Here is a 288,358-nt window from a genome sequence, read left to right on the forward strand (position 1 = left end):
TATATTGATCTAAAAAATTATAGAATCAAGATTAGTAAAAAGGAGGTGATTTTGCCGCGCGGATGGCGGGGGAGGTTTCTTACTTTTAGAGGATGTTGTCCTGGAGGTTTGCTAATATGCAGTCCCACGCGTCAGTGCTTTACCAAGCCGACCCGCTTCCCACATGAGGCAGAACAACGGCAAAAGCAAGACGTGGTTAACTTGAAGAAGATGAGGGAGAAGCGGATTCAGCAACGAGTGAAATGATGGTTGCTTCGTCCCTCCAACTTCTTTTTTTAGCATTATTACTTCGTCCCTCCAACTTAACTGCGGGAAAGATGTAGCTTTCTGATTTGACGCCTCATTGCTCATTACTACGCCGGCGCCATGACTGGGTGCTTCACCCCGGCTGCTCTGCACTGTATTCCAGTATGGCACGTGGACCCGATAGCTTGATGCCCCACATGTCGGTGCAAGGGACTAGAAGATTTATGAAAGCGAGCGCTTCACTCTTACGATGGAGGAGTACACGACACGACGTCCCAGTGAACTGTCACTTGTACTGTATATAGTACTATAGTTTTGCTGTTTCATACGATCCATCAATACAAACCCGATTAAACAGGAAAGGGCGGGATTTTTCCCGCGCGGTATATGATACTGGCCATACATTTCAAAGGCAATTTTAATGTATGCAAACTGAATAATTAAGTAACAATATGATATCTAGTAAAACTAAAAACACATATGATTTATTGTGTTAGAGTGTAGTAGTAGTGCTGTATTGCATAGTTGTTAGACGTAACATGCGAGAACATGTAGAGATGTAGTTTTGGAGGGCCTACAGAGAGAAAAGTGTAATACGTTCACCGAACTTCAGAATAAGCTAATTACGGTCACTATATACGTTTTGCGGTGATTATACGGTCACTTGCTCACGGTTCAGCATCGGATTGCACTCTGTTGACCGGCCAAATAGTCTGCGTGGCACCATGTTGACTAGTTAAATTGACCACGTTCCTTGTGGGTCCCACCTGTCAGTTCGCATAGGGAAAAGGTCAGATAAACACAAATTTACGCAGGCGCGACAAGACTCCACCCCGTGCGCGGGAATCAGCTGGTTGTGTATGTGTCTGTCAGGGCCTGATGTGTGCGCATGCACATGTAGGTTGAGCACTTGAGCGTGAGAGTGTGTGTTGGTCGTGTGGTGTACTGGTGTGTGCATGCATGCGTGCGTGTGTGCGTGTGAGTGTTGCATGCGTGCGTGGATGCATGTGTACGTGTGAGTGTTGCGTGCGTGCGTGGGTACATGTGTTCGTGTGAGTGTTGCGTGCATGTAGTTCATGTGCATGCATGCGTGTGTGTATAATCACCACACCAGCTCCTGTGTGTTAAAACAGACGGCTCAGCATACCAATACAAGGCCACCTTGTCCGCTGTGCCCGCGGTCATGACTTCGAACCACCGTCCAATATTTTTTTGTCATTTGTTTTCATTCTTACTAGCAAGATGCCTGTGTGTTGCACGTAACATCAAGATGCATTTGTATGACTAGTTTATCTTGTGAGAGAAAAGGATGAATGAGGGAAGGCCTTATTTGCAAATGTGGAGAGGTGTGTGGGTACATCTCAGGCAAAATTGTCATAGTTTCTTTCCTATCCGTCAGATATAAATCGGATGGCCTATATTGCAGGATGGCAGGCACACCATCATCACCAACTCTGTTTTTTATAAGAGTGTATTTTATCCCTACTCTTATAAAAAGCATAGTCGGTGATGACCGTGTGCCTGCCATCCTGCAATATAGGCTGTCCGATCTATATCTGACAGATAGGAAGGAAACTATGGCAATTTTGCAAAAAGATACCCACACCCCTCTCCACACTTGCAAATAAGGCCTTCCCTTGTTCATCCTTTTCTCCCACAAGATAAACTACTCATACAAATGCATCTTGATGTTCCATGCAACGCATGGGCATCTTGCTAGTATTTTATAAGAGTGTAGATGTAGACTAGATACAAGCCGACAGGTGGGCCCGATGGTTGTGAGATAATGTGATGCAACACTAGAGGTGCCACGTGGAGCGTTTAACTGGTCAACTAGTCATGTCTTGAGAAAATACAGAGTTGTACGGTGAGCCCGTGACTGTATAATAACCACAAAACATAAATGGTGACCGTAATGAGTGGATTCTGAAGTCCAATGTACGTATCATGCTTTCACTTCAAATACAATGATCGTCACTGTATATATCACGAGAGAAAGATGAAACATGCGTTAATCTGCTGGGGGCTTACTTTTAGAGGACCTGGAGATAGTTTGTGTGCGTACCTGAAAGGGGCGTAGAGGGGGGGTATGCGATGGAGAGAGAGATGCTCTTCGTTTCTCTTTATGATGACTACCTTTATATATTGTATAAAAATATACAAATTCACAGTGCGGAATAAATATCATTGTGGGCACCATGCAATGCAAGCGTTCATACTCCTCCATATAACTTTGTAATGTTGTATATATGTAGAAATTCTAAAATATTTTTTTGGCCACACTTTATTCAAAAGGAATGTTGTATGCGAAATAAACGTGAAGAGAGGGCTTTTTATACCAATGGGGTACGTGATGTAACATGTGTGAATGTGTAGTTGATGCATTTGGCAGGGCCTAGAGAGGTATGTGTGTGTATTACGTATTCGAGAGAGGCATGGATAGAGGGGCCGACAGGGGGACGTGGGAGAGATAGCACGAGAAATGAGAGTGGTCTAGAGAGAGAGAGACGAATATGACGTCATGGCGAGAGATTCCCTTGAGTGTGTATATGCAAGGGGGGAGTGGATAGAGGCACCAGGAGAATATATTTTTTGTGTGTGGTGTCTATGTTGGTATGTGTGGGTGTGAGAAGATAACGAGACATGGGGGCAAAGGGTGTGTCACCGCGTGAGGTCCAGTGGGTCGAGGTGAGGCCCTTCGTTCGGTTCCGTCCCGCGCCACATCGGTCGGCCCGTGACGCATTTAGGGAGACCCATGGATGACTAGTCGTACAAGAAAAAGGTAGCATAATTGTGAAGGACTCTATGTCCACTGACAAAGCCGGCTAGGATTTGTAACCCTGGGTTCTCGGACTAAGGTAACCCCTTTATCTTTGATATTACTATTCATCCAACCTAACTTTAAGGGGCATCCTACAGAATGCTCTGCTAGAATCATACTCGTCGATTAGGAATAGAGGTGTGAGACAATGCGTGAGAGACATGCCTAAAGATAATGTGCGTATAGGAGACACGTAGGCAGGTCTATGTATATAGAAAGGGTCGATGGGGATTGTGCGTGTGTATGGTTGCGAGAGGAAGAGTGCTTGTGATAAAGGTTAGTGAAAACAATTGTAAATGGTTACGAGAGGGAGGGAGGGTTATATCGAGAGCATGTGTGCGAGAAAGACACCTCGGGAGAGAGTGTGTGAGCATGTGTGAGAGACCACCGATGGAGAGTGAAACTACACGTACAAGACTGCTGTACACATTGATTAAAGATATAAATTGTATCCAAATATTAGGATGGGATCATGATATTTGCAATTCGCGTAAGGAACGGTCATTGATCCATCAGACATCTAGATTCTATCGAATTTGAGCATGTCTATGTTATTATTCGACACAATTGATCCACATAGTTAGTATTTTGAACTCCAGATAATGCATCGCTTTAGCAATCGAATATAAATGTGAGTATAGTTCATGTTGTGTGTGTAAAGCACATTATACATACGAAAGTTACACAATGAACATTATAAATAGCTACCTATGAACTAGCATACATTTGAATTCAACTTAAGGTGGTTTAAAAAAATCGAATTCAACATGAAGTCCATTCAATTATTTGAATTTTATATCATGGCGTTTGTAAATCATACCTAAATTATGGGGGCACCAATCTTTTCTCTGATTTTGTACATAATAGCATATGTAGTCGTGTACAAAATAGATTCTAATTTAGCTCCTCCATTCCAAAATAATCGTAGTTATCGGATTTTCAAGTGTCAAAATTTCAAAAAGAAGCGGATAATTTAATGAGGTTTTCAAACATACAAGGTCAGATTTAACGTTGTCTATTTAGGTCAATCCTCAAAGTTCAAGAGTACTCTAAACGTGAATGCTTGTGTTTCAAAATTTCGAACGAAGCGCCAAAAGAGCCTCTACTCGCCTGAAACCGTGTGAGACCAATGTTTGGTAGTACAAGGATATTAGTTTTCTAATAACTCCACCCCGTGAAACCTACCGGCCCGACATCCAAAGGTCTAAACTGGGGTAGGTTTGTAGCTTCATCTAGACGCCACGCAACCGCCTCCGAAAAATATTCATACACAATGGCCGCCTAAGCACACATGCGCGCGGCCGAAATCGCTCCCGCCCACTATTTGGGACACCTGGGATTACCATCCTACCCTCGATCCGCAGTAGGTCCGAAATTTAAGAGGGGGGCAAAGTTTGTACTTTCACCAAATTTTAAACAAGCTTGTCCCATCTTCTGTTCAAAAAAGCCAAAAACAAGCGCGTCACAGACCGAAACATGGTTCTCCCCCCCCCCCCCGCCCACCCGTCCGATTCCCCATTCGTACTCCGTGGGCGCAAAAACTACCTCTCCACCAGCCATGAAACCCCGGCGTCCTCCGTCCGCCACCCCATTCCACCCATCAACCGCCGCCCTCCTCCATCACGCCGGAGCCGATGTCCTGACGTCGTCGTCCACTGCAACCTCAACCGCAATGCCCTCCACGGCTAGTAGTTGAAGCCGAGGCCGAGCCGTCCGTACCCGAGCCAGTTCAACCACGCCGTCCTGCGCCTCACCGCTACCGCTCCAACTTCGCCACCCTCCACCGCACCGGAGCTGTTCCTGCTACGCTGTCCTTCGCCGCCTCAGATCTGCTTCCCCTCCGCCGACATACGGCCACGGCAACACAGTCAACAATTTGGCCATCGGTTTGTCCAAGAATCCACAGTTCTCCAGAACATCGGTTCCCTCGGGAGAAAAAGAAGATCGCCGCGACATATGGAAGAGACCACACTGGCAACCTATAAGGGTACTCCTCTTCCCTTATTCGTGCAAATCTTACGTGTCTGCTTGCACGGTATTCATCCCACAGAAGACACTAGTTGACCGCTTCTTCTTGATACTAGATGTTCCTAGAAATTCGCGATGCACAAGGTTTCTCCTCATATACTATTTCACCTTAGCTAGAGGTCCGTCGCGCCCTGAATTTCAATTCCTGGTCAGTTGATTCCCAATTAACGGAAGCATTCCCCGGCATAACAGGCGCTAGTCTGCCTGTTACGCCGGGGAAGCATTGCCTCGGTGTTTAATTATCTTAGGGGCATGTGGGGCCTAGAGCTACTGGCGCCCGATCTAGAGGTCGGCCGGGATTAAAGGGATGGCCTGGGGGCGCTGCCAAACACGGCGGTGGTGTGAGGTCGAGGGGAGGCGGGGCGGCGGAGGCAGGGGTCTGGGCCGGTGGTCGCTGGCGGTTCGAGAAAGATCATCAACAGTGACTGGCAGGAGGTAGACAAAGGCCATCTGCCCGTTCCTTATAGATTGGACGGTTCATTAAAAAAATCGACTGACCTATTTATTTTCAGTCGACTATTATCTTGACATGACCACATGTGGTGATGTGCTGGAGGAGTACCTGCATTTCCTGTGCTCATATATTAGAAAATCATACGGAGTAGAATCTAATTTTGTTTGCCATGCAATGTTGTAGAGCTATCATATGTCTCCTGTCATTTATTTTTCAGCCACCTGCTATCTGCTACTTTTACAGTGCACTATTGTGTTTTTATGCAAGGGTATTTCAGACCCTGCCTTGACAGAAGCAGAAAAGATAAGAGAGAAGTCGCTCCAGCGTGGTACGCGGCTAAGCCAGAGACGTTTCAAGACTATAAAGGGTGTAGTGTCAGCAGATGGAGACGCGGAATGTAGCTCTGGAGTTGATGATCTCGCTCGCCATGAACCACCATCCCAGGTGCTTGCTTTAACTTCACGGTGTCATATGTGGTTGCATGTTCATATGGTGTCTAGCTTGTATTCGAAAGGCCGAAGTCGGTCTTCATTAAGATAAGGAAAGATATTTTTTACATGAACCACCATCACGTGAGCACCAGAAGACAAATAGCTAGTCAGGGCACTGGCCGAGCCAGTGACAAGCCCAGCAAAGAGAGGCATCACCTGGAAGCCAACTAAAAAGCCGCGATGGTGGCGAAGCAGCCCGCCTCCCACCAGCCAGATGATCATGCTTACCACTCCAGCCAGATGTCTAGCTTGTATTGCTTCCAATTTGGTTGAATTGCATCTGCTTAGCTTACACATTATACCTTTGAATATGACATGCCTTTCTGTTTTTGGTACATACTAGTACATCTGTGTATTAACCATGTTCTTACATCAAACTAATGTTCTTGTGTATCCCTCATCAATCACTTATGATGAGGCAGTCAGGCAAGCGGAATACTCCTCATTTAAAGAATGCAGCGTCAGCCTCCCGACATGATTCTCAAGAAACAGCAAGGCTAGATGAAGATAGTGAATGTAGCTCTGTAGTTGATTACCGCATTCCCCCTACACTAGCATCACAGGTGCTTGCTCTAACTTGGCAGCATGATATGTGGTTGCATGTTGCATATGGTGTCTAGATTGTAATTCTTCTAATCTGGTTAAACTGCATGTGCTATTCTGCTTAGCTTATACACTATACCTATTAATGTGACATGCCTTCCTGTATTTAGTACATAGTACATCTGTCTATTAAGCATGTCCTCACATAAAACTATTGTTTCTTTGTATCCCGCATAAATCAATATGACGATACACCTTCAGTATACGTAGTGCGATATTAGTTGCATCTTTGATATGATTTATAGCATGCGCTGCTTCTAATTTGTTGAAATGCCATTATGATGGGACACTTTTAACTTGGCAGAGTCATATTGGTTGCATCGTTCACGTGGTGTCTAGCTTGCATTGCTTCTTATTTGGTGAAATGGTTTCTGCTTAGTTTACACAAACAGTTGTGAATATGCCATGCCGTCCTGTTTTTCGTATTATTCCATCCTGGAATCATGTGTTTGCCTTACATCAAAGTAGTGATTATCTGTATCATGCACGAATGAGTTCTGAAGAGTGAATTTTATTGCTTTTTCTTGTCGGTTTTACTTGACAATTCAAAATCAATAAAACGGAAGGAAGTTAGCAAGGCAGCGGATGAAGGTGCTCCTTCCAAATAGAGGGCCTCTACATATTCTACTCCTCCATCCCCCCAAGATGATTTCCAAGACAACACATGCATAGACACTCAACATAGCTGTGTTGGTGACGAGCACGTCTCCCCTAGTGCACCATCACAGGTGCTCCCTCTAACTTGGCACTGTTATATGTGGTTGCATGTTATGTATGATGTCTAGCTTGTATTGCTTCTAATTTTGTTGAATTGCATATGCTTACTTTACACATTATACTTGTGACTAAGACACGTGTTCCTATTTCTAGAAGATACAATATCTGTCTATCACACCATGTTCTTACATCAAAGTACATTTGTTCTGAAGAGCTAAATTGCTATTCGTTTTTCTTGTCGGCTTGACTTAACATGGCACAGTGAAAGAGGAAGCAAGACAGAACGACAGGGAAAGGGAAGCGGAACAATCCTGTAGATTCTGCTGGTACTGATGGTGCAATAGAAGGTCAAAGTCCAGCGGAAAATTGTACCGACATGGTATCCCATGCTACACGAGCTGCAGAACAAGCCAAACAAAAACAAAAAGATGCCACCAAACAAGCAGAGACAACCCTAGTTGTTGCAACACCTTCCACAGTACCACCAGCTACACGATTTACTCGTTCATCAACTCAGCTAGCAGCACGTTGCCAAGCTCCCTTGCCACCCGACACTACTTCCGAAGCACTCTTGACACAAGATGAGTTGGCAAGATCAGATGAACTTTGTGAGCTTCAAGAGCAAGAAGGTAGTTGTTGGAGTCAAGTTACAGTTGCATGCTTCTTTATATGTAGTCTCACAGTTTGATGTACACTAACACTTCCTATGTTTGTTGTTGGACTAGCACCTAGGCGCAAGAGGAAACAAACATCAGGGATAATGCTCGATAGGTTAACTAAATCTAGAGGAGGAAGAATGGAGATCCATTTTGAGGCAGGTTTAAAAAGGCCACGTGATGCTACAGAGTCAGCCAAGTTAGTATCAGAGGCAGCGGTTGCTGTTAGGTGTCATGTACGTATCCTCCCAACATGGATTCAGTACAGGAATGACAAAGACGAAACCAAGTTCAACACCTTCCTCGACCATTTATCTGTAAGTATGGTTATGTATGGAAACTAGTAATATCGTCTTGCTCTATCCAATACTTTCTAGGTTGCTGATAATGAGACTCCCATAATTTTCAACAGATGAGGTTAAAGTTGGATAGCCAAGATGATGCAACCAGACAAGCTTGCACCCATGTTTTCAAGTCTGCTCTGCGACAGTATCTGTATAACTTGAGGAAAACTCACTTTGAAGGCAAGGCTAATAGTGAACTTTCCCAAACATCTCCAGTGGAAAATATATCGGATGAAGACTGGAGGGGCCTTGTTAAACACTGGTCTGATCCGAAGTATCCGGTACATTATATATATGTGATCAGATCACATGTTGAAGTCCTATTTACGCATGTGGCATACAAATCTATCTTCTTGTAGGTGAACTGTTAGAAAAACAAGGCCAACCGTACGAAAGTGAAATTCCAACAGACGACAGGATCTCGTAGCTATATTGCACACTGCGAGGCTCTTGTAATTAGCTGCTGTTTCACTCTTTTCGCTGTACCATATTATCAGATCTATATTGACTTGTTCGAAATGCAGAGGAAAGCCCGCAAGGTCCAAAAAGTACCTGAACCAATTGCTGTGGAAATCTTCAAGGACTGTCACACCAGCAAGAAGAAGGGCATGACTACACCAGTCAAAGCCGCTGTTGTAAGTCCTTAATCCTCATGCCTTTTAACTACTACTTACTCTGACTTGTGCCTTGAACTGCATGGTTTGTAGCCAATGTCTATTACTCTATTTAATTTTACACACAATTGTCTTATAGTATCATTGCACCTTACAAGGTTTAAAAGAGAGGAGTGATGTTCCTTTGATCTTGACGTGTAATCTAGTTCCGTGCTGGACTTGCCCACACAATGTTACAATTGCATGTTTGTTTGTTCTCAGTTGTTTTGTGATATGAATGATGTCATACTATGCTTACCGTATTATAAACTTTGTCTCTTTATCCTTAGCCCTCAATACAATGTGAAAAAATAGACAATACATTAGCGATGGTACATGGTCATATGTTTGTAACCTGGTTTTATTATGTACTTTGCATTAAAATACAACTATTATTTTACATGGGTTCACCAGAATAAGTTCTGTATATAGACCAAAGCTATTTTGTTTGGTTTTGCTGCCTCCTTAATATCTTCTGTTTTGGTACTACTAATGTAAAACCACAACTTTTCAGCGAGCTATGGAAAAAATGGTGGAACTGCCACCTTCTGAAGGTGGCGAGGCAACTATAACCGCAATGTCAGCTCTTGCTGCAGTGGGTCAGTACCTGTCCACTAACAGTGCCAAAAGCACGTTCCTGCGTAATACTGGGTTGGTTGTTAAGGCAATCTCGTCCAAACTGCCTCATGATCAAGATATGCAAGCTCAAAACAATGTTGTATCTACTCTCCAGACACAAGTCCATTCCCTAACAGAGACCCTTTGTGAAACAAGGAGAGACATTGTTCGATGTTGTCAAGATATGCATTGTTTCGAAACCAGACTATCAGACATTTTCTATGTTGTTCAGGAGCCTAGGAGAACTGAAGGCCAAGGTTATGGTGCTCCATCGGACAATACAGCATGAAAACGTAACAGTCAGGTCAAATGAACTGAGCTTCTGAACTTCTGGTGTTGCATTTATCTGCTAGACTGTTAACTTTTATGCCAACCTTCCTTTTGTTTTATAGTTGTAATTTGTTTTGGTGCGATACAAAATTTGTTCTTAACGTGTAGCCACCGGCTGAAGAAAACAGCAAGCCATTTTTGTATAGTGTAGGGTGTTCCCTATATTTGCACTGTTGACGAACTTTGATGCCCACCGGCTGTAGTTTACATGGGCCTCCTACGGGCCGTAGAAACAATGGGCCTTCTAAGGGCCGTAGAAACAATGGGCCTTCTACGTGGCGTAGAAACAATTTGCCTTATACGGGCCATAGACACAATGGGCCTTCTATGGGCCATATCATCAATGGGCCTTCTACGGGCTTATGATCGGTTGGCCAAACGTGGGCCAATAACAGACCACATTATGGCCATAAATGGGCTAGAGTTGAAATCGTCCGTTCATGGGCCGACCATAACGGGCCGTCGTTAATCGGCCGTATTTTGATGACGCTATCAAAATGGCCCAACGTATTAACGGGCAACAAACGGGCCGACTGTAAGCATGGGCTGAATTTAGCCCACAAGCAGAAAATGACAGTAACGGGCCGTAAGTAAACGAATGTGGAAATGAGCCCAAGAATAAATGGGCCCCGAGAAGGCCGAAAGATAACATGGGCTGGAAATGGCCCAACTGAATAATGGGCCGTTAATGGGTATAAGTGATACACTCACTACTAGGAAAAGGGCTATAGATGGAATGGCCACTAATGGCGCACCAGACATGTGGTGCGCCATTGCTATATAGCAATGGCGCACCATGTGCTGGTGCGCCATTAGTGTGAAAGACACTAATGGCGCACCAGACAAACGGTGCGCCATTAGTAACAAATTTTATTTTATTTTATTTTGCCAGACATACTAATGGCGCACCAGGACATAGTGCGCCATTACTAGTTGTAACTAGTAATGGCGCACCAGCAACATAGTGCGCCACTAAATTTTTTTTTATTTTTTTACTTTTTTGCAAAACTACTAATGGCGTACCTGGTGCAGTGCGCCATTACTAGTTTAAGCTAGTAATGGCGCACTGCTCCCCGTGCGCCATTAGTGTATATTTCCTGGACACTTGATCTCGATCCCCCTCCATCTCGATCGCTATCCCACCTTGCCAGATCCGGCCCCCCTTGCCGCCGAGCACCCCCCACACCCTCTACCCCGCTCCACCGGGCGCCGCCGCCGACCCCCCGCACCCTCCCCCGCTCCATCGCCGCCGACGACCCACCGCACCCTTCCCTGCTCCACCGCCGCCGCCGACGACCCACCGCACCCTCCCCCGCTCCACCGCCGCCGACGACCCACCGCACCCTAGCTCCCCTGCTCCACCGCCGCCGATGACCCACCGCACCCTCCCCGGCCCGCTCCACCGCCGCCGACGACCCCCTGCACCCTCTCCGGCCTGCTCCACCGTCACAAATGAATGCTATAGCTAATTCCTCCCTCTCCCTCGCCAGTTCCCCTTCGTCCCTCTCCCCCGCGCCAGTTCCTCTCCGTCCGCTCCCAATCCGCGCCCCCGCCGCCTCCCTCTCCCCATCCTCCCCTCCGACCCCACCCCACTCTCGCCGGAGCAGCGCCGCAGGGCCGACACCAACCTCGCCCTCGCCCGCGCGCGCCGCAACCTCCGCCTCGCATTCAACAGCTACACACATTCTACACCGAGGACAAGGACATGAAGAGCGATGGTTATCAGAACTCCGGGGTAACGATGGAATCCTACACCGGTAACGACAAGGACAGAGCACCCCCCGCAACCCCCGACGACCCACCGCACCCTCCCCCGCTCCACCGCCGCCGAGCACCCCCCGCACCCTGTTTTTATAAAAATTGTTACTGTTTTTATAAAAAAATATTACTGTTATGATTTAAACAAGTTTCAACATATTTAAACACAAATAAATATCAAACAGCATTTTAAATGCATTTTTTATAAAAATTATTACTGTTTTTATAAAAAAATATTACTGTTATGATTTAAACAAGTTTGAACATATTTAAACACAAATAAATATCAAACAGCATTTTAAATGCATAAAAAAAATTGGGGAGCCTGGGAATCGAACCCAGGACCTCCTAGTGTGTGTGCTGCGTGCTGACTAGTCGGGCTAGTGGGCATGTTCTGATGGAGATAGGGTTAGGTGGGATATAACCTGACCAGTCGGGCTAGTAAGTAAAACAAAATTCTAATGGCGCACCAGGGGGAGGTGCGCCATTAGAATCGACGTACTTATGGCGCACCAGGGGGAGGTGCGCCATTAGAATTTTATACTTGTTCCCCTCGCACTGTCGCCTCCCTCCCTCCCTCGCTCGCCAGATCCCCCACTCCTCGACCCCAACCGTACGCCGCCGCCCCCTTGCTCCGCCCCCTCCGTCCGCCGCGCCTGCACGTCGTCCGCCGCTGTGGTCTTGCGCTGCCTCGACGCCGCCGCCCCGACCCCCGCCGGACTCCACCCCCGCCCCAGCACGTACGTCCCCTCCCTCCCTTCCCCCATCCCCCTAGCTTCTCCTCCTCCTCCTCTCACCACCCGTGCCTTCTTCTGCTCGAAAGGTCAAGAAGGCGGCCAAGGACGCCGACGACATCACGGGCCCCTTCCTCCGGATCGCCGCCCGCAGCCTCCTCGACGCCGGCGTCCACCGGAGCACCACGACCGCGTCTGCGACCTCGTCTCTGCTCCGCCGCCGTCTACGACCTCGTCTGCGACCGCGTCCATCAAGGTGAGTTCTTCCATGGATCACTTCCAGGCCGTCGGTGCCATCCTGTTAATCAAGAGTGCTACTCCATCTAACTGTCATGAGGGATTATGGTGAATTTGCAATGCAATGCCAGTACTACACCTGACGATTTGCAATGCCAGTGTGAATTTGCAGTGCAAAAAAATTGCCAGGTCTGCACAATTGTTGTTCTAGTTACTTTCGAAACAAGGAGAGCTTTGATGTTGACTAGCATGCTGATAAATTATGAGAAATTAAAGTTTCTCAGATATGCCAGCAAGAAAATTCCTGTTGTTAAATTCACTGAAAATTCAGTTAATTTGGCTTTACTGAAAACCTTACTGAAACTAAATTCAGTTAGCTGGGTCATCTTCCACTTGAGAGGCTGGAATGATATCAGTGGCAATTATTTCCTATGATATGATGTAGCAGTAGTAGTAGTATATTGTGCTTAGGGCATGAATCATATGCAGCAGTAGTAGTAGTATTTTGTGATGAGGTTGGAGATTATGACCCCCAAACTAAATCTCCTAGGACCACAAATCATACCATCTCATCCATATAAGAAGCTTGAACAGCACCTTAACAATGAGGCACTACTAATTGGGCTGCTGTTTCCTCCCCAAAAGAAGGCATCTGTGTGTTGCTTCTCAACCCTGGTGCCTTGCAGGTGAGATCACCTGCTTTACAGCTTTCTCTTGCTGCATAGGAAAGGTATTTTGCAGTGCTCAAGCAAAGTGAGGATAGTTTTTGCACAACAGCTGAATGTAACTGAATTTTTGAACACATGAATTGTAGATAGTTTCAGTTAACTAAGATTGGCAAAATATCTTGTTTCAAATATAGCCTATGCATGTCTTGTTTTCTGGTTATGGATATTGTATAGTACTGCATATCTTGTTTTTTTGTAATATAATGCTTACCAAAGGTTTCAATATTTTGCTGTTACCATTGTTCTTTGAGCATAATTCTTTTTCATTTCCTACTATCCTTATTCTAATTCTCTTAAATTTTGAAGCTGGAAATAAACTGCCAAAACTGAAAGAAATTGGAGTGTTGAAGATATGCTAGTGCTGAATTTTAGTAGTAGACTAAAATAAATTTTAGAATGACTGAATGTATGCAGCCTGCAGTAGTGTAGCTGTACCAAAATCACATATGCCCTAATGTATGCAGTCATGTTTTTATGCCATTCTGACTTGTCCACTGGGACTTCTCTCCTGTGATGTCTGTTTTGTTTCTGCAAAAACCCATTCAGTAGTGTGGGACTGTGGATCATTAGCAAGGAAACCCTGCTTTAGTTCAGACTTCAGAGATATTTGCCTTTGCTTCAATAGGTAGTTTGCTCATAGTCTAAGTTGAGCTGATTTTGTTGGGTGACCTTTAGATCTGGAATGGAAGCTCACATAAGTTGAGCTGCTTTTTGTCCATATGAAAGCAGAGGACCATATGGTCTGTGGCCTTTTCATCCATATGAAAGTAGAGGCACATTGTGGTGCTAGTTTGCTGGGTTTTGTCTCCGACCATCGTGTCGTGATGATTTTGCAGGTACCCCGAGAGGCCCTTGAGTTTGCCGGAATGTCGATTAACTTCCGTTCCGGCAAATTCGGGTACTCCATTTGTCCTATTTTCAGCAAAGGTCATGCTGAAGTTTTCCGTGAATTTTAGCATGACTTTGCTAAAAATAGGACATATGGGGCACTTGCGACTAATGCATGGGCCGGGGTATCTTAGTACTTAATTAAGTAGGATCAACTGCCCCTTTATTCTTGCTGCATTAAACCATGCATAGGTGGCAATAGAGCCAAGTGATTAGGCCCAACTTAGAATTCTCCTTCCCTTTTCTTTATAGGGTGTATTATTAGAAGATACCCATATATATCAGTCAACCTAGGGTCCCTCGGCATCGATAAACCCTAAATGATGAAAACTTAACTTAGCATTTAGGATGCCTCAGTGTCGACAAACCCTAAAGGATAAAACCTTGGCTTTTAGGGTGCCTCGGTGTCGATAAAAACCTAAATGATGAAAGCTTAGGCTTTTAGGGTGCCTCGGCGTCGACAAACCCCAACATATTCTATTTGGATGGCCTTGCTAACCCTTGACCATAAATACTTGAGATGGATGTTGCAGGCTTAAAGAAAGAAATGTTTTTAGGCCAACTCCACTGGGCCTGGCTGAAAATGCACAAGTGTGCATGACTAACAATATTCTATTGTAAAGCTAAACAGGAAAGAGGAACCACTCATCCTAACCATTAGCTCTCAAAATTACCACTTCACTTCTTACTACTGAAAATCATAGACCATCTCCATTCACCAATTGCTCAAACCAGTTCGAAGGGCGTGTTTTCACCACACTGTGGATTATCTTATTGGACCCAACAGAGATGATGTAGTTTTGAATTATGAACATAGGAAATGTCGTCATCGGACGACGAAAGTCTCTCGGGGGAGTGCGACTGGTGCCACGACAGTCGAGGTCTGTGCGACAGGCCTCACCTGGACGATGATCGGCGCTTCAGCATTAAGCTCGAGGAGACCTTCGAAGTTGAAACGGTACGCAACGACGACAAGTGTTTTTTTTCATAATTAAGCATGACTTCAACTATTCCAACGTGTAATTTCATCTTTTACAATTCGAGTATAGTTTATCCCATGCCATGCAAGACGCTATGTCTTGGAGAGGATGGATTTTGAAGATCATGAAAATTTTGAAACGAAGAAAATTCACCTAAGGACACATCATGATGTGGATTTTGAAGTAAATCTGTATAATGCTGAGAGCGTAACCCATTTTGGTTGCAAAAATTGGGAAGCATTTTGCAAGATGTATGGTTTTGATGAGGGTATGCTTGTCACCATGGATCTTGGTGATCCTGGCATCCACCAAGACAATATGGACATTTGGGTCCTTGTTGATACGCCTCCAGTTCTACCGCTATGTGAGTTTCTCAAACATAGTTAATTATTAACTAATCTATATTGTTTATTTCAAAATAGTTGACAACTTATTTCCATTGACAGCTTATTTTGATTGTTCAAAAAATGTGCGGAAAATGGTAGACAAAACCCACTACACCGATGGCTCCGAGTTAACTTATAAGGAGAAAACTCATCTGGTCGGATTTTGTACTGATATTGAGAATTACAATATCTACAATCAAACTCCTCATCATTATGGTCCTCAATACGTGCCACTAGTGCACGTGTTGAACTACGGTAACTACTATGGAGATACCCTAGTAAGATTTCTTACTATTACGACATCCGTGCATATTTTGCATAGTTCTAAAACTAGTACATTATCATTGCTAACTATGAAGTTATTACTATGTTTTTCAACAGATAATCCCAGAGGATTGTGTGCCTCATTTGATGTATCAGAATGGTAGGCTTGATGTTTTGAATATACAACCAGGTCATCCTACGAATCTCAACTGTCCATACCCGATTTCTAAAAGAAGTGGAGACATGCAAATCAAAGAATGGAAAAAATGTATGGACAGTCGCAAGGAGCTTCTTGGAAGAAAAAGGAAGCGAGGCGCAAGAATTGGAGACAGGATGATCTCCATTCTCCATAATGGAGAGTCAGGGTCTATATTGTTTTATGCTATTTTACCTTAAAGAGGGTATTTCGGTCCTACCTAATACTGATGATCATGTGCTAAGAACAATTAAGTAGGGTTGGTTCGATGACTATGAGGATGATGATCGTATGACTTGTTATTAATAACGAGTAGAAGTTGTATGATGATGATTAGTAGGACTTGTTAGGATTAGTATTAATTTCGACAAACTCGCTACTCGCGGTCTCTAGACTTGTAATGTTCTATCTTTGTTCGGTCTTTTGATTTCGGAGACTAATATGATGAATTGTATTCGGAGACTAATCTTCTATTGAATTCGATGAATCTGCTGTTGTTGTGTGGTGCTGTTTATATTCTGTCCAATAATATATTTTGTAATCTGTGCAAATATCAGAAAAGAAAAAAAATCCCTAATATACATACTAATGGCGCATCACCCAGACGTGCGCCATTAGTATGCCAAAGGATACTAATGGCGCATCGCCCACCAGTGCGCCATTAGTATGGCAAATCACATGCCCACTGGGAGGCTTACTAATGGCGCACCGGGGCCTGTACTAATGGCGCACTGCCTGGTGCGCCATTAGAGTACCAGATACTAATGGCGCACCAGCGGTGCGCCACTAGTAAAAATTACTAGTGGCGTGATGCTAGTGGCGCACCAGTGGTGCGCCATTAGTAGGCAAAACTGGTGCGCCACTAGTAAGCCTTTTTCTAGTAGTGACTGTTCATTACGGGCCAGTTTCACCACGGGCCGTTAATGGGTATAAAGTGATACACTGTTCATTACGGGCCAGTTTTACCACGGGCCGTTAATGGGCCGAGAGTAATAAGGGCCTCATATGGGCCGAAAGTGGTCATGGGCCATACATGGGCCGGAAGTTAAAATGGGCTGGAATTATATTGGATGGCCCAGATGATGCTACTGGGCCTAATTCGGTTAGGCCGTAAACGAGCCTGGGTTAGCGGGCTGTAAATGGGCTATATGCGAACAGGCCGTTAACAGGCTTGCCGTGGGCCGGCCCGCCACCTTTTGACCAAGTCAAACGGGCTGACCTTTTCACAGGAATGGGCCTCTGTTGGGCCATGCCACTTGTCGACGTATCAGAGGCGCTTTGTGTCCAATGAGTGGATGACATTTGTCCCAACGTTGAGCTGACACGTGTTTCCTCCAGCCAATGATGATTTTACAGTTGGAAAGTCCCCATTGGCCGGGGCTGTTAACGGGTTATCAGATCCGAAACTGGACCTGATAGCTTAACGGCGTTCCGTTACGGTGGATGCCACGTGTCAGTCACCCTTGACGAAAGCACTTCCATGACGCGCGATTTATCGTCATGGAAGTGGACACTTCCGTGATGATAATTTTGGTAATGTCATGGAACACTTCTATGACAGCACAGGTATGACTATCTTGATTCTGTCATAAAATTCTCATGGATGTACATGCATGACAAAAAATGCGACCTACTGTGACAAACACGTATCATCACGGAAGTTTTTTTGTTGTTGTGCCTACTCGAGGACGAGCAGGAATTAAGCTTGGGGATGCTTCATACGTCTGCAACGTATCTATAATTTTTTATTGTTCCATGCTATATTATATTCTGTTTTGGATGTTTAATGGGCTTTATTATACACTTTTATATTATTTTTGGGACTAACCTATTAACCGAAGGCCCAGCCCAAATTGTTGTTTTTTTGCCTATTTCAGTGTTTCGCAGAAAAAGAATATCAAACGGAGTCCAAACGGAATGAAGCCTTCGGGAACGTGATTTTCGAAACAAACATGATCTAGAGGACATGGAGTCCACATCAAGCAATCAACGAGGAGAGCACGAGGCAGGGGGCGCGCCTACTCCACCCTCCCCAGGCGCGCCCTCCACCCTCGTGGGGCCCACGTTGCTCCACCGACGTACTTCTTCCGCCTATATATACCTACGTACCCCCGAAACCATCAGGAGCATGCATGAAAACCTAATTCCACCGCCGCAACCTTCTGTACCCGTGAGATCCCATCTTGGGGCATTTTCCGGCGTCCTGCCGGAGGGGGCATTGATCACGGAGGGCTTCTACATCAACACCATAGCCTCTCCGATGATGTGTGAGTAGTTTACCTCAGACCTTCGGCTCCATAGTTATTATCTAGATGGCTTCTTCTCTCTCTTTGGATCTCAATACAAAGTTCTCCACGATTCTCGTGGAGATCTATTCGATGTGATCTTCTTTTGCGGTGTGTTTGTCGGGACCGATGAATTGTGGGTTTATGATCAAGTTAATCTATGAACAATATTTGAATCTTCTCTGAATTCTTTTATGTATGATTGGTTATCTTTGCAAGTCTCTTCGAATTATCAGTTGGGTTTGGTCTACTAGATTGATCTTTCTTGCAATGGGAGAAGTGCTTAGCTTCGGGTTCAATCTTTCGATGTCCTTTCCCAGTGACTGCAGGGGCAGCAAGGCATGTATTGTATTGTTGCCATCGAGGATAACAAGATGTGTTTTATATCATATTGCATGAGTCTATCCCTCTACATCATGACATCTTGCTTAAAGCGTTACTTCGTTCTTATGAACTTAATACTCTAGATGCATGCTGGATAGCGGTCGATGTGTGGAGTAATAGTAGTAGATGCAGGCAGGAGTCGGTCTACTTGTCACGGACGTGATGCCTATATACATGATCATACCTAGATATTCTCATAACTATGCTCAATTCTATCAATTGCTCAACAGTAATTTGTTCACCCACCGTAATACTTATGCTATCTTGAGAGAAGCCACTAGTGAAACCTATGGCCCCCGGGTCTATTTTCCATCATATTAATCTCCTGTCAACAAGGTATTTCCGGCTCTGTTTATTTTGCTTTCTTTACTTTTAGTCTTTATCATAAAAATACCAAAAATATTATCTTATCATATCTATCAGATCTCACTCTCGTAAGTGACCGTGAAGGGATTGACAACCCCTTTATCACGTTGGTTGCGAGGTCCTTATTTGTTTGTGTAGGTGCGAGGGACTTGAGCGTGGTCTCCTACTGGATTGATACCTTGGTTCTCAAAAACTGAGGGAAATACTTACGCTACTTTACTGCATCACCCTTTCCTCTTCAAGGCAAAAACCAACGCAGTGCTCAAAGAGGTAGCACCGCTTGCTGCACGCCCGACTGATATGACCAACACTAAAGTTGTTTCTATCGACGACCACCACGATGTACAAGATGTTGGTCTGGGTCAAGTTATGACAGCTCCGCTAGATAATATGATGCATCCTAGTAAGGAGGCCATTTTTTATGAAATAGACACAATGTGTTTTTCAGGGTAGACACCCGTATCATGTTTTGGAGGGATCTTTAGAAAACCTCGGTGTTGAGATTTCTCTTCATGGAAATTGTTTTGCGTGTGAGTACCTTCGTCGAGATTGGTTTTCTCGTGCTGGGCCACAAGGTTGAAACACTCTATTTCATGTACATCGCGTGCTCGGGCGAGAGGTTGCTACTGCTACTAAAGGTGGAGTGTCGTGAAAGATCGGGCCGCAACAACCGATCGGATCTCACCACGAGGTTCGGTCTACATCAAGTGGTATTCAGAGCAAGGTTGTTCACGACACTATGGAGAAGATGACGAGCGCATCGTCATTCAGTAAGTTAAGCTATGTATTTTAGTTGGAGGAGGAAGGCCGCTGGGCCAGGCTATTTCACACCCGTGTGGTGGTGAGAGAGAGATCATGTGCCGTGACGATCGATAACATGAATTTGATCAACACCGCAAGCATCAAGATGGTGGAGAAGCTGAATCTACCAATGACACCACGTCCACAACCATATTGTTTCCATTGGCGTCATCAAGAGCTCACTGTCAGGCAACAAACCAAGGTACCGTTTTTGTTGGAATTTTTTTTCCGAGGTTTTGTGCGACGTGATTCCGACACCGATGATTTCATGTCACTTGTTTTTGGGCGAGCCATGGTACAGAGAGCATGATGTAGCGTATGATAGCAAGACGCATAGATATACCATCAAGAGGGGTAAGAAGTGCAGCCTCATGCCAATGGGTGAGGATCGTTTTATTTCTTGGAGGAAAGAACATCTTGAGTGGATAAAAGAGCAGGGAGAAGAAGAAAAGAAGAAGGGCGAAGTTGCTGAAATTTATGTGGTTGTTATTCAATCGAGTGAAGAAAATGTTGCTCAAGAGGTTAACTCAAATCCGAGGACGGTTTTGATGCAAGGCGGAGAGGATGATATGACCGACGCTAAATTTGTTTCTATCGACGACCACCACGATGTACAAGACGCTGGTCTGGGTCAAGTTATGATAGCTCCACTTGATAATATGATGCATCCTAGTAAGGAGGTTATTTTTTATGAAATAGACACAATGTGTTTTCCAGGGTAGACACCCGTATCAAGTTTTGGAGGGATCTTTAGAAAACCTCTGTGTTGCGATTTCTCTTCGTGGAAATTGTTTGGAGCGTGAGTACCTTTGTCGAGATTGGTTTTCTCGTGCTGAGCCGCAAGGTTCAAACCCTCTATTTCGTTTACATCGCGTGCGCTGGTGAGAGGTTGCTACTGCTACTAAAGGTGGAGTGTCGTGAAAGATCGGGCCGCAACAACCGATCGGATCTCACCACGAGGTTCGGTCTACATCACCGGCTAAACACGCCTCCTTTCCGCATTCAAACGCCTCCATGAAACCCACGTGGAAGCCGAGAAAGCCACTCCGGCCACACGTCTGTTCATGACCGGGTCGGCATTAAACGCAATGCCAGCCGAGCTCCTCCCGTCCGCCATCTATTTAATTTCCTATTTAAACGAGGCCAGACGGCCTAGAAACGCACACCTCCGCCGCTCCCCTATCTCCTCCTTCACCATTTGTTCCACTCTTACAATGGCTTACGAGGAGTAGTTATCCGACATCCAAGCCGGCTGGGTGGCCCGCTGGAACGAGTTATGCAGCTCGCTGATCCACCTCCCTCCCCTCGCTTGACGGAGCCAGTTGCCGCCCCAAGTCGGCGCATGGTTCAGCAACTCGCTGCTCCAGGCCAGCTCAACTAGGAGTGGCGAGAAGCTCCATGTCAGCACGACGAGGAGCATGGGAGTTGTCGGTGTCATCCACGCCGTCACCAAGCTTGTACCGCGCCTCATGTGTCTGTGGCCGAGACTCCTGTGCCTGCGGCCACGCCCTGCAAGCAGAGACAGAAGCTGGGTGCGCGGAGAGGAACAAGTCGGTGGCTAGCGCCTCTGCGTCTGCCGCCATCATCCAGGAGAAGTAGAACACGGGAGGCCGCCGCTGCTTGGGCCCATGAAGGCCACTGTCGAGGCGACACCGCGGTACACAGCAGGTGTCTTGTCGGGTCCTTCTATTGCGAGGACCTTTGTCGACCCCACATGGGCTCCACGAAGCGGAGAAGCCCCCTTCGACTCCATGTGTAGCGTCCAAGATCCGATCCTATCCCAATCACATGGTGAATTCATGATTGGGGCACTACCTCATTTCGAGTGCATAGCAATGTGGATATCATTACAACATACCATGTAGTGAATAGATAAGAATACAAGATAAAGGCTTACACTCGCCACAAGCTACAACAAGAATACATCAATACATAGCAATCATCATACAGAAGAGCAGGATCCGACTACTGACGAAATCAAATGAAAAAGAAGAACGATATCAACCTTGCTAATCCTAGGTTCCCGACCCGGAACCTATCCCTTGATTGAAGAAGAAGTAGAAGAAGAACTCCAATCAAGCAAGCATCGCTTTACCTATACCTGCACCTGTTGTTGTAGTAATTTGTGAGCCACGAGGACTCAGCAATCCCATTACCATGGGTATATGGACTAGCAAAGTTTAATTGGTATGGAATGGATAAGTGGTGAGATTGCAGCAAGCACTAAGCATTGTATGGTGGCTAACTTACGAGTAAGAGAATAAGAAGAGAAACTATGCATAACGTTCGCAAACTATTAATGATCAAGCATTGATCCTGTACTACTTATGAGCAAACATAACCCCACCGTGTTCTCTTCCCGAACTTCATTGAAAAGAGACGGGATGGTTACACACGCGGTTGGTGTATTTTATTTCAGATCTGGTGTTAAGTTCTCTACAACCGGATATTATAAATTTCCCACCTGCCACATAACCGCGGGCACGGCTCTCGAAAAGATTAAACCCTGCAAGGGTGTCCCAACTTAGTCCATCACAAACTCTCACGATTCACGGAGGAAAGTCCTCCATTCCAAAACAACCCGATCAAGCTCGGAATCCCGGTTCACCAGACATTTCGACAATGGTCAAACAAAACTAGCAAAACCTCCCGACGTGCCGACACCCTGATAGTAGCCACACGTATCTCGTCTCAGGCCATGATCGGATGAGCGCAGCGTACAGCAACTAAGACCCGAGTTTCCTCGGGGGAAGCCGCACATGACTCTGTTTTGGGCCAACACTCATGAGGGGCACTGGCCCGGGTTGTTGATTAATTATCCTCGGGGTCCGGAAAGTCCCTATGCAAGTTTTAGTTGTTATTAGAAAAATGGTAAAACCAAGGTTGGGCCTTGATGGAAGAGTTTTATTCAAAGCGACCTGTCAAGGGGTGCCCATAAACCCCGACCGTGTTAGGAACGCAAAATCAAGGAACATAACCCCGGTATGGGGAAAACTAAGGCGGCAAGAGTGGAACAAAACACCAGGCAAACGCCCAAGCCTGCCACCATTTACCAAGTATATAGATGCATTAATTAAATACTACCTCCGTTCCTAAATATAGGTTGTATAGTTTTTGGCACAAAAATTAAAGAATGCACGCGAGGGAAAATTTCACAAGTTTTGGGCGAGATTACACCTGACTAATTGACATTAGAAAATAGAGGAGCTTTCCTAATATAGGGAAATGTAATCAAATCCCTAAAAATTGTCAAAACGAGTGGTGCAACACAATACACGTTATATTTTGGTTTTTTTCTCAAAAGTCTATACAACTTATATCAAGGAACGGAGGGAGTAAGAGATATTGTGATATCCCATGATATCCATGTCCCAACATGGAACAACCTACAACTGCACCTGCAACTAGCAACGCTATAAGTGGGGCTGAGCAAAGTGGTAACATAGGCAAACAATGGTTTGCTGGGATGGTGGAAAAGGTTAGAGGCTATTTCATGTCATTTTGGGAGGTTGTCAACAAGTGGTAGGTAGTGCAAAACAGCGATAGCATCGAGAAGACTAGCAAAGCAAAGATAGTAGTGGTATCTAAGGTGATGGTCATCTTGCCTGAAATCCTGCTAGGAAGAAGACCGAATCCATGAAGTAGACGAACCAACATAGTCGAAAGGATCCTCACAATCACAATGTTACTGGAACTATCAAGAAGAAGCAACACTAGAAAGAAGCAAACAACATGGTAAACAACCATCACATAACATGGCATGATGCACAATCAAGTATGATGCATGTCTAGTTTAATGATTCATGGCATGTCAAAGTGCAACAAGCAATACTACAAATTAAGTGGAGCTCAATATGCAACGAGTTACATATTGACAAGACACCACATGCAATCATTTAGTTCACTCTCATTTATGTACAAGACAAGATTAAATGTTGGTTAACATGGCAAGAGGTGAAGCATATGTAAACTACCTAGTTAGGCTAGTTTAAATGAGGCCGGAACAACAAACAAGAATTCTGGAAAATCCTCATATACATAATTTTAGAGTTGTTAAATATACAAAGTAAGTGCACCATGTTAAAATATACATTTTTTCACACCATTTACATATAAAGTTTATTTAATTCGGAGCTACGATTATTTAGGTATGAAATAAATCATTTTAACATGCTATTTATGCAAATTAATTCAAACAACACATTTAAACATTTTAACATGGATGAAAGTTGGATGTTATTAAACTACACAAGCATTTTACATATGTAAAACATTTTAACCCGATGCATGGTTTGTGAGATATTAAATGCATGAACATGAGCGTGTAATCCGTAAAACAGGTTTTCTCTAGATAATGCTAAAATTGCAGGAACTAAAAAAACTAGGCGGGCCGAATCTGAACAGGAAGCCTTTGAGAGGAAAAAGCCCTGGGGGGTTGCTAACCACAGACCTTAGGCCAGAAGCGGAGCGGATTGGGCGCGACTGTGGGAGGCGGCAATGGCTGGGCTTGACGAGGTCGTGGCCCACACGAGCGACATGCAGGGGGTGGTCAATGGAAGGTGTCAAGGCAGAGGCATCGCCCTCCTCTGCCTGAACTGATGATGCTCAATGCAGTGAAGGAGACCGTTGGCTGGAGGGGGGTTGACGCGGCGGGACTTGAAGGGGAGCGGCGGCAGGCTGCAGGGATGGTCGGCGAGGAGCAGCTTCCGGTGGAGCCGCGAGGGACTTGGTAGGGCGAAGGAGCTTGAGGACTTGGCGGGGCGATGGAGCAGGCAGGACTTGAAGGAGCAGGTGGGGCGGCGTGGGACTTGCGGGATGGCCGGAGACGGCTGTTCTGGCCGAGGGCGAAGCGGGTCGAGTGACGACGGCCGGATCCAGAGGTGGCGGGTGCGGATCCAGGCGGGGGTGACTCCATCGGCAGCGGGGCTTGGTCGGCATCGGCGTCGAGGCAGGAGCTCTGGTGCGAAGGCGGCCAAATCTGGACGCAGCGGCTCGAGATCGGTGGAAGGTCCGGCCGTGCTCCATGGTGCTACTGCTCCTGCGCGGAGAACAAGAGAGAGAGGGAGTCGGGTGAGAGAGAGAGAGAGAAACGAGGGAGAGAAGAGAAGGAGAAGGCCGGAAGGAAGGCATGGGCGCGCAGGGGAGTGGAGCTCCGGTGACACAGCATCTCCAGCAGGCTAGCTCGAGCAGGAGAGGATTTTTGGATTGGGGGCGCGGGCGCCTGGTTCGCCTGGTGCTGAAAACGAGGGATGGAGAGGGTGGATGTGGGTTGGATCCCGAGGAAGAGGAGTGGCGGCGGCGGCTGAGGGGATGGATGGGACAAGACCCTAGGATCTTGGGTTGCCCACTATTTATACGAGAGGGACACAATGACAGGGTTTTTAGGCAATCCGATCGTCATCGGACGGCTCCAGATTTAATGGGTGGTCAAAACAAAGAACTGAAGATATTTTAGGGATGTCCGGAGATGATCCGTACCCATCGATCATGACTGTCCGGGTCAGGTTTGAGAAAGTTTCGGACTAGGTTGCGAGGGGTCTATGTACTATGCAGTGAGGCTGGACATATAGAATAGAGGGGAAAACAAAGACAATGAGGAGAGGCGACAACTACGAATGGATGCAAGCTTTTGAAAAATGACAGCAATTGAGTGTCGATGCAATGCGGATGATGCATTGATGAATGCAATGAGCAAATAAATCACCATGGTGACAACGAAATAATAGGAAGGCATTTGGAGCGTCGGTCTCTGGGTATCACAACACTCCCCCACTAACAGAAGATCTCGCCCCGAGATCTAGGGATTACAATGGAAAGAAGAGATATAACGAAATTGCTTCTTTGACAAATGAGTGAAACCAAATTACCTTGGAGGTTGCAAAGACATGAAAAGAACACAAAGGGCAAGGAGAATTGAAACCACTCTGTTTGAAAATGAGATATACAACTCCATTCATTCTAAAGCTCTCATGAACTCCAGGAAAGTGATCTTCATTGTTGTCAATGAACTTCCAATCGACCCATCTCATGTCACAAACAATGGGTTTCTTGTCCAGGAGGACAGTCTCATAAAAATCCTGCTGTTCCTTAGTATGAAACATGTAGTCTACAGCAGTCCTTCTTCTTGTGGCATAGGGATCTGACTGTCTCCACAATTTGAGACCTACATCTTTCCTTATCTTCATGTTTTCAGCAACTGGATGAGTGTCATCATGGTCAGGAATCTTGGGCTTGAGCTTTCTAAGCACTTGGGCCTCTTCATCTTCTTCAACTTCAGGCACTGGGGACTTATTCTTTTCAGCAGCAGGGATGTTTCTAGTGCTTCTCTTTGGTGCAGTCTTCTTTGGAGCTTGTGCAGATGACTTGGGAGCAGTCTTGGGCTTGGATGTTGCAGCCCCTGACTTGTTTGCATCTCGCATTAACTTCTGAGCTTTGGGAGCTGGTGCATCATCCTCTTCATCATCACCCTCTTCCTCATCCTCAGCTGGGTCTCTCATCATTAAGGATCTGCCAATGACCCTGACAATGGCTTTTCTGACCCTTTTCTTCCTCTTCTTGCCTCCAGCAGCTTCTTCTCTTGGTTCAAGAGAGAATTCAATTGTTTCCTGAGTATATGGTCTAACTTTTGACATGGGCTTCCTCTGAGCAGGAGCCTTCTTCTTCATGCCTGGCTTGATGCCAGCAGCAACTGCAGCAGCTTGCTCTTTCTTGGTCAGCTTCTTCTTTGAAGTGACCTCTTCATCAACTACAAAATCTTCATCCTCTGGTTCCGAGGTTCTCTTCTTCCTTGTCCTTGTTGCAGCTTTTGGCAAGTTGCTTGGGGTGCTTCTGCTACCCTCTTCATAGCTGCTTGAGGGACTAGTGCCCTTATTGAGATTTTGGTGCCCCTCAGACTTGTTCTGGCTGTCACTCTGGTCTGACATTTCTGACACTAAAAGCTGACCTTGTGAATAGATAGGTTGAGATGGACTGGATGAGTATCACAAAGCACATCCATTTTGCAAAACAAATGAGTCAAAAACTTAGTTTTAGTTTTCTACAGAAAGCATTTCAGAGCTACCGATATTACAAACTCGGTGAGACCGAAGCAGCTTGAGAGTCTAAACAGGTGAAATCGGTGACACCGAGACACTGTTCGGTGACTCCGAGATGCTAGGGTTTCACAGAGAACGTAAACTCGGTCACCACTGATTCGTACACTTCGGTCAGATCGAGTAGTACATGTGCAATGGCCTGAGCCAAATCGGTGAGACCGAAATCCTAATATCGGTCAGTCCAAGATGAGTTCGGTGGAAACCTAAACCTAAATTTTTGCATCAAATCTAATCTAACAGAGTTTTGAAGTGGATAGAGTCGTTTCAATGGTGGCAAGAATATAGGCATTGATCTTTGTGCTAAGAATCGAAGTTGGGAAAGCACAAAGGGTCGAGTTCATACCCTAGCTTGGTGATGAACCGGCTACGGCGACAGCGACAACGAAGATTCACGTTGACGGTGAAGGACACCAGCGGTAGGAGGTCGCGGGTGAGGAGGCGGCGATCTGGAGACCACGAGACGGTAAAGCTGGACAGGCAAGGGCGAAGGGGTTTGGAGAAATTTCCAAATTTTCAACCCGGGTATATATATCCAGACACTGTCGGTGTGACCGAGTGGAACGACTCGGTGGCACCGAGATGCAGAATCGCAACCGGTTGCTGCAACTCGGTGAGACCGAAGGGTTCTAATTGGTTGCACCGAGATCAAAAACCTAGATCAACTTAATGAACTCGGTATGACCGAATGGAATGGGTCGGTCAGACCGAAATACACTAAGAAGTTTTGGAAGTTTAAGCCCTTGACGGATCGGTGACTATGAGTGCTCCTCACCCGGAGGGTCCGAATTCGACTTGTTCAAACTTTGTGAAATGGCATGAATAGAGTTTGAGACGAGAAAAGCAGAGATAGCTGGAGGGATTTCTTAGGCATTCTTGTCCATCCATTTGGCCAAAATAAAAGGACCAAATAAGCAAAGCAACAAATGGATGTCCTTGAATGAGAAAAATATGCACTCAACATGCTCACACAATAAGATAGCAAATAAAATATGTGGCAAAGCATGCACAAACACTCTAGCATCTATCAAGCAATTGGCGATGACTAGGTCATCTATATATGAGTATATTGACTGAGGAGTCAAATGAGAACATTTGATCCTAGATCATACTTATCATTTAAGCACAAGTGGGGTTACCACTTTTACATAAAGCATTGTTGTGTTCACACCATTAGAGTTGCTTTAGCTCAATTCTTTAGAGAAAAGCTCCCCCTAGATGTGATATCCCCCCTAAGTGGGATGAACTAACCTTGGGTTTTGTTGACTTCATGTAGCTGTTGAAGATGTAGATGCTCAATGTTGATGTCGATCATTTGTTGCAATCCATTGGAGTGAGTTGCACTTTCAATACCTACACGGGTTAGTACCACAAGGAACATACAAGGATATCCATAGACATAGAGTGAAATTCACACATGATGTTGTCCATGAAAGCAATAGGTTACCTTGTCCCTTGTCTTACCAACCAGAGGGTTTTGTGACTCCTTGAACTTGTGCAAGATGTGAAAGTTGATTGCACTTGTCCATGACAAATGAGTACGAGTGAAGTATGTTGGCGGAGTCACCCTCAAGAACTCTCTAGTTCTTCTTCTTCGGGATCCACATCATCTTGATGGGAATCCTTGGAGTTGCAGTCGTACTTGATGAAGTAGAACTTGATGTAGTCTTGGGAACCCACTTGACCAAGGCCTTAGGAGCTCCCTCAAATGCATAAATCTCCTCTTGAAGCTTGTCCTTGCCTTTTACCTTGTGGTCTTGTGGTGGAAGATCATCTTGAACTTGTGTTCCTTTGAAAGAAGTGGGATCATACTTCACTTGTTAAGGAACAACTTGCGTCTTGGGGTATTGATCTTCTTCCCACTCAACTCCATTGCCATTTAACTTGCGTTCAAAACCAACACCTTGATTCTTCTGGTGCCTTCCTTGCTTGCGTACAATTTCCTCAAATTGCTTACTCCCGGCAAGGCTCTTGTAAACACCATTCTCTATAATTCCCTTCAATAAGCTATTTTCTTGCTCAAGTGTTACCAGGCTAAGAGAATCATTGGTGGAATCAAGAGAACTACTAGAAGCAACAATATTGGATTTAACATGATTATTGTTACTACTAGAAGAGGAATCTTTCTTACTCTTGTTGCTAGATTTAACTTGTGGCATGTAAGTAGACAAGAGTAAATGCTTGGCAATGTAAGAAGAACTTTTCTTACGAAGATCATCATTGATTGCTTTTAAGAACCCGTGCTCTTGCTCTAGATTGAGCTTTTCAAAGGGTAGCTTCTAATGAGTCTTTAAAAGCTCTCGATGATCTTCTAAGGTAGTTTCATGAGCTAACTTAAGAGTGTTTAGTTCTTTAGTTAGACTCTCAATCTCCTTCTTATCACCGTCATTCATTTTATCTTGATTAGCATGATTAATAGCAAGTTCATCATAGTTTTCATCACTAGAGTTGTCAACAAGTAAGTCATCATCACCTAGCAAATCATCTTCATCACTATTGAAATCAACATACTCGTGGTGTGATACCTTTGGACCTTTACCAATGAAGCATCTTGCAATCCCTTCATTTTGTGGATTAAATATGTTGTAGGAGTTGGATGACACAAGTGCTAGACCGGCAACACCTTCGTCTTGGGTATATTCAGAGTCGGAGTGATAGCTTCTCTCGAGTGGTTGTCGGAGTCGAAACCGGATACCCATTCACCAACATGAGCTTGACGTCTTCGTCTTGTGTAGCTCTTTGATGACTTGTCCTTCCTTTCCGAATCCTTGCTTCTGCGAGAGGATCTTCGTTCATAACGATCATCTCTACTCCTTCTTTCTCTTGGTGGTGATTCTTCTCTTTTGCTTCTCATTTTAGGTGAGTCTTCTCTTCTTTTGTAGGGAGCTGTACACTCACTTGAGTAGTGTCCGGGTCTTCCACAATTGTAACAATTGCGATCATGACTAGAAGATCTTTTGTCATTGTAGGACCCTGACTTGGAACTTCTTTCTTTGCTTCTACCCTTGTAGAAGTTGTTGAAGTTCTTCACCATTAGGCTCAATTCCTCATTGAAGACTTGTTTCTCACTTGATGTTGTAGGAGCATAACATGAAGCTTTGTAAGCACCACTAGACTTGTTGTGAAGCTCTTCTTTATCCTTAAGTGACATCTCATGAGCAACAGTTCTACCAATGACTTCCGTTGGCTTGAGATCTTTGTAATTGGGAATCATTTGGATCAATGTGCACACGATATCATATTTTCCATCCAAGGCTCTTAGGATCTTCTTGATGATGAATCTGTCGGTCATCTCTTCACTTCCTAAGCCGGCAATCTCATTTGTGATGAGAGCAAGCCTAGAGTAAATTTCAGCGACACCTTCACCATCCTTCATTTTGAACTTGTCAAGTTGACTTTGAAGCACAGCCAATTCGGATTCCTTGACGGAGTCGGTACCTTCATGCATATCAATCAAAGTATCCCAAATTTCCTTTGCATTGTCAAGACGGCTGATTTTTATAATTCTTCAAGGAATAATCAGCTGAAGAGGATCTCACAAGCTTGAGCATTGTATTGCAACATCTTCAATTCTTCAGTTGTAGCTTCACAATTCGGTTCCCTTCCATTGAAGAATTCACCTTGCAAGCCAATACACGCAATAGCCCAAACGGCGGGGTTATGTCCAAGAATATGCATTTTCATCTTATGCTTCCAACTAGCAAAATTAGTACCATCAAAGTAAGGACCTCTACGGTGGTAATTTCCCTCACTAGACGCCATACTCTCCTAGGTTGTGACACCAAGGCTATGATCACAAAAGCTATGGAAATCAAGGCAAATGGAGATAAAGCTCTAATACCACTTGTAGGATCGAAAGTAGGTCCACGGAGGGCTCCACCCACGAAGGGTACACGAAGAAGCAAACTTTGTCTATCCCACCATGCCCATCGCCCACGAAGGACTTGCCTCACTTGGGTAGATCTTTACGAAGTAGGCAATCTCCTTGCCCTTACAAACTCCTTGGTTCAACTCCACAATCTTGTCGGAGGCTCCCAAGTGACACCTAACCAATCTAGGAGACACCACTCTCCAAAAGGTAATAGATGGTGCCTTAATGATGAACTCCTTGCTCTTGTGCTTCAAATGATAGTCTCCCCAACACTCAATTCTCTCTCACAGATTTGGCTGTGGTGGAAAGATGATTTGAGTGGAAAGCAACTTGGGGAAGGCTAAAGATCAAGATTCTTGTGGTTGAATTGGAATTTCTTGGTCTCAACACATGCAACACATGAGTAGGTGGTTCTCTCTCAGAAAATGAATGTTGGAAGTGTAGGCACGTTCTGATGGCTCTCTCACTTGTGGAGAGGAGGGTGGAGGGGTATATATAGCCTCAATGCAGAATCTAACCGTTACACACAAAAGAGCCAACTCGGTCAGACCGTATGTATGAACTCGGTGAGACCGATTCAGTCCAAAATGTGAACGTTAGGATTTTCGGTGGGACCAACATGCTCAAATCGGTGGGACTGATGTGCTAGGGTTAGGGTAAAACCTAAACTCGGTTTGACCAATCACCTCAACTCCGTCAGACCGATTTCAGTAATAGGTTAACAGAGAGTTGGTCATGCAAACTCGGTGGAACTGATCGCTCCTTTTGGTAAGACCGAAACATTACGAAAGGGAAACAAAGAGTTTGCATTGCAAACTCGGTGGGACTGATCGCTCATTTTGGTAAGACCGAAACGTTACGAAAGGGAGACAGAGAGTTTGCAATACCATCTCGGTGAGACCGAGATCCCTATCGATGAGACGAAACTGATTAGGGTTTCTGGCTATGGCTATGTCAAGAGAACTCGGTGGCGCCGGATGGATCAAATCGGTGGGGCCGAGTTTGACTTTAGGTTTAGGAAGTGGTTGAGGGTATTGGGGCATATCACTAAGCATTTTGAGCAAGTAGACCATTGAGCTACACCTCATCCCCTTTTAATAGTATTGGCTTTCCTATGGACTCAATGTGATCTTGGATCAGTAAAATAGAAATGAAAAGTCTTGAGCTTTTGCCAATATTTGTCCTTAGAATTTTGGGGGGTCCACATCTCTTAGTCCATGCCATGCCAATCACTGAACTTTCTAAAATGATCATCTTGAAAGGATATTAGTTCAATGAGCTATATGTTGTTATGAATTACCAAAACCACTCAGGAATTAGTTGCACTTTCAGACATCCACCCTGCTAATCCCAGGCTCCCGACCCGGAACCTATCCCTTGATCGAAGAAGAAGCAGAAGAACAACTCCAAACAAGCAAGCATCGCTCTCACGTGAAAGCATCCCTTTACCTGTACCTCCACCTATTGTTGTAGTAATCTGTGAGCCACAAGGACTTAGCAATCCCATTACCATGGGTATCAAGACTAGCAAAGCTTAATGGGTATGGAATGGATAAGTGGTGAGGTTGCAGCAAGCACTAAGCATTGTATGGTGGCTAACTTACGAGTACAAGAATAAGAAGAGAAACTACGCATAACGGTCGCAAACTATTAATGATCAAGAAGTGATCCTATACTACTTATGAGCAAACATAACTCCACCATGTTCTCTTCCCGAACTTTGTCGAAAAGAGATGGTCACGGTTACACACGTGGTTGGTGTATTTTATTTCGGATCTGGTGTCAAGTTCTCTACAACCGGATATTATAAATTTCCCATCTGCCACATAACCGCGGGCACGACTCTCAAAAAGATTAAACCTTGCAGGGGTGTCCCAACTTAGTCCATCACAAACTCTCACGATTCGCGGAGGAAAGTCCTCCATTCCAAAACAACCCGATCAAGCTCGGAATCCCGGTTCACTAGACATTTCGACAATGTTAAAATAAAACCAGCAAGACCTGCAACTGCACCTGCAACTAGCAACGCTATAAGAGGGGCTGAGCAAAGCGGTAACATAGCCAAACAACAGTTTGCTGGGATGGTGGAAAAGGTTAGAGGCTATTTCATGGCGCTTTGCGGGGTTGTCAACAAGTGGTAGGTAGCGCGACATAGCGATAGCATCGAAACAACTAGCAAAGCAAACATAGTAGTGGTATCCAAAGTGATGGTCATCTTGCCTGAAATCCTGCTAGGAAGAAGACCAAATCCATGAAGTAGATGAACCAACGTAGTGGAATGGATCCTCACAATCGCAACATTATCGGAACTATCAGTATGATGCATGTCTGGTTTAATGAGTCATGGCATGTCAAAGTGCAACAAGCAATACTACAAATTAAGTGGAGCTCAATATGCAACGAGTTGTATACTGACGAGGCACCACATTCAATCATTTAGTTCACACCCGTTTATGTACAAAACAAGATTAAATGTTGGTTAATATGGCAAGAGGTGAAGCATATGTAAACTACCTACACTACTGCAGGTTGCTGCTAACGCGACACTACGATCAGAGACCCTTTGACAAAACTGTGTTCGATGCATTAATCGCAAACGATGGTGTAAAAAAACCGTCGAAGAAGGTGCAGAACGTTTGCGATGACAGATGCATCAAACACAGTTCAGATTTTAGTTGCGTGTGCGATGCAGGGCATACGGTTCAGTTCAATGAACTGTTTGCGATGTGATAGAACAAAAGAAACAGGCAGCTAGGTGAAGGCGTGTGCGATATACAGCTTACGGTTCACTCGGATGAACTGTTTGTGATTAGGCAACACAACAGAAATGGTCAGCCAGATCAATGTGTGTGCGATATACGACATACGGTTCACTCGGATGAACTGCTTTCGATTAGGCAACGCAACAGAAACGGTTCAACCAAATCAAGGTGTGTGCAATGGAGGCATATAGTTAATTCCGATAAACTGTTTGTGTTGAGCCAAGAGAACAGAAATGTTTCACATAAACAGGATGTGTGTAATACGCAGCTAACATCCAATTACATAGGTGGTTAGTACACACATGACATTTCCACACAACAAAGTAAACTATTACATGCATAATTAACTAGGATAAACGATCATCTGATCATCATCTACTTCTTGTGCTAGATCGATGTTCCTTTAATTCTAAGTTTCCATTAATTGATGGCACTTTATGAACACGCCACCGTTTCCCGCCATTTCCTCAGCGGTTTCCCACCACCCAGCGATATTACGCATAAACCTAGGCGGCGCGCGATGCACGGAGGCAACAAGCGTAGCCTGTAGCACATCCACCTTTTCCAAGCATGCCAACCCACCAAAGCGCCACCTCTGCCATCAACCTCGTCCACGAGGAAAATGAGCAGGCGCCACGGCCTGTCGAGGCTGAGGCGCTCCCCGGCAACGTGATGGACAACATCGTGATGCGCGTCATCGCCAGGGTTGAGCAGACCCTTGGCGCATGGTGCTTCAGCGCCGCGGATCAAGATAGGCATGTCAACACCGAGAGCCTGTAGCATGCCGTACAACATAATCGATGACGCGCCGCAGAGCAAGCTTGGCGCATCCGCGCCGATAGATTGCGGCTCTCTACACGGCGAGACCGTTGGAGCACTGCAAAGCGAGAGGCGCCGCACGCTGCACAGCAAGAGCGGATCCATCGGCGCTTGTCTGCTGTCGATAGGGCGTCGCAGCTGGGTACACGTCCCGTCAGTACCCCCATTCCTCACCAGGAGTGGGCAAAGGCCCTCTGCGCCGTAATTGTTGTTGGGGAACGCAGTATTTCAAAAAATTTACCTACGATCACGCAAGATCTATCTAGGATATGCATAGCAACGAGACGGGAGAGTGTGTCCACATACCCTCGTAGACCGAAAGCGGAAGCATTTAGTAACACGGTTGATGTAGTCGAACGTCTTCACGATCCAACCGATCCAGGTACCGAACGTACGACACCTCCGTGTTCAGCACACGTTCAGCACGATGACGTCCCTCGAGTTCTTTATCCAGTTGAGGACGAGGGAGAGTTTCGTCAGCATGACGGCGTGGCAACAGTGATGATGGAGTTACCGGCGCAGGGCTTCGCCTAAGCACTATGACGATATGACCGAGGTGTGTAACTGTGGAGGGGGCACCGCACACGGCTAAGACAAATCTTGTGTGTTGTGTCTTTGGGATGCCCCCTGCCCCCGTATATAAAGGAGGGGAGGAGGAGGCCGGCCAACAAGTGGCGCGCCAGGGAGAGGGGAGTCCTACTAGGACTCCAGTCCTAGTAGGATTCGGCCCCACCCTTTTTTCCTTCTACCAGATTTTTTTTGAGACAATCCTTCTACCAGATGGGGAAAAGGGGAAGGAGAGGGAGTAGGAGAAGGAAAGGGGGGTGGCGCCCCTTCCCAAGACCAATTCGGCCTCCTCCCTTGTGGGGGGTGCACCAGCCCCTTGTGGGCTGGTTAGCCTCCCTCCTATGGCCCATAAGGTCCATATCTTTGCCCGGGGGATTCCGGTAACCTCCCGGTACTCCGAAAAATGCCCGAATCACTCAGAACCATTCTGAAGTCCAAATGCAACCTTCCAATATATGAATCTTTACCTCTTGACCATTTCGAGACTCCTCGTCATGTCCATGATCTCATCCAGGACTCCGAACAAACTTCAGTCATCAAATCACATAACTCATAATACAAATCGTCATCGAACGTTAAGCGTGTGGACCCTACGGGTTCGAGAACTATGTAGAGATGACCGAGACACATCTCCGGTCAATAACCAATAGCGGAACCTGGATGCTCATATATATTGGCTCCTACATATTCTACGAAGATCTTTATCGGTCAAACCGCATAACAACATACGTTATTCCCTTTGTCATCGGTATGTTACTTGCCTGAGATTCGATCGTCGGTATCACGATACCTAGTTCAATCTCCTTATCTGCAAGTCTCTTTACTCGTTCCGTAATGCATCATCCCGTAACTAACTCATTAGTCACATTGCTTGCAAGGCTTATAGTGATGTGCATTACCGAGAGGGCCCAGAAATACCTCTCCAATGCTCGGAGTGACAAATCCTAATCTTGATCTGTGCCAACCCAAAAAACACCTTCGGAGACACCTATAGAACATCTTTATAATCACCCAGTTACGTCGTGACGTTTGATAGCACACAAGGTGTTCCTCCGGTATTCGGGAGTTGCATAATCTCATAGTCAGAGGAACATGTATAAGTCATGATGAAAGCAATAGCAATAAAACTAAACGATCATTATGCTAACCATCTTTATGATGTGATCACGTTCATCAAATGACAACACATGTTTATGGTCAGGAAACATAACCATCTTTGATTAACGAGCTAGTCAAGTAGAGGCATACTAGGGACACTCTGTTTTGTCTATGTATTTACACATGTACTAAGTTTCCAGTTAATACAATTCTAGCATGAATAATAAACATTTATCATGACATAAGGAAATATAAATAACAACTTTATTATTGCCTCTAGGGCATATTTCCTTCAGTCTCCCACTTGCACTAGAGTCAATAATCGAGTTCACATCGCCATGGGATTTAACACCAATAGTTCACATCACCATGTGATTAGTTCACATCGCCATGTGCCTAATACTCAAAGGGTTCTACTAGAGTCAATAATCTAGTTCACATAGCTATGTGATTAACACCCAAAGAGTACTAAGGTGTGATCATGTTTCTTTGTGAGAGAAGCTTAGTCAATGGGTCTGTCACATTCAGAGTCGTATGTATTTTGCAAATTTTCTATGTCTACAATGCTCTGCATGGAGCTACTCTAGCTAATTGCTCCCACTTTCAACATGTATCCAGATTTGAGACTCAGAGTCATCCGGATCGGTGTAAAAGCTTGCATCAACGTAACTCTTTATGACGAACTCTTTATCACCTCCATAACTGAGAAATATCTCCTTAGTCTTCTAAGGATAATTTTGATCGTTGTCAAGTGATCCACTCCTGGATCAATATTGTACCCCCTTGCCAAATTCATGGCAAGGTACACAATAGGTTTGGTACACAACATAGCATACTTTATAGAACCTATGGTTGAGGCATAGGGAATGACTTTCATTCTCTTTCTATTTTCTGTCGTGGTCGTGTTTTGAGTCTTACTCAACTTTACACCTTGCAATAGAGGCAAGAACTCCTTCTTTGACTGTTCCATTTTGAACTACTTCAAAAATCTTGTCAAGGTATGTACTTATTGAAAAATATTATCAAGCGTCTTGACCTATCTCTATAGATTTTGATGCCCAATATGTAAGCAGCTTCACCGAGGTCTTTCTTTGAAACACTCCTTTCAAACACTCCTTTATGCTTTCCAGAAAATTCCACATCATTTCTGATCAACAATATTTCATTCACATATACTTATCAGAAAGGTTGTAGTGCTCCCACTCACTTTCTTGTAAATACAGGCTGCACCGCAAATCTTTATAAAACTATATGCTTTGATAAACTCATCAAAGCATATATTCCAGCTCCGAGATGCTTGCACCAGTCCATAGATGGATCGCTGGAGCTTGCACACTTTGTTAGCACCTTTAGACCGAAAAAACCTTCTGGTTCCATCATATACAACTCTTCTTTAATAAATCCATTAAGGAATGCAGTTCTGACATCCATTTGCCAGATTTCATAAAATGCGGCAATTGCTAACATGATTCGGACAGACTTAAGCATCGATACGAGTGAGAAAATCTCCTCCTCCCTTGTGGGGGGTGCACCAGCCCCTTGTGGGCATGTTAGCCTCCCTCCTCTGGCCCATAAGGCCCATATCTTTCCCCGGGGGGTTCCTGTAACCTCCCGGTACTTCGGAAAAATGCCCGAATCACTCGGAACCATTCCGATGTCCGAATGCAACCTTCCAATATATGAATCTTTACCTCTCGACCATTTCGAGACTCCTCGTCATTTCCGTGATCTCATCCGGGACTTCGAACGAACTTCGGTCATCAAATCACATAACTCATAATACAAATCGTCATCGAACGTTAAGCGTGCAGACCCTACGGGTACGAGAACTATGTAGACATGACCGAGACACATCTCCGGTCAATGACCAATAGCGGAACCTGGATGCTCATATTGGCTCCTACATATTCTATGAAGATCTTTATCGGTCAAACCGCATAACAACATATGTTATTCCCTTTGTCATAGATATGTCACTTGCCCGAGATTCGATCATTGGTATCATCATACCTAGTTCAATCTCGTTACCGGCAAGTTTCTTTACTCGTTCTGTAATGCATCATCCCATAATTAACTCATTAGTCACATTGCTTGCAAGGCTTATAGTGATGTGCATTACTGAGAGGGCCTAGAGATACCTCTCCGATACTCGGAGTGATAGATCCTAATCTTGATCTATGCCAACCCAACAAACGCCTTTGGAGACACCTGTAGAGCATCTTTATAATCACCCAGTTACGTTGTGACGTTTGATAGCACACAAGGTGTTCCTCTGGTATTCGGGAGTTGCATAATCTCATAGTCAGAGGAACATGTATAAGTCAGGATGAAAGCAATAGCAATAAAACTAAATGATCATTATGCTAAGCAAACGGATGGGTCCTGTCCATCACATCATTCTCTAATGATGTGATCCGGTTCATCAAATGACAACACATGTCTATGGTCAGGAAACATAACTATCTTTGATTAACGACCTAGTCAAGTAGAGGCATACTAGGGACTCTCTGTTTTGACTATGTATTCACACATGTACTAAGTTTTCGGTTAATACAATTCTAGCATGAATAATAAACATTTATCATGATATAAGGAAATATAAATAACAACTTTATTGTTGCCTCTAGGGCATATTTCCTTCACTTGCACCAGAGGCCGGCCGCGCAGTGCTTGCACCGGACGCCCGCCGCGCCGTTCGCATGGGTCACGCTGTTCGCCTTGTCCGCGGCCCGCTTGATGCCAACGCGCTGGTCGGTAGGCTCGACTGCCTCCTTGGTCCTGGTGTCCACCTGGGCGCAGTAGAGGAACATGGCTGTCGCATCCTCGAGCTGGTGATCTCCGATGAAATAGCCAACCTGGAGCTCGACATCGCGCTCCAGATGTACCGCGAGCATGTCGACCGCTTGGACGAACGCCTGCAGGAGTTCAGGAAGAGCCAAAGAGCTACCGTAGACAAGGGCTGCTGGTCATGGTCTCATGGACTCGTTTTATTTTGTTGAGTCGTTTCGACGTGGATAGCTATTTATTCACAAAAATCATAGTATTGCTCTGTTTATTGCTCTGTTTCAATATGTGTACTCTGTTTTCCATTCGTATATGTTCTGTTTCAATGTGTGTGTGTGTATACGCTTTCCATTCTGTATATGTGAATGATAACAACTAGATTCAAAATAGTATACAAAAATAGATAGAAAATGGAATTCATAATATATATATATATATATTAGTTGTTCATTAGTTCATCATAGAATATATATAATATCATCACATACACATGATGATACTTAACTACTAGGTACAATGCATAAAATTGAAAACGAACAATACTAAAACTAATAATCCCTCCTAGGGCCAGTATTCCGGCAGCCCTTCGCTAGCAGCTCCCTAGTGCGCGACGTCTTCCCAGTGCGGAGGCAGTACTCCACCTCCTCCGCCTCGCAGTGCTTGATGTACCGATCTGCCTCTTGCTGGCAGACGAGCGGGAACGATCTTTTCATTTCGTTGGAAGCCCACCAGAGCTCCTCATTGGTGGCACGTTGGAGCTTATCGGGCCACCTCCATGCAGTGATGAGGCGCCCAACGCCTCTGACCTTCCTCGCGAAGTAGCCGTCTTCGTACACCTCCTTCACACGATGATGCGCCCGCCCCCAAAGCTTCGCCGCCTCCTTTTTCTAGGTGGCATCACGGGATTCACAGGCCACCTGGTACCTGGCTTCCTCCTTCGGCATCTCCTTCTTGAATGCCACTTGCGTGGCTTTCTCAGCCAGCGGCAGCGACTTCCACAGACAAAGATTGTACTGGCGCTAAAACAAATCCAAAGTTGGGGGAGAGGTTAGACGCAACCTTGTCCGGCGGCGCGTAGGGGTCCTCGTCGCTGCTATTCGAGTGAGCATCCTCGGGGGGTGGCGACTCCTCGTTGGCGCGTGGGCAGACCGGCGGCGCCATGGCAGAGATTTGAGAGAGAGAGAGAGGGCGAGCGAGGGGAGGATGTAGATGAGAATGCAGGTGGGACGATGTGAGCAAGGTAGTATATATTGGCGGCCGGAATCTAGATTGACAAGAATAGTACATACGCCGGTCGCCGGAATTTACGAGTACTGTACTTTGAATTACACACGATTCCCGCAGCAAAATCCGTGTGTGAACTTAATAGCTGACGGTTTCCAATACAGAACCGTGTCTGATTAATGACCCCTGCCACTCACCTACCAAACCTCGAGGCACAAAATAGAGTGCCAATTGTGTGCGGGCCGGTTGTCTTGCCAGATCTTTACATTTCTTTTTTGAGCACCAGATATTTACATCGTCTGATGATTTTTAACTCGCACACAAGTACACAAAAATATGATTTTTCAAACCGTTATGGTTAGCCGTTGCATGTAGATGTAGTTCAAATTTGAATTACGGTCATTAAATGCCTAGAAAATCACTTAAAAGTCTTTAAAGGTCAAATGACCCCTAGAAGTTTCCAAATTTTCAGATGGCAGTTGTAGTAGTGCACGTTAAATGTAGAAAAAATTTGAAGGTCGTAAGAGGAAGCTATCTCCCGTTCGTCATCAAACATGCATTGTTCCCTCTCGGAACCACGAGCCTTCTAGTGAGTTGCTCCGGTTTGTGAGGGGTGAGTGTCCAAACTTTCGTCAAACATGCCAATTTTACCACATAATCTTGGTGGCATGACTTTACATCAAGTAAGGTTTCATGTTTTTTCGATCATTTTTTAATTTTTTAGAATTAAAATGCCATGGCACTCCACACATGTGTCCATGCTGTGAGACCAATATGTTTGAAAATTCCTTGTAATTTACTGCACATGGAATTAACTTGCACACAAGTACACAAATATGATTTTTCAAACCGTTATGGTTAGCCATTGCATGTTGATATAGTTCAAATTTGAATTATGGTCATTAAATGGCTAGAAAATCACTTAAATGTCTTTAAAAGGTCAAATGACCCCTGAAATTTCCCAAATTTACACATGACAGTTGTATTAGTGCATGTTAAACGTAAAAACAATTTGAAGGCCGTAAGAGGAAGTTATATCCCACTCATCATGAAACATGCATTGTTCCCTCTCGCAACCACGAGCCTTCTAGTGAGTTGCTCCGGTATGTGAGGGGTGTGTGTCCAAACTTTTGTCAAACATGCCAATTTTTTTACCACATCATCTTGTTGGCATGACACTACTAGGGAAAACCTTATACACAACATCTTACCAGTAGCGCTGGACAAAATCATGCGCTACTGCTACTTAGTAGCAGCGCCTGTAAATAAACCGCGCTACTGCTATAACTTTAGCAGTAGCGTGTACCAGCAAAAACCGCTGCTGCTATGTTTGAACTGGGCACACCTGGCTAGCCCAACTTAGTAGTAGCGCGTATCCTCGCCCAGCGCTACTGCTATTCTCCTTAGCTGTAGCGCTTTTCTCGCACCCGCGCTACTACTAACCTTACCTTATCCTCCCCACGCGGCCGACCCTCTCTCACTCACTCTCCCTCTCACTCACTTTCGCCCGCGCCGATACCCGTCGTCCTCCGCCATCGTCCGTCCTCCACTGAGGTACTCCTTCCTTCCCTCCCTCCTCCTCCCACCGCGCCCTCCTCCCTCCGCCTCCGGCCGCCCCCTCCTCCCTCCTCCTCCGGCCGCCCCCTCCTCCCTCCTCCCTCCTCCGCCGGCAGCCCTCCTCCCACCGCCCCTCCCTCCTCCTCCTCCTCCGGCCGGCCCCTCCCCCCTCCTCCGGCCGCCCCCTCCTCCCTCCTCCCTCCTCCGCCGGCAGCCCTCCTCCCACCGTCCCTCCCTCCTCCTCCTCCGACCGGCCCCTCCCCCTCCTCCTCCGGACGCCCCCTCCTCCTCCTCCGGCCGGCCCCTCCCCTCCTCCTCCGGACGCCCCCTCCCCCTCCTCTCTCCTCCCTCCCTTGTCTCTGTTCTTCCAAATTGTAGGTAATATAAATGTAGATTTTAGAATGTAGACATTGTAGAATGTAGGTTTTTTAATAGAATATTTTTTTGACTATTTTAGGTGTTTTGAATAAAATAGGAGTAAGAAAATTTAGGGTAGAACTAGGGTAGTAGAATTTTTAGCAAGTGTTTAATAGAAATAGTTTATTTAGTAAGTGATTAATATAACTAGTTTATTTATATTAAGTGCTTAATATAACTAGTTTATTTAGTAAGTGTTTAATAGAACTAGTTTTTTTCTATTTATAGTAAGTTTATATTTAGTAAGAACTAGTTGAATTAATAGAACTAGTTGAACATGTCGTATTTGTTGTTATTTTTTTAGTTTAAACAATTATTCGGGATGTATTAGTGATAACTTATAGGGTTTTTGCTTTTGCAGGAATCAAGGAGCCCCTCCATCATCCCCGCCGTCGTCCCCGTCACCGACCCCCTCCGACCTCGAGGTGAAACCAGCCAAATCTCCATGTCAATATGAGTCCTATAAGATATATATGATGTGGATAAAAACATGTATCATGTGTTGCTCAAATAGGATATGTGGTTGCCCAAGTGGCCGATCATGTTCAGGTTACACCTCCGAGTGGCCTATGTTTTGCCGGAGTGTTGATTAATTTCCGTTCCAGCAAATTTCAGGGGCTCGATATGTCCTTTTTTAGCAAAGGTCATGCCGGATTTTTCCGTGAATGCTGGCATGACTTGTGCTAGAATATGTAGGAAATATCGAGTGGCCTGGATTTTCTCAAAAAATAATGATCTGATTTAGGTTTTTTCGTACATATATTTAATTGTACATGTTTAATCTTTGAATTATGAACGTAGGAAATGTCGTACTCGGACGACGAAAGTCTCCCGGGGGAGTGCAACTGGTGCCACGATGATCGAGGCCTGTGTGACAGGTGCCCACACCTGGACGAAGATCGGCGCTTCAGCATTAAGCTCGAGGAGACCTTCGAGGTTGAAACGGTACGCAACGACGACAAGTGTTTTATTCATAATTAAGCACCACTTCAACTATTTCAACGTCTAATTTTCATCTTTTACAATTTGGCTAGCTTATCCCATGCCATGCAAGACGCTATGTCTTGGAGAGGATGGGTTTTGAAGACCATGAAAATTTTGAAACAAAGAAAATACACCTAAGGACCCATCATGATATGGATTTTGAAGTCAATCTGTACATTTCTCAGAGCGTAACCCATTTTGGTTGCCAAAATTGGGAAGCACTTTGCAAAATGTATGGTTTTTATGAGGGTATGATTGTGACCATGGATCTTGGTGATCCTGACATCGAGCAAAACAATATGGACATTTGGGTCCTTGTTGATACGCTTCCGATTCTACCGCTATGTGAGTTTCTCAAACATAGTTATTAACTAATTTATATTGTTTATTTCAAAATAGTTGATAGCTTATTTCCATTGACAGCTTATTTTCATTCTTCAAAGAATGTGCGGAAGATGGTAGACAAAACCCACTACACCGATGGCTCCGAATTAACTTATAAGGAGAAAAATCATCTGATCGCATTTTGTACTCAACTTGAGAATTACAATACCTATTATCGAACTCCTCCAAATTATGGTGAATACGTGCCACTAGTGCACGTGTTGAACCACGATAACTTCGATGGAGATACCCTGGTAAGATTTTTTACTATTACGACATCCGTGCATCTTTTGCATACATCTAAAACTAGTACATCATTGCTAACTACGAAGTTATTACTATGCTTTTCAATAGAAAATCCCGATGGATTGTGTGCCTCATCTGATGTATTAGAATGGTCGCCTTGAAGTTCTGAACATACAGCCAGGTCATCCTACGGATCTCACCTATGCATATCGGATTTCTGAAACCGGTGAACACATGCTAATCAAAGAGTGGAAAAAATGTTTGGACATTCGTAAGGAGGTTCTTGGAAGCAACATTTAGCGAAAGGCAAGAGTTGGAGACAGGGGCTATCTTGTTTTTTGCTATTTTACCTTAGAGAATATAGTAGGTCCTAAGAGAATGTAGTAGGTCCTATGAGGTACAATATGTTTATTATGTGGTACAATGTGTTAGAGTTGATGGTGAGGAGTAGTCGTGATTATGACTAGTGACCAACTTGCTATGTGATGTCTCATTGATGAAAACGATGATCATGAGGAGGTGTTATATGACAATGATGTATTATGATGATAAGTTGTTAATGATATGATGATGATGATATTTATTATATCATTGCGTGAAAGAATCGCGGATTAGTTTCAAGTGGATGTCCATCCACTTGAAACTAGTCCATGGTTCTTTCACCCAGTGCTGTAATAACTCATTATGATGTAAAAACAATCTCTAAATTGCTGTTGTATGAAAATTTGTATAGAGGTGTATGAATACAACATGAAATAAAAGAGAAATAAAATACGGAATAATAGTAGTAGCGCGGGCTGGGAGAAGCGCTACTAGTAATACCAGTAGCGCTGTGTGGAGAAAGCGCTACTACTAAGTCGGTGTAGCAGTAGCGTGGGTTAACCAACGCTACTGCTAACCTTTAGCTATAGCGCCATACCAGTAGCGCTCCTCCCCGCGCTACTAATAGGCCTAAAACTCGCGCTGCTGCTAGGCTTTTCCCTAGTAGTGTGACATTACATCGAGCAAGGTTTCATGTTTTTCTGACCATTTTTTTATTTTTTGGATTTTAAATGCAATGGCACTCCATGCATGTGTCCATGCCATGAGACCAATATGTTTGAAAATTCCTTCAAATTTAATGCACATGGAATTAACTCGCACACAAGTACACAGATATGATTTTTCAAACTGTTATAGTTAGCTGTTGCATGTACATGTAGTTCAAATTTGAATTACGGTCATTAAATGGCTGGAAAATCACTTAAATGTCTTTAAAAGGTCAAATGACCCCAGAAATTTTCTAAATTTTCACATGACGGCTGTATTAGTGCACATTAAATGCAGAAAAAAGTTGAAGGCCATAAGGGGAAGCTATCTCCCGTTCGTCATCAAACATGCATTGTTCCCTCTCGGAAGCACGAGCCTCCTAGTGAGTTGCTTCAGTTTGTGGGGGTGTGTGTCCAAACTTTCGCTAAACATGCCAATTTTTTTACCACATCATCTTGCTGGCATGACATTACATCAAGCAAGGTTTCATGTGTTTCTGATCTTTTTTTTAATTTTTTGGAATTTAAATGCCATGGAACTCCATGCTTAATTGTGTCATAGCCGTTAGACCAATATGTTTGAAAATTCCTTCCAATTTACTACACATGGAATTAAATCGCACACAAGTACACAAAATATGACTTTTCAAACCGTTATGGTTAGTTGTTGCATGTACATGTAGTCAAATTTAATTACGGTCATTAATTGGCTAGAAAATCACTTAAATATCTTAAAAGGTCAAATGACCCCTGAAATTTTCCAAAATTTGAGATGACAGTTGTATTAGTACTACACATTTTCTTGTACATTTAAAAGACCATCTGTTGCCACTTTACTCCAAATTCGTCTTCCACAAGATCACACACAAATTTTTTGTAGGAACCGTTTGCGATGAAAATTTCTGGGTCTATTTAAGTCTTCCTCCTTAAGCTTCGCCGGCTCGTCTGCTAGAGTGCTGGAAACCCCTGAATCCACGAAGCTCGATCCCCATTGCCGCACCCGCTTCCTGCAAAGATGACGCCATGGAAACGCTTCATGAAGGACTATACGATGGTCGCGTCCTCCCCGAGCGCTGCCGCCTGCGCCGAGAGTGCTAACGCATCCGCATTGAGCGCGGCCACATCCGCCGAGAGGGTGTCTGCGACAGCCAACAGGGCAGCTACAGCAGCCGAGACAGCTGCAGCAGCTGCTGCAATGACGGCAACAAATGCCGAGAGCGCTCGAGCTGCCGTCCGTGCCATCGATGTCGCCCTGGCCCGGGTCGAGGCCATCCACGCCAAGATCAAGGGCGCACACGCCAAGATATTCTAGATCACGTCGGAATCCAGCATGCAACCCATGTATGAAAAGGCGGCGGCGGCCATGGAGCACCTGCTACCTTATGAGATCGCCTAGCGGTAACCCGAGATGCAGGAGGCGGCGGGGATCGAGGAGCGCCGGGAGAAGGAGTTGCGCGTGGCCTAGGTCGAGGTAGAGAAAAGTCTGTCCGTCGAGGAATCAGCGGTGGAGTACCAACGCGAGCTCTGGCGTAGCCACTACTGCGAGTACTACAACCTTGAGGATGATGCTGAGGACGAGGACGAGGACGCGGTCGACTTCAGCAGGGGGGACGCGGAGTCCACCAACAGCGGCATTTCGCCAGGACAAGTCATGGACGTCTCATCTCGCACCGGCGATGCAAAGGCCGACGCGGCGGCAGATTTGTTAAAATTATGCGTACTTAGGCTTTGTTTTTAATGCTGGTCTTTTTTAGAGCAATGTTTAGGTCAATTGGCTCTGTTTAATTACTAAAATTGCTCGATTCAGTAAGTGTGGTCTGTCTGCTGTACGCACTTTTGTGTGCCCAAATTAGCAAGCGATGTTAAATTATGCAATGACGTACCCAGGGAAATTTCCACCAAAATTTGAATTATCAAACTCATCCCATGCGCGTAAAGCAGAATAATCGTTTGCGATGCACAGAATCGTTCAAAGTGAACGGTGTCCGGCGGCACCGCGCACAAAGTTTCCCTCCACATTTCCAAATTTTCGTCCTACCGTCGAAATATCTACCCCCGCCCCCCTTCCCCACCCCCTTTTCTCCCTGACCACAAGTCACATTTCCCCTGTTTCCTCCTTCCTTCCTTCCTTCCTAAGATATAGCCGCTTCCTCACTTGCTTCCTCGCTCTCGCCGTCTCGCATCCTACCGCCGGGGTCGCCATGGTCTTCTTCAATGACCTCTCCATCGGTTCCTCCGACGACAATGACTCCTTCACCACCGGGGTATGCCTCTCTTCTCTCTCTCCGGCTATGACTTGGAATGAAGGGTTTTAACCCAGCGGTCGATTTGAGTCATTTCTTCCTCTTTTAGCTCCCTAGGACCATCAGTTGCAACGAATGGAGCGGGGTGGCGGAAGATATGTCTGCTCGTTGTCACCATCAATATCCAAGCGTGAAGCTAGTTGTGTTTGAATCTATGGACAGTGGGAGGATGTTTCTGGCATGTGCAGAGAAGGTTAGACCCTCTTTTGTTCTTACAAATCATTTGTTAGGTGTGATTCAAATACTGTCATGGTCCCAACCCATTCATCCAAACGCATCCTAAGACAATGTCACAGTTTGTACCTAGTATCTACAAATGTTGCCATCTCATCAGCGGTGCCATTAGAAAATTATTTGGCACCGCTTCAGCAGTTTGTGTAGCCAACTATGGTCCACACATCTGAGCAGCCGAGAATACTAAATCTTTATGGCACGAGGGAACTGGGCATCAGAGAAACTAGGTGCTCCGAAGTCTGGGTCCCTAATTTTTTTCCGCTGCATCGGCTTGACAGTGCAGGGCATCGGTGCGAGATGTAGCAACAGTTGTCTTTACACTGGTTTTGGCATACATAGTGGACGGCCTTAGTGCTATTAGTTCTATGTTACTAAATTTGTCCATGTACACACCTGTTAGTATCAATTTGTTGTCATCCAAACACTGTCGCTATGCTGTTGCGGTTATATTTACCTTCCTCATAAAATGTTCAATTTATTATTTATAGTACATGAGTAAGAACTTGTAGCGTTGTTGTAGTTAATTATAGCTTCTAATGTTTTAGAATTTGGTTGTTGTCTCAGTAGCAATTAATTCATTTGCACATTGATCTTTTTGAGAAGATATGTCATAATTAACCCGTTTCTTCAGTTTTCCAAAATAAGTATTGGTGATTTTCTATGTTGCTATAAACCCATTTCCCCTACAATTTTTACTGATCTAGTTTTAAATAGTATAGGATGAACGGAAGTGTTCTTACTTGGAGTGGGTTGATCAAGAGTGGCCACAGTCTTCGAAGATGTGCCTAGCAAAGCTCTAGAGCATGTATGAGGAAGAGAAGAGAGGTTGGCTTAGAGAAAGTGTTGTCAACGCTGAAGAATATTTGAAGATGCGGGATAAAAAGAGGAAGGTGGAGAATGAGCTCAGATTTTTTTAAATCATACTTTGCTAACATGGTGTTGGCAAAGGAGGAGGCACTTTCCCAGTTGGACAGTGCAAAGCAGATTCTTACTGACATGGAAGCAGAGGTGGATAAGACGTGACTGGATGATCTTGATTAGGGAAATGTATATATTGTTCTAATATTTTTCTTATGAAGTTGAACTAGCTATATGTTGTATTGTGTTGTTTTCAGGTAGCTATCGTACTGTGATGTTAAAATATATTTATGTGCCTGATATGGAATTGGCAAACAGCTATTCGATATGAAATGTGAATTTGCATAATACTAGAATTATTAATTGTAAACCTGCTAAATGGATCATAGAACTTTGCAAACGGTTCTAGGAGTAAAAGCGCTCGTGATGGATAGCCCAATGCCACACAACTTTCTTCATCAAATCGTGTGTGATGTAGTTGATAAAAGCAAACGGTTAACCAAGGCGGAGCGTGTGATAGTTACACCTTTCACACACGAGCCTATACATAAAACTATGTGGGATGTACATATGAACGGAAACGTTTTCCCTGGATTGACTGTGTGGGCTGTACATAAGAACAGAAACGTATTCCTTGGATTTACTGTGTGTGATATACATACGAACGAAATTTTTTCTAGGATTCACCGTGTGGGATGTACATACGAACGAAAATCAATTGGGATTCGATGCCTCACCCGATCGCACACGAGCTCATTTTGCCCCAGACTGTGTGGCAGGAGGTCCTATCCCGACGGTTTCTGGGTCGTGTGGGAAGAACCCCCCGTATCGCCCACACTCACTTGGCGACGGTTCCAAATGCCGTCGCGGAACGGCATTAAAAACCATTTGTATTGCACCGACACGTACCAGTGCTAGTTAGGCAAGTTTAAATGAGGCCGGAACAACAAACAACAATTCCGGTAAATCCTCATATGCATATTCGAATTTGCTACCGGTCTACCCTATACATAATATTAGAGTTTTTAAACATGCAAAGTAAGTGCACCATATTAATCTATGCATTTTCCACCCCATTTACATATAAAGTTTATTTAATTCGGACCTACGGTTATTTAGGTATGAAATAAATCATTTTAACATGCTATTTATGCAAATTAATTCAAACAACACATCTAAACATTTGTAACATGGATGAAAGTTGGATGTTATTAAACTACACAAAATTCTGAGCATTTTACATATTTAAACATTTAAATCCGATGCACGGTTTGTGAGATATTAAATGCATGAACATGAGGGTGTAATCTGTAAAACAGGCTTTCTCTGGATAATGCTAAAATTGCAGGAACTAAAAAAAACTAGTCGGGCCGAATCTGAACAGGGAGCCCATGAGAGGAAAAAGGCCTGGGGGGCTGCTCACCAGGGCCTTGGGCCAGAAGCGGAGCGGACTGGGCGCGGCTGTGGGAGGCGACAGCGGCTGGGCTTGGCGAGGCTGTGGCCCACGCGAGTGACATGCAGGGGGCGGTCAACGGGAGGTGTCGAGGCAGAGGCAACGTTCTCCTCTGCCTGAACCGATGCTGCTCGATGTAGCGAAGGAGAACGGCGGCTGGAGCGGGGCTTGACGCGGCGGGACTTGAAGGGGAGCGGCGGCGGGCTGCAGGGAAGGCCGGTGAGGACCAGCTTCCGGTGGAGCTGCGAGGGACTTGGCGGGGCGACTGAGCTTGAGGACTTCGCAGGGCGATGGAGTTGGCAGGACTTGAAGGAGCAGGCGGGGGCGGCGTTGGACTTGCGGGATGGCCGAAGACGACGGTTCCGGCCTGTAGAATTGGTTGTGTGCATCCATAATTCTCATTGATCATGCACTAGGCACATATATAGGTACAAGGGCTGCGAGATCTCAACCGTATCCGCTATACAGGGAAAGGATCGGGAGATATCGCTAAGCTAGGAAGTAAATACAAGAGATCCTAGCCACCAGATATACATGCAATGACAACCGTACTCAACACCCCCCCCCCCCGCAGTCAAAGTGTCGCCGGAGACGCAAAGACTGGACCGAAAGCCCTCGAAAGTCGAGGTAGGAAGTCCCTTCGTCATGACATCGGCGAACTACTGATCGGTGGGTACATGCAAGCCTCGAACATGACCAAGTGCAACGTGCTCCCGGACAAAGTGAATGTCGAGCTCAGTATGCTTCGTCCGGCGATGATGAACAGGGTTGGCGGAGAGGTAGACCGTGGGACGTTGTCACAATAGACATTCGTGGCCTTGGGAACCTCACATAGCAACTTCTGAAGCAGCTGTCGTAGCCAGGAGCACTCCGCGACGGCGTTGGCCACTGCCCTGTACTCGGCCTCGGCGCTCGATCGTGAAACCGTGGGTTGTCGTTTAGACGACCACGAGATCAGAGAGGGGCTGAGGTAGATGCAGTAGCCGGAGGTGGAGCGCCGAGTGTCGGGACACCCAGCCCAGTCGGCATCGGAGTAGGCGACGAGGCTGGTGTCGGGTGATGCCGTCAGGGTGAGACCCATAGCCGTGGTGCCACGTATATACCGAAGAATATGTTTCACCAGAGCCCAATGGGTGTCACGAGGAGCATTCATGTGGAGGCACACCTGCTGGACAGCATACTGAATATCCGGACGCGTTAGGGTGAGGTACTGGAGAGCACCGACGATGGAGCGGTAGAAGGGAGCGTCGGAAGACGGAGAACCCTCGACGGCGGACACCTTAGCCTTCGTGTCGAGAGGCGTGGAAGCAGGCTTGCAGTTAAGCATGCCGCCTCGCACCAGGAGCTCGGAGGCATACTTCTGCTGATGCAGAAAGAAGCCAGTGGCACGGCGGACGACCTCGATGCCGAGGAAGTAGTGGAGAGCCCCCAAGTCCTTGAGGGCGAACTCGGTGCCGACGCGAGCTGTGATATCCTGAAGTACCGCTGGCGAGGACGCAGTCAGGATGATGTCATCGACGTACATGAGAAGGTACGCGGTGGCGGCGCCCTGGTGATAAACAAACAGGGAGCCATCAGACCATGTGGAACGGAACCCCTGCTGCTGAAGAAAGGTCGCGATCCGCTGGTACCAGGCCCGGTGCGCCTGCTTCAACCTGTAAAGAGAACAGGACAGCAAGCACACATGGTTTGGATAGTCGGTGTCGATGAAACCAGTGGGCTGCTGAGAAAACACCTACTCGTCGAGATGGCCATGCAAGAAAGCATTGGACACGTCGAGCTGGTGAACTGGCCAGGCGCGAGAAACAGCATCCTGGAGGACAGCGTGAATCGTGCCCGGTTTGACAACCGGGGCGAAGGTGTCGGTGAAGTCCACGCCGGCGCGCTGGCGGAAACCGCACACCACCCAACGCGTCTTGTAGCGCTCGAGGGAACCATCGGGGCGAGTCTTGTGGCGGAAAACCCACTTGCCATTGATAACATTGGCACGGGGAGGCTGCGGGACAAGCTGCCACGTACGGTTGCGCTGCAGGGCGCCAAACTCCTCACGCATCGCAGCAAGCCAGTTCGGATCACAAAGGGTAGCGCGAGCGGAGGTGGGGATGGGTGACGGCGTCGAAGTCGAGGCGGCGCACACATACTCGTCGGAGGAGTAGCACGTTGTCGGCCGGAGCACACCGGCCCGGGTGTGAGTCATCACGTCGAGAGGCGGAGCATCGACGGTAGTGGGGCCCGTGGCGGTAGTCGGGCCAGCGGCGGCGGTAGGGCCCACGGCAGTGGCCGAGACGGCGGCAGCGGGCGTGCCAGCGGCGATGGCCGAGCCAGGAGCCGGTGAGGGGGCAGCCGAGGCCGACGGGGGCGGCGAGGCGGCCGACGAGGCGGCCACCGAGGGCGCCAGCGAAGCGGCCGGCGAGGCGGCTGGCGAAGACGCTGGCGAGGCGGCCGGGGAGGGAGCCGGCGGTGACGGCGAGCGCGTCGTGGGGGCGCGAGGCGTATCTCGACCCACGGCGCGGGAACCGCCAAAGCCCGGAGGCGGCCCAAGACCCGAGCGGGGCCGTCCACCTGACGGGGTCGCCGAAGGGCTGCCGGTGGCCGGCGGCGACGGGGCAACGAGAGGTACCTGCTGCTGAAAGGGAAACACCTTCTCATCAAAGTAAATGAGTCGGGAGGTGAATACACGATGTGAGACAGGGTCGTAACAGCGGTAGCCTTTAGTGTTAGGTGGGTAGCCGAGGAAGATGCAAGCAATGGAGCGAGGTGCAAGCTTATGAGGCGCAGTGGCGGCGATGCTAGGATAGCAGAGACAGCCAAAGATGCGAAGGCCATCATAAGATGGGGGCGCACCAAAGAGGAGATGGTGAGGGGCATAGTTCCAGCGTGGGCGACACGGGCGGATGTTGATGAGGAGGGTGGCGGTGGCGAGAGCGTCCGACCAAAACCGGGGAGGCACGTTAGAGTGAAAGAGCAATGTGCGGATGCAGTCATTAAGAGTGCGAAGGATACGCTCGGCACGACCATTTTGTTGGGACGTGTAGGGACAAGTGAGGCGGAAAATAGTGCCGTCGGAGGCTCGAAGGTTACGAACAACAACGTTGTCAAACTCTTTTCCATTGTCAGTTTGTAATGCAAGGATGGGACGACCAAACTGTGTGGTGACATAGGAATAAAAGGCGGTGAGTGTGGCAAGGGCGTCAGACTTGCGACGAAGAGGAAATGTCCACACATAATGAGAGAAATCATCTAAGATCACCAAATAGTATAGGTAGCCCATGTTGCTTGCAACCGGGGATGTCCAAACATCACTATGCAATAACTGAAACGGAAAAGTGGAAATAGTGGTAGATGCGCTAAATGGAAGATGAACGTGTTTGCCAAGACGACAAGCCTCACAAGTATGGCCGTCGATCTTATTGCATGAGAATGAAAAACTCTTAAGAATTTGACGTAAAGTGGTGGGGTTCGGGTGTCCCAAACGAGCATGCCAAAGGTCGACACCTGCGGCGAGGGCGACTGGGGTGGTGGAGGCGGTGGCGGAGGAGGGCACCGGATAGAGCTCATCGGGACTATCGCAACGATGAAGGACCATCCGAGTACGGGCGTCCTTCACAGAAAAACCGACATCATCAAATTCAACGCTAAAGGGATTCTCACGAGCAAGACGACGAACAGATACAAGGTTCGTAACTAAATCAGGAGAAACAAGAATATTAGACCTAGTGATAGGCGTAGATGTGGAAGGAAACGAAGTACGACCAACATGTGTGATAGGTAAAGAGGAACCGTTACCAACGGTGATGCGAGTAGGAGTATGAACTGGAGTGAAGGAGGTTAGAGTGCCGGGATGAGATGCCATGTGGGCGGTGGTGCCCGAGTCCATGTACCAAGCGCTACCGGTACCAAGCGCCGCCGGTGATGGTGCCGAGTGCAGTGCAGTCAAAGAAGTAGGGTCCCATGGCGGTGAGACCGGCAGCGAGGCGAAGCGGCCATAGGGCTGAATCGTGGCGGGCGGAGCATGGCCGCCGGTCATCGGCGTGGCGAGTAGAGCCGGGGAGCCGGTACCGGCCGGCTGCGGCGGCACGGCGAAGGAGGCCGGATGGCCCGCCGGAAAAACTTGCGGCGTGGTGATGAGAGCCGGGGCGTCCGTGTACATGTAGCCGAAGAGAGACGACCCGGGAGAAGACATCGCAGCGACGGCTAGGGCAGGAAAAGGAAGCCGCGGATAATAAGCACACAAGCACGTACTAGCTAGCAAGTAGACAGGCACACAGCTGGATGGATTCCAATCGGGCTAGCTAGCGAGGATTAGGGGCGCTGACGAGTGAAGGATGCAGCAGCGGTGCGGGAGGTAGAGACGTAGAGTAGAGGCGACGGCGACGCCGGCTAACAAGCACACGTGCATGTACAAGCTAGCAAGCACACTAGCACACAGCTGGATGGATGAACGTGCCTATAGGCCTCGCCGTATACTACACGGACATGAGCCTAGGCTGCTACTGAAGGAAGGAGAAGGGCAACAGCATAAAAGAAAAAAGATGGGCATATAGAAGAAGTACAGCGGCTGCAGGAGATGCACCGGCCATGAGATGCGGCGGCAGCAGGAGGTGCGGTGGTTGCGCGAGGAGGATGGCACGACGGCGGCAAGGACCTGCGGCGGCGGCACAAGGAGGATAGAGCACGGGGGCCGCGGCAAGGACCTGCGGCGGCGACGGCGCTCAGAGGATAGGACGTGGCGGCGACGGCAAGGACCTCCGGCAGCGGCGGCTAGTGCAGCGGAAAGCAGCGGCAACCGGCGGCGGCGGCAGCCGGAGAGAACCGGCGGCGGCGGCAGCGGGCGGCGGCGGCGCGATGGAGGCGCGGCGGCGGCGGCGGTTAGGCTATTGTTAGGATCGACTTGCGATAGATACCATGTAGAGTTGGTTGTGTTCATCGATAATTCTCATTGATCATGCACTAGGCACATATATAGGTACAAGGGCTGCGAGATCTCAACCGTATCCGCTATACAGGGAAAGGATCGGGAGATATCGCTAAGCTAGGAAGTAAATACAAGAGATCCTAGCCGCCAGAAATACATGCAATGACAACCGTACTCAACACAGCCGAGGGCGAAGCAGGTCGGGCGGCGGCGGCAGGATCGAGAGGTTGCGGGCGCGGATCCAGGTGGTGGCGACTCCATGCGGTGGCGGAGCTTGGTCGGCACCGGTGTCGAGGAAGGAGCTTCGGTGTGGAGGCGGCCGGATCAAGACGCAGCGGCTCAAGGTCGGTGGAATGTCCGGCCATGCTCCATGGTGCTGCTGCTCCTGCGCAGAGAACAAGAGAGAGAGGGAGTCGGGTGAGAGAGAGAGCAACGAAGGAGAGAAGAGAAGGAGAAGGCTGGAAGGAAGGCAGGGGCACGCAGGGGAGCGGAGCTCCGACGACGCAGCTTCACCAGCAGGCTGGCTCGAGCAGGAGAGGATTTTTGGATCGGGTGCGCGGGCGTCTGGTTGGCCTGGTGCTAAAAACGAGGGAGGGAGAGGGTGGATGCGGATTGGATCCCGACGAAGAGGAGTGGCGGCGGCGGCTGAGGAGATGGATGGGACATGCCCCAAGATCTAGGGTTGCCCACTATTTATAGGAGAGGGACACAATTACGGGTTATTAGGGCGTCCGGCCATCATTGGACGCCTCCGGATTTAATGGGTGGTCAAAACAGAGAACCAAAGATATTTTAGGGATGTTTGGAGATGATCCGGACCCATCGGTCACGACTGCCCGGGTCGGTTTCGAGAAAGTTTTGGACTAGGTTGCAAGGGGTCTATGCACTGTGCAGCGAGGCTGGACATGTAGACGAGAGGGGAAAACAACGACGACGAGGAGAGACGACAACTACGAACGGATGCAAGCTTTTGAAAAATGACAGCAACTGAGTGCCGATGCAATGCGGATGATGTAATGATGAATGCAACAAGCAAATAAATCACACAGCAACAACGAAATAACTGTAAGGCATTTGCAGTGTCGGTCTCAGGGTGTCACACCATGTTAGGCATCAGCCAAGGATTTCACTCAGTTGAGCTGTGGGGAAGCGAGTCGTCCTTTGCACTGAAGCATATACCTCCGAGGCTCCCGGTTGTCTGGTGATTGTGCTGCCACACATGAGGAAGACAAAGGGATCCGCAAGCGGCCATTTAGGCTAGGTATCATACCTGTGTAGTTTAGGAGTACCACCGCTTAGTTGATTTATAATTGTAATGAAATCCATCATGTTTATATGAAATCCGTCATTGTTTATATGAAATATGGTTGTGTTTGCACGAATTTCATCCGGTTGGTTGAGTTCTTGTTAGAATGTGTGCGGCTACATATGGTTGGATGGCGTGATTTCCGTGTCGCCGATCGGTCTGCGCTGGCTCGGGCGGCGAGCTGGGACAAATAAAAACCAACTCACGCGAGCTCGTCTGCAAGCGCGTGCTGGAGGAGGAGCACCCGAGCTCTACCTCGTTCATCGGTGGCAAAGGCATGGGTGGACAAAAGGGTTGCCAATATTTTGGCTACCCCGGCAAGATCCAAACAGCCCCTTCCAGCCCCGCCCCTCTCAGCATATTCAAGTCCCTCGTCCGCTGTGAAATTTTGCCATGTGTTGTTTTCATGGATATTTTGCTGTGTGAAAACAAATTTAAATATGAACGAATAATCGGTGTCTGCGGTCTTCTGCCGGGACACGGTTGGATGGCCTCATAGTAGTAGTGTAGAGTAGTAGGAGTAGTAAGTGGTAGGAGTAGTACTACAACATTTTCCTTGGAGTCTGTTCTATAGCAAGCAACCCTAGGCTATGTTACTACTCCCTCATTTCCGGTTTATAAGGCTCAATTTCAAAATATCTCCAACCAAGGTAGACAGTGAGTGGTGAAATAAATTTCGTAGTTTGCACAAGTACTTAATTAGCACACTCATTTTTCTCAAAAAGTTATGTTTACTGATGCATTAATTATAATGCATCCATGCATGACCACTGAATTTCCATGAACTTCTACATGCATTGGTGAGTTTTCTCTTAATACTACTTGCATCAGGTGATTTAATGCACCTTGAAATCCAAACATGTGATGGTAAGTAGTAGAATTGAGACTTCTAAAACAAAAAAACAATTTTTTTTAGACGAGCCCGATAAACCGGCACTCGTACGCGACGGTGCTATACACACGGTTTTTAACCCTTTCCGCGATGGCATTTGGAACCGTCGCCAAGTGAGTGTGGGCGATAGGGGGGTCCTTCCCACACGACCCAAAAACCGTCCGGGATAGGCCCTCCTGGCACACAGGCTGGGGAAAAATTAGCTCGTGTGTGATTGGGCGAGGCATCGAAACCCAATCTTTTCCGTTCGTATGTACATCCCACACGGTGAATCCCAGAAAAACATTTTCGTTCGTATGTATATCACACACAGTCAATCCAAGGAATACGTTTTCGTTCTTATGTACATCCCACATAGTCAATCCAGGGAAAACATTTCCGTTGGTATGTACATCCCACATAGTTTTATGTATAGGCTCGTGTGTGAAAGGTGTAACTATCACACACACTCTACCTTGGTTAATCATTTGCTTTTATCAACTACATCACACACGATTTGATGAAGAAAACTGTGTGGCATTGGGCTATCCATCACAAGCGCTTTTACTGCTAGAACCGTTTGCAAAGTTCCATGACCCATTTAGCAGGTTTATTAGTTTACAATTAATAATTCCAATATTCCGCAAATTCACATTTCATATCAAACAGCTGTTTGCCAATTTCATATCAGGCACATAAATATATTTTAACATCACAGTACGATAGCTACCTGAAAACAGCACAGTATAGCATATAGCTAGTTCAACTTCATAAGAACAATATATACATGTCCCTAATCAAGATCATCCAGTCACGTCTTATCCACCTCTGCTTTCAGTTTAGTAAGAACCTGTTTTGCACTGGCCAACTGGGAAAGTGCCTCCTCCTTCGCCAACACCATCTTAGCAAAGTCTGATTTAAAAAATCTGAGCTCATTCTCCACCTTCCTCTTTTTATCCCGCATCTTCAAATATTCTTCAGCATTGACAACACTTTCTCTAAGCCTACCTCTGTTCTCTTCATCATAAATGCTCTAGAGCTTTACTAGGCACATCTTCAAAGACTATGCCCACTCTTGATCAACCCACTCCAAGTAAGAACACTTCCTTTCATCCTATATTATTTAAAACTAGATCAGTAACAATTGTAGGGGAAATGGGTTTATAGCAACATAGAAAATCACCAATACTTATTTTGAAAAACTAAAGAAACAGGTTAATTATGACATATCTTCTCAAAAAGATCAATGTGCAAACGAATTAATTGCTACTGAGACAACAACTAAATTCTGATACATCAAAAGCTATAATTAACTACAACAACGCTACAAGTTCTTACTCATGTACTATAAATAACAAATTGAACATTTTATGTGGAAGGTAAATACAAATGCAGCAACCTAGCGACAGTGATAGCAAATTGATACTAACAGGTGTGTACATGCACAAATTTAGTAACATAGAACTAATAGCACCAAGGCCGTCCACTATGTATGCCAAAACTGGTGTAAAGACAACTATTGCTACATCTCGCACCGGTGCCCTCCACTGGTGAGCCGATGTAGCGGAAAAAAATCAAGGACCCGGACTCCGGGGCACCTAGTTGCTCCGATGCATAGTTCCTTCGTGCCATAAAGATTTAGTATTTTACTGCTTGGCTGCTCGGATGTGTGGACCAAAGTTGACTGCACAAACTGCTGAAGCGGTGCCAAATAATTTTCTAATGGCACCGCTGATGAGATGGCAACATTTTTAGATACTAGGTACAAACTGTGACATTGTCTTAGGATGCGTTTGGTTGAAGGTGCGGTATGAATGGGTTGGGACCGTGACTGTGTCTGAATCACATCTAACAAATGATTTGCAAGAACAAAAGAGGGTCTAACCTTCTCTGCACATGCCAGAAACTTCCTCCCACTGTCCATAGATTCAAACACAACTTGCTTCACGCATGGATATTGATGGTGACAACGAGCAGATAGATCTTTAGCCACCCCGCTCCATTCGTTGCAACTTATGGTCCCAGGGAGCTACAAGAGGAAGAAATGACTCAAATCGACCACCGGGTTAAAATCTTTCATTCCAAGTCATAGCCCGAGAGAGAGAAGAGAGGCATACCCGGGTAGTGAAGGACTCATCGTCGGAGGAGGAACCGCTGGAGAGGTCATTGAAGAAGACCATGGCGACCCCGGCGGTAGGATGCGAGATGGCGAGAGCGAGGAAGCAAGTGAGGAAGCGGCTATAGCTTTGGAAGGAAGGAGGAAAAAGGGGAAATGTGACTTGTGGTCGGGGAGAAAAGGGGGTGGGGAAGGGGGGAGGGGTAGGCCGAAAATTTGGAAATGTGGAGGGAAACGTTGTGCGCGGTGCCGCCGGACACCATTCACTTTGAACGATTGTGTGCATCGTAAACGATTCTTCTGCTTTACGTGCATGGGATGAGTTTGTTAATTCAAATTATGGTGGAAATTTTCCCGGGTACGTCATTGCATAATTTAACATCGCTTGCTAATTTGGGCACACAAAAGAGCATACATGACACAGACCACACTTACTGAATCGAGCAATTTTAGTAATTAAACAGAGCAGTTGACCTAAACATTGCTCTACAAAAAGACCAGCATTAAAAACAAAGCCTAAGTACGTGTAATTTTAACAAATCCACCGCCACGCCGGCCTATGCATCAGCAGTGTGAGATGAGACGTCGATGACTTGTCCTGGCGAAATGCCACCATTGGTGGACTCCGCGTCCCCCCTGCTGAAGTCGACCGCGTCCTCGTCCTCGTCCTCGGCGCCGCCCACAAGGTTGTACTACTCGTAGTAGTGGCTGCACCAGAGCTCGGGTTGGTACTCCACTGCCGATTCCTCGACGGACAGACTCTTCTCTACCTCGACCTCGGCCACACGCAACTCCTCCTCCCGGCGCTCCTCTATCTCCGCCGCCTCCTGCATCTCCAGCTCCTGCTCGGCGATCTCATGAGGAAGCAGGTGCTCCATGGCCATCGCCACCTTTTCGGACATGGGTTGCATGCCGGATTCCGAGGTGGCCTGGAATATCTTGGCGTGTGCGTCCTCAATCTTGCCGTGGATGGCCTCGACCCGGGCCAGGGCGACACCGGAGGCACGGACGGCAGCTCAAGCGCTATCGGCGTTTGCAGCCGTCATTCCAGCAGCAACTACGGCCGTCTCGGCTGTTGCAGCTGCCCTGTTGGCTGCCACAGATGCGGTCGCGCTCAATGCGAATGCGGCGGCTCTCTCGGCGTAGGCGGCCACACTATCGGCGCAGGCGGCGGCGCTCGGGGAGGACGCGACCATCGTACGAGCCTTCACGAAGTGTTTCCACGGCATCACCTTTGCAAGAAGGGGATGCCGGAATGGGGATGGGATCATGGATTCGGGGGTTGCCGGCACTGGAGTAGACGTGCCAGCGAAGCTTAAGGGGGAAGGCTTAAATAGACCCAGAAATTTTTATCGCAAATGCTTCCTACAAAAAAACTATGTGTGATGTTGTGGATATTTTTTATTAGCTGTGTAAGACGAATTTGGAGTAAAGTGGCAATGAAAGGTGTTCTAAATGTACGAGAAATTTTTAAGAACTAATACAACTGTCATGACTAATTTTGGAAAAATTCAGGGGTCATTTGACCTTTTAATACATTTAAGTGATTTTCTAGCCATTCAATGACCGCAATTCAAATTTGAACTACATGTACATGCAACAGCTAACCATAATGGTTTGAAAAGTCATATTTTGTGTACTTGTGTGCGATTCAATTCCATGTAAAGTAAATTTGGAAGGAATTTTCGAACATATTGGTCTAACGGCTATGACACAATTAAGTATGGAGTGCCATGGCATTTAAATTCCAAAAAATTAAAAAAAAACATCAAAACACACGAAACCTTGCTTGATATAATGTCATGCCACCAAGATGATGTGGTAAAATATTTGGCATGGTTGACGAAAGTTTGGACACACACCCCTTATAAACCGAAGCAACTCACTAGATGGCTCGTGGTTCCGAGAGGGAACAATGCATGTTTGATGATGAACGGGAGATAGCTTCCCCTTACGGCTTTCAATTTTTGTCTACATTTAACATGCACTAATACAACTGTCATGTGAAAATTTGGAAAATTTCAAGGGTCATTTGAACTTTTAAAGACATTTAAGTGATTTTCTAGCCATTTAATGACCATAATTCAAATTAGAACTACATGTACATGCAATAGCTAACCAAAATGGTTTGAAAAAAGCATATTTGTGTACCTTTATGCGAGTTAATTCCATTTACAGTAAATTAGAAGGAATTCTCAAACATATTGGTGTCACGGCATGGACACATGCATGGAGTGCCATGGCATTTTATTTCCAAAAAATTTAAAAATGATCAAAAAAACATGAAACCTTGCTTGATATAATGTCATGCCACCAACATGATGTGGTAAAAAAATCGGCCTGTTTGACGAAAGTTTGGACACACACCCCTCACAAACCGGAGCAACTAACTAGAAGGCTCGTGGTTCGGAGAGGGAACAATTCATGTTTGATGACGAACGGGAGATAGCTTCCTCTTACGGCCTTCAAATTTTTTCTATGTTTAACGTGCACTAATACAACTGTCATGTGAAAATTTGGAAAATTTCTGGGGTCATTTGACCTTTGAAAGACATTTAAGTGATTTTCTAGCCATTTAATGACCGTAATTCAAATTTGAACTACATCTACATGCAACGGCTAACCATATAGGTTTGAAAAATCATATTTGTGTGCTTGTGTGCAAGTTAATTCCATGTGCAGTAAATTAGAAGGAATTTTCAAACATATTGGTCTCACGGCATGGACACATGCATGGAGTGCCATGGCATTTTAATTCCAAAAAAATAAAAAATGATCAGAAAAACATGAAACCTTGCTTGATGTAATGTCATGCCACCAAGATGATGTGGTTAAAAATTGGTTTGTTTGACGAAAGTTTGGACACGCACCCCTCACAAACCGGAGCAACTCACTAGAAGGCTCGTGGTTCCGAGACGGGACAATGCATGTTTGATGACGAACGGGAGATAGCTTCCTCTTACGGCTTTCAAATTTTTTCTATGTTTAAGGTGCACTAATACAACTGACATGTGGGAAATTTCAGGGGTCATTTGACCTTTTAAAGACATTTAAGTGATTTTCTAGCCATTTAATGACCGTAATTCAAAGTTGAACTACATGTACATGCAACGGGTACCCATAACAGTTTGAAAAATCATATTTGTGTACTTGTGTGCGAGTTAATTCCATGTGCAGTGAATTAGAAGGAATTTTCTAACATGTTGGTCTCACGGCGTGGACACATACATGGAGTGCCATGGCATTTTAGTTCCAAAAAATTAATAAATGATCAGAAAAACATGAAACCTTGCTCTATGTAATGTCATGCCACCAAGATGATGTGGTAAAAAAATTGGCCTGTTTGACGAAAGTTTGGACACACACCCCTCACAAACCGGAGCAACTCAATAGAAGGCTCATGGTACCGAGAGGTAACAATGAATGTTTGATGACGACCGGGACATGGCTTCCTCATATGGCCTTCAAATTTTTTCTACGGGTAACATGCACTACTACAACTATCATGTGAAATTTTGGAAAATTCTAGGGGTCATTTGACCTTTTAAAGACATTTAAGTGATTTTCTAGCCATTTAATGACTGTAATTAAAATTGTACATGTACATGCAGTGGCTAACCATAACGGTTTGAAAAATCATATTTTTGTGTACTTATCTGTGAGTTAAAAAATCATTAGACGATGTAAATATCCGGTGTTCAAAAAAGAAAATGTAAAGGTCTGGCAAGACAACCGGCCCCCACATGATTGGCACTCTATTTTGCGGCTCGAGGTTTGGTAGGTGAGTGGCGGGGGTTATTAATCAGACACGGTTCTGTATTGGAAACCGTCAACTATTAAGTTCACACACGGATTTTGCTGCGGGAATCATGTGTAATTCAAACTACTTTACTCGTAAATTCCGGCGACCGGCATGTGTACTATTCCCGTCGATCTAGATTCCGGCCGCCAATAAATACTACCTTGCTCACGTCGTCCCGCCTGCATTCTCATCTACATCCTCCCCTCGCTCGCCCTCTCTCTCTCTCTCTCTCTCTCTAATCTCTGCCATGGCGTCGCCGGTCTACCCATGCGCCGATGAGGAGCCGCCGCCCCCCCCCCCCCCCCCCCCCCCCCCGAGGGCGCTCACTTGAAGAGCAGCGACGAGGACCCCTACACGACGCCAGACGAGGTTGCGCCAGACCCCCCAACTTTGGATTTGTTTTGGGACCAGTACAATCTTTGTCTGTGGAAGTCGCTGCCACTGGCTGAGAAAGCTAGGAAAGTGGCGTTCAAGAAGGAGATGGCGGAGGAGGAAGCGAGCCTGTGAAGCCCGTGATGCCGCCTGGAAAAAGGAGGCGGTGGAGCTTTGGGCGGGCGCGTCGTTGTGCGGAGGAGGTGTATGAAGATGGGTACTTCATGAGGAAGGTCAAAGGCGCTAGGCGCCTCATCGCTGCGTGGAGGTGGGCAGATAAGCTCCAGCGTGCCACCGACGAGGAGCTCCAGTGGGCGCCCAATGAAGTGGCAAGATCATTCGCGCTCATCCGCCAGGAGGAGGCAGATCGGTACGCCAAGCGCTGCGAGGCAGAGGAGGCGGAGTACCGCCTCCACGCCGGGAAGACGCCGTGCACCAGGGAGCTGCTGGCGAGGCGCTTCCAGAATACTGGCGCCAGGAGGGATTATTAGTTTTAGTATTGTTTGTTTTCAATTTTATGCATTGCACCTAGTAGTTAAGTATCATCATATATATGTGATGATATTATATATATTCCGTGATGAACTAATGAACAATTAATATATATATATATATATTATGAATTCCATTTTCTATCTGTTTTTGTATACTAATTTGAATCTAGTTGTTATCATCCAGATATACGGAATGGAAAGCGTATATACACACATTGAAACAAAACATATAAGAACGGAAAACAGAGTACACACATTGAAACGGGGCAATACTATGATTGTTGTGAATACATAGCTATCACGTCGAAACGACTCAACAAAATAAAACGCGTCCATGAGACCATGACCAGTAACCCTTGCCTACGGTAGCTCTTGGCTCTGCCTGAACTCATGCAGGCGTTCGTCCAAGCGGTCGACACGCTCCCGGTACATCTGGAGCGCAATCTCGAGCTCCAACTTGGCTATTTCATCGGAGATCACCAGCTCGAGGATGCGACGGCCATGTTCTTCTACCGCGCCCAGGTGGAAACCTGGGCCAAGGAGGCGGCCGAGCCTACCGACCAGCGCGTTGGCATCAAGCGGGCCGCGGACAAGGCGAATGGTGTGACCCATGCGAACGGTGCGGCGGGCGTCCGGTCCAAGTACGGTGCGGCCGACCTCTGGTGCAAGTACGGGGCAGAGGGCCTCTGCCCACTCCTAGCGAGGAATGGGGTTACTGACAGGACGTGTACCCAGCTGCGACGCCCTGTCGACAGCAGGCAAGCGCCGATGGATCCGCTCTTGCTGTGCGGCGCGCCGCGCCTCTCGCTCTGCAGCGCTCCAACGGTCTCGCCGTGCGGCGAGCCGCAGCCTATCAGCGCGGACGCACCGAGCTTGCTCGGCGGCGCGCCATCGATCATGTTGTGCGGAGAGCTGCAGCCCCTCGGCGCTAACATGCCTATCTTGATCCGCGGTGCTAAAGCGCCATGAGCCAATGGTCTGCTCAACCCTGGCGATGATGTGCATCACGGCGTCGTCCATCGCGTTGCCGGGGAGCGCCTCGGCCTCGACGGGCGGTGGCGCCTGCTCGTTTTCCTCGTCGACGAGGTTGATGGTAGAGGCGGCGCTTTGGTGGGTTGACATGTTTGGAAAAGGTGGATGTGCTACAGGCTGCACTTGTTGCCTCCGTGCGTCGCGCGCCACCTAGGTTATGCGCAATATCGCTGGGTGGCGGGAAACCGGTGAGGAAATGGCGGGAAACGGTTGCGTGTTCATAAATGCCATCAATTAATGGAAACTTAGCATAGAAGGAACATCGAGCTAGCACAAGAAGTAGATGATGATTAGAGATCGTTTATCCTAGTTAATTATGTATGTAATAGTTTACTTTCGTGTGTGGAAATGTCATGTGTGTACTAGCCACCTATGTAATTGGAGGTTTGCCGTATTACACACATTTATGTGAAACATTTATGTTCTCTTGGCTCAACACAAACAGTTTATCGGAATGAACTATATGCCCTCCATTGCACACACCTTGATCTGGTTGAACCGTTTCTATTGCGTTGCCTAATCAAAAACAGTTCATCTGAGTGAACCGTATGCCGTATATAGCACACACATTGATCTGGCTGACCGTTTCTTTTGTGTTGCCTAATCACAAACAGTTCATCCGAGTGAACCGTATGCTGTATATCGCACACACCTTCATCTGGCTTCCCGTTTCTTTCTTCCTCGTCATCGCAAATAGTTCATTGAACTGAACCGTATTCCCTGCATCGCACACGGAACTAAAATCTGAACCATGTTTGATACATCCGTCATCGCAAACGTTTTGCACCTTTTTTGACGGGTTTTTTACACCACCGTTTGCGATTATTGCATCAAACAATGTTTCGTCAAAGGGTCTCTGATCGAAGTGTCACGTTAGCAGCATCCTGCAGTAGTGCAGAAAGGAGGGAGTAGTAAGTAGTACTACGTCCATAGTGGGTACGTACTCCGTAAAAACAGATTTTCCCAAAACTAAGTCACTCAACCTTATTTGCTTGTTTCCCTTCCTTCCTCGTTGTTCTTCCCCATGCAGCTAGAAATAACAAGGTCGTGTGAATAGCAATTGATTACACGTGTTGATGGCTGCATGTGTCAAGGCCAATGCATGCACTTTTTGGTCGGTGCTCATTGGGAAATCCGAGCAGAAAAATGAGGGTACTACTACAGCATGCCACACCGACCGTGTGGGGGTACCTCCATCCTAATTTTATCATTCCACATCGTATTTTGTGCCAATTTTGACCATATATTTAACTAACAAGATTTTAATGCATGTCATAAAAAATTATATCATTGAAAACTATGTTCAAATACGAATCCAACGATATGACTTATGTTGACATGCACTAACATTTTGTAAATTAAATCTTTGGTCGAACTATAGCACAAATTCCAAAGGGGGCCAATAAACCGGGAGTCAACACAGTGCACGCTAGTAGTCGTAGTGATCTATAAGGGCCCACTTAAAAAACAAACAAAGAAAAAAGGGCCCAATAAACATTCAAGCATTTCGTCACATCTTTCTCTTGCTCTATTGTCCGTCGAACAGACTATGCCAAATTCCCTGCCTATCGCACGGGAAAAGACCCGCCCTCGCCTTTTTAGTCCGGGTTTGTAACGATGGATCGCATGAAGCAGAAAAAAACCAAGCCGTGTCTTGTACTCCTTCGTCTTACTAAGAGTAGTAGTAATGAGCAATGAGACGTCAAATCACAAAGCCTTAGCTTTCCCGCAGACGGATGAAGCAACCATTATTTCACACTTCGCTGAGTCCGCTTCTCCATCATCTCCTTCAAGAAAACCACATATTGCTTCTGACATTGTTCTACGTCAAGAGGGATGTGCCTGGCCATAATACATCATGACACGTGGGACCGCATGACAGGCCATGCTCCCCCGCCCACCGCTCGGTAAAATCACCTCATTTTTACTAATCTGGATACTATCTTTTTAGATCAATATAGTCGGGATTCACCAAGGAGCAAAAACAAGTGGTAGGCTGCTCCTGTCGCATTGGCATAACAACTCAACAGGGTCAGTCCGCACACGAAATGGCGACACACTTACAAGACCCCTTTCACTGACATGTGGGTCATCCACCATCTTGTTCCACATGCGATGCACCAAATTACAGTTCGGAGCAGCGGTTGGACTTGGAGGCACCCCGGTCATAGCATCCCAGTAGTAGTAAATGAGCAATGAGTAGTCAAATCACAAAGCCCCACCTTTCCCGCATTGAGCTGGATGGCTGAAGCAACCATCATTTCACTCTAGGGCGCAAGAGCATAAAGAAAAAAATGATGCGTGTGGGAGCTACCTAGGGCGCCCTAAGGTAGGAGCCTCCACTACAAATTCGCTTCTCCCTCGTCCTCTTGAAGAAAACCGACGATGTGTGCGGCGGGTAGGGTTTCTAGGAGTACTATGACGTGCGGGGCCCACACTATAGTAAACGGGAGAGGGATTGATGTCACAGCCTGATTTTTGGCCCTTTCTTTTTCTTTTATTTTTCTGAGATTTTTGATTGAGTTTTCTTTTTTCGTGGCTTTGTGGTCTGGAAACTGAAGAAGATGCCCTCTTCTTTATTTCCAGAGTGGCTTGTCATCCTAAAACCCTTCCCTAGACCTTGCCATTTTCATCCTAGCCCAACCCCAATATTCTTTTTGCTAGGGAATATTCCTTTTTCAATTGAAGGAATAACCCTATCTGCCCTAGGTTGTGAAGCAACCTACATTTCTGTCACTCCTAAAATTCCCAAATAATTCTCATAAATTGTTTGGGTCATATCTTTCTCAAATATAACAAAATATTTCATTGGCCATGTTTCCCATCATGCTCAATTAATTACTTTCCTATTCTGTCCTAAATGGCAGATTGTGAAGCAAGTGCCATTTATCTTTGCCCAATTGACTCGAAACTTCTTGGACATCTTTTCATGTCCATTTCATTGCCTCATGACAAAGTTCAATATTGATAAAGATGGGACTGGAGATGAGTCAACTTTAGTTAGAAGGCGTCCCAATGATTCAAAGTTTTTAGATCTTGATGCAAAAATTGATAAAAGTGGGATTGGAGAGGACAAAACAATAGCTAGCAATGAACCCAATATTTTGGATTTCAAGGACTTTAATTATGATAATTGTCCTTTGATAGATTGTATTTCCTTGTTGCAATCCATGTTTAATTCTCCTCATGCTTATAATCAAAACAACGCTTTTACTAAACATATCGTTGATGCCATGATGCAATCTTTTGAAGAAAAACTTAATTTGGAAGTTTCTATTCCTTGAAAGCTTTATGATGAGTGGGAACCTACTATTAATATTAAGATTAAAGATTATTAATGCTATGCTTCGTGTGATTTGGGTGCTAGTGTTTCCACGATTCTGAAAACTTTATGTGATGTGTTAGGTTTCCATGAATTTGATGGTTGTTCCTTAAATTTGCATCTTGCGGATTCCACTATTAAGAAACCTATGGGAAGAATTAATGATGTTCTTACTGTTGCAAATAGTAATTATGTGCCCGTAGATTTCATTGTTCTTGATATAGATTAAAATCCTACATGTCCTATTATTCTTGGTAGACCTTTCCTTAGAACGATTGGTGCAATTATTGATATGAAAGAAGGAAACATTATATTTCAATTTCCGTTATGGAAAGGCATGGAACACTTCCCTAGAAAGAAAATTAAATTGCCTTATGAATCTATTATGAGAGCCACTTATGGATTGCATGCCAAAGAAAAGAACACTTAGATCTATTCGTGTTTTATGCCTAGCTAGGGGCGTTAAACAATAGCTCTTGTTGGGAGGCAACCCAATTTTATTTTTGTTCTTGCTTTTTAGGTCCTGGTTTGCTTTGAATAAATCATCTAGCCTCTGGTTAGGTGTGGTTTTGTGTTTTAATTAGTGTTTGTGCCAAGTAAGACCAATGGGATAGCATACTATGATAGTTAATTTGATCTTGCTGAAAAATAGAAACTTTTGTGCTCACGAAAAAATCTTATTTTTAGCTGGAGAGTGGTTTTTAGTTGATTATTTTTGCAGAAGATTAATAGATAAATTATCTAGGATTTCCTATTTTCTCGGGATTTTTAGAGTTACAGAAGTATGCGAACTATCCAGATTGCTACAGACTGTTATGTTTTTGACATATTCTGTTTTTCGCGTGTTGTTTGCTTATTTTGATGAATCTATGGCTAGTAATGGGGGGTATGAACCATGGAAAAGTTGGAATACAGTAGATATTACACCAATATGAATAAATAATGAGTTCACAATAGTACCAAAAGTGGTGATTTATTTTCTTATACTAATGGAGCTTATGAGATTTTCTGTTGGAGTTTTGTGTTGTGAAGTTTTCAAGTTTTGGGTAAGGATTTGATGGACTACGGAATAAGGAGTGGCAAGATCCTAAGCTGGGGGATGCCCAAGGCACCCCAAGGTAATATTCAAGGATGTCAAAAAGCCTAAGCTTGGGGATGCCCCGGGAAGACATCCCCTCTTTCGTCTTCGTCTATCGGTAACTTTACATGAGGCTATATTTTTATTCACCACATGATATGTGTCTTGCTTGAAGCATCTTGTATGACTTGAGTCTTTGCTTTTTAGTTTGGCACAATCATCCTTGCTATACACACCTTTTGAGAGAGACACACATGAATCGTGATTTATTAGAATGCTCTATGTGCTTCACTTATATCTTTTGAGCTAGGCAAAATTTAGTGATTCACTTATATATTTTTAGAGCACGGCGATGGTTTTATTTTATAGAAATTGATGAACTCTCGTACTGCACTTATATTATTTTGAGAGTCTTTATAACAGCATGGCAATTTGCTTTGGTTATAAAATTAGTCCTAATATGATAGGCATCCAAGAGGGGTATAATAAAAACTTTCATATATAGTGCATTGAATACTATGAGAAGTTTGATTCCTTATTATTGTTTTGAGATATGAAGATGGTGATATTAGAGTCATGCTAGTGAGTAGTTGTGAATTTGAGAAATACTTGTGTTAAAGTTTGTGAGTCCCGTAGCATGCATGTATGGTGAACCGTTATGTAACGAAGTTGGAGCATGAGATGTTTTTTGATTGTCTTCCTTATGAGTGGCGGTCGGGGACGAGCGATGGTCTTTTCATACCAATCTATCCCCTTAGGAGCATGCGCGTAGTACTTTGTTTCGATGACTAATAGATTTTTGCAATAAGTATGTGAGTTCTTTATGACTAATGTTGAGTCCATGGATTATACGGACTCTCACCTCTCCGCCATTCCTAGCATGTCTTGTACCGCGCAACTTTTGCCGGTACCATAAACCCACCACATATCCTTCCTCAAAACAGCCACCATACCTACCTATTATGGCATTTCCATAGCCGAACCGAGATATATTGCCATGCAACTTTCCACCATTCCATTATTATGACGCGCATCATCACTGTTATATTGCTTTGCACGATCATGTAGTTGACATCATATTTATGGCAAAGCCACCGTTTGTCATATTTTTTAAACATGTCACTCTTGATTCATTGCACATCCCGGTACACCGCCGGAGGCGTTCACATAGAGTCATATTTTTGTTCTAGTATCGAGTTGTAATTTTTGAGTTGTAAGTAAATAGAAGTGTGATGATTTTCATTATTAGAGCATTGTCCCATGTGAGGAAATAAAAAAGGGAGAGAAAGGACAAATAAAAAAGAGAAGGCCCAAAAAAAGAGAAAAAAGGAGAGAGAAAGAGAGAAGGGACAATATTACTATATTTTTTTCTACACTTGTGCTTCAAAGTAGCACCTGGTTTTCATGATAGAGAGTCTCCTATGATGTCACTTTCATATACTAGTGGGAATTTTTCATTACAGAACTTGGCTTGTATATTCCAACGATGGGCTTCCTCAAATGCCCCAGGTCTTCATGAGCAAGTAAGTTGGATGCACACCCACTTAGTTTTCTTTTTGAGCTTTCATAAACTTATAGCTCTAGTGCATCTGTTGCATGGCAATCCCTACTCACTCACATTGATAACTTGTAATGGGCATCTCCATAGCCCGTTGATACGCCTAGTTGATGTGAGACTATCTCCTCTTTTTTGTCTTCTCCACAACCACCGTCTATTCCACCTATAGTACTATGTCCATGGCTCACGCTCATGTATTGTGTGAAAGTTGAAAAGGTTTGAGAACGTCAGAAGTATGAAACAGTTGCTTGGCTTCTCATCGGTGTTGTGCATGATTTAAATATTTTGTGTGATGAAGAGGGAGCATAGCCAGACTATATGATTTTGTAGGGATAAGCTTTTTTGGCCATGTTATTTTGAGAAGACATAACTATTTTGTTAGTATGCTTGAAGTATTATTGTTTTTATGTCAATATTAAACTTTTGTTTTGAATCTTACAGATCTGAACATTCATGCCACAATAAAGAGAATTACATGGATAAATATGTTAGGTAGCATTCCACATCAAAAATTCTATTTTTATCATTTACCTACTCGAGGACGAGTAGGAATTAAGCTTGGGGATGCTTGATACGTCTCCAACGTATTTATAATTTTTGGTTGTTCCATGCTATTATATTATCTGTTTGGATTTTTTATGCATTAATATGCCATTTTATATGATTTTGGGACTAACCTATTAACCTAGAGCCCAGTGCCAGTTTCTATTTTTTTCCTTGTTTTAGAGTTTCGCAGAAAAGGAATACCAAACAGAGTCCAAACGGAATAAGACTTTCGTGATGATCTTTCTTGGACCAGAAGACACCCAGGAGACTTGGAGTCCAAGTCAGAGAAGCCTCGAGGCGGCCACAAGGTTGGAGGGCGCACCTAGGGGGGTGGGGCGTGCCCCCCGACCTTGTGGGCCCCTTGAAGATCCCCTGGCTTAGATTTTCCTCCTATATATACTTTTATACCCAAAAACATCCAGGGGAGCAATGAAACCACTTTTCCACCGCCGCATCCTTCTGGACCCGTGAGATCCCATCTTGGGGACTTTCTGGTGTCCTACCTGTAACGCCCACGATGCGGCTATATCTCCCACGTGTCGAGGCACGACTTAGAGGCATAACCGCATTGTGGTTTTGTTGCAAGAAGGGTCATCTTCACACAATCCCATGTAATGAACAAGAATGGGATAGCGAGAGTTGGCTTAAAATCGCCACTTCACACAATACATAAATATAATTCATACATCATCCAAAATCCACACATAGACCGACTACGGTCAAATCCAAATGAAAATAAGATAACCCCAAATGCTAGATCCCCAATCGTCCCAACTGGGCTCCACTACTGATCATCAGGAAAAGAAACATAGTAACGACCACGTTCCTCGTCGAACTCCCACTTGAGCTCGGTTGCGTCATCTGCACTGGCATCGTCGGCACCTGCAACTGTTTTGGTAGAATCTGTGAGTCACAAGGACTCAGCAATCTCACACCCGCGAGGTCAAGACTATTTAAGCTTAAAGGAAAGGATGGTGTAATGAGGTGGAGCTACAGCAGGCACTAAGCATATATGGTGGCTAACATACGCAAGTGAGAGCGAGAAGAGAAGCAACGCAACGATCGCGAAGCTAGAGATGATCAAGAAGTGATCCTGAAACTACTTACGTTCATGCATAACTCAAACCGTGTTCACTTCCCGGACTCCGCCGAGAAGAGACCATCACGGCTACACACACGGTTGATGTATTTTAATTAAGTCAAGTGACAAGTTCTCTACAACCGGACATTAAGAAATTCCCATCTGCCTCATAACCGCGGGCATGGCTTTCTAAAGATAATACCCTGCAGGGGTGTCCCAACTTAGCCCATCATAAGCTCTCACGGTCAACGAAGGATAAACCTTCTCCCAGGAAGACTCGATCAGTCTCGGAATCCCGGTTTACAAGACATTTCGACAATGGTAAAACAAGACCAGCAAAGCCGCCCGAATGTGCCGACAAATCCCGATAGGAGCTGCACATATCTCGTTCTCAGGGCACACTGGATGGGCAAGACGTCGGGTTGGCATAGAACCTGGTTGCCCAGGGGGCGCCGGACATCGCCCAGTTTGGGCCAGCACTCGAAGGAGCACTGGTCCGGGGGTTTAAATAAAGATGACCCTCGGGCTCGCGAAAACCTAAGGGAAAAAAGGCTTAGGTGGCAAATGGTAAAAGTAAGGTTGGGCCTTGCTGAAGGAGTTTTATTCAAGGCGAACTGTCAAGGGGGTCCCATAAATCACCCAACCGCGTAAGGAACGCAAACTCAAGGAACATAATACCGGTATGACGGAAACTAGGGCGGCAAGAGTGGAACAAAACACCAGGCATAAGGCCGAGCCTTCCACCCTTTACCAAATATATAGATGCATTAATTTAATAAGAGATATTGTGATATTCCAAAATATCCATGTTCCAACATGGAACCAACTTCAACTTCACCTGCAACTAGCAACGCTATACGAAGGGCTGAGCAAAAGCGGTAACTTAGCCAAACAACGGGTTGCTAGGAAAGGATGGTTAGAGGCTTGACATGGCAATATGGGAAGCATGATATAGCAAGTGGTAGGTAGCACAGCAAAGCAATAGAACGAACAACTAGCAAAGCAAAGATAGAAGTGATTTCGAGGGTATGGTCATCTTGCCTGCAAGGTTCTCAGAGTTGCCGAAAGCTTGATCCTCGTAAGCGTACTCAACAGGTTCCTCGATCGCGAACTCGTCTCCCGGCTCTACCCACAACAAGAACACAAGCAACGGAACCACAATCAATCACGGGAAATGCACAAGCAACATGATGCAATACATGTATGATATGCAAGATGTGGTATGCGGTGCATATGCGTGCTCCGGAAGAAAAATAATGAACAAGGCTGTAACTTGGCAAACCAAGCATGCCACTGGAAAGATGAGATGATTTCGGTCGAAATCGATATAAAGATCACCGGAAACGGATGCACGGTTTGCAAATGGCAAGCAAAACAAGAATGACACGATTCTGCGATTAACAGCAGGATAGCACTTAGAATACAACAAGTAACTATGCTACAGCACTCCAACATAGCAACAAAGCATATGACAGTAATCTACAGGAGATGTTTGACAAAATATGAACACTGAGCTATGACTAGATCATAACATAACAGGTACAAACAAGCATGGCAAAAGTGCAAAAGATATCAGGTTCACAGACTTGGTGAAATTACTGGACATGGCTGAACCAGCATCAGGTAACAATGTTCAGAGCAAGAAAAACACATGCTACAGAAATTTAACATAGCAAAACAAGGCATGAAATGAATCTACTAAATGCATGTGACAAACGTCCCTTAGTGAGCATAAGCCAAAAAGGACCAAAAGATATGATGTCAACCATGTAAACATAGCAAGTTTCATTAACAGGTTTCAGACTTTGCAGAAAACCGAGCATGGCAGAAACAGTATTATGAAGGCATCTTTTTGAGCTTGATGCACTCACCACAAAGAAATCCATGACAAAAAACGCATACCTACAGTAAGATGGCATGTTTATGAAGCTATCCATGGTAAGAGCAAGTACATAGCATGTATGAAACAACTACAACAACCTTGGTAAATTGAATATCATGTTAACATTCTGCCAGGAACATTTTATAGCAAAAGTAGAGCAAGATTAAGACATGCTATCGTACTCCATAATTGCAAACAGAGGCATGTATGGATAGAGCACAACTATATCTACGAAACATCCTTACTGAACATCACCAAAAGGAGCATGGATCTCTCTGTAGCCACATGGTACATGGTAACAAAATAACAGCAGACAAAGACTTGGTGAAAATCTTAAGTCCCTTAATCAGAAACATCACGAAGCCTAGTTTGCATGCTTGTGCTAGTCACCACATAGATCACAAAAATACATGGCATACACCTCTGTAAAGATGGCATGGCATAGATCAAAACACCTGTAGAGCTCATGCCCATAAGATGCACACATCAATAGCAACAATAATAACAAATCCTCAAGTTCTGATAAGTAACAGCAGTTAACATCATATATCACTCTTGCACCAGAGATTTGAGCATCATGATTGACTCACATGAATATGGCACAATGGAAGAAAATGAAGAGCAACACAAGGCGAACATTTCGATATATTACACGCGCGAAACGGAGCAGTATGGAGAGAGTTATCATGCGATGAAGTATGCAACAGAATGTGAAATCTATAGGACTTGGCAGAAATCGGGGGAGGAGGTAAGTCAACCCTAGTTTACTGGATCGGGATCTGCCTCGGGCTCGAGCTCGAGCTCACCAGAGTTCGTCGCGGGGAGGGCGGCAAAGCGCCGGAGAGGGAGGAGCTCGGGGAAGAGGGAGGAGGCACCGGTGGTAGGGGAGTGGACGGCGGCGAGGACGGCGCCGGGCGTCGGCGGGCGCGGACCCGCGGCGGCGCTGGTGCGGCGAGGCGGCGGGCGGCCGGAACAGCGGCGGCGGCGGGGATCCCGCGCGGGCGGCGGAGCTGGGCCGGGAGGCGCGCGGGGCGCGGTCGGGCGGCGTACGGGCTCGGGCGGGCCCTCCTCGGGCTCGCCGGGCCGCGGGCGGTGGGTGGCGGCAGTGCTGACGTGGCGGGCGGTGAGTGGTTGTGCGCGGCGGCGGGTGCGTCCGGCGGCGGCGGACGCGTCCGGTGGCGGCGTGGTGATTTGCTAGGGTTTGATCTGCGAAGATTTCGGAGGGGGGTGTTTTTATAGGTAGAGGGAGCTAGGAGACTCCAAATGGAGTGCGGTTTTCGCCCACACGATCGTGATCGAATGACCTAGAGCATGGAAGTGACTTAGATGGGTTTTGGGCTGTTTGGAGGGGGGTTTTGCTGCAACACACAAAAGGACTTTGCGGTTATCCGGTTAACCGTTGGAGCGTCAAACGACCTCCAAATGGAACGAAACTTGACAGGTGGTCTACCGGTGGTATGCCAAGGCCACTTGGCAAGACTCGGCCCATTCCGAGAATGTTGAACACCCGCTCACGAAAAGAAACAAGAGGGGTGCGCCGGTGCATGTGGGAGTGTCGGATTGCAAAACAGACAACGGGGAAAATGCTCGGACGCATGAGACGAACACATATGCAAATGCAATGCACATGATGACATGAAATGAGATGCATGACGTGAACAAAATGCAAAACGAAAGACAAAACCCAACCACGGAGGAATATCATAACACATAGCCGAAAATGGCAAGAGTTGGAGTTACAAATATGGAAAGTTACATCCGGGGTGTTACAACACTCCACCACTACGAGAGGATCTCGTCCCGAGATCTAGGACTGAAAGAACTCCGGATATTCGGAATGGAGGTGGTCCTCGCGTTCCCAGGTGGCTTCTCGGTCGGAATGGTGCGACCACTTCACTTTAAGGAATTTGATTGACTTGTTGCGAGTCTTGCGCTCAGTTTCTTCAAAAATAGCAACGGGGTGCTCATGATAAGACAGATCTTCTTGGAGGTCAATCTCTTTGAATTTGATGGTGCGGTCAGGCGTCTTGAAGCACTTGCGAAGCTATGACACGTGGAACACATCGTGCAAGTTCGCGAAGTTGGAGGGAAGCTCAAGTTGATAGGCGAGGTCGCCTCTTTTGACAATGATCTTGAAAGGACCCACGTATCTAGGGGCAAGCTTCCCTTTGATACCGAAGCGACGAGTGCCTTTCATTGGAGAGACGCGGAGGTAGACATGGTCTCCGATCTTGAAAGCCAAATCACGGTGCTTACTATCATAGTAACTCTTCTGGCGCGATTGCGCGGCTTTGAGATTTTCACGGATGACTTTACACATTTCTTCAGCCTCTGTGATTAAGTCATTGCAAAGAAGTTGGCGTTCACTAGTCACTGACCAATTGAGAGGAGTACGACACTTTCTGCCATAGAGAATCTCGAATGGGGCCTTGCCCGAACTCGCTTGGAAGCTGTTGTTGTAGGAGAACTCGACATATGGAAGACAATCTTCCCATTTCATGCCAAAGGAAATGACACAAGCCCTGATCATATCTTCAAGGATTTGATTTACTCGCTCAACTTGGCCACTAGTTTGAGGGTGGAAAGCTGTGCTGAAGCGAATGTTGGTGCCCATGGCCTTTTGGAAGGAGTCCCAGAACTTAGAAGTGAAGATGCTTCCACGATATGAAGATATCAATTGTGGAATGCTGTGCAAGGAGACAATTCTGGAGGTGTATAGCTCTGCCAACTGAGCTGCTGTGATGGATTCTTTGATTGGAAGGAAATGAGCCACTTTAGTAAGCTTGTCAATGACAACGAAGATAGCATCATTTCCACGCTTGGACTTTGGAAATCCAGTCACGAAGTCCATTTTGATATGATCAAACTTCCATTCTGGGATAGCAAGAGATTGGAGGAGACTAGCTGGTCGTTGGTGTTCTGCTTTCACCCTTCGACAGACATCACATTCATTCACGAATTGAGCAATTTCTTGCTTCATTCGAGTCCACCAATACGACTGCTTGATGTCATGGTACATCTTCGTACTTCCAGGATGACGATGCCAGTGCAAATGACGCAACCGAGCTCAAGTGGGAGTTCGACGAGGAACGTGGTCGTTACTATGTTTCTTTTCCTGATGATCACTAGTGGAGCCCAATTGGGACGATCGGGGATCTAGCATTTGGGGTTATCTTATTTTCATTTGGATTTGACCGTAGTCGGTCTATGTGTGGATTTTGGATGATGTATGAATTATATTTATGTATTGTGTGAAGTGGCGATTGTAAGCCAACTCTCGTTATCCCATTCTTGTTCATTACATGGGATTGTGTGAAGATGACCCTTCTTGCGACAAAACCACAATGCGGTTATGCCTCTAAGTCGTGCCTCGACACGTGGGAGATATAGCCGCATCGTGGGCGTTACAAGTTGGTATCAGAGCCAGGTTGCCCAGGGGGCGCCGGACATCGCCTAGTTTGGGCCAGCACTCGAAGGAGCACTAGTCCGGGGGTTTAAATAAAGATGACCCTCGGGCTCGCGAAAACCCAAGGGAAAAAATGCTTAGGTGGCAAATGGTAAAACCAAGATTGGGCCTTGCTGGAGGAGTTTTATTCAAGGCGAACTATCAAGGGGGTCCCATAAATCACCCAACCGCGTAAGGAACGCAAACTCAAGGAACATAATACCGGTATGACGGAAACTAGGGCGGCAAGAGTGGAACAAAACACCAGGCATAAGGCCGAGCCTTCCACCCTTTACCAAGTATATAGATGCATTAATTTAATAAGAGATATTGTGATATTCCAAAATATCCCTGTTCCAACATGGAACCAACTTCAACTTCACCTGCAACTAGCAACGGTATACGAAGGGCTGAGCAAAAGCGGTAACTTAGCCAAACAACGGTTTGCTAGGAAAGGATGGTTAGAGGCTTGACATGGCAATATGGGAGGCATGATATAGCAAGTGGTAGGTAGCGCAACAAAGCAATAGAAAGAACAACTAGCAAAGCAAAGATAGAAGTGATTTCGAGGGTATGGTCATCTTGCCTGCAAGGTTCTCAGAGTTGTCGAAAGCTTGATCCTCGTAAGCGTACTCAACAGGTTCCTCAATCACGAACTCGTCTTCCGGCTCTACCCACAACAAGAACACAAGCAACGGAACCACAATCAATCACGGGAAATGCACAAGCAACATGATGCAATACATGTATGATATGCGAGATGTGGTATGCGGTGCATATGCGTGCTCCGGAATAAAAAGAATGAACAAGGCTGTAACTTGGTAAACCAAGCATGCCACTGGAAATATGAGATGATTTCGGTCGAAATCGATATAAAGATCACCGGAAACGGATGCACGGTTTGCAAATGGCAAGCAAAACAAGAATGACACGATTCTGCGATTAACACCATGATAGCACCTAGAATACAACAAGTAACTATGCTACAGCACTCCAACATAGCAACAAAGCATATGACAGTAATCTACAGGAGATGATTGAAAAAAGATGAACACTGAGCTACGACTAGATCACACCATAACAGGTTCAAACAAGCATGGCAAAAGTGCAAAAGATATCAGGTTCACAGACTCGGTGAAATTACTGGACATGGCTGAACCAGCATCAGGTAACAATGTTCAGAGCAAGAAAAACACATGCTACAGAAATTTAACATAGAAAAACAAGGCATGACATGAATCTAGTAAATGCATATGACAAAAGTCCCTTACTGACCATAAGCCAAAAAGGACCAGAAGATATGATGGCAACCATGTAAACATAGCAAGTTACGTTAACAGGTTTCAGACTCGGCAGAAAACAGAGCATGGCAGAAACAGTATTATGAAGGCAACTTTGTGAGCTTGATGCACTCACCATAAAGCCACGCATGACAAAACAAGCATACCTACAGAAAGATGGCATTTTTATGAAGCTATCCATGGCAAGAGCAAGTACATAGCATGTATGAAACAACTACAACAACCTTGGCAAAATTGAATATCATGTTAACATTCTGCCAGAAATATTTTATAGCAAAAGTAGAGCAAGATCAAGACATGCTATCGTACTGCATAATTGCAAACAGAGGCATGTGTGGATAGAGCACAACTTTATCTACAAAACATCTTTACTGAACATCACCAAAAGGAGCATGGATCTCTCTGTAGCCACATGGATACATGGTAACAAAATAACAGCAGACAAAGACGGTGAAAATCCCAAGTCCCTGAAACCAGAAACATCACGAAGCCTAGTTTGCATGCTTGTGCTAGTCACCACATATATCACAAAAATACATGGCATACACCTCGGTAAATATGGCATGGCATAGGTCAAAACACCTGTAGAGCTCATGCCCATAAGATGCACACATCAATAGCAACAAAAATAACAAATCCTCATGTTCTGATAAGTAACAGCAGTTAACATCATATAGCACTCTTGCAACGGAGATTTTGGCATCAAGATGGACTCAAATGAACATGTCACAATGAAACAAAATGAAGAGCAACACGAGGCGAACGTTTCGATATATTACACGTGCGAAACGGATGAAGTATGCAACAGAATGTGAAATCTATAGGACACTATAGAAATCGGGGGAGGAGGAAAGTCAACCCTAGTTTACTGGATCGGGATCTGGCTCGGGCTCGAGCTCGAGCTCGCCGGAGTTCGTCGCGGGGAGGGCGGCGAAGCGCCGGAGAGGGAGGAGCTAGGGGAAGAGGGAGGAGGCACCGGTGGCAGGGGAGTGGACGGCGGCGAGGACGGCGCCGGGCGTCGGCGGGCGCGGACCCGCGGCGGCGCTGGTCCGGCGAGGCGGCGGGCGGCCGGAACAGCGGCGGCGGCGGGGATACCGCGCGGGCGGCGGAGCTGGGCCGGGAGGCGCGCGGGGCGCGGTCGGGCGGCGTACGGGCTCGGGCGGGCCCTCCTCGGGCTCGCCGAGCCGCGGGCGGTGGGTGGCGGCGGTGCTGACATGGCGGGCGGTGAGTGGCTGGGCGCAGCGGCGGGTGCGTCCGGCGGCGGCGGACGCGTCCGGTGGCGGCGGGGTGATTTGCTAGGGTTTGATCTGCGAAGATTTCGGAGGGGGGTGTTTTTATAGGTAGAGGGAGCTAGGAGACTCCAAATGGAGTGCGGTTTTCGCCCACACGATCGTGATTGAACGACCTGGAGCATGGAAGTGACTGAGATGGGTTCTGGGCTGTTTGGAGGGGGGTTTTGCTGCAACACACAAAAGGACTTTGCGGTTACCCGGTTAACCGTTGGAGCGTCAAACGACCTCCAAATGGAACGAAACTTGACAGGTGGTCTACCGGTGGTATGCCAAGGCCACTTGGCACGACTCGGTCCATTCCGAGAATGTTGAACACCCGCTCATGAAAAGAAACAAGAGGGGTGCGCCGGTGCATGTGGGAGTGTCGGATTGCAAAACGGACAACGGGGAAAATGCTCGGACGCATGAGACGAACACGTATGCAAATGCAATGCACATGATGACATGATATGAGATGCATGACGTGAACAAAATGCAAAACGAAAGACAAAACCCAACCACGTACGAATATCATAACACATAGCCGAAAATGGCAAGAGTTGGAGTTACAAATATGGAAAGTTGCATCCGGGGTGTTACACTACCGGAGGGGGATTCGATCACGGAGGGATTCTACATCAACACCATTGCCTCTCCGATGAAGCGTGAGTAATTTACCACAGACCTACGGGTCCATAGCTAGAAGCTAGATGGCTTCTCTCTCTCTCTGATTCTCAATACAAAGTTCTCCTCGATGTTCTTGGAGATCTATTCGATGTAATACTCTTTTGCGGTGTGTTTGCCGAGATACGATGATTTGTGGATTTATGATCAGCTTATCTATGAATATTATTTGAATCTTATCTGAATTCTTATATGCATGATTTGATATCTTTACAAGTCTCTTCGAATTATTGATTTGGTTTGGCCAACTACATTGGTTTTTCTTGTAATGGGAGAAGTGCTTAGCGTTGTGTTCATCTTGCGGTGTCCTTTCCCAGTGACAGTAGGGGCAACAAGGCATGTATCGTATTATTGCCATCGAGGATAAAAAGATGGGGTTTTCATCATATTGCTTGAGTTAATTCCTCTACATCATGTCATCTTGCTTAATGCGTTACTCCGTTCTTTATGAACTTAATACTCTAGAAGCATGCTGGATAGCGGTCGATGTGTAGAGTAATAGTAGTAGATACAGAATCATTTCGGTCTACTTGACACGGACGTGATGCCTATATTCATGATCATTGCCTTAGATATCGTCATAACTTTGCGCTTTTCTATCAATTGCTCGGCAGTAATTTGTTCACCCACCGTAATAATTTATATCTTGAGAGAAGCCTCTAGTGAAACCTATGGCCCCTGGGTCTATTTTCCATCATATAAGTTTCCGATCTGCAATTTCAGTTTCCTATTTCTTTTACTTTGCAACCTTTTACTTTCCATTCCATATACCAAAAATACCAAAAATATTACTTTACCGTTTATCATCTCCATCAGATCTCACTTTGCAAATAATCGTGAAGGGATTGACAACCCCTTATCGCGTTGGGTGCAAGTTGGTGTTTGTTTGTGCAGGTATTCGGTAAGTTGAGCGTTGTCTCCTACTGGATTGATACCTTGGTTCTCAAAAAGCTGAGGGAAATACTTACTCTACTTTGTTGCATCACCCTTTCCTCTTCAAGGGAAAAACCAACGCAAGCTCAAGAGGTAGCACCTACTTCCGTGTGATCAAAGGATGTCACACTAGAAGGTACACACCAGTAGAGGTCGTCAAGAGGTGTGGGGCGGTGCATCTCCAATCTATGCCTTTTCCTCGACCTGGTTTCGGTGAGTTCCATACGTAAGCCAAGGTGCTTCCAGACTCCTGGTATATTCGCCGAAGCCTTCTCTCGACTGAAGTGCGTTGTTTTTATGTGGGAAAACTGAGACTGAGATGCTCATGGCAAGGCCACCATCGATTGATTGCATGTTTAACAGTTTAACAACACATGAAGAAGAATTGCTACACCGGACCCTGGGCAGATTGATATTCTGGTTGGGCAGCTATTTTTCCACGCTGCTAATACAAGTTGAATTTTCAAACGATGCATTGCTTCACCCATGCTCTCATAGTTTAATCTATCCGGCATATACAAAGCTCTTCTCTAGGAGGATGACTCCCGACCTTGCATCATAACCTCTACATCAGGATGATGCATGCATGCATTTTATTAATTATTCATCGAAACTATACAAAGTAATACATCAGTAAGTCTAAAGTCATCTTCTTGGCAATATCTCTCGCTACTCCTACCCATTTGATAAATGGGTACAGATTGTCAGGGCCGCATACACCGACCTCACACTAAAGCCAACATCCGAAGCCGGAGGCCCCAACCAAGCCAAATTGACGGGTTTGGCTCACACACCGGCCCGTCGCACTCTCAGCATGCACCGAATGCGCACGCTGCGGAGGTCGTCGCCGTCGTCTTCCACCGATCCATCTTTAGACCTGGTGCTAACGCATATATCTTGTCAGGCCTGCCATCGACGCCACCACGGCACCAGATGATGCCACCTCCCTACGCGCATCCATTATCACACATTCGTCGCTGAGACCCTGTTGTGCCACACCGCTGAGAATCCATATCATCGATCCATCACCTGAAAGCCGCTCCATCGTAGGAACCGTCCCACCCCATGGCATCCTGCCGCTCCTCCATGCTAAGGGGCCTACACCACCCCATGCCGCGAGATGGAGGGATACCCCTGCCACCGCTGTTGGCCTCCAGGCTTAACCCGGCGGCGTGCTCCATTTCTGGCTAGGGCTGGGTTGCCTCCCGAGTCACCAAGGGGGGGTGACACAGGGGCTATTTGGATTGATGATGAATGATATCGACTCTTCTTGGTGATCGTATTCCTAGTTGTAGGTATATATGGTATGTAAGGAAGTAGGAAGAGCCAATATCTCCATCTGTTCTATACCTGGGGTATCCATAGAAGCATCAAGCCCTAACACACTACGCGTTAGGTCTAGGAGATCGAGATCACCAACATGGTTACATGGAGGACCCATGAGATGGCTGAAGGGAGACAGAGAGATATGTAAGCCTCATTGCAACACATAACCTTTGTACTAGATATATGTATGCACCGGTGCAACACACAAGCATTCTCTATAGATGTAAAGAGTACGGCATGTTTAGTTATATTTTGATTTTTTTCTTAAACAAAAGAGACTCCACTGGGTCTAGATCAAGCAGTCTTGCGAAAATATGAGCCAAACTAGGAGGTCTTTAGCCATTAGAGGCGTTTGATTTTCTTTTCTCCCGTTGGAACACATGGGCATGTTTGCTAGTTGGCTCTAAACGAAAAATTCCTATTAAAATCATATCATTAGAGTTCCTATGATATTCCTTCACACCAAAGGATGGTTGAAATTGCTGCAGGAGATACGATAGTCTTTCTTCGTACACTCCTCCCCCATATCTATAGGTACCACTCGATGATCAATGAAATGATATATACTGGGTATTCTATATGTGCATTTTGTTCTACGAAAACTCGGTAAAAGTTTGCGAGGTTTGATTTTTCAATAAAGCTATATGCACTACATATTGGAAGGGAGGGAGGGGTATACGGCAGTTGCTAACACTCACGTGGAAGATTTGTATGTCGGAGTAGTGGTTGTTCTGTCAAATGCCATGGCAAAACTGATATTGTCGGATACCGATCTGACGGTTCTTTCAGTGTTAATTGGGAAACGTCTTGTGGCGAATGTTTTTCAAATATGATTTACGGACACATGCATTGCATTGATACATGCCCCCCTCTATCTCACGCACACACTTACCCTCACGAGTCACGACTCTCCTGAGTCCTCTCGAACCCACCTTCTATCGTTAGGTAGACGTCACACACATATGTGCTCTTCACACCCTACCCTTAGAACTTAAAAAAAAGTCGCACACCTTTTTTTTAACTCACACGTCACACACTTATACTACCACTCTTGTGGCGAACTGTTCTTTGGGCGTAGTATATTGTACTCTCACGAAGAGAAGCGGTGCATGCATGCAAGCACTAGTTCTCTCATACCCACGCACGGGTACACGTAGGAGCGCATTTTTTTGGAAGCTAGGAGTGCATTTGTTTACAAAGAGGCATCCCAATTAAAATTTTGACTCATCTAGTTTTCAACTTTATGGAGGGTCGGGGACAACACGTGAATGATACAGTACATAGGGCATCCTGGAGGAGGTGATTTGATAGTGCCACCTCGAAGTGGTGGCACGTTATTGATCGAGTTTTATTTTTACCTGAATTTTAAATGAAAATAGTGGTTCGTGTTTATTCAGTTTAATAACGATTGCTACCACAAAATCACTCCACTATATATATAAGAAGGAGCATCGGCGCTTGCTTTACTAGTGTTCCTCTCTTTCACTCTCTCATGCTCTCCAGGTCTAAACAAGACATAGGTGGCCACACTCTCTCTGCTCACCGCTGGTCATAGATCCAGACGGACCACCTAGGCCGGGGCAGGGGTGTAGGTGCATCGTTCAGGCGGTCCTCGATGGCGACGGAGGAGATCAATAGCTGCCTGCGCATCCCGATTAGCGGCCGTGTCGTTCTCTCTGATACAGCGCCAGCTCGGGAGGGCCTCCGACCCCTTCTTCCTCCCTGTGGTATTGTGGCCAAGATGCGGCCTCCCGATGCCGTCTTTGCCACATCCCGACGACCCTCAGGTATATCTTCCTTCGAAACCGGCCTTGCTCTACTGCCCGAGCTCCCCACGTGGCTGCATGTGGATCTTTTCCTACTTCTGTCGGCTGTTCCAAAAACACCTAGACTTTTACTATTATTAGAGTTAAAGCTATTTCACACAGTCGAATCTAAGACTTGGTTCAAACAGGGAAGAAAGTGGAAAACTTGTAGCATGAATCTAGGACTTGGTTCTAAATGGAAACGGGGGAAAGTAGTAGGTACTGGCTACCCAACCGGTCTCTTGGATTAAAAGGGGAAGAAAGCGGGGTGGATGGCGAAGGGTGGGGGAAGTGGACCTGTCTCTTGACCGAAAAAGGATAGAAAGTGAGGAGTGTTGGGGGGACAACGCAAATGAGAACGACCAGGTCTAGATTTCCTATGCTAACATAGGAAAATCTCGCCGAGGAGATAAAAAATGGGACAAATGCAGACATGCTGCCAGAATATTTGCCGCTCTCGGCAACCACATCTGCCTCACCACTTTATGCCCCTACTGTCCATACGCCCTTATCATTACCGTTAATGTAAAATCACATGGAGCATGAAGCAATGCCACCTAATGTCACTATTAAGTAATTCTGCTGTCAGTCTAGTGTTGTCGATAAATTGAAGCAATGACACCACCATTTTATGAAGTGTTTCCATCTTGCTTTATTTCCCATGAATTGTGTTTTTGTGGTTACACTTAAATATCACACCGCTAACATTGCTTCATCCTAGTGGAACTGCACAAATTTATTGCACATTTACTGACCATGTGCTACTCTCATGACAGTAATTGTGGCACCCCGGCTCAGAGCAACCGGTTTACCTTGCATTGCTAGCCAGAGATCTAGTCTTCTGGCAATACACAACAACATGGTACAGAACAACCGCTTTATTGATGCTAGAGGATTACATAAGTCTGATATTACATCGAGATACGAGGCCAAGCGGCACACACGGTGCTGCTGAACAGTATGTACATTATTTAATGAACATGACGAGGGCCTCGATCACTTGAACTACACGGTAGCGGAAGAACGACAAAGTGGAACTCCATAGCACTGGGACACCGACGTGGACATGGCCTAGACGCGAGATGCGCTCCGATGCGAACCGACTTGCCTGAAAGCTGGCATGACACGCTAGGTCAGTACATTGAATGTACTTGCAAGCCCACAACAAACATAAGCATGATGACAGACAATATCATGACAATTAAGCAAATTAATGCAATGCAAGAACTACTACAGATGCAAAGAAAACCAATACGTACACCGAGTCTCATGGACTCGCTTCCAGACGGTTACCTCGTAACCAAGCGGTGACCATACCGGGGTCACAACTGAAAACTCGAGAGTTCATGAAACACACAGCATCGCAACAATCATTTAGTTTACAAGATTAATTATAAAAGTTGATCCATGGTGTGACTTACTTCTGAGCTATGCCCATAACCAAGGACGCGGCTATCGATAGATTAAATACACTCCGCAGAGGTAGCGCACTTTACCCACACTACGGAACCCTGGCCTCGCATTCCCATTCGGGTGGACCAAAGCATTCGGACGAAACCCTCCCTTTGTCATGGCACTCTCCCGGCCACTCCGACCAACTCCCTCTCAAGGCTAGGTCTTGGGTGGCCCTGTGTCTACCAAAGACACCAACGTCCATCGTCATGGCAAAGTCACAAATGGGGACAAGGTACCATAAAAAAAACGAGCACACAAGGTTATGTCTGCTTACCGGGCCAGGGTATGCACGCCCATAACCTTCCCTCGCGGGAGGCACCGGTGAGAGGCACAACAAAGGACCGAATCAAGACCTTCCCACAAGGTAAATGTGGTCGCACTGAATAAAAACCCGATTCAGTGGCACCATGATGTGATCAAAATCATATTCAAGTTGAACTTAATCAAGTTTAACTTTGACCAAAATTTTTTATAAAATAACAATGATACTACGCCATAACCATGCAACTAATCGACATGCAACGCAAACAACTCATAGACATGGATCAATCTCATCAACATAATTATCTTGCACTACTCAAGATCAAAACTTCTCTGGTTATAACTCATTTTCATTATCAAGCAATATTTTTATTAGTTCATCATTTAAATGAAAATATCACTTCATAAAAGAGCTATCATTATTTACCATAGCAATATAACTAGTGCAAAATCTTATTCTACTTGACCAAACAAGTTCATGCATTTAACCACTAACTAAAACAAGCATATCAAGCATGGTAAACTAACTAGCAATCAACAACATTTATATATCAAATTTTAAATGCAAATAAAAACTCATATTCAAGAAGAAAATCATAGATATTGAAATAACACCATCCAAATGATGATGTGGCTTGCCTTTGTGTAGAGGAGGATCACACCCCTCCTGGTTTGCTTCAAGACAAGCTTCTCCTTCTGAAAAGACTTTAAAACCACAAAAACAATTATCAAAAACCATTCTGAAATTTACCAAAAATTCTAAACAGCAAGGAAAAATCCAGCTTTTTGTGTGCTGCTAGAGCTTTCTGAAACAAAGACAATGCAAAAAGAATCAAATCATTTGGACTTATGGTTTAGAAATGGTGGCTGGTCAAAGTTTAGGTCAATTTCTGAATAAATTTGAATTAAACAGAAATTCCTGGCGGGGTGACGTCGAAGGCGTAAAGCGAGAGTGCGCCTCCACTCGTACCGCTTCGGGCGCGAGTGGTGAGGCTGACGGGTGGGCCCCGTATGTCAGGAGAGAGAGGGGAAAAGCGAGATCAGGGAGGGGCGGCGCTTCGCCGGAGCTCATGCCGGCGACGAGAGGGTTTGGGGCTAGGGTAGAGGGATAGGATTGAAACTGGGCTCGTGGCGCACCTGCCCGTACCCGTGACATGGCTTGGGGTGACGGAGCTGTTCGCGGTCGAGCTCGTAAGCCTCGGTGGCGGACGGGGTTCGCCGGAGTGGTTGAAGACGATGACTAAGGGCGGCTCCGAGGGCTCAGCAGCGTCCAGGAAGCACCAACAGACCCCCAATGCCCCGCCCGAGCAACAGCTTGACCTCGAGAGGCACCGGAGAGCGGTGGCCTTGCTGCGGAGGTCGCCAGAGTTCTCTGGTTGGGGCGACGGCCAGAGGCCTGCCCGACCGAGCTGTGGCCCGTCTACGTGTTCGTGGATATGGTGAGGAGTGGTGCATGGCTAGAAATCAAGAAGGGGGGCGCTATAAATAGCCGGGGCGAGGGGGGAACGTGTCGCTGCCGGAGCTCTCTGGATGCGCGGCGAACGGCGACGAAAAGCTCCAGTGCGAGGGGGCAAGCGCGCAGCGTCAACGCAGGAGCTACCCACACTCGCGGACGAGCACAGGAGGCAGTGGAAGAAGCGGACAAGGGCATGCACGCACTATGGCTTTTGGCCGCGACGTGCCCGTGCTTGCTGCGGCGTCTCCGGCTTCGGCGAGCGCCAGGGAGAGGTCAAGGGTGATGGGTCGGGGCTGTAGGCGCGGCGCGGCAGGCGTTGGCGAGCGCTGGATCGAGCACGCGCTGAAAGAGAGGAATGCACCATCCAGAGCGCGTCGAGACGCTGCCAGGCACCGTGTCTTGACGCGGTCACCACGCTGGCATGGTCAAGACGATGCCCAAACGCTGCCAAACCTTGTCTACGCTCTAGTCCACGCAGTGTTTAGTCTAGGAAAATTGATAGCTCATAGCCAGGCCGACCAGACTTAACTCAACTAAGCTGGCAAGTTTCTGATCAGAAACTTGGTCGCCAAGTTAAGCAATCTTCTAGAAGGCCATTAGGGTTGATCTCCTGGGGTTTAGGTTTTCTTAGGAGGGTAATCAAGCTCAAGAAAGATCAGGGCCAAAAGATCAAGGAAAAATGTACTTGTTGTACAAACTGGAATTTTGGGCCAGAAGAGAAATGATTTTCTATAGCAAAAATATTACAAAAAGTCAAGCAATATTTTTGCTTGGGAAGGTGTGCCAAGGTCCAAAGAATATTCAGGATTTATCTCAGATTTTTGGGAGCAATAAAAATGAGGGTTGCCTTGGAGCACAAGTTTCTGAATAGAGTTTCAGAGAGGAAAATGAATATTTTTCTTTTATGAAAAATATTCATTTGATTATTTTGGGGATTTATCAGAGAAATAAAGTTGAATGAGGAGCAGATAGGTCACTTGGGTGAAAGCCAAGGGTATGCCCAGGTGACAAGTCCATTTGAATTGATTCCAAAACCCAAATCAATGCAAGGCAAAAACCAATTCCGGAAACAGAGAGAAGGCACGTCCGGGAAAAGAGAGAAGGCAAAATCCAGGCTGTCATAGTAATACTAATGCTATTATTTTGCATGTTAATCAAGTGGCAGTGTTGATGTGATGTGATGCTACTTCTTACTTAATGGCACTTTTTCAGATTGTCAATGTAGTGCCAATTATAACACAATAGATGCCACTGTTAATCATATGCCAGTGCAAGTAACTGTCACTGATTAAATAACTAGATTTCATATTTGCGCAAACAGGGATGTCTGTCTCCATACCGTTTCTATTTGTGCAATCAAAAGTACACACCTCAGTTTTAGTAGAACTGCACAAAATGAGATGGCTATTCCTAGTTGTCGTCGTCTAACCACCCGTCTTCTTAGTTTTAGTAAGTAGGTAGAATGACTAAAACAATCTAAAAGAAGCTAATTCGTATGTTTACTTCCTGGTTGTAGTGCAGGAATGAGCGAAAACAACTGCATCCTAGTCGGGAATGCACTTTCTCCCAGATCAAGGATGGACAGAGGACTAGCTGGCACGGCTGCGCGGAGGTTTTCAAGGCAGGTGCGCGGACAAGAGGCATTGTGGTGTGCTTATTTCTGCATATAGTCATGCTTAAATTTAGTGGAACTGTACAAGAAGTTCAGATGGTCAGTAAACTACATGGTTCAGTTCGACATTACAACTCAGAACACAATTACAATTGGTTATTCTGGAATGAGAGAAGCTAACCCTGGATGGTGGCAACAAGAAAAACTAGAGTGAACTCCAGGAAATTACAGCCTGCCTAGGGAGGCCCTTTGCTCAGAGAAGCCTTGCTTAATTTTTCCTGATGTGTAAACGTTCTCACAAATTTGTGTTTTGCTGTGAACTAGTAAATTTTCGTTATGTTCTATAAATCATTGAGATGTATAAAATTGCTGAACTTATGCTTTTCAAGTATTTTATGAAGCCGAGTTTAATGTGAATGTTCCACATGAATGTTGGACTAGGGTCTGAACGTTTGGAATTTACATCGTGCCCTCAATTAACTGCATGAACCACTGTAACAAGATACGTAGTTGCTTATATGTCAGACAACAGAGTTAGCTGGTCGATAGCCGACTTTTCTAGTGTTGAAGCGAGTTGAGCCAATGCGCCATGTTTTGCACAACCGCATACAAGTGGGGTAGCACCAACAGTGTTTACAAGTACTTAACCATCCTTACGTACCTTATGTATACGTCAGCGCACACTTCTCGAACACGTACTCTATTTCATCAAACACACACTGCTGGTATGATGAACTATGACAACTTATGTCTTACCATGCCATATTACATGAAAAAATTAGCAAAAACTAGTGAGGATGCATCTGTTTCGGCAACAATTACGATGGTTCTCAGATGATTCACGGGCACCCAAAAGTAGTAGTAGTTCCCATAGACGGATTCAAACAGAGTACTTCCAAACTACTTTGAAGATAACCTTGTGTCCTTGCCACTCTTAAACTTTTTTGTCAAGGCATGTCACGTCATCTTCCTGCGTAAGCTTGACAAGAACAGTATGCCTCATGAACGAAGGAGTAGCTTTGAACTTTTTGTGCATCAGTACACCTTGGACAACACGCTTGACAACAGTGTCGCTGGAATACATCTCGTCTTTGGTATAAGTGCAACTGGCTTCCATGATCGAACAGCCTAAGAACTTTGTTTTGCGAGTGCGTATATTCAGGTCATCTGCCTCGTAGCGAGTGACATATACAACCACACAATCCTTGTCTGCATCAGGACCCTAACTGTAATAGAGATGAATTCTAAATTACTTTACAATATAAAAAACACAAGTTATTTAAACCACTATGTAGAGTCAAAGTATGCATGACAGGGAAGGTAGCATGCCATCGGAGCTAGTAAGATCTTGCATTATTTATCACCACATACTTAGATGAAACACTACAATCAAGATCGGCAAAGAAGAAAATCACCTTGGGCAGCGCTGGGGGGGGACACATCCTCGAAGGGGGGAAACGACTCCTACACGGCCACAGGGCTGTAACCACAAATGTGGTGTCGACCATCTCATTAGTGGTCGTGAGAGTATCTGGGGGCGGCTCGGTGGTGGCCTCCATCTTCTTGTTGTTCTCTGTCTCATGGGGATCAGCCTCCCACATCTGCTCCCACATCGGCAGATCTTTGCCTGGTTCTCCTTGATCCATCATGAAACAAAAAAATAGATGACAAGTGAAAGTAAAACACAATCGCAATGACAATGAAACAAAAAATAGAGTGAGGGCTAGTTACTGCTTTGCAAAAGTTTTTTTGCAAAGAAAATATACCAACATCATAGATCCGCTTACCTTCCATCCATTGGGAGAGAAGAACAGTGGCAGATGCGAGTGTTGGCTTTCTTGAAGACGATGAGGTAGAAGGGGGTTCAGCGAAGAGTGAAATGATGGTTGCTTCGTCCTTCAAACTTAGACTATGGGGAGGTGGGGTTTTGTGATATGACGGCTCATTACTGCCACGGTACGAGCGGGGTGACTCTCCGCCTGCATATTGCCTTCTAATTTGGTGGATGACATTTGGGCCCGTGTGCTGCATGACACGCATGTTGGTGAACCAAAGTAAAACGGCGTTCAGTAGCGGGAGACATTTCGATGACCTAGGAGGAGCCAGAAGTGGTAGTGTATCCTGTACTAGTAGTAATTATTTTTCTGGGTAGCTGTAGAGTGTCTCCACTGTACTAATAGTAATTGTTTCTCTGGGCCCAACACAAAAGAGCCCATCCACCGTAAATAATAAAATCAATTCAAAAGCCCATATATTTAATTAATGAGAACCGCTACCCAGCACACCGCCCCCAAAAAAATCTGGGTGCTCTTCTTCCTCTTCACTCCCACCCACCTCACGTCAGCTCGCTCCACTCGTACCCCCAAATTCCTCACCTCACTCCTACAAAAAACCCCAGCTCCCATTCTTCCTCACTACTACAGAAAACCCCAGCTCCCCTTCTTCTTCACTCGCACTACAACTAGGCTTGTCATTCGTTACTCTGCTCAAATCCATGAGCTCGACGCGACGCCCTCAAGGAAAATGGAGTCGGCTGACCCCAGCGCTAAGAAGGTGAGGCTCCCGCCAGCAGCGACGCGTGTTGTAGATCCCGCACCCGGCAGTGCGGGGAGAAGCGGTTACCCCCCGGATCAGAGGAACCCATAGAATCTCGGGTGGACCACATCAGCGATCTCCCAGACGCGATCCTTGGGGAGATCATCTTGCTTCTCCCCACCAAAGATTGCTGCCGCACCCAAGTTCTCTCAACTCGGTGGTGCCCTCTATGGCGCACCGCGCCCCTTAATCTCGATTGTCATCGGCTATCTCTCCTTAATTATTTTGAACTCCCCGGAGCCATCATCTCCTCCCAGCAGGGCTCCGTTCAAGGCCTCTGCATCCCGGCATGCTACTTGTGCATGCCCTGCATGGTGGACGCCTGGCTGAAATCCCCTGAATTCACCGAACTACAGCTCCTTGAGTTCTACTATTCCCCTAGAAATCATATACCACATATCGAACGCCATGTACATGTGCCCTCAGCACCGATGTCCATCTCACGGTTTTCCTCCTCTCTCCACACCGCCACCTTTGCATTGTGCTACCTATGAGACAATCTGGTACTAAACCTTCGACTCCCATTTCTCAAAAAAATCACTTGTGCGGGTTTGTATGTCGGAGGCCTCATTGCACAGCATCAACCACTCCAGTTGCCCTGCCCTGGAGTGCTTGGTGCTTGTTTTGACAGTTAGAATCAATTGTCTCCAAATAAGACACCTAACCTTGTAAGAATTGGAATTTCCTTTGACGGAAGGCAGCTCATCATCGAAGATGCCCCTTCACTCCAAAGGTTGATCATTGATTCTCGTTATTCACAGTCATAAATAACTGTCATCTCCGCGCCTAAACTGGAGACCTTGGGTGTAATACATGGTCTCTGTGCTCATTTCAAGATGGTGTTTGGATCATAGTTCTTCCGGTACTGTATATTATCATCCACAATTGTAATCATAAGCCGCATTTTAATTTTCTGCACATAAGTTCTATATCATCTTGGAGTACACTTTTTGTACTAATATTATGTTCTATGCTCAATGAAGAGTTTGTCCATGGATAGCCTATCAATGGTGCTGGATTATGTCAAGATCTTATATATCCATATGAATAGTTTTCATCTGAACAAGATTATTGGCTTGCTGCAATGCTTTCCATGTCTGGAGAAGTTGTATATAAAGGTGATAATTTCACGCACATTGGAAGCCCTGATAACCCACAAGTATAGGGGATCACAACAGTATTCGAGGGTAAAGTATTTAACCCAAATTTATAGATTCGACACAAGGGGAGTCAAAGAATATTTGAAGGTATTAGCAGTTGAGTTGTCAATTCAACCACACCTGGATATTAATTATCTGCAGCGAAGTGATCAGTAGCAAAGTAGTTTGATAGTTTTGATAATAGTGACAGCACCAACGGTAACAGTGACAGCACCAACGGTAACAGTGATAGCAGTAATTCGTAGCAAGTGTAACAGTGATGATAGCAATAGTAACGCAGCAAGATCAATAAGGATAAATTCGTAGGCATTGGATCGGTGACTTGTTGGATGATATTCATCATGTGACAGAACCTAGGGCGATACGGCACTAGCTCCAGTTCATCGATATAATGTAGGCATGTATTCCGTAAATAGTCATACATGCTTTATTAAAAGAACTTGCATGACATCTTTTGTCCTACCCTCCCGTGGCAGCGGGGTCCATATTGGAAACTAAGGGATATTAAGGCCTCCTTTTAATAGAGAACCGGAACAAAGCATTAACACATAGTGAATACATGAACTCCTCAAACTACGGTCATCACCGAGAGTGGGCCCACTTGTTGTCACTCCGGGGTTGTCGGATCATAACCGTAGTAGGTGACTATAACTTGCAAGATCAGAACTAAAACATGGATATAATGATGAATTCAAAAATGGTTCAGATCTGAGTTCATGGCACCCGGGCCCAAAGTGACAAGCATTAAGCATAGCAAAGTCATAGCAACATCAATGTAAGAACATAGTGGATACTAGGGATCAAGCCCTAACAAAACTAACTCAATTACATGATGAATCTCATCCAACTCCTCACCAACCAGCAAGCCTACGAAGGAATTACTCACTCTCGATGGGGACCATCATGGAATTGGTGATGGAGATGGGTTGGTGATGACAAAGAACGAAGACCCCCCTCTCCGGAGCCCCAAACGGGATCCAGATCTGCCCTCCCGAGGAAGAACAGGGCTTGGCGGCGGCTCCATCTCTTGGATCGCTATAATTCTTTCTCCTAGATTTTTTTCTAGCAATATGTGATTTTATAGTATCAGGGGGGTCGTCAGCGGGGCCATCAGGTGGGTACAACCCACCTGGGCGTGCCAGGAGAGGGGGGCGCGCCCTGGTGGGTTGTGCCCACCCAGGTGCCCCTCTACGGCAGGTCTTGGCTCCAGAAATTCTTATTATTGATATAAAAAATCCTCGCAAAGTTTCGTTCCATTCCGAGAACTTTTATTTCTGCACAAAAACAAGAATGGTAGTTCTGCTGAAAACAACATCACTCCGGGGTTAGTTTCATTCAAATCATGCAAATTAGAGTCCAAAACAAGAGGAAAAGCGCGAGAAAAAGTTGATACGTTGGAGACATATCAACTCCCCCAAGCTTAAACCTTTGCTTGTCCTCAAGCAATTCAGTTGATAAACTGAAAGTGAGAAACAAAAACTTCTACAAACTCTTTTGCTCTTGTTTGCATATATAAGCTTAAAAAGCACCCAGGTTTTCAGCCAACATTATAACTAACCATGTCGACAATATCTCTTAAAGATTATAATGACTCATATCAATGACATAATCAGCTAGCGAGCAATAATAAGATATCTCAAATAGCAACACGTTGTCAAAACAACCATGGTATAATATGACAATAGTGGTATCTTGCTAGCCCTTTCTGAGACCGCAAAACATAAATGCAGAGCACCTCCACAGTTCAAGCAGCGCCTAAACATTGTAATTAATGGTAGAAAAGATCCAGTCATGATGCACCCAATATTAGCTACACACAATGCATAAATCATGACAGCTGTGCTCTACTCAGTTTCTGGCGCTTGTTTTTAGAAGGTGGTGACACAACATAAAAGTAAATAGGTAGTCCCTTCGCAGAGGGAAGCAGTGATTTGCAGAGGTGCCAGAGCTCAATTTTTAATACAGAGATAAATGATATTTTGAGACATGCACCTTTCTCATTCACTTCACGACCATCAGTTATCAACATCTTCCATGCTAAGCACGGTAGTGGCGGTTCCCAAGCGATAAAAGTAAAGGTTTTGACTCTGTTGGGAGTTTTTGTTTGATCATTTAAGAGATGAACTCTTTTTCATGTTTGCAGTTTGGGACTGGGTATCCCTATTACCGCCCATTTTCTCGTGCGATGGCGAGTGAATAAACCTCGACCTAAGAATAACCCGCTTAGCACGAATATATTGACCACCTCCTGTCGTTCCATGAACGATCCAGACACACAAAAAGGATAAAATTTTAGAAGTTTTTAGAGGTGGCACATGAAAATTTACTTAGGATGGCAGGGTAATACCGTATATAGGTAGGTATGGTGGACTCATCTGGAATAACTTTGGGTTCAAGGTTTTTAATGTACAAGCAGAATTCCCACTTAGTACAGGCGAAGGCTAGCAATTTAGATTGAGAAGCGGCCAGCTAGAGCAACAACGATCATAACCATGCATTATGCATAAGTAACATTGGACACTAGCATGAGTAGGATATGAACACCATGAACATAAATATCATAGTGGCTATGTTGGTTTTGATTCAACTAGGAGGATACCATATCATCATACTACATCACAATCATTTTAACGCTATGTTGATATCCAAGTTAAATCATTATCAACTCCCAGCTACTTATGAATGGCATGAGAAACTATAATCTCTATTGTCATTGCAAACATGTTTAATCATAATGCGCTGAAGCCTGGATACTAGGTTAAACATATTTACATAAACAGAACAAGTCGACTTCATACCAGTTTCTCTTTGCCACGGCTAGTCCATCGAATATTGTCATTATTGTCTTTCACTTGCACGACCGAAAGATATGAAAATAATAATAGTCCCTACAAAAAACGACACATCCGTGACATTTTGGGCCGAACGAATTTTTTTCTGTCATGCTTATGACACTTCTATGATGATAATTGTGAAAAAACCCGATATCATCACAGATGTGGTGGGCTCCTACTTCTATGACAAAAAATCATGACAGAAAATGGGCGTTTCGTCCTGGGCGGGCCAGAGACGCAGCTGCGTGACATTCTTTAGGCCACCCATGAAGGAGAAAATCATGGTAGAAGCGAGGGCGAGGAAAATATCGGGGGAGTTCCCGGTTACGGTGGGTGGTCCGGGGCCAAGCGATGCGCGTTTCGCTCTAATTGAACCCGAGCAAGGCGTTGGGCTCTAACTGAACCCGAGCGATTGCACTGCAGGCTACGCATTACTGAACCCGAGCGATCGATCGAACCCTTGCTGTTAACTGAACCCAAGTGATTCCTTCGCTACTGCTGCTATCTGAAGCCGATCGATGCTGCCTCTGGATGAACAGTGAGCGTTGTTGGGGGGGGGGGTTGGATGAACAGTTCCCAATGGGGGGTTGGATAAACAGGACCCTGTGGTAGTAGAGGCCAGTGGTAGTAGAGGCCGTTGCCGCAGGATGAACAGGACCCCGATCGATCGAGCTGGTTGGGGGGTGGATGAATGGGACCCCGTGGAGGGCTCGATGAACAGGACCCCGTGGAGGGCTGGTTGAACAGTAGCCGGTGGAGGGCTAGATGAACAGTAGCCCGTGGAGGGGTGGTTGAACAGGACCCCGTGGAGAGGGCTGGTTGAACAGTAGCCAGTGGAGGAGCGTGCGGTGGAGGCTGGATGAACAGGAGCCCGTGGATGAACAGTCGCAGGTGGAGGCTAGAGGAGGTCGACGGTGGATGAACAATAGCCCGTGGAGGCAGTCCACGGTGGAGATGAACAGTATCCGTGGAGTCCCTTTTTGCGGTACGCCAAACCCCTCCCGATGAACAGGACCCCAGTTTCGACTGTAGCGCTCAAACACAAGCCTGTTTCCTCTGTTTTGCGGTACGCCACACCCCTCTCGATCAACAGGACCTTGTTTCCACCGTGGGAGTTCCAAGAGAAGTTCGTTTCCTCCATTTTGCGGTACGCCAGACCCCTCCCGATGAAAAGGATCCCGTTTCGATCGTGGCCGGTCGAACACAAGGACGTTTCCTCTGTTCTGCGGTATGCCAGGCCTCGTTTCCATCAGATGTTCTGTCCAAGCCGGTTGGCTCCCGATGAACACGACGACGCATTCCGTTCCGATCCAGCCGGTTGCCTCCCCATGATCATGACGACGGTGCAGGCTCTCCGTTCCGACCCAGCCATGTACACGAGCCCTGGCCATACGTATGCGCGAGTAGGCGTTCGAGTATGTGGCCGTATTTACTTTGTTGCACCCCGGCTATACGTACGTATACATGCTACGTGCGCACCTCTACTACGACACGTGTGCGCCTCTACCACGACACGTGCGCGCCTCTACATCAACCAGTATGTACATACATGTTCGTGACCAGAATGACAATGCTACGTATGCTTCCACTAGGTGGGTCCCGACTGTCAGGCACTTCCTTCCGTGCGAAGATGTAGCTAGTGGGTCCCTGCAATCAGGGGGCGAATCAAATTTTTTTCCCATAATATGGACGCACTTCCTTGCTTGCGAAGATATAGCTAGTGGGTCCCAGCAGTCAGGGGGAAACATTTTTTCGCTAAATACGGTGGCCCGTCTGGTGGGTCCCTGCTGTCAGGTGGAGGAATCATTATTTTCCGTGTAATAAGGAGGCACGTCCTTGCTGCGGCCGTGGACCCAGCTGTCAGCCTCTCCATGTACATTACTCTTCTGATGGAAGTCGTTCCCTGACCATGTTGACCACGCCGCGCCGAGAGCACCAAGGCAGTGGACGACGGCGAGGCCTAGGAAGAGGACGACACAGAGCCGGGGAAGACGCGGCAGTGGAAGCCCACGCGGACAGGAGTACGAGGGTTCACAGGTTCGGCTACGGTGTGAGCCTGCCATCGCTGCAGGGCCTGGCCAGCGGTGGGAGTAGTAGGGGCGATGAGGCCTCAATGGCAGCACAGCCGGCCACTTGAGGCAGGAGGAGGCGGTCTCGCCGGCGCTGGTTTGGGCGGCTGGTTCAAGAAGAGAAGCGATTGAAGAAACAGCAGGACCATTCGATTCAAATCCAACGGTCAATGCTGCTAGAATTGTTTGTTGACTAAGTTGACAAAGCCCTGCGTCCGCGTCAACTTAGTAGGCCCACAGGTCAGCCTCCGAACCGGTGCACCCCAGATGTCAGTGGGAGGAATCATTTTTTTTGCTTAATAAGGAAGCAGTTGATTCCGTGCGGCCAGGCCAACGGAAGGAGTAGGGTGGGCCGGTGAAGCCTGCACGGCATGACAGCAGGCCACAAGAGGAGGGCGTAGGCAGTCCCGCCAACTATGGTTTAGGCGGCTGGAGCAGGAAGATTAGATATTGAAGAAGCACGTCGGCCGTTGCATGGACATCCAACAATAACTGCTGCTAGAATTGTGTGTTGACTGACAAAGCCTTGCGTAAACAAGTCAACCTCGAAATTTGTGGCGTCTACAGCCCATTTGCTATTATTTTTATAATTTTTACTCATTTTCTAATTCATATGGAATTTATTGCAGCCCATTTTCCATTTTTAGAGTTGCTGCCCATTTTCTGGTCAGTACCAGTGTTAAAAAAATTGAACTAAAAATGTGTGAAATTTTGAAAATTCGCAATTTTTTGCTGGGGACCAAAATATTCTTAATCCAAAAATTATTAGCCATACTAAAACAAATTTAAAAATAAATTAGTAATATGTCATGTTAAAATCCAATGAAATATAAAATATGAGAGAAAAACGAGAACAAAAAAAGAAATTAATTTTCCCATTTACTTTTAACAGATACTGACCAAACTCTTTGGCCAGGCCGGAATGCATCCATCCTTGTCTTGAAAGATTCGCAGCCCAGTAAGTCGGAGAAACAAATAGGCCTAGCTTGGGTATTCTTCAAAAAGAAATAGTGGCCTACCTATTTTCCCAAAGAAAAAACTATTGGGCTGGTCATGTTGTTAGACGGGCCACAGAGACCGCACAACCCAGTTTGTAGCCTGCTGCTCCGAAAAAATCCTCAAAAAAATTTTGTATAGTTCTGTCGTTAATTGACTATACGTTGAAAATGATGTGGGTCCCAGATATCAGCAGGGTGGATTAGAGTTAAACAAACAAGGGGTGCATCTGACTAGTAAAAGAGGCGCTTTGCTTGTGTTCGGTAGTGGACCTGGTGGATCCGTACTTTCATAATCACATCTACAATCCTCTCCTGATTCACTTTGTTGACAGGGCCGGACGGCGGCGGCGCCGTGAGCGCACCAAGGCGGAGGATAAAGTGTTGTCGCCAATGTGCTGGGCTGGGTTGGACATTCTTATTAAAAACTGAAAATGGACCGGAACTACTTACGACATTGACTATGATTTGCATAGGTCCACTGGTTGCAGGAAGAAAATGGTGGGAGAAAGAAGACTGGTTGCTACCTTTCCCTAAGAATTATACCAACTAAATGTAACGACACTATCATAGGAAATAATATCCTACTGTTAAATCGTGAATTTAAAGAACTGGTCCATGAGCATTTAGCTTTATTTATTTATTTACTTATTTATGTTTAGGGGACCATGAGCATGTACCTGGGCCGGATTCATGTGAGAGCCTCCCTTCCAGTTAATTTTGGGCTCCTCTATTGGCCCTTCATCAGTGGGCTGCATGTTATCAAGAAGTGGAAAATGTGTTCCGTACGAAAAATAGTATGCGCTAAGTACGGTACGGGGCACTAAAGGATCGGACCATGCAACAACTTCCAAAACATTGTGTTTGTCGTTCTAAGAACACATTTATTCAACCAACAGACGATATATACTACTGATTGTACATTGAAAATAGCAGCAGCAGCAACCAGGGCTGCGGGTGCAACAGAAGCAGTAAGCAGGCCAGAAGAGTAAAGACGCAGCTCTCTCTTCCAAACCAAACATCATCCATCATTATAAAAGGTCTACCAAAAAAGAACAAGTGTATGCATCAAACTAAATAAAGATCCTACTACACCAAGTGTACGCATCTAACTAACTGGCTTAGTTAGACGTTACTATTTATTAAGCTGTGGAGATTGGCTGATGGCTTGAACCAGATGGGTGCCTGACGGGGGAAACTCCAGCCAGCAGGTCAAAGTCTGATACTTGTGACCATGTCTCCTACTTTGGGCTGCAAAGCGTGGCGGCACATATCAGGGTATGGTGCATACAGAGACGCATGGTACACTATGTACACATAGTTTTGCATGATGACCGAAACCGCGCTGCCATCATGATCCTTGCCGTCGGTTATCTCCTGGTTAATTGGATAATTCAGTCCGCGAAACAGAGAGCGTTTACCAAGGCTACTTACCAGCCTCCAGTCAAAAATTCCTGAAGGCCCAGAGAAGCTGGGATCCTGCTAAAAGACCTTGTAGTGACTGTGATTGTATTCCGCGAAACAACACGTCCGGTACGTGCGAATGATCATCAATCGTTCGCCATCGTATGATCGAGCCAGGAATCACCTGCAACTGCCATGCCGCTTTTCTTTGAAAGGTTCTGGGATTAGGAACGGTAGGGACACCAGGCGGCCTACAACATCATATCAAGTTGGAGTCAAATAAAAAGGGCTCTTAATCTAGTCAATCTTAAGAACAGCATGTTATGAGCATGAATATTTTTTCAGTATATGTTGATAGTAATATAAGCAAGCCATCATGATTTCATAGGAAAGTAACATACTGCTGTAACAGCCGTTTGTAGTGATGACTGGAGTAGGCCAGCAATACGTCCAGCCATAGAAGTAGTCAATAGCGTAAATGAAGCCCTTGTGTTTAATGGCATCAGAGAACCATGGAGGATGTATGATCCTGCGATGGGCGTGCAGATTTGTCCACTTACCGAAGTGACCTGTCAGATAGGCGAGACCGCGGTTGAAGAACGCAATTAGCCTGAAGTCTTTATAATTCGCAGACCTTGTGGGCACTTGGCAGATTACAACCTTGAGGAAATCAAACATGGTATCATGTTGGCTATTGTAAGATTCCGAGTATTCTGGGCCGCGGTGCCAAAGCAGTGTAGTGTTAATCGAAGGAAGGGGGGTCGATCACCGGGTGTACACCTCCATGAGCATCCAACTGCCGCCACCGTCGACGAGCACCATCCAAGATGTGTTCATGCCGACCCAGTACATACCATTAATGTAGTTGAGGGTGACGGGGATCGGATCGCAGTCAAGAGGGTTGATGCTCGCCACCCTATGATCGTTATGCTGCGTGACATGCCATTTCAGACGATCAGGTGGCATCAGCAAGCAAGGAGCTGGCTTAAAAAGCTCCGGCCTGAGGGCTTTGAGTAAACGGTAAAGCCCCGACTAGCATGCGGCGAGCGGCATGGTACTGAGATTGTCCACACGCGAAACAATGAGCTTGGTTACCTCTGTGGGGAGCGAATTCCACGCTGCTCGGTTCTGCCATTGTTAGTGCTTGGGTTTCGGAAGAGGGGGGCGCCTTAGCGGGGATGGAAGATTGGACGATTATGTGCGGACAAGGATGGAGAAGCGAATATGTGCTGCGGGAAGTGGACAGGTGATGATGACTACAGCACGCCGCTTGACTTACGAGACACATACCAGTAGCGTAGGGTCATATTGATGCCAGACAACTTGCTTGAGTGATCACAGTACTGGTACTCCATACAATACCTACTACTATGCCCTAACTTGCTTGACTAGAGTAGTAGTGGAGTAGGACTCTGCTCTACTACTAGCACCAGAGGATTCGTATATTCTAATCTAAAATAGTTACAAACTTCAATGCCCGAGCATGGAACGACTATGAACCGCCATCGGTGCTAACTCCAATCCCCAGCAAACGTTTGCTGGCAGACATGGCAGTTGCAAACGCCCGCGACGCAGTTACAATACGTGTGTAATGGTGGCAGTTTTGTCAAATACAATGGCTTAAAAACAGGCCACCGTCGGATGGAAATCTGATGGTTACGTGGGAGTTGCCATGATTGTGCTCGTGGCGAACAATCGCCAGATATCATTACTAAAAAAGGTTAAAACACCCAGGGCTATAACTTGCACCGGCTGACCACTAACAATGATACTAACATAGTTGTAAAATGTTCAAAGACCGTGTCTACGTGGTGTTTGGAATTATATGCAAAAAAAACTAGCAAGATGCACGTGCATTGCATGGAACATCAAGATGCATTTTTTTATAAAACACCTATTGTGATTGACCCATGCAGGAGTAATCCCATGTATAAAAATTAATGATATCTTGAGAATTTTATCGGAAACAGGGTATCTCGACCATTTCATCGAAAACATGATATCTCGAGAAAGATGATAGATAAGGTGAGGAGGAGTGGGGAGTGGTGGTGACTAGTGGTCCGACTAGGCAGTGGCATGGGGATGGACGACGCCGGCAGCGGCCATCATGCCAGATTGTTCCAGAGACTTCCTTTTTTAATTGCTCGGCAACTAGGTTGTGGGAGATAAGGATGAATGAGGCAAGGCCTTATTTTTAAATGTGGAGAGAGGTGAGGGTATCTTTTGTAAAATTGTCATAGTTTGCTTTCTATCCGTCAGATATAGATCGGACGGTCTATACTATAAGATGGCAGGCACACCATCATCACCAACTCGGTTTTTTCTATTCTCCTACTCCTATATTACTTATACTTATACTCCTATAAAAGACTCAGTTGGTGATGATGGTGTGTCTGCCATTTGCCATTTCTGACCATTAGATCTGCATCTAACTGTTGTGATGTAAGTTGTGGCCTTTTGCAACAATTCCCACTTCTCTGCTCCAGTTTACACAAAACCCCTTAGTATCTTGAAACCAACCACATTCCTCCCTTACCTCATCAACACATCCCAAAGAATATATTTGGAGTGAAACATAAGTTATTTTTAGTGATATGTATATCAAAACTAAACTGTTTTCTTTCAAATTTGTGAATATGTATTATTCTACTTTGGATCCGTTGCAACGGACGGGCTCATTGCTCTAAAGGTTTATCTCTTGCATCGTCCGCAATGAACACCTGGTGTGCTGGTCCGGGCCGGATGCTTGCAGCGCGATGGCCTGAGTTCTAATTTTGTCCTAAACTTTAGCTTTTTACATATATTTTTAATATATACTTCTTTCACTACTGTAGTGGGAGTGGAACCCACAGAGTACTTAGAATACAAGATTAAGGATGGATTCGTTTCTTTCTAACTATTTGTACGAATCTGTAGCCAGCCTGCAAGTAATGTACCCTGTACTGACAGTGGAACCCACAGAGTACTTAGAATACAAGATTAAGGATGCAATTAACTTTTCATAGAGGGAGAATCATACACGCAATTAACTCAAATGGATTGGACGTGACTCTATTATTCACCAACGGCAACCAGCAAATTTCCTCCCGCGGGCCGGAGTAGGTTTCTCGGTTTGCATGCGGGTTTAACGGAGGGGTTTGATGGAGGCGAGGAGGCGTGTTCAGCCGGGCGTGCAACGGGCGGCACGATACTATTTGATTTGACAGCTACTATTATATTTTAAAGAGAAAGAAGAGTAGTAGAGATAGAGATAACAGTAGAGATAGAGACTATGGAGGAGCACCATCTACTGCTTCGTGTGCTACTCCTGCGCTCCATTCGGCGGCAACAACGTCCCTTACAGCCACTCCCTCCCGTGCTCCATTTGGCGGGCGCTGTTGAAATTTGGGGCGCGCACTCTCGCGACTGCTGGCAGCGACGACTTCACCTACGACGATTTCTTCCCCGACCTCGGCAACCTCTTCCTCAACGATATGGGCGACAACCTCAATGCCAACGGCCTTGCTCCCGTTGCACCGTATGTGTTCCTGTCCTTCCTGTTCGAAATCGTGGTAGAATTCATGTTTCTAGTCTGTGTCCTAGATTCGATATGTTCATCTAGTATGCTAGTCCACATGATTAGTTTAATCTCTGTTATAGCCGTCATGATTTATTTTATGCTTATTCAGACTAAATCTCGTAGTAACTTGCTCATATATTCAACTGTCGCACCATCCCCAACATCCACTCACGTTTCATGGATGGCCTGGTTGATGCCTCCAAGGAGCCCTTCGTCTACCACTATGAGTGCCCGACGCCGTTTTCGGGCTCGCTAGTGGACCTCGTGCATCACCTCACGTAGGCGTCCGTCTATCACTACTGGCCCGCGGCGAAGAACATCAAGTACGAGACGTGCTACCCGTTCACCGTGCCAGAGTTGCTGGAGGATGACGGCCTCCTGCTAGTCTTGGAGGAGGACGACAGCTCCTTCCTCTTGACCGTGGGCACCGGCGAGGCTCGCGCAGGCCGCCGCCCTGTCTCCGTAGTGTGCGTCAGGGGCGACGCCGTTGACGCTGACACTGACACGAGGCTGATGTACGGTTGCATGCTCACTGTTACTACCCCTCAGAGGTACGTAGGCGGCGACACTGGCTACATCAAGCTGACTAGGACTGTGCCGACCTGGGACCTTCCCGCTAATGTGGACATGGAAGACACATGGTATGATTTGGCCCCCAACATGGTGCACGGGGACTCCAAGGAGGTTCACCTAGACATATGCATTACCAAGTTAAATGTTGATCATTTGTCTTCGCTCAATGTAATCAGTTGTCAAAGCATGTGGAGACTTCCATGCATGATCTTGCTCTATTGGATTATCGCGCATGAATAAAAGTGTATCCATTTATGGTTTAGTCTAGAATATTCCATGTATGAAATTTTTACTACAGTACTGGTGAAAGACTTACGATGAACCATTTCTTACATCTCCTCTGCTACCTTCCAAGTCATCCTGATTTAATCCTTCCATCTAGGTGTATAAGGGCATGGTTAATACTTAATAGTATAGCCAACTGTTGACTATAAGAAAGTGCCATGTCATCTATAACCAACATGTATAACAATCGATACTCAAAAACTAATGCTTAAAGATCATTTCTTGCAACGCACAATAAGTGTTAGTTCTTCACAAGTTTTGGATGCAGTTTGAATAGTTGAACGCTTTTGTTTGCAAAAGATACTTTTTTATCTATTTCACCTAGATTTTTGTGATCTCTAGAGATGAAATAATATTCGAAGAAACCTATCGATACCCGTTACACATGAGATGACCCCACATCCTTTGTCAAAATAAACAACTCCCCGATCAATGCATTTCACTGTTCCGTGCAACGCATGGGCACCTTACTATAGATTAGTACGACCAAAAGTTGAACTAACATTATATATAGTACGATAAATGCTGATGCATGTCACCTAAAATTATATTATTGAAAACTATGTTCAAATATGAATCCAACGATATAGTTTTTGTTGACACGCACTAACATTTTGTCAGTTAAATTTTCAGCCAAATTCAATGCGGGACTAATAAACCACGACCGATGTAGTACTAGTGTAGAGGGCGGCACTGCATGCGAGTCTCACCCCGCTCGTGGCGTGGCAGTAAAGCCGTCATATCACAAAACCCAACCACTCCCAGTAATAAGTGGCTTGGTCAAATAAATGGACAAGCAACCATCACACCCCTCCGTCTTTTTTGCATTTAATCTCTCTGCATTTACTTTCTCCGGTTCATCTCGCACACTCGATCCCTAGCTACTACTCCTAGGGCCAGTTCTTTTGGCGGCTTAAAAAATAAGCCGTCTCTTCCCTAGCTTTTGCCATAAGACTAGTCATAGTGGAGAGTAACATTAAGGCGCCTCAGTCATTTATTTGGGCTTCTAAACTACTACTACTACCTCCATCCTGGTTTATTCGTCACCATTGTAATTTGTGCTAAATTTTGACCAAAGATTTAACTGATAAAATGTTAGTGCATGTGACATATGCACGTACTTACAAAATGCGTACGGATACACAAGGTTTCCAAACTTTTCCTTTTACATACTTAATTATGGATGCTAATAATTCCCGAACGTTCGGGATTTATCATTTGCGTCCCAAAACTAATGAGATCGCCTTACGAAACTAAATTATTTTCCTAATAAAAGCCACGACGCTCGCAGGAGCGCTTGCGGCGTGCCACGAGTTCCCTGGTGCGGCTGTTTCCCAGCGCGCCGACACAACGCCTCTTCCTTAGCATCGCAACTCGCGACGTGCTGATTGGCGGCTTGCCGGCGGGCGAGCGCGATCTCACCGGTGTGGTGATCCGGCATAAACAGGTACTCCTCCTCGCTGGAAGCGTGCACCCGCTCCACGTACCGCCAAGCGTAGATGAGGCGCTTGGGCCCGACTGCACTCAGGGCTTTAGCATGGGCATCCTCCGCCACCCTCACGGCCCTCGCACGAGCCTTCTGCCAAAGAGCCAATTGCCTGACTCTCTCGGACGCGACATAGGCCTGCCAGGCAGCTTTCCTCGCGACGTGCTTCTCTTCCTCGGCCTTCTTCTCCACCTCTATTTTGGCGCGCTCTGGCGGAGGCAAAGCCTCCCACAAGGCAACATCCATTTCTTTCCAAAGCTCCTCAAGGCTTGGGGGCTCGGCGGGCGGCGCGGCGTTCTCCTCGTAGCGGGGAGCCGACGTGTCCTTTTCGACTAGTGGCGGTCGACGTGAGAGGGAGGAGATAGTGATGAACGTGAGCGTTCTTCCAAATGACGTGGGAGACGCAGTATTTATAGCGAGCAATTGCACACCTACGTAATATATGGACTGAGCTTCACTGACTTAACTGCAGGTCCAGTTGCGTCACTGACATGTGGGCCAGATGCCTGTTGGGCCCACATATCAGTGACCCAATGCACCTATAGTTAAGTAACTGAAGCAGCTACGTGGGCATATTTGTTGGAGTAAATTACGTGTGAGGGAAGGGGTGGAAATATTGCTGGTCACAACGGATTGGACGAGCGCGGGGGAGGAGAGTCATGCATGCAGATTTTTCCACACGGGGTGGAGTCATGGGACTGCTGGAGGGAGAAGGAGAGTCAAGCAGTCGTTCAGATTTCAAGGTGCACTAAATTATTGCATGCGATGATTAAGGCTGGCCATAGAGGTGGTAATGTGGTACTCCCTCCTTTCCGGTTTATAGGGCTTAATTTGAAAATCTCTTCAACCAAGGTAGATGATGAATGGTGGAATTAATTTCGCAGTTTGCAAAAGTACTTAATTAGTACTCTCGTTTTTTTCAAAAATTTGTGTAAACCGATGCATTAATTACACCACATGCAGGCATGACCACTCCTATCAAAATCTCAGTTGGTGGTGATGGTATGTATGCCTCTGGACAATGTGAGCCGTTCGATCTACTTGGAATCAACAGCTGAGATGTGTGTGCATAGAGACATGGCCTTGCCACCGGAGGTACTGTATAGCAGATATTTACCCACCTCTGCCACTGTATAAAATACGAAACTACTCATTCTAGCCTCATTTCCTTTCTGGTTCATCTCCTTGCATTCTTGCCGGCGGCGGCGAAGGTTCCTGAAGATGGAGTCCAGACTCTAGAAATCACTAGAAAAACTATTCCACCGCCTCTATCTTGGTAAGAGTAGGTGAAATTTTTGAATCGAGCCCTTTAAACTAGAAGGGAGGTAGTGTACTCTAATAGCTAACCTTGTTGTGATGACTAGATAGGACATGGCATGCACCTGGACGGAGGAACTAGTCTGCATTGTACATTTAAGTTTTGTCTGAAGTCAATGTACCTCTACTTTGACCAAACTTATAGAAAAATGTACATCAACATTCACAATGTCAAATCAATATTTTTATACTCATTATAAAACGTAGTTTTTATACTCATTATAATCAGTATTATATATATTGATATTTTTAGTATAAATTTGGTCAAAAACTTTGCAAACGGTTGACAGAAGTAAAAAGGACCAGAAGGAGTATCATGCATCCGGAGTAGGCAAAAAAATTGCTCATTTATAGCCGGTCGAAGTCTCAAAGGGCGCGTGGGAGGCGAAGGTCATGGGAGGCGCGACGGTTGAGGGAATTAAGTGAAGTTACATCCATAAGCCAGCATGGCGTGTGAACAGGCAGAAGCTATACCGTCAGGCCTACGATATGGGTCTAGTGGATGATACGTCTCCAACGTATCTATAATTTTTTATTGTTCCATGCTATTATATTATCTTTTTTGGATGTTTATGGGCTTTATTAAACACTTTTATATTATTTTTGGGACTAACTTATTAACCCAGAGCCCAGTGCCAGTTTCTGTTTTTTCCCTTGTTTCAGTGTTTCGCAGAAAAGGAATATCAAACGGAGTCCAAACGGAATGAAACCTTCAGAAAAGTTATTTTTGGAATGGAAGCAATCCAGGGGAATTGGAGTGCACGTCAGGGAATCAACGAGGAGGGCACGAGGCAGGGGGCGCGCCCACCCCCCCCCCCCCCCCCGGCACGCCCTCCACCCTCGTGGGGCCCTCCTGGCTCCCCTGACGTATTTCTTCCTCCTATATATACCAATATACCCTAAAACCTTCGGGGAACAGAAGAGATCGGGAGTTCCGCCACCGCATGCCTCTGTAGCCACCAAAAACCAATCGGGACCCTGTTTCGGCACCCTGCCAGAGGGGGGATACCTCACCGGTGGTCATCTTCATCATGCCGGCGCTCTCCATGACGAGGAGGGAGTAATTCACCCTCGGGGCTGAGGGTATGTACCAGTAGCTATGTGTTTGATCTCTCTCTCTCTCTCCCTCTCGTGTTCTTGATGTGATACGATCTTGATGTATCGCGAGCTTTGCTATTATAGTTGGATCTTATGATGTTTCTCCCCCTCTACTCTCTTGTAATGGATTGAGTTTTCCCTTTGAAGTTATCTTATCGGATTCAGTCTTTAAGGATTTGAGAACACTTGATGTATGTCTTGCGTGGGATAACCATGGTGACAATGGGTTATTCTATTGATTCACTTGATGTATGTTTTGGTGATCAACTTGCGGGTTCCGTGACCTTGGGAATCTATGCATAGGGGTTGGCACACGTTTTCGTCTTGACTCTCCGGTAGAAACATTGGGGCACTCTTTGAAGTTCTTTGTGTTGGTTGAATAGATGAATCTGAGATTGTGTGACGCATATCGTATAATCATACCCACGGATACTTGAGGTGACATTGGAGTATCTAGGTGACATTAGGGTTTTGGTTGATTTGTGTCTTAAGGTGTTATTCTAGTACGAACTCTATGATAGATCGAACGGAAAGAATAGCTTCGTGTTATTTTACTACGGACTCTTGAATAGATCGATCGGAAAGAATAACTTTGAGGTGGTTTCGTACCCTACCATAATCTCTTCGTTTGTTCTCCGCTATTAGTAACTTTGGAGTGACTCTTTGTTGCATGTTGAGGGATAGCTATATGATCCAATTATGTTATTATTGTTGAGAGAACTTGCACAAGTGAAAGTATGAACCCTAGGCCTTGTTTCCTAGCATTGCAATACCGTTTGTGCTCACTTTTATCATCAGTTACCTTGCTGTTTTTATATTTTCAGATTACAAAAACCTATATCTACCATCCATATTGCACTTGTATCACCATCTCTTCGCCGAACTAGTGCACCTATACAATTTACCATTGTATTGGGTGTGTTGGGGACACAAGAGACTCTTTGTTATTTGGTTGCAGGGTTGTTTGAGAGAGACCATCTTCAACCTACGCCTCCCACGGATTTATAAACCTTAGGTCATCCACTTGAGCAAAATTTCAACTGTCCTACAAACCTCTGCACTTGGAGGCCCAACAACGTCTACAAGAAGAAGGTTGCGTAGTAGACATCAAGCTCTTTTCTGGCGCCGTTGCCGGGGAGGCCAGGTAAGCGGCACTCACACCCTGTCAACTAAGCTCTTTTCTGGCGCCGTTGCCGGGGAGGTGAGTGCTTGAAGGTATATCTTTAGATCTTGCAATCGAATCTTTTAGTTTCTTGTTTTATCAGTAGTTTAGTTTATAAAAGAAAACTACAAAAAAAGTAATTGAGTTTGTCTCATACGCTTCATCTTTTTAATATCTTTCGTGAGAATGATGGAAAGGAAAATTGTGCTCAAGTGCTAGGAGAAGAAATCTATAAAATGTTTGGCACTAGATCTTTGAATGATGAGCATGATTGCAATGTTTTTAGTATGAATTCTTTGAATATCCAAGATGCTAATGATATGCAAAGCCACAAGCTTGGGGAAGCTATGTTTGATGAAGATGATATTTTTTGTCCCCCAAGCTTTGATGAGCAAATTTACTATGATGAAATCATGCCTCCTATCTATGATGATTATTGTGATGACATGTATGCTATAAAGAATAATGATAACCATGAAACTTTTCATCTTGATCTTAATTTTCAATCACATGATAGTTGTTTTGTTGAGTTTTCTCCCACTACTATTCTGAATGAGAAGAATTTTGCTTATGTGGAGAGTAATAAAATTTATATGCTTGTAGATCATGAAAAGAATGCTTTAGGTGCTGGTTATATTCTTGAATTCATTCATGATGCTACTGAAAGTTATTATGAGGGAGGAATGTATGCTTGTAGGAATTGCAATAATATCAAGTTTCCTCTCTGTGTGCCTAAAATCTTGAAGTTATGCTTGTTTTACCTTTCTATGCAAGTTGATTCTTGTTCCCATAAGTTGTTTGCTCACAAAATCCCTATGCATAGGAAGTGGGTTAGACTTAAATGTGCTAGTCATATTCTTCATTATGCTCTCTATATGTTTCAATTCTTATCTCTTATGTGAGCATCATTGAAATCATCATGCCTAGCTAGGGGCCTTAAACGTTAGCGCTTGTTGGGAGGCAACCCAATTTAATTTAGTCTTTTGCTTTTTGGTTCTGTTTAGGAATAAATAAATCACCTATCCTCTGGTTATATGTGGTTTTATGTTTTAATTAGTGTTTGTGCCAAGTAAGACCTATAGGATCTTCTTGGATGATAGTTATTTGATCTTGCTGAAAATTCCAGAAACATTCTGTTCACGAAAACAATTTTTTAAAATCATCAGAACGTGATAAAATACTGATTCCAATTGCAGCCGATCAATAAACAAATTATCTAGGTCGTCCTATTTTGGTAGAATTTTGGAGTTCCAGAAGTAACGTTTGATACAGATTACTACAGACTGTTCTGTTTTTGATAGATTCTGTTTTCTATGTGATGTTTGCTTATTTTGATGAATCTACAAGTAGTATCGGAGGGTATGAACCATAGATAAGTTGGAATATAGTAGATATTACACCAATATAAATTTAGAATGAGTTCATTACAGTACCAAAAGTGGTGATTTATTTTCTTATACTAACGGAGCTTACGAGTTTTCTGTTGAGTTTTGTGTTGTGAAGTTTTCAAGTTTTGGGTAAAGATTCGATGGACTATGGAATAAGGAGTGGCAAGAGCCTAAGCTTGGGGATGCCCAAGGCACACCAAGGTAATATTCAAGGACAACCAAGAGCCTAAGCTTGGGGATGCCCCGGATGGCATCCCCTCTTTCGTCTTCGTTCATCGGTAACTTTACTTGGAGCTATATTTTTATTCACCACATGATATGTGTTTTGCTTGGAGCGTCATTTTATTTTCTTTGTTTTGCTTGCTGTTTGAATAAAATATCAAGATCTGAAATTATTAAATGGGAGAGTCTTCACATAGTTACATATTTATTCAACTACTCATTGATCTTCACTTATATATCTTTCGGAGTAGTTTGTCATTTGCTCTAGTGCTTCACTTATATCCTTTTAGAGCACAGCGGTGGTTTTATTTTGAAGAAATAGATGAACTCCCATGCTTCACTTATATTATTTTGAGAGTCTTTAGAACAGCATGGTAATTTTCCTTGGTTATGAAACTAGTCCTAATATGATGGGCATCCAAGATGGGTATTATAAAAACTTTCATATAAGTGCATTGAATACTAAGAGACGTTTGATACTTGATGATTGTTTGGAGATATGGAGATAGTGATATTAAAGTTGTGCTAGTGGAGTAGTTGTGAATTTGAGAGATACTTGTGTTAAAGTTTGTGATTCCCGTAGCATGCACGTATCGTGAACCGTTATGTGATGAAGTCGGAGCATGATTTATTTATTGATTGTCCTCCTTATGAGTGGCGGTCGGGGACGAGCGATGGTCATTTCCTACCAATCTATCCCCCTAGGAGCATGCGTGTAGTACTTTGTTTCGATAACTAATAGATTTTTGCAATAAGAATATGAGTTCTTTATGACTAATGTTGAGTCCATGGATTATACGAACTCTCACCCTTCCACCATTGCTAGCCTCTCTAATACCGCGCACCTTTCGCCGGTATCATACACCCACCATATACCTTCCTCAAAACAGCCACCATACCTACGTATCATGGCATTTCCATAGCCATTCCGAGATATATTGCCATGCAACTTACCACCGCTCTGTTTATTATGACACGCTTCATCATTGTCATATTGCTTTGCATGATCATGTAGTTGACATCGTATTTGTGGCAAAGCCACCTTTCATAATTCTTTCATACATGTCACTCATGAGTCATTGCACATTCCGGTACACCGCCGGAGGCATTCATATAGAGTCATATCTTGTTCTAAGTATTGAGTTGTAATTCTTGAGTTGTAGGAAAATAAAAGTGTGATGATCATCATTATTAGAGCATTGTCCCAGTGAGGAAAGGATGATGGAGACTATGATTCCCCCACAAGTCGGGATGAGACTCCGGACAAAAAAAAGAGGCCATAAAAAAAGAGAAAAGGCCCAAACAAAAAAATAAAATAAAATAAAAATGAGAGAAAAAGAGAGAAGGGACAATGCTACTATCCTTTTACCACACTTGTGCCTCAAAGTAGCACCATGATCTTCACGATAGAGAGTCTCCTATGTTGTCACTTTCATATACTAGTGGGAATTTTTCATTATAGAACTTGGCTTGTATATTCCAATGATGGGCTTCCTCAAAATGCCCTAGGTCTTCGTGAGCAAGCAAGTTGGATGCACACCCACTTAGTTTCTTTTGTTGAGCTTTCATATACTTATAGCTCTAGTGCATCCGTTGCATGGCAATCCCTACTCCCTCACATTGATATCTATTGATGGGCATCTCCATAGCCTGTTCATATGCCTAGTTGATGTGAGACTATATTCTCCTTTTTGTCTTCTCCACAACCACCATTCTATTCCACCTATAGTGCTATGTCCATGGCTCACGCTCATGTATTGTGTGAAGATTGAAAAAGTTTGAGAACATCAAAAGTATGAAATAATTGCTTGGCTTGTCATCGGGGTTGTGCATGATTTAAATATTTTGTGTGATGAAGATAGAGCGTAGCCAGACTATATGATTTTGTAGGGATAACTTTCTTTGGCCATGTTATTTTGAGAAGACATGATTGCTTTGTTAGTATGCTTGAAGTATTATTATTTTCATGTCAATATTAAACTTTTGTCTTGAATCTTATGGATCTGAATATTCATGCCACAATAAAGAAAATTACATTAAGAAATATGTTAGGTAGCATTCCACATCAAAAATTCTGTTTTTATCATTTACCTACTCGAGGACGAGCATGAATTAAGCTTGGGGATGCTGATACGTTTCCAACGTATCTATAATTTTTTATTGTTCCATGCTATTATATTATCTGTTTTGGATGTTTATGGGCTTTATTAAACACTTTTATATTATTTTTGGGACTAACTTATTAACCCAGAGCCCAGTGCCAGTTTCTGTTTTTTTCCTTGTTTCAGTGTTTCGCAGAAAAGGAATATCAAACGGAGTCCAAACGGAATGAAACCTTCGGGAAAGTTATTTTTTGGAACAGAAGCAATCCAGGGGAATTGGAATGCACGTCAGGGAATCAACGAGGAGGGCACGAGGCAGGGGGCACACCCACCCCCCTGGGCGCGCCCTCCACCCTCGTGGCTCCCCTGACGTATTTCTTCCTCCTATATATACCAATATACCCTAAAACCTTCGAGGAACCGAAGAGATCGGGAGTTCCGCCGCCGCAAGCCTCTGTAGCCACCAAAAACCAATCAGGACCCTGTTCCGGCACCCTGCCGGAGGGGGGATCCCTCACCGGTGGCCATCTTCATCACCCCGGCGCTCTCCATGACAAGGAGGGAGTATTTCACCCTCGGGGCTGAGGGTATGTACCAGTAGCTATGTGTTTGATCTCTCTCTCTCTCGTGTTCTTGAGGTGATACGATCTTGATGTATCGCGAGCTTTGCTATTATAGTTGGATCTTATGATGTTTCTCCCCCTCTACTCTCTTGTAATGGATTGAGTTTTCCCTTTGAAGTTATCTTATCCGATTGAGTCTTTAAGGATTTGAGAACACTTGATGTATGTCTTGCGTGGGATAACCGTGGTGACAATGGGTTATTCTATTGATTCACTTGATGTATGTTTTGGTGATCAACTTGAGGGTTCCGTGACCTTGGGAATCTATGCATAGGGGTTGGCACACGTTTTCTTCTTGACTCTGGTAGAAACTTTGGGGCACTCTTTGAAGTTCTTTGTGTTGGTTGAATAGATGAATCTGAGATTGTGTGATGCATATCGTATAATCATACCCACGGATACTTGAGGTGACATTGGAGTATCTAGGTGACATTAGGGTTTTGGTTGATTTGTGTCTTAAGGTGTTTTTCTAGTACGAACTCTATGATAGATCGAACGGAAAGAATAGCTTCGTGTTATATTACTACGGACTCTTGAATAGATCGATCAGAAAGAATAACTTTGAGGTGGTTTCGTACCCTACCATAATCTCTTCGTTCGTTCTCTGCTATTAGTAACTTTGGAGTGACTCTTTGTTGCATGTTGAGGGATAGCTATATGATCCAATTATGTTATTATTGTTGAGAGAACTTGCACTAGTGAAAGTATGAACCCTAGGCCTTGTTTCCTAGCATTGCAATACCGTTTGTGCTCACTTTTATCATTAGTTACCTTGCTGTTTTATATTTTCAGATTACAAAAACCTATATCTACCATCCATATTGCACTTGTATCACCATCTCTTCGCCGAACTAGTGCACCTATACAATTTACCATTGTATTGGGTGTGTTGGGGACACAAGAGACTCTTTGTTATTTGGTTGCAGGGTTGTTTGAGAGAGACCATCTTCAACCTACACCTCCCACGGATTGATAAACCTTAGGTCATCCACTTGAGGGAAATTTGCAACTGTCCTACAAACCTCTGCACTTGGAGGCCCAACAACATCTACAAGAAGAAGGTTGCATAGTAGACATCAGTGGACATGACATCTAGTGGGTCCCGCATAGTATTCGAGAACTCTTCGGGGGCTTGCAGCCGTTTATCCACCGGGCAAGCCAACAACCCCACGCCGTTCGCACGCCCTACTTGTCCCCGTCTTCTACCTTACAATAGTTCGCTCCCAGTCGTCCCGTCCTTTCGCATTACACCAGTTCAACTTCTCCTAACCCTCCTCCAAAATCCATGGCCTCCCAAATCTCCATCGTCGCTGCTGAGTACTAGGTTAGAGCCATCACCGGTGATGAGTTCATCGTGATCTACACCCGTGGATCCGCGACGATGAAAGCATGCCTTGCTCGCTTCATGCGCATGTTCAACAGTTCAAAGGATGAGTGGGTCGCTGGGCTAGATGTTGAGTAGACCACAGTCTTGGAAAGCGAGAAGATTCTAAAGGAGGCAGAGAAGAAGAAGCCCGCCGTGATCTAGGTTTGCGTACATAACGTGTGCTTGGTCTACCACATATGCCATTCCGACGTTGAGTGCCAGGATTTTAAGAACTTCCTCAAGGATGAAAGAGTGAAGTTCGTTATTGTAGACTTTAGGAACGACAGGGATGTCCTAGGTCGGATAGGCCTCGTTGTAGGCAAGCCCTTCGATTCCCAGAAGGCAAGCCTGGTGTCCTCCTCTCAGCCTTCAATGCTGACCCTGGCAGCAGCCATGATTAATCCTACGTACGCTAAACTGAAGAAACCTCACCACGAGTTTCATCATGCATGGGAGTCGAATACAATAGATGAAGATCACATCCTGTATGCACTAATGGATGCCTACCTTTGTTTAAATATCTACAACGGTTGGATGAAGAAGCAGAGCCCAGTGTCCGGTTCAAGCAAAGAAGCGGCGGCAAAGAGGAAGAGGAAGAGGGACGAGGACGAAGTCGAGGACATGGACTCGGACACCGAGTAAGGTGCAAGTGCCCTCACTCATGCTGGTTCTACTACAGTGTCAAGCGGACTAGTTGCTTAGTTTTATTTCAGGGGTGTGTTGTGCTGAGTCCCCAGTAGAACTATGTTTATGTTTTCTCGTTATTTGAACTTTATGTTCTTTGTCGTTATTTGAATTCCTTAGTACGTACAGTAGTACTAGTACTATGTCTTACTAATGTTCTTCTTGCAGTTGGTACTACTGCTCGTATCTTCGTGTTCCTACTGTAATTAATACGTTCGTACTAGTAGTATAATTTGGGTCAGTCGATTTGTGAAAGAAGTTCGACGGAGCGAAGGAAGAAGACGGCAGAGAAGCTACCCCGGTATCTATATTAGGGTGGTAGGGTGCCCATGATCTATCTTATGAGTGTTGGGTGTGGAATCCAGTTTGCCGGAAAAACTGGATCGTGCCCAGGGTTACACAGATGGCGGGGGTGGGGGGAGCATGGCCGTGGAAGGCGGTTCAGGGGAGGGCGGGGCGGCGGCGGCAGGCGGTTAGGCATGTGGCGGGCTGAGAAGATGAACAATGCATCAATTTCGGAGGTTGAAGAAGCCCTTCTAGCCATCCATGTTGCATCCAACGGCTCACAAGAGTCGCCTGACCCAAATTGCTCCTTCAGATTGCAGGATCCACGTGGCATTCAAGGACTCGAAGGTAGATTCCGCGTCCACAACCGGTTTGCGGGCTCGGCGCGGGCGCGACCGGCTTCCGCTGCAACAGCCACCATGCGCGCCTCCTCCGCGCGGGCGGAGATGACAATGACACGCTAGTTCCTCCTCGCCGGCATGCTGGAGCACGCGCTCGTCCTCCTCTTTGTATGCTGCGTGCATAGATGCGGCTTCACCAGCTGCTCGCGTGCTTGGCAGTGTGGTGGCATCGCGAGGAGGGACTGCAGACGACATGAGCGGGCGAGCCTTCGGCTTCATGGTACAGGGATGGCGGCGACACGGCGGTGATGGGCGAGAAATGGTTGGCCGGAGCAGGCGGGTGCCGACATGCGCAATGGGGGCGGCAGCATATTGATGAGTGCGCGTATGGGATCTTAGTTTAGTTTTATATAGGGTTGGTCAAACTTAAAAGAAAACCGTACTAGTACATGTAAACAATAGACTGAGGCAGCGCTTATATTAGTTACCGTAGCCACGATACGGGATCCTGTGCAAGCGCGTGAACCGCGGTTGCGCGGTCGATCGAACGGTGCGTCACCGTGTCGCGCTCGAAGGACACCCACCGAACCTTTTTGTGTGTGTGAAAACAATCCCCGAATATTACTCAACTTTTTTTCCTGGAAAAGTTCTTGACGCTACAATATTTCCATATATTTGAATTTAGCTCCAGTTTGTGTTTATTTGGATTTGGACATTTTAGGTGCGCCCTAGTTTTTTTTAATACTGATTTGGTGTGTGTGACTAAGAGAGAACGTGTGTATGTGTCCATATGTGTGTTGTGGCGGAAGGGCAATGTGGAGACGGTGTGCATGTGATAGAGACATAGAGAGGTGTGAATGTGCAAATGATCATGCATGAGTGAGACATAGACAGATGCCGGTACGTTGTGTATACATGAGAGAACGGTCTTCTATTTGTACTTTTGTGTGTGTGTGAGAGAGAGAGGAGCATCCGTAACACAACAACCATCTCTCTCGATTCGTCCGTCCCTCGCACGATCTCATGTAACACATGCATCAATGCACACATTTTGACACCCTCACCCGGCCCCTGCCCACCTCAAGGCCCGCACATCGCTCTCTATCTCGCACGCACAATCTCTTCGTGAAAACCCTATTTAGCATGTAGCTTTCCATCACATACACACACATTTCTCTGCATAGGTTTGATTTCTCTCAATACCTGACACACACACACACACACACACACACACCGCACACACACTCCCCCTCCCCCGAGCACACAATTCATCCCAGGCTATATGGCGACCACTCTCGCTTGTGCTTCTCTGCACCCCGGCATGCACAACACCTCAACCTTCAAAGATGGCATCGAGGGGATCGAAGATGGCGACCACACTGCACTAGAGAATGCGGGGCCATTTGGAAGCAGGATGATGTGATAACGACTGACTGACTCCTCCCCCCCCCACTCTCTCCCGCACAAAATTACCAATCCATCTCTCTCCCGCACAAAATTATCAATCCCTCAACCCACGAGATCCGTTCCCTCTCATCCATGTTTTTCCAGCTCTCTCATCAAACCTGTTGTCTCTTCTCCTTCCACGTCTACAGAATCCGGATGCAGACACATCTTATGTATATTACATGTCTCCATCCATCTCACAGACCTAACTTCTTCCTCTCTCTTTCTCTCTCTATCTCTCTCTCGTTAGGTTTGTCTCCTACTCTCTTGTGCACATACACACAATCTTTACCGCCCTATCTGCTCCATCTTCGCAAGCTCTCTCTACACGTTTCATTCACACATTGGGATGTGTTCAAAATGTTGCTATTATAATGGATGATGTAGAGTTATGGTTGGTTTTGTTGCATCCTACAAAGTAATATCTATGAAATGCATTTAGATTCTCATTTGATTGGGATTATGTGAGTTTGAGCATATTGTGAGGTACTATAGGCCTCGTATACATCTTGGAATTCAACAATGATTGTAACTATTGAATTGTATAGACCATTACATTCAAAGTCAGTAGCCTAATATATTTATTTCACAATTACAAAAAATGATTAATTCACTACAAACTAAGAAAACAAATGTGTACTCCCTCCGTTTTTATTTAAGTCCGTGTATTAGCATTAGTCAAAGTCAAGTTTTGTAAACTCTCAAAAGTTTATAACAAAAATATTAACATATACAATAACAAATGAATACCATTAGATTCATTATTGAATGTACTTTCACATCATACATATTTGTTATGGTAAATGTTTATATTTTTCTATAAACTTGGTCAAACTTTAGGAAGTTTGACTTCAGTCAAACCTTAGGAAGTTTGACTTCGGTCAAACCTAATATGCGGAGTTAATAAAATCGGAGGGAGTACTAGTAGTTACTAATACTACTCGCTAGTTGCTTAGCCCAATCACCCAACACGCCACACAGGGAGTTCAGTGTCACAAAATTTTGAGGTCGGCGGGAAAATCTCCCGCCACTCTGATTCGAGCAGTGCGAAGTTACCATCATAACCTTCAGAACAGGTCTACAAGTTACGCTTGGTAGGGGCCTGTTTTCATAACTTCAGGTTCACCCTACATAGCCAACCCCACCCTGGCACCCAGAGTAGTACACCTGAATACTCCCCATTTTCTATCCCCACACCAAAATAGACTTCTCCACGGCACCGCAGACTTCGTGCTCCTCCCCTTCTCCATCGGCGCACTCATCCACCGCAGCGCATCTGCCTCATCGATGACCTCGTACGCCGCACTGGAGGCGGTCCACCGTCATCGTCGTACACGGAGCTTCTTCCCCGGCACCGTCTTCCACGGTCTCGGATCTGCTTCCCGGAAGCCAACGCCAAGCGCAGAAGCACCACAGTCGTTCACAATGAACTGATTCCCGTCGCAGACCATGATGCACAGAGGCCGCCACGACCATTGTTCTCCTCCTCGATTGGTAATGTGTGCATTGAATCACTTAGCAGTACATGTGCAGTTCCAATTTTGTTCATACCTACCCTTCAAATTTCCTGGTTGCTATTGTTCCCATAAAAGTAATTAGTTATAGCCTCCATTGTCCAACAGAATATCAGCTTGTAATTGTGTGTCGCTCCTGTATCACGCTGTGCTTGGGTAGGTTCTTCATCTACAACCAGTAGAGTGGCAAATGATGGAAAGTTTTTTAGAACTAGCAAGATGCCCATGCGTTGCACGGAACATCAAGAGGCATTTGTATGAGTAGTTTAACTTGTAGGAGAAAAGGATGAACGAGGGAAGGCCTTATTTGCAAATCTGGAGAGGGGTGTGGGTATCTTTCTGCAAAATTGCCATAGTTTCCTTCCTATCCGTCGGATATAAATCGGACGGCCTACATTGCAGGATAGCAGGCACACCATCATCACCAACTCTGTTTATTAAAAGAAAAGTAGAAAAAATAGAGTAGAGAGTAGAGAAGTAGAGATAAATATTAAATATAAAATAAATAGAACAGTAGAGAAGAGAGTAGAGATAAATATTAAATATAAAATAAATATAATAGTAGAGAAGAGAGTAGAGATAGCAGGGACGTCGGGAAAGGATCGCGCGCGGGAAAAAGCAGCTGGGCGCGCGCTAGTTTTGGCGCGCGGCGTCCGGCGCGCTTTATAAAATCCAACTCCCTCCCACCGCTCTGTGCCTTGCCACCGCTCTCTCCCCGCTCTGCGCCTCGCCACCGCTCTCTCCCCGCTCTTTCTCGCCTCGCTGCCGCCGCGCCACCATGCCGCCGCGTCGCCGGAAAACTTGGGGATACCGTGAAGGAAATATGCCCTAGAGGCAATAATAAAGTTATTATTTATTTCCTTATATCATGATAAATGTTTATTATTCATGCTAGAATTGTATTAACCGGAAACATAATACATGTGTGAATACATAGACAAACAGAGTGTCACTAGTATGCCTCTACTTGACTAGCTCGTTAATCAAAGATGGTTATGTTTCCTAGCCATAGACATAAGTTGTCATTTGATTAACGAGATCACCTCATTAGGAGAATGACGTGATTGACTTGACCCATTCCGTTAGCTTAGCACCCGATCGTTTAGTATGTTGCTATTGCTTTCTTCATGACTTACATGTTCCTGACTATGAGATTATGCAACTCCCATTTACCGGAGGAACACTTTGTGTGCTACCAAACGTCACAACGTAAATGGGTGATTATAAAGGTGCTCTACAGGTGTCTCCAAAGGTACATGTTGGGTTGGCGTATTTCGAGATTAGGATTTGTCACTCCGATTGTCGGAGTGGTATCTCTGGGCCCACTCGGTAATGCACATCACTATAAGCCTTGCAAGCATTGTGACTAATAAGTTAGTTGCGGGATGATGTGTTACGGAACGAGTAAAGAGACTTGCCAGTAACGAGATTGAACTAGGTATCGAGATACCGACGATCGAATCTCGGGCAAGTAATATACTGATGACAAAGGGAACAACATATGTTGTTATGCGGTCTGACCGATAAAGATCTTCGTAGAATATGTGGGAGCCAATATGGGCATCCAGGTCCCGCTATTGGTTATTGACCGGAGACGTGTCTCGGTCATGTCTACATAGTTCTCGAACCCGTAGGGTCCGCACGCTTAAAGTTACGATGACAGTTTTATTATGGTTATGTATGTTGATGTACCGAAGGAGTTCGGAGTCCCGGATGAGATCGGGGACATGACGAGGAGTCTCGAAATGGTCGAGACGTAAAGATCGATATATTGGACGACTATATTCGGACTTCGGAAAGGTTCCGAGTGATTCGGGTATTTTTCGGAGTACCGGAGAGTTACGGGAATACGTATTGGGCCTTATTGGGCCATACGGGAAAGAAGAAAAAGGGCCTCAAGGGTGGCCGCACCCCTCCCCTTGGTCTGGTCCGAATTGGACTAGGGAAGGGGGGCGCCCCCTTCCTTCCTTCTCTTTTTCCCTTCCTCTTTTCCTATTCCATATGGGAGGTGGAATCCTACTAGGACTAAGGGAGTCCTAGTAGGACTCCACACTTGGTGCGCCCCCTCCTAGGGCCGGCCTCCTCCTCCCTTGCTCCTTTATATACGGGGGCAGGGGGGCACCCCAGAGACACAACAATTGATCCTTGAGATCTTTTAGCCGTGTGCGGTGCCCCCCTCCACCAAATTACACCTCGATAATACCGTTGCGGAGCTTAGGCGAAGCCCTGCGTCGGTGGAACATCATCATCGTCACCACGCCGTCGTGCTGACGAAACTCTCCCTCAACACTCGGCTGGATCGGAGTTCGAGGGACGTCATCGAGCTGAACGTGTGTAGAACTCGGAGGTGCCGTGCGTTCGGTACTTGATCGGTCGGATCGTGAAGACGTACGACTACATCAACCGCGTTGTGATAATGCTTCCGCTGTCGGTCTACGAGGGTACGTGGACAACACTCTCCCCTCTCGTTGCTATGCATCACCATGATCTTGCGTGTGCGTAGGAATTTTTTTGAAATTACTACGTTCCCCAACAGTGGCATCTGAGCCTGGTTTTATGCGTTGATGCTATGCACGAGTAGAACACAAGTGAGTTGTGGGCGATATAAGTCATACTGCTTACCAGCATGTCATACTTTGGTTCAGCGGTATTGTGAGATGAAGCGGCCCGGACCGACATTACGCGTACGCTTACGCGAGACTGGTTTCACCGTTCGGAGCACTCGTTGCTTAAAGGTGACTGGCGGGTGTCTGTCTCTCTCACTTTAGTTGAACCGAGTGTGGCTACGCCCGGTCCTTGCGAAGGTTAAAACAGCACCAACTTGACAAACTATCGTTGTGGTTTTGATGCGTAGGTAAGAACGGTTCTTGCTAAGCCCGTAGCAGCCACGTAAAACTTGCAACAACAAAGTAGAGGACGTCTAACTTGTTTTTGCAGGGCATGTTGTGATGTGATATGGTCAAGACATGATGTGATATAATGTGTTGTATGAGATGATCATGTTTTGTAACCGAGTTATCGGCAACTGGCAGGAGCCATATGGTTGTCGCTTTATTGTATGAGATGCAATCGCCATGTAATAGTTTTACTTTATCACTAAGCGGTAGCGATAGTCGTAAAAGCAATAAGTTGGCGAGACGACAACGATGCTACGATGGAGATCAAGGTGTCGCGCCGGTGACGATGGTGATCATGACGGTGCTTCGGAGATGGAGATCACAAGCACGGTGCTTCGGAGATGGAGATCACAAGCACAAGATGATGATGGCCATATCATATCACTTATATTGATTGCATGTGATGTTAATCCTTTATGCATCTTATCTTGCTTTGATTGACGGTAGCATTATAAGATGATCTCTCACTAAAATTTCAAGATAAAAGTGTTCTCCCTGAGTATGCACCGTTGCAAAAGTTCTTCGTGCTGAGACACCACGTGTTAATCGGGTGTGATAGGCTCTACGTTCAAATACAACGGGTGCAAAACAGTTGCACACGCGGAATACTCAGGTTAAACTTGACGAGCCTAGCATATACAGATATGGCCTCGGAACACAGAGACCGAAAGGTCGAGCGTGAATTATATAGTAGATATGATCAACATAGTGATGTTCACCATTGAAACTACTCCATCTCACGTGTTAATCGGACATGGTTTAGTTGCTTTGGATCACTAATCACTTAGGTGATTAGAGAGATGTCTATATAAGTGGGAGTTCTTAAGTAATATGATTAATTGAACTTAAATTTATCATGAACTTAGTCCTGATAGTATTTTGCAAATTATGTTGTAGATCAATAGCTCGCGTTGTTGCTTCCCTGTGTTTATTTTTTGTTCCTAGAGAAAAATTATGTTGAAAGATGTTAGTAGCAAAGATGCGGATTGGATCCGTGATCTGAGGATTATCCTCATTGCTGCACAGAAAAATTATGTCCTTGATGCACCGCTAGGTGACAGACCTATTGCAGGAGCAGATGCAGACGTTATGAACGTTTGGCTAGCTCAATATGATGACTACTTGATAGTTTAGTGCACCATGCTTAACGGCTTAGAATCGGGACTTCAAAGACGTTTTTGAACGTCATGGACCATATGAGATGTTCCAGGAGTTGAAGTTAATATTTCAAGCAAATACCCGAGTTGAGAGATATGAAATCTCCAACAAGTTCTATAGCAAAAAGATGGAGGAGAATCGCTCAACTAGTGAGCATGTGCTCAGATTGTCTGGGTACTACAATCGCTTGAATCAAGTGGGAGTTTATCTTCCAGATAAAATAGTGATTGACAGAATTCTCTAGTCACCATCACCAAGTTAGTAGAACTTTGTGATGAACTATGGTGTGCAAGGGATGACGAAAGTAATTCCCGAGCTCTTCGTGATGCTGAAATCGACGAAGGTAGAAATCAAGAAAAACATCAAGTGTTAATGGTTGACGAGACCACTTCAAGTGTTGATGGTTGATGAGACCGCTAGTTTCAAGAAAAGGGCAAAGGGAAAAAGGGGAACTTCAAAAAGAACGGCAAGCAAGTTGCTGCTCAAGTGAAGAAGCCTAAGTCTGGTCCTAAGCCTGAGACTAAGTGCTTCTACTGCAAAGGGACTGGTCACTGGAAGCAGAACTACTCCAACTATTTGGTGGATAAGAAGGATGGCAAAGTGAACAAAGGTATATTTGATATACAGATTATTGATGTGTACTTACTAGTGTTTATAGCAATCCCTCGGTAATTGATACTGGTTCAGTTGCTAAGAGTAGTAACTCGAAACGGGAGTTGCAGAATAAATAGAGACTAGTAAAAGTGAACAAAGGTATATTTGATATACAGATTATTGATGTGTACTTTACTAGTGTTTATAGCAACCCCTCGGTAATTGATACTGGTTCAGTTGCTAAAGAGTAGTAACTCGAAAACGGGAGTTGCAGAATAAACAGAGACTAGTAAAAGGCGAGGTGACGATGTGTGTTGGAAGTAGTTCCAAGATTGATATGATCATCATCGCACACTCCCTGTACTTTCCGGATTAGTGTTGAAACTAAATAATTGTTATTTGGTGTTTGCGTTGAGCATGAATATGATCTGATCATGTTTATTGCAATACGGTTATTCATTTAAGTTAGAGAACAATTGTTGTTCTGTTTACATGAATAAAACCTTTATGGTCATACACACCAACGAAAATGGTTTGTTGGATCTCGATCGTAGTGATACACATATTCATAATATTGAAGCCAAAAGATGCAATGTTAATAATGATAGTGCAACTTATTTGTGGTACTGCCGTTTAGGTCATATTGGTGTAAAGCGCATGAAGAAACTCCATGCTGATGGGATTTTGGAATCACTTGATTATGAATCACTTGATGCTTGCGAACCGTGCCTCATGGGCAAGATGACTAAAACGCCGTTCTCCGGAACTATGGAGAGAGCAACAGATTTGTTGGAAATCATACATACAGATGTATGTGGTCCGATGAATATTGAGGCTCGTAGCAGGTATCATTATTTTCTGACCTTCACAGATGATTTGAGCAGATATGGGTATATCTACTTGATGAAACACAAAGTCTGAAACATTTGAAAAGTTCAAAGAATTTCAGAGTGAAGTGGAGAATCATCGTAACAAGAAAATAAAAGTTTCTACGATATGATCGCAGAGGTAAAATATTTGAGTTACGAGTTTGGCCTTCAGTTAAAACAATGTGAAATAGTTTCACTACTCACGCCACCTGGAACACCACAGTGTAATGGTGTTTCCGAACGTCATAACCGTACTTTATTGGATATAGTGCAATCTATGATGTCTCTTACCAATTTACCACTATCGTTTTGGGTTATGCATTAGAGACAGCTACATTCACGTTAAATAGGGCACCATCAAAATCCATTGAGACGACGCCTTATGAACTGTGGTTTGGCAAGAAACCAAAGTTGTCGTTTCTTAAAATTTTGGGGTTGCGATGCTTATGTGAAAAAAATTTATACTGATAAGCTCAAACCCAAATCGGAGAAATGTGTCTTCATAGGATACCCAAAGGAGACAGTTGGGTACACCTTCTATCACAGATCCGAAGGCAAGACATTCGTTGCTAAGTATGGATCCTTTCTAGAGAAGGAGTTTCTCTCGAAAGATGTGAGTGGGAGGAAAGTAGAACTTGATGAGGTAACTGTACCTGCTCCCTTATTGGATCACAAAAATCTGTTCCTGTGACTTCTACACCAATTAGTGAGGAAGTTAATGATGATGATCATGTAACTTCAGATCAAGTTACTACCAAACCTCGTAGGTAAACCAGAGTAAGATCCGCACCAGAGTGGTACGGTAATCCTGTTCTGGAGGTTATGTTACTAGACCATGACGAACCTACGAACTATGAAGAAGCGATGGTGAGCCCAGATTCCGCAAAATGGCTTGAGGCCATGAAATCTGAGATGAGATCCATGTATGAGAACAAAGTGTGGACTTTGGTTGACTTGCCCGATGATCGGCAAGCAATTGAGAATAAATGGATTGTCAAGAGGAAGATGGACGCTGATAGTAGTATCACTATCTACAAAGCTTGAATTGTCGCAAAAAGGTTTTTGACAAGTTCAAGATGTTGACTACGATGAGAGTTTCTCACTCGTATCTATGCTTAAGTCTGTCCGAATCATGTTAGCAATTGCCGCATTTTATGAAATCTGGCAAAGGGATAAACAAAACTGCATTCCTTGATGGATTTATTAAAGAAGAGTTGTATATGATACAACCAGAAGGTTTTGTCAATCCTAAAGGTGCTAACAAAATATGCAAGCTCTAGCGATCCATCAATGGACTGGTGCAAGCATCTCGGAGTTGGAATATACGCTTTGATAAGTTGATCAAAGCATATAGTTGTATACAGACTTGCGGTGAAGCCTGTATTTACAAGAAAGTGAGTGGGAGCACTACAACATTTCTGATAAGTATATGTGAATGACATATTGTTGATCGGAAATAATGTAGAATTATTCTGCAAAGCATAAAGGAGTGTTTGAAAGGAGTTTTTCAAAGATAGACCTCGGTGAAGCTGCTTACATATTGAGCATCAAGATCTATAGAGATAGATGAAGACGCTTGATAAGTTTTTCAATGAGTACATAACTTAACAAGATTTTGAAGTAGTTAAAAATAGAATAGTCAAAGAAAAGAGTTCTTGCCTGTGTTACAAGGTGTGAAATTGAGTAAAGACTCAAAGCCCGACCACGGCAAAAGATAGAAAGAGAATGAAAGTCATTCCCTATGCCTTGGCCATAGGTTCTATAAAGTATGCCATGCTGTGTACCAGATCTATTGTATACCCTACACTGATTTTGGCAAGGGAGTACAATAGTGATCTAGGAGTAGATCACTGGACAGCGGTCAAAATTATCCTTACTGGAATAAGGATATGTTTCTCGATTATGGAAGTGACAAAAGGCTCGTCGTAAAAGGTTACGTCGATGCAAGTTTTGACACTAATCTAGATGACTCTAAGTCTCGGTCTAGATACATATTGAAAGTGGGAGCAATTAGCTAGAGTAGCTCCATGCAGAGCATTGTAGACATAGAAATTTGCAAAATACTTACGGATCAGAATATGACAGACCCGTTGACTAAAATTATCTCACAAGCAAAACATGATCACACCTTAGTACTCTTTGGGTGTTAATCACATAGCGATGTGAACTAGATTACTGACTCTAGTAAACCTTTTGGGTGATGGTCACATGACGATGTGAACCATGGGTGTTAATCACATGGTGATGTGAACTATTCATGTTAAATCACATGGCGATGTGAACTAGATTATTGACTCTAGTGCAAGTGGGAGACTGAAGGAAATATGCCCTAGAGGCAATAATAAAGTTATTATTTATTTCCTTATATCATGATAAATGTTTATTATTCATGCTAGAATTGTATTAACCGGAAACATAATACATGTGTGAATACATAGACAAACAGAGTGTCACTAGTATGCCTCTACTTGACTAGCTCGTTAATTAAAGATGGTTATGTTTCCTAGCCATAGACATAAGTTCTCATTTGATTAACGAGATCACCTCATTAGAAGAATGACGTGATTGACTTGACCCATTCCGTTAGCTTAGCACCCGATCGTTTAGTATGTTGCTATTGCTTTCTTCATGACTTATACATGTTCCTCTGACTATGAGATTATGCAACTCCCGTTTACCGGAGGAACACTTTGTGTGCTACCAAACGTCACAACGTAAATGGGTGATTATAAAGGTGCTCTACAGGTGTCTCCAAAGGTACTTGTTGGGTTGGCGTATTTCAAGATTAGGATTTGTCACTCCGATTGTCGGAGAGGTATCTCTGGGCCCACTCGGTAATGCACATCACTATAAGCCTTGCAAGCATTGTGACTAATAAGTTAGTTGCGGGATGATGTGTTACGGAACGAGTAAAGAGACTTGCCGGTAACGAGATTGAACTAGGTATCAAGATACCGACGATAATCTCGAGCAAGTAACATACTGATGACAAAGGGAACAACGTATGTTGTTATGCGGTCTGACCGATAAAGATCTTCGTAGAATATGTGGGAGCCAATATGGGCATCCAGGTCCCGCTATTGGTTATTGACCGGAGACGTGTCTCGGTCATGTCTACATAGTTCTCGAACCCGTAGGGTCCGCACGCTTAAAGTTACGATGACAGTTTTATTATGAGTTTATGTATGTTGATGTACCGAGGGAGTTCGGAGTCCCGGATGAGATCGGGGACATGACGAGGAGTCTCGAAATGGTCGAGACGTAAAGATCGATATATTGGACGACTATATTCGGACTTCGGAAAGGTTCCGAGTGATTCGGATATTTTTCGGAGTACCGGAGAGTTACGGGAATACGTATTGGGCCTGATTGGGCCATACGGGAAAGAAGAAAAAGGGCCTCAAGGGTGGCCGCACCCCTCCCCTTGGTCTGGTCCGAATTGGACTAGGGAAGGGGGGCACCCCCTTCCTTCCTTCTCTTTTTCCCTTCCTCTTTTCCTATTCCATATGGGAGGTGGAATCCTACTAGGACTAAGGAGTCCTAGTAGGACTCCACACTTGGTGCGCCCCCTCCTTGGGCCGGCCTCCTCCTCCCATGCTCCTTTATATACGGGGGCAGGGGGGCACCCCAGAGACACAACAATTGATCCTTGAGATCTTTACGCCGTGTGCGGTGCCCCCCTCCACCAAATTACACCTCGATAATATCATTGCGGAGCTTAGGCGAAGCCCTACGTCGGTAGAACATCATCATCGTCACCACGCCGTCGTGCTGACGAAACTCTCCCTCAACACTCGGCTGGATCGGAGTTCGAGGGACGTCATCGAGCTGAACGTGTGTAGAACTCGGAGGTGCCGTGCGTTCGGTACTTGATCGGTCGGATCATGAAGACGTACGACTACATCAACCGCGTTGTGATAACGCTTCCGCTGTCGGTCTACGAGGGTACGTGGACAACACTCTCCCCTCTCGTTGCTATGCATCACCATGATCTTGCGTGTGCGTAGGAATTTTTTTGAAATTACTACGTTCCCCAACATACCGCGGCGTCCGCGCGTGCCCCTTCGGTGGCTTCTCCGCCGAGATCCAGTTCCGCGGGATGCGCCTCGGCCTCGGCAATTTTGATACCGCCAACGAGGCCGCGTGCGCATACGACTCAGCGGCGTGGCGCCTCCGATGGCCTCATAGAACATTGAACTTCCCCAACGTGCCGACGCGGGAACGGGCGCAGGAGCTCGCGCCTCTGCCGCGGCTTATCACCAACCAGGATCATTGCGACAACCGGAGGCGGGAGCACCGTCTCGTCATCACCGAGATGGAGGAGGAAGCCATGGCGCTGTGGCGCCAACTCTTCCCGTAGGACATCATCAACGAGCGCGAGTTCTATGCGCAAAGGTGGGCGGAGAGGGAGAAGAGGAGGGCAGAGCGAGCCGCCTATCGCGAGGACAAGCATACGCAAAAAGCGGAGGCTCAGTTCAACATGAGGCTAGGAGCAGCGTCGCCCTGGGAATCCGATGATGATCAGTATCTTCACGCCTACATTGGTACGTCGGAGGAGGACATCACCGAAGAGGAGTCGGGCGACAAGGAGTTGTTGCACTATCTATTTTTTATGTATCTATGATATATCTATGCTGAGAACTATCTATGTCTCTACTCTCTAGTCTCTACTCTCTATCTCTACTTCTTAATCTTAGCACTGTAAACGCTTTTTTAAAGCGCCGCGCGTTGCGCTTCTGTTGGAGATGCTCTAACATGGAAGACGAGTGCTTTAATGTTGCCCACAAGATGCGTGAGTATTACTAGTATATTTTTCTTGCAATGTTGAGATTTTAAAACCATGAGTGCGAACATGCAGAGGAGCAATGAAGACCAAACACGGGATATTGGAGACATCTTCAAGGAGCGTGGCAAGTTAAAGACGAGCTGCACCGAACCTGTAAAACGAGCTTTGGTAAGTAACACCCTTTCAATTACTTTTGTTTAGCCTCGTGTTCTTCGATGTGTATATGTTGTAGTTTATGTTTCTCTTAGCCTCGTGTTCTTCATGTGTAATAAGAAGAGTCATAATCATCCTAGTGTTTTCGTTTTTAGCTTGATGTAGGAAGTGGGTGTTCTCATCTTGTAGTCTATTTTTATATTTTTTTCCTTTTGAATTCACTTCTCTGAGTCCTGTTTATCTGGCTTCTACTAAATGGATCTGGGTTGCTCTGAGTATTGATCTAAGAAAGAAGTAACTTCATGTCAGTATGCAGTTCCTGCGAGGAGGGAAGTGTGGTCAACCTCGAGATCATGTTTCCAAAATGAGGCTGGATTACACACAAGGTGCTAGTTCCCTAATGATGCTGGATTAGACACAAGGTGCAAATTCCCAGATGATGCTGGATTACACACAAGCCAGGTGGAGTCGTCAACTGTTCGTGTCCTCGTGGCTCTAGTAAAGGCTGAAAGAAAGCATGCAGCAGCCCTTGAGAATGTAGCTGAGTTCCTGAAGAAGTGAAAAGAGAAATCAGATGCTCTCTTCACCCAAGCCAAAGAAGAGATGGAAGAAGCCAGAAAGAAGCTAGCAGAGGCAGAGAAGGCTAGGCGTCTCCTACTATCTAAAACTGTTGTCAATACAAATTTTCCTTCATAATAGCTAGGTTCAAATGTTTATCCAGTCAGCATGCCTATTGTGATGTCCGTGCATCTACTGATGTGGCACAAAATAATTTTTTTAGGGTCATGTAATAACAGCAATTACTTTCCAAACAATAACAGACGAAGCATTGGACATGGTATAGTTCACGCGCAAGCCCAACATTCCAAGTTCAACTTCCACATCAAACTCATGTTCACAGATATCTGCACATTCATAGATAATGTCCACAACCATGATTCACTTCAAAGCCAAAAATATGCGAGGAGAGTTATAAATAAAGAAAAACCTCTAGTTCCTGCTACCAGTGCGAGCACAACAAGTCAAGACCATGCATAATTAATTATATTTTGATCATTTTTTGTGTTCTAAAATACCGTCCGGCTCACGGAAGGACATGTTGCCGGCACACGCGCGGATTCAATGGAGGCAGGCGGGGCAGTCTGAAGCCGGTTGCATGCGGCGAGGAGGCGTGTTCAGCCGGGCCTGCAGCGAGTGGGGCCCTCTTGCCCGGCGCGCCGGTTCAATGCCTGCGCTATGAGAGGTCGCGTCCGTGTCAGAGCAATCACTCCCTCTAGTCCTTGTTTGTTTGGTATAACAAAATCTCATTTTCCATTCACATTTTACAAGTAAAATTCGTCGACAAACTTTGACCCAAAATACGATGGGGACTAGTAAACCAGGATGGAGGTAGTAGTTTTTTTATCAAGGAAGGGTTTCCCCCTTCCGATTTTCATTACTGAAAACCAACATCTAAACCATAGTATTTTCCCTAGAACTACTAGGTTCAACATCTCGCAACATAAACCCATACAACCATTCGCCAAGGAGGTAGTAGTTATGAATTCCATTTTCGCTCCATACCAATCGTTCTAAAAACTATTTAAGTACTTATAACGCGCCCTTGAAAATCGGGACTCTGACCCCGCTAAAAAATGATATTTTAAAAGTGGCTACTCAATCTGTGGCAACTGGCGAGCCACCGCCTCCAGGTCGTTCACCTGTGGTCCTGACCATCAACTGCTACAGATCAAATTATCACGCGAGCTGACTATTCCTACAAAGGTGTGCTCCACCACGTACTCGGTACCCGCACATGCAGCAATCGTGCACCTAGGGTTTTAGGGTTTATTTGTTAACGGTGCCTTTACGTAACTCTCATGTGTGCGAGACTGCGAGAGACCGACTGCGTGCGTGCGGCTCTTCTCTTCGTATATGTACTCCACCGTTTGTCTGGTGTCCAAAAAATAATACATTAGTAATAACTACTAGCAATGTGCCAATGCGTTGCCACACGATCAAAGTAGATTAATACATATTCACCGATTTGATAAAAAAGAGTCTAGTTTTGAAATACGTGTATCACTAAAAATATCTTATGTTTCACTCAAAATACATTCCTTTGGCGGTTTTGATGAGATAAGGGAGGAATGTTGTTGGTTTCAAGATTCGAGAAGTGGTATATCTCTAATTTCTATTCTTACTGGCAAGATGCCCATGCGTTGCACGGAACATCAAGATCTTGTGGGAGAAAAGGATGAACGAGGGAAGGCCTTATCTGCAAATGTGGAGAGGAGTGCGGGTAAATTGCCGTGGTTTCCTTCCTATCCGTTAGATATAGATCGGACGGCCTATATTGCAGGATGGCAGGCACACCATCATCACCGACTATGCTTTTATAAGAGTAGAGATAAAAAACAGAGTTGGTGATGATGGTGTGCCTGCCATCCTGCAATATAGGCCGTCCGATTTATATCCAACGGATAGGAAGGAAACTATGGCAATTTTTCAAAAAGATACCCACACCCCTCTCCACATTTGCAAATAAGGCCTTCCCATGTTCATCCTTTTCTCCCACAAGATAAACTACTCATACAAATGCATCTTGATGTTCCGTGCAACGCATGGGCATTTTGCTAGTTGTTGCAAAAATCCCATGTGTTTGTGTGTGTGTGAGAGAGAGAGGGAGGGAGGAGGAGGACGGAGTGCATGTGTGACAAAGACACAAAGATTGTGTGTGCAAGAGGTGTCAACTTAAAATGAGGCGATATTGTGTGTGTGCATGATCGAGAGGGCGTGTCTCAAGAAGGGACGAAAAATCTACATAGATACAAGGAGCGCGAGAGAGACATGTACGCGGTAGTGGGAGCACGAGTGTGTGGGTGTATAAACCTATCTGGAGGGTAGTCGATCAATGATGTGAGAGAAATACGAGTCGAGGGTGCGTAAGCGAGAGTTTTGTGTGTGTGTGTGAGAGAGAGAGACGATAGTCAGGAAGGGGAGTGGAAGCAGGAGCTATGTGTGTGTGAGAGAGAGAGAGCGGGGCGGAGTTTGTCTGATCGGTAAACAAATGAATAATGTCAATTTTATAACTGGGATGGAGACGGAAGGGAGACCGCAACAAATGTTGTGTCAGCAGGAGAGAGTAATTTTAGTGGTATGAGTCATATCTAGAGATATGATTATACTTTTGGCAACTTTTTATACTATTTTTTGGGACTAACATATTGATCCAGTTCCCAGTGCCAGTTCTTGTTTGTTGCATGTTTTTTGTTTCACAGAAAATCCATATCAAACGGAGTCCAAACGGGATAAAAACTGACAAAGATTTTATTTGGAATATATGTGAATTTTGGGAAGTGGAATCAATGCGAGACGATGCCCGAGGAGGCCACGAGACAGGGGGCGCGCCCCTGACCCTCGTGGACACCCCATTAGGCGGTTGCCGCCCTTCTTTTGCCGCAAGAAAGCTAATATCCGGATAAAATCGTGTTCAAATTTCAATCCAATCAGAGTTACGGATCTCCGGGAATATAAGAAACGGTGAAAGGCCGGATGTGGGAAGGCAGAAACAGAGAGAGACAGAGAGAGAGAGACAGATCCAATCTCGGAGGGGCTCTCGCCCCTCCCATGCCATGGAGACCAAGGACCAGAGGGGAAACCCTAGGGAGAAGGTCAAGGAAGAAGAAGAAGGGGGGCTCTCTCCCCCTCTCTCCCGGTGGCGCCGGAACGCCGTCGGGGCTATCATCGTCACCGCAATCTACACCAACAACTTCACCGCCGTCATCACCAATTCTTCCCCCCTCTATGCAGCGGTGTAACCCCTCTTTTACCCACTGTAATATCTACTTAAACATGATGCTCAACGCTATATATTATTTCCCAATGATGTATGGCTAGCCTATGATGTTTGAGTACATCCGTTTTGTCCTATGGATTAATTGATGATCGTGATTGGTTTGAGTTGCATGTTTTATTATTGGTGCTGTCCTATGGTGCTCTACGTGTCGCGCAATCATGAGGGATCCCCTCTGTAGGGTTTGCAATATGTTCATGGTTTGCTTATTGTCTGTGTTGCGTGAGTGACTGAAACACAAACACGGATAAGTGGGTCATGGTGTATGGGAATAGAGAGGATCTGATACTTTAATGCTATGGTTGGGTTTTACCTTAATGCTCTTTAGTAGTTGCGGATGCTTGCTAGAGTTCCAATCATAAGCGCATATGATCCAAGAAGAGAAAGTATGTTAGCTTATGCCTCTCCCTCAAATAAAATTGCAATAATGATTACCGGTCTAGTTATCGATTGCCTAGGGACAAATAACTTTCTCGTGACAAAAGCTCTTTACTAAAACTAATTATTTGTGTCTTTATCTAAACAGCCCCTACTTTTTATTTACGCGCTCTTTATTATCTTGCAAACCTATCCAAAAACACCTACAAATTACTTCTAGTTTCATACTTGTTCTAGGTAAAGCGAATGTTAAGCGTGCGTAGAGTTGTATCGGTGGTCGATAGAACTTGAGGGAATATTTTTTCTACCTTTAGCTCCTCGTTGGGTTCGACACTCTTACTTATCGAAAAGGCTACAATTGATCCCCTATATTTGTGGGTTATCAAGACCTTTTCCTGGCGCCGTTGTCGGGGAGCAATAGCGTGGGGTGAATATTCTTGTGTGTGCTTGTTTGCCTTATCACTAAGTAATTTTTATTTGCTGTTCTAAGTTGTTCTCTATCTTTAATTATGGATATGGAACACAAAATACCAAAAAAATTAGCTTTAATTGCTACTCATGGAGATGGGGAACCTCCTAAAACCCTCGATGCTCATTATGTGAAAGATATTATGTACTACTTTGATTATCCTGAGAAAACCCCATTTAACTTTGTAATGGGAGACACGTTGGACCAACGTGAATACTTTAGGGATTATCGCTTGACTCAGAACGGGAAACTATTATGGGATCAAATTTATATGTTGTATTGGTATGCTAGGCAACTATGCTTGAGATATGATTATACTTGTTGCTCTAGGATGAAGGCTCCACACCTTCCCTTTTCATGCAAATTTAATGATGATAAAACCTTGGCTTCTTATGCTAATGGTATATATGATTACTATTATGTGGAACAAATAAAAGAATTCGTTGCTTTTATGGGTGCTTATGAAATTGAATCTTTGTTTAAAGAGTTTGAATATTTTGATGATTCAGTTTATAGACCTGAAAATTTTGCTATCCTTAAATATTGCTATGAGAATTATGAATTCAATTCCGATATTGATGATTTTATTGAGAGAGTCTCCGCTGTCCAAGAAGAGACTAATATTTTGCAGGAGTCTTTGGAAGAAGAAATTAATGACATTGTGAGCTCATTGGATGAAAAAGATGAGGAGGAGAGCGAAGAACAAAAGGAGGAAGAGCGGATTGATCACCCGTGCCCACCTTCTAATGAGAGTAACTCTTCAACTCATATATTGTTTAATTTCCCTTCGTGCTTACCAAAGGGTGATTGCTATGATGACTGTTATGATCCCGTTGATTCTTTTGAAATATCCGTTTTTGATGATGCTTGCTATGCTTGTGGCCAAGATGACAATATGAATTATGCTTATGGAGATGAACTTGCTATAATTCCTTATGTTAAACATGAAATTGTTGCTATTGCACCCACTCATGATAGTCCTATTATCTTTTTGAATTCTCCCGACTACACTATATCAGAGAAGTTTTCCCTTATTAAGGATTATATTGATCGGTTGTGTTTTACTATTACACATGATGATTTTGATAGATATAATATGCATGTGGTTTCTGCTCCTACTTGCAATTATTATGAGAGAGGAACTATATCTCCACCTGTCTATGTTTCCCACACGATAAAATTGCAAGAAACTGCTTATGCTATGTATTGGCCTTTACTTGATGTGCATGAATTGTTCTTGTATGACATGCCAATGCATAGGAAGAGAGTTAGACTTCGTCATTACATAATATATGTTGCTTTGTGCTCACTACTAAATGCCAAATCATTGCTAATTCAAATTGGCTTTGATATACCTTGGGATCCAAGTGGATCCATTACATGAGCACTATATGCCTAGCTTAATGGCTTTAAAGAAAGCGCTGCCAGGGAGACAACCCGGAAGTTTTAGAGAGTCATTTATTTCTGTTGTGTGCTTTTATAAAGTTTAAAAATAAAAATAATATGCCAAGGTTTGCCTTTAGGATGTTTTAGATTACCTGTTGGTTTGTGCGGTGCAGAACAGAAACCTTGGCTGTAGTGCGCGATTTTACATTTTTTACTATAATGTCAAACAGTTCTGAAACTTTTTACACTGTCTTTCTATACAAAGTTTTATTTTTCCTTATTTTGGCAGAATTTTTGGAGTACCAGAAGTATGGTGAATGTTCAGATTACTACAGACTGTCATGTTTAAGACAGATTCTGTTTTTGATGCATAGTTTGCTTGTTTTGATGAAACTATCGATTTCTATCAGTGGATTAAGCCATGGAAAAGTTATATTACAGTAGCTACAGTGCAAAAACAAAATATGAATTGGTTTACAACAGTACTTAGAGTAGTGATTTGCTTTATTATACTAACGGATCTTACCGAGTTTTCTATTGAGTTTTGTGTGGATGAAGTTTTTGAAGATCAAGGAGGTCTCGATGTGAGGAGAAGGAGGAGAGGCAAGAGTTCAAGCTTGGGAATGCCCAAGGCACCCCAAGTAAATATTCAAGGAGACTCAAGCGTCTAAGCTTGGGAATGCCCCGGAAGGCATCCCATCTTTCTTCAAGAAGTATCGATATGTTTTCGGATTCGTTTCATTCATGCGATCGTGCAAATCTTGGAGCGTCTTTTGCATTTAGTTTTCACTTTTATTTTATGCACCATGCTGGTATGAGATAGTCCTTGGTTGATTTATAGAATGCTCATTGCACTTCACTTATATCTTTTGAGTATGGTTTTATAGAATGCTTCATGTGCTTCGCTTATATCATTTGAAGTTTGGACTGCCTGTTTCTCTTCGCATAGATAACTGCCATTTGTAGAATGCTCTTTTGCTTGACTTATATTTGTTAGAGCGTGGGCATATCTTTTGTGGAAAGAATTAAACTCTCTTGCTTCACTTATATCTATTTAGAGAGTTGACAGGAATTGGTCATTCACATGGTTAGTCATAAAATCCTACATAAAACTTGTAGATCACTGAATATGATATGTTTGATTCCTTGCAATATTTTTGCAATATAAAGATGGTGATATTAGAGTCATGCTAGTGGGTAGTTCTGGATTGTAGAAATACTTGTGTTGAAGTTTGTGATTCCCGTAGCATGCACGTATGGTGAACCGTTATGTAATGAAGTTGGAGCATGAGGTATTTATTGATTGTCTTCCTTATGAGTGGCGGTCGGGGATGAGCGATGGTCTTTTCTAATATATCCCCCTAGGAGCATGCGTGTAGTACTTTGTTTCAATGCCTAATAGATTTTTTCAATAAGTATGTGAGTTCTTTATGACTAATGTTGAGTCCATGGATTATACGCACTCTCACCCTTCCATCATTGCTAGCCTCTTCGGTACCGTGCATTGCCCTCTCTCACCTCGAGAGTTGGTGCAAACTTCGCCGGTGCATCCAAACCCTGTGATATGATAAGCTCTGTCACACATAAGCCTCCTTATATCTTCCTCACAACAGCCACCATACCTACCTATCATGGCATCTCCATAGCCATTCCGAGATATATTGCCATGCAACTTCCATCATCATCATATACATGACTTGAGCATTTATTTTCATATTGCTTTGCATGATATGAAGATAGCTAGCATGATGTTTTCATGGCTTGTCCATTTTTTGATGTCATTGCTATGCTAGATCATTGCACATCCCGGTACACCGCTGGAGGCATTCATATAGAGTCATATCTTTGTTCTAGTATCGAGTTGTAATATTGAGTTGTAAGTAAATAAAAGTGTGATGATCATCATTATTAGAGCATTGCCCCATGAAAAAAAAGAGAGGCCAAAGAAGCCTAAATAAAAAAGGGGTCCAAAGAAGCCCGCCAAAAAAATAGAGAAGAAGGGGGGCAATCTTACTATCCTTTTACCACAATTGTGGTTCAAAGTAGCACCATGTTCTTCATATAGAGAGTCTCTTGAGTTATCACATTTATATACTAGTGGGAATTTTCATTATAGAACTTGGGTTGTATATCCCAACGATAGGCTTCCTCAAATGCCCTAGGTCTTCATGAGCAAGCAAGTTGGATGCACAACCACTTAGTTTTCAGTTTGAGCTTTCATACACTTATAGCTCTTAGTGCATCCGTTGCATGGCAATCCCTACTCCTCGCATTGACATCAATTGATGGGCATCTCCATAGCCCATTGATTAGCCGCGTCGATGTGAGACTTTCTTCCTTTTTGTCTTCTCCACACAACCTCCATCATCATATTCTATTCCACCTATAGTGCTATATCCATGGCTGACGCTCATGTATTGCATGAAAGTTGAAAAGGTTTGAGAACGTCAAAAGTATGAAACAATTGCTTGGCTTGTCATCGGGGTTGTGCATGATTTGAATATTTTGTGTGGTGAAGATGGAGCATAGCCAGACCATATGATTTTGTAGGGATAACTTTCTTTGGCCATGTTATTTGAAAAGACATGATTACTTTACTAGTATGGTTGAAGTATTATTGTCTTAATGTCAAATGATAGACTATTGCTTTTAATCACTCGTGTCTTAATATTCATGCCATGATTAGATTGCATGATCAAGATTATGCTAGGTAGCATTCCACATCAAAAATTATCTTTTTTTATAATTTACCTACTCGAGGACGAGCAAGAATTAAGATGGGGGATGCTGATACGTCTCCGTCGTATCTATAATTTTTGATTGGTGCATGCCAATATTATACAACTTTCATATACTTTTGGCAACTTTTTATACTATTTTTTGGGACTAACATATTGATCCAGTTGTAACATCCCAAAATTCTAAATTTTGGAATGTTATAATAAACACATAGATTGGATTGATTGTTTGATTGATTGACTGAAAGTGAGTGGATTTCGAAATCTTTTGAAAGTTAAATGAGAGGGAATAAAAGGACTTTCCCAAACTTTCATTTTACTTTTATGATCTCCATGAATTCAAATTCTTTTCATCACAAAACCCTGGAGAGAAGATGACATGACTTCTTCCATTTATTTAAATGAAAAGGGGTGTTGAAAATATTTGAATTTCATTTGAGAATATTTCCAATTTTGAAACTTTATGCAACTCAATGATTTTCACGAGCGAAGATAAAATGACTTCTTCAAAACATATGAAATAGGAGTTGGGAGTTTCAAAGGATTAAATTCAAAGTCCCATTGAAATTATTTTTCCAATATTGGACTTATTTAAGTTTTATTCAAATTATTTTTCTCCAAAATAGAAATATACAGTAAATAGGGTAACATGATTCCCTACATCAGAAAATTGGAGAAAAATAAATTTGAAATCATTTTGGTATTTTTAAAATGATTTTTATTCGATTTTATTAAGGCAGTAGCACTGTTTGATTTATTTAAATTTGTGTGGATTTTATTTGACCTTACAAAAATGCCCAGGCTGTAGGAAATAATTTTCTGAAAATTTTAATATATTATATGCCTTTATAATATTTTATTTTATTTTCATTTTCTTTTCTTTTCCCTCTGTTTAAAAAAAAACTTCGCCGACTGGGCCGGCCCAGCACCCAGCCAGGCCGCGGCCCCGCTCGCCCGTCGTCCCCGTGCGGGACTCCTCCCCGAGTCCGAGCCGCCGCCGCCGCTCGCCGTGGCCGCCCCGGCCTCCTCCTACCCCTCCTCCACGCCACCTCCTCGCCCCCCCTCTTAAAAGGCGCCGCCCCGGCCCCCTCTCTCCTCTCTCTCCTCGCCACCGCCGCATCTCACCGCAACAGCCGCGCCCGCCGCCGCCGCTCCCGCCGCCGCCGCTGCTCCGCCCGCACCGCTGCCCTGCGTCGCCCGCGCCGCTGCCCCGCACCACCGCCCGCGCTTCCTCTCGCCGGAGCCGCCGTCCGCAGCCGCGCCCGACGTCGTCGCCGTCCGTCTCGCCCCCGGAGTAGCCGCCGCCTCGGTCTTTTCTCTTGAACCGGAGATAAACCAACCGATCCGAACGGTTTATTTTAAGGTTCGGTTTTTGTTTAGAAACCCGTTTTTTTTATTTAGTTATTTAACGAACTTTTTTGTTTAGTTAGTTTTAGTGAACGTTTTCGTTCTGTAGATCTGTGTAGCGAACGTTCGCTATTTAGTCTTTTTCTTTTATTTTAGTTTTTTTGCCAGGGACTTATCTGTGCTGATTTTTATTTACAGTCTAGTCCCTATTCTTCAAACGTCTACAACTTTTTACTCGTTTGTCCAAATCCAGCGAAACCAACGCCCACTTCTTCGTTATGATCTCCTATATCCAGTAAAACAACTTAAACATGTTTTTGAAAGTTTTAAAATTTGAATTCAAACAGATTTGTATTCAAAATTCTTTTGTTCATAACTTAAGTTCCGTAACTCCGTTTGAGTTGATTCTTTTTGCAAATCGAAGCTCTTGACCTAAACGTTCTGATAAGGCCAAATTCACATAATTTTGGTGCTGTTAGAAATTGTTTTATGTTGCAAGAGTTAAATTGCTTGGTTTTGATGTTTTCTGAACTATCTTCTTCGTTCTTCTCAATCTTTTGAGTGATTGCTTATGTGTGGTTACTATTGCTTACTTACGATAGATTGACCGGAGTGTGACGAGTAGATCTATCCAGAGTATTGAGTGCGAATCATCTTCATCAACATTGCAGGCAAGTTCACACTTTGATCATATCCCTTTCATACCCAGTTTTTTTTATGCATTAGATTCAAACCTCAAACAATTGCATGATTAGGATCTGATCAACATGTGGGTATTGGGAAGTAGTTGATGAGGTAGTACCTATTGCCCTATTTACAATAAAACCCTTGGGAGTTACTTCTACGTTGCTATTATATTGCCATGCTATGCTCGTAGACGTGGATTGGGTTTGAGAGATATTCATGACAGATGTGAGATTGTTAATAATGGTTTACTTAAGGTGGCAACTAAAACTCACATCTGGGTGGATTGAGGCACCTGGAGAACCCAGTGTTGTCTGTTTGTATAAGGACCGCCACCCAGGCTCAAAGGGATCATAAGATTATTCATGCTAGAAACTTCCGTGTGCAGCCACAAGCTATTATGGGCTCTAGCATAGTTGAGTAAGTTATGGGAAACCATTCCATGATGGGCTAGTAGATGTAGGGGATTGTAGGTGTACCGGCCTATCTATCGGTTAAGGGGACCTCTTCGGAAAGACTGTGTCTCGGTCATCCGTTTCTCAAACATCATGCAGTGCGAGAATCAAGCGGAGGCGATCGAGTCTTGTGGGGAAAAGTGTGCAAACCTCTGCAGAGTGTACAAACTAATCATGATTAGCCGTGTCCCCGGTTATGGACATCTTGAGTATCTAGTTCTTGGATTATCCCGTTGATCTCATCATGTTACTTAATTTAAATTTGAATTGGGTTTAATCACGTTCTTAATTGGGATTGAGATGCTGTCAACCATCTCAATGTTTCACAACCACCATGATAGTTAAATAAAATTTATTCCTTTGAAGTAGGGAAAAATTGGCTTTTCGCAAAAACATTATAACCATAGAGCTTTTCCACCAGCCATATATGCATGTAGTGATAGCCTTTGTTCATCATTTCTCTATGGTGTGAATTTGCCAGCATATTCCATGTGCTGACCCGTTTTCGGGCTGCAACATTTCATGTTGCAGGATTCTTACGACGAGTAAGTGATACGTTAGGGTTACGATTTCTACACTCAACTTTGCCGTTGGTGTTGATGGGAATCCACAACCTTGTTACTTCCGCTATTTTGGATTGAGGTAATAGTATTTACGTTACTTTATACATGTGATTTACCTCTGTTATAAATCCTCGAGTACTGTGTGTGTCAGCATACCGATCCAGGGATGACACTTAAGCACAGAGACTTGATCCATTCGGGTCGGGTCGCTACACCAGTTCCCAGTGCCAGTTACTGTTTGTTGCATGTTTTTTGTTTCGCAGAAAATCCATATCAAACGGAGTCCGAACGGGATAAAAACTGACGGAGATTTTTTTGGAATATATGTGAATTTTGGGAAGTGGAACCAATGCGAGACGATGCCCGAGGAGGCCACGAGGCAGGGGGGCGCGCCCCTGACCCTCGTGGACACCCCATAAGGTGGTTGCTGCCCTTCTTTCGCCACAAGAAAGCTAATATCCGGATAAAAATCGTGTTCAAATTTCAATCCAGTCAGAGTTACGGATCTCCGGGAATATAAGAAATGGTGAAAGGCTAGATCTGGGAAGGCAGAAACATAGAGAGACAGATCCAATCTCAGAGGGGCTCTCGCCCCTCCCATGCCATGGAGACCAAGGACCAGAGGGTAAACCCTTCTCCCATCTACGGAGAAGGTCAAGGAAGAAGAAGAATTGGGGCTCTCTCCCCCTCTCTCTCAGTGGCGCCGGAACGCCACCGGGGCTATCATCGTCACCGCAATCTACACCAACAACTTCACCGCCGTCATCACCAACTCTTCCCCCTCTATGCAGCGGTGTAACTCCTCTTTTACCCGCTGTAATCTCTACTTAAACATGGTGCTCAACGCTATATATTATTTCCCAATGATGTATGGCTATCCTATGATGTTTGAGTAGATCCGTTTTGTCCTATGGGTTAATTGATGATCGTGATTGGTTTGAGTTGCATGTTTTATTATTGGTTTTGTCCTATGGTGCTCCACGTGTCGTGCAAGCATGAGGGATCCCCTCTGTAACGTTTGCAATATGTTCATGGTTTGCTTATTGTCTGCGTTGCGTGAGTGACTGAAACACAAACACGGATAAGTAGGTCATGGTGTATGGGAATAAAGAGGACCTAATACTTTAATGCTACGGTTGGGTTTTACCTTAATGATCTTTAGTAGTTGCGGATGCTTGCTAGAGTTCCAATCATAAGTGCATATGATCCAAGAAGAGAAAGTATGTTAGCTTATGCCTCTCCCTCAAATAAAATTGCAATAATGATTACCGGTCTAGTTATCGATTGCCTAGGGACAAATAACTTTCTCGTGACAAAAGCTCTTTACTAAAACTAATTTAGTTGTGTCTTTACCTAAACAGCCCCTAATTTTTATTTACGCGCTTTTTATTATCTTGCAAACCTATCCAAAAACACCTACAAAGTACTTCTAGTTTCATACTTGTTCTAGGTAAAGCGAACATTAAGCGTGCGTAGAGTTGTATCGGTGGTCGATAGAACTTGAGGGAATATTTGTTCTACCTTTAGCTCCACGTTGGGTTCGACACTCTTACTTATCGAAAGAGGCTACAATTGATCCCCTATACTTGTGGGTTATCAATACCCCGACGCCGTCGTCCATTACAAGAGATCGACCTCTCTCATCCACGGCTTCGGACCGGGATCCTTGCATCCCATCCTCTCGCTTCATCCCCGCCGTCGTCCACCTTGCCGGCGCCGCTCCTATGACCGTCTCGTCCATCGCGACCCACCGCCACCGTCTACCCTCCTAGATCTGCTTCCACACCACCGACAGCCATCGCTACCGCAGCACCGTCAAATTATCAGCAAATGCATACACGGCGCCGCACCAGAGGCGGTACTCTTTCGTATCTGCTCAACTTATTTATCGCAGCAAGAAAAAAGATTGCCAGTGCTTTACTCTGATTTCTTGTCCATCACTTACTTGTTAGTTGAAAGCAAACATTGGTTGCGAAGTTGCCTTTGTCCGGTTTGCACCTTCAGATCCGCCATGGCAGCTCAACACTATACTCGCAACGCTTATTGTTTTCCCCTTTTATATTCCACACTAGTTAAATGACAGTAGACTAAATTTCAAAATTGGGTCAGTCGATTTTTGAGATCTCGCCGGAGATCGCCGGTGCGAAGAAAGGGGCTCAGGTGGGGACGGTGGTTGTGGGGGCGGTGGTGGGGCCTCGCCGAACGAAGAAAACTCAACGCGGGTGGGGGCGGGGGTGGGGGTGGCGGAGGAACACAGGCGGTGGGGGCGGTTGAGGGGAGGGCGGGGGGGTCGGGGCCGGTGGTTCGGCCGGCGGCCCGTGCAGTGTTCTGTATGGGAAGAATCATAGCCGAGGAAGAAGAAGGGTTAGGAGACGTAGGATCTTCATCCAACCACCTGAAATGGTCGACTGGCCCAAATGACAAATGTCATGCGACTTGCATGCATACATGCCTTTATATTCACTACCATCATTGTACCTGCCTAGCACTGCTCCTGAATCCATCAAGCTAAACAACGTGCCACTCATAATGCCAAACTTGTTGCTCAAATACGAATCTGATATGATGCTGATATTACTAAAACAGATAACATTTAATTGGTAGGCTAATGTTCCTACTTTACTTTCGAAAAGCACGTGCACCACATATAGAGAGACAGCAGGGAGTTGCATTCTTAATGCGCTCTGGTTCATCATGTGTGGGCATTGCGCAACGAACATTTTATTATCCAAAATCTGCTTGCTCTTCTTTAGCATGTTCCTCTTCCGTTTTTCTTTAATAAGTACTCTCTCCATTCCTAAATACAAGTATTTGTATAGATTCCACCATGGACTACATATGGAGCAAAATGAGTGAATCTACACTCTAAAATGTATCTGTATATATCTATATGTGATCCATAGTGGAAATCTCTACAAAGACTTATATTTTGGAACGGAGGGAGTATGATAGTAGTACTGTATGTTCCTTGTAGTGAAGATGAGCAGGGACATTTGCGGTGTAGAGGTATATACGATCGGTTGTGATGGACACTTTGAACTCTTCGTGCCTCTTCGATTCGTAGGATTTTGTAAACATAGGAATAGGATTTTTAGTGGCCTGCCCACTTGAATCCTATAAGATTAGCAAGGAAATGCGGGGAGCTGTGTCACCTTTGAAAGTTACACTGATATTAACAGTAACGCACCTTCAGTTGAAGAGAGCTGGTATCCGAAGCCTTTCTAGCCGTACCGGCAATACTAGCACATATATTCCAGCAAGTTCCACTTTGCTGATTTTCCTCCTGATGCTTACGGTTTTCCCGTTATATCTACACTATGATCTATGTAGCTGCTATGTGTCGCACGAGCGGCAGTCCACTCTTGAAGCTAAACAACACACCAATCATAAGTCCAAAGCTTACTTCTTCAAATACGAATTGTGATATGATACTGATATTAGTTAACAGACACACATTTTATTGGTCAGGTAATGCTACCACATATAGAGAGACAGCATGGAATTGCATTTCTTTGGGCGCTGTGATTCATCATGAGTGGGCAACCAACATTATATGCAATGAAGCGGAACCTATAGAATATGCTTCCTCTTCTGTTCTTTAACATGTTCCTCTTTTGTTATTCTGTATTTAGTACGTACAGTATGTTTCTTGTCCGAAAGGGGACCAGGGATATCTGTAGTCAACAGCGGATAGAGCTGGCCTGTACGTGATCGATAGGCTTTCAATTAGTAGTGGCAATACAACACCGTATTTTCCAGCCAGTTCCACTTTCCCGATTTATATATCGTGGTTATGGTGTACCCCTTTTATGTACACTACGATCTGCCTAGTTGTTGTGTGCTCTTGTTATCATGGTTTGGCAATAAACTCTTTATACAGTATATTATGAACTATCATCTGCCAACTATCCTTACTTCTGGAACCTATTTTTTTGTGTACTTGTGCCCGATTATATTGATGCACGCACCATATTACAGCACACATGAGCTCTCTCATCAAAATCCAGTGATAGCACACAAGGGTTTATAGGGGCGCCCCTATATTAGAATATCCTCTGCATTACAAAGATAATCTCACTACTATTTATGTTTTCATGGTTCTTAGATATTATATGTAATTACAGTGAATATTAGAATCCGCGCATCAGAAGAATATTGTGGAACACTGCAACGCCTTACAAAATTGGCACCAAGGCATTGTGTGCCATTCTGGATGCAATGAGACTCATACGCTCCCCACCTATAGATTCTTGTTCAGAATATGATCCTAATGACTATTCTAACCACGAGGAGTCAAAGGCAGATGGCCTGTCCTGTTCACCCATCAAGGTGCCTATTGTAATTTGGCAAGGTTTTATTGATTGCGCGTATCTTGCATATGTTGTCTTGCATTTCTTCTACTTTGTTGCACCGATCTGCTTAGTTTACTCATCATATATGTCAAGATGCCATGCCCATCCATTATCAATACATATTCCATCTGTCATCATACCATGTTTTTCCACTCAAATGTTGTTCTTGTGCATCAGACATCAAAAAGGAAGAGGGTGATTGCCGAACCTAAAGGAGCACCAGCAAAGTCCTTGAAAAACGTGGTGGTGCCGGAGAAATCAGACAGCACCCCACTTATATTGGTTGTACAACCAGTGACACAAAACATAGGACCGACTCTAGTACCCATACTTCACTGGCCACACCACTAGCCCCACCACACAGGACATGCACTCCGGCAAAAGGTATGCCGATTTCAGTTGCCATAGCACTAGACGTACCACAGAAAAATCCCACTCCAGCAAAAAGTACAGCAAGTCCACCGGCCGAAGACCTATCCCAACTGCAGAGACGGCCAATTCCTGCAGATTGGAACCCCATTCTAGTTATTCCCAGTTTTAAAGACAATGTTTTCCATGTTGTTCGGGACTACGTGCATATATTCCCATCATGGGAAGATTATAGTGAAGACAAACACCATTTTCACATCTTCCTGTCCCCCTTACGTGCAAGTGCTATTATTCATGGTGATTATTTTCCTGTTTTCTGCTGATTGAACACATCAATGATTTACATTACATTGTTGTAAGTAGGCAAGGGTCAATCTGGATAGTCATGACGAGCAAAGCTTGCTTGCGCTTTTCAAGGAAGCATTGCAGCAGTATCGGTGTTACCTGAGGAAATCACACTTTGATGGCAAGTCTATAAACGAATTTCTGGTGAAGTCTCATGTGCTAAATTTAGAAGACATTGAATGGAAAAACCTTGTTATGCGTTGGTCTCGTTCCTAGGATGAGGTACTGTCTATGATATCACATGACAATTTGAACTTCTACTTTTTAGCATGTGCCTTACGGATCTTTTTTTGCAGGAAATCAGCTCGAAGAAGAATTCCAGTTTGAAAAGAACGACAGGATATCACAAATATGATGCCCGCTGCTTTGCTCTTGTTAGTAGTTGTTGTCCTATATCACTGTACTTGCATTCATACTTGGTTCATTATGTGACAGCAGTATGCATGATAGCTTGCTTATCAATTGTTCACTCCAAATTATCTGATCTGTATGAATGGTTACATTAGTGTAGAATATATCCAATGCCAATGAAATTTTTTAGCTCTGCATTGTTCTTGTATGTACCTGCTGTCCTTTATCAGTGTACTTATATTGACAGGTAGTTGTTCATGTACCATCACTCTGCAGCTTATCTTCCTTTGCCCTCCATTTTCTACGCATCAGATCTATATTTACTCTTACCATAAGGTTGGATAACACCGATGGTCCTGAAGAAGTTTAGCTCTGCATTGCTCTTGGCTGTACCTTTTGCCTGTATCGTTGTACTTACATTTATAGCTACTTGGTTATGTAGCACCACTCTTCATCTTATCTTAAATATTTTCCATTTTTTTCTTATATTATCACATCTATATTTACTCTTAACAAAATGTAGAATAAAGGCAATCCTTATGAAGAAGATTATGTGGTAAACTTCTTGAATTGACCCACATCAGCATGGACAAGGGGAGCCTGTCTTCACCAATAATGTAAGTTTGTCCTTCTCAAGCCTTCAAACTTTGTTGTGTATATTTGGTTAGGCATGACTGCAACAGCTGTTTATTTTTGGTGTTTGCATCAAATTGCATGTTTAAAGTTTATTATGTAGTTCATAAACAAAAGTTTGTCCTTCTCAATTTAAGTTTTCAGTTGTACAACCAAGTTCCTTCTTCATACCATGTAAATTGAACTATACAGAGCAAGTGATCTTCTTTTGCACTGCATGTATGCTTCTATTCTTGATCCATAATCCAGTAGTGTGGTGAACCTACCCACTACAGCACAATGTCATATTCTGCAATGTCTTAACTATGAACAATGTCATATCATTCTACTATTATTTAAACCGTCTCTTTATCTGCCAATATGAAATGGGATAAATTGACAACACACTAACCATTGATACTTATGAGTTCTTGATCTGTAATCTAGTGGTGTCGTGAAGCTGCCAACTCCTTCACAATGTCATTTCCTGCCATGTCTTAACCTAAACAATACCATATTGTGTTAATGCTATTTTAAACTATGTAACTTTATTCGTCAGTAAGAAATCTGATGAATTGTTAGCACTGATACTTATATGTGCAAAACCTGTCATCTGTCTGCTTGTTTATCTTTCAGAGTGAGAAGGATATAAGTATCAAACAGGCGCAGTCTCATCAGCTTGCTCAGCTGCTTGCGCTGCAGCTCCCGAGCAGGGCGATCCTTTCTAGAACTCTATTGAAGTGCTGTCGGTTTTGTATATTATTTTGTTGGCGTGTTTATTTGCACTGGTGGCGATCTTTGATGCCCAGTGTATGTAATCTGTTGTCTGCTTGTGCTTTATTATCATAGTGGCGAACTTTGATGCCCAGTGGATGTAATATGCTGTAATTTCTTTATTGTATAGTCTAGGTTTTTTCTTATTCACGATGCTGCAGTTATTTTACTGTATATATATCATGTCTTGGCAATAAACTGGCCAAACCGTAAAATTACGGTACATAATCGGGCCGTCATGCAAATCACTACATAGTCGGTCCGTTAACAGGCCTAAAGGTAAACTAGCCCACTAGTAGATTTGGGCCTCTAATAGTCCGAGTAAACCGCCGGCCCTATTTTCGCAAGAAAACTCAATGAGCTTTTAGGAGGCTGAAAAGTAGGCTGGGCCTGAAACTTGCCGAACAGCTCACGAGCCGGCAGCAGGCCAAAATAGACCCTGGCCCATGATTGTGCCAATCACATCACGGGCCGTTAACAGGCCAAAATTGTCCCGGTCCCTGTTTGGCTCAATCAGATTATCGCCTGTGAGCAGGCCGGATGCAAACCGGGCCGTAGTTAGGCCCAACTATATGACGGGCTTTTAACAGGCCGAAATAAATATAGGGCCAAAATGTTAAACAGGCCTTTAACAGGCCGAAACTATTATTAGGATGAATTACTAAATGGGCCTTTAGCAAGTGGGCCCAAAAGCATAGCGTCCAGTTAACGGGCCGAGTCTGATATGGGCCATAATTTAGCCCAAAGCCTCTTAAAGGGCCGGATCTCTTCTGGGCCGTAATTTGGCCTAGAACTTGGTAGGCTTTTAACGGGCCAGATCTCATATGGGCCTTTATTGGGCCCGGAACGTGGCAGGCTGTTAATGGACCGGATCAAATATGCGCTGGCATTTGGCCCAAAACATGGCAGCCTGTTAATGGGCCGGCCCATTAGTGTCCTCAAAATCTTGTGGGCCTTTAGCTGGGTCGGCCCATTATGGTAGATGAAATCTCGTGGGCCTTTAGCTGGGCCGGCCCATTATGGTCGGTGAAATCTTGTGGGCCTTTAGCTGGGCCGACCCATTACGGTACGCAAAATCCTGTGGGCCTTTAGTTGGGCCGGCCCATTTAACCTTTATGGGCCACTTTTGGGCCGGTCCATGTGTCAACATATCATAGGAGCATCTCGCCCATTGGATGAGTGACACCTATGCCAATGCGGAGCTGACACGTGGTTCCGTCGGCCAATGAGACTTTTACACGTGGAAAATTGTCATTGGTCGTAGCTGTTAGCGGGTTATCGGATCCAAAACCGGACCCGATAGCTTAACGATGACCCGTTACAGTGGATGCCACGTGCGGTCACCCTTGACGAAAGCACTTCCATGACGCGGCATTTAACGTCATGGAAGTGAACACTTCCATGATGATAATTTTGGTAATGTCATGGAATACTTCTACGACAGCACAGGTATGACTATCTTGATTCTGTCATAAAATCGTCATGGATGTACATGCATGACAGAAAACGTGACCTACTGTGACAAACAAGTATCATGACGGAAGTGTCATTTTTTTGTAGTGAGTGCAAGAGTGCCGTGGACTAAGATGGAATCTGCAAACATTTTATTCAACAGGAGAAGACAAGGTAAAATGGGCTCTTTATTAGTTCAACAGTTATTCATATGAGAGCCACTCAACATTTTCATCGTGGTCTTCTCCTTGGTAAGACTCGAATAAAAATAAAAGAAGTTCAGAGAAACACACTGGAATATTTTTGGAGTTTTTGGTTTTCTTGCACAAGCAAATAAAAAGCAAAAATGAGAAAAAACTATTTACACGGGAAAGCTCCCAACAAGCAAAAGAAGAACAAGGAATTTTTTTTGGGTTTTTCTAAAGTTTTTCAAACACACAAGAAGAAAGCAAGAAAATAAATCCAAACATGGATGATACAATGAAAAAGAGTGAGCACCGGCAAATAGAATGATATGAACATGAATGTAATGTCGGTGAGAAACACGTACTCCCCCATGCTTAGGCTTTTGGCCTAACTTGGTAGTCGATCAGTAGCATGGAGGGTAGTAAGGATCCTGAGGAGCAGGCATCCACTCATCCCACTATTGGGGATCCTCCTGTGCTGCCTCTGCAGCAGCGTGAGCGTTCCAGTAGGCGATGATGTCTGCAGGCATAATCCTATATCCGCCCGTGGCAGCAGAATCAAACAAAGCAGGTGCAGGCAATGGAATAACATCACGAGTTCTAACGCTATAGACTAGGTTATAAGGAATGGCAATATCATGACGATCATGTGCAAGAAAGTGATGGTGTTCCATGGCTACACGGTCTAGGTAAACCTTGGTCAGAGGGTAATCATGAGGGCGTATCTCAACCTCGAAGTCAGCCGCCAAACGAGTGGCAAAAATCCCACCATTTATTTTACCCTGGGTTTTATTAAGATATAGGCGACGAGCCACGATAGCTCCCAAGCTATACGTGTTGTCGCCCTCAAGTGCACGGCGTAAAACAGCAAGGTCTGGTGAACTAAGTGCACCCACCTTCTCCCTAGCAAGCGAGCATTTGGTAATAAAATAAAGCAAAATAATGTATAGCGGGAAAGTGTAAGCTAGCAGCCGTGGTGGCTGACACTCCTCTCTCATCTCCCACTGTCAGAGTATGATAAAAATCCTCAAACCCAGCAGGCCTAGGCTCAGCCAAGCTCCCATCAGATGGGATCATGCATATGTCACAAAACTCAGTAAGTGGTATCTGATGGTTTTCAGCATATAAATCAAAGCTCACTTCAGGAGGATTATTTCTAGGCAAGAAAGTAAAGCTTTGAACAAAGATGTTCGTAAGGATTTGGTGCTGGTCACACTCATCTGCGATGAAGTCGGTGAGGCCGGCAGTAGAAATAAATTCCATGAACTCCTCATGAATTCCAGCCTCTTGCAGGAACGGGGTGTGCGGCCATTCGCACAGCCATACCTCCGCCAATCTCCGAGGGTGGAGATCACTATCAGAAGACTCCGCAATAACACCATTGGAGTTCTTCTTAGAGCCAAACTTCCTGAAGATATTCATGTTCACGTACAATTTTCCTATGAAAAAAAAATCTGAATTTTTAGTTCATAAAATTTTCTCAACAAAACTTCACAAAATTGATAGCAACTACTCATAGGGATACATAGAGGCCATAGCAAGCATTCAAACTACTTAGAACACTAAGAATTCAACATGCAAGCACATCTATAGCAGCACCAAGAGTAGCTAATTATTCAAAGTATAAACCATTAAAACAAAAACTAATTGGACAAATGGTGGAGTCACATACCAAGCAACAATCCCCCGACGGAAATGGAGCTTCAAGCAAAGAGATCGAAATCTGTGGGTTTGAGCTCAAAAACACGGGAGAGAGAGCAATAGGGATTTTTTTCTGGAGGTAAGTGATGATGTGGGCTAAAGACATAAGTGAGGGGGCCCATGTGGGGACCACAACCCACCAGGGCACGCCTGGGGGTACTGGCGCGCCCAGGTGGGTTGTGCCCACCTGGTGCACCTCCCTCTGGTATTATTTGCACCAAAAATTCTTAAATATTCAGAAAAAATCATATAAAATTTTTAGGGCATTCTGAGAACTTTTATTTTTGGGTCATTTAAATTGCACGAAAATTTCAGAAAACAGACAAAACATGGCATTTTATTTTAGTTAACTAATAAAAATAGAAAATAAATGGTAGGGACAGAAGGTAGTGCTTACTAAATTCATCAACTTCATACCGCTCAAAAATGATCTATTAAAGGTTGATCAGGTCTTATTAACAACCACTTTCGATTAGCATGAAACCGAAGAACTTTCGTAAATCACTAAGTTACCTCAATGGGGATATGCATTTCGCCAACAATAAGCATTTCATATTTCTTTTTAACAGTATGCAGAGGTATTTGAAAACTTCCAATTGTGATTGTCAGAGATTTTTCAATAACATTAATACCATTCACTTGGAATTGTTTCTTCGGAAAGTGCACCATATGCTCATCACCATTGATATGAAAAGTGACCTTGCTTTTATTGCAATCAATAACAGCCCCTGCAGTATTCAAGAAGGGTCTACCAAGGATAATTGACGTGTTGTCGTCCTCGGGCATCTCAAGTATAACAAAGTCAGTCAAAATAGTAACATTATCAACAACAACGGGCACATCCTCACAGATACTGATAGGTATGGCAGTTGATTTGTCAGCCATTTGCAAAGATATTTCAGTAGGTGTGAGTTTATTCAAGTCAAGTCTTTTATATAAAGAGAAAGGCATAACACTAAAACCAGCTCCTAAATCACACAAAGCAGTTTTCACATAATTCTTTTTGATAGAGCAAGGTATAGTTGGTATTCCCGGATCTCCAAGTTTTTTAGGTACACCATCTTTGAAAGTATAATTAGCAAGCATAGTGGAGATTTCAGCTTCTGGTATTTTTGTCTTATTAGTGATGATGTCTTTCATGTATTTTCCATAAGGAGGCATTTTCAAGATATCAGTCAAGCGAGTACGCAAAAAGACTGGCCTCAGCATTTCAGCAAAGCGTTCAAATTCTTCTTCATCTTTCTTTTTAGTTGACTTGGGTGGAAAAGGCATAGCTTTTTGAACCCACGGTTCTCTTTCTTTACCGTGTTTTCTAGAAACAAAGTCTCTTTTATCATACCTTTTATTCTTAGGTTGTGGGTTATCAAGATCGAAAGGTGGTTCTATCTCAACATCAATATCTGGTTCTTTACTATTAATTGGTTGAGTGTCTTCATGAACCTCATCATTATCTTTTTCATTATCACTAGGTGAGTGTTCATTACCAGATTGAGTTTCAGCATCAGAGATAGAAGTTTCATTATCATTATCAGGAGGTTTCTCTATTTCAGGTTCACTAGAAGTATGCAAAGTCCTATCATTTCTCTTCTTCTTTTTCTTTTTAGAAGGACTAGGTGCACTAGTGTTATTTCTTTGTGAATCTTGTTCAATTCTTTTAGGGTGTCCCTCAGGGTAAAGTGGTTCCTGAGTCATTTTACCTCCTCTAGTTGCAACTTTTACAGCAAAGTCATGTATATTATGATTCATTTCATCAAGCAATTCTCTTTGTGATTTAGAAACTTGTTCTAACTGAGTTTAAACCATAGAAGCATGTTTTCCAACACCTCTAACATCATTTGAGATTCTAAATAACAAGTCACTCAAGTTAGCAATCATATCAGAGTTGTATTTCAATTGTTTCATAACATTTGCATTGAAGTGATCTTGTTTTCTAATATAGTTTTCAAACTCATAAAGGCATTGGCTAGGATGCATATTGTGAGGATTATCATTATCATTGAACTTCATTAGAGAATTTACCTCTACCACCTTAGGCAGTGGTGGTGTATTAAGCCCATGTATTTCTTCAATAGGAGGTAAATTTTTAACATCCTCAGCTTTAATACCTTTTTCCTTCATTGATTTCTTTGCCTCTTGCATATCTTCAGGACTGAGATATAATATACCACTCTTCGTCGGAGTGGGTTTAGCTGGTGGTTCAGGAATAGTCCAATCATCATAATTTTTCAATATATTTTTCAATAATTCTTCAGCTTGTCCAACGGTTCGTTCCCTGAAAACACTACCAGCACAACTATCTAGGAAGTCCCTAGAAGCATCGGTTAGTCCATAATAGAAGATATCAAGTATTTCATTTTTCTTAAGAGGATGATCAGGCAAAGCATCAAGTAACTGGCAAAGGCTCCCCCAAGCTTGTGGGAGACTCTCTTCTTTAGTTTGCACAAAGTTAAATATTTCCTGTAAGGCAGCTTGTTTCTTATGAGCAGGAAAATATTTTTCTGAGAAGTAATAAATCATATCGTAGGGACTATGCACACAACCAGGAGCAAGAGTATTGTACGAAGCTTTAGCATCACCCTTTAATGAGAAAGGAAATAATTTGAGAATAAAGCAATAGCGAGATTTCTCATCATGAGTAAAAAGGGTGGCTATATCATTCAACTTAGTAAGATGTGCCACAACAGTTTCAGTTTCATAACCATGGAAAGGATCAGATTAGCCCAAAGAAATTAACTCTGGGTCGACAGAGAAATCATAATCCTTATCATCAATAAAGATAGGTGAAGTACCAAACTTAGGATCACATTTCATTCTAGCATATAGAGATTTTTCTTTATACTTTTGTAGTAATTTCTCTAGATCATCTCTATCATTGCAAGAAAAATATCTCTAGGTGTTTCTTCACTCATAACATAACCTTCCGGTACCTTAGGAAATTCATATCTAGGAAGGCTAGTTCTAGCAGGTGTTTCAGGAGATTCAGTTTCAAGCTCATCATTAGATTCAACAACATCATGTTGTATTACTCTAGCAATTTGTTTATCAAAAATTCACCAAGTGGCACATCATCATTATCAAGCAAGGTACTAGCATCATGATAAGCAGCATTCATAGTAGAAGTAGCATCATCAATAATTTGTGACATATCAGGATTGGTATATGTGGTGTTGTTGCAAGTTTACTCATAATAGAAGGTGAATCTAAAGCAGAACTGGATGGCAGTTTCTTACCTCCCCTCATACTTGAGGGAAATATCTTAGTCTTTGGATCCTTCAGATTCTTCATAGTGATAATATGATAATAATCCCAAGTGACTCAACAAATATCACTCTGCTCCCCGGCAACAGCGCCAGAAAAAGGTCTTGTTAACCCACAAGTATAGGGGATCGCAATAGTTTTTGAGGGTAAAGTACTTAACCCAAATTTATAGATTCGACACAAGGGGAGCCAAAGAATATTTGAAGGGATTAATAGCTGAGTTGTCAATTCAACCACACATGGAGATTAATTATCTGCAGCAAAGTGATCAGTAGCAAAGTAGTTTGATAGTTTTGATAATAGTGACAGCTGCAACAGTAACAGTAACAGTGATAGCAGTAATTTGTATCAAGTGTAATAGTGATGACAGCAATAGTAACGCAGATAGATTAATAAGGATAAATTCGTAGGCATTGGATCGGTGACGTGTTGGATGATATTCATCATGTGACAGTTATAACCTATGGCGATACGGCAGTAGCTCCAGTTCATCGATATAATGTAGGCATGTATTCTGTAAATAGTCATACGTGCTTTATTAAAAGAACTTGCATGACATCTTTTGACCTAACCTCCCGTGGCAGCGGGGTCCATATTGGAAACTAAGGGATATTAAGGCCTCCTTTTAATAGGGAACCAGAACAAAGCATTAACACATAGTGAATACATGAACTCCTCAAACTACGGTCATCACCGAGAGTGGGCACGGTTGTTGTCACTCTGGGGTTGTCGGATCATAACCGTAGTAGGTGACTATAACTTGCAAGATCGGATCTAAAACATGGATATAATGATGAATTCATAAACGTTTCAGATCTAAGTTCATGGCACCCGGGCCCAAAGTGACAAGCATTAAGCATAACAAAGTCATAGCAACATCAATATAAGAACATAGTGGATACTAGGGATCAAGCCCTAACAAAAGTAAATAGATTACATGATGAATCTCATCCAACTCCTCACCGACCAGCGAGCCTCTGAAGGAATTACTCACTCCCGGTGGGGAGCATCATGGAATTGGCGATGGAGATGGGTTGGTGATCACGAAGAACGAAGATCCCCCTCTCAGGAGCCCCAAACAGACTCTAGTTCGCATGACATTTAATTGAAGGCAGTAACACTGGAACGATATGTAGCCAACCATACAAACACTAGATTTGCCACATTCTTCCTGCTGAATGCGAGGTTACTATTGTCCATCAGGCTTAAGTTTATCAACGGCATGGTTTTGGCGGATGGGTATGTTGAAGAGCAAAAAAAGGAGTTTCAGGTGGACAAAAGGGCTTCTGAATGTGTCGGGCTTCTATTTACAACATCTTGTGGTCCTAATCCAGTAAATTTTACAACCCAGAATGTTCATTCTATGGACATGACCGATCCATTTGAATGTGACTACCAAAAACAATGCTGGAGTTAGATGTTGTTGCCCTTTTCAATCTGGGTTTTGTCTAAACCTGATGAACAATTAACCCTCATGTTTTTGTACAGTTTGTAAGCTGGAATTAGATGTTGTTGCCCTTTTCAACTCGGCTGTGACTGTAATATTTTCTTTGAAACAAGGCAAATGGCTTGCTATTTGTTTAATTAAGAGAGAAATATTGTAACAAATGCCAACCAAGGGAAATAACATCACTCTCGCCGGCTGCTTGAGCTCACTGTGCATTACAGAACCCAAGTGATTAGCCCCCACCAGCACCCACAAACTTATTTTGAACTAGCACACCAAATGGGCTGTAAAATTTCATAAGAAAGGCTGCATGGCCATGACAGCTTTGGATTCTGACATTTGGGACCCACGAGAAAAAGCATATCCAAGGTGGTGTCAACTTACTAGTCAACAAACGATTCTTCCTACCACCCGTTGGATTGACATCCAACACCTGTTGTGTTTCATCTATCTCTTGTCTTCTTCCTCCAGCCGCCCAGATCAAACCACCCCATCGGTCCCACCCACTCCCACCTCCCACGGCATGCTGGGCCTCTGCCGCCCTACCGTACCCTCAACCATTGGCTAGTCCATCCCTCTATTCCCCCTCACGTCATGTAATTCTCCGGCGACATTAGCCCTGACCTGCACCCGCACCCGAATGAGTCAACCCTCGTACTCCCCTCCGCCTGTGACTAGACTGCCGCATATTCCACGACTCCTGTTCATTCCCGTCTGAGGCCTCGCCGTCCTCCTCCGCCTTGGTTTGCTCGCCGCGTGTGGTATGCCATCGTCTGGCGTTGTCAACATGGCCATCAACCGAGAGGAATAAGGAGATGAGTGTACGTTGAGAGGATGGCAGTAGGGACCCAACAGGGTCATGGTAGTATGCAAGCAAGTGCCTCGTTATTACAAGCCAAAAAAAGGTTCCTCCTAATTGTTAGACATCTGGGTCGCATGCCATTGTCAACGTAGTCAATAAACAAGAGAATTACACAACGAGCAGCTGACACCGGGGACCCAGCATGTCACGCAGTTATTATTTACTTTTTTTAGGAACAAGTAGTTGTTATTTACTAGTTTTAGAGACGGATCATGATAACAATGGGGCTGTGCGGGGGCTGTGGCCCATCCAGCCCATGCTTTTATTTTATGTTTACCACATGATGAGCCCAGTTGCGTTTTTTCTTTCTGAAAATGGCTAGCCCAGTTCTACTTTTTTGAAGAAATACCCAACGGAGGCCTTGCTTTCTCAGCCCTGCTGGGTTGCAAATCTTTCAAGATGAGAGCGATGTATTCGCTTGCCCATAAAATGAAGTAGTAAGAAATGGATGTAAATTTTAGAAACACAGCAAACCGGCAATTAGTTTCAAATATCGTTTTTTTAGATTTCGAGATCTCGAATTTAATTGTTTTTTGCGGGGAAATTATGTTGGATTTTAAATTAATATAATTTTATTATTTTTTAATTAGTTTGAACGTGATTCAAAATTTCGGGATTAAAAGCAGTTCAGACCACACCGAAATATGAAAATTTCATTGAATTTTTTAACCGTGGCCAGAATATGGGCTGTGATGGTAACAAAAAGAATATGGGCTTCGAAAAAATCCTTAAGAATTTGCCTATGGGCTATAAATTTGTTAGCAATAATGGCAGATGGGTTGTATGCTGTGTTCCACATATTTGAGGCTGACTTGTGGGCCTATTAGGTTGACGCGGACGCTTTCCTAAAAAAATGGTTGACGCGCATGCAAGGCCGTGTCAAATTAGTCTTATAATAAAACACTACCGAGTTCTGAATGGGAACTGCTACTTCTTGAACTTGCGCTGATTTTTCCCTTGAAGAGGAAAGGGTGATGCAGCAAAGTAGAGTAAGTATTTCCCTCAGCTTTTGAGAACCAAGGTATCAATCCAGTAGGATACAACGCTCAAGTCACCGATTACCTGCACAAACAAACACCAAGTTGCACCAACACGACAAAGGGGTTGTCAATCCCTTCACGGTTATTTGCAAAGTGAGATCTGATAGAGATGGGGCTTGCGACTGGAGTGAAGTCGTAACAAGGTAGCCGTACTGGAAGGTGCGGCTAGATCACCTTATTTTCAGGGAGAGCTAATGCTTATGCTTATTGGGTATTTTGGTTTGACACTTCTTCACGCCCAAAAAGAAGGCAACTACGTCTGAGCTAAACTTGGATATGGAAGACTTCTTTCGTTTAGGGTGAAGTAAGACCAAGCTCATGAGCTTATTATCCTAGGTCATAATAAATTAGTTGATAGTGATAGGATCCCTTTTGCGGCGTCCCCATGTCCCCCCCTGTGGTGTGGGTAAGTAATATTTTCAGTATTTTTGGTTTATGGAATGGGAAATAAAAGATTGCAAAGGAAGTAAATAGGAAACTAAAACTGTAGATCAGAAACTTATATGATGGAAAATAGACCAGGGGGCCATAGGTTTCACTAGAGGCTTCTCTCAAGATAGAAAATATTGCGGTGGGTGAAAAAATTACTGCCGAGCAATTGATAGAAAAGCGCAAAGTTATGACGATATCTAAGGCAATAATCATGAATATAGGCATTACGTCAGTATCAAGTAGACCGACTCCTGCCTGCATCTACTACTATTACTCCACACATCGACCGACTCCGGCCTGCATCTAGAGTATTAAGTTCATATAACAGAGTAACACATTAAGTAAGATGACATGATCTAGCGGGATATACTCTGGCAATATGATGAAAACCCCATCTTGTTATCCTCGATGGCAACAATACAATACATGTCGGTTCCCCTTCTATCACTAGGATCGAGCACCGCAAGATTGAACCCAAAGCTAAGCACTTCTCCCATTGCAAGAAAAACCAATCTACTTGGCCAAACCAAATCGACAGTTCGAAGAGACCTGCAAAGATATCAAATCATGCATATAAGAATTCATAGAAGGTCCAAACAATATTCATAGATAAGCTGATCATAAATCCACAATTCATCGGATCTGGGCAAACACACCGCAAAATAGTATTACATCAAATAGATCTCCAAGAACATTGAGGAGAACATGGTATTGAGAATCAATGAGAGGCAAAAATCCATCTAGCTCCTAGCTATGGACCCGTAGGTCTGTGGTAAACTACTCATGCTTCATCGGAGAGGCAATGGTGTTGATGTAGAAGCCCTCCGTGATCGAATCCACCTTCGGCAGGATGTCGGAAAAGGCCCCTAGATGGGATCTCACGGGTATAGAAGGTTGCGGTGGTGGAAAAGTGTTTTCGTGGCTCTCCTGGAATGTTTTGGGATATATGAGAATATATAGGTGGAAGAAATAGGTCGGTGGAGTCACGAGGGGCCCACAACAGTGGGGGCGCGCACTACCCCCCTCGGCACGCCCTCCGACCTTGTGGCCACCTCGTGGCTTCCCTGACGTGCTCTGCTTCTTCCCTATTGCTCATGAAGTGCAACAAAGAAGACATGCTCGAGAGCTTGATGTTGCTGCTTGTGGGCGTGTCACTACTCCTCAAGAAGTGCAGCAAGGAGGACATGCTCGAGGGCATGGTGTTTCTTCTCGTGGGCGTGACAGTGCTGCACCTAAAGTGCAACATGGATGTCATGCTCGAGGGAGAAGTTGTGGCACCCATCGGCACAACAACGACCCACCGCAAAGCATGACCGTGGTTGATGGAGCGGCTCCGGTGATTCATAGCCCATATTCACCTAAGAAGCTCAGTCCTAATGTTGGCATCTCAACCACCACCACTGTCCCAACATCCAGGAAACATGTGCCACAAATTCCATGTGAGGAAGAGAGTCCACAATCCAAAATCCCACAACTTGAGAGTGATAAGAAAAGCAAGATGAGTGACTCCACCAAAAGTGAGGAAGAGTGTCCACTTTCAAAAATCCCACCACTTGAGAGTGAAAAGAAAAATGAGTTGAGTGACTCCACCAAAAGTGAGGAAGAGTGTCCACTTTCCATAATTCCATCTATTGAGAGTAAGAAAAGTGAGGTGAGTGAGTCCACAAAATGTGAGGATCAGATTGTTCATCATGAGATTGGAGAAATGAAAGATCTCCACCTAGATATACCACACATTGAGGGAGAGAAGATTAATGTTGAGTCCATAAAATGTGAGATTGAGATCATTCCACACCTCATTAGAGACATAAGTGATCCACAACCCAACATACCATACACAAAGAGTGAGAGGATAAGTGAGTTATGTGAGTCCACTAAATGTGAGGTTGAGATTTTTCAACAAGAGAATAGCGAGATGAGTGATCCACCACCATGGGAAATTAGTAGTCGACCAAATGAAAATAGAGAGGAACATTCAATAATTAACCTTTCACAAAATTCTCGTTCTTTGCAATATGTGCAGGTGCAAAAGGCATACCTATCAGCTCTCTTGCAACGATGGGAGATTGAGATCCAAGAACAAATATGGAGGACATGGAGTACCACTACACAAGGTGCATGTGTGAACATTGTTTTTCAGAAAGGCATGAAGTACTCAATCAGGTAAAACAAAAAGGATCTTCCATTTTGATGCACCTCGAGGTATGCACGTACGAACTCTTGAAGCAGTGGCGCGATGAAATCAGAGAAAAATTCTTGGGTACATCCTTTAGCACACCATCCATCCATCAATATAATTTGTTCAAACATGATGAAAAAACGAAGGATTTGGGAAACTTGAGATCCACGTAAAAATGTTCAACTTTTTCTTTCCCTAGTTATTTTCTAGTGTCATCGTGCTATAATTTTGTAGACCGAGTGATGTCGAGGACGACTTTTCTCCAAGAGAGGGAGGATGATATGGACATGCTCATGGTTGGTTATAAATTTGTCCTCCATGAAAATATTTGCTGGAAGGAACTCCTAAGTCGAACAAAACATCATGTTGTCATCGTCCATAAGATAGCAAAGTTGAAAACTAAAATTCTTCACATCATGAAACCTTTGTATTATGATTTGGTATTGCCATACTCTCTTTTGTGTGATGACCAGGTAGAGTCGAGGACGACTCCTTTTCAAGAGAGGGGGAATGATGAGGACATGTTGATTATTGAAACAACACAAATCATCCCTGAACAAACTCTGAGTTGTGACAAACAAGTACATGATCATATGCAACACAATTCAAAGGTGAAAGCTACAAATGAGGATTGCATCATTTCTTTGCATGGATATTATCTACTTCCCTTCTACTTTTCTTTTGCAGATCAAAGAGAGTCGAGGACGACTCTTTATCAAGGGAGGGAGGATGATGAGCACATGGGTACATCAAACATGACATTTCAGAAATGTGCAAAATTTAGTTGGAAAGAACTATTAAGCCGAATCAAGCAAACACAGGCCCAGGTGAACGCTAACTTAAGTTCATACTATAATATTGAATACATGGCTGCACTTTCATCCCCATTGTTGTTGGTTGAACTTAGGTATCACATGGAAGAAATCCAACAAACTATGAGCTCTTAAAGCAATCGGTCTGAAGGAACGAGTTTGAAGAAAACAAGTTTCAAGTGAAGCTGATGCTGTCAGTTTTTACCTCTGATGTTTCGTGGTGGCACACCCATATGATGGAGAGAAGGGGCCATAGGGGTACATCAACAGAAGGTAAATCAAATTATCTTTCCAATGCAAAAAACCTCACATCATTTGGAGTTGTGAGTCAAAAGTTCTAGTCATTCTCGTGGAAGGTGTCCAGACTGTCAAGACTTCGCGAATTTCCGAGGAGCTCTGCAACAACTCCTAAAGTTGACTGCTTATTCACCCAAGAAAGCCATGCAAACCTACTTACTTTTGAAACCATTTTCACACATAGCTAAAGGGGGTTGTCCCTGCTATAAATCCCCATCTCCCCCATCCTCTAGAAAACCTTTTGTCAAATTATTCGGCTACAAGCTTGTGCAGCAAGACTGCTAGAGAGATCCGAGAGATCTTGCTACCTTTGCTCTTGTGAGTTCATTTGGATTCGCGAGAAGGAGCCTCTAGTTGCCCCTAGTTCCTGCTCTACGGTTTCGGCCATTTTGTGTGGATTAGTCCCGGTTTGTGGTTCTGCGATTGTTCGGACAGCGGGATGGAGTTCTTGTGGCTTCGGTCAGCCATCCCCAACGTACGGGTTGCATCTAACCTTGGCAGGTATAAAGCTAGTTATCCCAGCTGCTTGCAGCTAGTTATCCCTCCCTATTCGATCCTACGACGTGAAGATCGGGCCACCCTCGGGAGTGAACTCGTTCATTGGGTTCCCACCTATCAAGAGGCTACCAAGGATAGACAACTAGGTTGTCGGATCCCACACATCCCAAGCATTTCAATCATACACACAATATGCCCGATATGTGTAAATACAACATGGCATCACAACATGACTCTACGACTCTAGTATTTATTCAATAGGCTCCGAGGAGCGAGATATTACAAACATGGGTCTCATGACCCAACATTCAGAGCATACAAGTCAAAGCACACGCGGAAGCTTAACATGTCTGAGTACAGACATCTACAAATGGAAAAGGCTGAGAAGCCTGACTATCGACCAGATCCTGTCGAGGGCACAAGATCGTAGCTGAGGTATCAAGCTAAACGTCGAAGTCCACACAAAACTACTAGCGAGACTGAAGTCTCTCTGCAAAAACATAAATTAAGAAAACGTGAGTACAAATGTACCCAGCAAGACTTACATCAGAGCTAACTACATATGCATCATTATCAACAAAGGGATGGTGGGGTTTAACTGCAGCAAGCCAGCTTTGACTCAGTGGCTATCCTGAACTACGACTGCAAGTAACTCTTTTGAGGTAGCGCACACGAGTCCACATATTCACCATATCAATACATCATTATGGATCTGCTCCCGTCTCCCTACGAGAACGCCATCCATAGCACTCACGCTTATCTTGCGCATTTTAGAGTATCCACTTTCACTTGTCTATGAACTGTTATAGGCAACCCAGAAGTCCTTTACTATGGACGCGGCTATTCGATAGACCATTTATAACCCTGCAGGGGTGTACTTCTTCACACGTGTTTGCACCACTTAGCATCTGCACACGACATGTGCTCGGCAGACTTCAAGCGAAAGCCGACGTGGGTGTAGACCATGACCTAACTAACCACACAAGTCTCTAGTCCAGGTTTATCGCCTATTTGGGTTCCATCCGCGAGGAGATCCGGCCGGGGTTTCGCTCACAGCCCCAAACGATGTGTGCAGGGTTCCCGAGACACCAAACGGGCGCCCGGTACACCGGGCCACGGTGTATCTACCGCATCATAGCCCACCCCCAGGGTTAGCGCTACGCACGGCCTCCAACACATATCCTACAAGCACCAGAAACTAGTTGCAACTCCTGGACAGAGGACAGGGCAGTTAATAAGTCGAGCGGGGTCATATTTCTGGGCCCAACGTGTGGTAGTAGCTGTTCATGGATCACAAACACAGAACTCAGTTCCTGAGGACGGTTTCAATGAGACAACCCACCATGTACTCCTACATGGCCTCTCACCGCTACCTTTACCAAATCGTGTTCACACACTTAGCTCACACATAGGAGGACATGTTCATCACCATTCCAATTCATCCCCGATGAATCAGACCTGACTCAACTCTAAGCAGTAGCAGGCATGACAAACAAGCATGAATGAGTAGGCACATCAGGGCTCAAACAACTCCTACTCATGCTGGTGGGTTTCATCTATTTACTGTGGCAATGCCAGGTCATGCAGAGGAAAGGGGTTCAACCGCAGCATGTAACAGTTGAATCGTTGTTGTCCTAATGTAGTAAAAGAGCGTAGGAGCGAGAGAGTGGGATTGTATCGGCATGAACAAGGAGGTTTTGCTTGCCTGATGGAGTGGTATTAGGATACTGCCCTTCAGCTGGATACTCGTGAATATCCTTGGAGGTAGAACCTACCACGAAGATCACACTGGTAACTCAATCATCACATGGCAATATGCAACAATATGATGCATGCTATGACATGGCAATATGGGTGTGTTTGGCTAATGCATTCTAAAACAGGTTGGTTTGAGTCCATTTGAATCAAAGATTCATGAAAGCCCATGATATGAAGTCATATTAATGCATTAGCTTGTTTCACTTAAACATAAATTTTAAAGTGTTCTGACATGCATGATACCAGTATAGATGGAAAGATTGGATTTTTCTGATCAATTTTCATATATAAATCTTTGCATTTGGAGTTACGGATTAATTTCTATGAATTTTTGAAGTTTGTAGTAATTTCTGGAATTTCCTGTATAAGAATAAACCAGTAAATGAGTTATTGCGTCATCATTGTGTCAGGGTGACGTCAACCGTCATGGAATTGTCACGGCAGATGTCCTAGTGTGAGGACTTAGTCGTGAGGCCAACGCATCTATGTAGTAGCTTGAGAGGGGTTGATCGGGACGAGAGACGCGACACACAAGACAAGGATTTAGACAGCTTCGGGCCCCGGAAACATCATCCGGTAACAACCCTACATGTTGTTTGTGGCTATGTCTCATTATGCTCATGAGGGAGACGCCGTAAATCCGGCTCCCCTCTAGTTGTGTCTAGCCCTAGAGATTGTTTCTTCTTACTTGTCCCTCTTTGGGGAGCCCTGCCCCTCCTGATATAAGTTGAAGGGGCGGGTTACATGTGGAGTCCTTTTAGGATTAGGACTAGTCTACCTTCTAATACAAACCGGATACAAGTCCGGGTCTTAACTCCTTGTAAGGTAAATATTCTTCACACCTTTCCTCTTAAACCGGCCCACCATTAACATAAACCAGCCTTCTAGGCCTTGGGCCTTGTCATCCGTCTGTCGCCCGCCGGGTTACCAGTGCGTCATAATGTTAAGCAGGTTTCTTGTAAACCGTCTGGTCAGGGCGGGTCACCACTGAATCGCCAAGCCCGGCCAGATCATATTTCCGGCCGGTTCCTACCGCGGGGTATATCCCCGACATTAGCCCCCAGTTTAGCTTGGATTTATCCATGTTAAACTGATCCTGCAAAATAACTCAATAACAAATTTGACAGGTTGTGCTCCGGGTTAGATATTCTTGTAAGCCGGCACTTGATCATCCTTAAGTCCTTGTCATTTCCTCCTTCTAAAAAATCCGGGTCAGTAAACCAGCTTCATACTCAAATTGCTGACGTTGGTTTCTCATAGAGAAATATTGTGAAGAATAATCCACTTGAGTCGGCTTCCAAAGCTAGCGCTGGTTGAAGAAATATTGGTCTTGAACTACTCATCTGATATTCAGCCGGTTTGAAGATGTAGAACTTGCCGGTTTAATATTACCAAAATTGCCGGTTTGTAAATACTGATGGCACCGAGTCATAATTGTTGCCGTCGCCGGGTCATAATTATTGATGACACCGGGTTATGATTGTTGCAGACAACGGGTCATAATGATTGGTGACGCCGGGTCAATCTGGTTTGCTCAAAACTGAGAATTTGAAAATATTTCTCCTTATATGCATATTACCTGTAGCCCCCAAGTCTTAAGAGGAGAACATAGTGATAGCTTAAGACTTGCTTCAATATAAATGTTGCAACTTTGAAGAAATCCAATTTGTTCATCTCAGTCACTAGTCAGAAACTGAATATTCCACATACGTAGCCCCCAAGTGCCGGGTTGTCATGCTTGCAGCAACCTGGGACTTGTAATTGCCTTATGCTCATAAAAGTTTCAACCAGCGTAGCCCCCAAGGGTCGGGTCATTAGGCAATAATGAGCAGGGACTTTGTAGATATGATCATATAGATTCAAGCAGCAATGTGTGGCCCCCAAGGGCTGGCTTAGTAAGATAATACTGAGCTGGGACTTGATATATACTTCATTGAAAATAACATCATATGATGTAGCCTCCATCATGGGGCTTGAACCCACGTCCACAAGGTTAAGAGCTTTGTGCTTTACCAACTGAGCAGTAGACCCCTGAATATAATGGATTAAGACTTGTGTACCTTGAATCATTGATAGGAGCAATTGGTACCCCAAGTGCCAAGATTAATACTTGTATTGTGCTTGGGACTTGTAGAAATTTCTGATAAGGAGCAAATATGCATTAGCCCCCAAGTATCAAGGGCATAACTTGTTATGTGCTTGGTACTTCGAATATATAATGTCAACTCATTATACATTTGTCCCTTTATAGGCTGAGCTGAGCAAGAAGGAAAGCCAAACCGCTGATCTGCAAGAGAACATCAAAACCCAGCAAGCTGAAGCCTCCAAAGCGAAGGAAGAATTGACCCGTGCTCTAGGCGCTATGGAGAAAATGAAAGAGGGCTTCAATAAAGAGCGGGCGGATTGGGAGACTGAACAATCCGCTTTGATAAAAAGGGCTGAAAACGCAGAAGCCGCTCTTAAACCGGTGGTTGATGAACTGACTGGCGTAAAGCGGCAGATTCATGCCATGACTGCTGCTGTGTTCGGTAAACATCTTCTCCTTAATACTTTCAACATATCTTTCTCATGTGTTGTCGGTTTACTGATGTGTACAATGGTGCAGGAACTCGCATTAGTCATCTGGGCTCTGATGTTCAGAAGAAGCTGAAGGCTGCCTACACTCTGATAGAGCAACTGTATACCGGCGCACAACGAATTATCTGCACCGCTTCTCACAATAAGCCGCCCCCGACGTTAGTCAAGGATACTTTAGACAGACTATCTATGCTGCCTGCCCGGGTAGAAGAGGTAAAGAGGTCTGCTGCAAGGGCTGGCGCTCTGACCACACTAACCCGGGCAAAAGCATGGGTGCCTGATCTTGATCCGACGGACGTGGCTAAAGGCTACCCAAGCTTAAAAGAAGATGGATCAGAATTTGGCACTAAAGATCTCTGCGCCATAAACCGGGAAGTACTTCCACTGGCTTGTCAACTTGCTGAAGAGGCTGATCTTTCATTTTACCAGGCGAGTTATGATACTAATAACAAATGGGTTGCTGCACCAACTCCTGAGGCTCAAAACCTGATCCCTCCAATCCGTAAGCACACTTATGCCCCTGATATTGAACCGTCCACCCTTATAAGCGACGAAGCTGTGTTCCAAGCTTTAACTGGGATCGACTAGACAACTGTTGACTTCCAGCCGCTGGGTAGAGACGAAGAAGATGAACTGGTGCAAGATGATCCGCAGCCGTCAGGTCAAGCTGATAAGCAATCATAATCCGGGGGTCGGTTTAGTCTTCCATGTGTTGCAATGCTTATTGAGAAACAATTATACCTTTGGGCACTGAAACGCCTTGTAATAGGCTAGTTAAAACACTTGGTCTGTTATGCCTTCGTGCATATTTATCTGCAACTGATGCATGTTAATCCGCCATGCTTTAAGATATGATGTTCATAATCCATAGCTATTTATTCAAGTTGTTCCTACAGATAAGAAGCTTAAAGCGCCCTGGCGGTTTACCACCGGGCGGGTCATGATACCCAAATATATAGATGACCAAGGTTTATAACCAATGTTGTAAAAGATAACCAAATATGGAAATATATGATACCTGTGACCGTTAGGCATAATGTTGGCTGACCAACTTTGTAATGAGGGTAATAACCCTAATCCGGAGTAGAAGTAACTCCTGTTATATGATACTGGTTTACAATAAAACCGTTCCGGGTTGTGATAATCAACGGCTTATTCCATACTGGTGACTTTGAGTCAAAACCAGACCGGGTTGATAGTCTCCAGATTATAATTTGATCGTGTACTGACAACTTGTAGTTGACAGCCTAACCGGGTTGACAAACACCGGTTTAAAAACATCACAAATCTTATGAAAACAAAGAAAACTTAGTAAAAGGCAAATGAAAACCGTTGTAGTCGAGGTTTTTCTCGGGCTGCCAGGCCCTAAATTTGACAGCAAAGAAATCCCAAGCAACCTTGTGAGCTGTGCTCAGTGGGTGCCTATGTTTGAGCTATTGTTTTACAACACTCTCTTTGGCCCCGGATTGACGTGGCTTTGAGCCGATCAAGAGGTGTGACTGTGGTTCGGGTACGACCAAGCCCCCAAGTGATGCTGTGGCATTGCACCGATCAAGAGGTGTAGCTGTGGTTCGGGTTCGACCAAGCCCCCAAGTGATGCTGTGGCATTGCGCCAATCAAGAGGTGTAGCTATGGCTCGGATACGACCAAGCCCCCAATGGCCTTTTGAAGTAGGGTACCTATGTTTGAGTTGTGCCTTGCAACAGACTCTCTTTGGTCCCTTTAATTTTTCCTGAGAACTCGAGCTTTGCGAGAGATAAATTCTTCTTGAACCAGAATTTTTTCCGGACGGCCTTTAAACTGGCAACATTTATTGAGCTATGGCCATGTAGCCCTCGAGTCTTTAAGACGACTCAATGAGTTGACTTGAGATTCTCCACAGTTGATAGTGATATAGACCGGTTTGCGTCCTGCATGGGAGAACTGGCAAGCCAGAGTAATTGCTCTTTTAAAGAAAGCAATATGTAATATAAAAATATACTGGATGGATTTCACCTGATATGTCAAGGCGGTAATTATCCACCGCGGAGTTGATGATCACCTTGGTGAAGCTGAAATCAATCACGAGCGAGTCGGCCGTGGCGTTGTAAGCTGGTGCGGACGAGCAAGTTGTCCTCCTCGTTGTAAGCCGGCGCAGACGCGTAAACCGGCCGCGAGAGCAGACGGGCGACTCAACCAAGTCATGTTGATGTAAATCGGGCTGCACGGACGACGGCTTGTACACACCCATTCAACAACAAGCGGGCGTGGACGCCGGTGCATAATGATGATAACGCATACCCCATAGGCATGGCACCACCTTTATAATAAATCCTTGTCCTGCACATAAAAATGTACATACCAAAGTGATTGTTTTTTGAAAAAAAACAATATGCATTAATAAAATAAATTTAGATGAATATCACCTGATATTTGTGACCATTGGATGATCTGTACATGAAATTTTTGCACGTAGTAATAGTAATGCTCCATGCTCTTTTTTGGACTGATGCAGTACTTGTAGTAGTACTTTAAATAGGAGTACTAATTCATATTTCTCTTTGCACGACACTCCCTCTATTCCTTTCGTTGGTTTGACCCGCTACTGTTGCAGGCCTGCGCCGCGTGCACACGCAGCTCATCGCAGATTAGCAGCATCACTCAGATTTGAAGTATTCCTCCGGATATTATATGCGTATATGGCATTCTCAGTGGTGGCCTTTTGAAAAGACAGAACATCTTCTGAACGAGCCATTGCGAATATCCATTATACTGTAAGCAAGCCAGCAGGCGGATGGCGAGCCGGACTGCTGTGCGCACGCACGCGCGCGGAGCAAACGTGAGCCTGGCGATTTAGCAGTAGTGGCCGGCTTGCAGCAGAGGCTGGGGGCGGCTCGGGGTGAAGATGACCGGCAAAGGTAGGCGGCTGATTTGGAAGTAACATTAGCGATTTGAAGCCACGCACGGAGCTAAGCCGTTGGGCGAGCCAGCGGAGGTGGAGGCGGCTCAGCCCAGTGGTCGGCGGTCGACGAGGCGGCCAGCGGTTTAGGGCGGAGGCGAGACCACGGCTGTGGTGGCTTGAAACCGCGGGGCAGAGAATATCCGAGTGACAGCGGCTCGCGTAGCAAGAGGAAACCGAGTTTTCCTCCGGGTCGTTGTCTTCTCCCCCTCCTTTTTTTATTCCTTTCCTTTTCCTTGATTACTTTCTCTGCTCCAGCTCGGATGCTTGTCGTAGTTGGACCCGGCCGCTGATTCTGCAAATTCCTATGAGCTCGGTGGACTTTGTAGTATGCAGACTTCAGATGACAAAACTCCAATTAATCTCGGCAGATCAAAGTGATTAAATGAGCCGCCGGACGGTAGCAACGAACAGACCGTAACCCTAACTGCTTTTGATTTTGGACAAATCTTGTATTTTGTTGCTCTGACTGCTTGATACTGAAACAATATAACTCCTTCGTCGATGACTCTTCTTCATCTCGAAAAATTGCGAACTTCTCGAACCCTAGAAAAGATCCCTCCAAGAACTCAACACCACCATGCGCAGGCCCCACGGTGGGCGCCAACTGTCGTGGAATTGTCACGACAGATGTCCTAGTGTGAGGACTTAGTCGTGAGGCCAACGCATCTATGTAGTAGCTTGAGAGGGGTTGATCGGGACGAGAGACGCGACACACAAGACAAGGATTTAGACAGCTTCGGGCCCCGGAAACATTATCCGGTAACAACCCTACATGCTGTTTGTGGCTAGGTCACATTATGCTCATGAGGGAGATGCCGTAAATTCGGCTCCCCTCTAGTTGTGTCTAGCCCTAGAGATTGTTTCTTCTTACTTGTCCCTCTTTGGGGAGCCCTGCCCCTCCTTATATAAGTTGAAGGGGCGGGTTACATGTGGAGTCCTTTTAGGATTAGGACTAGTCTACCTTCTAATACAACCCGGATACAAGTACGGGTCTTAACTCATCCTAAGGTAAATATTCTTCACACATTTCCTCTTAAACCGGCCCACCATTAACATAAACCGGCCTTCTGGGCCTTGGGCCTTGTCATCCGTCTGTCGCCCGCCGGGTTACCAGTGTGTCATAATGTTCAGGCAGGTTGCTTGTAAACCATCTGGTCAGGGCGGGTCACCACTGAATCGCCAAGCCCGGCCGGATCATATTTCCGGCCGGTTCATACCGCGGGGTATATCCCCGACATCAACAGTCAACGGAGACGGTCCAGGTCAAACCTGACCAGTGGGGCCCGTGTGTCAGTGGATAACTAAACTAACCTAGTTTAATTAGCACTAACCTAGGTTAAACTAATTAAGCTTAAACCTAAACTAGATTAATTAGTCGGGCGGGGCCGCATGTCATAGACCGAGGGGAGGTCAAATCCCCTGGTCAACCGGGGCTAAACCATCGGCAGTCAAAGCGGTCAACCCGCCGGCGAGGCCGAACGTGGCGGAGGGTGCGGGATTCCTCCTCCGACGACCAAAACGACGGCGGAGCACATCTACGTGATGCGGGGAGTGAGCCGCGTTGAGTGGTGGCAGTGGGTGGACCTGGGGTGGCCGGAATCGACGCCGTCGACGACCTTGGCGGACGCCGGAGCTCGGACGAGCTCGGGCCCGTCATTAGGCAGCACGGCGAGGCGCGTGGGGAGGTGCTATGGCCTCCTGGGAGTGCGGTGAGTGGGGTGACATGCTCGGCTTCGAGCCAACATGGCTGCGGCCACGACGGCGACGTGCGGTGGCGGTGGCGGGTGCGGGCGAGCTCGGTGCGGTCGATGCAGGGGACGACAGCGAGAACGGAGAGGATGGGGAGGTAGCTGAGCTCACGGCGATCACGGCAGTGCAGTCGGCAAGGTCGGAGGAGGTCGGGTGGCGATGGAGCGGCGAGGGGGATCTCCGGTGGCGTTCGGTGAAGACGAGGTTGATCGAGACGGGGCCGAGCGTGCGAGCGCTCGGGGCTCGGCCTACTCGGCGTAGCGGACGATGGCAAAGCATAGGGACACGACTGGGCGGCGCGAGGACGACGGTGGCTGCGAGAACTACGGCAGCACGGGCGCGGAAGCGTCGGCCATGGCGAGGAGAGGCCGAGGGAGAGAGGCAGGGGGCGTGTGAGGTGTCCACGGGGTCGGGGTGGCGCCGCGGAGTCGCTTCAAGGCGCGGGTGAAGCAGACGAGCAGGGAGGTGGCATGGCGTGACGCGTGCGCGTGCGTTGTCTCCCTCCTCTGCCTACTGGCAGAGGTAGGTGATGACTGGCACGGGCCAGGTGGGCCGGCCCAGCCAGGTAAGTTGGCATGTGGCCTTTCTCTCTCTCTCTCTCTCTCTCTTTTCCATTTAATTATGTTTTCTTTTTTCTGCAGCTTTGTGGCTTTATTAAAAATAGCTAGGCACTTTCAAAAATCACCAAATTGCTCATGCCCACTATTTAGGATATAACCAACATGGAACATTTCAGTTTAGGATTATTTGGACATTTACAATATTTTATAGCATTTAAATGCCCAAATGCAATTAACATATGATTTAATCCAGTGACCTTAGGATGACCTAGAAAATTGTGCACCATTTTTGTCAGAGGTTTAAGACCAAGGCAAAGATGATGAACATTTTAGAAGGGCATTTCAGGTTCATTGAAAATAATTTTAGTAAACCCTAGTTGGTTTCGGGGGGGGTGCTGGGGGTTCTGTCATCCCCATTTCAACTTTCTATGAAAAGTAAACATGATGCAACACCAGATGCTAGCACTAGGCATTGTCAGAACTAGGGATATGACCGAAAGTTCTATTACAGTAGCTACAATGCAAAAACAAAATATGAATTGGTTTACAACAAGTACTTAGAGTAGCGATTTGCTTTAATATACTAACGGATCTTACCGAACTTTCTGTTGAGTTTTGTGTGGATGAAGTGATCAAAGATCGAGGAGGCCTCGATATGATGAGAAGGAGGAGAGGCAAGAGCTCAAGCTTGGGGATTCCCAAGGCACCCCAAGTAAATATTCAAGGAGACTCAAGCGTCTAAGCTTGGGGATGCCCCGGAAGGCATCCCATCTTTCTTCAACAAGTATCGGTATGTTTTCGGTTTCGTTTTGTTCATGTGATATGTGCAAATCTTGGAGCATCTTTTGCATTTAGTTTTCACTTTTCTTTGATGCACCATGCTGGTATGAGATAGTCCTTGGTTGATTTATAGAATGCTCTTTGCACTTCACTTATATCTTTTGAGTATGGCTTTATAGAATGCTTCATGTTCATCACATATATCATTTGAAGTTTGGATTGCCTGTTTCCCTACACATAGAAAACCTCCATTTGTAGAATTCTCTTTTGCTTCACTTATATTTGTTAGAGCATGGGCATATCTTTTGTCGAAAGAATTAAACTCTGTTGCTTCGCTTATATCTATTTAGAGAGTTGACAGGAATTGGTCATTCACATGGCTAGTCATAAAATCCTACATAAAACTTGTAGATCACTGAATATGATATGTTTGATTCCTTGCAATAGTTTTGCGATATAAAGATGGTGATATTAGAGTCATGCTACTGGGTAATTGTGGATTGTAGAAATACTTGTGTTGAAGTTTGTGATTCCCGTAGCATGCATGTATGGTGAACCGTTATGTAACGAAGTCGGAGCATGATTTATTTATTGATTGTCTTCCTTATGAGTGCGGTCGGGGACGAGCAATGATCTTTTCCTACCAATCTATCCCCCTAGGAGCATGCACGTAGTACTTTGTTTCGATAGCTAATAGACTTTTGCAATAAGTATGTGAGTTCTTTATGACTAATGTTGAGTCCATGGATTATACGCACTCTCACCCTTCCATCATTGCTAGCCTCTTCGATACCATGCATTGCCCTTTCTCACCTCGAGAGTTGGTGCAAACTTCGCCGGTGCATGCAAACCCCGTGATACGATAGGCTCTATCACACATAATACTCCTTATATCTTCCTCAAAAAAGCCACCATACCTACCTATTATGGCATTTCCATAGCCATTCCGAGATATATTGCCATGCAACTTCCATCATCTTCATATACATGACTTGAGCATTTATTGTCATATTGCTTTGCATGATCGTAAGATAGCTATCATGATGTTTTCAGGGCTTGTCCGTTTTTTTATTTGATTGCCACGCTAGATCATTGCACATCCCGGTACACCGCCGAAGGCATTCATATAGAGTCATATCTTTGTTCTAGTATCGAGTTGTAAGTAAATAAAAGTGCGATCATCATTATTAGAACATTGTCCCATGTGAGGTTATCAAAATAGAAGTGGCCAAAGAAGCCCCAAAAAAGAGAGAGAGGCCAAAGAAGCCTACAAAAGAAGAAGAAAAATAAAAAAATAAAAAAATGAGAGAAAAGAGAGAAAGGACAATGTTACTATCCTTTTACCACACTTGTGCTTCAGAGTAGCACCATGTTCTTCATATAGAGATTCTCTTGAGTTATCACTTTCATATACTAGTGGGAATTTTCATTATAGAACTTGGCTTGTATATACCAATGATGGGCTTCCTCAAATGGCCTAGGTCTTCATGAGCAAGCAAGTTGGATGCACACCCACTTAGTTTTCAGTTTGAGATTTCATACACTTATAGCTCTTAGTGCATCCATTGCATGGCAATCCATACTCCTCGCATTGACATCAATTGATGGGCATCTCCATAGCCCGTTGATTAGCCGCGTCGATGTGAGACTTTCTTCCTTTTTGTCTTCTCCACTCAACCTCCACCATCATATTCTATTCCTCCTATAGTGCTATATCCATGGCTCATGCTCATGTATTGCGTGAAAGTTGAAAAGGTTTGAGAACATCAAAAGTACGAAACAATTGTTTGGCTTGTCATCGGGGTTGTGCATGATTTGAATATTTCGTGTGGTGAAGATGGAGCATAGCCAGACTATATGATTTTGTAGGGATAACTCTCTTTAGCCATGTTATTTTGAAAAGACATGATTGCTTTATTAGTATGCTTGAAGTACTATTATTATTTTATGTCAAATGATAGACTATTGATTTGAATCACTCGTGTCTTAATATTCATGCCATGATTAGATTACATGATCAAGATTATGCTAGGTAGCATTCCACATCACAAATTATCTTTTTTATCATTTACCTACTTGAGGACAAGCAGGAATTAAGCTTGGGGATGCTGATACGTCTCCATCGTATCTATAATTTTTTTATTGTTCCATGCCAATGTTCTACAACTTTTACATACTTTTGGCAACTTTTTATACTATTTTTGGGACTAACTTTTTATACTCCCGCCCCTCCGCCTCCATGGAAGCCAAGGACCAAGAGGGGAAACCCTTCTCCCATCTAGGGGGAAGGTCAAAGAAGAAGAAGAATAAGGGGGGCCCTCTCCCCCTCTCTCTCGGCGGCGCTGGAACACCGCCGGGGCCATCATCGCGACAACGATCTACACCAACAACTTCACCGCCGTTATCACCAACTCTTCCCCCCTCTATGCAGCGGTGTAACCCCTCTTTTACCCGCTGTAATATCTACTTAAACATGGTGCTCAACGCTATATATTATTTCCCAATGATGTATGGCTATCCTATGATGTTTGAGTAGATCCGTTTTGTCCTATGGGTTAATTGATGATCGTGATTTGTTTGAGTTGCATGTTTTGTTATTGGTGTTGTCCTATGGTGCTCTCCATGTCATGCAAGCGTGAGGGATCCCCGCTGTAGGGTTTGCAATATGTTCATGATTTGCTTATGGTGGATGGCGTGGGTGATAGAAGCACAGACCCGAGTAAGTAGGTTGTTTGCGTATGGGAATAAAGAGGACTTGATACTTTAATGCTATGGTTGGGTTTTACCTTAATGATCTTTAGTAGTTGCGGATGCTTGCTAGAGTTCCAACCATAAGTGCATATGATCCAAGGAGAGAAATATGTTAGCTTATGCCTCTCCCTCATATAAAATAGCAATAGTGATTACCGTTCTAGTTATCGATTGCCTTGGGACAAATAACTTTCTTGTGTGACAAAAAGCTCTCTACTAAAACTAACTTAGTTGTGTATTCATCTAAACAGCCCCTACTTTTAATTTACGCGCTCTTTATTATCTTGCAAAACCTATCCAACAACACCTACAAAGTACTTCTAGTTTCATACTTGTTGTAGGTAAAGCGAACGTTAAGCGTGCGTAGAGTTGTATCGGTGGTCGATAGAACTTGAGGGAATATTTGTTCTACCTTTAGCTCCTCGTTGGGTTTGACACTCTTACTTATCGAAAGAGGCTACAATTGATCCCCTATACTTGTGGGTTATCAATGGGTGTGCATCCAACTTGCTTGCTCATGAAGACATAGGGCAATTTGAGGAAGCCCATCATTGGAATATACAAGCCAAGTTCTATAATGAAAAATTCCCACTAGTATATGAAAGTGACAACATAGGAGACTCTCTATCATGAAGATCATGGTGCTACTTTGAAGCACAAGTGTGGAAAAAGGATAGTAGCATAGTAGCACTGCCCCTTCCCTCTTTTCTCTCATTTTTTTATTTAGTCCGGAGTCCCATACCGACTTGTGGGGGAATCATAGTCTCCATCATCCTTTCCTCACATGGGACAATGCTCTAATAATGAAGATCATCACACTTTTATTTACTTACAACTCAAGAATTACAGCTTGATACTTAGAAGAAAGTATGATTATATGTGAATGCCTCCGGTGGTGTACCGAGATGTGCAATGAATCAAGAGTGACATGTATAAAAGAATTATGAACGGTGGCTTTGCCACAAATACAATGTCAACTACATGATCATGCATAGCAATATGACAATGATGGAGCGTGTCACAATAAACGGAACGGTGGAAAGTTGCATGGCAATATATATCGGAATGGCTATGGAAATGCCATAATAGGTAGGTATGGTGGCTATTTTGAGGAAGGTATATGGTGGGTGTATGGTACCGGTGACAGTTGCGTGGCACAAGAGAGGCTAGCAATGGCGGAAGGGTGAGAGTGCGTATAATCCATGGACTCAAAATTAGTCATAAAGAACTCATATACTTATTGAAAAAATCTATTAGTTATCAAAACGAAGTACTACACACATGCTCCTAGGGGGATAGATTGGTAGGAAAAGACCATCAATCGTCCCCAACCGCCACTCATAAGGAAGACAATCAATAAATAAATCATGCTCCTACTTCATCACATAACGGTTCACCATACATGCATGCTACGGGAATCACAAACTTTAACACAAGTATTTCTCAAATTCACAACTACTCACTAGCATGACTCTAATATCACCATCTTCATATCTCAAAACAATCATAAGGAATCACACTTCTCATAGTATTCAATGCACTTTATATGAAAGTTTTTATTATATCCCTCTTGGATGCCTATCATATTAGGACTAAATTTATAACCCAAGAAAAGTACCATGCTGTTTAGAGACTCTCAAAATAATATAAGTGAAGCATGAGAGTTCATCAATTTCTATAAAATAAAGCCACCGCCGTGCTCTAAAAAGATATAAGTGAAGCACTAGAGCAATATTGCCTAGCTCAAAAGATATAAGTGAAGCACAACGAGCATTCTAATAAATAATGATTCATGCGTGTCCCTCTCAAAAGGTGCGTACAGCAAGGATGATTTTGGCAAACTAAAAAGCAAAGACTCAAATCATACAAGACGCTCCAAGCAAAACACATATCATGTGGTGAATAAAAATATAGCCTCAAGTAAAGTTACCGATAGACGAAGATGAAAGAGGGGATGCCTTCCCGGGGCATCCCCAAGCTTAGGCTCTTGCCACTCCTTATTCCATGGTACATCAAATCCTTACCCAAAACATGGCACAAACACTAATGAAAACACAAAACCACATCTAACCAGAGGCTAGATGAATTATTTAAAGCAAAACAGAACCTAAAAAGCAAAAACATAAAATAAAAATGGGTTGCCTCCCAACAAGCGCTATTGTTTAACGCCCTTAGCTAGGCATAACGCACGAATAGATCTAGATGTAATCGTCTTTGGTATGCAATCCATATGTGGCTCTCATAATAGATTCATATATAAGGTAATTTAATTTTCTTTCTTAGAAACTGTTCCATACCTTTCCTTAACGGAAATTGAAATCTAATGTTTCCTTAGTTCATATTAATAATTGCAACAATCGTCATAAGGAAAGGTCTACCAAGAATAATAGGACAAGTAGGATTGCAATCTATATCAAGAACAATGAAATCCGCGGGCACATAATTCGTGGTATGTCTTGGCTTGACGTAGATCTCCCCGGCAACGGTGCCAGAAATTCTTCCTGCTACTTCTTGAGATTGCATTGGTTTTTCCCTTGAAGAGGAAAGGGTGATGCAGCAAAGTAGAGTAAGTATTTCCCCCAGCTTTCGAGAACCAAGGTATCAATCCAATAGGAGACAACGCTCAAGTGACCGAATACCTGCACAAACAAACACCAACTTCCAGCAATGCAAAAAAGGGGTTGTCAATCCCTTCATGGTTATTTGCAAAGTGAGATCTGATAGAGATGGATAAACGGTAAAGTAGTATTTTTGGTATTTTTGGTTTATGGAATGGAAAATAAAAGATTGTAAAGGAACTAAATAGGAAACTAAAACTGTAGATCGAAAACGTATATGATGAAAAATAGATCCGGGGGCCATAGGTTTCACTAGAGGCTTCTCTCAAGATAGAAAATATTACGGTGGGTGAACAAATTACTGCCGAGCAATTGATAGAAAAGTGCAAAGTTATGACGATATCTAAGGCAAGGATCATGAATATAGGCCTCACATCTGTATCAAGTAGACCGACTCCTGCCTGCATCTACTACTATTACTCCACACATCGACCGACTCCTGCCTACATCTAGAGTATTAAGTTCCTAGAATAGAGTAACGCATTAAGTAAGATGACATGATGTAGCGGGATAGACTCAAGCAATATGATGATAACCCAATCTTGTTATCCTCGATGGCAACAATACAATACGTGTCGGTTCCCCTTCTGTCACTAGGATCGAGCACCGCAAGATTGAACCCAAAGCTACGCACTTCTCCCATTGCAAGAAAAACCAATCTACTTGGCCAAACCAAATCGACAGATCGAAGAGACTTGCAAAGATATCAAATCATGCATATAAGAATTCAAAGAAGATTCAAACAATATTCATAGATAAGCTGATCATAAATCCACAATTCATCGGATCTCGGCAAACACACCACAAAATAGTATTACATCGAATAGATCTCCAAGAACATTGAGGAGAACATGGTATTGAGAATCAAAGAGAGGCAAAATCCATCTAGCTCCTAGCTATGGACCCGTAGGTCTGTGGTAAACTACTCATGCTTCATCGGAGAGGCAATGGTGTTGATGTAGAAGCCCTCCATGATCGAATCCACCTCCGGCAGGATGTCGAAAAAGGCCCCTAGATGGGATCTCACGGGTACATAAGGTTGCGGCGGTGAAAAAGTGTTTTCGTGGCTCTCCTGGAATGTTTTGGGATATATGCGAATATATAGGCGGAAGAAATAGGTCGGTGGAATCACGAGGGGCCCACAACGGTGGGGGCGCGCACTACCCCCTCGGCGCGCCCTCCGACCTTGTGGCCACCTCGTGGCTCCCCTGACGTGTACTTGAAGTCCTCTGGATGGCTTCTGGTCGAAGAAAAATCATCATGGAAGTTTCATTCTGTTTGGACTCCGTTTGGTATTCTTTTTCTGTAAAACTCTAAAACAAGGAAAAAACAGAAACCTGCACTGGGATCTAGGTTAATAGGTTAGTCCCAAAAATAATATAAAATAGCATATTAATGCATATAAAACATCCAAAACAGATAATATAATAGCATGGAACAATCAAACATTATAGACACATTGGAGACGTATCAGGAACCATCATTGAAATAACGAAGTCTTGTGCATGTTCGTCTGGGCCCTTCGGGAATAGCATTTGAACTTCTTATCCTTGAACAAATCAATCAGTGGCTTTATGTGCTAGGAAATACATGTGGAATGGAGGTTGCAAATCTACCAAACCATAGTATACTTCGCATGTGCATGACTAACTTGGGACGGTTCCAGAGGAAGCAAAACAAGCTTCCTCATATTCACGGCGGCAACTTGCATCAAATGCACATGAATTAGACGAAGTCACTTCTTTCATTCAAACATATGCATCATGAGCTAGCATGAAGAAATGCTTACAAAAGTTTCCAACACTAACTTAGATGTTCAACATGAATCATGGACAAGATAAAATGTTGTTAATGAGCTCAACAACAAATCATCGAGATTTCCATGAGGATGGAATTCCACAACTATGTGAACAAGGTGATAGCATTGGTCAGACCCAAAAGATATAATGATGTATGCTCAAGGAAACAACCACGAGTAAGACAACATTAAAAAAATCATTGGTTCTGATTTGATTTGACGATAGCCCACACTCAAATCTAAGTTTGGACAAGACAATAGATCCAAAAATTGATCACGAGGATCAATCAATGACGATATCATCTTTCTTCAACATACACACACACACAAAAGGTATCCCTTTGAAATGAACTAAGCGGGACAAGCTTTCATCTTACAACTCTCCAAGTTGTTGTTTAGCTTAACCAACTAGTTCAGAGTATCCGACACAAATTCGGGAGAAGGGGTGGTTTAGAGGAAAACCCAACTTGATCATGAACTCAACATAATGGTCAGGGGACAACCTGGTGATACTTCCGGGAAGATATCCGAAAAATCACGAACCACCAATATGTTACTAAGCTCGAGAGCAGTCTTGCCTTTCAGGGCAAGATGATATGACCGAAAGAGCGAGGAATTGATACAATCCTAACTCATTGATCGAAAAGTGCACCAAAACTAAGGACAAGGCAGCACGGTCAATCTTAGAATAGTGGTTCAATTACCAACATGCTAAGAATGATAATATTGATATTATTGTCCATTAACTAGGAAGCAACAGAATTGCTAGGGGTATTGATTTCACACATCATAGTTCACTTGTCGGCATTCCGGTTGCAACAACACGGGGACCGATGAATGAATAATGATGGCAAGAAGTATCACTGTATCAAGAGTTCATAGGATGGTGTGCAATTCCCATGATATTTTTGATATAAAGATGGTAATACTCCAAGGTAGAACAGAACTAAAGCTGGATTAGCATTTTGATCTGTGGAATACAAATGTTTTGACCCAACCCAAGAAATGGATGAGGTGCTGGAGTTTGTTTCTCCTAGTCATTCTGGAATAGAATGGCTTGACGGACTACAAGAATAATAGGCATTGATGAACACGAATGCACACCTACTCTTGACTATCAATTGATAGTTGAAGTCCAGAACACAATTTAAGAGGGACAACTCAAGGAACATATAACTTTCTGAGTTGTGGATGCATAGATTAGTATGTCAAACAATTTCAACATATTTCTTCCGGATAACCCATGCAGAAAGGTAGGACTGGCAGATTCACAATATAGAATGGATGACTCATCTTGTTGTGATCTTTTGGTTCTGAGAGCTTCTGCAAAGGATGGTTCATGGTATTTGGAAGAATGATATACCATGGACCTCAAGGACTATCACAAAGGTTACTAATATCCTAAAGGAACGAGCAAACACTATCAACATGAGGTAGGTAGGGTGAATCTTGGGTTCAAGAACCCAGAGATGGAATACCTACTAACTAAATGGCATCACGGGATGCTTTCGAGGATGACAGCCGGAATTATCACACTGAGAATACAATACAAGCTAGAGTAATAGGTGGTTCTATAAAATATCCTAGATCCATAATAATAGCTTCAACATATATGTCGAGGCAATGGAGTACCACAACTTGGCGATTAGTGTGGTTAATCTGGCACAAAGGAACATCGGGAATGGGAAGAAGGGATTTGCAAATGCATCAGACTAGTTAGAAACCTGGGATGACTCGAACAGCATAACGGGCGTAAATGCTCAAAAAGATTTGAGATATCCTGCAAATTGGTGGCGTAACCACTTAACATCACAATGTCAAGGTTCCGAGACCAACTGTTAAGACGCGGAAGTACTAGAAACCAAGCTGAGACTCGAATCCATCAATCCTATAAGTCTACAGATTAGTAACACGTGATCCTGATAGAAAGATGAGAAGCCTAGTTCTTAATCCCCGTAGAAGAGAAGAGGATGACTCAGATCAGAGGAACATAGGGTGAAGGAGTAAAAAGAGCCTTACGTTCCCATCCACAATCAATTCCCTTATATAACTAAGGAATTTCTAGACTCGACTTCGACCAGTTTGGCTTGGTAATCCTACAGGCAATCAGGCTCTGATACCAAAGCTGTCAGGACCCCGATCCTAAGTCACACCGATCTAGCATGTAACACATCATATTACTTTGCGGCCTCACGCACGGTATCCCCACGGGTGCCACCTTACCTGGCCCGGGACCGTTTGCGCCTTTTGGCTCACGTATATGATAGTGTCGCTAGCATCCATATGACAGAGAACCCAGGCTAACATGACTAGTCATAAACTCAAGCTGGCACTAACTTATAGCGACAGGCATACATGACCCAGCAATGCACGTGTCGGTCATCAACGTATGAACCCAAGTCGTAGAAAGCTACAAGGACTTAAAGGAACAACAGTTGACATTTCCTTGAAGGGACAGACACATGAGCAAAGAAGGACACATGCCGATCATTCCATGTGTTCTGGAGTAGTACCAAGCTACCATGGCTCAGTGGAAGCACTAGGAGACATTTCCCCATAAGAGAGGCTACCAAGAATAAACAACTAGATTGTCGGATCCCACACATACCAAGCATTTCAAAATCATACACAATATGCTCGATATATGCAAATACAACATGGCATCACAACAAAACTCTATGACTCAAAGTATTTATTCATAAGGCTCCGAAGAGTCATACATAGTAAGAATTACAATCATGGGTCACATGACCCAACATACAAAGCATACAGGCAACAGAAGCATAAACATGTCTGGGTACAGACATCACCATGTGATTAACACTCAATGAGTTCTAGGGTTTGATCATGTTATGCTTACGAGAGAGGTTTTAGTCAACGGGTCTGCAACATTCAGATCCGTGTGTGCTTTACAAATCTCTATGTCATCTTGTAGATGTAGCTACCACGCGCTACTTGGAGCTATTCCGAATAACTGCTCTACTATACAAATCCGGTTTACTACTCAGAGTCATCCGGATTAGTGTCAAAGTTTGCATCGACGTAACCCTTTACGACGAACTATTTTACCACCTCCATAATCGAGAAAATTCCTTAGTCCACTAGATACTAAGGATAAGTTCGACCGCTGTCATGTGAACCATTCCCGGATCACTATTGTACCCCTTGACTAACTCATGGCAAGGCACACTTCAGGTGCGGTACACAGCATAGCATACTGTAGAGCCTACGTCTAAAGCATAGGGGACGACCTTCGTCCTTTCTCTCTCTTCTGCCGTGGTCAGGTCTTGAGTCTTACTCAATACTCACACCTTGTAACACAACCAAGAACTCCTTCTTTGCTGATCTATTTTGAACTCCTTCGAAATGTTGTCACGGTATGTATTCATTTGAAAGTACTATTAAGCGTTTTTGATCTATCCTTATAGATCTTGATGCTGAATGTTCAAGTAGCTTAATCCAGGTTTTCCATTAAAAAACACTTTTCAAATAACCCTGGATGCTTTCCAGAAATTCTACATCATTTCTGATCAACAATATGTTAACAACATATACTCATCAAAAATTATATAGTGCTCCCACTCACTTCTTTGGAAATACAAGTTTCTCATGAACCTTGTATAAACCCAAAATCTTTGATCATCTCATCAAAGCATTCATTCCAACTCCGAGATGCTTACTCCAATCCTTAGAACGATTGCTGGAGCTTTGCATACTTGTTAGCATCTTTCAGGATTGACAAAACCTTCTGGTTATATCACATACAACCTTTCCTCAAGAAAATCGTCGAGGAAACAATGTTTTGACATCCTATCTGCAAGATTTCATAAATAATGCAGTAACTGCTAATATAATTCTAACAGACTTTTAGCATCGCTACGAGTGAGAAAGTCTGATCGTAGTCAACTCCTTGAACTTGCCGGAAAACATCTTAACGACAAGTCGAGCTTTCTTAATGGTGACACTTACCATCATTGTCTGTCTTCCCTTTAAAATCCATCTGGACCCAACAGCCTAACGACCATCAAGTAGTTCTTTCAAAGTCTATACTTTGTTTTCATACATGGATCCTCTCGGATTTTATGGCCTCAAGCCATTCATCAGAATCCGGGCCCACCATCGCTTCTCCATAGCTCGTAGGTTCATTGTTGTCTAGCAACATGATTTCCAAGACAGGATTACGTACCACTCTGAAGTAGTACGCATCCTTGTCGTCCTATGAGGTTTGGTAGTGACTTGATCTGAAGTTTCATGATCACTATCATAAGCTTCCACTTCAATTGGTGTAGGTGCCACAGGAACAACTTCCTGTGCCCTGCTACACATTAGTTGAAGTGACGGTTCAATGACCTCATCAAGTCTCCACCATCCTCCCACTCAATTCTTTTGAGAGAAACTTTTCCTCGAGAAAGGACCCGTTTCTAGAAACAATCACTTTTGCTTCCAGATCTGAAATAGGAGGTATACCCAACTATTTTTGGTATTCTATGAAGATGCATTTATCCGCTTTGGGTTCGAGCTTATCAGCCTGAAACTTTTTCACATAAGCGTCGCAGCCCCAAACTTTTAAGAGACGACAGCTTAGGTTTCTGTAAACCATAGTTCATACGGTGTCGTCTCAATGGAATTGCGTGGTGCCCTATTTAAAGTGAATGCGGTTGTCTCTAATGCCTAACCCATAAACGATAGTGTAATTCGATAAGAGACATCATGGTATGCACCATATCCAATAGGGTGCAGTTATGATGTGCGGACACACCATCACACTATGGTGTTCTAGGCGGTATTAGTTGTGAAACAATTTCCACAATGTCTTAATTGTGTGCCAAACTCGTAACTCAGATATTCATCTCTATAATCATATCATAGACATTTTATCCTCTTGTCACGACGATCTTCAACTTCACTCTGAAATTACTTGAACCTTTCAATAATTCAGACTTGTGTTCATCAAGTAAATATTCTTAGCATCTACTCAAATCATCTGTGAAGCAAGAACATAATGATATCCACTGCATGCCTCAGCATTCATTGGACTGCACACATCAAAAATGTATTACTTCCAACAAGTTGCTTTCTTGTTCCATCTTACTGAAAACGAGGCCTTTCCGTCATCTTGCCCATGTGGTATGATTTGCATGTCTCAAGTGATTCAAAATCAAGTGAGTCCAAACGATCCATCTGTATGTACTTTCTTCATGCACATATACTAATAGACATGGTTCTCATGTCTCAATCTCTTCAAAAATGAGTGAGTTCAAAGATCCATCAACATGGAGCTTATTCATGCGTTTTATACCAATATGACTCAAGTGGCAGTGCCACAAGTATGTGGTACTATCATTATTATCTTATATCTTTTGGCATGACATGTGTATCACTACGATCGAGATTCAATAAACCATTCATTTTAGGTGCAAGACCATTGAAGGTATTATTCAAATAGACAGAGTAACCATTATTCTCCTTAAATGAATAACCGTATTGCGATAAACATAATCCAATCATGTCTATGCTCAACGCAAACACCAAATAACAATTATTTAGGTTTAACACCAATCTCGATGGTAGAGGGAGCATGCGATGCTTGATCACATCAACCTTGGAAACACTTCCAACACATATCGTCATCTCACCTTTAGCTACTCTCCATTTATTCCGTTGCCTTTTATTTCGAGTTACCAACACTTAGCAACCGAACCGGTATCTAATACCCTGGTGCTACTAGGAGTACTAGTAAAGTACACATTAATATAATGTATATCCAATATACTTCTGTCGACCTTGCCTACCTTCTCATCTACCAAGTATCTAGGGTAGTTCTGCTTCAGTGACCGTTCCCCACATTACAGAAGCACTTAGTTTCGGGTTTGGATTCAACCTTGGGTTTCTTCACTAGAGCAGCAACTGATTTGCCGTTTCATGAAGTATCCCTTCTTGCCCTTGCCCTTCTAGAAACTAGTGGTTTTACTAACCATCAACAATTGATGCTCCTACTTGATTTCTACTTTCGCGGTGTCAAACATCGCGAGTTGCTCAAGGATCATCATGTCTATCCCTGATATGTTATAGTTCATCACGAAGCTCTAATAGCTTGGTGGCAATGACTATGGAGAACCATCACTATCTCATCTGGAAGATTAACTCCCACTCGATTCAAGTGATTGTAGTACTCAGACAATCTGAGCACATGCTCAACGATTGAGCTTTTCTCCCTTAGTTTGCAGGCTTAAGAAACTTGTCAGAGGTCTCATACCTCTTGATGTGGGCACTAGTCTGAAATCCCAATTTCAGTCTTTGGAACATCTCATATGTTCTGCGACGTTTCAAAACCGTCTTTGGTGCCACAATTTTAAACCGTTAGCATCACATACTGAACTATCACGTAGTCATCAAAACGTGTATGTCAGATGTTTCGTAACATCTACAGACGACGCTCGAGGTTCAGCACACCGAGCGGTGCATTAAGGACATAAGCCTTCTGTGCAGCAATGAGGACAATCCTCAGTTTACAGACCCAGTCCGCATAATTGCTACTATCAACTTTCAACTAAATTTTCTCTAGGAACATCTCTTAGTAGAACTAAAGCGTAAGCTACGACATTATTTGCAAAGACATTTTGACTATGTTCATGATAATTAAGTTCATCTGATTATTTAATGAACTCCCACTCAGATAGACATCCCTCTAGTCATCTAAGTGATACATGATCCGAATCGACTAGGCCGCGTCCGATCATCACGTGAGACGGACTAGTCATCATCGGTGAACATCTCCATGTTGATCGTATCTACTATACGACTCATGTTCGACCTTTCGGTCTCTTGTGTTCCGAGGCCATGTCTGTACATGCTAGGCTCGTCAAGTCAACCTAAGTCTTTTGCTTGTGTTCCGAGGCCATGTCTGTACATGCTAGGCTCGTCAACACCCGTTGTATGCGAACGTTAGAATCTATCACACCCGATCATCACGTGGTGCTTCGAAACAACGAACCTTCGCAACGGTGCACAGTTAGGGGGAACACATCTCTTGAAATTTTAGTGAGGGATCATCTTATTTATGCTACCGTCGTTCTAAGAAAATCAGATGTAAACATGACAAACATCACATGCAAATCATAAAGTGACATGATATGGCCAATATCATCTTGCGCCTTTGATCTCCATCTTCGAGGCGCAGCATGATCACCTTCGTCACCGGCATGACACCATGATCTCCATCATCATGATCTCCATCATCGTGTCTTCATGAAGTTGTCTCGCCAACTATTACTATATAATTCATCACATCCTTTTGGCCATATCACATCACATAGCATACCCTGCAAAAACAAGTTAGACGTCTTCTAATTGTTGTTGCATGTTTTACGTGGCTGCTATGGGTTTCTAGCAAGAACGTTTCTTACCTACGCAAAAGCCACAACGGTGATATGCCAATTGCTATTTACCCTTCATAAGGACCCTTTTCATCGAATCTGATCCAACTAAAGTGGGAGAGACACACACCCGCTAGCCACCTTACGCATCAAGTGCATGTCAGTCGGGGGAACCTGTCTCACGTAATAGTACGTGTAAGGTCGGTCCGGGCCGCTTCATCCCACAATGCCGCCGAATCAAGATAAGACTAGTAACGGCAAGAAAATTGAACAAATCATCGCCCACAACTACTTTGTGTTCTACTCGTGCATAGAATCTACGCATAGACCTGGCTCATGATGCCACTGTTGGGGAACGTAGCAGAAATTCAAAATTTTCCTACGTGTCACCAAGATCAATCTAGGAGATGCTAGCAACGAGAGGGGAGGAGTGCATCTACATACCCTTGTAGATCGCGAGTGGAAGCGTTCAAGAGAACGGGGTTGATGGAGTCGCACTCGTCATGATCCAAATCTCCGATGATCCTAGCGCCGAACGGACGACACCTCCGCGTTCAACACACGTACGGAGCGCGGATGTCTCCTCCTTCTTGATCCAGCAAGGGGGGAGGAGAAGTTGATGGAGATCCAGCAGCATGACGGCGTGGTGGTGGAAGTAGCGGGATCCCGGCAGGGCTTCGCCAAGCGCAAGCGGGGAGGAAGAGGTGTCACGGGAGGGAGGGCGGCGCCAGGGCTTGGGGTGCTGCTCCCATGCGCCTCCCCACTATATATAGGGGTGGAGGGGGCTGGTTTCTTGCCCTCCAAGTCCATTGGGGCGTTGGCAAAGGTGGGGGAAAGAAATCCCATCATTTCCCTTCCCCACCGATTGTTATCCCCCTTTTTTAGGGATCTTGATCTTATCCCTTCGGGATATGATCTTATTCCTTCTAAGGTGGGATCTTGGTGCGCCTTGACAAGGGGTGTGGGGCCTTGTCCCCACTACCCACGTTCATGTGGGTCCCCCCATGCAGGTGGGCCCCACTTCGGAACCTTCTAGAACCTTCCCGATACAATATCGAAAAATCCCGAACATTTTCCGGTGGCCAAAATAGGACTTCCCATATATAAATCTTTACCTCCGGACCATTCCGGAACTCCTCGTGACGTCCGGGATCTCATCCGGGACTCCGAACAACTTTCGGTTAACCGCATACTAATATCTCTACAACTCTAGCGTCACCGAACCTTAAGTGTGTAGACCCTACGGGTTCGGGAGACATGCAGACATGACCGAGACGACTCTCCGGTCAATAACCAACAGCGGGATCTGGATACCCATGTTGTCTCCCACATGTTCCACGATGATCTCATCGGATGAACCACGATGTCGAGGATTCAATCAATCCCGTATACAATTCCTTTTGTCAATCGGTACGTTACTTGCCCGAGATTCGATCGTCGGTATCCCAATACCTAGTTCAATCTCGTTACCGGCAATTCACTTTACTCGTACCGTAATGCATGATCCCGTGACCAAACACTTGGTCACATTGAGCTCATTATGATGATGCATTACCAAGTGGGCCCAGAGATACCCCTCCGTCATACGGAGTGACAAATCCCAGTCTCGATTCGTGCCAACCCAACAGACACTTTCGGAGATACCTGTAGTGCACCTTTATAGCCACCCAGTTACGTTGTGACGTTTGGTACACCCAAAGCATTCCTACGGTATCCGGGAGTTGCACAATCTCATGGTGTAAGGAAATGATACTTGACATTAGAAAAGCTCTAGCAAACGAACTACACGATCTTGTGCTATGCTTAGGATTGGGTCTTGTCCATCACATCATTCTCCTAATGATGTGATCCCGTTATCAATGACATCCAATGTCCATGGTCAGGAAACCATAACCATCTATTGATCAACGAGCTAGTCAACTAGAGGCTTACTAGGGACATGTTGTGGTCTATGTATTCACACATGTATTACGGTTTCCAATTAATACAATTATAGCATGAACAACAGTCAATTATCATGAACAAGGAAATACAATAATAACCATTTTATTATTGCCTCTAGGGCATATTTCCAACATGACTAACCACGCAAGTCTCTAGTCCGGTTTATCACCTATTCAGGTTCCATCTGCAGGGAGTCCGGCCGAGGAGTCCACTACGGCCCCAAATGATGTGTGGAGGTTTCCCAAGTCACCAAACGGGCGACTCGGTACACCGGGCCACTTGCGTACCGCATCACAGCCCACCCCTAGGGTCAGTGCTGTGCACGGCCTCCAGCATACTACAAACACCAGAAACTACTTGCAACTCCTGGACAGAGGACATGGTGATTAATAAGCCGAGAGAGTCAATTAAGGATCCCAATGTGTTGTAGTAACTGGCTTGGATAAAAAACACGGAACTCAGTTCCCGAGGACGGTTTCAATGAGATAACCCACCACGTACTCCTACATGGCCTCTCATCGCTACCTTTACCAAATCGTGTTCACACACTTAGCTCTCAACAGTAGGACATTTTCACACCATTCTAATCCATCCCAGATGAATCAGACCCGACGCAACTGTAAGCATAGCAGGCATAACAAGCAAGCATAAATGAGTAGGCACATCATGGCTCAAACAAATCCTACTCATACTAGTGGGTTTCAACTATTTACTGTGGCAATGACACGTCATGCAGAGGAAAGGGGTTCAACTACCGCAACATGTAACAGTTGAATCGTTGTTGTCCTAATGTAGTAAAAGAGAGCAGGACCGAGAGAGTGGGATTGTATCAGAGTTTTCAATGGGTGTTGCTTGCCTGGCACTTCTGAAGATAGTAATAGCTCTTCATCGGTGTCATCGATCTCATTACCGGAACAATGTCTACTGAGAGGGGACAAACACCCGCAATAGAGAGGAAACACAACCAATGCAATGCAACAATATGATGCATGGTCATGTCATGGCAAAATGAGTGTATTGAGCTAATGCAACTAAAACCAGGGGTTTGAGTCTATTTGAACTAAGGGTTCAAATTTAAATTCAAACTATGAATTTCCAAGGTGCATTAACATGTTTTGATCTATACAGCAAGGTTAAGTTTCTTTATCACGCACAAAAATAGTACCAATGGATAGATTGGATTTTTCTAATAATTTTTCATATATAAATTATTTCATTTGGAGTTACGGTTGAATTTCTATGATTTTTGGAAGTTTAGGACATTTTCTGAAAATAAAATAAATCATTTAGATTTATTTAAAATCCAGAAAACATTTATGATGTCATCACTGTGTCACAGTGATGTCAGCCAGTCAACAGGGCCGGTCCAGGTCAAACCTGACCAGTGGGTCCCACTGGTCAGTCTCACAGTGCTCGCTCGAGTCACAGACAGGTGGGACCAGTCAAAGGCCACGTCAGTGAAGTCAATGCTGACGCGTGGGTCCAGTGGAATTAGATTAATTCTAACTAATTTCGTTAACTGGTTAATTAAACCCATGGGACCCTGCTGTCATTGACCTGTGGGGTTAAACTAATGCGTGATTAGTGCTAATTAAGCAAGTGCCATGTCATCTAATCTGGCGACTAATCGCTGGCGGTAAGCAGACGCAGCGGCGCTCCTCGTCTGGCCATCTCGGGCCACGAGAGCTTGCACAGCTAGGTGCGTTCGAGAGCGGCTGCTGCGGCGCTTCGGGAGGTGGCTGTGGCAAGTGCTGGGGTGGGGCGTGGCAGCGGCGAGCGAAGCGTCGGTCGGAGCTCGGCTCCATGCGAGCGTGGCGCTAGAGCAAGCAGGCGAGTGAGTGGAGGGGCTAGGTGGCCTCCTAGAGGCACAAGGAGCACGATGCGGTGCAAGGGTGTGGGTGGTTCGAGCTCAGGCCATGGCGACGACAAAGCCGGGCGGCGGTGAGCTTCGATCACGGCGGGGAACGGTGCTACGGCATGCAAACGACAACGCGAGCAGGGGTAAAAGGGAGAGTGGCTCACGACGCTTGCAACGGAAGGCTCGGCATGGTCAGGGCAGCTCTGGAGGTGGCGCATCGATGACGGCGATCTCCGGCGATCCAACGACGAAGACGATGACGTGAAGGAGATGTAGAGCTTCGGTGAAACGTGGCTCGATGAGGACGAAGAGGGGAACGAGGCGGAGCTTTTGAACAAAATGGAGAGGCCTATGGTGGCCTGTGGCCGCGTTGGCAGTGGACGACAGTGACGGCTACGCTCGGGCTACAGGGAGAGAGAGCAGAGGAGGGGGAGGAGATCCAGGGAGAGAGCGAGGGATCCAGAAGGCTCCAGGGGGTCGCGTGGCATCTCAAAGAAGGCTGGGACAAGCAGGCAGAGAGGAGGTGGCCTCACGCGTGCGTGCGCGTGGCGACCAAGCGCAATCACGTCCTTCTGGTGCGGTGGAGACAACGATAGGCACTGGGCCAACCAGCGGGCTGCCAGGTAGGTCAGGTGGGTTTTCTCTCTGGTTATCTAATTTTGTTTCTGTTTTCTATTTTTCTGTAGTATGTTTGAATTTGGTTTACACACCAAATAATTTTTTTTGCTTCTGAATATAATTGTGGATGCAAATTGAATTATTTCAGAGCCCCACATAAAGTTCCAGAATTATTGGAGCTATAGAATTGTTTATAGGAATACATAGCTCCAACTCAGATACTTAGTGACTTAATTCAGAGACCAAAAATGCCAATGAAAAATTTGCATCATCACTGGATAAGGTTTACACCTTTTTCCCTAAATCATGAACATTTTTGAAGGGCATTTTGGGTTCGTTGAAAATATTTTTAGGTTGAACCTATTTGAATTCCATTTGATGCTAGAGTTTGAACATCCCCAATTCAAATTCATTTGAATTTAAACATGATGACATGATGATCAAGCAAAGACAAACAAAGACTGGTCTAGGGTTGTGACAACTCACCCCCACTAAACAAGAATCTCGTCCCGAGATTGAAGCGTAGGGTAAGAGGAAGAGGGGACACAAAGCTAACACAATCTTCACGATCCAACTGCCCTCATCGTAGATATTGATTCGTTTCATCATACTGGTCTTGACGTCTTTGCTTTTGAGATCTTCACGCAACACGAGGACAAAAGAGCGAGACAACTCTACAAGGATGGATCATCTTAATGATCACGAAATTAACTCATGGAATGAGATGTAGAAACATCTCTCAAGGTGACATACAACACACATCAAGAGCTATGGAAAGAGATAGATGACAAGGGTTCAATTTGGTAGGAAACAATTCCACGATTGGGTAGGATGGTGCATGGTTTCAATATAGCGTGGAGCTAATTTCCATGATTCCATAATAGAGCACCTCAGGGAAGGAGACTCATAGAATTATTCCGTTAAGTGGCAAAAAGAATTACTTTTGATATAGAGATCACTGAAACTTTGTATGCCAGCCTAAGGAAAATCACAATCGATCATTTGATGGAGTCCAAAAGAATGACATACTTGGGCTAGAATGGATGGTGTGGACTACCTTGTTGAAGACAACGCAATGGATGATTTTTGCTTATCATCGGAAATGGATGGGACCCATGGTTGGACCACATTTGAAGATGATCCTGAACAACAATTACTGAGAAGGCAGCCCATGGGAGATTGGCACAATGGCGGTGCAAGCTAGGTACAAAATGTAAATGTTGGGAATATTCCAACCATCATATCTGCCTGAGATTCAGATCCGATTGGTGATAGGATACTTTAGACTCAGCATGTCTGAAAAGGAAGATTGCAACACAAATCGACGAGACGACATTGCAAGATTCTCAGGAAATGTACTACGATAGCAAGCTCCAAAACATGAGCGGGTTCTGCTACACACATGTGAACACGCTGTCCCAGACAAGCATGACCACATAGTAGTCTTATAATAAAACACTACCGAGTTCTGATTGGGAACCATCATTGAAATAACGAAGTCTTGTGCATGTTCGTCTGGGCCCTTCCGGAATAGCATTTGAACTTCTTATCCTTGAACGAATCAATCAGTAGCTTTATGTGCTAGGAAATACATGTGGAATGGAGGTTGCAAATCTACCAAACCATAGTATACTTCGCATGTGCATGACTGACTTGGGACGGTTCCAGAGGAAGCAAAACAAGCTTTCTTAAATTTATGGTGGCAACTTGCATCAAATGCACAAGAATTAAAGTAAGTCACTTCTTTCATCCAAACATATGCTTCATGAGCTAGCATGAAGAAATGCTTACAAAAGTTTCCAACACTAACTTAGATGTTCAACATGAATCATGGACAAGATAAAATGTTGTTGATGAGCTCAACAACAAATCATCGAGATTTCCATGAGGATGGAATTCCACAACAATGTGAACAAGGTGATAGCATTGGTCAGACCCAAAAGATATAATGATGTATGCTCGAGGAAACAACCACAAGTAAGACAACATTACGAACATCGTTGGTTCTGATTTGACGATAGCCCAAACTCAAATCAAAGTTTGGACAAGACAATAGATCCAACAATTGATCACGAGGATCAATCAATGACGATATCATCTTTCTTCAACACACACACACACAAAGATATCCCTCTGAAATGAACTAAGCGGGAGAAGCTTTCATCTTCCAACTCTCCAAGTTGTTGTTTAGCTTAACGAATGTCACGCCCAATATGTGATCCTATCCGAGAGGAACTCGACGGTCCCACCAAGGATAGAGCCGCATATTGAAACGCTTTTGCAAGGTGGATATCATTACATCGTACCATTACTTAACAGCTGGGGAATAGACACAAAGGCATAGAAATGCCACATGAATACATCAAACATTGTATGTAAGAGCAACATCTAACTACGGATGAAACACAAACAGAAACTCAAACGACATCCACCCTGCTAGCTCAGGCTACCGGCCAGGAACCTATCCCAAGATTGATGAAGAAGAAGAAGAACTCCAAAATGATTAAACATCGCTCTCACGTCATCATCATCGCATTACGTGTACGTGCAATTGTTGTTGTAGTAATCTATGAGCCACGAGGACTCAACAATCCCATTACCATGGGTATCAAGACCAGCAAAGCTTAATGGGAATGGAATGGATAAGTGGTGAGGTTGCAGCAAGCAACTAAGCATTGTATGGTGGCTAACTTACAAGTACAAGAGTAAGATGAGAAACTACGCAAACGGTCGCAAATTAGTAATGATCAAGAAGTGATCCTGAAATACTTACGTTCAAACATAACCCCACCGTGTTCTCTTCCCAAACTCACTCGAAAAGAGATAGTCACAGTTACGCACGCGGTTGGTGTATTTTAATTCGGATCTGGTGTCAAGTTCTCAACAACCGGATATTAAAAATTCCTATCTGCCACATAACCGCGGGCACGACTCTCGAAAGTTTAAACCTTGCAGGGGTGTCGCAACTTAGCCCATGACAAGCTCACGATCCGCCGAGACAATCCTCCATCGCGGGATATCCGATCAAACTTGGGATCCCGCTGCACAAGACATTTCGACAATGGTAAAACAAAACCAGCAAGGCCTCCCGACGTGCCGACACCCTGATAGTAGCCGCGTGTATCTCGTCCCAGGCCACGACGGATGAGCTACGCATACAGGTGCCAAAATAATCCAGGTTGCCCCGGGGCGGCCCCGCACAGTGCTCTAGTTAGGACCAACACTCATGAGGAGCACTGGCCCGGGGGTTGATTATGTCCTCGGGGTCAAGAAAGTCCCTATGCAAGTTTGAGTTGTTATTAGGGAAATGGTAAAAGCAATGTTGGGCCTTGCTGGAAGAGTTTTATTCAAAGCGAACTTTCAAGAGGGGCCCATAAACCCTCATCGTGTTAGGGACGCAAAATCAACGAACATAACACGAGTATGGCGGAAACTAGGGCGGCATGAGTGGAACAAAACACCAGGCAAAAGGCCGAGCCTTCACCCATTACCAAGTATATGTGTGCATTAATTAAATAAGGGATATTCATGGACAACTCATTTCCACATATGCAAAAAGGGTCAAACAATGGGTCAAAACCTCTGACAGCAGGACCTACATGTGCAAGACCAAATTGTTAAAAACCTAATATTTAAAAATAAGAAGTGGAAAGGTCTGTTATTAACTGCAACAGACCTACTATTTAAAAATAAGCAAACATAGTCATTGAAACTTGTATTGTGCAGGTCTAAGTACACTAGTTATTGGCCCTGTTTGGATCCATAGCTTAGAGTTAGTTTGAGCTAGTTTGGGCTCAAATAGCCCTAAAGTATCCAAACATGAGGGCTAGTTTGAGCTAGTTGCGTCTAACCCACCCAAAACAACTATCCCACCCAAGAGGTGCTGATTGGGGCTAGTTCTCCTAGTGCATTTATTGTTAATCTAACACTGTCATCCAAACACCTCTTTGGCTAGAGTTAGTTCAGGGTTACTCATTGTTGAGTATCATTGTTATTTACGAAACGTAGGATAGCGTAGGATTTATTCTACCTTGACTTGTACTCCAAGATGACCATGTACTCCTATATATACGCCCACGAGGCTCAAGCAATACAATCAACTATCCCACCAATCTCTCTCTCCCTTTTAACTGCCATGAGCTAGAAACTAACTCTAACCTCTAGCTAAGTTAGAGTATCCAAACAGTGCCATTGTTAAATCAAATGGAAAGGCGTGTTAAATACTCCCTCCCGTCCTTTTTACTCTGCATATAAGAATTGTCTGAAGTCAAACTTCATAAAGTTTGACATTATTTATATGAAAAAATATCAACATCTACCATGCTAAAGTTATACAATATGAAAATTTAAGTCATGACACATGTACTGATATTTATTTCATATTGTGAATGTTAGTATTTTGCTCTATAAAGTTGGTCAAACATTATGAGGCTTGACTTTAGATAAATCATATATGCGAACTAATAAGATTCGGAGGGAGTACAACATGCTTAACAACAACAAAATATAGTCATTCATAGAGCTATTGTTAAATTTGGTATTGATGAAATTGTACTGCACAGTTCATACTAGCACATATAGAACATCACACTGTTAATAGCTGAAATAAACAAGGCATACTACGAACAACCAAAGATAGCAATTGAAACAGGACATATGCTAACTACAAACAACTAAACAACCATAAACTGTAGAAATAAACAAGGCGTAATGCAAACAACCAAATATATAAATAAATACTGGACATGTTCTCACTACAAAAGGGGTTCGAGAAAACAAATCATGGGTTTCCTCACTTGTCATATATTGGCTCCTCCTCCTGGTCGCCGTCGATGAGGTCTGACTTGCCAGCTGAGGATCCCAAGCCAACGTCACAGAACGTATCCTTCAGAAATGACAAAAGGGGCTCCACGGCGATGAAGGCTGGCAAATTGTTCATAACGAGGTGTAGGAGATCAGCGGTAGGGCCATCGATGAGATCGATAGCTGTCAAACCCGAAGGGTTGGGGTGGGCAAATTAACCTGTGACATAGCCCGTGTCAAGCCATCGGTGTCGATGACCTCGATGTCGTAGCCGGCGTCCGCGGCATGCCAGAATACTCTAGCCTGCTGATTGAAAGGCTCAATCCAGGTCCAGTCATCATCGTCAGTTTCCTCGGCGGCCACCTCACCGACGTCGGGCGAAGAGGCCTCGATAAAGCTCTTTTGGGCCATTCGCTCCTCGAGCTCCCCGAGAAGCGTAGCTGGGCTTAGGCTACGACACTCTAGAGTGGGGGAGGAGGTGGGGATTGGGATCTTTGGGAAAGGGGCGTTTTGCTGGCGTCATCTAAGAAACAAAGGGCGGCGAGGGTATGTATATCGGTGGGTAAACTGCACGGGCAGACCGGCAGAGGTTGACGATGGAGGCGGCGCGGCGGCGCCGGCGACCTTAGCTAGGTTTAAAGCGAGGGAGGGGTGGTGTGTATGTGTGTGAGCAGGGGATTTGGGGTGAGCGAAGGATTTGGGGTGTGTGTGGAGGGGGTCCAAGGTGGTGTTTGAGTAAAAGTCGTGGCTACTGAAAATTTTACTAGGCATGAGTAAAATGGCGGGGCTACCAAAAATTTGGATCAAGGGATTCAAGCAGAGCGGGGCGGGAGTAACAAACATCACACACGGTTAAAACATAATAATCATGTGCTATCAAACAGAAAACACTCCAGCCGAGCAGATATTTTTGAGATTGTGAGGGATGCAGGCGGGAGTAAAATGCTGGTGCTACTGAAAATTACTATCTACTAATTGAAGCAGAGCGGGAGTAATAGACATCGCACACGGTCAAGACATGCTAATAGTGTGTAATGAAACAGAAAAACCATCTACGCGGGTAGATATTTCGAGATTGCAAGGGAGTAGATATTTTCGAGAGGGGGAGGGAAGCCCCGTGGAGCCCAATTGTCGGTGTCAAAACTGGCAGACCTCGGGGTAGGGGTCCCGAACTATGGATCTGAGATCGATGGGGAACAAGGCACGATGAACATGGTGTTTACCCAGGTTTGGGCCCCCTCGAAGAGGTAATACCCTACGTCCTGCTTGATTATATTGGATGTATAGTATGTTTATAGAGTAGCTCTACCTCGAGATCAGTATGAGCTAAACCCTAAGGTGATGAGGCGATGAATATGTCTCTCCCTAAAGACTACATACCTCGGTTTATATAGAAACTGATAGGGTTAGGGTTACCGGAGATAGATTACAATAAGGGAGAAAGAGATCATGTCTATCCTTAACTTGGAGGACATACCACGGCTTCATAGACCTCCCATCGCTATGCGGCTTCACTAGTCCGGCCCATATTCAATGGGCCAACGCACTGAGGTCCCCTTAGTCCATGACTCCCTCAGTAGCCCTCGAACTTGCCTCCAACGCCAAAGCTTGTGTCCGGCATCTGCTCACCTATCAGTATTCGGCTTGCGAGGCAAGATCTCTTATTCGCTTCATTCATGTTCGGAGCCAAGGGATGTCCGGAATTTGAAACAACGGTTTTTCTTAGCAACAAAGGCAAAAACAAAAACCGTTCAAGTGTAAACAGTACCTTTGCCTACCAAATTTTCCTCTTTCAATGAAGAGTCGCGTCAGGCCATAACACCGAGCGGTTAGTGTTTCTCAAAGCGTGTCTCGAGGCTGACGCCACGTTTGGCACGTCTCATCAAGGTGGAGATCGTGCCCCACCTTTTGGGGGATATGATCAATGATTTTGATTCCCCTCCCTGCACATAATTTTGCGAGCGTATCAGGAAGTGGAGAAGCCAACAGCATGGAAAAAGGAACCACTGGCTTGTCAACAGCCTATAAAGGGGGAGCTACAACAGTGAGCATCCCACGCCTTCTTCCACCTTCCGCTCACACAAATCCTCAAAGCTCCAGCGTGCCTTTTCTCTGCTTCCACAACAAATCCCACCACGTCTCCTTCAGCATGGCCGGATCCGGCGCCAACGGTAAGTGGGAGGCCTCCATCGTCACCGATGGCGACATCTTGAAACAGAGGCAAGCCGACTACTTATCGGCCGGCATTGCCCATCAGGCCCCTGAAGAGGGCCAGATCATCCCTACGCCCTGGCCGAGCAAAAGGTTCGTATTCCTCCCTCATTTCCTTAGGGAGCTTGGATTTCCCCTGCACCCCTTTGTGAGGGGGTTGATGTTCTTCTACGGGCTAGATTTTCACGATCTAGGCCCCAACTCCCTTCTCCACATCTCGTCCTTTATCATCTTCTGCGGGGCCTTCCTCCGAGTCCAGCCACACTTCGGCATGTGGCTAAAGGTGTTCAACGTCAAGCCCAATGTAGTCGGCGGAGAACAAGCAGACTACGGCGGGGCCATCATCAGCAAACTGACGCGGGTCTACTGGCCGGCGGGCCACTTTGTTGATGCCATCAAAATGTGGCAAAAGGAATGGTGGTACATCACCGAGCCAAGGGGAGCCGGCTGGATGGCGGCTCCGGCATTCAGGTCCGGACCCCATACCAGGCTGGTCTCATGGATCAACAAGAGCCCAGACTGGGGGTCCTCTTTCAAATTGAAAGCGCTGCAGAAGCACGTAGTCAGCGTAATGGAGACTGGCGCGAAGCTGGTTGACGTGATTCAGATCATGCTCCATCGTCGACTCCTCCCCTGCTAGGAGAGGGCCAAGCCAATGTGGGAGTATGACCTTGAAGATCCGGCCACCATGCAATGCCTCTTCGGCACGACCCACAAGAAAGTGTGGAGTCTGCTATTCAAACCGCAGAAGGAGTGGCTAGTCGAGGCAGAGGACATCGGCCTCGACGCTGCAAACCCTCCGAAGAAGGTGAGCGGCACTTGTCTTAACATGAGTTCGAATTCACATCGTATGATTTGATCTGAACCTCTTTATGTGGATTTTGCAGGGCTGGCTTGCCAAGGCCGAGAAGATCAGCCGCCCGGCGCTGCTGCCAGAGGGGCCCCAATTCGAACAGCTAGAGAAGTTGTTGGTCATGGTGCCTTACAAGGCACACGACAAGAAGGGAAAGAAGACGGAGGTTCCAGACGCCAGGGAGGGCCTCCGTCGCAGAGCTCGTCCGGACGGCTGGTCCGGAGACACTGCAACCCCATCAGCACGGGAAGGGGACGAGGATGAGGATGAGAAGGAAAGCGCCTCCTCGCACTCTAAAAAGAGATGGTGACGTCGAGGAGGTTCAACCTTCTCCGGGCCCGAAGAGATGGTGCCGTCCTAAGCTAGTCGTATCCGACAGCTCGGACTCCGACAATGAGTCTGAAGCGTCCGAAAAGGTTCCGGAGAGGAGACCCACGGTCAAGCCCCATGCGACCAGGTACATACCACGGCATTTTCAATCGCCTTATTCTTTAGTAGTCCCTGGTTGGACGTAGATTGATTGCATTTTGGTGGTGCAGTCCTCCGTGTGGCCACCGCACCGAGGAAACCTCGGAGGGGACGTCCCCGCCCGCCGAATTGGCGGACATTGGCTCACATTCCGCACCTCCTCTAATCCCTGAAGAAGTTGGGGAGGTGCTGTCACGGTGGACACCTCCTCCTCTGAACTCAAGGGAGGAGGTCGACGCCTCCATGGACGAGGCCGATTGCCTTGGTCATTGAAGAACAGGGGGGTGCATCCCTCCTGGAAAACACACGAACGGGATCCGGATCATCCGAACCCCTACAACATCTCGCTCACGAGCTCCCGAGGCCCTTGAGGGAGTCAATTCCTCCTTTTGGTGAGGAAGGTGCTGAGGGCCCGGCGACTGTGCCGAACACCTCGATTCGGGCGACAAGATGTGTAAGCCCTTTGATAAGATGTCTATTTGCTTGATGCCGGATATTGACGATCTAGACTATATGCTAATATTTTATCGTGATGATCTTCCAGCTGCCGCCGCCAAGGTCGAGGGCTTGAGAGAGGCCCTGAAGAAAGCCGAGGCAGAGGCGGCTGCAAAGAAAACAGCCTCTAACAAGGCGGTGGCTGAGCTCGAGAAGGCCAAGCTCGTTGGTGAGCCGCACGAGGCTCGAGTAGCCGAAGTGCAAGTGGAGCTCCAGGATGCCGCCAAGAAGCTGGAGGTCCTTGAGAAGGAGCAGGAGGAGCGATCCTCCCAGCTGTCCAAGGCGGAGAAGGAGCTCCAGGAGGAAAGGACTGAAGTGCGGGGTGTCCGGGAAGAGCTCCGCCAAGTCGAACAAATTGCAAATGGTAAGAAATACTTACTGTAAAGTGTGTTCAGAGGCAACAGGTTCACCCTGCTGACGCAAGTCTGGCGCTCCGCAGGCGTCTTCACCGAACTTCTGAAGAATGTGGCGGCCGTCGTGGAGCATTATGCTGCTCATGAGGAGGACTCTAAGAAGCGGTTGTTCTGGTCACAGTTTCCGGCCTCCGAGACTCCTCCCCTCCTCAGCAACCAGATGAAGCAACTGACGGAGCTGCATCGGATGTCCGAACTAGCTCTGAAGGATCTATGTGTCCAGCTGTGGCCGGCTGAGTTGATTCCTGGGAGCTACTTCGGATTAGTGCAGAAGCTGCGCGATGCACCGCTCCACATTGATGCCACGACATGCCTCGAGGGAGCTAGGCTGGCGTTTGCGAAGACCATGGTGCATTGGCCGAAGATCAATCCGATGGATATGGCCACTAGTCCTCCGCCCAAGGGAAAGGAGCATCGCCGCCCTCAGTAGTATTTTGCGCAGGTGATGAATGGTGCGCGGGCGATAGAGGGCCAGTGTTCAAAAGTTGTAGTGTTTGAATAACTGTGTTAATTTTTTATCAATTGGACCCTTATGCTACCTGACTTATTTTGTCTTTTCATGATTTAATTTTGACTCCTGTGCGGCCGTATGTTTATTCTGAAAGCTATCAGTCGTCGGCTTCTGCCCCCAGGTGAATATTATGAGGGGTGTTTTGTCTCCGCAATGTTACCCATAGCCAATGTCTTGGTACCTGGAGGTGGTAGTGCATGAGCAAAACTAGGCAATCGGACTATTCGGTTTTATGGCTTTCACTTAGCCTTAGCAGCTTGACTGTGGGAGCTAGTGACTAGCCCCCGGTGGCTTGTGACGTACTTGGGGGCCAATACTTGTCCTTTCCGATCACATGGTTTGTGTTAAGACGAACCTTTCGTGTGACACGGTGAAATAGCCAATGAATTTTGGAGTCAAACCTCGTCATCGAATCACTGACCAGTTCGCGCTTACTATGACGGTCAGTTTTCGGCTTTCTCCTCCTAAGGTACTTAACTGGACTAGCCAGAGGTACAATCACATGGGTTCTCCCTTTTCCCACTTAGCCGAACGAGCGGAACATAACGGGCAAGCATAGGAGCCGGGCAACCCAACTATTGACCCAAGACATAGTTCGGAACTGATGCATGTAGTGGAATATCCGAGACGCCGAACACCCAGCGAAAAAAGGTGTCGGACTTGGGATATGAAGCCGAGGGTTAAATCGAGCTCTAGGTTAGTTAACGGATCATGTTTTCATGCCGGGCTTGTTTGAAGAGCGAGGGGAGAATCGGAAGGGAAGAAGACAATCGCGAGATGCGGATATCCGGATACCATAAGGGGAGTTTTTATTATTTCTCGTAGGCTAAAGACATTTAACCGTACAATTCGAACTGCCATGGCATTATTTGTAAAAAAAGGAAAAGGTTTTACAGAGTAAAGGTTTACGCAGGGCCTTGATGCATGACTCGAAGCCTCCACTGTGCCCTGCTGCACGTCTACGCCTTTGCTTCTGCGGGTTGGGGGTTGGGACCTTCAATGAAACCTTGAGGGGCGAGGATCCTACTGATGAAGCTTTGTGCTTGGGGGAGGTCCGGAATTGGCCCCCGGGTCATCCGAAGACAAGGTAACTCCAAAGTTCGGGTTAGCCGAACACATGCTTCGGATTTATTGATATATGCATCATGGCTGCCCATGGTATTTTGAGTGCAAAATTGTGCTGATGAGGCACATGGAGCGCGAAGAATGTGGGCGGGCCCTAGGGCGCGCATCCCTATTAGCGGCGAACGCATGCGGTTCCCATGACGTGGAGCGGGTTCGGGCCCGTTTACTGTTGTCGCCGGCCTTTATGGCGGGCCGATAACCGGACCATAGAGGCCGATTTGGTCTTCGGCCACTAGGGCCGCAGTGTGCTCTTCGGTCCGAAGTGAGTGTTCTGCATTGCCGTTGATAGTTATGACGCCCGAAGGACCGGGCATCTTCAACTTGAGGTACGTGATAGTTCTGAATTTAGCGAATGTCGTTCGGGCGAGGAGGGCGTGATAGCTGCTGCGAAAGGGTGCAATGTCGAAGATCAAGTCCTCGCTTCACAAGTTGTCTGGAGAGCCGATCACTACTTCAAGCGTCAAAGTGCCTGTGTAGTGGGCCTCCTCTCCCGGAATGACCCCCTTGAAGGCGGTGTTACTGGGTTTGATCCTTGACGGATCGATCCCCATCTTCCTCACTTTATCTTCATATATCAGATTGAGGTTACCGCCCCATCCATTAGGACTCTAGTGAGGTGGAATCCATCGATGATGGGCTCGAGTACTAAGGCTACGGATCCTCCATGGCGTATGCTGGTTGGGTGATCCCTGCGATCGAAAGTGATCGGGCAGGCTGACCTCGGGTTGAACTTCGGCGCTACAGGCTCGATGGAATATACAACTCACAATGCTTGCCTTTTTTCCTTCTTTGGTATGTGGGTTGGGTAGATCATGTTCACCGTCTTGACCTCGGTAGGGACGGGTTTCTGGCCTCCACTATTCAGCTTGCGGGGCTCGTCATCGTCCTTGCTTTGTGGGCTTTTGCCTGAGTCTTCGGCTGTAATCTTTCCGGCCTATTTTATCACCCAACAGTTACGGTTGGAGTAGTTGGCCGGCTTCACTGGAGTGCCGTGGATCTGGCAAGTCCTGTCCGAAATTGTGTCTAGTCTAGATGGGTCGTCGCCGTTGCCTTTAGGTCCTTTCTTTCGGGGTCCAGACTTCGGGTTTCTGAACCCGGCATTTACTGCCGTATCCTTGCCTTCGCCGTCATTGTGGCGACATTTACTCTTGCTACGTCGCGGCTTTCCATTAGCGTGCCGAACCTCAGAGGTACCAGGTGTGTCTGAATTGCTATTTTTATGAGCGAGCCAACTGTCTTCGCCCGTGCAAAAGCGGGTCATGAGAAAAGTAAGGGCTGCCATAGTTCTTGGTTTATCCTGGCAAAGCTATCTTACGAACCATTCGTCCTTGATGCTATGCTTGAAAGTGGCCAAGGCTTCGGCATCCGGGCAGTCGACAAGCTACTTCTTCTTGGTCAGGAATTGATTCCAAAACTGCCGGGCGGATTCTCCGGGCTGTTGTGTGATGCGATTCAGTTCGTCCGCGTTCGAAGGCCGGACATTAGTGCCCTAAAAGTTCGCTCGAAAAGTGTCCTCAATCTCTTCCCAACAGCCAATAGAGTATTCGGGAAGGCTGTTCAACCAGTGTTGAGCTGGTCCTTTAAGCTTTAGTGGAAGATATTTGACGGCGTGGAGGTTATCTCCTCGTGCCATGTGAATGTGGAGGAGGAAATCCTCTATCCATACGGCTGGGTCTGTGGTTCCGTCGTATGGTTCGATGTTCACAGGCTTGAAGCCTTCTGGGAATTGGTGTTGCATTACCCTCTCTGTGAAGCAGAGGGGGTGTGCGGCGCCCCGAACTCGGGCTACATAGCGTCGGAGGTCTTCGGAGATCCGAGTCCGCTGCTGCTCCCGGACTCTATCGTTTGGGTCCGATCAATCATAATATCCTCCTCGTTGAGTGGGCAGATCTTCTCTGGGTCCGTAGATGGACCTAGTATGGCCTCCTCAAGCGTCTAGGTCATGGCGGAGGTCGTACTCGTAGGTGGGCCTCACTTGATCCTTGCCATAATGGCGAGGTGGGCGGCGGGGTGCTCGGCCTTGTCAGCTTCTCTGTCCCGCCCTCTAGGGGGCGATCCGGCTGTTCGATGCGTGTGTATGTCGAATGTGTGGGCTCTATGGCCTCGTCATCAAATTGTGGCAGCAATCTTCGCTTGGGATAACTTTTGATTGGTTGTTCGCGGCCATACCCTTCTTCGGCGGCTAGGACTTTGGTCCATCGAGCGTTGAGGGTGTCTTGTTCGGCCTTGATTCTACATTTTTGTTTCTTCAGACTACGGACGGTGGCTAGAAGCCTCCGTTTAAACCGCTCCTGCTCTAGCGGGTCTTCGGGGACGATGAAACTGTCATCCTCGAGACTAGCCTCCTCCTCGGAGGATGGGAGGTAGTTGCTGTCTTCGAAGTCATTGGAGTTTTCTGGGTTGAATGTGTCATCCTGCCCCGCGGGGTCATCCTAATGATGTTCGTCGGCTACAGCTCTGGCGAGGTCATCTGTATTATTCGTTGTGCTGTTCTCCATCGAGTCCATGTTGCTCGCATGGCTTCGACGTGGCTTTGATCAATGGCGTTGTCTTCGGCGCTTGGGTGGCTCATCTCCAGGCTTGGCTTGGTCCTGATTGGGAGTGCCATCGCCGGCCTTGGGGGTCTCCACCATGTAAATATCATAGGTGGACGTGGCCGACCAGCGGCCGGTGATGGGGGGGGCAACATCGGTATTATCCGTGGCTCCACTATGCTCATCCATGTATTCGGCATTTTCCGAATTATAATCTAGCATGTCGGTTAAATCATCCGCGGTGGCTACCAACTGGGTGGTGGGTGGGACGTAAAATTCGCCGTGGTACGCCTCGGAGGGTTGACGGTTGTGGGCGGAGGGCAGGTCCTCCTGGATGGTCATTTTATGGATTCGGTCTAGTGCCTCGTTTAACATAGCGAGGGTCGACGAATTTGAGGGCTCTAGGCCAAATTCCATTATTACGGGGTGGGGGCACTCAGTACCCTGGCCGGTCCTTGGTTTCCAGAGGCCAAGATGAATTCAGCGTACAGTGCCGGATCCTTCAAGGGGTCCGAATTGTCAATGGGGACTAAGGACGGGCCTTGGTTTTTGCGTGTGGTTTCCATGCCGGGATTCGAGATCGAGCTGCTTCGGCCCGAGGGTGACCCCTGGCCATCGGTTATCGGCTCATTGTAAGGGCTTAAGGCCAGAGAAGCGTTGTGACGGAAAGGTTCGGCCGAGATTGACTCTTGGCCCCCGCCTCCTGATTTTGCCTCGAAGGCTGAGGATAGGCCCTCCGCAGACATGACAAATCCGGCCGAAGGTGGAGTTTGGCCCCCGCTTGAAGCGGAGCCCTCCTCGCTCGAAGTTGTTCGGAGGGTGGGGGCCGATCTGTAGAACGGATCGGAGGGGGACTCCAGAGCGGGCATGGTGAGGCCTGCGAGGGTGCGGGAGGGGGCAGTGAATCCGGCGAAGACCAGATTGCCCCGCGTGTCTGCAACGTATTCCAGATTACCAAATCGAATTTGGTGTTAGGGAGCAAAGTTGTCAATCTAACCCAAACGACCAGTCAGATCGGCGTGCAGGACGATGCCGCCGAACGCGAAAAGTTGACCGGGGACAAAGACGTCCCCGGATTCGATGCCTTCTCCTACGATCAGGCGAGCCATCGATCGTTAGGGCGACCCCACAACGGAACTCTCATTGAAAGCACCAATGTCGGTGTCAAAATTGGCAGACCTTGGGGTAGGGGTCCCGAACCGTGGATCTGAGATCGATGAGGAACAAGGGACGATGAACACGGTGTTTACCCAGGTTCGGGCCCTCTCGAATAGGTAATACCCTACGTCCTGCTTGATTATATTGGATGTATAGTATGGTTTACAGAGTAGATCTACCTCGAGATCAGTATGAGCTAAACCCTAAGGTGATGAGGCGACAAATATGTCTCTCCCTAAAGACTACATTGCTCAGTTTATATAGACACCGATAGGGCTAGGGTTACCAAAGATAGATTACAATAAGGGAGAAAGAGATCATGTCTATCCTTAACTTGGAGGACACACCATGGCTTCATAGATCTCCCGTCGCTATGCGGCTTCACCAGTCCGACCCACATTCAATGGACCGATGCCCTGAGGAACCCTTAGTCCATGACTCCCTCACCAATCTACTATGATCATGTGGGTGACAGGGGCAGGGGCGCGGCACACTGGTAGTCCTAGGGAACCGTGTGTGTGTTTCATACCGTATCGCAGACGGTTGATGCATCTGACTCGTCTGCTGTTTTATAAATTTGGCCAAATAATCTCAAGAAAGGATCAGAACACGAACACACTTGCATGTGGACCAAATATATGTATGAAAAGGGTGGTTTGATGTTCAAATACCCAATGCACAACTTTAATGTGGCACCCCCCATACACACACAAACACACACACACACACACACACTTCATGTTGCCGGGAGGGGAATCCTAGCTATGAATGCATGCCCCCACATAGCTAGGTCTAACATCTCACTCGACCGTAACAAAAAAATGAAAGGAGTACATCATGGCCAACCCCCCCCCCCTTTGCTTCTGATCAAATGCTGACCATGTGTGGGCCCAGAGATGTGTTCTTCTGGCATTAGATGGGTGAGACCACATAGGAACCACACCTGTGGGTGGCACGATGTGCGTCTGTGTGTGTGTGTGCATGTGTGTGAAAACAATGTGGTGTGATATTTAAATAATGAAATCACAAATTTGATGTGGCACATGTTCATTGCAAATTAATGGGACATCCCTGACCCCACGGAGGTTCAACTAGTATGAAGTAGTACTATGCCCCCCCCCCCCGCCCACACACACACTTTGAGTCGGTGCGAGGGGGCATCTCACCAATGCGTATTGTAAGACTGACCAAGAAGAATCACCACCTTGGTCGTATAACATCTCTGGTTTGTTGGGTCAAATTCATGCATGGACGTTCCACATGTGGCCCCACAAAATGGGCTAGCTTGTCACCGATAACCACGCGTGCATGTGGCTCAAACATATGTATGAAGTGTCATGTGGTGTTTGAATATATCCAATGCACAACGTTGATGTGGCAGCGTGCTTTTGGAACCAGAAAGTCCCCACACGGAGCGAGGGTTCATGACGTGTAGTATGCTATATATATATATAGGGATTCATGTGTATGCGAGCCCCCGAACTTAGGTCTCAAATCTCACCATGATCGAGGTATGACTATACGGTAACACGAACCAACAGAAGAAGAATCCACACTCGTAACCTCTCTCGCGTTATTGGTCGAAGTGATGGACGTCCACGCGGGCCCACTAATATATAGGTCGTCGATGATATATAACCAAGCGAGGGAGAGTGTCCAAAGATATCCACTGCATGTATGTGCCCCAAACATATGTATGGACATGCGTGATGCATGCATATATGTTTGAATACCAAAAGCATGACATTTTGATGTGGCGCATGCATGCGTCGAAAATCGCACAGTCCCCACACAGATCTGGTTCATCACGCATCGCGTGCTCGTCCCCCCCCCCCCCCCGACTTCGACCTGGTGGGAGGGATTCGTGCGTACACATGTGCGCAAAGTATAGTTGCATGTACCGAACCATATAAGATGAACCAAAATTTAATCCCCTCCTAATTATAAGTCAAAATAACCTCTATCGTTGTTCTTCGAAGTGATCGGGCGCACAGAGATGGACGAAGCATCTCGCTGATAACCTCGTGAGTGAGTGCTAAAGGGCAACCGCCATCGCTTGCTTGTGGGACAAACACATGTATGGAGATGTGTGGTTGTGATGTTTGAATACCTAATATATATGTAGAACTTTGATGTGGCACCTGCCTCGGAAACCTTTAAGTACCCCACACGAACCGAGGTTCATGACACGTAGTATATATATGTTGGCCCCTTCCCCTCTTTGACGCATAATATATACTCCTACGTGCCGTAACACAACCCGGAAATAATCCACCTTGTTCATCAAATTACCTTTCTCGTTGTGTCATATATTAGATGAACGACGACCACGCGGGCCCATGGAGGGAAGAGTCACAGGCGAATGAGTGACAACCATCGTCTGCACATGGCCCAATGTGTTGGTGATCTTTTTAATACCTAATATGCACAACTTATTTGTGGCACCTGCCTCAGAAACCGAAAAGTTCCCACACGGAGCGAGATTGTTCATGATGTGTGTGTAGTATGTGCTGCCCCGGCCCCCTCCTCCCCTCTTCGACGCGTACTATATACTCCTACCGCAACACAACCCAAAAAGAAACCTCCTTGTTGGGTCAAAGTGATGGGGGACAACCTCGCGGGCCCATGGATGGAAGCAACACACATGAGTGACTGTCCTATATGACGCGTAGTATTGCCCCTGGCCAACCTCTTCAACGCATACTATATATATACTCCTACAGTAAGTAACAAAAACCAAAAAATGGCCATCCTTGTTGGTCAAATTAACCTCTCTCATCGCATGTCATACAGCTGGACGGCGACCTCGCGGGCCCACGCGAGTGAGTGTCCTAGGACCACCGCGTGCATGTGCCCCAAAGATGCATGTCAAACTTTTTCTGCAGCGAACATGCGACCAAAGGAGTTTAGTGCTGAAATTTGAAAACAAATAGATAACATTTGTCCGTTTTTTATACATTGATTGATTTCCTAGAGATTTAAATGTGCAAAAATCAAATTTGATCTACATGAGACACGTGATAGTGCAAAAAAATGGATTGCAAAATCATATGTGTATGTGTCCCTCGGTGCAAGTTTAGTCCCCATGCAAGAAATTTCTAACATCGAGAATCTTGATTTTAAAATCCAGTAAATCCAAAACTGAGTTCAAATTCATGAAACTTATCGTCGTGTTATATGGACACCAATTGACTGTGATATTATTTTTTCTCAAATTTGAGACAAGTTTTGATAAAATCTTCTTACATACAGGAAATTATAAATAATTATTAACTAGTATCGCAAACAGACTCTTCATTTGAACCATGTGAGTTAGACCAACAATGTATGTGCCGTGCTTCGGTTAAGCAATAAAGCGGCAGAATTAATCGTCAAAAAGGAAATATCAATATAATGCGTACCACGCACGCGTCTCGTGTGCCGTATGAGCATGCGTGAGTTGACGATACGCATGCTAGCAGGCAGACCTAGAGGCCGAGGCATGCACGTGTTCGCTAGGCACTCACCGTGGGGCGTGCTAGTAGCTGTGTGAAATGACGATAGGCATGCTAGCAGTCCACTGCGCATGCTCACTGGGAGGTGAGCTAGCCCTTTGACCACCACCCACCTCGTTCCCACTGCTCCACATTAATGGCGCGCTCGATCCGCTAGTCATAATAAGCAGCCGCACACCCTGTCCCACAGTTGTGATTGCTGCATGGAATGTATTAGGATTTTGCCGAAGCGCACCATTAGTGGGAGTGGCGACGCCGGGGCTGGTGAAGCACCCGCGCAATGCATGAAGCTGGGCGCAGAGGCTGCTGTCGCCGCTGATGAGGTCTTAGGCGGGCAGTAGCATGACCTTGACTTCATCGCCGTCGTCGTGCCTCCCCAGCCGGAGCCGGAGGTCCAAACCTACTCCGGCAACGACTCCGACTCCGACGGAAAACCGGTTAGTCGCCCCCCCCCTCATTGTAGGGAACAGAAAACCTTGGTTATGTCCACCCGGTCCATGAAAATCAAAGTAAGATTCGTTATAACCGTGTAGTGTATTCATTGTTTGAATGGTATCTATGGTTAGTGATTAATTGTTTGTTCTCTACAAATGATTTTTTTGCTAATACTCCGACTAGGGTCTGCGTGCGTGCTAATAATTCGTAGCCAAATCTTGAGAATTGATTTTGAAATGACCTACATATATGTTTGTGCCCCTTTTTTCTTCCAGACCTTGAGAATTGATTTTGAATGTCCTACATGTATGTTTCTGCCTTTTTCCAGATTGCTATGTACACCGATGCGGCTCCGGCCAGCGGCGCCGTCGGCTATAGATCCTGCACCTGGCAGCGCGGGAAAAAGCGGCCACGCCCCCTGGATCTAAGGAACCATTAGAATATCGAGTGCACGATCTCAACGCCATCCTTGGGGTGATCATCTTCCTTCTCCCCACCAAGGATGGATGCCGCACACAGGTCCTCGCATCTCAGTGGCGCACTCTATGGCGTGCAACACCTCTTAATCTCGACTGTCGCCGGCTATCTGTCGTTCATATTTTTGAACTCCACGCAGCCATCATCTCCTCCCACCAGGGCTCCGTTCAATGCTTATGCATCCCGGCATGCTGCCTATTGCACATACCCTGCAAAGTGGATGCCTGGCTGACATCTCGTTAATTTGAAAAACTCCAGCATCTTGATTTCTACCATTACTATGCAAATAGCTGTCCACCAAGCGTTGTAGTTGTGCCCTCACCACCAATGTCCATCTCATGGTTTTCCTCCTCTCTTCCACACCACCACCCTGGCCCGGTGTCATCTACTAGACAATCTGGTACAAATGCTTCAACTCCCACTGCTAAAAAAACTCGCACTTGTGGTGGTCGATCTTTTGGAGGCCTCACTGCACAATATCATCCACTCATGCTACCCAGCCCTGGAGCGCTTGCTGCTTGTTTTTGGAAAAGAAATCGATATCCGTTGTCTGCAAATAAAGTCGCCTCACCTTGTAAGAATTGGAATTTGCTTTAAAGGAGAGGAGCTCATCATCAAATACGCCCCTTCACTCCAAAGGCTGCTCCTTGATTATCGTTATGCACCTTCGCAAATAACTGTGGTCTCTGCGCCTAAACTGCAGACCTTGGGTGTAATTCCTGATCCGTTTGAAGGTTACAAGATGGTGGTTGGCTCCACACTTATTCAGGTACTGTATATTATCATCAACACTTTTCTAATCATAAGCTGCATTTTTCATTTGTGTGCGTAAGTTTTATATCATCAACACTTTTGTAATCATAAGCTACATTTTCATTTGTGCGCATAAGTTTCATATAATCTTGGAGTACGCTTTCGGTACTAATATTATGTTCTATGCTCAATGAAGAGTTTGTCCATGGGTACCCTATCAATGGTGCTGGATTTTGTCAAGACATTACATATCAGTACGTGGTGTTTTGATCTAAACATGATTATCCGCTTGCTGCAATGCTTTCCATGTCTAGAGAATTTGTATATAGAGGTGATGATATCAAACACATTGATATACTTTCCTAGAACTAACCGTTCAGCTAAACTATTTTTTTAGACATTAACTATTTTTAGTCTTCATGTCTATTTAGGCTAAAGGACATGGACAAAAAGGTATAACCAATCAGTGCCATAAGAAGCACCGGGATTTTCTCAGTTCTCATGACATTCGTTTGAGGACAATAACGCTGGAAGGATATGCCTCCAACCATGCAAACACTAGCTTTGTCACGTTCTTCCTGTTGAATACAAGAGTATTATTGTCCATGAGGATTATGTTTTTTAACAAAAACTTTCTCACGGATGGACATGTTGAACAGCATAACAAGAAGTTTCAGGTGGACAAAAGGGCTTCTGAACATGCTCGGCTTCTATTTACAACAACTTGTCTTCATGTACCAGTAGATTTTCTGGTCCAGGATCTTGATTTTATGGATCAGACCGATCCATTTGATTGTGACTGCCGAAAACTTTGGTTGAGTTAGTTCTTATTGTCCTGTTCAATCTGGATTTTGTGTAAACCTGATGATCAATTAATCATCGTGCTTTTATAACTACTGTAAGCTGGGGTTAGATATTGCTGCCCTTTTCAACTAGGCTGTGACCCATATTTTCTTTCATACAAACCGGAGCTTCTATCAAGAAGCCTCATGGTTCCGAGAGGGAACTTGGCCACATGATCTATGTGCGAAACGACGTACGATGTATCTTCCCGCCTTGATTTATTTTACAGAGGCAACATGCAACTGTGCTAAACATATGAAATTATTCAGGGTTCGTTTCGTCTTTTTATACATTGATTTTTCCTAGGCATTTTTAACAAATAGCCACCACGTTATTATCGCAAACGGTCGTATTAGTCCAACCGTGGGCGTTCAACTAACCATTTACTACCGCGGGCAGCTGTTTGTTAGACAGGACGACTATGAGCCGTCCGCCGCGCACGCCTCGGGCGCTCCAATTTATTGCTGGTTTTGGACTTTTGTTTCGGCCGCCTCGGGAAGGTACATAGAACAGTCCTCCATTCTCATCTACAAGCACCGTCGTCGAGGATCGCCGCCTGCTACGAGATGGTGGACGAGCCGGCCAACAAGCAGGGGCAGGTCGAGCCAGAATCGCAAGAGCCTTCTGCGAACTTGGACTTCATCAGCAGCCTCCCCGACGAGATGTTGGTAACCATCATATCCCACCTCCCCATCAAATATGGCATGCGGACCACTGTCCTCTCGCGGCGGTGGCGCCCCCTCTAGCACACTAGCCCCTAGACATCATCGTCGACCATGAGTTCTGCCGCAGGGAGAAGCAACACCTGGACGCATTATCCCATGTCCTCGCCACGCACCCTCAGCCGGTCAGATGCCTTGCTATCGGCAGGCTCAGTCCCCACAACAAGACCGAACCCAAGTTGCACTACTGGTTCCTATCCCCAACCCTGGATCGGCTCGAGGAGCTCAGCCTTCATGCTAGACGTTCCTGCTCGCTGCCGCTGTCCGTGCACCGCCTCGCGCCCACGCTACATGCGCTACATTCAGGCGGTGCATTTTCCCCCGGATCAATGCCGCGCGCACTCTTCATATCCCTAAAATTAAGCACCTCGAGCTCATTGTCGTCCGCATGTCGAAGGAGGATTTGGAGCTCCTGCTCGTCGGCTGTACAGCGCTCGAGTACCTTCGTATTCATGCAATGGATGGATTCAGTAGCCTCCACATCACCTCGAAGAATGTCCGTGCGATTTATGTGCATTGTTGGAGCCGCCCAAGGCTATCAATTGAGGTGTTTCACGATATTGTCATTGAGAATGCACCTTTCCTCAAGAGATTGTATGTACTTGATAAATTAGGTCTAGCAAGAATCAGGGTCATTCACGCATCGAAATTAACAGTGTTGGGTTGTTCGTGTGCTGAATTCAACGAACTTGTTACTGGATCATTATCCGTTCAGGTACAACAGTCTCCTTATTCTCCTTCCTATATATTATTGGACAACACATTTTATCTAATTGTTGTTCATCAATATGTTCGCCTGTCATCCAGACGATGATTCCCACAATCTTGACCCAGCCTCTGCGCATAGTGAAGATCTTGTCACTACAATCTGTCGGCCCGATCTGGATGAAGTTGTTTGATTCCTTAGATGCTTTCCTTGCACGGAGAAGCTATAGATCGAGGTGATGCTCCTTTCCTGTTAATTGTTAACCACAACGGAGCTCAATTTTTTGGTACTTTTACCCATGATTACAATGACAAATGTAGAATGATTTCTAAGGGAAATTTGGAGGATTTCAATACATATATTTTTGGGATATTTGTATTTATACCCTTAGTTGTGTCCCCCTCCACCAAATTGCCCCTAGTTTTTGAAAACACGTAGTCTTGCCCGACCCACTTTTTCATCTTGTGCTTTTGCCCTTTGACGGTTTGACCATCACTTTGAAAACTTCATAACTAATTCATACTAAATCAGAAAAATGCCAATAAGATACCAAAATGTTTGGAAAAACATCACCTGTATGTCAATGTCACTTGCATTCATGACAAAAGTGTTGGTAAGTGCCCATTCGAGTTTTAGCTCTTATCATACCACCATGAACAGGAAAGTCTAAAAAAACTTCAAAAAATTCAAGAAAAATTTGGTGCCAAGGAATTGCAAATGTTTTAAGTGCTTGCCAAGTTTCATCAGGGAATGACATTCGTGGAAGTCGTGGCCAAAAAAACAGTCAACAGTCAAAAATAAACTGTTTTCTTTGCCACGACTTCCAAGAATGTCATTCCCTGATGAAACTTGGCAAGCACCTAAAACATTTACAATTCTTTGGCACCAAATTTTTCTTGAATTTTTTGAAGTTTTTTTAGACTTTCCTATTCATGGTGGTATGATAAGAGCTAAAACTCGAATGGGCACTTACCAACACTTTTGTCATGAATGCAAGTGACATTGACATACAGGTGATGTTTTTCCAAACATTTTGGTATCTTATTTGCATTTTTCTGATTTAGTATGAATTAGTTATAAAGTTTTCAAAGTGACGGTCAAATGGTCAAAGGGAAAAAGCACAAGATGACAAAGTGGGTTGGGCAAGTCCACGTGTTTTCAAAAACTAGGGGCAATTCAGTTGAGCGGGACACAACTAAGGGTATAAATACAATTATCCCATATTTTTTAGATGCTAGTGTTGTACGCGTTTTATTCCTTCGCCCGACATGCTTTCATGATAAAAGTTTATCATGAAAGATTGAAGGTGGCAAATCAAAGAGGCCCGAAGTGTTCAAATATGCAGCTAGGCACTAATATGTTGTTTTCGTTTGCAAATACTAGCAGGCACGAAAGTAGAAAATGTGGGGAATATAACAATCCCATTGAATGCCTTGATCTTCATCTCACCGAAATTACTTTTAACAAGTATCGAGGCACCACACCAGAAATTAAATTTGCCAGGTTCTTTGTTGAGAAAGCAAGGTTGCTCAAGGTAATGAGATTTGCCCTATATTTACTACGCAGAAGTGAACGGCTTGCTAAAGAGCGCAGGCATCTACAGCTGAGTGGAAAAGGCTCTGCACAAGCTGAATTTCAGTTTGTAACCTCATATGATAGATTATTCAGAAGTGACTGTATCGAGCCACTATATGACTTATCGGTGGCTGATCCTTTCGCAGAAATAATGCATGAAAAACATTCTAGGGAAGATGAATTTTATGAGTTTGAATAGTTTGAACCTTGTAATCTTTGAATTTGGGCCTTGTAATGCTGGAATTTGAACATTGCAATATTTATGGTATTTGTTATATAACATAATTGGATACTTAATTTGGTTTTGCAATCATGTCCTATTACAAGTATGTATATATATATATATATTATACACATAAACACTATTCTGATCACGGGATCAGAATAATATTCTGATCAAAACCGAACTGCCTGAGTTGCGCGCCTGAGCTTCCCTCTGTACGAACCCGACCTTCAAGCTATCTTCGCAACTGTGCCTTTCCCCATGAATTATTCTGGTCGGTCATGTTGTTTGCGACGTAAGTTTAATTTGTAAACAGTTGTTAGCAACTAAATTCCTGTTTTAAATAGGAATTCCGGTCATTGGTGGATTTGCTCTTAGGGTCGTGATGAACTTGCGTCTGTGACAAGTTTAATGCATGTTGTGGATATTGTCGAAGCTCTGACAAGATGGGAATTAGGTTTTGGTACGAGTTTGGTGCACAAATTCTTGTTATTTCAAACAAATTTGAAATCGCCCGTGTTCTTCATCCGCCAGAGATGCAGCATGCACTTCTGTTGATTTCTCGTTTTTCTGTAAAGTTTGCTGGCTGATTTGCGTACTTTAGTGAAATTCAAGGCTTACTAAGTCATCAATTTTAATCGGGAGGGTCCATACGGTTTGATTTCTAGTGATTTGATGTTGGCACTCCCGCGAGTTTTTGCACAGGTTATTTTTGCGGTTTTGAAATTTGCCCTCTGGTCATTTTAGTTGTCGAAAGGGAGTTGCGAGATCATTTCCAAGGGGGTGCAGACGTGTTGTAATCTTGCGCTGATGATTTTATGCTTCGGACGAATTCGTTCATTCATTATTTCTAGATCATCTAATGGTCGTTGTACAAGCTGGACTTCTGCGTTGTCATACCTGAACTTCTGATTTTCCTTCTTTGGATACTATCGGGGCTGGGGCGGCTCAGGATCGGGGTCGGGGGATCAGGTGGATCCTGTCAGGGCGGCCTCAAGATTAGGTGGATCCTGTGGGTCTGGCCGGGTTTCTGTGCTAGACTTCTATGTTGTCATACCTGAACTTCTTCTTTTCCTTTGTTGCAAGGTAATGCAGCAAGTCCTTTGTATTTCTTTCCTTTTTTTGTCATTTTTCATTCTTGCATTATTTTGAATTTTTTGACTAAGCCCCATGAGTGACCATGGAATTAATTGGCCGATGGATATGCATATATTTTTCTGTTTTTTCTAGTTTGTTTTCCTACTTCTAATAGTTTGTTGGACTTCACTTAATATATATCCTAAACTTCTGTATGCTAATTGTTTTAACATGTTAATTTGAGGTTTAACAAAACCCCGGACTTCTATAACATCACTATTTGAATTTCTTTAATTTTTAAATATGTTCATTATTTTAATTACTTATTTTAATATATCTTCGGGGATAGTTGATTGGATCATCCAAGGTCTGTAGTAGAAGTTGGACTTCTATGGCACCAGTGATTGAACTTCTAGATTTCCAGATTTCAATGCGGTGCAGCATTGTGCTCTATATTTTATATGTTTGGTTTTTTTTGTAATTTTCAATTTTTGAATTTGCTTTTGAGTCTGTCCCGTGTGCAACCATGGGATTAGTCCCAAGTATGCATGCATAATTATTTATTTTTTTGTAGCATGTTTGCATACTTCGAACAGTGGCAGTACTTCGATAGGTATTTAACCTAAACTTAGTAGAATTTTTGGTCCTGTATAATATGCTTTTATTTTACATGTACATATCATGTTTTTTCAAACCCCCGAACTTCTGTGTCTTTACAATTCGAACTTCATCAATATTTTTTGATAATTTTTTTGGGTTTAAAACATTGCGTCTTGTCAAAACCTAGCGCGCAGCAACGTGGTAGCGCTCGGCCTCGCGGGGGGGGGAGGAGGGTCGGGACCCCCCCTTCCCTCCCCATACGAGGCCGAGACAGGAACGAACCGGAGTAGGCGACGTATGCGGAGGCGAGTCCGTCACATCCGTGACCCCACTATCTATCTTAGGGGTATGGCTCTGGGGTGTCTCGGTGGGGGTGGAAACAGAATAACCGCATTGCATCCTGTCAAAACCTACCGCGCAACAATGCGGTAGCGCGAGGCCGAGTAGGGGGGAGGGGGTCGGGACCCCCCTCCCCTCCCCCTACGAGGCCGAGACAGGAACGAGTCGGAGCAGGCGGCGACGCGGCGTGTCTTGTCGTCTCATGCGGAGGCGAGTCCGTCACATCCGTGACCCCACTATCTATTTTAGGGGTGTGGCTTGGGGGTGCGTGCGGTGGGGGTGGAAACATAATAACTGCATTGCGTCCTGTCAAAACCTAGCGCGCAGCAATGCGGTAGCGCGAGGCCGAGCCGCATGTGTACTTTGTGTGTATTTGAATTTTGAAATTCTATATTGTTTTTAAGTTGTGTCTTTTAGTTAGATATGGACTTCATCTATTTTTTGTATTTGAACTTCTTCTTTTGTTTCTTAGTGTTTATTTATTCATATGCCTTTAGTTCTCTGATTAGTGTACTTGACTTTTGTTCTTTATTTTTTGAACTTCTTTTTCTTGTTTGTAGGTGCTTATTTGTGTATGTATTTTTCTTCCCTTGGTAGAGTACTTGACCTTTCTGCTTGGAATCATTTTTTTGTTTTAAGGATACCAGCAGATTTGTAATGTGATCTTGACTTTTAAAAATAGATGCATTCATTTATCAATAGATGCATTTACTTTTTTAGTCGTTGGGGGGGGGTAAAACTGTAATTAGCGCGGCGCTCCAACACCCCGCTACAGGGAGGCATTAAGTGCCCGACTCCCTCGCCACCATGTGTCAGAAATCCCCTCCCCCTGTAGCTCGCTCTCTTCTCCCTCTCTGACGCTCCGCTGCTCTCGTCTCCTCCAACCTCCCCTGAATTCTCCACCGCTATTCCCTGCGCTCGTGTGTGGAGTAACCACCGCGCGCCACGCTCCTATTCCCCCCCCCCCCCGCTCCGCTCTCCCTTGCCCAGTCAGCGCTCTTCTCCTCTGGAGCGAAGCCGCAACTGCCTGCGCATTCCAAAGTGCGCGTGGCGTCGTGGGGGTGGAAGAACCACCGCGGATTCGTGCATGCGGGGGTCGTTTGGAGAGGTACAAATGCTGCCTCCCCCTAATGCTTTCTCTTAGTTTCGCCAGATCTGTCAAGGGCTTGCTGTTTCTTCTGTGTGCTCTTGCATCCGCCTCCTACCCCTTCTTCTGATGGTTGGGTGGGAGATTAGGTAGGGTTCTTGTGCGTGTGGTGGGTGGATGCCATTCCCCCGTGGTCAGATTTGTCTGTGAGATGCTTGTGTGTGCTATTTCTCCCTTTAGACTTGAGTGGATTTCATTTCCCCTTTGGTGATTTCAGCAGTCAGATGCATGTAAGAGAGGGTGTGGTGTGATGGTTGCTGTTGGATTTGATGTATCTAATTGTCTTAGTGTTCTTGATTTTGAAGTCTAGATTGTGTCTGTCACATGCTAGTTAGTTTATGAATATTTTTTGTTGTGCTTGCCTAGATGTGCTACTGTTCATCTTTTCATACTTGTTTATATGTTATAGTTTGTTTCATCCTAGGGTTTGATTTAGTTGCTTTTTGTATTTGTTGTATGATTTTCTACTTTCTAACTGTATGCAATCTATCCCCTGTTTTTAGTAGGTTGTTCTAGGGTTTGGAGTTCCATTCATCAAGGGGTTGTGTTGTCATGGCTTCAAAACCTTCTCCAGGTATTTTATTGTAGTTGGATCTTGTCTTTTAAATAGCAGTTTTCTTATATATGTCCGCCCATATCTTCACTTAGTTGTCTTGTTGGACTGCCCTTTCTTAAAAGAGTGAACTTCTAACAAAGGTCATGTGTATGCGTTTTACCCTTAGTTTAAGTTAGTAGAGTGTTGCTTAATTTTTATTTGATGAATTGTTGGTGAACTATGTCACCGTGTTGTTGGAGTTCCCAAATGTTTTCATATTTGTTTTTTGTGTGATCATATTCATGGTATTGATATTTAGTTTGCCTGTGAAAATAGTATTTCTGCTCATGCTACATCTTTTTTATGTGCTACTTGCTTGGTTCACGTAGTTGAACTTCTGGTTTTAATTATTGTTTGTTTATAATGAAATTTGGTTGAACTTCTGTTCTACGCATTTGTTTTACTGCTTTGTTATGTATTGTTGAACTTCTGGACATTCATCTTATATGTAGTAGCCGCTCTGGTGTAGAATCTTCTATATTTAGTATGTAAATTGTAGATTATTCATTGCGTTTACTGCTTTGTTAGGTATTGTTGAACTTCTGGGTATTGGACATTGATGTAAAAGTAGAACTCCCTTTGGTGTAGGATTGCGGATTAGAACTCAACTGCCTTTTACTTGCATTTTTTGTAGTTGGTGATGAATTGAATTGTTCTGAAAAAAATGCCTGCGATCAAGATGGAGCTTCAGAAGTTAATACTTATGCTCCAATATCTGAAAATCACCCATTAGTCCTTTGACTTCGATTGCTGAGGTTGCTTTGAGCCTTGAGAATAATTCAAGCCTCACGGATCTTGCTTCCGCAGCTCTTGGTTCACCTAGTATGTGCAACTCCTTTTCTTTTCATTTTAAATTCTCGAGCCATGTTTTTTAAACTTGTTCCTGTCGGGTGTTTTTGTTTTTATTCCTGACTTTTTTAATTTTTTGCTTTGCGTTTTTGTGTTCTTGCAGATGTGTCCACAGATGAGGAAGCTCTGAACAGCATCAACGATGTTCTATCTGAGTTGGATTTATCAGAAAACATTGCTGCTGCCGAGCAGGGGGCTCCGTCAGTCGAAGGTTGTGATTTCGTTCCGGATCCTTTGTGCTCTCTTCAGATGTCAGAGATGCAGTCGCAGTTTGTTGATGGCACTGAACCTGTCACACAACCTCAGGATGTGCCTCTTCAGCTTCTTCTGGAGAACCAACGCAAGAGGAAGAAGCAAGAAGATTTTGACAAGAACAGGGCAGCCCGCCTTCAGAAAGGTTCTGATGTTCCTGAATTTGTTGATGTTGCTGAGCCCAAGGTTGGGAATTGCTCTGTTGCTGAGGAAGACGTGCCGTGTGGCACTGATGGCACGGTTGTCCCTATTAAGAAGAAAATCAAGAAGACCGCTGCGAGGAAGCATTTAGTTGGTGAAGTTACTCCTCAGAGGAGCCCACGTGTTTCAAGGCCTGCAGAACTTGCTGAAGATGAAGGGCTAGGCCTCGGCGGTACGCCACGCCGTAGTCCTTGTGTGCTTGCCGCTGCCGCGCCTACACCTTCTCCACTTGGTGCTGGTGCATCTGGTAAGGGGAAGAAATGCGGTGTTAAGCGCAAGGTTGCTCCTCCAAAGGTCAACAAGGGTGACAAGAAGCGTTCTCATGTTAATCCAGAGGACAAGGATGATGCTGATTTCAACGCTGATGATGAGGACGACGACGATGATGATGATGCCGCTAATCATGTATGAATGTCTCTTGTTTACCGCTTTTAGAGCATTTGTCGCTATTGTTGTAGTTTTTGTGTTTTTAGCACTGCCTTGACGTACATAGCTGACCTTCTACTTCATATATACGAATAAATTAGCTAAACTGCTTTGCTTATATGGTATTACTGCCTTTGTGTACACAGTTGGACTTCTGGATATATACACGAAGAAATTAGCTTAACTTGTTGGTATACATGTTTTATTACCACCTTGGTGTACATGGTTAAACTTCTGCTATGTAAATTTCTAACATTTAGAAAGCATGTTAATTTCTGGTCATACATGGTTGTACTGCATTTGTGTACATAGTTGGACTTCTGAAATACATGTTTTATTACTGCCCTGGTGTACATGGTTGAACTTCTGCTATGTAAATTTCCAACATTTTGAAAGCAACTTTACTTCTGGTCATACATGTTTGTACTGCCTTTGTGTACATAGTTGGACTTCTAAAATACATGTTTGTATTGCGTATGTAGGCATTAGTGGAATTTTGGTGTAGCTTGTGTATCTCATTGTTCTGCCTTTTCTCCTTGTCATTGTATTTTTTTAGTATCAGCTTGTGGAGCGTCCTAAGAGGAGGAAGAGAGGAGGCAAAGCGCCCGAAGAAGGTGGCCAAGGAGGAGATGAGGCGAAACGTTTTAGCAAGACGGTTCGCTGCTCACTGAAAGAGGTCAAGACGTGTGCGGAAATGCTACAACTTAGGCACAAGACGAGGGTTATCAAGGCTGGCTTTGGTTGTGTTTTTGACTTGAAGGTTGATTCCAACATTTCTCGTCCTTTGATGGGCAACATCTACACGAGGATTGACCCTACAACCATTATTCTGGACATGGGTGAGGCGAACAAGGTTCTGCGTATTACAAGTGATGCTATTCACCATCTGTTTGGATTCCCTCAAGGTAATCGTACCCCTCCTAGGCCCTCGAATGATGGGTTTGATGATGCTGTTATGAGGCTCAAGGGCAAGCTTGGGTACGCTAGGAGTGACGACATCAAGACAAAGGATCTGCGGAATATCCTCGCAGAACTTGTGAAGGATGAGACGAAGGGTGATCTTTCTCTGCAGGTGTTTTACCTGATTGTTTCCATGAAGGTGGTTATTCCTGGAACGTCTACATGAGTGTCTAGGGAGGGAGCAATGGCTGAGAATCTTGTGTTTGAGGATATGGTAGATATGGACTACTGCCAGTTGGTTGTTGATGATATTCGAAATGTTGTTGTTAGGTATCAGCAAGGTACTAGCAGAGGAAAATCTGTCACAGGCTGTGCCATCGCGCCGCTTCTTATGTATCTGGACTGCCTTATCATTGGCAAGAAGCCTAATTCTGACTTGAGGACCCCTCGCATCAATTTCATGGATCAGGCCAAGCTTTTTGAGCTTGCTGCAGCTGACTTGGTCAAGAAGGGTGATGATGACCCATCCAACTGGGTGTTTGGGAAACTGTCTGTGAGTGTTTCTATGCATCATTATTTCATGAATAGTTTAACTTGAACTTCTGGTACTGTCTTCTATATTTTTTGTTTCCATGTTCCTTCATTTGTTTTCTGATGCGTTGACTTTTGTTTTTGTATGCAGTGAAAGACACAGGCTAAGGTTGTGTTCTTTAGGCGTATCGAATGTCCTGTTCTTACTATGCCTCGTGCCGCCAGCCTAGGGAGTGGAACTTCTCCAAGATTTGAATTCTCCCGGGATGTTAATACTGGTGCCCCCCTGTAGATCTAGGAGGTTCTTCTGCCCGTGTGAGTGCTGCAGGTGGCGTGTCTTCCAAGAGTTTGTTTGAAGCTACCAATGTTTCCCTGGTTAGGATTGACGGTCTTCTTGAAACTATTTGTGGGGAGTTGGCCCATGTTGCGTCAACTGTTGAGCGTCTTAGTCGTGTTGATGGGATTCTTCCACCGGCCACGGTTTTGATGCTGAGTCTTCGAAGGAGGTTTTGTCAATTGAAGCTAGATTTCTTGAAGAGCTTTGTCAGAGCACTTCCCACCTCCGGGCTAGCTTTGGGCTGTTCAAGGAAATGCAGGATGCTTGTTGCAAGCCTTTTGAAGATGAGGCAAGTGTTGTTGTGAGACAGATTCAGAGGCAGGATTCTGTTCGTTTGGGTCGTGAAGGAGGCCACGTGGAGCATTCCAAAGAGGTTTGCTTATGTTGGCTTTTGATATTTCTTTGCACTAATGTTCATTGTTAGCTTTCGGTTATTACTGTTTTTAGTCATATGCGACCCTTATTGATTTCATGTGTCCTAAACTTTTTCTTTTTAGTACTAGTTTTTCCTAGTTGACCTTCTCTGTTTATAGTACCTGAACTTCGAGTGCTACAGCACCTGAACTTCTATGACTTCGATAACTGGCCCTTTTGATTCCCTTTTGTATTATAGTACTTTGATATCTGACCTGCTATGTGCCAGTTGTCATAGCTGACCTTCTTTGATTATGTAATGTGAACTTTTACTGATTAGGTATTTGTGTTCTACATGATTTTTTTGTAGGCTGTTGATGATGGTGCTAGGGTTGAGGAGGATGTTTTACCTGTGCATGAACCTACTCCTGTGCATGAACCTGCTCCCACTAGCGATGTATTAGTTGATGAGGTTCATGGCAGTTAAAATAAGGTACCATTTTTCTTGTCCATTTGTTTCATTTTTTATTTTACTTGTTTGTGCATTTTATCACTATGTGTCCCTTTGTAATGACTTTCTATTCTTGCTACAGAATGATGATGCTAGTGTTCCTACAGAGAAGGTTGCAGACAAGTCCGTGTCAGGCACCGGCTGCTCTGACGGGCTGGACCCAACTGAACCTCAGTCATCCATTGGCGCTAAGGTTTCTGATGCTGAGCAGGGCAAGCCAGCTGAGGTTTCTTATGCTGAGCAGGGCAAGACAGCTGGAGATATCATTTTAGAGAAAGATCCTGTCGAGGCTGCTGTTGAGACTGGTGGTAGTGCTGCTGCAGGCCCGGAGAAGTCTCCTGCAGCAGAGCCATCAGTTGCTATTGATGCTGGTTCTCCAGCTCTTCTTAGTGGAGGAGAACCAACAGTTTTTGTTGTTTCAGATTCTCCAGCTGCTCCAGCTACTGTTGTTGTCCTTCTCGACGATGCTGCAATGTCTACTGGAGATAACGATGAAGAGACTGAAAGCGATAGCTATGGAGAGGAGGTTGATCATTCCAGTGCTGCCACTGGTCTAGGCAAGAATCCATAAAGAGAGGAGCATGCTTCTCTCTTCTTTCCCCATCCCCGTCGCTTTTGTTGTTTGTTTTTGTCCATGATATCCCTGTGAACTGCCTGTGTGGTGCAAGTTGAACTTCTGGTTTGTGCTTTGTCGTGTGGTTTGTAAATAAAGTTATGTGAACCTGTTTCTATGTGGGGGAAGGTTTTTAATGCATGGGTTGTGATGTTTATAATCCTGTGGTTTTATCTTTTCTGGTGTAGCACCTGAGATGTGCTTGTGTTTGAATGTTGTGCTTGAATGTTGCTATTAATTAAACTGTCGTGAATCTATGTGCTTGAATGTTGCTCTTAATTTCTATTTCTTTTGCTGAGCAGATAGTGACCTTGCTGTCGTCTGAAAGAAGGTTGATGACTTTTATTTCAGTGTAACTAGGCTTAATAATGATCGTTCCAAGAGGTGAGTGCAGCTGGTCAATATTTACATCCATCTACCCCTGTGAACTGCATGTGATTTCATACCTGAACTTCTTTACTCTATGTTGCTGAACTTCTATTTTACTTCTCTGGTGCTGAACTTCTGGCCTTTTTGTACTTCCTGTTGTGATGTAGCTGAACTTCTATGCTTGTATGTGTTATGAACTTCCTGAGTTCCTGATGTTGAACTTCTTTTACTTTCTATTGCTTGTTTTAGATCAATGATTATGTTCCAAAACAAGGAGTGTGAAGCTTCTGTTGAAGATGTCGCAATATATTTTGCTCCTCGCGGAATGCTTCGATCTAATGTGGCTGAGGTTGCACTCTACTGTCTACGTGCGAAGTACCAGGGATCGAACAAACTCATCCTACCGTATTTGGTTTGTGTAAGTCAACCATATAGTGATTTCTTTTCTGTTTTGTTCCTTACCATTTTCGTTAAAACTTGTTTGTCTCATTTTGTATTTTCATATGTTGGTGTTGTCTGCATTATTTTAGGACAAGATTTTCAGAGGTCTCATTTTGATTCCCATGTGAGGAAGTACTTCTTGGCGACTGGTCCAGATAGCATGGATGCACATGATTCTGTATGCAATATCTTATTCTTTACCTATGTATTAGTTTTGCACTGCGATCCACTATGTTTGTATTGTTTTATTTTTCAGTGCACTGTTTGATATTAATTTTCAGTTTTGACCCGCCTGTGTTTATGTTGCTTCAGGTTGTTTTCCCCACTTTTGACCCGCCTGAAATTCTTGCTCACATGGGTGGTGTTGGTCATTGGGTTTCGATATTTCTTGACCTGAAGAATTCAAGGTTCCAGCTTCTCGACTCCCACTATGGACCAGACGATAACTGTGCGGTACGCCTGTTTCAGCGGATGACTGATAACATCAAGAAGCTTTGGAACGATGCCAGCAATGACAGGGAGACACCCTTCAGTCCTATTACTATAGACAATTTCCCTTTGGATTGGATTGATGTCCCCCAGCAGAATAACAAGTATGAGTTCCACTTTTCTCTCTATCACTTGTGTTTAACTATAGTTGTACATAAGCTACGACGTCTTTTCTTCGTTGTCTATATTTTTTGTTCTAACACTGTTCTTTTTTGTGTTTGATGGTAGTATCGACTGCAGATTCTTCATGCTTACGAATGTTAATTCGTTTCATGATGGGGTTCTTGCAAATTATTCCCATGAAAATATCACGGATATCAGGAAGACGTGGCTGTACTCAATTGCTTCTTCTAACATATTTGAGACAGACTTCCAAGGTCTGTTTTGCTACTATACATGTAAGTCTTGAAACTTGGACTGCTTACCTGTACTGCATCTTTTAGTCTACATGAACTTCATTTTTTCTTGAACTCGAACTTCTGCTTGAGATCTGGCTGGGCTGTTGGTTTCAGATGGAGAGGAGCATTTTTTCTACATGAACTTCATTTTTATCTTTTTTATTTTGCTTGTGTATTTACTTTCAGTATTTTTTTCCTTCCATTGCTTACTTGGATACGAGCATTTCTTCTACTTGAACTTCAGAGATGATGTCTTTCTATGCTTTTTGTTAGCTGTAGTTGAATGTTTTCCAGTTCATCAGTTTATCTTGAACTGTGCCTTGGGTTGTGCCTGAACTTCATTTACTTTTTAAAATGCAACACATTTTTTTAGGTTAGCTTGAGTAGTAACCATGTCATCTATATTAGTTGGACTGCACATTGTGCTGTACCTGAACTTCAGTTATATTTGATGGTCTTTTTTCTCTTCCTTTTCTTTTACAGTGGAGCCGTTGGACTTGACCGATTACCACTACTCATTCCTCGGGTCACAGGAATACCAGCCTAGGGAGGAATCGATGAGTACAGCTCAGAGAGAAGATGATAGCTCTCGAACCCTTATTCCTTCCAAGTTGGGGAAGCAGGCTGTTGGTATTTGTCGTGCTCCAAACAGCCCTTGCTCCAAGAAGGTTGGTGCAGTCGACGCCGAGGTTATTTCGTCGGATGATGATTTTGAGAAGATTGCATACCCGAAGGATGGTAAATATGCTACTGGTAGTGTTGCTGGGAGAGGTCGGAAGAATGTTATCATAACTTCCTCCAAGAGAGCATCAAGATTGCCTTTGAAGTGGCGTTCTACTGTCGCTCCCCTAAAGAAATACTGTTACCCTCATCTATCCGACGCCCGGAGGTTGAGATAGTACGTGCTTAGTAAAGATGGTCTGGAGAAGTATTCTGAGTGAGTTTTCTTCTTCTTATTTTTGTTGCTGCCAGAGATGCTACTTTGTTCTAAACTTCTGTTGTTGTAGTATGTGAACTTCTGTTCATTTCTCCTTGCCTTTTAAGTTATAGTGTCTGAACTTCTGTTGTTATAGTATCTGAACTTCTGTTCATCTCTCCTTGCCTTTAAGTTATAGTATCTGAACTTCTAATATTTTTTCCCATCCTTTTAAATCTACAGCACAAGCTACTGCATGTTTACCATCCCTGGGAATGTGATTGACCTCACAGGACATGTCCTTTATACTCTTTTCGGTGAAGGGCAGCAGATGGAAGGAGACATAATGGATTATCTCATAAATTTGTGGAAGGATAAGCCGGAGACCTCTGAGATATTCTCTTGTGCTGACAGGGTTGTACTTAGTCCCTACTTCATACAGGTTTTAGTTCTTTGCACCCCTATCTCCCTTTTTTGCTCTAGTTTTATTGTAGTGGCATTTGGGAGGTGTTTTAATTGTGTTTTTGTGAATGCACAGTACTGCATGGAGTATGATTTTTTCGGTGCAATGGTTCCAAAGTTCGATGCAAAAAAATCTATTGATCTCCTCCGAATGTTTGTTCGCAAGGAAGAAGACCTTCTTAACGCAAAGCTGGTTAGTTTTTCATGACTCTTGCTTTTTTAAATTTTATGTACATCCTTTTGCTGAGTTTGCCAAGAAGTTTTTGTTCATCCTGGTTGTTCAATACCTATGCTTTATAGTTTGTGTTCACCTTTTCTTTCATACTTGGCAGGTTTTTTTGATACTATTCAAGCCAATTGACACAATGGTGCACTACAGTGTGTATGTGCTGAATAGATATCGTGGGAGCATTGACATCCTAATTCACTTCCTTACAGTAATAAGGGAACGTCACGAACAAGTTTCCATGGAGACTACCAAAATATCGTGAGTGTTTCTTAGCCTGAACCTCCTTTCATATTTGCTTGTTTGACACGAAGTTTATTATCCCTTGTGTTGACAAAATATGTTTATGTCTCTGTTTTGGTAATACTGCTTGAACTCACTATCATTTGACAGTTGAACTTCTGATATTTGTTTAGCTGGATCTTATGCAAGTGTCCCTTTTATGTACCTGAACTTAACTATTTTGGTTAACATGTTTTTGACTTCATCTTATTTGTCATTTCTGGTAGATCAAGAGATTTGTTGGGTTGCTCGAGGAGGTGTACGGCAAGGCTGCGTACAAAGCGAGCAAGCAGCCTAACTGGGCGAATGTTGCAAAGAGGCCTACTTTTATCGATGTTCCAAAGCAAGTGAATAATGATTGTGGTTTCTTTGCCGTGAAGTTCTTCTCTACATACGATGGTGATGAGCTTGTTGATGATTTTGGTGATGTGATGGTATGTTTTGTCCTTGTTCTTGTCTCATCATCCTTTCACTTTTCTTGTGTGTTTTTGCTGAGACGCTCCTGCTATGGTTTTAGTTATCCTTTACTAAACCATTATTTCATTTCTTGTTGGCAGGCTGCTGCAGATGACTGAAAGGTCGAGTTCATGCACACTCTAATCTTTAGCGAGAAGAATGAAATCCTGCGTACAGAGCTTCCTAAAGAGATCCGGACCTTGGACCCATGAATTCGAAGCATTAGTTTCATTGTAGATTTGATTTCGTAAAGATTTAGGTTTGATAATGATTGGAACGATTCTGTAAAGATTTGGTAGTAAGAATTGTTTAGTAATTTGTGTATCTATAGCTGTGGCACTATTACTTATGATATTGAGGACAAATGTATTTGGTGTGAAGAATGATTTGGCTTGTGAATTTTAATGTACTGCATCTTTTTCGGTATCCATGTGTTGTATGTTTTTTCCCCAACAGATGTACTATAACTTTTCCCTGGGCTATGGTTGAACTGCTGGGTTTTTTGTGTTGTTTAATTTTTGGGCCCTAACATATGATCGTAGACTTGAACTTATGCTTTGAGATGTGACTGGGCTGCTGGTTTCAGATGGAGAGGATTTTCTGTGTTGTGTAATGTATTGGTATTTTTCAACCTAACCAATATGTAGCCTTTTGCAGAGAATCTATATGTGTTTTTTTTGTGTTTTTTCAACTGTGAATGGATTTCAACTGTAACTTTGTGCAAAAATATTCTCATACACTCCTTTACATTTCTTTATCTTTTGTCGGCATTGTACATGAACGTTTGCACGTATCCAAACAGAACTTCATATCTGAACGTGTTGTCGTAGGCTTGCTAACCTTAGTTCATATGGCAATACTTACTTTTTGAAGCATATTTTTTCCTACATCAATTTATATACCAGAACTTCTTCTGTAAGCTGACCTGAACTTCAAACTGTATATTTTATTTGCTAGTTGCTCTTTTATGGAATACAACACCAGCACCTCCTGTCATGATATACGAGAACTTCTACTATAAGCTTACTTGAACTTCATAGTGTTTAATTTCATTTTTATTCTTGCATGCTCTTTTATGGAATACATCACCAGCACAGCACTCCCTCTCATAATATAATAGGACTTCTGCAGTAATATTACTTGAACTTCACAATCTATATTTTCATTTTATTACTGCTTGCTCTTTCATGCAATACATCACCAACACCTCCTCTCATACAGTAACATCCCAAATTTTCAATTTGGAATGTTATACATAGGTCATTCATGCATATCATATTTTATTACATTTTCGTTTGCGATCCTCGAAGTTCAAAGAAACTCAAGGACCCTCGGAGAGAGTTGGGGATTTCACGATTTTCATATTTGAATTTTAACAAATATTGAAACAAGGATCACTTTGGTTTTAATTTATTTTCCCTTCGAAAATATTTCATATCAAAATATATATATGAGAGGAGATAATATGACTTCTCCAAAATAAATGAAATATTGGAGGGAAAATATCAAAATCAAATATTTGATTTTATTCGGATTTTATTGCAATTTTATTTGAATTAGGAAAAATACGCATTTTTCAAAATTGCATTATAGGCCCAAATAAATGTTCACTCTGTCCGGCATATTTTTAGAGGACGGGGAAAATTTATTTCGGGATTTTTCAAGTCCGTTTAGTATTTATTTTCTTCATTTTTCCGTGATAAGTTTTTTAAAAAAATCAACCGACCTACCGGGCCATGGGCGGCCCGGACTGTGCCACCGCCCGGGGCTTTATAAGCCGGCCCCCTGCCCCGCAGCCCACCCCGCCAGCCCACCGCCGTCGCAGCCCACCCTGCCGCCAAACCCTAGCCGCCGCCTCGAGCGCCATGCCGCCGCCGCCCCGCCGTTCGCCGGAGTTAGCATCCATCGCCGCCGTTTTTTTTCTTTCGTCGGTTTATTTCGATAAACCCTAGATCTAGATCCGTTTTTTTATTTCTAATTTAATTCATTAGATCGGTTTTTTCGTCGGTTTATTTATTTTGCGGACGTTCGTCTGTTTGTTCGTTTAAACAAACGTCGTTCACCCGTTAGTCACAGACGGTGAAGGTTCGTTCGTTAGCCTGTTCGTCAGTTTTTCTTTTTCCAGGGTTTTTCCGCGATTATTTTTGATCGTGATTTCTGACCCGATTTTCGTTTTAGTTTATCTTTTCACTCGTTTGTCGGAATCAGGCGATTCAAGTGCCTAGATCTTCGTCTCGAAACCCTCTTTCTGTTTAGCCAACTTGAACAAGATTTTGGTACTGTAAACTTTGACTTTAGTCCAGATTAGTAATCGGATCTTGTTTCTTTCGCAGTTTGAGTTTCGTTGCTCCGTTTGATTTGATTCTTTTTGCAAACCGGAGTTCTTAAGTTGAACTTTCTGGTTAGATCTTCTTATTTGAGTTTTACCCATGCATCTTTGCTTGATTGCTTATGTGTGTTATTGTTTGTTTGCGATAGAATTCCCGGAGTGCGAAGCGTGCTACTACGAGTCACTAGGTTTTGCAGATCGTCAGCAAGGCAAGTAACACATTGATCATACCCTTTATTACCCAATTTTTATGCATTAGTTACAATCCTCGAACCTTGCATGATTAGGATGAGTTTAACTTGTCGGTATTGGGAAGTAGATGTTGAGGTAGAACCTATTACTTGTTTTAATATCAAACCCTTGGGAGTTACTTCTACGTATGCTTATATTGCTATGCTATGCTCGTAGACGTGGATTGGGTTTGAGTGTATCCATGACAGATGAGAGTTGTTAATTAATGGTTCAACTTAAGGTGGCAACTTGATTACACATCTGGGTGGATTGCTTGTTTGGGCACCTGGGGAATCCAGTGTTGTCCTAGGAGATCCCGGGGATATACCGTGTGATCCTCCTACGGTCTGCCACCCAGGCTCAAAGGGATCGTGAGATATTTCATGCTAGAAACTTCTGTGTGCAGCCACAAGCCATTATGGGCTCTGGCATAGTTGAGTATGTTGTGTGACCTCTTTCAGTTTTGGGCTAGCAGATGTAGAGGGAAGTTGGTGTAACTGTTCACCCAGAGTAAAGAGTTAATGCTTCTGAAAGACTGTGTCTCGGCCATCCGTTTCTCAAACACCATGTAGTGCGATAAATCCAACGGGGGAGATCGAGTCTTGTGGGGGAAAGTGCGCAAACCTCTATAGAGTGTACAAACTAATCATGGTTAGCCGTGTCCCCGGTTATGGACATCTTGAGTATCTAGTACTTGGATGATCCTATTGTATCTCATCAATCTAATTTAATTTGTTGGGTTGATAATTACTTTTAATTGGGATTGAGTTGGAGGTACCTTCTCAATGATGTTTCAACTACCATGATAGTTAAATAAAACTTATTCCTTTGTTGTAGGGAAAAATTGGCTTTTCGCAAAAGCATATAACCATAGAGCCTCCACCAGCCATATATGCATGTAGTGATAGCATTTATCTGTTCATTGCTCTACTGTGTTATATTGCCAGCATATTCCATGTGCTGACCCGTTTTCGGGCTGCAACGTATCATGTTGCAGACTTTTCAGACGACGAGTAAGGTCGATAGGTCGTTGTCATGCACTCAGCTATGCCGTTGGAGTTGATGGACTCACTTTATCTTCCAAGCCTTCCGCTGTTATCGTGTTAGATGGCCTTAAGCCATATTTATTGTAATAAGTTCTCTTTGAGACATTCGATGTAATAAGTGTGTGATTGCTACTCTGTTATAAATCCTTCGAGTACTGTGTGTGTCAGCATTACCGATCCAGGGATGACACTGAAGCACAGAGACTTGACCGTTTGAGGTCGGGTCGCTACAAGATGGTATCAGAGCACACGCTGAATGTAGGACACGACCACTAAGAAAGCCATAGGTCACTCTTCTCTACTCATTTCTGACTCCTCTCCATTTTCTACTCTTTAGGATGGCGGATTCGAGGAACAAGTTTGCACAACCGGATGAAGACACCCCCTTTGGATGACACTTGAAGGAAGTCACTAGGTACCTGAACATTTGAATACCAAGCTTCACCGGGACCTACAACGCCACATTACCAGAAGAGGAGCGTTGGATGATTCGAGTTCAAGTTCCAGGAAGGACATTCACGCCAGTCACGGAGCCCATAGAGTTTTCCTTTGATGCCCCAACCTGGAGTCTAGGAAAGAGCATGGCGGCCCACATCGCCATGGGACGCATTGGCGAAGTTTACCACAAGGATCTCAAGGATACTATCTACCAGATATGCGGGCGCTGAGATGAGCAATGGGAGATAGTCAGCACCAGGAAGGACAGGTCCATTGCAACATTCATCCAGGAGTTAAATCAGCACATTCGACGCCAGGAGAACCAGATGTGCGCAAGCATGATAGATTTGAAGAAGGCGATGACAAGGATCACCGAGCTAGAGGAGGAACTCAAGTCTACATGCGATGGATATGAGGAGGAAATCACAATACTATTGGAGAAGAATGACGACCTGATTAAGAAGATCGGAGTGTTCATGGGAGATCCCACGCCAGGAGGAGAAGACGACGAACCCAAGGAGATTCGTTCCAAAGACTACATCATCATCGACGACACCGATTCCGACCCCGATGATAGTGATGATGATTATGAAGACGAACCTGGAGCGGACATCATGGAGTCTTCCACCGATCAAAATTTCTAGTAGACCACCATATGATCAGTAGTATTTCCCCCATGTAAATAGTATAGTCCGAGCACTGTAACGATTGTTAGATCGATTGTATGACCTTGCTTGATTGATTGAGTGATATGATTGTGTTTGTCTCATGTGCATATGGGTAGTGTTTTCTCACTAGACCTAATTTCTATTCTACTCTCTTCTCTCTAAACCCATCAGATGCCTCCGAGACGTGACACCAGATTTGTCTTCCCATCGGAGATCACCCAGTTGATCCAGCAACAGAATGCCTTGATGCAGATATTAGTCCAGAACCAAGGCAACAACAACAACAACAACAACAACAACCCTCCTCCAGTTGACAACTTAGCCCGTTTTCTGAGGTTACAGCCGCCGGTGTTTTCCAGTAGCATCGAGCCAATAGTTGCGGATGACTGGCTACGCAGGATTGGAAGGGTTGACCACCGCAGGTTGCACGGATGCAGAGAAAGTGCGTTTTGCCGCACATCAGTTGGATGGACCAGCAGCCTCATGGTGGGAGAACTACACAACCACTTTTCCCATAGCCAATGTCACTTGGGATCAGTTTCAGCAAGCATTCCGCACAGCTCATGTCTCAACTAGAGCTATGAGCATGAAGAAGCGTGAGTTTCGCAACTTACGCCAGGGAAATCGTATTGTGGCTCAGTACGTAGATGAGTTTAGGAAGCTATCTCGTTATGCCCCTGATGACGTGGCCACAGATGCCACAAAGCAGGAGAAGTTTATGGAAGGGCTAAATGATGAGATGAGCATGTAGTTGATGGTGGCAACATTTAACAACTACCAGGAGTTGGTAGACAAGGCTCTTATGATTGAAGGGAAGCAGCAGCAGATTGAGAGCCGCAAGAGGAAGTATGGACAAGGAAAGTACAATTCTGGAGCTCAGCAGAAGCCTCATTTCACCCCGAACTCAGGAGGACTTATCCATAATCATGGAGGCCACACCCACAATGGAGGAAGTTCCCATAACCACAATGGCCCCAAGAATGGAAACGGGAATGGAGCAGGCAGCAATCAGAACCGCTCTAACCCAGCCACACCCGCCAAGAAGGATCAAAGTCACATTACCTGTTTCAAGTGCGGGAAGACTGGGCACTACGCCAATGATTGTCCGGAATTGAAGAACGGAAATGGCAATGGAAGCGCTGGGAAGAAGCCCAACCCTTTCAACAGGGGACAAGTGAACCACGTGAACGTGGAGGAGGTTGAGGAGCAGCTTGATGCAGTTATCGGTAAGTTTTTGGTTAAGTCTTTTACTGCAATCGTTCTTTTTGATACTGGTGCATCGCATTCATACATATCAAGGGGATTTGTGGATAAGTATAAGTTGCCCACTAAGGTACTTAGGACACCTATGTTAGTAAGTTCGCCAGGAGCAGAATATATGGCAAGCAAGGATGTTTTCAGATGCCATTGACCATTGGAAGCCATGTTTTCCCCTCAGACCTGATAATTTTGGAGTCACAAGGTTTGGATGTGATACTAGGAATGGATTGGCTATCGATGTATGGAGGAAACATCGATTGCGCGAGTAAGTCAATTTTACTCACCACCCCGGAGGGAAAAAGGATCAAGTATGTATCCAGGCATGCGCCAAGGAGGACCCAAGTAAATTCTCTCACGGGAGTTGTTCAGGAGGAAGTGCCGGTAGTGAAGGATTACCCGGATGTATTTCCGGAGGAGTTACCAGGCATGCCACCAGATCGAGATATCGAGTTTTTGATAGAGCTGTTGCCAGGCACCGGGCCTATATCGAAGAGACCATACCGGATGCCCACAAACGATCTGAAGGAGATTAAGAAGCAGATTAAGGAGTTATTGGAGAAAGGTTACATTCGAAGAAGTTCATCACCATGGGGAGCCCCAGTGCTCTTGGTTGAGAAGAAGGATGGATCCTTAAGGATGGTTGTTGATTATCGTGCGTTGAATGAAGTAACAAATCAAGAATAAGTACCCACTGCCGTTGATCAATGATTTGTTTGACCAGTTGCAAGGAGCTAAGGTGTTTTCGAAGATCGATCTGCGATCAGGATATCACCAGCTGAAGATTAGGGAAAAGGATATACCTAAGACAACCTTCACCACAAGGTACGGGCTATATGAGTATACGGTTATGTCATTTGGACTGACTAACGCCCCTGCCTATTTCATGAGTATGATGAACAAGGTGTTCATGGAGTTCTTGGACAAGTTTGTTGTGGTTTTCATTGATGATATCTTGGTATACTCGAAGAATGAAGAGGAACATAAGGAGCATTTGCGTTTAGTTCTCGAGAAGCTCAGGGAACATCAGTTATATGCCAAGTTCAGCAAATGTGAGTTTTGGTTGAAGGAAGTTGGATTTCTTGGACATGTTATATCAGGAGAAGGTATAGCAGTGGATCCCACCAAGGTCCAGTCAGTCACTGAGTGGTTGGCACCCACCTCAGTTGGAGAGATCCGTAGTTTTCTTGGACTCGCGGGATACTATCGGTGATTCATTGAGAATTTTCTAAGATTGCGAAGCCTATGACGGCATTATTGAAGAAGGACACTAAGTTCCATTGGACTGATGAATGTGAAGCAAGTTTCCAGGAGTTGAAGAAATGTTTGACTACAGCCCCAGTGCTGATTCTGCCGGATATACGCAAGGATTTCCAAGTGTATTGCGATGCCTCTCGCTTAGGACTTGGAGGAGTACTTATGCAAGACGGGAGAGTTGTTTCGTATGCCTCACGACAACTGAAGCCGCACGAGTTGAATTATGCCACGCATGATTTGGAGTTAGCAGCTGTGGTGCATGCGCTCAAGACCTGGAGACATCTTCTCATTGGAAACCGTCGCGATGTATACATGGATCACAAGAGTTTGAAGTACATCTTTACTCAGAAGGAGCTGAACCTCAGGCAGAGGAGATGGTTGGAGCTCATAAAGGATTATGACATGAAGCTGCATTATCATCCATGAAAGGCCAATGTCGTGGCAGACGCCTTGAGCCGTAAGAGTTATGTTAACACCCTCGTAAGCGGAGGGATGCCAAAAGAGCTAGCCGAGGATCTCAGGGAGCTACGTTTGGAGATTGTTCCTAGAGGTTTTGTTGCAGCAATGGAAGTTCAGTCCACATTGTTGGGAAAGATTCGAGAAGCTCAGAAAGATGACAAAGAGATTGCTGAGATAAAAGCGAAGATGAGCGAAGGAAAAGCCAAAGGTTTTCGTCAGGATGAGCACAACACCTTGTGGTTCGAGGACCGCATTTATGTGCCCAATAATGCAGATATCAGGAAGCTGATACTTCAAGAAGCTCATGACTCGCCATACTCGATACACCCCGGAAACACTAAGATGTATTTGGATTTGAAGGAGCGTTTCTGGTGGACTGGTATGAAGAAGGATATTGCCGAGTATGTCGCCATATGTGATGTATGTCAGAGAGTGAAGGAATAACATCAGAAGCCAGCAGGATTACTGCAGCCTATGCCGATACCCGAATGGAAGTGGGATAAGCTTGGCATGGATTTTATCACCGGATTGCCCAGGACCCGATCGGGGTATGATTCTATCTGGGTAGTAGTGGATCACTTGACCAAAGTAGCCCACTTTGTCCCAGTGAAAACCACCTATACAAGTGCGAAGTTGGCCAAGATATACATGACCAGGGTCGTATGTCTGCACAGAGTCCGAGGACCATCGTATCAGATAGAGGAACACAGTTTACCTCGAAGTTTTGGCACCAGCTGCACCAGACTTTGGGAACCAGGCTGGAGTTCAGTAAAGCTTTTCACCCATAGATAGATGGACAGACAGAGAGAGTCAATCAGATTCTAGAGGACATGTTGAGAGCTTGTGCGCTAGACTATGGGTCTAGTTGGGATGACAATTTACCCTACGCGGAGTTCTCATACAACAACAGCCACCAGGCCAGTTTGAAGATGGCACCTTTCGAAGCCCTATATGGAAGAAGATGTCGAAAACCGTTGATGTGGGATGAAGTTGGAGACCTCCAGTTGTTTGGACCGGATTTGATTAAGGAATCTGAAGAGAAGGTTAAGCTGATTCGAGATAGACTGAAGGTAGCTGAGTCCCGACAGAAGTGTTATGCAGATTCGAAACAAAAGGAGGTAGCCTATGAAATCAGAGACGGGGCGTATCTGCGAGTGTCACATCTTCGAGGAGTTAAACGTTTTGGAGCTAAAGGAAAGTTAGCCCCGAGATTTGTAGGACCGTACCGTGTTTTGGAACGTATGGGAGAGGTTGCCTACAAGTTGGAGTTACCCGAAGGACTGTTAGGAGTACATGATGTGTTTCACGTTTCCCAGTTGAAGAAGTGCCATGCAGAGATGGCCGATATTCCTCTGAGAGATACAGTGCCCCTGGAAGCGATTCAGTTGGACAGTGATTTGACATATGAGGAGAAACCTGTCAAGGTTCTAGAGTTTGCCAGCCGGATTACTCGCAGCAAGGTTATCAAGTTTTGCAAAGTACAGTGGAGCCACCATACTAAGGATGAAGCCACTTGGGAAAGAGAGGATGATCTGCGCAAAGACCACCCGCACCTATTTTCTAGCCAACCCGAATCTCGAGGGCGAGATTCATCTTACGGGGGGTAGGTTTGCAACATCCCCAATTTTCAATTTGGAATGTTATACATAGGTCATTCATGCATATCACATTTTATTGCATTTTCGTTTGCGATCCTCGAAATTCTAAGCAACTCAAGGACCCTCGGAGAGAGTTGGGGATTTCACGATTTTCCTATTTGAATTTTAACAAATATTGAAACAAGGATCACTTTAGTTTTAACTTATTTTCCCTTCGAAAATATTTCATATCAAAAAAAAATATATATATATATGAGAGGAGATAATATGACTTCTCCAAAATAAATGAAATATTGGAGGAAAAATATTAAAATCAAATATTTGATTTTATTCGGATTTTATTGCAATTTTATTTGAATTAGGAAAAATACACGTTTTTCAAAATTGCATTATAGGCCCAAATAAATGTTCACTCTGTCCGGCATATTTTTAGAGGACGGGGATAATTTATTTTGGGATTTTTGGAGTCCGTTTAGTATTTCTTTTCTTTGTTTTTCTGCGACAAGTTTTTTTAAAAAAAGCCAACCGACCTACCGGGCCGTGGGCGACCCGGACTCTGCCACCGCCCGGGGCTTTATAAGCCGGCCCCTCCCTGCCCCGCAGCCCACCCCGCCAGCCCACCGCCGCCGCAGCCCACCCCGCCGCCAAACCCTAGCAGCCGCCGCCTCGAGCGTCGTGCCGCCGCCGCGCCGCCTCGCCGCGCCGCCGCGCAAACCGCCGGAGCCGCCCCGCCGTTCGCCGGAGTTAGCCGCCGCCGCCGCTGTTTTTTTTCTTTCGTCTGTTTATTTCGGTAAACCCTAGATCTAGATCCGGTTTTTTATCTCCGGTTTAATTCATTAGATCGGGTTTTCCGTCAGCTTATTTATTTTGCGGACGTTCGTTCGTTCGTTTAAACAAACGCCGTTCACCCGTTAGTCACAGACAGCAAACGTTCGTTCGTTAGCCTATTCGTTAGTTTTTCTTTTTCCAGGGTTTTTCCGTGATTATTTTCGATCGTGATTTCTGACCCGATTTTCGTTTTAGTTTATCTTTTCACTCGTTTGTCGGAATTAGGCGATTCAAGCGCCTAGATCTTTGTCTCGAAACCCTCTTTCTGTTTAACCAACTTGAACAAGATTTTGGTACTGTAAAATTTGACTTTAGTCCAGATTAGTAATCAGATCTTGTTTCTTTCGCAGTTTGAGTTTCGTTGCTCCGTTTGATTTGATTCTTTTTGCAAACCGGAGTTCTTAAGTTGAACTTTCTGGTTAGATCTTCTTATTTGAGTTTTACCCATGCATCTTTGCTTGATTGCTTATGTGTGTTATTGTTTGTTTGCGATAGAATTCCCGGAGTGCGAAGCATGCTACTACGAGTCACTAGGTTTTGCGGATCGTCAGCAAGGCTAGTAACACATTGATCATACCCTTTAATACCCAGTTTTTATGCATTAGTTACAATCCTCGAACCTTGCATGATTAGGATGAGTTTAACTTGTGGGTATTGGGAAGCAGATGTTGAGGTAGAACCTATTACCTGTTTTAATATCAAACCCTTGGGAGTTACTTCTACGTATGCTTATATTGCTATGCTATGCTATGCTCGTAGACGTGGATTGGGTTTGAGTGTATCCAAGACAGATGAGAGTTGTTAATTAATGGTTCAACTTAAGGTGGCAACTTTAATACACATCTGGGTGGATTGCTTGTTTGGGCACCTGGGGAATCCAGTGTTGTCCTAGGAGATCCCGGGGATATACCGTGTGATCCTCCTACAGTCCGCCACCCAGGCTCAAAGGGATCGTGAGATATTTCATACTAGAAACTTCCATGTGCAGCCACAAGCCATTATGGGCTCTGGCATAGTTGAGTATATTGTGTGACCACTTTTAGTGGTGGGCTAGCAGATGTAGAGGGAAGTAGGTGTAACTGTCCACCCAGAGTAAAGAGTTAATGCTTCTGAAAGACTGTGTCTCGGTCATCCGTTTCTCAAACACCATGTAGTGCGAGAAATCCAATGGAGGAGATCGAGTCTTGTGGGGAAAAGTGCGCAAACCTCTGCAGAATGTACAAACTAATCATGGGTAGCCGTGTCCCCGGTTATGGACATCTTGACTATCTAGTACTTGGATTATCCTATTGTATCTCATCACTCTAATTTAATTTGTTGGGTTTATAATTACTTTTAATTGGGATTGAGTTGGAGGTACCTTCTCAATGATGTTTCAACTGCCATGATAGTTAAATAAAACTTATTCCTTTGTTGTATGGAAAAATTGGCTTTTCGCGAAAGCATATAACCATAGAGCCTCCACCAGCCATATATGCATGTAGTGATAGCTTTTATCAGTCATTGCTCTACTGTGTTATATTGCCAGCATATTCCATGTGTTGACTCGTTTCCGGGCTGCAACGTCTCATGTTGCAAACTTTTCAGACGAGGAGTAAGGATTGCTAGGTCGTTTGTCATGCACTCAGCTATGCCGTTGGAGTTGATGGACTCACTTTATCTTCCAAGCCTTCCACTGTTATTGTGTTAGATGGCCTTAAGCCATATTTATTGTAATAAGTTCTCTTTTGAGACATTCGATGTAATAAGTGTGTGATTGCTACTCTGTTATAAATCCTTCGAGTACTGTGTGTGTTAGCATTACCGATCGAGGGATGACACTGAAGCACAGAGACTTGACCGTTTGAGGTCGGGTCGCTACACATACTATACCAGGACTTCTGCAGTAAGCTTACTTGAACTTCTACTGTATAATTTCATTCAAACTTCAACAATAGAAGTTCAAGTAAGCTTCTCCTAAAATACTATTTCAAAAGTGGAATAACATTCTGCACATTGACATGACATAAGTTTGCTTTGTTTAATTGACCTAGTCTAACTGTTCATCAGCCCTGTGCTCCTCCTAGGCTTTGCTTGTAGTGGTTTTTGCTTGACATGTACCTCTTCCTGTTCATCATCATCTTCCTCTTCGCATTCCACTTCCTCTTCCTCTTCGTCTTCCTCTTCTTCGATGGTGTCTTCATATTTGTCTTCCTCTTCATCTTCCACCACTTTCTTGTTGCTGGCTCTAGGTTTTGCTTTCTGTTTCTTCTCTGGCTTTTTGCTTGTCTTTTCAGCATCTGCGCGCTTTGGGCATGTTCTTGCATTATGTGGTTCATACTCCTTCAATATGCTACAAAGTCTGCTGCTTGCTTTCTGTGGGTGTGGTCCCTTGCTGTTTTTGAACTTTGGGTTGCTTGACCTCCTCGGCATCGTTTCTTTCCAAGAGTGTTGAACAGGTGAGCTTGTTGTGTCCTGCAACCTTTTTGCACACACTACATTGCCTGTGTCCAAGTGGCGCTCCGTTCTCATCGAGCACGATGACTCTTCCTGCAGGTGGTGCTTTATTTGACCTCTCTTGTCACTTTTCTTTGTTGCAGAAATTTTCTTCCTACCCTTTGTTTCAGAGTACAGCGGCAGTTTCATCGCCACTTGCTGCCGCTGCTGCATTGATTGTTCAACACCCTGCTTGCATTGGTTGGCTTGAGCAGCAGCCTGGAGCATTTCAGCTTCATAATAATGAAGGTCATCTTCAATTTCAGCATCCTCTTCAGCAATCCTTTCGTCAGCATCCGCTTGATTTGCTGAATGTATTGCATCAAGCTCTTCCATGTGTCTCTTGAGAACATAGAAGGCTCTGTCATATTGCTGGTCACATCTCATCGCTTTATTGTTAACCATCAAATTTAGCTGTACTAAGATGTCTTTGTGTAAAAGGTTGGTTGTGATTTTGCAGTCTTTGTGTACCGTTTGAGGATATACTTTTCTGGAAATTTGTCAGGCTTCAGGTGGTCCAGTATGTTCATGATGTGAAGGAAGAACAGGCCTGCATTTTGTGATGAATGCACAATACATAGTTTGTGAGCCAGCAATGAGTTTCATATTTTTGATATGTTACTACTAGTTTAGCTATTTAATGAGTTTGTTTTTCCACTCACCTGTGTGTGTCCAAAGCTTGCATTCACACTCATATGTTTCAGTCTCTGGGTCAACTACAACCTGGAATTCATGCTTTGACCAGGCAAATCTGTTTTCATCATCATGGCCAGCCTTGTTGTGGTAGTACACAAGGTACTTAGTGGGCTCAGCTGTAGGCTTTGCGCGAATAGCGTGGCTTTTCTCATCCTAGTCCTCATGTCGGTGTACACAGCTCTTGTGTACTTGATAGCCATGTCTTCCTTGTAGTCGTAGGTTGTATTTTGTCATAGGATTGGTCTGCACATGTCAAAAAATAAGATATTAGTCGAAGCAGAGTCATGGGTTTCATTTTTTTAAATACAGTGTGCACATGTTGAAGGAAGTCACAATATGATGGGGGTGTTTTTTTGTGTTAATACCATGCTGGTCATTGTTTGCTCGTTCTCCTTCTGCATTCGAGTTTTTATGCAAGCATTTACCCACCTAGCAAACTTGTGTAGATTCTGGGTCCCCTTGACAAACCCTCTGTTGAGCACATGATTCATGCTCTCGCTTAGTTGTGTGGAAGTCATTCTAGCACAGAAAATGTTCTTGTAATATGCTGAAATCCACATTTTCCTATCACTCCACAGCTGCATCATCCTCTGGTCGTTCTCCAGGTTGTACATGCGCACGAGTTCAGCCCAGGCAGCTTCAAACTCCGTTGGCATCAGCGGCCAGTTTAATATAGTTGTGAACTCCTCTTTGAATGTTTTATACTTTTTGTACAACAACGCAAGGTATTCCTTGTACTTCTTCAGGATGTACCAACGGCATAGCTTGTGGACGGTGTTTGGAATGATTGTGGTATAGCTTTCGCCATCGAGGGGCACTGGTCTGCATGAATTTAAAAAATAAAACTTGCTTCTTTTTGCACTGATGGTGAACTTATGATGTACAAGTACTTGAACTTCACATGTAGCAGTAGGACTATCTAATAATGTCACATATATTTTCCTTACAGCAGTGTTCTTGAACTTCTGTGGTACCAGTGCTTAAACTTCAAAGGTAGCGGTATTACTAACTAATAATGTAACCCATTTTTTTCTTACAGCAGCGTTGTTGAACTTCTGTGGTACCAGTGCTTGAACTTCACATAAAAAACTATATTTTTCCTCAACATGTTTCATATGTTTTTTCTTACAGCAGTTTCCTTGAACTTATATGGTTCCTCTATTTGAACTTCACATCCAGAACTATCTTTTTCCTAAACATGTGACTATAATTTTGCTTCTTATACTATTTTTGTTGGACTTCTGTGGTAACAGTGGTTGAACTGCTTGCTTTACATTATTTTCAGATAAAGACAATGTACCCAATACAGACCCATAGACTAAAAAGATGATGAAACTTGTAGAGTTTTTTTTTGAACTCGCCTGTTAGAATGCAAGTTGGGTGCTTGTTGTTCATGCACTGTACAAATGTATCGAACAACCACTTGAATGACTTTGCATATTCGTCTCTGATCGGGGCAACAACAAATATCGTTGACTGCAAGTGATGGTTTGTTCCAACAAACACTCCTAGAGGCATATGAAATCTGTTGGTCTTGTAAGTTGTGTCGAATGTTATGCAATCGCCAAAGTCTTGATATGCTCCTCGGCAGCTTGCATTGGACCATAAAATGTTTTTAATTCACTTGTCCTTGTCTACTTGTATGTCATAGAAAAACTCAACATTGATTGCCTTCATGTCTTTGAAGAATGATACAAGTTTCAATACATCATCGAAATCATCTTTCCTTGCATTCATGGCTTTCCTGCAAATTATATGCAAACATGCATTTGTTATTTTTGCTAGTATAGGGTGGTGACTTAGGAAGCTACGCACATTTGCTGTATGTGCATTTTCGAATACTTACTGGTTTAGTAGGTCTCGTCCAGTCATGCTTAGAAACTAGCTTCCATCTTCATTTTCTGATAGCATGGACATGATTGTTGTATGCTTGACATCATGGTACTGCAGGACCTTTACGTACTCCAGAATAGTGCGGTCATAATTCTTGTGTGAGTGCAAGAATACCAGCATGTCATCACTTTGCATGAGTTGGTGATTATGATTGTACTCAATGTCCACTGCCACACATGTGTTATCCTCCTGCACCTTCACCCTCGTTCTTGCATTGCAACCTGTCCTCTACGATGTTTTGTTTCACTTCCTGTTAGCCTCTAAAACAGAAGTTGTGTGTTTCCCTTGGAACGCGCAAACAAAATACTTGTGGTTGTCATTGCCTCCCGTCTTCTTGATTCCAAAACCAGCGTGTCTGGCGTATCTGTTATAAAATTCCCGTGCTTTCTCTACATCTTGGAATCGCATCTTTAGTCTTGGTATTAGATAATCCGGGAGATCCGGCGTCTGCAGAAAAAGAAAAAGAATCCAAAAATGCAGTTTATGAACTTGTTATCCTGGAGGGAGCATAAAATTTGCAGATAATACAAGATGCGTATAAAAATACCTAAATATTTGTTTCACTTACGTGTGTGTATGATCGCAACTCCAACGGAGTCTGCTGTTGTCCCTCTGGGATGGGGCACGGTGGAGTAACCATAGTAGGATGCAGGAGTGGATCACGAGGAGGAAGTAGGGCTGAAGATGGCCTCTCTCTTGTTTGCGTTCTTTTTGCTTGAGGTGGTTGTGGAGGTATTGCGATCCTGGATTTGGTTTGCTCTTTTTTTTGTGAAGCGATCCATCTACCTTATGTCCCGTACAATTCTGACTTGTAGCAGCAGCAGCAGGATCAAGCGGTGGTAGTGTGTAGAGCACACTCCTCCGTGTGTGTTCCCGTTGGATTTGTCCAGGGATCCGGTTTAGTTGCTTCCCTTTGGCATTGACGAGGCACACCAGGATAACCTCCAGAGTTACACACAGGACTTGAGCTAACCCCCTCCTCCATTGGCGTGCTTGGGAGTCTGCTGGTGGATACAAAGAATCCGCGGAGGATTTCCGGCGGCACCCAATTAGGTGGAGGCGCAAAGTTGTGCGGATAGGGCTGTGACCCAGCATCTTGGAAGTCTCCATGTGTTTCAGGTGTCATCCATTTTTGGTCTGGAGCAGGTTGGTAATGTAGTTGGTGCGTTTGAGGTGTGACCCATTGAGGGGGTGGTGCAACGCGTACAGGCTTAGGATTGTGTACTTGCTGCTGGAAACTTCTAAGCTTCTTCATGCGTCTCTCGCCTTGCTGACATAAAAGAAAAAAAATGTTTATTAGCACACAAGTTACATCTGCGTATACCTTTGTAACTGAACTGAGCATTATTGATAGCCTGAACTTCTCATATAAAAGTGGTGTCCATGTACATATTTTTTCCCTAGGACAGGCATCACACTCTGCACTGAGCTGAGCATCTGCCAATACTTTTGTACTTGAACTGAGCACCCATCACAGAATGAACCTCACTTGTGTTAATTCTACGCTATTTGATTACTTATATGTACCTGAACTGAGCACTCTCCACAACTTGAACTTCTTGTTTGCATGCAAAGGGGAAATACTATCTACAGTTAAAAAACCTGAACCTTCATGAGTTTGTATGGTTGAACCACTAGTGCATACCAACCTGACCTTCATGTGATCACATGCATGTTCTATTTTCCTTTTATTTGTTGCACACAACCAGATACATACCAACCTGAACTCTAGCACACTTAATAGTTGAACTTCACATGGCTTTTCACATGTGAATGCAGGCAGATTTTCTACTGTTTGTAGCCTGTACCGATGCTCACACACTACCTGAACTTCACATGGTTGTAAGAAAATGACAAACAGAAGGAAGTTCAACCATACCCTAGGTAGAAGTTCGGCCAACCTTTTTCCAATAGCTGATAGGCCACCTTGAAAGCAATTCGTCGGGGAGGTAGGAGAGGAATTCCTTGGCAATCCATGTCTTGCAGAGGGCGCGAAGCTCATCTGCACGAAGCAAGAAGGTCAGCCAAGGCAAGATTGAAGAAGAAGGCAACAAGTGGGAGGAAGTTCATGTACCATTGCTAGATTTGAAGGCGCCGCCGATGCCGCCTCCGCTGCGTAGTTGCTCCGTTGGCCGCGCCGTTCGCCGTAGCTTGCATCGGGGTCATCATCTACTCTACCAAGGCGTCGGGCGGTGAGGATGGAAGGAGGATGAGGCTTCTGGAAGTCCATGGCGGCTTCGCCGCGTCCAGGCGACGCGGGCTCCCTCGTGCCAGCGTCCACTGTCACTCGCTCTCCAGCGCCGGTGGTCGGCCAGGAGGTGGGACGAAGGGGTGGCGATGGATCCGATCGACCAGGAGCTGGAGACGGAGGGGAGGTGGCGGATCCGGTCGGCCAGGAGCTGGAGACGGGCGAAGGAGCCGGATCCGGCGAAGATCGACGATGAAGCACGGGGGGTCGGGGATCGAGGGGAGGAGCGGCGAGGAGGGGGGTTGGTCAGCTCGGGATCGGGGGATCGGGTGGATCCTGTTGGGGCGGCCTCGGGATCCAGTGGGTCGGGCGGGCAGTTCAGATGTTTGGGAGGGGTCCATCGGGCCCTTATAGGGGCTGCTGTGATCCAAATAACTATTCTAATCATGGGATTAGAATAGTGCTGTCCATAGAGCATACATGTTGTGCAGATAGAGCATATCACATCGCACATTGACCACACTAGGTAACCCGTCGGAGATGAATTCATCAATCGCAAACGGTTATATACCAGCAAGTGTTTGCCCACAACAAACGGCTTATTCCATCACAAACAGCTCGGATGGATCAACTGTATTCCACGTATCGCACACGCAACTCTAATGTGATTCGTGCTTGATGTCTCCGCCATCACTTGCACAGTTCGTCTTATTTTCCATGTATCACTATGTCGGCCTCTGCTCGCGTTCCTCGGCACGCTCTGCTCGCCGTTAGGCGCCACAACATGTTGTGCTCGCCGTTAGGCACCGCGGCGCACTCTGCTCGCGTACCTCCACGCGCTCGACTTGTGGACAACTTTTCCTTGCGTATTCAACTGCGATAAGCATATATATGCTTGCTCGCTGTTGAGGCACCGCGGAGCGCTCTGCTCACGTCCTTGTGCATGCACTCTGCCAGCGGTTGGGGCATGTGCATGATCATCTAGGGCGCCCATATGCATGCGGTTGCACCGCGCACGTCGCCATGATGCAGTTACGTGCGACACGATGGAGTTACGCGCTGCAAATTAGAACTGCCATCCGGGCGTTCGGATATTCCAGTCCGTCCGGCTTCCCCATTAATTCTCGCGACCATTATAACCTTAGTCTCTTCAATCTTTCGATCTCAACCCACAACACAACAAGCACACCCACGAGGACACATACAGAGAGGATATCTAGCGGCGCTCCAATGGAGTTCGGCGAGCATAAAGTGGAGACCCACGCGAGGGAGATAGATCTCTCGGTGGTTTACACCATCGACCCAGCCGTGGTGGAGGACTATATCAACACCATGGATCAGTTGCTTGCTCGAGACAAGTACAAGGTGGTGGCATCGACCTCCAATACACCGCCGGTCTTCCCGGCAAAGATCAGAAGGTTGTCATTGCCCAGTTGTGCGTGCGCCATGATCTCCTCATCTACCACTATTGCATGGCCCCAGAGCCTTGAGACTGTTTCACTAGGTTTGTCAACAGCACCGACCACAAGTTCGCTACAGTGGAATCCACCGACGATGTAAAAGCGCTCACGGTTACAGGCTTGGCCTGCAAAAACCTTGTCAAAATTCATGAGCACTATAGGGTCTGGGGCAGCATGAAGAAGGACTCCCTGATTGAACTCGCCTTGGCCATCATCGACCCCTACTACGAAAAGATGAGGCAAGATGCCAAGAGAACAAGTCCCGCATCGTGGAAGGGGGCCTGGATGCGGCAACTGGATGAACCTCACCTCAGGTTCGCGGCCAAGAGCGTGTACACATGCTACGAGATGCACAGGAGGATCGTTCACATGAGGAAGTGCCTCGTTACTGAAATCGATGAGGCCGGATCGAGCCACAAGTAGAGGAGTAGCGGCAAGCGGCACAAGAAGTAGATGATGATCAGATGATCGTTTATTCTAGTTAATTATGCATGTAATATATACTAGTTGTTTGCCCGTGTGTTGCCACGGGACACCATACCCTACGAGCAAGACAAATGTCCATCCGTAGGTGTGTGTTTCTCTAATATGATATGTTAACATTTATGATATACAACACAGAGTGAAGTTTTTTGACCATGTATTGAACAGGAAGGTCTTTCCCTTCAAAATTTAAATGTGTCCACAAAGTACTATGTCTTAATCCCACTCATCTCCCTTCCTATCAATCACCATGCCCATTTCTCCAAACCTAGCTAAGTGCCACCTGAAATACGAGAAGACAATGTATAAATATGAACAACAGAGTAACAAAAGGCATGGGATTACTCATTCTGTCATATTTACATATCCTTTTTGTACAGCTGGAGTAGAAGTTGAGCCAATACCAGAAATTATGTCGTAGATAACATCTTCTGTTGAAAACTGAAACCAAATCTGATAGGTTCATGCTCAATCTCCAATTCCAGAAGACCAAACCATAATCAAATCTGAACACAGCACCAGACTGGACTGACTGGTTACTTCAGTCACCATATCCATTTTCCATGGTAAAATCTCAAACTTTGGAACTCTAAACTTTGGACCTGACTGGACTGAGATCGCCTCGATATTTTCCACTGTTGTTTGAATCCTTGGATATCTTTGTTTATATAAGCACAACAGAAATTTTCAGAATGGAAGTGGGCATACTATTCTATAATGCTCTGAATCATTCTAGATGGCTACATGTTCATTACATTCTTTTTCCAGTGCCAACACCTTGTAATTACAAGAATATATGATCTATCTAAAAGTATGTAAAGTGAACAGAATGCTATGTGAATTATTCTATGCATTAAGTGCCCCTGATTGTGTAGGAATAAGGATAAAAGCGAGTTGCTTACAGATAACCTTTGCTATGACATCATAGATGGCATTTGCGACAAAGCACTATCAGTAACAAGATCAAACAAAAATGAAACAACAACAACAAAAATGGCGTAAGAAACAACTATCGCTCTGTACCAAGCGCACATTATTTTAGAAAGAGGTTTATTGCAGGAAGAAGATAGCACTTGCCTGCAAAACAGGCTAGCCTAGATAATAAGTAAACTTAGTCAATCAATGATTCATCATGGATAATAATCGCCTACTTGCCAACGCCTCAAATAACCAGTGGCATAATAAGCGACACTAAAAAGAGATATTATTATATTTTTACAGTAAAAGAGAAGGATAAGTTTGTCAGAAACATCGTCACCAATAATTTTTTATTGAACTTGAAGTTGAAAGAAGCCTGTGCACAAAACATAAAATGTGGAATTCATGATTTTATTGGGTTGCCTTTGTTTGCAGAATACAAACTAAACCTCGATAATGATGTATGAGGCTTGATTTTTACTAATACTTCTAGGAATCATTCGTGGAAGGCTACTACAAAAATATATGTTACTACACATGTCTGAACAGATGACACACCTAACCCTTCAAGGGGGCAATACAAAAAAAAGGAAACAATAATTCATGAATATGCACATAAATCTAGAGGACAGTTCAGTATAAAAGATGTGTAACCAAATATGTATACGTGCAAACATATGATAATCAAACTACTACCCAGCAGTCTCTCACTTTCCTCTCTAATTCTCCACACAATGTATATGGCCAAACCTATGACGACCAAACTATCGTGCATCCTCCTCTCCTCTCACAGAAGTCAAGTAGGAGCACAACATAGTAGACCATTGATAACTGAAAATCGCTTACTTTTCTAGATTCAGAGAACATTCACAAAACAACAGGAGTTAACTCAACAAATCAAAGAATCACCTAATAAGTGAAGCTACAGTTACACACAGACAAGTAGTTGTAGCCAATGGACAGTGATGCTCAAACTAACGAATTTGATATAGTTGTTGGTATCAGCGGCTACTTGAGAACCCCTATAAGAGACTGAAGCCGGTAATCCTTGTTGTAAGACGGTAGGATAAACAAACTATACTTCTCAGCAGGGTAAAAATGACAGGCAGGGAACCTACCACAGGCAACACAAACAAAAGAGCAAACACCTATCGTGCATGCCATGCCACAGCCAGAGTAACTTGGACGAGCAATCAATGGAGATATCAAAATGACGCACTAGTCAACGACATACATGGGCAGACCTTGACAGAAAAGTGTGAATGGAGAAGATAGGGTTAATCTTACAAGTGCATGCATTCGATCTTGTGGATCTGCGTCGGCATGTCCGCGTATGCTGCAAGGCTCACTGGTGCCGCACCCTGCGCTGGTGCCGATCTTGCCGCACCACTGTCGACGTGCTCGACGGATACAAGCTCACCGGTGCCACCCTCTCCTCTTCCTCCCGTGTGGGAGCCCCAGGAGGGCGTGCTGTTGGCGCCAGTCTTGTTGATGGCCGGGATGATGTCCAGTTGATAGGCGAGCTCGCACGCCGACGCGTGCGTCAGCGTCCGGGTTAGTGTTGCCATGCTCACCACCACCATGTTCTCCGCCAAGTGTGCGTGCGTGTGTGTGTCTATATATATATATATATATATATATATGTTGTTGTTCTGTATGCAATCCCATCGCACAACACACATGTCTTATTAGCAGCAATCGTCTATGTTATCATCAGTCTTCGCACACATTTCTGATTATAGACCTATTTGCCGCGTATCACACACATCTTGTTAAATTGAACCGTTTCTGTTCTCTTGGCTCAACGCAAATAGTTCATCCGAGTGAACTGTTTGCCCTCTATCGCACACACCTTGATCTGGCTAACCGTTTCTTTTGTTCCGCCTAATCGCAAACAGTTCATCTGAGTGAATTGTATGTCGTATATCGCACACACACCTTCATCTGGCTGGCCATTTCTGTTGTTCTTCCTCATCATAAATAGTTCATTGTACTGAACCGTATGCCCCGCATCGCACATGCGACTAAAATCAAAATTGTGTTTGATGCATCCACCATCGCAAACTTTTTGCGTCTTTTTTGACGGGTTTTTTACATCACTGTTTGCGGTTATTGCGTCGCACATAGTTTTGTCGAAGGGTCTCTGATTGTAGTGCCGTGTTAGAAGCATCCTGCAGTAGTGGACCCACCATATTTGGAGGCTGACTTGTGGGCCTACTAAGTTGACATGGACGCAGGGCTTTGTCAACTTAGTCAATATAAACGATTCTAGCTGCAGTTACTGTATGATGTCCATCTAATGGTTGTCGTGATTCTTCAACCTCTGGTCTTCTTGCTCTAGCCGCCCAAACCAGCGCCGGTCGTGTCGTCTGCTCCTGCGTCCTGTGGCCGGCTGTGCTACCGCGCAGACCTGACCGCCCCACCCTACTCCCATCGTAGGCATGGCCATCCCTGTAGTCACCCAGACCTCTTGTTATTCTCCGGCGATGGCAGCCTCACACTACATCCGAACCAGTAAACCCTCGTACACCCCTCCATGTGGGAAACAACTACTGAGTCTTCCCTGGCTCCGGGTCATTCCCTTCCTAGGCCTCACCGTCGTCCACCGCCTTGGTCCTCTCGGCGCGGCGTGGTCAATGTGGTCAAGGAACAACTTCCATCAGAAGAGGACTGTACGTGGAGAGCCTGACAGATGGGTCCACGGCCACAACAAGGAAGTGCCTCCTTATTACGCGCAAAATAATTATTCCTTCACCTGACAGCGGGGACCCACTGGAAGGGCCTCTGTATTTTGCGAAAAAAATGTTTCCCCATTGACAGCTGGGACCCACCAGCTACATCTTCGCACACAAGTGTGTCCATATTACGGGAAAAAATGATTCTTCCCCCTGACAGCCGAGACCCATGAGTTATATCTTCGCATGCATGGAAGTGCCTCCTTATCCTCCCCAACAGCTGGGACCCACCCAATCGAATCGTACATAGGGTTGTCTGTCCGGTCGCGAATGTGTACGTACATACTAGTCGATCAGTCTATCTGTAGCGATGAATCATGGCCGAGTGAGGAGTGACACGTGTCGTAGTAGAGGCGCGGACGTAGCATGTCACGCAGTCCCGTCTATATATATCATGTACACATACGTACAACCATGCTGCAAGAAAGTAAATACGGCTACGTATGTACATACGGGCTGGGTCTCGAACGCGTACTCACGCATATGTACGGCCAGGGATCATGTACATGGAGAGGTAACGGGCGGCAGCAATGGTGTCATATTCATCAGCAGCCAACCGGCTGGGTCAGAACGGAGGAAACAACATCGTGTTCATCGGGAGGCAACCGACTGGGTCAGAATACGTCCTGTTAATCGGGAGCCAACCGGCTTGGACTAAATAGCCGAAACGAGGTCTGGCGTACCGCAGAACGGAGGAAACGACCTTCTGTTCGAGTGCCTACGGTCTAAACGGGGTCATGGTTATCGGGAGGGATGTGGCATACTACAAAACGGAGGAAATGAACTTATGTTGGAGCGCCTACAGTAGAAACGGGCTCTTGTTCATTGGGAGGGGTGTGGCATATCGCAAAACGGTACTCCATAGGCTACTCTTCATCCATCGTCTACTGCCTCGCTCCAGCCTCCACGGGTTATTGTTCATCCACCGTCAACTTCCTTCAGCCTCCACGGGCTACTGTTCATTCACCATCGACTTCCTCCAGCCTCCACCTGCTACTGTTCATCCACCGCGTCTTCCTCCTGCCACCACCAGCTCACCCCGGGCATATAAACCGAAGACCGAAGACCGAACCCGAAAAGACCGAAACCAAAAAGACCGAATAAAAAATGGTCTGCAGAATGCTAAGACCGAACTAATTATGGTCTTTTCGGTCATGATGTATTGAGGACCGAATATACCGAATAGCCCAACTGCCCAGCCGTGCAAGACAATTGTTAACTAAGGCCCATATGGCTAGCCCAAGCTCCGGAGCCAGATACACAGGACCGGATTCACGTCCTCACCTCAAGCTCACAGATACACACAGGAAACCTAGCCGCCACCCGCCGCTTCACTCACCTCCTCTTTTCTTTCCCAGAACAAACCCTAGCCGCCATCCGCCGGCAGCCACTGTGGCCCGATGCCCCGCGAGCCATGAGCCTGTGAGGCCGATTTTTTGTGATAACCGCTGCACCGAGGCGCGCCGCACCTGCGCGTCCCTGATCGATGAAGACCGGCACCTCGAGCCACGGCCTGGACAGGGACAGGTGACGACCAGTCGACCACCATCCAAGCTGCGAACCTCCGTTCCCCATGCGGCTGTGCGGCGCGCCACCAACCCCAACTGTCCTGCTCGCTCGACGGTCCGTGACGCGTCCATCCTCCGCCGGTGTAGCTGTTGGCTGCTACTGTTCATCACCACCACCGCACCACTCATCCTCTTCCCCGCTGGTTGTCGGCTCGCCGCCTACTATCCTCTTCTGGCGCTCAATGTTGCAGCTGAAGGTGAGCAAGCTGCTACTTCTCCTTATGTGCATCAGTGATGTACAAATTGTTGTTCATTTAAGTGCATCAGTGCATCAGTGATGTACAAATTCTTGTTCATTTAAGTGCATCAATGTATTGTTCATGTTCTGTGATGTTTAGATTTTGTGATCTTCAAATTCAAGTAGATGTGGTGGCTTGCTTGTAGTTGTAGGTGTTGGTGTTGGAATGATCAATAGCTTTTTTGTTGGTTTGTATGTTCATGGCAGAGTGTTCCATGCATTTTTTATGTTAATTTGGAATGGTTACTGTATAGAGAGGATACCAAATAGAGCAATGTAATTTCTTAGCTCCGAAAAAGAAGATTTTCTGAAATGTTTTACAGATTTAGAGGACTTGATTATATGCACTTTATGTTGTGATTTGCTCATGTCAATGTTGTTTGACAAACCAATGTCTTCCTTTTTTGTAGATGTTTTCTATCCTAGAATCTGAACATGATGAGGAATTGAATGAGAAAGATGATACATTTATGAGTATAGAGGTAGAGGCAGATGCAGAAGCAGCTGCTCCAGAAGCAAGCGACGAGTCCATCTGGGAGCATTTCACCAAAGTTTTTGATGATAATTAGCGGTTAGTGAAGGAAGGAATGTGCAAGTATTGTGACCGACCAATTCAAGCTACTACAACGTGCATTTCACCAAAGTTTTTGGTTTGTTTGATGTCAAGTACTATGGGGTTGTGCTGCTTGCTTGTTTGCTCCTGCTTGTTATCTCCTTACTTTCTATCAGATATAAATGATTATGCATGCATCTTGTTGCTGGACCATGAATCAGGAGTCTTCTTACTTCGTGTCCTATGAATCTTGTTACTTGCTGTCAAATATAAACAAGTTTTGGTACTTTGTTACTTACTGTCAAATGTAAACATGTACTGGTACTTTGTTACTTGCTGTCAAATATCAACATGTATTGGTACTTTGTTACTTGCTGTCAAATATCAACATGTATTGGTACAGCCGCACTGGAAGTAACATGAATGTACTGGTACAGGAGGTAACATGGATATGAGTTGTGGCAAATTAATTTGCTCTGTTTGGTCGGGACCGAAGACCGAATAGTAAAGACCGAAGACCGAATAGTGAAGAATCGAAAAGACCGAAATTATTTCGGTCTTCAATTCTAGAAGACCGAATTCTTGGAAGACCGAACTGAACAGACCGAAAAGACCGGACGCCCGGGGCTACCACCAGCTACTGTTCATCCACGGGCTACTGTTCATCCAGCCTCCACCGGCTACTGTTCAACCAGCCCTCCACGGGGTCCTGTTTATCCACCCCCAACCGGCACGGGTGTGGTGGCCTCCTCGGGGTCCTGTTTATCCAGCGGCAATGGCCTACTACCATGGGGTCATGTTCATCCAACCCCCACCGGGAACTGTTCATCCAACCCCCAACAATGGTCACTGTTTATCAAGGGGCAGGTTCGATCGACTTCAGTTAGCAGCAGTAGCGAGGGAATCGCTTGGGTTCAGTCAGCGGCGAAGGTATCGCTCGGGTTCAGTTAACAGCCAAGGGATCGATCGCTCGGGCTAGTGCAATCACTCGGGTTTAGTAAGAGAACGCCTCGCTCGGGTTCAGTTAGAGCCCAACACCTTGCACACGCACACGAGAGAAACGTGCAAACCTCCGTGCATTGCTCAGCCCCGACCACCCACCGTAACCGGGAACTCCCTGAAATTTTCTTCGCCCTCGCTTCTACCACAATTTTTTCCGTCATGGATGGCCCAAAGAATGTCATGCAGGTGCGTCCCCTGCCCACCCAGGACAAAAATCCCATTTTCTGTCATGATTTTTTGTCATAGAAGTAGGAGCCCACCACACCTATGATAACATGTTTTGTCACAATTATCGTCATAGAACGTGTCATAACCATGATAGAAAAAACGTTCGGGCCAAAATGTCACGGATGTGTCTTTATTTTGTTGTGTGGAGAAGCTAGAGCTACCAGTGACACCACATCCATGACCATATATGCTGAAGAGGTGCCACGACAAGCTCGACATCACCCACCAAACTATGGTATTTTTTCAATCGGCAAATTTTCTTTTTAGGTTTTGTGCCACGTAATTCCAGTACCTATGATTTCATGTCATATGCTGCTGGGAGAGCCATGGTACAAGAAAAATAATGCTACACACAACTATCTCGCCAACGTGTACACCATCGAACTGGACATAAAATACGTTCTCATAGCCATGCAGAAGAAAGTGTTCAATACAAGGAGACAGGAGCGACTATAGAAAATGAAAGAACAGAAAGAAGAAGAAAAGAAGAAGGTCAAAACTCCTGACATTTCTATAGTGGTTGGTCAACCTGCAAATAAAAATATTGTTGAAAAGATCGACGTGAAACCGAGGACGGTTTCGTTTCAAGGGAGAGAGGACGATACGAGCACAAGTAATGTCAATGTTTTCAATGTTCATGTAACTTTTCAGCAGGTTGTTGGTTTAGAGGGCAGATATATGTACGCCTGAAAATAAATTAACTTTGGTGAGAAGGAGAAGGTTGAGCCTTTAGTTGAAATTACGTGCATGCATCACTACTGCAGAATGGTCCAAACGCGACACTACGATCAGAGACCCTTTGACGAAACTGTGTGTGATGCCATAAACGCAAACCATGGTGTAAAAAACCGTCAAAAAGGTGCAAAACGTTTGCGATGACAGATGCATCAAACACGGTTCACAATTTAGTTGCGTGTGCGATGCAGGGCATACGGTTCAGCTCAATTAACTATTTGGGATGAGGAGGAACAAAAGAAATGGGCAGCCAGATGAAGGCGTGTGCGATATAAAGCATATGGTTCACTGGGATGAACTGTGTGTGATTAGGCAACACAATGGAAACGGTTCAACTGAACAAGATGTGTGTGATACGCGGCAAACGGGTCCGTAATCAGAAATGTGTGCGAAGACCAATAATAACATAGACGATTGCTGCTAATAAGCCGTGTGAATTGCTCTGTCTACAGTAGAATAACATGTATGTATGTATGTATGTATATATCTATAACTGAAATAAACATCAAATTACATAAGTGACTATACAGATCATTCGCAAACACCTCAATAAACAATTGCATGCATTCTAAAGTAGGAGAAACGATCGTCTAGTCATCTACGTCTTGTGATGCTCCCGCCACTGCTATGTGGCTCGATCCCTTGTCTGGGTCAGGAAGAAGACAGTTCCTCATGTCAACTATCCGCCTGTACATCTTGTAGCTTGTGTACGCGTCCATGGCCGCGTACTTGACATGTTGTTCATCCAGTCTCTCATGCCACACATTGTGCCAGGCGTTCTTGTCCTTATTGCTCTCTTCCTTCATATTCGCGTAGTAGGGGTCGATGATGGCCGAGGCGAGGTCAACCAGGGAGTTCAGTTTGTTCTTGTCGCTGTCCCAGACCTTGTAGTTGTGCTGGATGTTGACAAGATTCGGGCATTTCAAGTCCGAAACCTTGAGCGCTTTTAGATTGTTGGTGGTGTCCACGGTAGCGAAACTGTAGTCGGAGCTGTTGATAAACCTGGAGAAACGCTCGCAAGGCCTTGTGGCAAGGTGGTAGTGGTAGACAAGGACATCATGTCGTACGCACAACTGGGCGAGGGCAACCTTCTGATCATGCCCGGCACGACCGATGGTGTACTCGAGGTCGAAGCCGACCACTCGGTACTTGTCCTCGGCAAGAAAGTGCTCCATAGTTTGGATGGAGCTCTCCACCGAGACCGGATCATTCGTGTACACCACCGAGAGGGCCTTCCCCCTCACGTGGGTGTCCACTATGTGATGCGTGGTGAACTGCCCGCCGTTGTCGTCGTCAGCCGCTAGGAGCGCCATTGGAGCCACGGGGAGCGCCATTGGAACTGCTGGATGTCCTCTCCGTATGTGTCCTCGTGGGTGTGCTTATTGTGTCGTGTGAGATGAGATATGAAGGTAAATGGCCGCAGGAATAAAAGGGGGCCGGGCGGCGTGGATTCTCGGCGCGTACGCATGGCAGTTTTTGCAGCGGGTAACTGCATCGTCGTGCCGCGCCCGGCACAACCGCTTGCACACGAACGTGCGTGATCGTGCGCCGGTCCCAAACACTGGCAGCACGAGTGGAGGGACGAGGGCAGAGAACCCGAAGGGAAGCGAGAGCAGAGCGCACCGCGGCCACCTGAACCGCAGGCAACCACACGCATAGAGAAGTTGAACACGCAGGAAATGGTCGCCTACAAGCCGGCCGATAGTTGCGTCGCTGCGTAGAGAGCGGCCGTGTGCTACCACCTCCATCTTGTCTATAGTCTCCTTTATATTCTGTGCCATACTTTGCCCTCAAATTTAACCAACAAAATGTTAATGCATGTTTAAAAAATTATATTATTGGAAACTATGTTCAAATACAAATCCAACTATATAATCTTTGGCGACATGCATTCGTATTTTATTAGTGAAATCATACTTATAAACCAGGATAGTGGTATAGTAGGTAATTAAATCGCAAACGTTTTTTTATTAACTGTATGTGTACGTGGCCTTTCGTCCTCCTCTTGCACGTCTTGTCACCCCGCTGCCGCAGACGGCTTGTAGCGCAAGCTTGAGCAGCGCACGGGGGCGTTCTTTTGGCCAAACGGTGGCGCCAATGAATCATCGGTGAGCCCATTCCCACGCAACCTCGTACGTTCCCGCGCAAGCTTCCCGCCCGACTCGGTGAAATCCCCCAAAATCCCAATGCTTAACGGCCTGCTATAGAAACCCTCATGGCCGGCGGGACTACTACTACTACTACTACTACTACTACTACTAGATGTGGTGGAACTGTACAACGCACTTAAAATTACCTAGTATATATAGTTGAACTAGCTATTTCAGTACGTGGTTGGCAACAATTATGGAAAAGTTTGGTTGGTTCAGCTGTCGAGTTGAATTGTTTGTATAAATTAAGAATGACTGCTTAATCTATAAATGAAATCTATGCTTAATTACTGAATTTTAGTTGCAAAAATTAGATACTGCTAGTGATTTTTAGCTTCATATTTTGACAAATCGCAGTGTTACAAGGATTGACAAATCTTACCAAATTGTTTGTACGTGGTTGCACACGGGTCATCCAAAACAACCGTTTGCGTTGAAGGGATGCACAAATCCTGCGCTGCTCTCACTTTGCATACGGGTGTTTTGTCTAAAACGTTTGCGATCAAGAGCTGCAAAAATCCTCCTCGGCACATTTTCTCTTGGCTTCCTGGGGAAGTTGTCGGTTTGCATACGGGTGTTCTAACTAAAACGTTTGCGATGAGTGTTCTATATTTAAAAAGTGAATTAAACTGTGGCTTGAGCGCCATTAATGGAGAGGATGTGAGCAAGGCGGGCGGCCATGGAATTCAGAAGGCTCGCTTCCTTGTGAGCCTGCGCAGCGTACAGCTCGCAGGTTCCCGGTGAGCCTGCGCATTCGAGGACAGCTTGCACGCCTCTCGGTCAGCCTACGCACCGGACTGCATTCGCACGCCTCCTGTTCAGTCAAGGTCAAGCGGTTGTCCGCACGGCACCTCCTACAGCCATTAAAACCAAGACACGTGGCGTCACGTGAATGGTTCACAGAACACACATGGTTTGAATTATACAAACATTTGCGATATTAAAGTGGCAGCTATTTTTTCAAAATTCCTTTGTTGGATGTCATTATTCGAGTGCGCCTTCTCTCAAAATGGACACGGAAAATACCACAGCATGTTGGGTGCCATTCCATGATAGCATGCCAAGTTTCATGAATTTCAGACGGGTTTTGGATTTACTAGAATTTAAAAACCAGGCATCTAAATGTTTTGCCGGCAATCAACGGTGTCCTGGTGTTTGAAATTCATTCCCATTTCTTGCATGGGACCTAAGAATGCACCCAAGGACACAGATTTGATTTTTCAACCAATTTATATGCACTGGAGCATGTGCATGTAGTTCAAATTTGAATTATGCACATAAATGCATTGAAAACTCAGTTAATGCATAAAAATGTCCAAACGAACCCCGAAAAATCACAAAAATTCACACAACACTCTTGTTGTTCTATGTTGACATGAGAAAAAATTTGAAAGCAATAAGACGTAATGGATATCATTTCGTCCCCAAAGGTGGGACGTTCCCTACCGAAAACCATCATCCTTGTTGTGAGAAGCTCCGATTTGTGAGAAGCATATACCCAAACCTGCCCCAAATGGGACAAAATTTTTACCACGACATGTTGATGCCGCTCCATGTCATGCCAAGTTTCATGAATTTCAGACGCATTTTTGATTTACTAGAATTTAAAAACCAGGCATATCAATGTTTTGCCGGCAATCAACGGTGCCCTGGTGTTTGAAATTCATTCCCATTTCTTGCATGGGACCTAAGCATGCACCCAAGGACACAGATTTGATTTTTCAACCAATTTATATGCACTGGAGCATGTGCATGTAGTTCAAATTTGAATTATGCACATAAATGCATTAAAAACTCAGTTAATGCTTAAAATGTCCAAACAAACCCCGAAAAATCACAAAAATTCACACAACACTCCTGTTGTTCTATGTGGACACGAGAAAAAAATTGAAAGCAATAAGAGGCAATGGATATCATTTCGTCCCCAAAGGTGGGACGTTCCCTACCGAAAACAATCATGCTTGTTGTGAGAAGCTCCGGTTTGTCAGAAGCATATACCCAAACCTGCCCCAAATGGGACAAAAAATTTACCACGGCATGTTGATGACGCTCCATGATAGCATGCCAAGTTTCATGAATTTCAGATGAGTTTTGGATTTACTAGAATATAAAAACCAGGCATCTCAATGTTTTGCCGGCAATCAACGGTGCCCTGGTGTTTGAAATTCATTCCCATTTCTTGCATGGGACCTAAGCATGCAGCCAAGGACACAGATTTGATTTTTCAACCAATTTATATGCACAGGAGCATGTGCATGTAGTTCAAATTTGAATTATGCACATAAATGCATTGAAAACTCAGTTAATGCATAAAAATGTCCAAACGAACCACGAAAACTCAAAAAAATTCACACAACACTCATGTTATTCTACGTTGACACGAGAAAAAAATTGAAAGCAATAAGAGGCAATGGATATCATTTCGTCCCCAAAGGTGGGACGTTCCCTACCGAAAACCATCATCCTTGTTGTGAGAACCTCCGATTTGTGAGAAGCATATACCCAAACCTGCCCCAAATGGGACAAAATTTTTACCACGACATGTTGATGCCGCTCCATGTCATGCCAAGTTTCATGAATTTCAGACGCATTTTTGATTTACTAGAATTTAAAAACCAGGCATATCAATGTTTTGCCGGCAATCAATGGTGCCCTGGTGTTTGAAATTCATTCCCATTTCTTGCATGGGACCTAAGCATGCACCCAAGGACACAAATTTGGTTTTTCAACCAATTTATATGCACCGGAGCATGTGCATGTAGTTTAATTTTGAGTTATGCACATAAATGCATTGAAAACTTAGTTAATGCATAAAAATATCCAAATGAACCCCGAAAAATCACAAAAAATCACACAACACTCCTATTCTTCTATGTTGACACGAGAAAAAATTTGAAAGCAATAAGAGGTAACGGATGTCGTTTCGTCCCCAAAGGTCGGACGTTCCATACCGAAAACCATCATGCTTGTTGTGAGAAGCTCCGGTTTGTGAGAAGCATATACCCAAACCTGCCCCAAATGGGACAAAAAATTACCACGGCATGTTGATGCCGCTCCATGATAGCATGCCAAGTTTCATGAATTTCAGACGAGTTTTGGATTTACTAGAATTTAAAAACCAGGCATCCCAATGTTTTGCCGGCAATCAACGGTGCCCTGGTGTTTGAAATTCATTCCCATTTCTTGCATGGGACCTAAGCATGCACCCAAGGACACAGATATGAGTTTTCAACCAATTTATATGCACTGGAGCATGTGCATGTAGTTCAAATTTGAATTGTGCACATAAATGCATTGAAAACTCAGTTAATGCATAAAAATGTCCAAACGAACCCCGAAAAATCACAAAAATTCACACAACACTCCTGTTGTTCTATGTTGACATGAGAAAAAATTTGAAAGCAATAAGAGGCAATGGATATCATTTCGTCCCCAAAGGTGGGACGTTCCCTACTGAAAACCATCATGCTTGTTGTGAGAAACTCCAGTTTGTGAGAAGCATATACCCAAACCTGCCCCAAATGGGATAAAAAAATTACCACGGCATGTTGATGCCGCTCGATGATAGCATGCCAAGTTTCATGAATTTCAGACGAGTTTTGGATTTACTAGAATTTAAAAACCAGGCATCTCAATGTTTTGCCGGTAATCAACGGTGCCCTGGTGTTTGAAATTCATTCCCATTTCATGCATGGGACCTTAGCATGCACCCAAGGGCACAGATTTAATTTTTCAACCAATTTATATGCACTGGAGCATGTGCATGTAGTTTAATTTTGAATTGTGCACCTGAAATGGCTAGAAAACCAATTTAATGTATAAAATGTTCAAACGAACCCTAAATAATTCCAATTCTTTTATGACACACATATAGTTGCATGTTCACTGTCAGATTTTGAGTTCCGGCAAAACCCTTGAGGATCGAACACTGGGGTGCGCACGAAGATCTCTCCCTTACCTAATCACGCCCTCATCCTCACCACGATCTCAAAGCCTAGCTCGACGATCCCGCGACACAAGAGACGCGAGATTTATACTGGTTCGGGCCACCGTTCTGGTGTAATGCCCTACTCCAGTGTGGTGTGGTGGATTGCCTCTTGGGCTGATGATGAACAGTACAAGGGAAGAACAGCCTCCTGAGGAGAGGTGTTCTTGTGCTTGGTGAGTGTGAGGATGGAATGGATGCGATCCAAGGTTCCATCAGAGTTGAGACCAGTTGAGATGAGTTGCCTCCTACTGTGGTGGCTAGTCCTATTTATAGAGGTCCTGGTCCGCTCCCCAAATATTGACGGGAAGGGAGCCAACAACGGCCAAATTCGAAGCGAGACAACTAGTACAACTTATCTTGACTAAAGGTGGTCTTTGCCTGCCAAAGGCTCTGGTGGTGACGCCGTCTTGGGCTCCATGGTGACCTCCATCTTGCCGTCCTGCTGTCTTGGTCTCGTTACACCGATATGGAAACCTTTGCCTGATGCCTCGGGACGCCTCGCCTGCGCTTGCACCTTTAGCACCAAAGAGGAAACGAGGACACGGTGCGCGCTGGCGCCCGCCTGGCCTTGGTCGTCACGGCTGACGTCATAGGAACCTCGCGAGGTTCCCCTTCCCTTAATCTCTCCGCCCCTCGCGAGCCAGCCTGGCGAGGTTGCTCCCGAGGAGGTCTTGCATCGTCCGCCTCGTGAGGCTTGCCCCTCGCGAGGGTCTTGAGTGTTTGCTGGTGAAGATGGGTCGTACGGGGCCGTTGGTGGAGCCACGTCGTGTGCCGCAGGCAGGCAAGTCTGGGGACCCCCATTCCCAGGACGCCGACAGTAGCCCCCGGGCCCAAGGCGTGCTCGGACTTGGCTTCGAGCCGAAGCCAAATGGCAAGTGCGGAGCGCCGCTGGCCCTAACAGCCTGCGGCCTTGGTCGATGCGTGCTGATTGATTGGACGTGGGCGTCTCTGCTTCCCCACACTGCATCGGCAACTGCTCGACTTGATGAGTCCCTGCTGCATGCAGAGAACTATCATCATTACCTGTGATCGTGGGGATCGTCGGTTGGCCTTCTCCTACTATAAATGGGTTGGCCTTCTCCTGTTACTCATCTCTTCCTGCTTCGCTCGCTTCTCCTTCTTCCTTGATCCATTGCTAGAAGCGACCCCCATGGTGCCTATTCGAAGGTTCTCGGCCGCAGAGAAGGGGAAAACCCCCCGCGACGAGCCCGGGCCACTTCCGCTGAAGAAGAGGCCGAGCCACCGCCGCGACGTGATCGTGAGGCCAGAGGTGTCGAGGCCTTGGTATGAGCGACTTCCTCCTGGGTACCCACTGCCTCTGTACGCCCAAGCTGAGGGCTCTGGAGGAGGAGGCGGCGAGCGCCGCCGCCCGCGCTGGGGCCATGGTCGCTGCGCCGTGGTGACGCACGCCCTCGCCCCAGGAGTCCACGCCGCGGACTCCTCGCGCGAACTCGTGATGTGGGCGGCGATGCCCCCGCGCACCTGGATCCGCTTCCCATAGTTCTTCTCAGCCAAGATGCCGCTGAGGGGCGCTCTCGAGCTTTGGCTGCAGCACGCAGACTGCGGCGCCTCGGCGACTGGAGCGGAGGTGGAAGCCATTTCCCCGGGCAAGATTTTCATGACCCGCGGCTGGGGCGAGGTCGCCCGGGTTTGCTGTTCAGAGGGCACCCTCGCAATCCACTTCGAGTACGATGGTGCCTCCACGATGTTCTACAAGGTCTTCGAGGCGGAGGGCCGCCGCTTGGAGTGCTGCCCCGGACGGGGTCGTCGGGACGGCACAGCGGCCAGCACTGAGCGCGCCACTGGCTTCTCCAGCGGCTCCTCCAGCAGCAGCGGTGGGGCTTGCGAGTACAGCGATTCTCCCGAGCCTTATGAGACCCCGGAGACGAGCGACGACAGCTACGTGCCCCCGAGCTCTCGTCGGGCCCGGAGCAATGCCGCAGCGTCCGGCCGCCGCCGTCGCTGATCTGTATGGGGTTGGCGCCGGCCTCCCGTGGCCCACTGTTTATGATGGCCGCCCTGGCGCGCGTAGGTAGGGCTCCTAGGAACTCCCTTCTTTTGTTCCCTGTGAGGACCTGTAATGTCTTTTGTTCATATTATCCTTATTATGAAAATTGGCGAGCGCATGTCTTGTTTTGGCTCGGTCTCCCCTTTCCCACCTCGCGACAGCTTGGCGCTCTACACCGACAGGTCCCGGTCCCCAGGCAGGCTGCAGCCGTCGCTGGTATGACAGGTCGCGATGCCGTGGTCAAGGCCAGGAGGTGAGTGGCCTGAGGTCCAGTACGAGCTCCTGAGGCACGATGCTCAAGAGGTCCCCTTTGGCGCTCAAGCAACTACCGAGAGGCAGGAAAGGGTGGCGACGTTGCCATAACAAGGCTGCCACGGGTGAGGATCCTATGTTGTAGCGCTGGGTCGATCGAGGCGCGAGACTTATCTTGCATTCCTGAGCTGGCTCCTTGTGTCGCGCCAGACTTACGCGTCGACCGCTGTAGGGTAGCCAGGTTAGGCCCGTGCGAGCCTCCCCCTCTTCTGCATGCTCTTCCGTGTGCTCTGCGTCCTCAGGTCCCGGCCCTCGAGCGAGCTCAGCCGCCACTGGTATGCCAGGTCGCGATGCCATGGTCAAGGCCAGGCGGTGAGGCTGGAGAGCCAGTAAGAGCTCCTGAGTCGCGATGCTCAGGAGCCCCCTTTTAACACGCAAGGGAATCGCATGGGAGAAGAAGGAGCCCGTGGTACCGCCCGCTGTCGTTCTCGGGAGGTTCCTGCAGGTCAGCACGAGGAGAAACACAGATTGCCGCGGTGATTGCCGGTCTGCCGCAGGTCGCTCTGCAAGAAGATGAAGGCACCGAGGGCCTGGTGAGGTGACGTGCGCGGGGCGTGCCGCGAGCCAGAGCTCGACCGCTCAGATTTGTCGACGCTGCAGGGACGGACCCGAGCACAGGCGCCGTGCCAGAGTGTGTAGCTCCCGTGGTAGGTGGCAATCAAGCAGGTGATAACCATGGATAGATTATGCATGGAGAGCGAATTAGCTCAGATAAACGCAAGAATGATACATGCCACTGGGTTGGACCCGAGCGGCTTGGGGATGATGCAGCCCGAGGGGTGCCACCAGCAGAGTAAGCTAAAGACATAAAAAGGGATACATGTCACAGGGACAGACCCACGCGTCCTGGGAATGATGCGGCCCAAAGGGCGCTCCCAGCTAAATAAACTTGGAAGATGTCACCTGATTCCGTTGTCGAAGGGATGTTGGGGTAGCTGAAGATGCACGGCGAAGGGGTTCCTCCTCACGAGCCACCGGGGCCCTGAGCATCGGGAGGCTCCGGGGGTTCGGGCGGTTCCTTGAGGACCATCTCCATCTCCGCCAGGACTGCGTGATGCCTGGCCTCCTGAGCCGCCAGGATGCTCTGCAGGTTGCGCTGGAAGGCGGATGCCACGCTCGGCAGGCCGAATGGCATTCGAACGTAGCTGTGAGGTGGGCCCTTGCAACGTCCCATGCGCGAAGGCCAGAAAACCTCCTGAGATGCGGCCCTGTTGAGCCCTGGGATGTCGACGCAGACACGCAGCCCGCATCCTCGCCTGGATGGGGAGCCGCACCAGGTGAGCGGCGGTCGTCACGCATGTCTCTTGCATCATGTAGTTGCTGAGTGGTCTTGGCAATGAACTCCTGAGCGATGGGCGCTCCTCGCCCGGTGTCCTCCTGAGGGAAACGTGCCGCAAAGCACGCCTCCATGTGGTGCCCGAGCGCCTCCCTCATGATGTTGGCGAGGTCTAAGGCCCTCCAGAAGAGAGCCCCCGAGCCCTGCCCGAGGAGGGCGCCGGGCGCGCCTTCCTATGCGTGGGAGGGAGGCGCCCCAGGCGTGGGCGCCGATCCTGACATGGCACCACTTGAGGTGCCGCTCCCCTGAGGCCCAGTGCGGAGTAGCTGCTTCTTCTTCTTGGGGATGACCTCAGGAGGGTGCTGCGCTGCATTGTTGTCGGGTCTTCGATTGTTGCGGCTTGGAAGGCGCGCTCGAGGGAGCACACCGCATCTCTTTCTTCGCAAGGGACGGTGATGATCCCGCCGCTTCCTGGCATCTTGAGGACGTTGTAGCCGTGGTGTGTCACAGCCATGAACTTGGCCAGGGCCGGATACCCGAGGATGGCGTTGTATGGCAGACGGATGTGGGCAATGTCGAAGCCGATGACCTCGGTGCGGTAGTTGTCGCGCTGTCCGAAGGTGACAGGGAGGCGAACCTGCCCTATCGAGGTGGTGGAGCCGTCAGTCACTCCTGAGAAGGGCTTGGTAGGCTGAAGCTGATCGTATGGCACTTGGAGGCTGTCGAACGTCTCGACGGATAGGACGTTAAGCCTTGCGCTACCATTGATGAGGGTCTTGGTGACTTGCACGTTGCTGATGATGGGTGAGCAGAGCATCGAGAGGGCGCCAGCGGTGGCCACGCACTTGAGCTGATCTGCCGAACTGAAGGTGATGGCGCACTTGGACCACCTAAGCGGGCGCGTGGCCTCGAGCCTGGGGAGGACTGTGTTCACCTCGCGAGCAAACTCCTTGAAGATACGCTGAGATGCTGGGGCTTGAGCTCCGCCCAAGATGCAGGCGATAGCACGCGGCTCCTGGAAGCCCCCAGCCCCCTCGTCCTGATGATGGTCATCATTCCTTCTTGGCAGTGGCGGCAGTGGAGGAAGTCCAGCATTGCCCTAAGGGCGGTCCTCTAAGGTTGATCCCGCCAGGCGCCCTCGCGAGGCTGGTCCTGCCAGCGGTCCTCACGAGGCCGGTCGCGCCACTCCTGGCGGGGGCCATGGTCGTCCCAGCGTCCCCCGCCACGTCCCCCTCCTCGGCCGTAGCCCCGGTCGTTGTGCTCGGGGAGTCGACCAAGGCGTCCATCTCGAATGGCCCTGAGCTCTTGACAGTCGTTCGTGTTGTGGCTGTGTACGTTGTGGAAGGCGCATAATGGCCGGCTGCTTTTGGATGACTCGGGCTGGTCCCGGCCGTGCTTCGTGTCTGGCTCCACCGCGAGCACGGCCACTCCCTTGCGCTTCACGTCCTTGGCCTTGGCTTTCTTCTCCTCCAGGTCGGCAGCTGGGAGCTCGAGGAGGGAAAGGCGCCCTTCCTCAGCTCTCGCGCACTTGGTCGCCAGGTTGAACAGCTCCAGAGCCGTGCATAGCTCCTCGTGATTGGCGAGCTCCTCCTTCATCTTGACATTGCGGACGCCATCAGAAAACGCGGAGATGATGGCCTCGTCCGTCACCTTGGGGATCTTGAGGCAAACATTGTTGAAGCGCTGGATGTACTTCTAGAGGGTCTCTCCTGGCTGCTGCTTGATGCGGCGCAGGTCACCCGCGGCCGGGGGGCGGTCGCGAGTGCCCTGGAAGTTGGCGACGAAGCGGCCGCGCATCTCGCCCCAGGAGGAGATCCAGCTTGGAGGCAGGTTCAGGAGCCACAAACGAGCGCCATCCTTGAGAGCCATGGGGAACCAGTTCGCCATGACCTTTTCGTCGCCGTTGGCCGCCTCGATGCTCAGCTCGTAGAGCTGCAGGACCTCCGCAGGGTCGGGGTTGCCATCGTAGTGAGGAGGCAGGTCTGGCTTGAACTTGCCCGGCCAGGCGACGCTACGCAGCTCAGGAGTGAAGGTGTGGCAGCCTGCGGTGGCCACCGTGACCCTTTGCTGATGCGAAGCCTGCCCTTGATGTCCCCGCACCGCCGCCGTAGGTTGCCCGCGGGCTTGTCGCAGTGGTGCTGGGAGTGCGGGAGCATTCTCTTGCGGCCGGGGAACTTCTTGGCAGCTTCCTTCTTCTCGTGCGGGCGCCCGACGCGGTGGGTCACGCCGGGGGGCCGCGCGCCTTAGCACCAGGACGCCGTCTTGGTGCAGAGGTGGTGGAGGCGCTCCGTGAGCCACGTCGCCCGCAGCTGGCGGAGGGCGAAGCAGTGAGAGGGATGGCGCAGGGGAGCCCCCTGCGGCGCTGACAGTCCTTGTAGAGGTTGTCGACGGGGAGGTAGCACAGGAGCTCGTGTGCCATGAGCAGCGTGGCCTGCGCGTCCGTGGGAGCGAGACGAGCGTGAGACGACGAGCCGGCCGGAGTCAGCGACGGAGTGGCGGTGCGGCCATCCCACCGCACCGAGGGGTGCAGTGAGGATGCTTGCTGCTCGTTCCCCGCCGGGCCGGTGGTGGCGTTGGTGGCGGGTGACGGAGAACGACGGGGAGGCCCGCCGACAGGACCTGTCTGAGCGACGCGGGTGGCAAGGGTGGCCCGGCGCTCAGCGCGGGCTCGGCGAGCGTCCGCCATAGATGCGACGAAGCGACAGGACGCGGATCGACGGAAGGAAAGCTTCGGCGCACCCCTACCTGGCACGCCAAATGTCAGATTTCGGGTTCCGGCAAAACCCTTGAGGTTCGAACACTGGGGTGCGCATGAAGATCTCTCCCCTACCTAATCACGCCCTCAGCCTCACCGCAATCTCAAAGCCTAGCTCGACGAACCCGCAACACAAGAGACGCGGGATTTATACTAGTTCGGGCCACCTTTGTGGTGTAATACCCTACTCCAGTGTGGTGTGGTGGATTGCCTCTTGGGCTGATGATGAACAGTACAAGCGAAGAACAGCCTCCTGACTAGAGGTGTTCTTGTGCTTGGTGAGTGTGAGGATGGAATGGATCCGATCCAAGGTTCTCTCAGAGTTGATACCAGTTCATATGAGTTTCCTCCTAGTGTGGTGGCTAGTCCTATTTATAGAGGCCCTGGTCCTCTCCCCAAATATTGAGCGGGAAGGGAGCCAACAACGGCCAAATTCGACGGGAGACAACTAGTACAAGTTATCCTGACTAAAGGTGGTCTTCACCTGCCAAAGGCTCTGGTGGTGACATCGTCTTGGGCTCCACGGTGACCTCCGTCTTGCCGTCCTGCTGGTCTTGGTCTCGTTGCGCCGATATGGAAACCTTTGCCTGATGCCTCGGGACTCCTCGCCTGCGCTTGCCCCTTTAGCACCAAAGAGGAAACGAGGACACTGTGCGCGCTGGCGCCCACCTGGCCTTGGTCGTCATGGCTGACATTGTAGGAACCTCGCGAGGTTCCCCTTGCGTTGATCTCTCCGCCCCTCGCGAGCCAGCCTGGCGAGGTCGCTCCCGAGGAGGTCTTGCATCGTCCATCTCGCGAGGGTCTTGAGTGTTTCCTGGTGAAGATGGGTCGTACGGGGCCACTGGTGAAGCCACGCCTGTAACGCCCACGATGCGGCTATATCTCCCACATGTCGAGGCACGACATAGAGGCATAACCGCATAGTGGTTTTGTCGCAAGAAGGGTCATCTTCACACAATCCCATGTAATGAACAAGAATGGGATAAAGAGTTGGCTTACAATCGCCACTTCACACAATACATGAATATAATTCATACATCATCCAAAATACAAACATATAGACCGACTACGGTCAAGATCCAGATGAAAATAAGACAACCCCAAATGCTAGATCCCCGATCGTCCCAACTGGGCTCCACTACTGATCATCAGGAAAAGACACATAGTAACGACCACGTTCCTCGTCGAACTCCCACTTGAGAACGACCCCATCATCTGCACTGGCATCGTCGGCACCTGCAACTGTGTTGGTAGAATCTGTGAGTCACGAGGACTCAGCAATCTCACACCCGCGAGATCAAGACTATTTAAGCTTATAGGAAAGGAAGGTGTAATGAGATGGAGCTGCAGCGGCAATAAGCATATATGGTGGCTAACTTGCGCAAATGAGAGCGAGAAGAGAAGCAACGGAACGGTCGTCATCTAGCAATGACCAAGAAGTGATCCTGAACTCCTACTTACGTCATACATAACTTAGACCGTGTTCACTTCCCGGACTCCGCCGAGAAGAGACCATCACGGCTACACACACAGTTGATGTATTTTAATTGGGTCAAGTGACAAGTTCTCTACAACCGGACATTAACAAATTCCCATCTGCCTCATAACCGCGGGCACGGCTTTCGAAAGATAATACCCTGCAGGGGTGTCCCAACTTAGCCCATCATAAGCTCTCACGGTCAACGAAGGATAAACCTTCTCCCGAAAAGGCCCGATCAGTCTCGGAATCCCGGTTTACAAGACATCTCGACAATGGTAAAACAAGACCAGCAAAGCCGCCCGAATGTGCCGACAAATCCCGATAGGAGCTGCACATATCTCGTTCCCAGGGCACACCGGATAAGTCAAGCTACGAGTAAAACCAGACCTCGAGTTTCCCCGAGGTGGCCTCGCAGGCTGCTCGGTTCGGACCAACACTCGAAGGAGCACTGGCCCGGGGGGGTTAAAATAAAGATGACCCTCGGGCTCGCGAAAACCCGGGGGAAAAGGCTTAGGCGGCAAATGGTAAAACCAAAGTTGGGCCTTGCTGGAGGAGTTTTATTCAAGGCGAAATGTCAAGGGGGTCCCATAAATCACCCGACCGCGTCAGGAACGCAAACTCAAGGAACATAATCCTGGTATATCAGTAACTAGGGTGGCAAGAGTGGAACAAAACACCAGGCATAAGGCCGAGCCTTCCACCCTTTACCAAAATATATAGATGCATTAATTAAATAAGAGATATTGTGATATCCCAACATATCCATGTTCCGACATGGAACAAACTTCAACTTCACCTGCAACTAGCAACGCTATAAGAAGGGCTGAGCAAAAGCGGTAACTTAGACAAACAACGGTTTGCTAGGAAAGGATGGTTAGGGGCTGACATGGCAAAATGGGAGACATGATATAGCAAGTGATAGGTAGCGCAGCATGGCAATAGAGCGAACAACTAGCAAAGCAAAGATAGAAGTGATTTCGAGGGGTGATCATCTTGCCTGCAAGGTTCTCAGAGTTGTCGAAAGCTTGATCCTCGTAAGCGTACTCAATAGGTTCCTCATTCACGGACTTGTCTCCCGGCTCTACCCAAGACAAGAACACAAAAAAACGGAACCACAATCAACCACAAGAAATGCACAAGCAACATGATGCAAAACATGTATGATATGCGAGATATGATATGCGATGCATATGCGTGCTCCGGAAGGAAAATGATGAACAAGGCAGTAACTTAGCAAACCAAGCATGCCACTGGAAAGAAGAGATGATTTCGGTCGAAATCGATATAAAGATCACCGGAAACGAATGCACGGTTTGCAAATGGCAAGCAAAACAAGAATGACACGAATCTGCGATTAACAGCATGATAGCACTTAAAATGCAACAAGCAACAATGCTACAGCACTCCAACATAGCAACAAAGCATATGGCAGTAATCTACAGGAGATGCTTGACAAAAGATGAACAGTGAGCTACGGCTAGTTCACAACATATCAAGCTCAAACAAGCATGGCAAAAGTGCAAAAGATAACAGGTTCACAGACTTGGTGAAATTACTGGACATGCAGAAAACAGCATCAGGTAGCAATGTTCAGAGCACAAAATCAACATGCTACAAGAATTTAACATGGTAAAACGTGGCATGGCAGTATTATACTAAATGCATATGATAAAAGTCCCTTACTGACCATAAGCCAAAAAGGGCCAGAAGATATGATGGCAAGCATGTAAACATAGCAAGTTTCGTTATCAGGTTTCAGACTTAGCAGAAAACAGAGCATGGCAGAAATAATAATATGAGGACATGTTGGTGAGCTTGATGCACTCACAACAGAGCACTTCATGACAAAACAAGCATACCTACAGCAAGATGGCATGTTTATGAAGCTAACCATGCCAAGAACAAAAGCATAGCATGAATGGATCAACTACAATAAGCTTGGCAAAATTGCATATCATGTTAAGAATCTGCCAGAAATATTTTATAGCAAAAGTAGAGGAAGATTGAGTCATGCTATGGTACACCATAATTGCAAACAATTGCAGGAATGCATCCATTACAACTATATCTACAAATCATCCTTACTGAACATCTCCAAAATATGCATGGATCTCTCTGTAGCATCAAGTTTACATGGCAACCAAATAACAGCAGACAAGGACTTAGTGTAAGTCCCTGAAATCAGAAACATTACGGAGCCTACTTTGCATGCTTGTGCTAGTCACCACAGAGATCAAAAAAATACATGGCATACACCCTTGGAAAGATGACATGGCATACAACAAAACACATGTAGAGCTCATGCCCATAAGATGCACAGATTAAATGATACAAAAATGACAAATCTCCAAGTTCTGCTAAGAACCAGAGGATAACAGCAACTAGCCCTCTTGCAACAGAGATTTGGGCATCAAGATGACCTCTAATGAACATGGTGCAATTGAACAAAATGTAGACAATGCCGAGACGAACAATTTGACATATTACACGCGTGAAACGGAGCTATGCACAGTGAGTTATGCAATGAGGAACATGGACACTTATTGTGAAAAACGAAAGACTTGGCAAATTTTGGGGGCTCGGAAAAAGTCAACGCTCACAGTGTCTCGTCCGGATCCGACCGGGCTCGGGGCTCCGGCCGCCGGAGCGAGAGGAGACCGCGATGGCGGGGGAGAGGCCGGCGAGGAGGACTTGGGGAAGGAGAACGCGGCGGAGGCGGAGCCGCGGCCGCAGGCGGCGACGGGAGGAGGGCGGCGCGGCGCCTCGGGCGGCGGCGAGGGGTACGGCCGGCGGCGGCGGTGAGGGGCACGGCCGGCGGCGGCGGAGGAGGGCATCGTCGGCGCGGGAGGCGGCGGAGCGAGCGGCGGGCGGCGCGGGCGGCGTCGGGCCGCGGGGGGCGGCGCTGGGCCCTCGCGGGCTTCGGCGGCGCGCGGGTACGGGGGGGACGTGGCGGCCTGTGAGTGGCCGAGAGCGGCGGCATGAAGTGTCCGGCCGGCATACGGACACGTCCGGCGCGGCGCGAGGGATTTTTCTAGGGTTCGTCTGCGTTTCGTTTTCGGGAGGGGATGCTCTTTTATAGCTAGAGGGAGCTAGGAGGCTCCAAATGAGGTGCGGATTTCGCCCACACGATCGTGATCGAACGACCTAGAGCATGGAAGAGCATTTGGTGGGTTTTGGGCTGGTTTTTAGGGGGGGTTTTCTGCAACACACAAATGAACATTGCGGATGCCCGGTTAACCGTTGGAGTACCAAACGACCTCCGAATGGAACGAAACTTGACCGGTGGTCTCCGGGTGGTATACTAAGGCCACTTGACAAGCCTCGGTACATTCCGAGAAAGTTTGACACCCGCTCACGAAAGAAAACAGAAGTGGTGCACCGGAGGAGATAGGAGCGCTGGATCACAAAACGGACAACGGGGAAAATGCTCGGATGCATGAGACGAACACGTATGCAAATGCAATGCACATGATGACATGATATGAAATGCATGACATGAACAAAAGGCAAAACGAAAGACAAAACCCGACCACGGAGGAAATATCATAACACATAGCCGAAAATGGCAAGAGTCGGAGTTACAAATATGGCAGGTTACATGCGGGGTGTTACAACGCCGTGGGCCGCAGGCAGGCAAGTCTGGGGACCCCCGTTCCCAGGACGCCGACATTCACTCCAGATAAAAGGTCTAGCAATTCAAACACCGTCCATTGCCGCTGTGACCCCATTATGTAATTCAAATCAAGATGAAAAATCAAGTAGATCGCACACGGTTTATTATCAGCAACCGTGTGAGATGCAGCACAAAATATCCTGGAGCACCATCGGTGTATAGTATGCCTATGGCTTACGCGAGAAGGTGCGTCAGCTACAATCCACAGCTGGCGTCTCAAGCACACTAGCTCGCTCCCCAAATATCATTTCACTGTTCAATCTTCGCCGGTGAAAGATGGGCACGTGGAGCCGCGTGGTGAGGGCAACATCGGTGGCCCACTCCGGGAAGAGCGCAGCCGCAGCCGCCGTGCGCGTGCTAATAAGGTGCATGAGCGCGGCCGAAATCTGCTACCGGGCGGCAAAGGCAGCCCAAACGGCCGCTGTTGCTTCTCAGGTGGCGGCAGCAACATCTGCCTCGGGGATAGCAACTGGCGAGGGCGGCACAGCAGCTGCCCGTTCCACAGCTGCGGCCTTTGCCCTGATGGAGGCCGCCGACGACCATGTCGAGGCCGCCACGCCCAGCTCCTGGCGATCACCGCACAAATCGAACGAAGCTTCTCCGACAACGGTGGGCAACCCACGGCCGAAGAGCTGGCAATCGCCGAGAGCGTTCGAGCAGCCGTCCGTTCCTCTGCCGCATACCTTGCAACGACAGAGCCCGTCCAAGCCCAGATAGCATCCGCCCACGCCCAGCTTGTGGCGGCCTTTTCCAAAGAGATGGCGGACGCTGATGGCAAGATGCTTGTCGAGTATGGTGTGATGGATGCGATGGAGCCCCTTCCCCGGGAGACCGTCGGGCACGAGCTGGACATGGAGGCGGCGGCGGAGATCGACGAGCACCAGCCGTAGTAGTACTCTTTGTTTTGTTTAATTAAGAGTGTCGGTCTTTAATTTGTTAGAGTGATGTTTAGGTCAGCTAGCTCTGTTTAATTGCTGAACTTGCTCGATTAAGAAGTGTGGGTGTGCTGTAGTCTCCTTCGTGTACCCAAATTTTGCAATGACGTGGATGACCACTGTAACCATGGAAATTTGAAACAAAACTTTTGACGTTCAAACTCATCACACACGGGTTAAGCTATCTGAATCGTTTGTGATGTCCACATTGTCGGCGTTCTGGGAACGAGGGTCCCCAGACTTGCCTGCCTGCGGCCCATGGCGTGGCTCCACCAGCGGCCCTGTACGGCCCACCTTCACCAACAAACACTCAAGACCCTCGCGAGGGGCCAAGCCTCGCGAGGCGGACGACGCAAGACCTCCTCGGGAGCTGCCTCGCCAGGCTGGCTCGCGAGGGGCGGAGAGATCAAGGCAAGGGGAACCTCGTGAGGTTCCTGCGGCGTCAGCCGTGATGACCAAGGCCAGGCGGGCGCCAGCGCGCACAGTGTCCTCGTTTCCTCTTTGGTGCTAAAGGGGCAAGCGCAGGCAAGGAGTCCCGAGGCATCAGACAAAGGTTTCCATATCGGTGCGACGAGACCAAGACCAGCAGGACGGCAGGACGGAGGTCACCGTGGAGCCCAAGACGGCGTCACCACCAGAGCCTTTGGTAGGCGAAGACCACCTTTAGTCAGGATAACTTGTACTAGTTGTCTCCCTTCGAATTTGGCCGTTGTTGGCTCCCTTCCCGCTCAATATTTGGGGAGAGGACCAGGGCCTCTATAAATAGGGCTAGCCACCACAGTAGGAGGTAACTCAAACTGATTTCAGATCATCCTCACCCACACAAGTCCACCAAGCACAAGAACACCTCACCTCAGGAGGCTGTTCTTCCCTTGTACTGTTCATCCTCAGCCCGAGAGGCAATCCACCACCACCACACTGGAGTAGGGTATTACACCACATCGGTGGCCCGAACCAGTATAAATCTCGTGTCTCTTGTGTTGCGGGTTCGTCGAGCTAGGCTTTGAGATCGCGGTGAGGCTGAGGGCGTGATTAGGTAGGGGGAGATCTTCGTGCGCACCCCTGTGTTCGAACCTCAAGGGTTTTGCCGGAACCCGAAATCCGACACACATATCGTACACAGTTCTGAATAAGGGACCGTGTCTGATGACACTTTGCGTGCCAGTTTTTTGGCTGAAGTGATTCCAAATTTTCGGCTTCCGCAGAAATATCTACCTCCCCGCCCTTCCCCCTTACCAAAAGACCCATTTCCTCTCTTTCTGCCTTCCTTTCCAAGTTGAAACCTTCACTCCTTTCTTGCAGTGCCGCCGCCTCCTCGCCGGCGACCCTCCTTCATGCTGCTCGACCTCGTCTATCCAGGCAGGTAATCCACACCCGACCCCCATCCTCCTCCTCCTTCCACATCCCACATGCCCCAACCGCCGGCGCGAGCGCGACACCTTCCACCCAAATCACCGAACCCTCCACCAAATAAGCGCCGCCCTAAGCCATGGTGCATGCAGTATAGCCAGGATCCCAAGGAGCATTTGGCAGCGGAGAAGCAAATCGCAGCCGCACGCGCAGATGAGGTCACGATGGCTGCCATTCGTGCTGACCCCCAGATCTTGGAGGAGCACCTTGCCATTTGCTAGCTACGCCGGTTAAGCATGCTCAGTTTACCCGTTGCCTGTGCTGCTCCTGCCTTTCCTTCAGAAATTCTAGTGAATTGTGCTATCTAATTTTACCATGCAATTTGTTGCTCTAGTGTATATGTTCTATATGTCGTGCAGTGTGGTGCTCACTTATTAATTGTTTTGTCAATTAGTTGTCGTCTTCAGTTAACTGTTTGGTTCAATTATGCAAATGTGATTTTCAATTCTTCAGGCTGCTATTTTGTATTGTCTTCCATGTGAGAAATAAATCGAATTTATCTTTAGAAAATACATGAGAAACGAATACAATTGCTATATTTCCAAGTTGTCAGGCATGCTTGGTTTGGTTATACATTGTGCAATGTGGTGCTCAGTTAATGTTTGGTTCATTTGTGTTCTGCAATGTGATGTTCAATAGTTGTGGGTGCCTTCTGTTATTGTATACCATGTGAGGAAATTGAATTTGGCTGTACTAAATACATGAGAAACAAATACATTTGCTACAATTGGCTGTAGTTAACTGTTTGGTTAACTGTCTAATCTTCTATTAGGAGTATGTTATATTATGCAATGTGGTGCTCAGTTAATGTTTGGTTCATTTGTTCTGGTGTTTATTTAACTGCTTGGTTCAATTCTGCAATGCGATGTCCAATTGTCGTGGGTAGAATTTTGTATTGTTGTGAATGTGAGGAATAAATCGAATATGGCTGCACTTAATACATGAGGAACATATACAAGTGATATATTTCCTAGTTCTTAATCATGCTTGGTTTCGGTAAATGGGTTTTCCGTGTGGCTTGAATTAATTTGATGAATCTGCAATGTGCTTATTTTTCATCAACATATTTTACTGATAGCATGCGAACCCTTACTTAACCTGATGACTAACTACCATATATGTGTTGCAGGGAAACAATGGGAAGCACTGAGGTTTACAATCGAGGTTAGCACATGCATGGCCGGTTCTCTAATAGCACATTCTGGTGCAATTGCAGGAACCATTCTAATATTTTGGTTTTTAACAATTTGGTCTTGCACATGTAGGTCCTACTGTCAGAGGTTTTGACCCACTGTTCGACCCTTTTTGCATATGGGCAAATTAGTTGTCCATGAATATCAATCAAATCAAGAAACTCAGAAAGATTGTTAGGATAAAGAAATTAGCGACAAAAAACAACAAGATCTTTGTCTGCACAATGAAGAAGACATCAGTTCACTACAAGATGGTACTAACTATTATACCTTGCCTTTTTTTATTCCTTTGCCCCATTTCCAATATAGAGAAGATATTTATGCACATCCTTGTTTTCAAGCCTTTCCAAAGCAGTTCACTGATGATTACCTCTCAAACCACCTCTATGGTCAGGAGGCGAGGAAGGTTTTCATACAAAACCCACGGTTCAATATTGAAGTGTTCCTGAAGAAGACGAAGGACGGACGGTCAATCATCCACAGGCACTGGCCTAAGTTGCAAAGACCTTCAACATGAATGAAGGCTCAATATTTGCCTTCCGCTTTAGCAGTTTTCCAGAGGAGATGCATATGTCTATATACTGTCTATGATGCTAATTTCGAAAGGTTCAACATGTTGCATGTGGAACTTGCTGCTGGTGTAGTTGTGTAATGGGGTAGCTGAGTGCTGGAGCGATATCATGTTGTGCTCTGATGTATTTCAATTATGAAATTCTGCTTCCTTAATATGGAAATGAAATATATTGTGTGCTTAATATGAAATGTCAATTAGATTAATAATTGGATTATGAATAATCGGATAATTAGCCTGCTAATTGGGTTTTGCTATTGCAAACGGTTGTTGAAAAAATACCGTGGGCGATGACCTCAGGCAACGCACACAGTTTCTAGGAATAAACCGTGTTGGATCAATGAACAATCACACATGACTTTCTCTTGAAAACTGTTTGCGTTAGGCCACCTTGCGCAAAAGTTTACCACATAAAACCTGTGTGTGATGGACAGCCTTTGCCACACAGTTTCTTCTATGGACCGTGTGTGATACATTCAATAACGCAAACGATTTAACGGGAAAAATTGTGTGTGATGTACCTGTGAACGAAAACGTTTTCCTTGGAGCGACTGTGTGGGATGTACATACGAGTGGAAACATTTAGCGGGGACTGACTATGTGGGATGTACTTGCGACCGGAAACAATTTCGCCATATAATTGTTTTTTTAGCTCTACTATACGTATTTCCGTATTTGAGCGCTAGCCGGTCGCACACGACCTCATTTTGCCGAGCGTGTGTGCCAGGAGGGCATATCCCCGACGGTTTCTGGATTGTGTGGGAAGGACCCCCCTATCGCCAACACTCACTTGGCGACGGTTCCAAATGCCATCGCGGAAAGGGGTTAAAAACCGTTTGTTTAGGACCGACGCGCACCAGTGCATGCTGGTGCCTTGCATGGCTTCTGTAGAGATCAAGCAAAGAAGGATCGGTTGTATCCATGCATGTTGCTTAGGTAGGGAAACAAATCAGTACAAGACTCTTATGCGTACAAATATTTTGGAGGTCTCAGTTTGCATTTTATTGGTGCATGGGAAGATTCCTATTTTCTAGGAGATGCTCATGGAGACGCAAGTAAAATTCAAACAGATTTCCTGTTTATATTTTTACCAAAGAAGGTACATCATCGTAGCAAATTCTGGAGGAGGTTACGTGAGTTGTTCTCATTAAAAAACATGGGTTGGGGTCCATTGCCAGTATTATTTGGTTTGTTAGTATGATATACATGCCAAGATGTAAAAGCAATATCGAGTATACAGAGTCAAGATAAATTTATTTCCATTACTTGATTTCCAAGTTAGTGTATGGTGTCCAGCCACAGTATAAGGCAACTACATATGACATGCAATAGATTAGTTTATGTTATGTTATGATGAATTAGACACGGCGTGTGTTTCAGCCGTCGGCCATTATCGAGTTTAGAGAAATCTTATCAAAAATCTCTACTGGCGTGTGAGTTCCTGCGACGTGACACCTAGGAGATTACAAGCCGAGCCTATACGGTTTGTCCACGTTATTCCTTCGGATCGAGGGGTTGGCGTGTTGTTTTCATGGGATTGTCGAACATCTCCGTAAACCTGCGACTAGTTCTTGTTGTGATGGAGGTTTGTGTCGTGAAAGATCGGTCCAACAACGGGCCGACCCTTGTCTCGAGGTTCGCTCCACATCACTTGTGCACTACCATATCATCATATCATATAATTAACATAATATCCCAGTTAAAGTAATCAATGTTAAAACATGGCATGAGACGGACTCTTCAACCCTATGCATGATACTAAGCAAGGGTGAGCAAGCGGTAACATAGTCATCACAAGGTTTGCTAGGAGGTGAAAGTCAAGGTTGTATGTGGGCAAAATGATAGGCTTAAGTATCTAGAAGGTAATGAGACATATGATAGCGTCGTGTAACTAGCAAGAAAAGCTAGTAATAGTTTCGATGGTAATGATCATCCTTGCCTGAAATTAACAGTTGGTAGAAGATCAGCCCTTGCTCAAAGCTCACGTCGTCTCTGAGTCCTATAAGCGAAGAAGAAAATCAACACTAGAAAGAACAATGAATGCACGCATACTACTATGACAAACATGGTATGGCAAGGGCAAGACACGCAATTACTACACATCAAATCAAGATCAATATGCAACTAGTTGCATATCGACAGAACTCCACATTTAACTAATAGGTTCAATCCGGTTTAGTTACGCATAATGGTTAAATGTTATTTAACATGGCAATGGGTGAAGATACTATCTAGTCATTTTGAAGGAGGTGGAAAACATATACTCCGTATGTTCCATAATGTAGCACATTTAGATTTTTTGAAAAGTCAAACCTCACAAACTTTGACCAAGTTTGTGGAGAAAAACAGTTACATCTAGAATGTCAAACATATATCATTAGATGTAGTTTCATTTTTTTGGTATTATGGATATGAATGGTTTTCTCTCTAAACTTTGTCAAGGTATGCAAAGTTTGAATTTTCAAAATATTAATACGCACTACATTATGAAACTGAGTGAGTATATAGCATTTGTAATCTACCCCATAGCAATTAATTAGTTACTTAAGGTTCTACCCTAAACAGTATTTTAGGAGTTGTTAACAGCAAAAGTAATAGCACCATTGCAATCTACACATTTTTTGGTTTCAAACCATATATAAAGTTTGGTGATCCGAAGAATGGTTATTTAGTTATAGAGCATGTATATTATGGCATTTTCTGTAATTAGATAAAGTGTAGAAATAGAAAATAGATGTTGCTCTGAAAAGAGTGCTACAGGCCAAATCTGGAAAATTGGGCTAAACATTAGCGAGCGTCAGTTATCTAAATGACACCCATGCATTGGATGGCATACTAGCGCTTCATGGGCCAAGCCCACAAGCACATAGAGAGGAGGAGCTGAAAGCTAACCTTGGGCTGGGTTGACGTGGTTGGTGGTGGGGCTTGGGGTATTTCTATGCAAAGGTGAAAAGATCGATATGGTTGACTAGAGGGGGTGAATAGGTAACTACCAAATTTTGACTTTTCTTAACAACAATAGCTTGCACAAAGTAAAGGTGAGAGATAATCACAAGTGGAGCCGGTGGAGACGAGGATGTGTTACCGAAGTTCCTTCCCTTTGAGGGAAAGTACGTCTCCGTTGGAGCGGTGTGGAGACACAATGCTCCCCAAGAAGCCACTAGGGCCACCGTATTCTCCTCATGCCCTCACACAATGCGAGATGTCGTGATTCCACTAGTGGTGTCCTTGAAGGCGGCAACCGGACATTTACAAAGAAGTTTGGGGCTCTCTCCACAACCGAATTGGAGGCTCCCAACGAACCACGGAGCATCACCACAATGGAATGTGGCTCCGGGGTGACCTCAACCATCTAGGGTGCTCAAACACCCAAGAGTAACAAGATCCGCAAGGGATTAGTGGGGGGAATCAAATTTCTCTTGGTGCAAGTGTAGATCAGGGCCTTCTCAACCAATCCCTAGAAAATCAACAAGTTTGATTGGCTAGGGAGAGAGATTGGGTTAAAATGAGCTTTGGAGCAACAATGGAGCTTGGGGGGAAAGATGTAGGTCTTCTTGGGGAAGAAGACCCCCTTATATAGTGGGGGGAACAATCCAACCGTTATCCCCTCATTCAGCCCGCAGTGAGCGGTACTACCGCAGGCGGCAGTGGTACTTCCGCTCGGCCCAGCGGTACTACCACCGTGCACAGCGCCTAAGTGAGAAGGGACAGAGGGGAGGGCCACAAAGCGGCACTAGTAGCATTAGTAGGCGCGGTACTACCGCTCCTACTGCCGCTGCTACTATCGCTGACCCCGACACTAGACACGAAGGTCTCGAGTTGACGCGGTACTAGAGCGGAACCGGAGCCGTACTACCGCCTGTGGCCGTGGGCGGTACTACCCCTGTGAAATAGCGGTACTACCGCTTGTGGCTTTCAGCGATACTTCCGCTTCGGGCTGCGGTACTACCGTTGGCACCTCCCTTATGCCACTTCCACGATAACTAGTATACTCCAAGGATGAGGGAAGGAGCTGGGGGTGCGAAAGAGATGTGTACGTGTTGATTCCACCCTAGCCTTTCCGATACGAACCCCCGCTTGATAGTATGGTATCTCTTACGACTCAAGTCCACCAAAACCGAAATGATAGAGAACTACATCATCTTCACTTTCAGCTATGAGGGGAATAAATCGTCTTGTGCCAATGAATGGATATATGAAATGCTGAACACACACGATTAGTCCGCAAATGCCTTGTTATCAAACACAAAAACCACTTAGAGAGAGATATGCCCTAACAATCTCCCCCTTTTTGGTGGAATGATGACAACACGGGATTTGCATAGAGATATAACAAGAGAATAAGCAAACCCCAGAGTCTACAAAATAAAGACGGGCTCCCCCTAGATGTGTGCACTTAATTAGGAGTGCCTTTGGAATGCAAAGTACATACATTAGGATCAACACTCCCCCTATATTTTATGGACTGGCAACACTTGCATCTACAATAAGGGAAATATATGCTAGGATGCAAGGAGTAGAAAGTGAGCATAAGAGAAACATAAGTTAAGCATGCAACTCACATACTACCAAAGTACTAGACATGCATAAGTTAATAATAAGATAGGATAGCATATGTCTCACACCATATGACAGGGTAACCAAATCTCACAAGCACAAACCAAACCAAAGCTAACAACCGATAAAAGAGTTTGCGAGAGAGAAAGACAAGCAACTCGTCAAATCCCTAAACTCTCTCCCTCTTTGTCATAGGGACACCAAAAGGGCAAAGAGTGCTCCTACGATCACAGGTGATAGCAAAGCCGAAGATCTCCATCATCACATCCCCGCGTGGCCGCTCGCGCCTCTGTCATTGGCAGTAGGCTGCTCAGTCTCTGAATCCATCCAGGGACAGTTCTAAGAAATCCACTCCTCCTCATCTGTGATCTTGTCCTCGGACCCACTATTAACTTCAGCTCCAAGCTGATGCATAAGCACCTTGTGACGGCTACATGACTTCTTCTCAGACACATGTGCCATATACTGCCCGTGAGACTCCATGCAGAACAGCTTCTTCATCTTGCGCTTGAGCTTCTTAGCCCACGAAGGCTCCACTCCAGAGGGCTCATAATCTTTATCATCATCGGCCTCAACCTCATCAGCTCCAAAAGGAATCTCAGTCTCCGGAATAGGAGTGCCCCAGTGCTCCTTTTGTCTCAGTCACTTAATATCATGAGAGACCAAGTCCCCGGTCTCCAGCCTGGCACCAGGATAAGAGTGTGCCCATGCCTTCTCAATGAGCAACATCAGGTAAGGGGCATAGATGGGACATTTGCGCTCAGTGATGGCAGAGAGGAGCTCTGACCACATGACATGAGAAATATCCAAGGAGTCTCATGTGTTCTTCTTCTTCTCATGCTGGCAAAACAGTAACATATCCACAAGGTAAGAATGAACCTGATCCAAGTTCCCAATACGAGGAAAAAGGGTCTTCCTGAAGATGCGGTGAAGAATATCCAGAAAAGGAAACAACTCATATGTCTTCTTCTGTGTGTCGGGGTGAATCTTCACTATGTTGTATGGCCAACGAGCTGACTTGTGAGTAGAAGTAACATTCTTGTGAGGACGAAAGCCAACTGGGTTGTCAAGCCCCTGATCTTCAACACCCAACAGTTCCATGAATGCCTTCCATTTGACTGAGAGAAGTCTGCCATTGGTCATCCAAATCAAGGTCCTTTCCTCATCAATGCCAAGGTGAACCGTGGCATAAAACTGAGCCACCATATCCGCATCAAAGTCTTTGTTGAACTTCATGAGCTTGAGGATGTTTAGCTAAGCACACATATCAAGTGCCTCGCCAAAATAGGCACGATCCTTCTCCAAATAAGCAATGCCGCTAGAGCAGACATCAACAAAGAGATTCTTCTTTGCTTTGAGCACATCAAAGTAGATAGACCACTATTGCCAGTTCCAGAAGGGGCGGTTGACAAGAGCTAGATCTTGATCTTGAGAATACGGGTTGCAGCGACGAGCCACACAGAACTCCTTAGCAGTCATCTCTGACATGGACTTGGCCTTTGGCTTGGGCTTGTTTGCGACTTGTTTGGAAGGTGGCTTGGGTTGCGATGGTTGAGCACTTGATGACGCAGCAGCAGCCTCAGAAGTGCGGTAGCACTTTGACCCCCCCTGGACGCTCGGGGTTGATACGACGGACAGGGTGCTCCGAAGTGCCATCACCTAGAACCACACACACCAACAAAGAATGCAACAGGAAATCAAGCATAAGCCAGCGGAAAAAGGTAACAAGAATCAACAGTTGGTAAGAGAAAAATGGAGGCCGGCATCCGAGCGGTAGTACCACTCCAGGGGAGCAGTAGTATCACTCGAGGCGGAGGACAACGGTCAGACCACTGCCGCTGCTAGATCCGGTACTACCGGGGGTGCCCAATTCAAAAATACTCCTACCAATCATCAATCCAGCTGGTCTAGCAGACTTCTACGCCCTACTCAAGCCTTGATTTAGCCAAAAATCGATGAATGCCAACAATATTTCCCTAAATCCTAGATTCAACAAGGAGAACCAAGGGAGGCAATACCGGCATCCATGGAAAGAGGAGACGGTGCAGAACGATCCCACCGGACGAAAATGCAGAAGACGGTCCGGAGACGGCGGCCCGGCGGCGGCCCCCCGCGGCGAGTTCATCGCTAGAGAGAGGAATGGACGAGGGGGAGAAATACAAATGGGTATGGGGAAGTAAAACTCCCCCTGCCTGATTCATAACCCCAGCCCCGCCCGACAGTGGTAGTACCGCTCGGACGGGGCGGTAGTACTGCTTGATGCTATTCAGCGGTAGTACCCTCCACAGGGGTAGTGCCGCCCAGCGACAACACGACGAGACAAGACAAAACCAAAGGCTTGGCTATAGAAAAAAAAACACTGACGAACCGAGGGAGCAATTCCAAGAGCAAAAGACAACAAAAAGCAAGAGAAGCACCCTTGGAGAGACTTAAAGCAAAGCAAAACAAACACACATACCAACCCGACTAGAGGAAAAAGAAAACAAAACACCTCTCAAGGAGAGGGTGGTGGCCGAGGCCACCTATGTTTGAGTCAATTGATATGGCACTACGAAGATTTTAACCTTGGGCCCATGACCAAAACTCATCTTTGAAGCACAAGTACCATAAAAAATGGCTAATGTGAAAGACATGATCGATTTATGCATAATGGGGGAGGAAGAGTTCATTGAGAGAACAACACTCCCCCTATGTCCATGCCTACATCTAGAACAAGATATGATGATGAGTGAGGAGGGGTGTGCCTAGATTCAAGCCACATTGCTCAAATCAATGATATTTAGCTCATGCCTTAACTTGCGGAATCTTGCTTCATCTAGAGGCTTGGTGAAAATGTCCGCTAGTTTCTCTTGAGTGTTGATGTAGATGATCTCAATATCTCCATGCTTGATATGTTCCCGAATGAAATGATGTCGGGTATCAATATGCTTCTTCTTGCTATGTTGCACTGGATTGAGAGAAATCTTGATAGCACTTTCATTTTTTTAACACGAACTGACAGTACGCCTCGCCTACTGACTTTATATTATCACCAAACTGTATACAAGGTTTTTACATGGTGGTTTACAAGATGGTATCACCTAGTCCCTAAGCCACCCAGGAGGTCGGCAAGAGTCCACGAGACACAGGGAGGGTAAGCTAATTCCTAGGTTGCATAGTTGGAGAAGCTCTCCACAAAATGGACTAGAGAGGGTTTAACCCTGTGAGCTAGTTGTTGGAGAACGTAGTAATTTCAAAGATTTCCTACGCACACGCAAGATCATGGTGATGCATAGCAACGAGAGGGGAGAGTGTTGTCCACGTACCCTCGTAGACCGAAAGCGGAAGCGTTAGCACAACGCGGTTGATGTAGTCGTACGTCTTCACGATCCGACCGATCAAGTACCGAACGCACGGCACCTCCGAGTTTAGCACACGTTCAGCCCAATGACGTCCCTCGAACTCCGATCCAGCCGAGTGTTGAGGGAGAGTTTCGTCAGCACGACGGCGTGGTGACGATGATGATGTTCTACCGACGCAGGGCTTCGCCTAAGCACCACTACAGTATTATCGAGGTGGACTATGGTGGAGGGGAGCACCGCACACGGCTAAAAGATCAAACGATCAATTGTTGTGTCTTTGGGGTGCCCCCCCTGCCCCCGTATATAAAGGAGCAAGGGGGAGGCGGCCGGCCTAGGAGGAGGGCGCGCCAAGGGGGGAGTCCTACTCCCACCGGGAGTAGGACTCCTCCTTTCCTTGTTGGAGTAGGAGAGAAGGAAAGAGGGGGAGAGGGAGAAGGAAAAGGGGCCTGCACCCCTTGTCCAATTCGGACCAGAGGGGGGGTGTGCGCCTCCTTCCTTTTGGCCTCTCTCCTCTATTCCCGTATGGCCCAATAAGGCCCAATACTTCTCCCCGGCGAATTCCCGTAACTCTCCGGTACTCCGATAAATATCCGAATCACTCGGAACCTTTCCGAAGTCCGAATATAGTCGTCCAATATATCGATCTTTACGTCTCGGCCATTTCGAGACTCCTCGTCATGTCCCCGATCTCATCCGGGACTCCGAACTACCTTCGGTACATCAAATCACATAAACTCATAATATAACCGTCATCGAACTTTAAGCGTGCGGACCCTACGCGTTCGAGAACTATGTAGACATGACCGAGACACGTCTCCGGTCAATAACCAATAGCGGAACCTGGATGCTCATATTGGCTCCCACATATTCTACGAAGATCTTTATCGGTCAGATCGCATAACAACATACGTTGTTCCCTTTGTCATCGATATGTTACTTGCCCGAGATTCGATCGTCGGTATCTCAATACCTAGTTCAATCTCATTACCGGCAAGTCTCTTTACTCGTTCTGTAATACATCATCCCGCAACAAACTCATTAGTTGCAATGCTTGCAAGGCTTAAGTGATGTGCATTACCGAGAGGGCCCAGAGATACCTCTCCGACAATCGAAGTGACAAATCCTAATCTCGAAATACGCCAACCCAACAAGTACCTTCGGAGACACCTGTAGAGCACCTTTATAATCACCCAGTTACGTTGTGACGTTTGGTAGCACACAAAGTGTTCCTCCGGTAAACGGGAGTTGCATAATCTCATAGTCATAGGAACATGTATAAGTCATGAAGAAAGCAATAGCAACATACTAAACGATCGAGTGTTAAGCTAACGGAATGGGTCAAGTCAATCACATCATTCTCCTAATGATGTGATCCCGTTAATCAAATGACAACTCATGTCTATGACTAGGAAACATAACCATCTTTGATTAACGAGCTAGTCAGGTAGAGGCATACTAGTGACACTCTGTTTGTCTATGTATTCACACATGTATCATGTTTCCGGTTAATACAATTCTAGCATGAATAATAAACATTTATCATGATATAAGGAAATAAATAATAACTTTATTATTGCCTCTAGGGCATATTTCCTTCAGTCTCCCACTTGAACTAGAGTCAATAATCTAGTTCACATCGCCATGTGATTTAACACTAATAGTTCACATCACCATGTGATTAACACCCATAGTTCACATCTCTATGTGACCAACACTCAAAGGGTTTACTAGAGTCAGTAATCTAGTTCACATCGCGTATGTGATTAACACCCAAAGAGTACTAAGGTGTGATCATGTTTTGCTTGTGAGAGAAGTTTAATCAACGGGTCTGCCACATTCAGATCCGTATGTATTTTGCAAATATCTATGTCTACAATGCTCTGCACGGAGCTACTCTAGCTAATTGCTCCCACTTTCAATATGTATCTAGACCGAGACTTAGAGTCATCTAGATTAGTGTCAAAACTTGCATCGACGTAACCCTTTACGACAAACCTTTTGTCACTTCCATAATCGAGAAACATATCCTTATTCCACTAAGGATAATTTTGACTGCTGTCCAGTGATCTACTCCTAGATCACTCTTGTACTCCCTTGCCAAAATCAGTGTAGGGTATACAATAGATCTGGTACACAGCATGGCATACTTTATAGAACCTATGGCCGAGGC

This window comes from Triticum aestivum, chromosome 4D (assembly GCF_018294505.1).
Source record: "Triticum aestivum cultivar Chinese Spring chromosome 4D, IWGSC CS RefSeq v2.1, whole genome shotgun sequence".
Taxonomy (NCBI): domain Eukaryota; kingdom Viridiplantae; phylum Streptophyta; class Magnoliopsida; order Poales; family Poaceae; genus Triticum; species Triticum aestivum.